Source organism: Caretta caretta, chromosome 8 (genome assembly GCF_965140235.1).
Source record: "Caretta caretta isolate rCarCar2 chromosome 8, rCarCar1.hap1, whole genome shotgun sequence".
NCBI classification, from domain to species: domain Eukaryota; kingdom Metazoa; phylum Chordata; order Testudines; family Cheloniidae; genus Caretta; species Caretta caretta.
The window spans coordinates 105,611,507-105,865,802 of NC_134213.1; the positions used below are offsets into that span (position 1 = coordinate 105,611,507).

General features: G+C 48.3%; 6 protein-coding genes, 1 long non-coding RNA gene and 1 other non-coding gene across 18 annotated transcripts; 4 read left to right on the top strand and 4 right to left on the bottom strand.

The window, feature by feature from the left end:
- Window positions 1-11,853: 11,853 nt before the first annotated feature.
- LOC125641807 (uncharacterized) lies at window positions 11,854-42,697 on the bottom strand. Its single transcript, XM_048862266.2, has 5 exons — window positions 42,469-42,697; window positions 22,599-23,042; window positions 20,653-20,982; window positions 20,266-20,432; window positions 11,854-14,432 (listed from the first exon to the last, which is right to left on the bottom strand). Exons 1-5 carry the CDS (start codon window positions 42,545-42,547, stop codon window positions 14,388-14,390), a joined length of 1,065 nt encoding a protein of 354 aa, XP_048718223.2. The 5' UTR covers window positions 42,548-42,697; the 3' UTR covers window positions 11,854-14,387.
- Window positions 42,698-61,935: 19,238 nt separating this feature from the next.
- On the top strand, window positions 61,936-186,556 carry TESK2 (testis associated actin remodelling kinase 2). Of its 2 annotated transcripts, XM_048862248.2 has the most exons (11): window positions 61,937-62,170; window positions 77,325-77,635; window positions 99,952-100,073; window positions 110,950-110,998; window positions 146,735-146,881; window positions 161,866-161,948; window positions 163,959-164,034; window positions 165,808-165,891; window positions 169,435-169,521; window positions 177,196-177,343; window positions 181,392-186,556. In XM_048862248.2, the coding sequence occupies exons 2-11, from the start codon at window positions 77,414-77,416 to the stop codon at window positions 182,393-182,395; spliced, it is 2,022 nt and encodes a 673-aa protein (XP_048718205.1). In that variant the 5' UTR covers window positions 61,937-62,170; window positions 77,325-77,413; the 3' UTR covers window positions 182,396-186,556. The 2 variants fall into 2 exon arrangements, with proteins under 2 accessions (XP_048718206.1, XP_048718205.1); XM_048862249.2 differs by lacking the exon at window positions 169,435-169,521 and having other exon boundaries at window positions 61,936-62,170.
- On the top strand, window positions 99,460-99,564 carry LOC125642024 (U6 spliceosomal RNA). Its single transcript, XR_007358233.1, has one exon. It is a non-coding gene; the product is annotated as a U6 spliceosomal RNA (small nuclear RNA).
- Window positions 137,389-177,278, bottom strand: LOC125641808 (uncharacterized). Of its 2 annotated transcripts, XR_012669748.1 has the most exons (5): window positions 177,188-177,278; window positions 172,811-172,896; window positions 172,377-172,525; window positions 168,495-169,361; window positions 137,389-138,081 (listed from the first exon to the last, which is right to left on the bottom strand). It is a non-coding gene; the product is annotated as an uncharacterized LOC125641808 (long non-coding RNA). The 2 variants fall into 2 exon arrangements; XR_012669749.1 differs by lacking the exons at window positions 137,389-138,081; window positions 172,377-172,525 and having other exon boundaries at window positions 168,209-169,361.
- Window positions 186,557-196,315: 9,759 nt separating the features above from the next.
- TOE1 (target of EGR1, exonuclease) lies at window positions 196,316-206,470 on the bottom strand. 2 transcript variants are annotated; one of them, XM_048862251.2, is made up of 8 exons: window positions 206,353-206,470; window positions 204,138-204,264; window positions 203,301-203,341; window positions 202,387-202,483; window positions 201,765-201,923; window positions 200,454-200,713; window positions 199,130-199,301; window positions 196,316-197,299 (listed from the first exon to the last, which is right to left on the bottom strand). In XM_048862251.2, exons 2-8 carry the CDS (start codon window positions 204,261-204,263, stop codon window positions 196,451-196,453), a joined length of 1,704 nt encoding a protein of 567 aa, XP_048718208.2. In that variant the 5' UTR covers window position 204,264; window positions 206,353-206,470; the 3' UTR covers window positions 196,316-196,450. The 2 variants fall into 2 exon arrangements, with proteins under 2 accessions (XP_048718208.2, XP_048718209.2); XM_048862252.2 differs by having other exon boundaries at window positions 204,138-204,267; window positions 206,353-206,457.
- Window positions 206,471-206,483: 13 nt separating this feature from the next.
- MUTYH (mutY DNA glycosylase) lies at window positions 206,484-220,999 on the top strand. 6 transcript variants are annotated; one of them, XM_048862256.2, is made up of 17 exons: window positions 206,484-206,958; window positions 207,954-208,069; window positions 209,521-209,654; window positions 211,027-211,120; window positions 211,627-211,700; window positions 211,874-211,915; window positions 212,019-212,090; window positions 212,319-212,432; window positions 212,903-213,000; window positions 213,994-214,138; window positions 215,531-215,618; window positions 216,238-216,432; window positions 218,418-218,563; window positions 219,005-219,178; window positions 219,486-219,536; window positions 219,775-219,946; window positions 220,451-220,999. In XM_048862256.2, the coding sequence occupies exons 2-16, from the start codon at window positions 207,961-207,963 to the stop codon at window positions 219,898-219,900; spliced, it is 1,662 nt and encodes a 553-aa protein (XP_048718213.1). In that variant the 5' UTR covers window positions 206,484-206,958; window positions 207,954-207,960; the 3' UTR covers window positions 219,901-219,946; window positions 220,451-220,999. The 6 variants fall into 6 exon arrangements, 5 of the variants coding, with proteins under 5 accessions (XP_048718213.1, XP_048718212.1, XP_048718214.1 ...); XM_048862255.2 differs by having other exon boundaries at window positions 220,792-220,999; XM_048862257.2 differs by having other exon boundaries at window positions 220,813-220,999.
- Window positions 221,000-221,962: 963 nt separating this feature from the next.
- On the bottom strand, window positions 221,963-225,808 carry HPDL (4-hydroxyphenylpyruvate dioxygenase like). The gene is made up of 2 exons (XM_048862265.2): window positions 225,669-225,808; window positions 221,963-224,401 (listed from the first exon to the last, which is right to left on the bottom strand). Exon 2 carries the CDS (start codon window positions 224,371-224,373, stop codon window positions 223,129-223,131), a length of 1,245 nt encoding a protein of 414 aa, XP_048718222.2. The 5' UTR covers window positions 224,374-224,401; window positions 225,669-225,808; the 3' UTR covers window positions 221,963-223,128.
- A 3,191-nt stretch (window positions 225,809-228,999) lies between these two features.
- LOC125641700 (selenoprotein Pb-like) lies at window positions 229,000-238,136 on the top strand. Of its 3 annotated transcripts, none has more exons than XM_048862019.2 (6): window positions 229,000-229,099; window positions 230,093-230,146; window positions 231,605-231,834; window positions 232,177-232,389; window positions 235,188-235,323; window positions 236,925-238,136. In XM_048862019.2, the coding sequence occupies exons 3-6, from the start codon at window positions 231,626-231,628 to the stop codon at window positions 237,159-237,161; spliced, it is 795 nt and encodes a 264-aa protein (XP_048717976.2). In that variant the 5' UTR covers window positions 229,000-229,099; window positions 230,093-230,146; window positions 231,605-231,625; the 3' UTR covers window positions 237,162-238,136. The 3 variants fall into 3 exon arrangements, with proteins under 3 accessions (XP_048717976.2, XP_048717977.2, XP_074987987.1); XM_075131886.1 differs by having other exon boundaries at window positions 229,065-229,091; XM_048862020.2 differs by lacking the exon at window positions 230,093-230,146 and having other exon boundaries at window positions 229,002-229,099.
- Window positions 238,137-254,296: the final 16,160 nt, after the last annotated feature.

Here is a 254,296-nt window from a genome sequence, read left to right on the forward strand (position 1 = left end):
AATGATTCCTTCTCTGTTTTACAGGGGATGTGGGGAAGAGCAACCCTCTTAGTCCGTGCTGCAACTGATCAGAGTTATGTCAATTACATGGGGAAACACTGACACAGGTTGGGCAATCTTTTTTTCCTGAACCCACATTTGTAGAGGGTTCAGGAAAAGGGAACAGTATAGTGCTGCTGTCCCCAGATTTCCCTTTGGGCTTATATGAAATAGTGCTGGGAATTCTCCATGCTCAAGGGAAAAACTCTATAGAGTAAGAGCCCAGAGCTAATGGCATGGTTAAAAAGTCCTGCATTTCACACACATTCATAGGTCCGAACAACAAAAGGAAAGTTCCCTACTTTGCCTCTCAATCTGGTTTGAGGTCCTGCTCCCTGAAACAGCAGTGCATGGTAAATAGGGCAGAAACGCTTTTAAAGTTTCGACCCTCAGCATTGATCTGTGGCTGCGGCTCACAGGAGGAAGACTCTGTATTTGTGACACTTGCTCTCAGGACAATACAAAGAAGAGGTTACTCACTTTGTGTAGTAACTGCAGTTCTTTGAGATGTGTGTCCCTGTGGGAGCTCCACTTAAGGTATGCATGCGCCTCAAGTCCTTGATCGGAGATTTTTCATTAGCAGTGTCCGTTTGCCCCCCGCCCCACACACACTCTATACAGCGTCACCCCAAGGGTACATAGCGCTGTACAGGCGAACTGCCCTCCGTTCCTTCTCTAGCCAAACGTCCAACAAAGGGCAGCCCAAAGCAGAGGGGACGGAGGGCAGGTAGTGGATCACCCATAGGGGAGACCCTCTTGAAGAACCACAGTTACTGCACAAGGTGAGTAACCTCGTCTTTGAGTCGTGTCCCTGTGCGTCCTCCACTTTCAGGTGACTCCTGAGCAGTGTCCCCCACAGGGAGGAGAGAACTTTGGAACGGAGTCCCAGACTGAAGACAGTACACCGGTACCAAGCGTCGCATCGGAGCTGACGGCATGGACTGAGGCATAATGTTTAGCAACAAGATGCGCTGTGGCTCACGTAGCCGGCCTGCATATCTCCAAGACTGGAATGCTCTTGAAGCTGTGGCAGCTGCGTGCGATCTGGAAGAGCGTGTTGTTATCTGGGGTGGGGGTAGAGCATCGTCTGCGTCGCAGCAAGCGATGATCCACCCGGAGATCCGCTTCCAAAGTCTCTCTGCAGAGATCATGGACCCATGGATCTCTCTGTGGTGCAGATGAACAGTGTAGATGATTTCTGAAATTGCTTGGTCCTATCTAGATAAAAGGCCAATGCCCATCTACCACCTAAAGTATGACAGGAGGTTTCACGCTGAGATTTATGTGATTTAGGTGTAAGCAGTGTCAGGATGAGCTCCACCCTGACATGTGGTGGTGAGGTGTGGCAAGTTGTGGAAAAGAACTTCAGGGGCTGATCTCATTTGCATAGGCACACCCACCCCGCCTAGAATGAGGCCATAGCTGCCCAAATGGTCACTTTGGCTGCTGTGGGATCCCCAGTGTCTCTGTTATTGGGACAGGAAGAATAAATTGTTATTACCCTGATTATGGGAACTGTGCTGGGAACTGTACTTGGCCTTTTGTTATGATGGAGGGACTCACCATCAACTGAGTAGCACTTGCTAGGCAAGGGCCATGGGTTCCAAAACTCTGTGAATTGAGAGAGGCTGGGGACAAGTATTAATACTTGATGGCAAGGGCCCCTTGGTGAGGGCCTTATGTGATAATTGCACTTTCTCTTCTCTCCACTATGGAATATCAGAGCTAATTTTGATTCCATTAGGAGTCTAGTTACAGGTTGCTGAGCTCACTTTGGGCTGATGGTGCACCAGCACTGAGGCTCCCCTACTACAAGCTGAATTCACCAAAGAGCTGAACTGACTAGGAGCTGAAATCACTGAGTGTTGTGTTAAGTAGTGGGGGAGCCTGAAGATATATGCAAAAAGAAAAGGAGTACTTGTGGCACCTTAGAGACTAACCAATTTATTTGAGCATGAGCTTTCGTGAGCTACAGCTCACTTCATCGGATGCATGCTGTGGAAACTGCAGAAGACATTATATACACAGAGACCATGAAACAATACCTCCTCCCACCCCACTCTCCTGCTGGTAATAGCTTATCTAAAGTGATCACTCTCCTTACAATGTGTATGATAATCAAGTTGGGCCATTTCCAGCACAAATCTAGGTTTTCTCACTCTCTGCCCACCCCCCAAACTCAGAGGTTTGTAAGGTGCCCCTTACCTCTCTTTTCCCCCCCCCCCCCATCTCCACCCAGGTTGGGAGGTAAAGCTCTGCAGATAAACTTTCGAACTCTGGGGCTCCCCTGACCAGGGAAAGAGACTTTTGGGTCATTGGACTTTTGGGACTTTGGGTGATTTGGGGTTGCTGGACTCAAGAACCAAAGGGAAAGAACATGCCCCAATTTGCTTGGGGTGGGTTTTTGCTCATGGGTTGTGTTACGAATCCTGTTGGTGGTGTTTCCCCAACATAATGCCACATTGTTTCTCTCTGTTATTAAAAGGCTTTTGCTACACTCAGACTATATGCTTGCGAGAGGGGAAGTATTGCCTCTTGGAGGCGCCCAGCGGGGGTGGTATATATTTGTCCCAGGTCACTGGGTGGGGGCTCAAGCCGGTTTGCATTGTGTTATTGGAATGGATCCCCTAGATATTGAACCCGGCCCTTGTTGCTGCCAACTCTGACGGGCAGAAGGGTTACATAGGGAAAAATACTGGTAGATGGATGGCCTGGTTAAGATGTAAATCTGACAGCACCTTATGTAAGAATTTAGGGTCTGGCCATAAAAAGACCTTGTCCTTGGAAAAATAACATAAAAGGGGGTTCTGCCATCAAGGGCCCCATCCCTGTAAGTTGACGTGATAGCTTGTACAAAAGCTGTCTTCATAGATAAGTAGGGCCCTACCAAATTCATGGCCGTGAAAAACGCATCACGGACGGTAAGATCTGGTCTCTTGTGTACTTTTACCCTGTCCTAGACAGATGTCACAGGGGAGACCAGCGTTACTCAAACTGGGGTCCTGATGCAAAAAGGGGTCACAGGGCGTTGCAAGGTTATTGTAGAGGGGTCGTGGTGTTGCCACCCTTACTTCTGCCCTGCCTTCAGAGCTGGGTGGCCGGAGAGCGGCGGCTGCTGGCCAGCTGAAGCGCAGAAGTGAGGGCGGCAATGGGTGGCCGGAGAGCGGCAGCTACGGGCTGAGGGCCCAGCTCCGCAGGCAGCAGCTCAGAAGGAAGGGTGGCAATCCCCTACCGGGCCATCCTTACTTCTGCGCTGGTGGGGGTGGTTCTGCTGCCTTCAGAGCTGGGCTCCCAGCCAGCAGCTGCCGCTCTCCAAAGGCAGCGCCGCCGTCAGCAGCAGAGCAGTAGTAAGGATGGCCATACCGTGACCCCCCGATAATAACCGTCTGGCCCCACCCCTACTCCTCCCTTTTGGGTCAGGACCCCTACAGTCACAACACCGTCACATTGCAGATTTGAGTAGCTGAAATCATGAAATTTATGATTTTTAAAATCCTACGACCGGGAAAGTGGTTGAGCCCTATAGATATGTAAAGCAAGTGCCATAGGCTCCAATGGAGATCCCATGAGGTATCTGAGAACCAGGCTGAGAGCCCAAGAAGGTGTAGGATCCTTAACCTGGATTCCCTAACCCTTCAATAACTCTTGAGGACACAGGGTGAGCAAACAGGGGAAACCCTTCGAGCAGGGGACAAAATGCTGATAGTGTGGCCGGAAGAACCATAATGCAGCGAATTGATAACCTGATTTTCCAAGTTTTTACGGCAAGATGGCTGAGAGCGAAGAGGGTTCAAGCACAAGATGGTGATGACGACACCCGTGGCTGAACTATTTCCGTTTCTGACGGGAAGAAATCCAGGTGGACTCTTCTGCTGTAATGTCTGTTGCATTTCTGTTGAGCAGGTGGATTCTAATCCTGGGAAACATCTAGGAGCCATGTCGGTAGGCAGAGGACCCCTAGGTTGGCATGAATCATGCGAGCTGCATCCTGGGAGAGGAGATGAGGGATGGACGGAAGCTTGAACACCGGCAGGACGTGCAGGTGAAGCAGGTAAGGATACCAAGCCTGTCTTGGCCAGGTCAGTACTATAAGGATAACCCTGGCTTTGTCCTGTCTGATCTTATTCATCACGCTTAGTAATAGCAGTGTTGGAGGGAATGTGTAGAGGCAACCTAGGCCTCTTTTTTGTTGCTGAAGCGGTGAATAGGTCCACTTCTGGAAGAACCCATCTTTGGAATATCCCATGAAGGATTTGAGAGTCCAACTCCCCATTCGTAACCTGGGAGAAGCACCTGCTGAGCATGTTGTCAGACATTCTGGGCTCCAGGAAGGTAAATGGCTGAGATCTGAATCTGATGGGCTATATACCAGTCCCATAACTTCGCAGCTCTGGTACACAAGGAGGGGGAATCTTGCTCCTCCCTATTTGTTGATCTAGAACATGCATGCCACATTGTCCATCATGATCCCAATTAAGCTGCACCTGATGAGGGGTAAGAACTGAAGGCAGGCATTCCTGACTGCCCTGAGTTCCAACTGGTTGATATGGAAAGCAGTTTCCTGAAGTGACCATCTGCCTGGAATTGCAAGGGTTTTGAGGTGTGCTCCGCAACCTAGCAGTGATGCGTCCATTGTCAGTTATTGTGGGAGCTGGGCAGATAGAAGGGATGCCTGCAAAAACACTAAGTTGATTTTTCCACCAGTCTAGGGAGTTCTTCACCTGGAGGGGAACCGCGATGTGTTTTGTCCAAGCTGTCTCTGATTGAGCAATAGGTCCTTCTGAACCAGCCCTGAAAGCAGCGGAGGTGTAATCTTCCATGTTCGGTTACAAAGGTGGAAGCTGCCAGATGAGCTAGTAGCTATAAATGGTTCCCTCCTGTAGTTTGGGACTGCCTTGAATTGTCATGACCAGATTTGCCAAGGTCATGAATCTCTCCATTGGAAAGAAGGCTCTGGCTGCTGCTGAATCCAAGAACACCCCTTGTATTCTCTGTACCAGAGCTAACACGGATTATTTACATTTAGTTGGAGACCCTAGTCCTAGGAGAAAGCAAGAGATTTCTGTGTGGAGGTCAGTACTGCTTCATAAGATCGGCCCTTGAGTCATGAGTTGTTGAGATACGGGAAGGCTAAAATTGCCTCTTGCTGAAGGTAAGCAGCCTCTACTGCTAGAACTTCTGAGACACCTTTGGAGCCGAAGAGAGGCTGAAGTGAAGTACTCAGTATTAAAAATGCTCCTGTCCCGTGGTAAAACATAGTTATTTCCTATGTGCTGGGTGAATCGCTACATGGAAATAGACGTCCTGTAGGTCGAGGGCCAAAAAACAATCTCCTGCCTCTAGAGAAGGAAATATAGCTGCCAGAATCACCATCCGGAACTTCTGAGACTTTGCAAATTTGTTGAGTCATCTTACATCTTCCTCAATGTCCTCCAGTGGGGAGGCCCCAGTAGAAAAAGGAGGAGAGTACTGCAGTACCGGGAAGCAACAGTAATCCAGAGACTGGGGTCTCGGTACCAATAGTCATTCAGTGACGATACCCATAAACAGTGACAACTCTGGCTCGTCTAAACCTGACAAGTCCCTGGTGCAACAGAATGCCTGTGGGTACCAACGAAGCAGTTGAGTTGGATGGTATCGTTACCTGGAGCACATAGATGCTGGGGCCGAAGGTGTCCAGCACTTCAATTTTTCCCAGTACTGACAGTGCCAAGTGAGAAAGCACCGATGGTGAGTCTGATATAGATGGTGCTGTTCTAGAGGAATGTCTGTCCTGGACCTCGTTGTCCTTCATATGTGGTACCATATGTGGTACCAGGGGCCTGCTGGAGCTGTGCTTCTCCAAAGCATTCTGGGATCTCCTGGTCCTGCCAGTACCAGAGGAAGAATCCTTTGCCTTCACGGTACCAAACCAAGAAATCGAGGCCTCCAACAGCACAGACTTAGTGGGAGATCAAGGCCTTCTGGGAGCCGCCATCTGCTGGTGGGAGACTGAGCTCCTCTTCTTCAGAGCTTTCCCTGAGTCCTCTGAAGTCTTCACCCTCTTAGGGGAGACTGGAGCCAAGGTTGAAGGGGCACTGGATCCTATCTGGAGACAGATATACAGGGGACGTGGGGGTGAGTCTCCTGACCTGACTCGGAAGCAGGTCAAAGGGAGCATGCCATCATCAGAACCTCAGTTTGGTCTCCCGATGCGTCCGTGCTCTAGATTTGAGATCTAGGCGAAAGTTACACTTTTGACAGACATCAGACTCTCCCAAGCAACGGATACACTTAGACTGCCCGTCACAGATGGGTAGCTTCTCGACAGGAGAGGTAGTGTTTGAAGCCTGATGAGCCAGGCATGCCCAGCCAGTCCAAATAAGCTTCCTGGAAAAAGGAGAGGGGGAAAAAAACCCAAAGCACTCATTGTATCTAATTCTATACTGGCAACTAACAGTAACTAGACACATGAAACTAAAAGAACAACTGTAGAACACACTCAGGGACACACAAGGCTTAATCTCAGGCCGAGGCTTTAGAGAAGGAACTGTGGGCTGTTCGCCCGTGCAGATCTGTATACCCTTGGTGTGCAGCATGAGGTTGTATAGACCGTGTGCGCGGGCAGAACCCAAACTGCTAACAGCAAATCTCCGATCCAGGGCTCGAGAGGCATAGGTGTGTCTGGAGTGGAGCACCCATCAGGACGCTACTCGAAGAGCCTGAATTTTATATCACTTTTAATTGGAAGGAGTTTTATAAGCTATACACTGTGATCGTATCCCTGTTACAGACACCCAGAAACGGGAGAGGAAAAACAACCATGTAACTGTGAATTGTATTAGACAAATCTACCAATTAAAATTATATTTTAATATATTTTAATTATAATTTAGTGGATAAACAGCACTAGGTCACTACTCCCATCCTTGAGCAGGGCAGGATTGTTCCCTACAGCCTATTCATAGAAAAGTAGGGCTGGAAGGGACCTCAAGATGTCACTTAGTCCAGCCCCCTGTGCTGAGACAGGACCAAGTAAACCTAGACCATCCCTGGCAGGGGTGTGTCCAACCTGTTCCTAAAACCTCCAGTGAGGAGGATTTCAACCTCCCTGGGAAGCCTGTTCCAGAGCTTAGCTCCCCTTAAGAGTTAGAAAGTTTTTCCTAACATCTAACCTGAATCTCCGTTGCTGCAGATTAAGCCCATTGCCTCTTGTCCTGTCTCCAGTTCCTCTTTGTAACAGTTCTTAACACATATGAAAATTGTTACCAGGGCTTTGTCCAGCCTTGTTTTAATGGTGAACTGTAAAGGAGGGGGAGAGTGGTTGTGCTCTGAAACCTGTGCTCCTTTTGTCTTTATGTTGCGGTAACAAGAGAAGGGTGTTCTTATTTCCCTTTGTGAAAGGGGTTAGTAGTTCGGGCTGTTTACCTGTGGTGTTGCGTGGGTGATGCAGGTCAGCGTGAATGATCACAGTGGTCCCTTCTGGCCTTATAATCTATGAATCTGCCCTAGAAGCTGGTATGGCTGGGTGGAGAACTGGTAGGATTACATCACGTATGCCCTGGCAGGGAAACCAGACTGAACGGGGGTGTGGGCGTGTGAATATTTCTGTTTAAAACTGAGTGTGCTTTGTTGCTTGAGAGAGAAATTCTCCCTGTTAAGGATTCAACACCCTGTTTCTTCAGTTAAGCGTTAGAAGATCTCCTGGTCTGCACGTCTGACTTGCCAAACACGTCTTCAGACCAAAAAAAGGGGGTGGGGGTGGGGATGGACATTCCTGTTTTTTTTTTTAAACTCTCAAGCCTTCATTCTAACTCCTAAATAAAAGTCACCCACCCTGCACCCGTATTTCCTGCTGTCCTGTAAAGCTTTCAAGCGGTGTTGCCCATTTCCCTTGGGAGACCCTCTCAGTATAGACAGTCTTGCCCTCTACAGGTACTTCCTAATGTGGAGCTAAATTGCTCTCTGCGCCATCAAGTCTCGGTAGAGCTCCTATGCTCACCTGGAACAACTTCTCTACAGTCTCATTCACAGGTTTCTCTTCTGCACGGTTGCAGGGCGAGACATGCTCACTTCAAACTTACCTGCAGCTGGTAAACTCTGATGGGCAGCCCATCATACGGGCCATTGGTGCAGGAATCTCAAGCCCTACAGCCGCACAGGGAGCTATCCTTTGACCAAGCACCTTTCAGGACTAGTTGGCCTTTTCCCCCCTCCCTTCAGAAAGTGAGCTCCCACCAACAAGCATGGGAGGCGGGTGGGTCACTGAGGCTCCAATCTCTTTTATCTGCACTCCATCCCCACTTCAAAACGTAACTGGCCTGATTGATTTCTGGCCCCTTGCTACAGAACTATATCGAAGCCTGGAAAGTGCACAAACCAAACCCAAAGATGCCATCGAAGGCCTGTGCTGTGTGCAAAAAGACACACACAAGCTGGCATCATCAAACAGCTTGCTCAGCTGGGTGGGGAAAATCAAGCCCAAGAGGCCCCCACATGACTCATCCTAAGGGGCTCACAGCACCAGAAACTATCTAGATGCTAAGTGGGAGGCCCTGAATCTGGTGGGTCACAGAGGCAGAGTCTCCATGCCTTGTGGAGATGGTTTCCTACAGGTCAGGACAGGGGGACACTAAGGTGGTAGTAAGAAGGAAGCTTGGTCCACTGCTGCCCTGTGGCACTTAGTCTGTGGTTAAAGGTTCAGTACCAAGGTCTTTCAGGAAGGCTGAGATTTTATCTGCATTGTGAATTTGCCCAGATTCTAGCCCCTGGTGTAGCTGCCCTCCTGCAAACCCCAAGCATAGCCAGAAGCAGCCATCCGGTGCTCTGGGGTACTTTAGCACAGTTTCAAGGGTGGCTATTTAATGGGGCAAACCCCAGCATAGACTGGGTCTGAGTTTGTTCATTCAAGTGCTGGCTTGGGACCTGCAAGAACTTCTGGCTCACTGTGGTGTCTGTCTGCACCGTACACTAACTCTCACATTCTCAATGTCTTTATTCTTGCTTGTGCCCTAGAAACCTACTAGCCCGATTCCCAGCATGACGTCTTATGTGCAGCGGCTTGCAGGGAGCTGTTTAAAGGGCACCTGGAAGCCCAGTGGAATTGTGGCAGCCATTTCTCTAACTTCATTCCAAAGTGTCAGAGAATTGGGTGTTTCTGACCCCTGAGTCCAGGAGACTCAGAATTTCTTCATCAGCCCAGGTGCTCCCGAGTGCTCTCCTGGGCCCAACCAGCAGCATTGGCATCACGGCCTCGTTTGGGGCCATTGTTAAATCAAGATGAGTTGCAATCACGGATGGGAGAACTGGTGAGAAATCATGCACGACAGGATCCCAGGGGCAAGGCTTCCAGTTAACGGGATGCCAGGACCGTGGAGTTCAGTAATGCAGACCACAGCAGCCCCCAAAGGTGTGACCAGGATATTGTGGGTCACGAGGGGATGGGGAGGAGGAAACCAATTGCAAGATGTGAGCTAGTGGGCTTGTGTGTCTTGTCTCCATTAGCGCTGTATGGCTGCAAGCTAGCACACAATGAGACTAGCGTAGTGAGATGATCACACCAGGGCTAACCAAGGTATAAAGATGCCGTTAGAATGTTGCAAAAAGAAAAGGCGGACTTGTGGCACTTTAAGAGACTAACAAATTTATTTGAGCATAAGCTTTTGTGAGCTACAGCTCACTTCATCGGATGCATGCAGTGGAAAACACAGTGAGGAGAATTATATACATAGAGAACATGAAACAATGGGTGTTACCATACACACGGTAACGAGAGTGATCACTTAAGGTGAGCTATTACCAGCAGGAGAGCGTGTGTGTGTGTGACCTTTTGTAGTGATAATCAAGGTGGGCCACTTCCAGCAGTTGACAAGAACGTCTGAGGAACAGTGGGGGGTGGAGGGGGGGAATAAACATGGGGAAATAGTTTTACTCTGTATAATGACCCATCCACTCCCAGTCTCTATTCAAGCCTAAGTTAATTGTATCCAGGCCTGTCCTATAGTAGATGACTTCTGGGTACTCTTCTAGCTCTGTCAATCTGTTTCTTCACTTCAGCAGGTGGGTATTGTAGTTGTAAGAATGCTTGTGTGGTGTGGTCTGGAGGAAAGCTGGAGGCATGTAGGTAGGAATAGCGGTCAGTAGGTTTCCGGTATAGGGTGGTGTTTATGTGACCATCGCTTATTAGCACCGTCGTGTCCAGGAAGTGGATCTCTTGTGTGGATTGGTCCAGGCTGAGGTTGATGGTTGATCCCACCATCCAGCTCTTACCCAGACCACACCACACGATCCATTGTCTACAGCCAAGCTCTACGATGCAACCGCATTTGTTTCAACCCCTCAGACAGAGACAAACACCTACAAGATCTCTATCAAGCATTCTTACAACTACAATACCCACCTGCTGAAGTGAAGAAACAGACTGACAGAGCCAGAAGAGTACCCAGAAGTCACCTACTACAGGACAGGCCCAACAAAGAAAACAACAGAACGCCACTAGCCATCACCTTCAGCCCCCAACTAAAACCTCTCCAGCGCATCATCAACGATCTACAACCTATCCTGAAGGATGACCCATCACACTCTCAGATCTTGGGAGATAGGCCAGTCTTTGCCTACAGAGAGCCCCCCAACCTGAAGCAAATACTCACCAGCAACCACACACCACACAACAGAACCAGTAACCCAGGAACCTATCCTTGCAACAAAGCCCGTTGCCAACTGTGTCCACATCTCTATTCAGGGGACACCATCAAAGGGCCTAATCACATCAGCCACACTATCAGAGGCTCGTTCACCTGCACATGTACCAATGTGATATATGCCATCATGTGCCAGCAATGCCCCTCTGCCATGTACATTGGCCAAACCGGACAGTCTCTACGTAAAAGAATAAATGGACACAAATCAGATGTCAAGAATTATAACATTCAAAAACCAGTCAGAGAACACTTCAATCTCTCTGGTCACTCGATTACAGACCTAAAAGTTGCAATTCTTCAACAAAAAAAACTTCAAAAACAGACTCCAACGAGAGACTGCTGAATTGGAATTAATTTGCAAACTGGATACAATTAACTTAGGCTTGAATAGAGACTGGGAGTAGATGGGTCATTACACAAAGTAAAACTATTTCCCCATGTTTATTGCCCCCCTCCACCCCACCCTGTTCCTCAGACGTTCTTGTCAACTGCTGGAAGTGGCCCGCCTTGATTATCACTACAAAAGGTTCCCCACCCCCGCTCCCCTGCTGATAATAGCTCACCTTAAGTGATCACTCTCATTACAGTGTGCATGGTAACACCCATTGTTTCATGTTCTCTATGTATATAAATCTCCCCACTGTATTTTCCACTGCATGCATCCGATGAAGTGAGCTGTAGCTCACGAAAGCTTATGCTCAAATAAATTGGTTAGTCTCTAAGGTGCCACAAGTCCTCCTTTTCTTGTTGCGAATACAGACTAACACGGCTGCTGCTCTGAAACCTGTTAGAATGTTGGATGCCTGTCTGTTCTTTATCCCTCCTTGCTTTAAAATACCGAAGGGATAAGTTTCAAAGGCACAAGGGGCTGTTAGGTGCCCACTTCCACTCACTTTTAGGTGCCTTTTGTGCTTATTACAAAGTGCCTGGTCCCTAACTGCCCTCTCCCTCCCCCGCCCCGGGACCAGAGCAGTCAGAGACTTTCCTTAGCTTTGCTTATCATTGGTTATGTTGCCGTCTGCAAATTCTTCTTGCCCTGACGAGATGTCATTTAACCATCCCAGGGTTTGCTGTGGAGCAGATGATCGACTCAGAGCAGTTGCTGGAGCTACGTGCAATCACCATACATGAGGCCTTCAGCATTTGTAACTTTATTGCAGAAAAACCCACTATTAACATATTTTACAAAGAAAGTTGCACTTTGGTGTTTGGCAAGTTCTGTTCCCCCGCCATTGGGGGGCAGAGATGCAGGCGTGCCTGGGGCAGCCAGTCCTCTCCCTTCAAGCTGTGTGCAGAGCGGCTTGTTCCGAGAGCAACAGCTCCATTGACACCCATGCGCCAGTTCCAGCCAGGAGGAAGTTCCGCTATTTCCATCAGCACTGTCCGTGCCTCTGTTGGTGCTAAACATTGGCCGCACCCTGCCCCCCCGCCAGGGAAACAAGGCTGCAGCGTCAGTGAAATTTCTGTGCGCAGAAGTGTTCCGACTTGGCAGTTTGACGCCTGTGGAAACTGCCCTCTAATTTTCACACAACGAGGGGGGGGGGGGGAAATCAAATACATTCCCTCCTGCATTTACTTTTGGGTGTCTCTCATCACAGGTAACAGACCCAAGTTTACAGCCAACAGGAAAACCCTAACTACTGCATGATCTCTTCATCAGCTACTCCCAAAGCCACAGAGCAATGCAGGGAGTGGGGAAGTCACCTTCTCCAGCTCGTCTGCCCTGGTTCCAGACTACCAGTTCTCCGGCTGCATGGCCCAAATAATCTCCATTAAAGCCAACGCTAGGACTTGTATATGTCCTGCTGGTGGGAGACTAGGCCCTCCCGAAAGCTAATGTGGGCACTAGCATGGCTGTGAAAATGGTACAACTTCATGGGGCAGGGGCCTCACCGGAAGAGACGCAGGCTGCCCACAACTCCCCCAGACTTTGCTGGCCTGAGGGAGCACAAGTGCTGGCTGCTTCGAACCAAGACAGCAGGCTGAGACCTGAGGAAAAACAAGGCTTTTGTTTTATACCATCTATCCCAGCATCACTCTCAACAGCGAGACCCCTCCAACCGCTGCCCCCAGGTCCAGCTGAGCGGGACCCCAGAGGAGCCTTCAGAAGGCGAAACAAGATAGGAAGTAGAAATAAGCAGGAGCCACCGTATGGGAAGAGAGAAGACCCAGAAACCCCAGTGAGTGAGTGAGTGCGTGCGTGTGTTGGAGAATGGGGACAGGTGGTAACACAGAACAGAAAAAAAACAACCACACAGCCTCTCTTCAGCTGCACCCACGGAAGAGACGCATCCTGCCCCACACACTAATGTCGGTCCCTAGGGTGCCCAAAGGCAGCTGGCTGTCTCCAGACCCGCTCCTGTTTGTTTGCTTATTATGCAGCCGCAAAGGCACCCAGGAGACGCAGGGGCAGAGCTAGCAGCCACTGAGATTGTTCAAGGGACTTGAGAAGCAGGGAAGCATCATTTCTTGACCTCCAAACCCAACACACCGGCCTTCGTTTATATGAATGAGAGTTCTGAGGAGGGGGGACAAGGCACAAAACAATGGCAAAGGCTGGTTCGGGGGCATGGAGCATAAAGTGTCCTTGAGAGCCACCAAGCAGCCTCGGCAAGGCCCTTGCCAAGGGGCAAGGCTATTTCGATGGTGAACTAAGGAGCTCCCAGCTCGCGCTAGCGGGGAGGGAAGTCACGGTGCAGGCTGGGCAGGGCAGCCTCCGGCCGCCAGAGCTCAGAGCAGGTATTAAGTGCAACAAGTGACTCTGATACGCAGGAGACGGGCCTGCATGTTCCCTTCCCACGCTGAGGCGACCGCGGGCCAGTCCGCCTGCGGGGAATGGGTTAGGCTTGTGCAGCTGCCTCGAGGGAGAGAACAAGGGATTTTGTTTTCTTTTGAGACAGACAGGAGAGTCCCACCCAAGACAAGGCTACACAAGCCCCAGTTACGTTTGTTCCTTCCCTCTGCAGCGTGATGAAAAGTCTCCAGCCTACCCCGCCCCTAGCAGCGCGTTCTCCTTTCGCAGCCACGGGGCTGTTTTTCTGGGCGGCAAGGAGGGGAGTGCAGTTTACCGCGGTCCTGCTAGATTCTCTGGGAATTCAGGAGTGGATCCCACTGCTGAAGCTGAAATAGGAACATGTGCAAAAAAACCACAAAGCAAGAGGGAGCCAGTCTGCTCCCCACCCTCGTCTCCCAGTAGGAAGTAACATTCTCCTTTGCTTGCCTTGTGAGGACCGACACCGCATCTCCTGACACAAGACGCACTTTGAGAGCAGTAGCTTCTGAGACTTCCAAGTGAGTCCTCTCCAGAGATTGTCGGCTAAACATCAGCTCAGCCGCCAGGGTAAAATGCAAAGTGAAAAGCCCCTCTCTTGTCTCCTCAGCATTTTGAGGAGGGTCAGGACACTCGGCGTACGGAGAGCAGAGGGAAGGGCCAGTGCTGGGCTCTAACTGGCTCCAGCTCTCGGATTAAACCCTAAAACCAAACTTTTACAAAAGTTTTTAAAACAAACCAACCCACCCATCTGCAATGAGTGTTTCAGTCAAGTGCAAAATCAGAGCCACCTTCCCTCCATCCTCAGGGGATCTTCCTGGACCAGATCCTCAGGGGCCTACTGCTCAGGGAACTCCAGCGCTCCCCCAAACCTGGATGGAGGGTCCTCTTCTTGCTGCCTAGTAGCTGTAGAGGGAGAGGGGCGTATCCTCCATCATGTCGTCCTACGAGCAAAGGAGAAACACACACATTAGTATCTGTCACGTCATGGCATGAAGGGGGGACTGGTTTAGATCTGGGGTTGTTCTGGGACCAGACTCCCTTTCCCTCATCCCACCCCCTCAAGGCCACCACCAGTCCAGCCAGGGAGGTCCCCCACCAGCAGGATTCATCAAACAGAGGGGTGGTCTCTGCGGAAGGACGCAAGGCAAACACCACATCGCTCCCAGGCCAAGCTGCGAGGTCCTAGGATGGTGAACATATCACTGTTCCTCTGTGGCATCACTAGGCTGGACAACTGGTATGAAACAGTTACTTACTGTAACTGTGGTTCTTCAAGATGTGATGCAGCCACGTGTTCCACTTAGGTGTGTGCAAGCCCAGCGCACCAGAGCTGGAGAAATTTGCCTAGCAGTACCCGAGGGGGCAACGCTCATGCCTTGTGGCCACAGCCCCTCCCCTGGCTACTCTCCCTCAGTTCTTTCGCACTGAATGCCAGGACCCAAGAGTCCAGTGCAGAGGGGATGGAGGGTGGGTTGTGGAATACACGCCTGCATCACATCTCAAAGAACCACAGTGACAGTAAGTAACCGTTTTGTCGTCTTCGAGTGGATACGGATGTGTATTCCACTTAGGAGACTCACAAGCAGTACCTCCCCCCTCATCCCCAGGAGGTAGGGCTCAGAGTCTACCAAAGCCTGCATCCACCCTGGAAGATGCAATTACGGCGTAATGGTTTGTGAACATACGTATCGACGACCACGTAGCAGCCCTGCCAACGTCCAATATGGAAATGTCACTGAGGAAGGCTATGGGAATTGCTTGCACCCGAGTAGTGAGCTCACACCTACTGATAGCCTCAGCTCTGCCCCCTCAACAGCTATTTCATAGGCTGTCTTGATGCAGAGTGTTATCCATTTGGAGATCATCTGTGAAGAGATCACTTGACCCTTCATGTGATCTGCATATAACACAAACAGGCAGACGAAGCACGAAACGGTTTAGTCCAGTCCAGACAGAAGACTAGACATCACCTGACATCTACAGTATGGAGACATTGCTGCTCTGGAGACGAATGCAGCTTAGGAAGGAACACAGGTACTGCCTGGTTCCAATGAAACTGAGAAGCCTCTTTAGACAGAAATTTTGGATGTGGTCGTAACGTCACGTTGTCTTTGGAGAATTGTGTATAAGGAGAATCTGCAACGCTCATGCTCTCCTTATGGAGGTCCTTGCTACCAGGAATGCAGTTTTCTGACCCAAAAGTGGGACAAGATGCTAGGGGCTCAGATGGAGGTCCCATTAAGGCCGCTAGGACTGAGTTAAAGTCCCACAGAGGAACCGGCTCTCGGACCGGGGGATGTAGACGAAGGAGCAATTTTAAAGAATCTTGCTACTATGGCACGGAAGAAGACAGATCTTCCCTGAATGGGGGGATGAAATGCTGATCCTGCTGCCAGATGTGCTTTCAATTAACTAAACACAAGCCGGAGTGACTGAAGATGCAGCAGGTGCTTCAAAATGTTCCCGATAGAGACCAGTGATGGTTGGATTCTGCGAGCTAATGACCACACCAAAAATTCCTTCCATTTAACTGAATAGGCCACCCTGGTGGAGGGTCTTCTACTGTTAAGGAGGACTTGGACAGCTGCCGAATGCTGCTCTTTCCTCCCACACTGGGAGATCCAGGGAGCTGAGCACTGGATGCAAGGCGTGGCCTTGGTTCTAAGTAAGTTGGGATGGGGAGGAAGCAGTATGGGAGGCTGAATAGACAATGCAGGAAGGTCGGAGAACCTGCAGTCTTGGCCAGGCCACGGCAATGAGAATAAGCTTGGCCTGATTGGCCTTGAGGATGACCTCAGGGATGATCAGGATCGTGGGAAAGGCATACAGGATAGGCAGCTGCCAACTAGATGGAAAGCGTCAGACAGGGAAACTGTCCCCCAAGGCCCCCCTCGAGAGCACAACAGATGACATTTCCTGTTGTCCCTTGTAGTGATCAGGTTGATTGTCGGGATGCCCCAAGCTGTGAAGATGACCCAGAGAACACTTGTCTTCGAGAACCACTTGTGATTCAGGGAAAAATACCCCCTGAGACAGTCCATGAGATGATTCTGAACCCTGGGCAAGTGAACGGCTATTGGATCGTTCTCCTTAGCACAGAACTGCCACAGCTGGTCACCTCTAGGCAAAACAACCTGGAGTTTGCTCCCCCTTGTTTGTTTGCATAATATATCGTTGTGGGAACTTTGGGAATCTCTTGATAGGCATAGCATGCACTGTAGATGGCCCGAAACTCCAGCACATTGATATGGAGCGAGGTCTCCCGCTCCAACCACAGTCCCTGTACTTTCAGCGCTCCCAGGTGCACCAACCCAACCCATCAGGGACATGTCAGTAACAATCGACCTAGTTGGCAAGAGCCAGACAAAGGAAACGCCTTGGCAAATGTTCTCTGGACACATCCACGACTGCAAGGAGTCCAGGACCAGTGGAGGAAGACGAATCAATCTATCTAGAAGGCGAAGAGCAGGACAGTAACCTTGCAAACTGGACCACCTGCGTGCAAGCAGACAGGTGACCCTACAGCCTCAGACATGTTTGAACTATTGCGGGAGGCTGAGTCTGCAGATGAAGGCAAAGATGGCAAATTGCCTGAAAATGGTCGGTTGGAAGAAACATTCTCGACATCGTGGAATTTAACAGGACCCCAATGACCTCGATTTTCTGAGTGGGAGCCAAGGTTGACTTTCCAGTGTTTAGAATGAGACCCAGCTGATAGAGGAAGCGCACTGTGATGCCAACGTGAACAAGAACTTCCCCTCCATAACCAGCCGTCCAGATACAGGAAGATGTGAATTCCCTTCTTCCTGAGAGATGCTGTAACAACCACCATGCATTTGGTGACAACCCGGGGGACAGAAGAGAGGCTGAATGGAAGCACTGTGCACTGAAAGTGGTGTTTCATCACAATAAACCAAAGGAACTTAATGTGGCTTGGCAAAATTGCCACATTTAAGTAGGTGTCTTGAAGGTCAAGAGCAGCAAACCAGTCATTCTGAGACCATACAGGGAGAATAGTCAATAGGGACCATTCAGAACCTCGTGTACCAGATATTTGTTGAGGCTGTGAAGGTCGAGGATGGGTCTTACTCCTCTCATGGATTTGGGTATCAGCAAATACTGGGAGTAGAAGCCATGACCCTGGTGTTCCAGCAGAACCTCCTCCACTGCTCCTAAAGCCAGCAGAAAATGGATCTTATGAGACGGTCCCTGAAGAGGGGTGGGAAGGAACTGGATAGCATAACCCGACATGACGGTGCTTAGGACCTAGCTACTGGTAGCAATCGAGCCCCAAGCATTGTGAAAGTGGGCCAGCCTGTCCCCAAAGGGGGTAGACGAGGAGGGAGGAGCAACCACTGGAAGAGTGCTCTGGACCAAAGGGTTCCAGAGACGGCATGTGGACTGGCTAAACCCTGAGCCTGACTGCTTCCTCCTGTGGGAACTATGGCCCTTTCTGGGGTAGCCCCAGTGCCTTGGAGGAGTGAAAGTCTGCTGCTGGTGTTGCATGTCTCTGCATGATTGGCCCCCAAAGACCGCAGGGAAGTCCTGGAGTCTCTGAGGGAGTGCAGCATCTTGTCAGTTTTGTCCAAGAATGGTGTTTGGCCGTCGAAGGCCAAATCCTCTATGGATTACGGGACATTGCGGCAATGCCCAAATTCTGCTTCGCCACAGGCATACCGAAGCCAGCATGCTTAGCCGGTTCAAGGAGCATATCGCTGATAGGGAGGATGAGTCTCCCAGGGGCAGGTGGCTGCAGGATGTCCACCAATTTGTGAGTATTCTCTTGCACGAACTCCACTTGGATACTGCAGGAAGCAGCTACATGCCACAAAAGGTCTTGGCACACCTTAAAATCCTCTGGTATCGAAGGCAAGGATGAGCCAGGCAACACAGCATTGTCTGGAGACGGAGACAAAGCCCTCAACTGAACCAAAGCTGGATCCTGTTTATAGGGCTGATGGACCTGGATGGGACGACTACAGAGGCTACACCGGTGCTTAGGCCTGCAGCAGATCGACAGTCACCACTGCAGGCCTGGCCAGTGATTTCGCCTTCAAGCAAGACAGAGTGGGACCTCCGCAAAGGAGGAGCGTCCCAAGGATTCCATGGAGGCCACTGGCACGGATAAGGCATTGGTAGCCAGTAGACACCGGGCCGGAGAAGAACGCCAATCTTGGTACCCATAGTGGTCTGTCAGCGGTCCCCAGTGCTGGTCCGGTGATGGAGCGCGGGAGGATGACAGCGCCAACTCGGAGCTTGGGGAGCCTCGGGATCCCGGTGATAAGGGTGGAGCGAGACCAGAAGACGCGAGTAACCGACTCGTCCATTGCCCAGAACGAGGCAGGAAGCGGCACTGCCCATGGAAGCGGTACTGTTGGCACTGAGCATGCTGGTGCTGGAAGCAGTGTCAATCCCAAAGGAGAGGTCGGGACCAAAAGGCAAAGGCGGTCTGTAGCTGCCTGGAATGCCGCTGACCTGGAAACAGCCGGTACTGGCATCTCCCTCTTTGGTGCCGGACTCAAAGGACACCCAGGGGCCAGAACCGGAGTCAACGGTCCAGGGTTTCCAAGTTCCCCACTCAGAAGGGTTAGAAGTACTCGCGCCATCCCACAGGCCGGTACCTACTCCGTGCCAGTCCATGCTTTTCTTGGGGGAGGCAGAAGAGTCACCCCGAGATCTGGAGCAGTCCGGATTGGTGGTATGCAACCTTTTCCTTGGCACAGGCGACAGGGAAGGGCTCCTCTGTTTCTTCGGAGAGGCAACTGCTCCGGAACGTGAAGCAGCAGCCCTTGGAGTCCGCGGGCACTCCCAGCCCGGCATGCGCCTCGGGACCGAAGCAGGTGCTGCGTCAGGCGAAGGTCCCAAGCCCCTTGAGCCTGTCCCTTGAACGATGTGCAGATCGCACAACACTCTTTAATGGGGGCCTCGCCAAGACAGAGCAAGCACCGTGTGTGAGGATCACTCCCCCCGCCCCCCTCGAAGGACAATGTTTAAACCCTGGTGAGGGCATCATCGAGGAAAACAAACAAATACAACTAACACAAAGGGTACTATCTATCTATCTATATATCTAAGAGAAAAGCTAAACTTATTGAGAGGTTAAGACGGTTAAGCTCTGACTCCAGCCGAGGGGGGATAAGAAGGAACTGAGGGAGGGTCAGGGCAGCGCTGCGTCATGTAGCCAGGGGAGGGGCTTTGGCCATGAAGTGTGCGCCTGACCCCTATGGGCACTCCTAGGAGTGGAATACAGGGCTGCATCTACTCGAAGAAGAACTCTGTATCTCAAAGGCTACATAGAGTGTTCGCTTCACCCACCATGGAAATGCAACCTCCTCTGGGGGGGGAAACATAGCAGCTGTTTAACAGCCGTCCGGGAACACTGCATAACACATCAGGGCAGGAGTGAGGAAGAATACTGAATCTACTTGGAACCCTGAGGGAACCATGGCACACGACGTCGGGCTGCCTTCACACGGTCTGTCTGTCTTCTGGAACAGGGCTGGCAAGGTGGATCCTGTCGCTAAATCTCATGTCACCTGACGTCATCCTGGCAATGAACCTTGGATGGAGGCTCTCCAGACCCCACCCCACACTCCCCTCCCAGCCACAGGTACCTCTTCCTTTGCAAGAGGAATGAGCCGAATTCCCTCTGTGCGGCTTGTCTAGCAACGGCTAGAAGGGGAGCTGCACTGTGGCCTGGTCACACAGCTGGGAGCCAGCCAGCAGCTCCAGGCACAAAGGCCCTGGGCACGGCCGGCAGGGGGCATTGCTCACCATGGGCAGGTCCTGCAGGCGCCGGAAATCCATCCGGCTGTTGCGCTGCCGGTATCTCAGGAAGCCCACCAGGGCCAGGATCCCCACCATGACGACGAACATGGAGATGACACCGATCACCAGGGGGTCGGCCCCCATCGCGCCGGCAACAGCGGAGCTGGGCAGGTCTGCAGGGAGGAGGAGACGGTACCGAGAGGGTAAGGTCCTGGGGCAGTCCCCAGGGCTGGAGCAGCCAATCCCAGTCTCTCCCTGGGCTCTGCCCTACCGCACCACAAGGGGCTCCCCCCAGCTCAAACGCCTCTCCCATGCCCCTGCACTTGCTGCGCTCTCGACAGCCAGTTAGGGAGAGCAGAGATCGGCGCACGTGGGAGCCTTGAGAGCATTTACCTTGACCATCGTCGTCTCCCACATCCAACACAGAAGCCTTCTCATGCACAGGATCGGCTGATGGCTGCATTACAGCTGTTGTGGCTGCCCTGGTGGTGGAGGAAGCTCTGGCGGTCACCGTGGTGGTGCTGGGGGTGGTAGCTGCAGGTGGGCTCCCTGTTGTCATGGCAGCAGGCATAGTAGCGGGCCCTGCGGTGCTCTCCTCTGTGGCGTTCTCCTGGGCTGTTTGTGGCGTGGGTTCAGGGCTCTCTGCGGTGGGTTCAGGGTTCCCTGTCGTGGGCCCCAAGGTGCTGAATGCAGAAGGCTCCAGTGGGGAGCTGCCCGCTGTTGCTGCACATAAGAAAAAGAGGCAGTTATCTACAAGGCAAAATCCTGCGTCTGCCCATCCCCACCCTGCATGGCCTGGAAAGGGCGGTAGGCATCCCTGCTGGCACCTAGGGGACATGCCCAGCTCCTGGCATGAGCACAGAGCGCTCTCTGCTCCAGGTTCTCCCTGGGATCCTCAGGGAGGCAGCGGAGAGGCCCTGAGCCCCCTGCTGTTCTGTGTCGAGCTGTTCAGAAGGCCACTAACTGGAGCCCTGGAACGTGGGCAGGGCTTGGGGGGGCATCTCAAACCTTTTCAGGCTCGCGGCCCAATTCCCCCATCAGAGAAGATTCTTTAGCACCCCTGAAAATTTACTTCTTCAGCAGGTTGAGAGATACCTGAAAAGGCCCTTAACCCTGTCTCGTCCTCCCTGTGGCTACATCCCGTCACCTCCACATGGCCACCCAATGGTGCTCATCTCCTAGCAGAGGAATCCCCATGACAACGCCCCAGAAGGAAGAGCAGGGATCCCCCCTAGCCTGCGGACATGCCTGACAGCTATGGCCCTGAAAAGGACAATAGGAATAAACTCTACGAGCCAGGACAGCCGGGGCACTGCCCTCTGGGGTGCCTGCCCGCTGCTCACAGTGACAAAGGCCGTACAGATTAATCGACAAATCAGTTTGTATTTCACAGCCTGTCAGAGCCAGAGAGCCCTGTCAGAGTCCAGGGCGTGTCGAGGGGAAGGTCTCTGAGCTGAGAGCCCCTCTCCAATCAGCAGCAAAGCCCAGAAAACCAGGTCAGTGAGAGTCCCCATGCCGGGCAATGGGATTTTAGGGCAGCGTGGCAGACCAGGGCGCTCTTGGCCACCCTCCCCTTTAATGCGAGGCCGAGAAGCAACAGCAGTAGCCTCCCTGGAAATGTCGTCAGGCCAGAGAAGAGAGATTATGCTGGCAGCTGTGCCCTGCCGCCATTAAGGATCCCAGCATTGCTCAGAGCCACCTAGCCACACTGCATGCTGGGATTTTTCTCACAGTTTCTGGTTGATGATGGAGGGTAGCTTCTATCTATCCCATGGTACGGAAGTTAGGGGTTGCTCGGGCAAGCTGCCAGCCTCAGCTACCAGCTGGGTAATACTGCTTTAAAGCCAGCCGGGCCAGGTCCTGCTCTCACTTATACCGGAGTGACATCACCGCGGTCAGGAGACCTGCTCTGGATTGACGCGGGGTTAAAGGAGAGCAGGGTTCGGCCCCTGGGTGAGTGTGCATGTACCTCGGAAGGAAAGGGTTAATTTGTACTTTTGAGGAAAGATGTAAGGGCCTTTAGCAGCAACGCTCCCCCTCCCAGGACAGCTGCCTGATGTGGTAAAAGTCAGGGAGCAGCTTCCCTGTCTGCATATGAGAGAGGAACCAGCAGCTGCTGCAAACCTTTCCCGCTTGCCCTAGCGCCAGGATCCTGCTTTCACTTACCACGGGCCCAATCCTGTGAGGTGCTGAGTGCCCCCGACTCCAGGCGAAGTCAGCGAGAGTAGAAAGGCACTCGGCACCGCAGGGGCCCAGGCCCTAAGTCCCAAGGCTGGGTGTGCTGTGGGAGAAGGTGCCCCCTACAGGCGGGTGAGCAGCGGGGTAGCGAGAAGCCTCACCCAACGCGTCCTTTGGTGGCAGAGACGTTGAAGCCATGGTCGTGGCGCCAGTCGGCCCCGGGGGGCTGGAGGGCTCGGTTCCGTTTTGGCCAGGCGGGTTTGTGGTGTTGGCAGCCAGAGCCGGAGGGGAGAGCACCGACAGGTTCTGATTCCGAAGCCCTGTCATAGCATCCGCTGAGACGGCTGGGGCAGAAGTCTGCAGCCTGGTGCCCTTGGTGGTGGTTGCGTTGGGATCGGGTGGGATGGACTCGTCCAGCTCGACAGCGCGGGGGCTGCTAAAACTGGGGTGCGGGGTGGCAGCCCCGTCCTTATCGGCGCTAGTCACAGGAGGGGCAGTCGCCTCTGGGCTGAAGCCATCAGCCTCATGGAGTGGAAATGAGCCTGGCTCGGTGCTGGGCTGAGCTGGGGACACCACCTGGTCAGTCGGGGTCTCCTGCCCGTCTCCTAGTGCAGGAAAGAATGAGAGAGAAATGCTGAACGGGGCGATGTCCATGCCACACGAGAGGGGACCAAGGGTGTAGGCGGGCTAGGGAGGGAGGGCAGGAACCAATCCCCAGCTGGCCTATGCTGCATACAGCATCGCACAAACACCAGGGACCAGAGAAGGGGTCCGGGCAGCAAGCCTGCCTCTGGAGCAGCAGGCACTGGTCTCTACTGAAGGCAGGATGCCTGAGCAGATGGAGCCGCATCAGCTCCACTGTCAAACCTCCCGCTCCCATTGCACTGTGCAGGATGGACGTGACTCTGAAACTTCTCCACACTCACCTCAAAACTGGGAGTTCAGTAAGAAGAGTGTGTCCAAAGGCCAAAAAGCCACACTTCCAGTGTCAACAAAGAGGATGACCACAAAAAAAAAAAAAGCCCACCCTGGTTCAATAGGGAAGTGAAGGTGAAGGTACAAATAAATTAAAAAAAAACCATAACAAAAGGACAAAAAGGGGAAGTAGATAGCAATCATTACAAATCAGAGGTTATGAAGGGTAAAATATTGATAAGGGAAGCTAAGGACACGAGGGCGAAAAATTAAAAAGGTGTCTAAATATATTACAAACAAAAGGAATCTTCACAATGATAGAGGTTCATTACTACTAGATGGAGATGGTAATATGAGGATCATATGAGGATGATTAACTACTTTCCAGGCCTTTGATAACTGGGGAGGATGTTAGCATCTACGAGTAATAGACATTTTAAAATCAGCAGTCCCAGATACCTTGCATCCAAGAATTCCAAAAGAGTTGACTGAGATTTCTGGCCCATTAATGTTAAATTTTAATAAATCTTGGAATAGCAGGGAAATTCCAATACTTGAAGAATGCTAATGTTGGGCCAATACTGTATTTAAAAAGGGCAAGTGGGATGAACCGGTTTACTATACGTTGGTTAGCCTGTCATCTATCCTGGGCAAAATAATGGAAAAGTTGATGCAGGATTCAATAAATAACTAATGGGAATATAATGGGAATATAATTATATATAATATAATGGGAATATAATTAATGCCATTCAACATGATTTTATGGAAAACAGGTCTTATCAAAATGAAATCAGATTTGTTTTGACAAGCTTATACAGTTGGTTGATAAAGACAACCGTGTAGATGTAATAAATATGTTTTGTACTGCATTTAATTCAGCATCATGTCACTCTTATTAAAATATTAGCACTATACAATATCAAAACACGTTAAATGGTCTGAGAACTGACTGACAGATCTTAAAATACTGGGGAACTATCATTGACTGGGGGTGTTTCAGGGATCTGCTAGGCCTGATGCTATTCAATATTTTCATAAATGATTTGGAAGTAAATATAAAATCACTGTTGATAAAATATGCAGATAGCACAAAGACTGGCAAATGATGAGAAGGACAGGGCAGTCATACAGAGCAATCTGGATGACTCAGGAAGCTATTCTGTGAAAACAAAATGTGTTTTAATACAGCCAAATGCAAAGTTGCACAGCTAGGAACAAGGAATGCACCCTATACCTATAGAACGGGGAACAATATCCTGGACAGCAGTGACTCTGAAAATACTGCAAATACTTATTCATGCTCTTAACTTTAAGCACATGTATAATACCTAGGGTGACCAGATGTCCCGATTTTATAGGGACAGTCCCAATATATGGGGCTTTTTCTTATATAGGCACTTATTACCCCCCAACCCCGTCCTGATTTTTCACACTTTCTATCTGGTCACCCTAATAATACCACTGATGCCAACTGCACATACATATTTGCAGTATTGCGGCCATAGAGGGAAGCCCAAGTGGTGCACCGTACATAGTGAGTGGCCAGACGATGTAAGTTATAAGATGTAAGTTATACTCACATAGGTCTTGCCCTCATTCCAGCCATCAGCGGCCTGGCACCAGTACAAACCCCTAGTGTGGGTAAAGCTCACTGCAGTTTGCATCAGTCCAGTTTTGGCTGGTTTCAAGGGCTTAGACCCCCCGCCCGCAGCATGTCTCCCTTACAAATCTGGCTCCCGAGAAACGCTGCCAGCATCGTGTTGGGATCTCTTGACAGATGCCAGTGACTCTGGTGACACAGCAAGGAGAGATTGCATGTTAAGAAGGCATGAGAGAGAGAGTGTATGTGTGTGTCCCCAACAAAAGGCTTAGAGGCCTTAGAAGGGAGGCCTTAGAAGGAGAGGCTGATGGAGCTAAATTTATACAGGCTAAAGGAAATGGTATTTATGGGATTGTGAAAGCCCTATAAATATCTGAAGGGAAATACAAGGCAGAGGATGAAGATCTAGTAATAACAGGGGTGAAAAATACACCGGAGTAAGTAGGGGCTTAGAGACTGGCAGATGGACCCACTAAGCTCACTCTGTGGGACGATCTAAGACAGCCCAGGGGCCCCCTGACAAGAATCAAGCTGGTGTGTGCCTACCACTACCCCGCCCTACTCATAAGCACTGAGTAAGAGGCCAGAAGCTCCTGAAGCCATGCTAGGCAGCTCTCAACCATCTAGCCTGGAAATAAATAGCTCTTCCCATCACCCACCCACTTCCACCCACACCGGCTCTGAGACAGCACTGTAAACAGGCCGTACTTGTATGGGAGCAGGAGGAAGGGGTGAGAGAGGAGAGGGGCGGGGGGGCCAGCTCTGCAGCGGGCTCACAAGGCCTGTTCCCCGTTTGGAAGCTGCTCAGGGATGCGTGCAGACGCTCACCCAGCCGGCTAGCAGGAGAAGGGGGAGCCGAGGGGGCAGGATCGGCTTTTCCTTTCCAAGGACAGGGCAGTCTCCCAGGTGGAGGCCAGAAGAGCAAAGTGCCCCTAGAGCCCAAGCTTCAGAGAACCAGCCCGGACCAAAGCAGGGTGCGGGGTTAACCCACGACCTCCTGCCTCTCAGGTGCTGGCTGCGCAACTGTCCAGCCCTCATTGCCACTGCTGGCTGGACGAGCCCTGCCTCCCACGGGAAGGAGCGAAGCTGCGTGCTGAGCTCCTGGGCCCTGGGGCTGAGTTCCCCAGTGCTAGATTTGGGTGCTGTGGTTTCAGGGAGGGGGGGAGGCCAGGAAACAGTTTTGCTCTCAGACCGGACGGGGGGAGGGAGTCAGGGCACAGCGTGGAGCAGCCCTGCTGCTGCTCTGAATCTTGGAGGAAGGCCTAAGCCACTTGAGGCTGGCTGAGCCCCTCTCGGAGTAGGGAAAGGGACAGCCTGACTCTCGTGCTTTCCATGGCAAAGCATGCTGGGAAAGGAGCGGAGCTGGGGGCCCTTGAAATACCAGCTCCTCTCCCTTCTTTTCAGCCAGCTGTAGGGAAGTTGGCACCAGGGGCTGAGGGTGTTGGCTTGGCTGACCGAGCTCTTGGGAGTCAGCAGGTGTTCGGGGTGCAGGTAGGGGCTTGTCTACGCTAACAGCCTTCGGGTTTTAGCTGCTGCTGGACTGTGGGAGCTCCTGGAGATTTATATTGCTTGGGGGAGCGGGTCTCTGCTGTCTCATGGTGCAACAGATTCCTTGGGTACAAGAAACCTCTTCATCTGTCCCTGTGTACCCCCTGCCCACTTCCACGGCGGGCGGGGCCCTCCTGTCACTGCTGGGGGTTGTGCTGTACCCAGGACACAGAACTTACAGAGTCTGTATCCCTGGAGAGAGCCACCTGGCTGTGCTGAAGGAGCAGACGGCTCTCAGCAATACCCCCCCCCCCACACACACACACACAACAGCTGGAGGGGTCCTCACCTCCTTTCAGGAGCTCTGCCTGCAGGCCTCCCTGGGGAATATGGAACTTGTGGGGTGGGTCTGGATGAGACGGGCTGGGCTTTGTCTCTTCTTGCTGCCCCAGCAAGATCACTGAGGTGTATGGCCCGCAGGGAGCTTAAAGGTGCAACCGTCTTTGAGGGGCTCCGTGGTGTTAGTGGGAACCTGCCCTCGGAGCTGTGGTTTAGAGGGCAAGGTACAGGGAAGCAGCACGTAAGGGGGCACTTGAAGGCATTAAAAAAAGCTGTGTGTAGCTGGAGCCGCTGATCCGTTCAGCTGTCCCGGGGGTGCACACCGAGGCTACTCGGAACGTCAATGCGCAGCCAGGGCAGAACTCTGAGCTGTCTGCTCCAAGAAGCAGACCCCTGGGCCCTGCAGGAGAGGCTTTGCACCACCGACAGTAAAAAACTCAATCCTGCTCCTAACCAGTACACAGGTACAGCCAGCTCCTAGCTGGCTGAGCAAAGCACGGCCTTTACCCTTTAATGGGATGCGGTGGCCATTAAGGCCAGAGGAGGTAGTTTAGGAAGAGAGGAAGATGGTCCTGGGGGCACTTGGCATCTGGGAGAAGGAAGGTACAGGGCAATCCCAGACAACTGTTCCCATAAGGGCCTGACACCAGGAGCTTTGGAGAGAGGGCAGGGCACGGCTCCCCTCTCTCCCAGCCAACACAAACAGGAGTGGGGTTATTAAACCCACCTGGAGAGCATCAAGAGACTGACTAGTTGACTGAGTGGGTGACTCAAAAAAGGAGTCTCCAAGCTAAGCCAAGGAAGAAGCTCCTGAGACCAAGAGGAAGAACTCAGCCAGGCCCTGAGGGGAGAGTCTACAGGACAAGAAGGGCCAGGACCGGAACTGCACAGACCCAAGGAGGAGGGCTGTGAAACCCTGTGAATCTATGGGTCTGTCTATACTGCAGCGTAAGCCCAGGGCTAGCAATAACTTCAGGCAGCAGATCCAGAGTTTCTTAACCCAGGGCTCTAGCATCTACACTGCATTATTGGGCCGAGTCCCACTTCCCATGTCCCAGACTTCCTCGCACCCTTCCAAGATGCGGCTGCTCTAGCCCTTTGTTCATGGTGCAGTAAGTGAAAACTTGACTGTCCAGAGGCCAAAGGAGAATCAGCCTGTGGGATACTCTTGGTGGACTCCAAGAACACGAGTCCAGTGGGGCCGCACCTACACTGCAAAGCAACAGGGCTTGAGCCCTGGGTCCCAGCTTGACTCTGACTCAGACCCTCCACCCTCATGGGGTCCTGGGACCCTGTGTCGGAGTCCTGGGTTACAGTGATTTGTGTGTAGACAGAAGGGGGGTTAGGCTTGAGCCTGAGTTCAAACTCTGGGCTTACACTGCAGTGTAGACATACCCTAAAAGGGAGCGAGAAGCTGGTTAATCTGAATCAAATAGTCCCAAGGCGGGGGGAACATTGTACTCTGGATGTAGGTATGTGTAAGTGGGTTATTCTCAGAATTGAAGGGGAAACTGAGGCAGGGTGCCTGCAGGGCCATTCCAGACCCTGAGGCAGTGCTCTGGGACTGCACCTACCTACGACACGCAACGCTACAGCATTTCTGTCTGTAATGTGATCACTTCTTAAAACTGCCTCTGATCAGTTTGGAACAACAGCTCAGCAGCATAACAGCTGCCCCACTCATCTCACTGGACATTAACTCTGAAACCTAATGATGACCAGTCAACTATTTTCTGTTGAATACTAAATGTATTGTAGAGCCCTTCTCCCACTACTGGGTTCAGCACCTCCCTTTGAGGAAAACGGCACTTCAGGAAAGGCAAAGAGCATATTAACACAAGCAAAGATGCAGCTCCTTGCAATGACCTCCGGCTGGGGAACCAGAGGGGATAGAGCTTCCAGACCAAGAGGAGCCCTAGAGGAGGAGGGTTGTAACCATCTGAGAAAAAAAATGCACCTTAGCAGCTCCATGGGACCCTTCAGCCCCCGAGCAAGGCCTGTGCCCTCCCAGCTCCCTAAGTGAGGGACAACGGACTTGGATCTTCCTCCAAACATCAGGGACCAGGAGTAAATCCCAACAGACCCTCATGCAGATATTTCCAGCTCCAGTCAATAAAGCACCAGCAGCCCGGTGAAACCCCAATGGATCAAACACACAGCAAGGGTCGGAGGGACTCCGATGTGTATCTGTTACACAGGGGGCAGGTGACTGACTCATCTGATGGGTTTATGGGACCTTCAGTATAGAGTGGTCTGAGAGCATCTTTCTCTTGTTCGGAGACTCTTTTGTTCTCTAAGTTCTTCCCATTGGAATCACTGCTGGGGACAGGTGCAGGCTTGTCCCCTCTTTATCCACCGTGCAGATACAGCACATGCAACAGCAGGGCAAGCGGCCTCTATGCTCCCCCTCCCAGTGTACCTCAACCCTGCCCTGGGAAGACCACACACAGGGATGCGCGAGGCGGTCAATCTCCTTGACCCATTCACTCTGTGGCACTTCTTCCGATTTTGCCAAGGGAGCCAACTGGTACCAACTGAGATGGGTTGTTAGAAGGGACGCCTGCCCACCAGGCATGGACCTGCCCCAACAGCTCCTGATTTGGGGGACCTTTGGGAAAGCTTTCAGGCACTGCTGGCCCGGGCTGGATTTGAATTGGCAGCCTTACGGCGAAGGCTGCATGTGCCCTCTCCTTTATCTGCAGCACCGAGGTGCTTAGATCTGGAGGGTTTCAGCAGGGGGAGGGCAGCACACGCACGGAGTTCCCTCCGAGACTTCTAGCAATTGCAACTCGCCCCCTCCACCCCACCCTCCACGCTTGATATGCTCCTGGTTACCCAGGCCAATGATCAGTGGTCATTAAAGGACTATCCAGTGCTTTCTCGGGGTCCTCGCTCCCCTGCCCAACCTAGGAATCTATCAGAACAGGCCACTGCTAGCCCCCTGCCCATGAGCCCAGGAAGCAGAACAGACCCAGCCCCTGCACTGTAGCACAGATGGGAATACAGCAGCTGGCTCTGAGGAAACCCCATCACTCAGCATCAAGATAAGTAAGTTAAACCTCGGGCAGCAGCTGTGCTGGAGGAGTTTGTGAGCATCAGCAGCTGTCATTAAGGAGCCTGGGCATGTGCAGGAAGTCTCTGTGCCTCTTCTTCCTCCCCCGCCCCAGAGCTCTGCTTCTCCTTCCACCTGGAGCTCTGCCCCAGTCTGGGGGAGGAGCTGTGGAAGTGGGGGCCGGTATAGACAATGGCAGGGGCTCCTGGCGAGGGTTTGCAGGTGGGAGTACTGGACTGGGGATGAGGGTGCAGAGATGTTGGCAGAGAATGCTTGACCAGTCCCTGGCAGGCAGATAGCAGATGTTGGCAGCTGGGGGCTGTGTCCAGCAGGTGCAGGGTTTCACAGCCTTCTCCCTCAGAAGGTGATCAAGGAGTCCATGCCGCAGCCCTAGGATTAAGGCTCTTCTGTCAGAGAATCCTGCTTTAGTTAAAGGTTGCGTCAGTAACCCTGCACTTCCTGCAGCCCATGGTAAACATACAGCTCAGTATAACTAGTGAATGCACAGCCATTCTCCCCAACCCGCCCTCCCCCACACCAGGGGAAGTCAGCGTTCAAACAACTCTAGCTGGCATCCTATACTCCAGCCCTGAAGACACTTTCTGAACCTGACCACACTTGCCCAGACAAGGTTTCCTGCGTGTGCAGCCTGCAGCCAGGAAGGCACTAGCTGGCACAGCGGGGAAATGCACCACCTCAGGCTGCGTGACCTGCTCAGTGAGGAGTTCAGTGGAACCGGTCTCGTTTCCACTGAATCCAGCCCCCAAACCAAAGGCACAGGGTAAAAGTGGCCGTGTCTGCTCAGAGCCCCGGCACTGGAATAGCAGGGTGGGCAGGGACGGAGGCACACGGGAGAGCTGCATATCAGGAAAAAACCTGCACACCCCTAGAGCCAGGCCACCAGCCCCTTCCGTTCATGGGCACTACAATTATCCAAGCAAACATTTAATGAGATGAAGACCAGGCTAATGAGTTACTCATAGTCCTAATGAACCAGACACAGCGCCTGGGCTTGACGACAAGCCCGGAAGGAGCAAGCATAACAGGCCTGGGAGGGAGACAGTTCACATATGTGACAGTCTCAACAGCTGCTGAGTGGAGATCCAGGAACTGTCTCCTGTGACAATGGCAGGGTAGCGCCTTGTAAAACCAACAGCACCGGTCCCCCGGGTGCTAACGCACCCTCCCAGGAAAGCTCACAGCACGCAGGGGCCCTGGAACAATTGGTATCGTGGGGGTGCTGAGAGCCATTGAACCAAACTGTAAACCCTGTCTATGATGGAAACCATTTCAAGCCTGGGGATGCTACCACACCCCCAGCACCCCTAGTTCCAGCACCTATGTCAGCACGCTTGCCAGCAGGAGAGTCTGACTTCCTAGCCGGCGCCTACAGGAAGCAGAGTGCCAGTGGACAGCCATTTCCCCTCTCACATGCATTTCAGCCCTGGCTGGAGGAGGTATCTTGCACTGAGCCCTTCCAGTGGGGTGCCAACAAAAAAAGACAAGCGCCAGGGACCAGCCTAGAGACACCAGCGGTCTGATCGGGTATGGAAACACTCAGAGGCGGTGTCATGGGAAGAGCAAAGCTCAGAAGCTTGTTTGCGATGCTGAGCACAGGTGTGAGGGTCAACAAGTATCGCTTCAGAGGAGGATGCAATGGCTTAGCAGGTGGAGGCCCCGCACCTAATGCTGAGATGAAGGATGGGAAGGCCTGGCTCAGCGCTGCTCTCGTTCAAGTGACGTCCTTGCTGCCAGTCAGCAAAAGATCCCGGGAGAGCATGACGCCCTGCTCCTCACAGGAGACGGATTCTGGGAATCTCCTCTTGCCAAGCCTTGCACGACTGTTTAGTTCACACCTGGGTACTGTCCATGGGCCAAGCCATAACGAGTGGGCTCTCTTCCCCACAAGGGACTGCTGAGATTGCACTCCAGGTGCCCACCCAGCTGGGATTTTCAAGTTGGTTCTTTGTTGCAACTTGCAAGCTTAATCAATCTAACAGTAGACAGAAGACTTGGCGTCAGCTGAGACCTGGCCTTGATTCTTAAAATACAAGAGTCAGAGCCACCAGCAAGAAAGCATTCGGAGTGTTACCAGAAAACTAACCGCCACAATGGGGCCCCTATGCATCAGCAGGGAGGCCAGCCAGCTATAACTCTGCGTCCAGCACCACAACAAGTACAAGTCTCACCCACCCCCCCACTACAAAACCAAACCCCAGCAGGGGAATGGGATGATCCAGAGGGCTAGGGGACAGACCACAGCATCAGTCACTTCTTGACTGCTGCTCCAAATCCAGTCCTGGGTGGTAAGGACCAGAGGTCACTACCGTCTGATGGCTGCTTGGGGACCAGTGTGAAATGAGCTGGTGGTTTCATAAGGGGCTAAGTGTCCACATCACAAAAACGATCCCCGCAATTGGCAACCTTGCTGGTGTTTCCCACAATGGTGGCCAAGGGTTTCCTGAGCCGGGGAGGCAGGGGAAACAGTCTGCTCCTCGGCACTAATGCACTTCTCATCAGCAGATCTTCACGTGCTTTACAGTATCCACAGCCCCCTTTTACAGATGGGCAAACGGAGGCACCGGAGGTAAAGGGGCTCACCCAACATCACACAGTAAGTCTGTTGCCACCTAGCACGGTGCCCCCCTTAAATTCTCCTGTTCCCTTGGAGCCCATCTCAGCTCACCCTGCAGTGTCACAGGGTGGGATCCCTGCTCCCCAATCTTACTCCGAGCTCCTTTTTCCTCCATCTTTGAGCACTGCTCGCTACCCAGACAATTCTGGTCACTTCCCTCACTAAGACATACGCCGTGGGAGGAGGGCTGACTAGCTTTAAAACAGCACTAGCCTTCACAGCACTAACAAATTTCACTGTTAAAGGAAACACTGGTCACCCTTCATAACACATCGTGATGGATTGATTCAGGGACGGCAGAGGGATTACAGCAGAGCCACTCGCATCTCCCACCATCACCATCACAGGCCCCCTCTACTATCCTCGTCTCTGGAGAGACTCTCTTGCAGAAACCTTCCTCCTGCCCGTGCATGTGCTAGGTTATTGCTCCCTGTGGAGAACGAGGGAGCTTTGTGCATTAGCTCTGAAGTGCCTCAGTTTGCCTGTTGGAGGTTATCCTGTTTGACGGCAGGGAGCTAAATTAAAGGAGGCAGTTAGGAGGAAGCGAATCAATGACAAAGATGTGACACAGGCCAGAGAATACCAAGGGTCACAGAGGAAACAATGGGGCAGGTATTAATTGGGAAATGTCCCCTGCCTGACTAGCAAGGTGTATTCTTCCCAGACCTGAAGCTAGGCTCAGAGGGGTCACGCAAACCTTGGAGATGCTGGCCCAGGGAAGAAGGGAGGGTTCAGCGGGCTGTCAGCAGCTGCTCCACAGGAGATGCTGGCAAAGGCACTAACTGCAGCCTAGGGAGGCAAGGAACGGCTGAATGGGACTTTCTACAGTGTGCAGTGAATGACTAAGGCTTACCTAAGGGGAAAGAGGTGGACCGGCCTTGCTTTGACTGCCATGCACCCTGGGTGAATGAATGAACAAGGCTTTGTTCTGAAGAGGCTGTTTGAGTCCCTTTAATCGGCTGCCGTCACAGGCTCCTGGAGGGAAAAAGGCTTGCAGGTGCAAACTCCCTTGGGCCTGTCAGTTTGACAGTTGGTGAACAGGGGGTTGGAGCCCACAGAGCTAGCCTACGACTGGTAGGACCATGTGGTTTCCACCCAGAGAGAGAGGAAGGCAGCAAAGGGGTGCCCTCAAGGGGGACTAACAGGATCTAAAGTGCAGCCTCACCCTGTAACGGTGAGCCTCCCCAAGTGGAGTTTTTAGAGCGGGACTCTCTCTCTTCCCTTCCTGGGGGGTAGGGGGGGCACATTCCTGCCCTCCAAGATAAGCTCTTCTGTCTAGGCTGGGCTGTAAACTCAGGTTGTTGTAGATCACAGGCCTTCCACCTCCCTTGCAGAGCTGGCAAGGTGAGCTAGCGCTGCCCGTTCCACCTTAACTACTGTGCACAGGACTCGTCTACGTATCTCTGGCCTCAGGGCAGCAATGAGACCGCATGGGAGGGAGCTGGAGCTGTGACAATCCAAGCTTTATGCATTGCTGCTGCCCCTACGGCCCAGACTGCTCCTGGAGACTTCTATCCTGGGAGCAAAACAAACAAAGCAACCCCAACACAGCCCAAGGTGGCGGGGGGAACAAGCTGGCTTCATGGACCAAAATACTCTACAGATTTATTTTTAAAATCAAGCCCAGTGCTGCTGAAGGAAGCGGATTTCCAAAGGCTGCAAAGAAAGACACTATTGAAAGAAGCTAACGCAGGCCAAATCCTCGCTCTTTCAGCAGAGAATGAACGGATGAGTTATAACAAATCGCCCGCAGCAGCCGGAACATTTCCAGAGGGATCCTCCCAAGTCCCTTGGTTTTTTAACAAAAGAAAGAGGTCTGTAAATGGGCGTGCATGCAGGTCTCCAGTACTTTAAATATCTATCAGCAGGCAAAAAGAAAAGGAGGACTTGTGGCACCTTAGAGACTTACCAATTTATTTGAGCATAAGCTTTCGTGAGCTACAGCTCATCTGTCCTATCTCGGGGCCTCTCCTTCTGCCCCTCCACCCCCACGAACATGATACAGTTCTGTAAAAAGAAAAAGGAGGACTTGTGGCACCTTAGAGACTAACCAATTTATTTGAGCTGTAGCTCACGAAAGCTTACGCTCAAATAAATTGGTTGGTCTCTAAGGTGCCACAAGTCCTCCTCTTCTTTTTGCGAATACAGACTAACACGGCTGTTACTCGGAAACCTGTCAGCAGGCAGACTTTGCCAGAGTTCTAGCTATACTGCAGGAATGGGACCGGATAGGTACAAGTGTTCCTACAAGTGTTAGCAATGTAGGAAGTCCTTGGTTAGGCACACGGGCTGCTGCCCCAGCCATATTTAGAAGTGCCATGTAGCCCTGCTCAGCTTGGTCTTGGGCAGAGGTCTCAAACACACAGCCCGCAGGGTTATTTTCTGCCCCCCCCCCCGAGCGTTTACCTAGAGCAGCTCCGGCCTGGCACGCACCAGGGGCAGGGCAGGTTCCCCACCTGCCTGTCCTGCCCCCGCGCCGCTCCGGGACCTGGGGGGAGGATGGGGAGGCACAGGGGTCTGTGTGTTGCCCTGGCCGCTCCTCCAGGTACCTCCCCGAAGCTCCCATTGGCTGTGGCCAGGGCAACACACAGACCCCTGTGTCCCCCTGCCCCCACCCAGGTCCCGGCCGCTTCCTGCACGCTGGGCCAGACCCGCCCCCCCCAACCCTTCCTGCAGCCAAACCCCCTGCCCTGAGCCCCCTGTCGCACCCCACACCCCTCCTGAACCCCGACCCCCTGCCCTGAGCCCCCTGCCGCACTCTGTGCCCCTCCTGCACCCCAACCCCCTGCCCTGAGCCCCCCACACACCCACGCCCCTCCTGCACCCCGACCCCCTGCCCTGAGCCCCCTGCTGCACCCCGCACCCCAGCCTCCTGCCCTGAGCTGCCTGCTGCACCCTGCACCCTGACCCCCTGCCCCACTCTGCACCCCAACCCCCTGACCTGAGCCCCCTGCCACATCCCGCACCGCTCCTGCACCCCAACCCCCTGCCGCACCCTGCACCCCTCGGGGGCAGGGAGGGGGCAGAGTTGGGGTGAGGATTTCGGGGAAGCAGTTGGAATGCGGGCAGGGAAGGGGTGGGAAGAGGAAGGGCCTCATGGAAGGGGTGGAGTGGGGTGGGGCCGGGGCAGCGGGGGGTGGTGGTCAGTGGTGCGGCCCTCAGGCCAATGTACTACTCCTCACGTGGTCCTCGTGGTCATTTGACTTTGAGACCCCTGGTCTAGGGGGAACATGACAGAAGCTCCCAGGGCCTGGTCTACATAAACTTTGTACTGGTACAACTATGTCAGTTGGGGGGACTTAACTGAAATACGTAAACCAGTAGAAGCCCTAATGTGGACACAGTTACATGGACATTAAGGTGCCTTGCACCAGTAGTTTATTCTCCTTTCCATACAGGAATAAGCTATAACAGTGTGAGGCACTTTTATACCAGTATAATTTTGCTCATGCTAAACCTTGTACCAACACAGTTAGAGCAGAAAAACTCTTGTGACTAGACAAGCCAGAGTCTCGCTGAAAAGTTCTGCAAATGGGCATTAAGGACTTTTCACCCCGAACAGCAGCACTTAGCACCTGCCGAAGCCTCACCTGCAGGAGGGATCCCAACATTGCCAGCAGGGTGACGACTGCTGGGAATTTTTAGAAAGTTTCCTTGGTGGAAACAGGGTCACAGAGGCCAAGAGGTTCAAAGGATGTTCCAAAAATCCTGACTTCTAGATGACACGCACTAAAACCTACATTAAAAGAACATGAACACTGCAAAGCCAAGAACTCCAATGTTAGGAAAAGTCAGAATTAAGGCTGCTCATGCAGCGTCCTTGTGCAGATGCGTTACGACACAGTCTTCACTCACATGATCAGACATAATTTTTTCCACAGGGCCTCTGCCTCATTCAGGGCACAGGACGGATGGCGCAAAATCAATGAACAGCTATTCAATATTGTTTTCTCCTTATTGTTCAATGTATGGCCCCTGGGCCTTATTTACTGCACACTATTCAAAGCCTGCTCTGAAGACAACATTATTCATTTCCTCGTGGGCTCTTCTGTGATGCCCATCAGTATGGCATCTGAGTGCTTCACACACTGCAATTACTTTTCCCAACCCCTGTGAGATGAGGAAATGCTATTATCCCCATTGTAGAGATTACTCAAAAAATATCAATTAATTGAGATGCCTAGCATGATATAGCACTTTGTGTGTTCAAAGCACAGCTCCCACTGACGGCAGCTGCAACTGCTTAGTCCTTCAAATCAGACCCCAGGGTCTCAAGTCAGTTACCCAGAAAATGAGGGACACACGATTAGTGACCTCCTGTGAAAAGTCTGGTTTAAGGTGATTTGACTAGCATCCCATAGGCACACAGAGGCAGGGATAGAATCCAATTCTCCAGGGCAGCATTCCACTGCCTTAACCATGACACCATCCTTTCTCTTCCTGCATCCCCTGCCGCATCACTACAGACCTTCCACAACAGATGAGGCAGGGATCCTATAGACAACAGCCTCCTTCACGCACAACTCTGCTCCACCCCAGAGCAGGTCCATTCTGCGCAATGAATGAGGCAGAGGTCCCATGGAAAAAATAGCACACAATTGTGTAGTTAAAGAATGGATCATAAAGCATACACACAAGAGGACTGAATTATGGTTGCATGAACAACTAAATAAGCAATACTGCCAAAAGGGGTTTTTGGTAATATAACCGAGTCTACACTAGGGGTTTTGCAAGGACAGCTGTGTCGGTTCCTCAGGTGGTGACATTTTTTCACATTCCCAACCAAAGCAGCTATACAAGCAAAACGTTTATGTGTAGACGGGGCCCGACTTTCAAGCTCACACGGGAAATCAGTGGCAGAGCAAGAACTAAATAGTTTCCCCCAAATCCGAGACTAGTACCTTCGCTGCTGGAACGTCCTTTATCTCATTCACAAGCTGTCTAAAAATCCTGCCTGACGTAACGATAAACCTTCCTGTCCAGGTCATAAGCTGACCAGTGGCTAACTGAGAAAGCAGCTAGTAGGAAAAAAGCCTCCCATACAGACAGGTTATGCCATAACTGTCCACCTCAGGATGTGTTGCAGGTCCTTTGAAGCAACAGGAACCGGCAACTGTCAGACAAGATACTGGTCTAGATGGCCACCGGCCCAAACCCATATGACAATTCCTAGGATTGTGAGAGGAGCTTGGTAGCTTACCATACCCCTCCCCCAGACACACTACTCTGATGTGGTTATAGCCGATACGGGTCAATGCATGCACACAGGACTTTTTCCCAGTGCAACTGGGCATTGGCCATACACCCACCACACTGTGTAATTGTGCTGGTGCATTCTGGGAAAACACAGGCAGTTCTCCTTTACTGCCTCAACTGCGGGGGCCAAGGGCAGAGGCTTGTGGGTGCCTCCCACAGTGGATTCTTTTCAGGTTGTCCCCCTGCACAGAGAGCTAGGACACTCTCACCTCACTACCCAGGCACTGTTAGAAGGCCGAATTCGTAAGGCAGCAGGGCTGTTAGGACCAGGATGCAGCCTGAGCGTTGTGCTACGATTATGCCATAGCTGCATGGTTAGGAGGCAGGTGTTAACATGGATCGTGTGTTAAGTCAACCAAGTTACACAGTCAGGCTATGTCTGCACTGCACAATTAATCCACTTGGATCAGCTGCCTGGTCCAAGCACTCAAGTTAGTTTAGGCCAGGAGTGAATATTCCCACTGAAAAGCCAAACCCATGTTACTACGTCCTCCCATCTCTGCGCCCACCCAGGTGTGTCTGAGGGCACTGCAGTGAGGACCAACAAGAAGAATTACACAGATCTAGGGTAAAGAAGGCTCAGCTGAACAGGGCAGTTTCTACATGCAAGTTTCTGATAGCCCTGCAATTCTACAGGAAGTGAAAAGTAAATGGGGGGAAGTTTTTCTCCCCCCGACAACTGCTTCCACATCATGCAAGGCACAACCCAGTGTCCTCCTCAGTAGATTTCTCCTCCCCAGGAGCCTCAATTCTGAGCGACCCCGCATCAGCCACCGCGCACAAGCACAGTTTGGCAGGGGCACGGGATGCACAAGTCACATTTGGGGCAGGGGTAAGTAACAAACAGCTTTTCACTCGGTCCAGCGTGAGGTAGGAGAAAGGTGTGACATCCCTTCTGGCAGCAAATCCAGTGAGACAAGCTCCTCCTCTGACAAACGGAGCATCCGAGACTTCTGGGGGGTGAGGGCCCCTTGCACCAGTCGGGGCTTGGCCCCTTGACGTAAAGATGGCCCAAACTGCAAAGAAGTTTGGAACCTAACCAGAACTTCCCCAAAGTTCAAGAGATTTGCATCTCAGATTCTGGTTAAGGATCCAGGAACATAGAACCTGCCACATTCAAACAGACACTGAGGCAAACTAATCGAGGCTCCAACAGTGGCCGAAAGCAAATAATCAAAAGAATGAAGAATGCCCCATACTGTACCTGGCTGTAGCCCAGAAGTGGAGATTTTTCTGATCTCCAGCTGATCACCCACTTACACCTTGAAACAGGTTACCAAGGAGCTAGGGAGGAAAGAAGCCTCATGTGATTGGGTATCTACCCCACACTGGCATTAAAAGTGTTAAACTGGAGCTAGAGAGCTTAATGAAGGCACCAGGTTACACCTGGAGGGTGGGCTGGGCAGGCCCACCTGAAGATGAGGCCCAGCTGCAGGAGAAGGTGGGTGATGAGCATAAAGGGAAGAAGCCCAGAGGAGAAAGGATCCTATAGTCTCTCTCTAGCGGCTGGAGATTGAAGGAAGGGCCTCAAGGGAAGCAGATGTACAGAAGCCCAGGAAGAGGCCGTGGGGAAGGCCACAGGAGGAAGAAGTCAAGGGAGGCAGCAGGAGCAGACCTCAGCTGTTCACTGCAGGGTCCCTACTTGGACTGGAACTCAGGGGAGAGGAAGGGGCTGGGTTCCCCTGCTGACCACAGGGAAAGATGGTACAGAAACACCCTGATGGGGGAGAAGCACTGTTGAATTAGGAGCTGGGCTTCAGGGAGAAAGCCCTGGGAGGTGTTGCTCAGCACCACGCCAGGAGACCAACCCTGCAGACTAGAGCCCTACAGAGTCTACCAAGGAGTGAGCCCTACTAAGGGTGAAGAGTTATGTTTGAGTCTAGGTTATTGGCCCAGAAGAGAGCGGTCAAAATCTGACCTGGCTGGATGGCTGGCATGAGAACACTACAGGGCCATAGCTGCTGTCAATGGGGAGCACTAGATGGGGGAGAGTCTGCTGTGCTATGCCATGCCCAGCTATGGGGGGGGGGGGGGTGAACGTTCCAGTGAGGTGTCAACCCATCTATACCCTCCTTTAGCGTTATGTGTTACACACGCCACCTGTCATTTCAGCACATTCGTTGCTTAGGACCAGCTCCAAAGCCCACCGAAGTCAATGGAAGCCTTTCCCCTGACTTCACTGCGCTGAGGATCGGGCCCTCGTGCTTCTCCATCTCTGCCACATCTTCTTTCAGAAGGCCCACAGAGACCAAACCCTTCCCCCAATCATTAGCTTCCCCGACAGTGTGAGCCCCTAGGGTGTGCTCTGCTGATTGCTAACACACGCCCAGGCAGGGCTCTGATGCTGTGGCAACGAAAGTTCTCTGAATGCTTCGATCCAACGGACAAGGACAAATCCCACAACTGAAATAGTGCTTTAAAAACTTATTCTCCCTTCTGGAATATGGAAACCTTCACCTAACACTTAAGTAGTCTCACTGATATGGGGTCAACTTATTCTGTAACATACAACTTTTAACAGTGATTATTCATTCACCATGAGTTTTGGGAGTACCTGGTAAAAACTGCAAGGATGAAAGAATGCTCTCTAATACGCATAGACATCGAGCACTTTTTTAAAATTAGCATTCCTCCTTTTTATCCCCTAGGCGTAAGAGCTACATACAACTCTGAGCGAAGAACGCTGGTCGCTTTTCCAAAGTGTTGGGTTTACTTCACCCCAACTCTGTGCTGGTAAATGGTGGGTATGGGATCCCCTGAAGGGTCCACGCTGGCATCGCAGCAAGCAGAGGCAGGTACTTCAATTATTGCTAATTGTTTGGCCCTTCTATAGAACCTTCAATCCACAGACTTAGTGAAGGTGAATGACTCAGCCCTGTAAAGATACTGCTTCCCACCCCCACAGATCGGTCCGGCTGGTCCTACAGAGAACTCATGTCTCCTAACCCCGCAACCCCAGCCTTGTACTCTAACTGCAAGAGCAACCCCCCTTCTAGTGCACTGAAGGGACACACATGCTGTGTTTTAGGAGGCATTCAGCATCACATGAAGGTTTTCTTAGCTTTGTTGATTCCCCCTTTAAACAATTTGTATTTGACATTTTACAAGCCTAATCCATGGACCAGGACATCACTGTGCCAGGCGCTGTACAAACACAGAGCAAAAAGCCACTTCCCCAAGGAGCGCACAATCTAAGAATAAGCAAACAGGGGTGTACAAAGAAACAAGCGGCAGGCATTGATCAGCCCCATGAGCAGCAGTGTCTTGTTCGGCACTCACTGATGTATGTTGTAAGAAGTCCAAAAGAGTTGCAAGAGGCAGGGGTGAGCACCCTGGGGCAGAAAGCAGAAGCAGCAAAATCTATAGACTCAGCCCCAGAAGGATCTAGATCAGTAGTTTTCGAACTGGGGCACGCGTATCCCTAGCGGTACAGAAGCTCTTGGAGAGTACACAAGCAAAATCCTGTAATGGCGGACAACGCATGGCATGTGGTAAGACGTTGCAATCTAATCACAGGGTCACAACAATACACCTATCTCCGATGTGGGTATGTGGTAGACTGCATTATTTGGAAAGGTGTACACAGCCCAAAGAGTTTGAAAACCACTCATGTACATGAATCCCACCTATCTACTCAAAGGATGGCAGGGCCACCTAAGAGGTGGAGAGACATTAGCAGCAGGTACTGACTGGGCCAACCTCCCAGCGGGAGCTTGGGGGGAACAGCACTGGCCAAGGGAGCTTATCCTGGCCTCCTGGTGGCGTTCGCCAGGGGACCCGCGTCCACGCCTGCGTTGCAGGATGGGATTGGACCCAGGGGATGGGAGAGCCACGCCAGGCACTCGGCTCTGGCACCCCGTGCACGCATGGCTGGAGGGGAAGCCCAGCCCGGTGCAGACCTCGGGTGCCAGCCACCCACCCACCCAGCTGCGCAGAAGGTGGCAGGCTGCAGTGCCCGGAGCTGAGGCAGTGGCTAGGGCTCTGACCCACAGGGGTGGTGAGGGCACCGGCCCCAGACCCACACCCCGGCAAGCCCCCTGGAGGCCATGTTACTGCCATGGCCGGGGGAGAAGGAGAGGGTGCCCCTCCAGCCAGAGTGGGGGGAGCCTGGCCGGCCAGCCAAGGAGTGGGAGGGAGCCGGCGGGTGCCCCCCCCCCGCAGGCGGAGAGGGGGGGAACCGGCTGGCTGGGTGCCCCCCCGGGCATGGGCGATGGGGGAAAGCTGGGCAGAATGGGGGGGGTGGCTGGGTGCCCCCCCCGGGCACGGGCGATGGAGGGGAGCTGGGCGGAGTGGGGGGGCCGGCTAGGTGCCCCCCCTCCGGGCACGGGTGATGGGGGGTAGCTGGGCGGAGTGGGGGGGCCGGCTGGGTGTCTCCCCCCCGGGCATGGGCGATGGGGGAAAGCTGGGCAGAATGGGGGGGTGGTGGCTGGGTGCCCTCCCCGGGCACGGGCGATGGAGGGGAGCCGGGCGGAGTGGGGGGGCCGGCTAGGTGCCCCCCCTCCGGGCACGGGCGATGGAGGGGAGCCGGGCGGAGTGGGGGGGCAGGCTGGGTGCCCCCCCCCGGGCACGGGCGATGGGGGCAGCCGGGCAGAGTGGGGGGGCCGGCTGGGTGTCTCCCCCCCGGGCACGGGCGATGGGGGCAGCCGGGCGGAGTGGGGGGGCCGGCTGGATGCCCCCCCCCGGGCACGGGCGATGGGGGGAGCCGGGCGGGGGGGCCGGCTGGGGGGCTGGCGGCGGCGGTACCTGGCAGCGGCAGCAGCAGCCCGGCGAGGAGGCAGCAGGCGGCGGCGAGGCGGAGCAGGGCGCGGCCGGGCCCCTCCATGGGGCCGGGCTGGGGGGCGGCGGGCGGCGCGGGGGCGACAGGGACCCGGGCGGGGGCGCGGAGCCGTCGCGTCTCGGAGCCCGGCGCTGAGTCAGGGGCAGGCGGCGGCTGCCACGTGGTTCGTTCCCCAACACGCGGGGCGTGTCCGCCCCCCCCCGCTCCCCGCCCCCCGGGCCGCGCCCCCTGCCCCCCCCCCCGTGCTCCCCGCCCCCATCCTCCCCCCGGGCAGCCCCTTGTACCCCCCGGGGTCCCCGCCCCCATCCTCCCCTCCGTGCTCCCCGCCCCCGGGGCCGCCCCCTGTCCCCCCACGTGTCCCCCCCCCGTGCTCCCCGCCCCCCGGGCCGCCCCCTGTTCCCCCACGTGTCCCCCCCCCGTGCTCCCCGACCCCCGGGTCGCCCCCCTGTTCCCCCACGTGTCCCCCCCGTGCTCCCCGCCCCCCGGGCCGCGCCCCCTGTCCCCCCACGTGTCGGCCACCCCCCTCTGCCCCCCCGTGCTCCCCGCCCCCATCCTCCCCCCCGGGCAGCCCCTTGTACCCACCGGGGTCCCCGCCCCCCGGGCCGCGGCCCCTGCCCCCCCCCCGTGCTCCCCGCCCCCATCCTCCCCCCGGGCAGCCCCTTGTACCCCCCGGGGTCCCCGCCCCCATCCTCCCCTCCGTGCTCCCCGCCCCCCGGGCCGCCCCCCTGTCCCCCCACGTGTCCCCCCCCGTGCTCCTCGCCCCCCGGGCCGCCCCCTGTCCCCCCCGTGTCCCCCCCGTGCTCCCCGCCCCCCGGGCCGCCCCCCTGTCCCCCCACGTGTCGGCCACCCCCCTCTGCCCCCCCGTGCTCCCCGCCCCCATCCTCCCCCCCGGGCAGCCCCTTGTACCCACCGGGGTCCCCGCCCCCCGGACCGCGGCCCCTGCCCCCCGCCCCCATCCTCCCCTCCGTGCTCCCCGCCCCCGGGGCCGCCCCCCCCGTGCTCCCCGCCCCCATCGTCCCCCGTGCTCCCCGTCCCCCGGGCCGCCCCCCTGTCGTCCCCTGTGCTCTCCGCCCCCTGGGCCGCCCCTCCTGCCCCCCCCGTGCTCCCCTCTGCCATGCGCCCCCCCATGCTCCCTGTCCCCCGGGCCGCCCCTCCTGCCCCCCCCCGTGCTCCTCGCCCCCTGGGCCGCCCCCCTCTTCCCCCCCCTGCTCCCCGTCCCCATCCTCCCCCCGTGCTCCCTGCCCCCCGGGCCGCCCCCCTCTGCCCCCCTGTGCTCCTCGCCCCATCCTCCCTCCGGGCCGCCCCTTGTCCCCCCCCGTGGTCCCCGCCCCCCGGGCCACAGCCCCTGTCCCTCCCCCGTGCTCCCCGCCCCCATCCTCCCCCTGGGCTGCCCCCTGTCCCCCCTGTGTTCCCCGCCCCCCTAGCCGCGCCCCCTGTCCCCCCCCGTGCTCCCCGCCCTGCAGGCCGCCCCCTGTCCCCTCACCCCAGGTTTACACTGGCCCTGGACTCCTCTCTCGAACCTGCCCCTCACCCCCCCACACTCCGGCTCCCCCTCCCTCCTCTGCTGGGGCCTTCCCTGCACTGATCTTCCTCCCCCCAGCGCCCCAGAGGGCACCCCCCGATCTGCCCTCCTCACCCCACAACCACCCCTTATGTCCTCCTGTTCCACCCATCACCTTTTCTGACCCCAGGCAGGCCGGGCACTTTGCCATTGACCCAAGCTGCCTTAAAGCCCGTGGTGTTACCCCCTGGCCCTGACTATATTATATAAGGCTTGGCTAAAGTGAGGGGGGGGTGGACACTTAGTGAAGGGGTGAGATAGGAGCCTTATTACGTGCCAATGTTTCGCCCATTGACGGCCCCCCTTCCTTTCTTGGGGTAGAGGAACAAGGATATTTGTTGCACAACATTGTGACAGAATGCTCAACGTCTTCAGAGAGATCTTCATCGGCTGAACGTATGCCCCTAGCCCTCTTCATTCCCAGATTATTCCCCAGGTCAACGGACACATTTAGCTGCCCTGGGGCCAGGATTTAGAAGGTGGTTGTGGTAGGGTTTTTCACCCCATCTCCCATCCTATAGGAGAGATCCTTTGGGAACAGATCTCTCCCACGCCCTAGTTATCTGCAGCCAGGATTTTCACAAGTGCTCAGCACCTGCCAGTGGGGATCCAAATTCCCACTGAGGCATCAAAATAAGTGAACATCTTTTCCAAAAAGAATGAGGAGTACGTATGGCACCTTAGAGACTTAACAAATTTTTTGGGGCATAAGCTTTCGTGGGCTAAAACCCACTTCATCGGATGCATGCAGTGGAAAATACAGTAGGAAGATATATATACACAGAGAACATGAAACAATGGGTGTTGCCATACCAACTGTAATGAGACCAATTAATTAAGGTGGGCTATTATCAGCAGGAGAAAAAAAACCTTTTGTAGTGATAATCAGGATGGCCCATTTCAAACAGTTGACAAAACGGTGTGAGTAACAGTAGTGGGAAAACTAGCATGAGGAAATAGTTTTTACTTTGTGTAATGACCCATCCACTCCCATCACTGTAGAGACCCACATCTCTCTCCCTCCTGACCAGGGGTTTTCCAGGCTGAAGGGTTCCCTGCCTACACTGGGATTTCCCCGCAAGCCAGACTGTCCTAACAGGCCAGTGTCTGCACTTTGCTTTCTCTTTGCAACCTTGTGAACAGCAGAGTTGCCAGCTGTTATAAGTTACCACACAGCCCTTTCTAACAAAGCACAAGTTATTCCTGAGGTAAAAGCGTTAGACAGAAAACATATTTAAAAAAACAATACAAGTTCCTACAAGCATGCTAAAAGCTTACCAGAGGTCACCCATTGGTCTTAGGGGGCCTCTGTAGGCCAAAGACCTTTCCAGGAAGAATTGGGGGACAACTTGGACAAAAGGTCCTTTCCATTGGCTGGATCAGAAAGCAGGCCCCCATGCAGTTTGAACTCAGGCTATTTGTCCAATGCTCATTTCTTTGTCTGTTGGTCTCTGGAGAATCCAGTGTGAGCCAGTCTAGGCAAGTCTTTCCAGGTGCCGGGACTTCGCTGGAGGCGTTACCGCCTGAGTGAATTTGCCTAATCACCTCCCAACTTTCTTAGTCCCTGGAGAAGCCCTGGTTCCCCTCCCACACGCAATCACGTACAATCCCTGACTCACAATGATACGTAACCTTCATAGGGTAAGATCTCCCACAGATATGGCAGGAAACTGCCCTGTTACACCATGTATGCGCACCGCTGCCCTCTACTGGATGTAATCAGAATTGCTCAACTTTGTGTTGTACGGAGACCCTCTACTGCCAGCAGCTAGTTTGTACTTTTGGAATGACAGCATCTGAATTTTTTCCACCCCAGTATTCTGAGTGGTCATGGTGTGCAACATAAGGACATCTAGGTAGATGATTTAAGATGGATTCAAGGGCAGATTTTTCCTAGGAAGTCACTGCCAAGGATGACTGTATAAGGCTCTTCTGCCTCTAATACCCGGTTCAAATACGTGCCAAGGTCTTGCAAGCTCCTGACTCCTCACTTCTCAAGAAGGTGGTCTCTCTGGAGACACTGAAACTATATATGTCACAGCTGTCGTATGGACAGAGAGGCCTTCGGTTGTCCAGGTTACTAGTCCATTTGCTTTAATTAAACAGTGACACTTGGTACAAGATATTTTCAAGAGCACAGAGATTATGGAGAGCCTTATGCTGCTGTCGTGCCCTAGAGGCAGGTAAAAAATATCCTGAAAAACATGTGCAAAGGAGACCCCCTACAGGTCACTGCTAGAGTTTACCAGTTCTGCTCATTATTAATTATTATTAATACACATAATTGAGCACTCTCAGTATGTAGAATACAGAAAGTACAAAGGAAGCTACTGTACCGAAGTAACACCACCTTTGTGATGACACTTACTGCTCTTCCATCACTGGAGAAACACTAGAAAGCTATTTTTCATTCTATTACCGGTGCAGAGGTAGTTATTGTGATTCAATAATATTATCATTAGATGTTACAAAACAGCACAGTAATCAGCAGAAGATACAAAGGAACGTGGAAGCTACAGTGAATCTAGTCTGTCCTTCCATTTAGCAGAAGACTGGGAGTTCACAGCTTGAGGCAGGTAGAATGACAATGTATACAGAGAAAAAAATATCGTGTGGTCTTCGAAGGAGCTTCTAAAACAGAGTTACACACGCAATGATCAATGCATTGACTCCTGCCAAAGTCATGCAACAAGGGAATTAGAAAGAGCAGGAGAGAGACAAACTTGCCAGGGTGTAACTATGAGAGACACATAAATACAGTGATGTGACACTGGCCGCTATTGGAATGGCTCAGCTGTGTGTCACAGGCCCCCTACAGTTAACAGTTATAAGATATTTTCCTTCATCACAAGCAGAGCTGAAGACACTGAGTGTTATTCTCACTGCTGTCGTGAAATTCCAGGCGGTCACTGAATGCAACTTAATGACAACTGTGAAGTCCTCAGTGGCCACAGATTGGTTGCACCACAACACACAGGACAGCTGTTCAGACATCAGACATGGAGATATTGTCAGGGACAAGATCAGGATAGGAGGCTGCATGGAAGAAGTGGGGAGAGAGAGCATTTGGTGCATTGGCAAGGAGCAGCAGTTCCAAGCACTAGACTGGGATTTAGAAGATCTAGATTTTATTCCTGGCTCCGCCGCTGACCTGCTGCATGACCTGGGGCAAGTCAATCTCACTGTGCTCTATAGCTATATAGATGAATGAGTGGGATTCTATTCTGCCTCATGTGCCCTCAGTAAAATTATTAGCTCCATTCTGATCGCAGAATGGTTGGTGGCAATCAGGATTCATCTTTGATCAGACAGACATAACGACGTGGCACCCAAACTGTGTGCACTACATATCCCTTCTGGAGGTGCTACTCAAAAACCTGGGGTGCTACTCAAAAGTGGGACTGTTTATGGCTGAGTTATAAACCCTCTGCAGATGGGGGATTCTGTTAGCAAAGGGAACATTGCTGGTAGCAGAATAACAAAAGCAGAAAAGATAGCCCAGGTGATTATTTTTTGCAGGGTCAGTGCATAAGACAAGAAAGTTTTGATAAATGGCAAATCACAACCCAGGGAGAGGAATTTGTCAGAGAAGGGAAGATGCTCCCAGGTCACTAACAGAAAAGCAAAAGGGAGCATTTCCTCTGCATTTTCCCAGACTATTACATCTCCTCTGTCATTGCCTCTGATGTGGAGAGAGATGCCATTAATCTATTTTTGATAACTGTGACGCGAGCAGTCAGCCTGGCTACAAGGCCTCTGTCTATCTCTCCTCATGCATCTTTGTCCCCACAAGGACTCTTCATGGCTGCGTAGTCTAGGGGGAAGGAAGAATGGATAAAAGCAGTTAAATAAAAGAGATCAGACAGAATAGCTCCAGAGTAATACTTGGAGGGCTATAACAAGCATGGTGGCTCTGATGACTCAGGGGATTGGACCTGGGCTAAGCAGCTGGCAGGCTGGGGGAACACAAGGTCTGGCAGCTCAGCCACAGGGTATCCTTTTCCTCCCTACCCTTTGGGAGGAAGAGCAGGGGAGTTCAGTTGAGGAACCGCTGTGTGGTGCTTTTCCTCCTCAACTGCACAGAGCTATGGAGGAATCCAACAGCAGCAGACCCTAGAGACAGACAACAACTGAACGTGTTTGGGGCAACTAACATCGGGTCAGGGTTTGGATTCGAGCGACTTGCGGCAGTGCAGCCTACCGGCCCCTCTTGCAAACTGCTCTCTTGTTCTAAAGAACCTCAGCTTTCAACTGGAAAAAAAAAGTCCCTAGCTGCAAACAAAATGTACTGAATGTGAACAGAGTGCAAGGAAAGCAGACATGAGTCTACAGACAGCCTTTCAGAGTAACAGCTGTGTTAGTCTGTATTCACAAAAAGAAAAGGAGGACTTGTGGCACCTTAGAGACTAACCAATTTATTTGAGCATGAGCTTTCGTGAGCTACAGCTCACTTCATCAGATGCATACTGTGGAAACTGCAGAAGATGTTTTTATACACACAAACCATGAAAAAATGGGTGTTTATCACTACAAAAGGTTTTCTCTCCCCCCACTCCACTCTCCTGCTGGCAATAGCTTATCTAAAGTGATCACTCTCCTTACAATGTGTATGATAATCAAGATGGGCCATTTCCAGCACAAATCCAGGTTTTCTCCCCACCCCTCCCCCAACCTCCCCACAAACCCACTCTCCTGTTGGTAATACCTTATCTAATTACAGTGTGTATGATAATCAAGGTGGGCCTGCAACCCTAACTCTGAGAGGTGGGAGCTGCCCCCTTCGTCTCAGAGAAGTGTTAATTCAGCTGATCCCTGGGGAGAGTTTAAATGTCAACACTGTTAACGATTCCAGTCCTCGTGTGGGAAAGGAGGAGCAGACCGCACCATGTGCTGTGACTCCCCTCTCAGCGTGGTGCCATGTGGTGCTGGGGAGTTACCAGCACTTACTGTCTTTCCTCCAATCGAAACGCTGCCAAGCCCAAGGAGCTCTGCCGAATCCATGGGCACATTCAGGCCTCCCAGGCTCGGGGAGCCCAGTGGAGCTCAAGAAGCTGCGTGACCATCCTTGGAACATCCACACAATCTATGGCGACTCATATGGCAGAGCATGGGTGGAGCTTGGAGAAGTCTGTTTCCGCTGCCGTTTTCCCTCCAGTTTGACCCCTGCATGGGAGAAAAATTCTGCTCCTAGCCTCGGGAGCTTTGAGTCAGCGAGAATTCCTCTTGGAACGTGCATGTGGTACGGCAGGTCCACCTTGGGAAGGGTGAAGAATGCTCCTCCTCTTGTGCCTGGCCTCTTCTGCAGGCTAATGGAGAGGGCTGGGGCCAGGCCCCCCTGCCACCATCCTTCCCTCACTGCTTACAGTGGAAGTGTTAGCAAACACATGAGACTCTGGGACTCTGGCTAGCCCCTGAACAGGAGCTCAAAATAGAGGGTGAGGTTTTTGTGCCCTCACGTACACCATGAGGTTGCACCAAAGCTGGCTCACAGATATCACTCCCCTGCTGTGACGTTTCACTGCCCCAAGCTGAGCAAAGCGCAGACCATAAACCGCATAAGTGGTGCAAGATGATATCTGCTTTTTCAAACTCCTTCAGTCGAGATCATCTTGGGTGTTATTGGTAACAACATTTCAGACTTCTAACCTGAACATGTCCCATAAAATGGGGTGAGGGAGAAATACAGTGATCCTAACCCCTATCAAGAATACATTGTCTCAACCCAGCTGATGTTATTGCATTTTAATGTATTATTTGTATTGTGGCAACTCCTAGGACCCCCACCCATAGACCAGAACCCCCTTGTGCTAGGCACTGCACAGACAGATAGTCCTTGCCTCAAAGACCTTACAAGTATAAGACAAGAGACACCAGATGGGTCTGACAAAACACCCAGGGGGAACACCAGGAAACAATGAGCAAAAAGCCATGCTCACAACACACCACTTGCCTAGCCATTAATGACTGGTTTCAGAGTAGCAGCCGTGTTAGTCTGTATCCGCAAAAAGACCAGGAATACTTGTGGCACCTTAGAGACTAATCAATTTACTAATAAATTTGTTACTCTAAGGTGCCACAAGTACTCCTGTTCTTCTAGCCATTAACATCTATCTGCCCAGTTAGTTCTTTGTTTGTTTCTAATCCAGGCTTTCCTCACACTGCAACAAACCTCTAGCTACCCAGGGCAGGTCTGTAAATAGAAAAAAAAAAAAAAGCCTGCAGCAGCAAATCTCAGAGCCTGGGTCAACTGACTCGGCTTGCAGGGCTAAAAATACCAGTGTAGATGTCTGGGCCTGGGCTGGAGTCTGGGCTCTGAGCCTCTCCCCCTCACCGGGTTTCAGAGCCCAGACGCCAGACCTGAGTCAGCTGACCTGGGCTCTGAGACTCACTAATGCAAGGTGGGTTTTTTTTTGCTGTGTAGACATATGCTTAGGGCTTGTCTACACTAAAAATGCTACAGTGGCACAGCTGCGTTGCTGTAGCCCTTGAGTGTAGACACGGCCTACGTTGACAGGAGGGGTTCTCCCGTCAGCGTGGGTAATCCACCTCCCCAGGAGGCGGTAATGAGGTTGACGGATGAATTCTTCCATTGACCTATTGCTGTCTACACCAGGGTTAGGCTGGTATAACTACGTTCCGCAGGCATGTGGGTTTTTCACATCCCTGACAGAAGTAGCTATGTAGATGTAAATTCTAATGTAGACCAGGTCTTAGGCTTTTCTAGACTAGGGGAAAAGGAGCGTTGTTAGAACATGTTCTAACTAGTAATATGTGTGAAAAGTCTAGTGTAGACAAGGTGCATTGCCTTTAACATGTGCTAAACCAGTTGAGTTAAAGTCTACTTTAGGCCTGGTCTATACCAATGTTCCCACTAATTTTTGACAGGCCGTGTGTGCAAAAAAAATCCTGTGCAAATTGTTGTGCTTCTGTGCAAATTTTTGTGCGCGCGGTGTTTTCCGTGTGCGCAGGGTTTAGGATCTGTGTGCATTCGCACACGCGCACAGCTTAGAGGGGACAGTGGTCTACACTAGGAAATTAGGCTAGTATAAATACATGGCTCAGGGATGTGAAAAATCCACACCCCTGAGTGAGGCAATAAAATGACCTAGCCCCTGGTGTCAACAGCGTTATGTTGACAGGAGAATTCTCCCATCAACCTAGCTACCACCTCTTGGGGAGGTGGATTACCTATGCCAACAGGAGAACTCCTCCCACCAGCATAGGTAGCATTTGCTGAAGGGTTACAGCAGAGCAGCTGCACTGGTTTTAAGTGTAGATACACCCTTAGCATGTGCTATGCTGCCTTCCCCACAATGGACTTTTCAAACATGTTAATTAACAAATGGTAGCTTACACCTTCTGTCATCAGAGCTGTAAATCCAAGTCTATAGAAGGCCCACAGAGGAAAGAACTCAAACTGCCAGACAAACTCAGAATTGTTCATGTGACTAGAAACATGCAAACATCAAGATAACTAGGCAGGGTAAGGAGGACCAAGTGTTGCATCAGCTCTGAGGTCTACCACTTGAAAGCAGAGTGGGAATTCTTCTTTGTCTGCAAATAAATCTCATCTCATCTGAAAAGCTCACCTGGAATCACATCAAGGGATGTAGAATACATAAAAATATCTTCCAGAGGAACTCATCAAGAAGGCTTTTCAAATCCTGAGAGTTTGATCTGTTGCCGAAACCCTGGAGGCTTAATTCCCCATGCTGTCCTATTTGATATTCAGCAAGGACAGCAGACAGTAAAAGAACAATGTCAAAACAAACGAACAAAACAAAACAATCAACACACCACATGGACCAAATTCTTCACAGATGTCCGGGTGTAAATCTATTGGCTTCAATTTAATTACTCCAGATTTACATTGGTGTAAATAAGAGTGGAATCTGACCCATTACATTTAAAAACAAAATATTCCTTAACAGTGTTTCTTACACAGAAGATTATCCCATAATAAAATCATGTTAAAATGTTGATTTTCATCACTGAAGGCCATGATGCCTCTGCACCTCTTATGTCCCACTACAGGTCTCTGCACAGGAACGAGGTGATTTTCACCTTTTGTTTGCTATTTACACTTCCCTCAGCTTGGTCATATGCAAACCAGATTAGTCTGTTTTTAGTCAGTTTCATTTTGTGATGCACACTCACTAATACAGTGCTGTGGTGTGCTGGTTGCAAACATCCTATGGGGATATTTAAAAACCTCTTTCTCCCCCAAAATATGTTTCCATTGCGGGGGAAGAAACAATTTTCATTAAAATGTGTCTGGTCTTATTAGAATTTATAAATACTACATTTTTCAGTTGCTTAGTACAATGATTCTGGTCCCTGTTTAGGATCCTTAGGGCCTACCCAAATAGAAATAATCAAGAGCAATATATGTTGGTTCTAAATTACTTTACAATGTCTGTTTAACATTTTTCCATTGAATTGGGCCTGTTTACCTGCGGAGAATTTTTGAGACGTCTGAGTGCCGTATTGTCCCCTTCTGTGGAGAAGTCCAGGAACTCTATGAGCTTTCATTCCTAGCTTGTCTATATGGGGAGGTTATCCCAGTATAAGGTAGGGTGTGAATTTAAAGTAAAAAGAAAAGGAGTACTTGTGGCACCTTAGAGACTAACCAATTTATTTGAGCATGAGCTTTCGTGAGCTACAGCTCACTTCATCGGATGCATACCGTGGAAACTGCAGCAGACTTTATATACACACAGAGATCATGAAACAATACCTCCTCCCACCCCACTGTCCTGCTGGTAATAGCTTATCTAAAGTGATCATCAAGTTGGGCCATTTCCAGCACAAATCCAGGTTTTCTCACCCTCCCCCCCCCTCCCCCACACAAACTCACTCTCCTGCTGGTAATAGCCTATCCAAAGTGACAACTCTCTACACAATGTGCATGATAATCAAGGTGGGCCATTTCCTGCACAAATTCAGGTTCTCTCACCCCCTCACCCCCCTCCAAAAACTCTGTGTGTGGTTTTTGGAGGGGGGTGAGGGGGTGAGAGAACCTGAATTTGTGCAGGAAATGGCCCACCTTGATTATCATGCACATTGTGTAGAGAGTTGTCACTTTGGATGGGCTATTACCAGCAGGAGAGTGAATTTGTGTGTGGGGGGATGGAGGGTGAGAAAACCTGGATTTGTGCTGGAAATGGCCCAACTTGATGATCACTTTAGATAAGCTATTACCAGCAGGACAGTGGGGTGGGAGGAGGTATTGTTTCATGATCTCTGTGTGTATATAAAGTCTGCTGCAGTTTCCACGGTATGCATCCGATGAAGTGAGCTGTAGCTCACGAAAGCTCATGCTCAAATAAATTGGTTAGTCTCTAAGGTGCCACAAGTACTCCTTTTCTTTTTGCGAATACAGACTAACACGGCTGTTACTCTGAAACCTGAATTTAAAGTGTAAGTCTCCATGTAGACATTCCTATTCCCATTTACAAGTGCTTTTTTTGGTGTCGCTTAGGTTGCTTTGGCTCAAGCTAAACTGAAAAAATAGAACTCTCTTAAACTGGACTAAAAATGTCTACACAGGGAGTTATGTTGGTATAACTATACTGATATAATTATACCAGTTAAACTGGTAAAACTTTCCTATGTAGATAAGCCCTAGCTAGTGGTGCAGTTATGTCAGACATAAACAGACACCTCATTTTTGGGGAGTGATGGCAGAATTTAATCTGAATTAGAAGCATTCAAGCAACCAATTCAAATTAAATATGACACCCTCACCCCGGCCTTCAGTACAAACGTTCCCCTTTTTCAGGATCTGAACACGTTCTCTTAACTTTTCACATCATTCATTGTCATTTTTGTGCATCTCCCCAGTTTCTGGTACCAGGGCAGGGACCGTGGGATTTCTCTATCTGCAGGGAAGTGGAAGGTCCAAAATGCCTGGACTCAGGTTTGTTCTCATGGTACTTCCAGCCCAGCTGGAACCAGGAACCACCATGGAAATCCTGTGTCCTTGGGAGAATCCTGTAAACCTGAGAGGCTGGCAAAGCACCTGAACTTACCCAAACAGAACCTCCAACCTTTTAGGTTCAGCTGCCACTATTCCATCATATAGGTAGCTACAGAGACACTGTTTTTGAAGTAAGGCTCGAGATCAAAGGGAGGTGAGGTGGTCTCATGTCCAGAGCAGGGGCTGGGATTCAACACTCCTGGATTCTATTTCCAGCTCTGCCACCCCTCGGCTGTGTGATAGCAAGTCATGGCCTCGCTTTGTGCCTCAGTTTCCCTACCAGACAAATGGGAATACATACCTACCTTTGGAATACGTTCCAGATATTTATATAAATGGTGTTATATGAATGCAAAATAATCATTATTTTAACAACTCCATGGCTACTGATGACTAGTTACTACTGTGGTCATTGGTGATTTTGTGGCAACAGCAGGAATAGAACTCAGAGTTTCCTGGTACAACAGCATAGGCCCCTGCCATTTGAACTAAAGGAAAAGTGCATTAGCTGTTAGTAGTATAGGATCTATGATACAAGCTGAGTAGGTCTATCCAGTACAGAGTAATTCTGACAGACACTTATTTTTAACTTGTTACTCCTCTGTCGGTCTGTCTGTATCCATCCATTGTCTCGTCTTATACTTATATTATCAGCTCTTTGGGGCAAAGACTGTCTTTGTGTTCTGTATTTGTACAGCACCTAGCACACTGGGGTCCTGGTCCATGACAAGCTATGTGACAGAGTACTGAGAACCAACAGCTGAAGCACACTGGTCACTGTAAATCCAATTAGTTTCTCCGAGAGCTTCTGATTGAAGGGTGGTTAATTACTAGGTCAGCCTGACCCGGGGAGAGCTAAGGAAAGAATTAGCCCATTAACTGAAGAGTAGAAAAGGAGCACAGGAAGGCCATGCAGGAGAGAGAGGCTAGCAGGGGTAGGCTAAAGGGAGAGCTCAGGCAAAAAGTAAGGATGCTTGTATGACTCTGTAAATAGAATTGCGTCACGGGACTGTGAGAGGGAAGTGGTTGGTAAAACACAAATAAAGTACCCAGCAGTGGTTACAAACCAGAGGTGTCAGAGCTGTTTGTGCAAGAAGACAGGAGTGGAGAGCCGTGGCTCCTGGGCATTACGATAAAACAAATATAATAATAATAATTAGTGAGTTTATTATAGACGTGATCCTACAATGTGCTGAGTGCTCTGGCCCCCATCCAGCAAGGCACTTATGCAGCTGTTTAACTTCAAGTACATCTTAAGAGCTTTGCTGGGTCAGGCATGGCAGCATCATTTAACGCAAGTGGGTTTGTGATCACATCTACAGTGATTAGGATGTTGTGGTATCACTCCAGGATACACAGAGTGTAGCTGTTATGATTACCAGAAGTGATCTCCTTCTATTAAGAGATTTTCAAGGCCTAGAAGGGACCACTACAAGAGATCCTAACCCAGTGGGTCTCGTATCATGCCCATCACTTTTGGTTGAGCTAGCGCTGATCTTTTTAGAAAGACATCCAATTTCCATGCAAAGATTTCAGCTGATGGGAAATCCATCACCACATCCCTAGGAAAGTTATTCCAAAGGTTAACTCCCTCACTGTTAAAAATGTGCACCTTATCTCTTGCTTTAATTTGTCTGGCTTCAGCTTCTGGCCATTGGAGCTTGTTCTGCCTTTGTCTGCTAGATGAAAAGTGCCCTTTACTATCAGAAATTTTCTTCTCATTTAGGTACTGGGATCAAGTCAGCTCTTAATCTTCGCTTTGTTAAGCTTCTTTCATTTCTCACGAATGAAAGCACAGTTTCCAGACCTCAAATCATTCTTGTTGCTCTTTTTGGAACCTTTTCCAATTTGTCAACATTCTTTACGAATTGTGGACACCAGAACTGAACACAATATCCCAGGAATGGTCTCACTTAGACAGCGGTAATAACACTTCCCTACTCCGGCTTAGTATACCCCCCAGCTTATGCATTCATGTTAACAGCCATCTGGAATTTATGGGTAGTCAGAGATTTGATTATTTTGTAATGAAGAAACGTCCTTCTTTCATCCCCCTCTCCCAGGTGCATTTCAGATGCTCTGAGGCAGGGAGTTCCTCTCCTGTCTCCTATTACCAGAGTTCTTTTTATGTCTGTTTTTAGTGCCACTGGGTGCGTTAACCGTTGCTTGCTCTTTGCAAGGCTGTGACACTCAGACAGATACAGGGATCTCTCTGGGGAAGGCAGTCATACTGAAAGAAGAAAGACCTAAACCACAAACCACAGAACTGTGTTCTGGAGTATTTGATCTTTAAGTAGGACAATCGGCACAAGGGCAGCAGGCGGGGGAGAAGGGGGAGCACCCATAGTGAACAGAGCTTCCTGTAGTGGTGTGTTCAGGATGTGTAACTCTTGCCTGTTCTTCCTGAATGCAAACAAAAGATCATTACAAGTAAAGCAGCACTGTGATCTCTGCAGACCTTTCTCTTTGATCTCTTTCCATCCAACCTTAGTTTTCCTCCTTCCAGGAAACAATGGAAAGCTCTATAAGCCATTCACCTTCTGCAGGCTTTAGTGCCAGAGTTTTAAAAGTGTCGCTCAGACCTGTTCACCAGGGGAGCTGCAAATAGTCAGCATGTAACTTTGGTTTCAGACAAGGCTGTCGCTGTTGATTTATGTACACATGTGGTCATCAGCTAAACCCACACTCTTCTGCTCCAGGCCTCTAGCACTTGAGGTAAAGAAGAGTTTCCTTTATGTGTCAGCAGTCTTGGGGCTCATAACAATATCCCCTTTTTAAGTCCTCTCACAAATGTGGATCATTTCCTCATGTAATGATGAGCATAATGCCACATGTGATGGGCACATTAAAAATAGTTAGATAGAGCAGGGGTGGCCAACCTGTGCCCTGGAGCCACATGCGGCTCTTCAGACGTTAACATGCGGCTCCTTATACAGGCACCGACTCCGGGGCTGGAGCTCCAGGCGCCAACTTTCCAATGGGCCAGGGGGTGCTCACTGCTCTACCCCTGGCTCTGCCACAGGCCCTGCCCCCACTGCACCCCTTCCCGCCCCCTCCCCTGACTGCTGGGAGTGGGGTGGGGGGGGCAGGAAAGAGCTGATGGGGGGCTGCTGACATATTACTGGGGCTCTTTGGCAATGTGCATTGGTAAATTCTGGCTCCTTCTCAGGCTCAGGTTGGCCACCCCTGAGATAGATGAACAGTGTTTCCACAGAGCAAATGAGGCTTGTGATGACTAGATTACACTGGCATAGGGTAGTAATGTTACTCCACAACCCCAGTTCATATAAGTTCCAGCACATTAAAGTTGCCAACAAAGACATCTGTAGGTATATTAGAGACACACATTGAAATCATGTTGAAATGCAGCAACTGGGTGACATTTTTGGAAGGACAGAGTGGGTGAAAGAGAATGTTTTTGCTTCAGTATAATAGGCATGGTATCCCAAATAGCTGGAATGGCTACCACAAGGTGTCACCTTGGAGCAAATTAATAACAGCTTTAAAATACCAACTGGTATAAGAGAGTTCTGGGGAATAGCTAGATTAAAAAAAAAAATTGTCGCAGTTAGTTTCACTGAGAATGAAGCAGCAACGAACACTTGATTCTAGAGGATTCCCACCAGGCTGAATATTCATGATCTGCTGCATGGACATGAAAACACTGAGATGTTTAAGAGTTTGGTGTTCATATTCTTTTAAATGTTGAATGAACTGTTCAAATAAACTGCACTTGAATTTAAAGCTCCAAAATGTAACTTAAGGGAATTTCGTTTGAGTAAAGGGGCCATTCTTGAGCTCATGCTGCCAAGAGGGCAAACGCTTGCAATTTTGCTACAAAGGCATCTATCTCCTAGACCTAGAGCATCAGAAAACAGAAATAGCTGACAGATCTGAGTAGTTCTGTCTGCTTTATTGGGACAGCTGAATTAGGTTCTGATGAAGAACTTAATAATTCTCTATGTTTAATTGTAGAAATTGGATAGTGCTCTATGGCTGAGAGGTTAGCAGAATAGACATTGGGGTATGTGGGGAATGTGTGAAGTTTTGAGTTTGTGGTGACTGATTTGGTTTTTTTTAGCTAGAGGAATTCAAAAGAAAAATGAGGAAAAATAAGATAAAATTTCAAAAAAAGAGAGTGCTTTAAAAATGTCTCCTCTGCAAAAGTTAGTAAAGATTTTTCCATTAAATGTACATAGAAAAGTCAATTGAAAAGTTGTTGTGCAAAATTTGGAGACTAAATTTAGTTAGTAAAGTGTAAAACAGACTTTAATCATGCTTTAAGTGTAAATCTCAAAGCAACTTGAACAATGGAGTTGCTACTGATGGTTCCATTATGAATGTGAATCGAACTATTTTTAGACTAAATTAGAAAGAGTAGACTGTACTAACAATACACAGAGAAAATATCATATATTGTAGACAGAATTGATAGCATTGCGATAGTTATGGTTGCCTAAACAACGAGGAGTCCTTGTGGTTCCTTAGAGACTAACAAATTAAGGTCGCCTGACACTTCCTGTTCTGAGATGCTTTTTTAACTTGCTTGTAACTTTGCCAAACTTGAACTGTTCAGGCTGAAATTTTATGTTGTTTATGCATCAAAAACGATTAACTGAAACCCAGGACAGGTAGGTCTCCATTAAACTGTAATGAAGAGACATTTGTTGAGAGACTAGCCCTGCAGAAGTCATTAAAAAAAGAATTAAGCAGTGAAGAGGTTTTTGCAGTCAGCTTTTCCTTTGGTTTAGATGAGTGTGTATGTTTATAATATTTTGCCTTTCCATTTGTGAATGTCAAATCACTTTATAGACATTAATTAAAACTTACAACCCATTGTGAGGTTGATAGGTGTCATAATTCCCATTTAACAGATTGGGAAACTGAGGTACAGAGGGCCAAATTTGTCCCTGCTATAAGTCCAGTGAAGGCAATGGAGGCAAGACTGGGGGAGAGCTACTCTTCACAGCATCATGTCCCCACAACCTGAACAGATTTTTACAGTGCAAGCTAGTACAGACTCTGTATTACTCTGTGCATGTTTCCCTCTGTGCACAAAATGTCCACTTCCAGGTTGGTATTTGCTATCAGGCAAAATTTCTTCCCTTGCTTCATGTGTCTGACTACTCCCAAAATGCTGAAATCATTACATTCCCCTCAGAGGATGGCTGATATGTGACCTAATACATCTCTCCCCTCTTATTTTCTATAAGAGAAAAGGGGTACTTGTGGCACCTTAGAGACTAACCAATTTATTTGAGCATAAGCTTTCGTGAGCTACAGCTCACTTTTCATCGGATGCATACTGTGGAAAGTGTAGAAGATCTTTTTATATACACACAAAGCATGAAAAAATACCTCCTCCCACCCCACTCTCCTGCTGCTAATAGCTTATCTAAAGTGATCACTCTCCTTACAATGTGTATGATAATCAAGTAGGGCCATTAGATAAGCTATTAGCAGCAGGAGAGTGGGGTGGGAGGAGGTATTTTTTCATGCTTTGTGTGTATATAAAAAGATCTTCTACACTTTCCACAGTATGCATCCGATGAAGTGAGCTGCAGCTCACAAAAGCTTATGCTCAAATAAATTGGTTAGTCTCTAAGGTGCCACAAGTCCTCCTTTTCTCTTTGCGAATACAGACTAACACGGCTGTTACTCTGAAACCTATCTTATTTTCTATGTAATTTCTGTCACCACATATGTTCATTTGTTTGAGCACTAGGTGTCACCATAACTTTATACTCGGGCCAGGATACATGTAGCTTGGCACACGTGGTAGGAGTAAATACCCTCAAACAGGGGCATCTAAATTTTGCTCACATAATGGAACCAGGCTGACAATTTTGCAGAAGCCCAACTAACTTATGTAAAATGGATAAGGCTGCAGGTATTCTGATATTTAAAGTAGAGGTACGGCCCTATGGAGACAACAGGTCCTGGCATGCAGAGCTCTGTCTCAATCTGAGCAGAGATGTGGCCCATAAAGATGGCAGGTACCAGCAAGCCATCACAATACTTCTGGCTTAAATGCATCTGCCTGTGCCTTTAGGAGCTGTCTGCAACAAGGATAACAGCCTGCTACCTGCTCATAGCTCAGAGAACTCTTGAACTGAACTAGTAGAGAGAGGTTTTGGGAGCTGAATGATCAGAGTTCAACCAGGGGTGATTTACCACAAGATGCACCAGCAGGGATGTGAACTAGTAGGAACCTTCACCACTTGGGACCGTGTTGTCTGGGGAGAAATATGTGATAACCATGCATAATGTAGTGTATGTCCCCTGGGATTATAACAACTCACGGATTGCTAACACTTATTTAGCACAAAAAGAAAAGGAGGACTTGTGGCACCTTAGAGACTAACAAATTTATTTGAGCATAAGCTTTCGTGAGCTACAGCTCACTTCATCGGATGTAGCTCACGAAAGCTTATGATCCAATAAATGGGTTAGTCTCTAAGGTGCCACAAGTCCTCCTTTTCTTTTTGTGGATACAGTCTAACACGGCTGCTACTCTGAAACCTGCCATTTAGCACAGGTGCTACTCAGCCTTGTGTGTTTCGCGCTGAAGGTCACAGGACTGAGCCCTGCAGAAACCCCTGGGTGCTTGGCCAAGGCCAGTTACACTGGTAATCCAAGCAGGCGGCTTCCCTGTTGTCTGAGGCAGAGTGCATCAGGGCCCCCCCTTGCACAGACCATGTCTCCCCCTGTGCCCCCCCACAGGTCAGGCCCTGTCTCCCTCTGTGCCCCCCCTTGCACAGACCATGTCTCCCCTGTGCCCCCTCCCCCTGCAGGTCAGGCCCCGTCTCCCTCTGCACCCTTCCCCCCCCGCACAGACCCTGTGTCCTGCTGTGCCCCCCCCCACAGGTCAGGCCCTGTCTCCCCCTGTGCCCCCTCCCCGCACAGACCCTGTGTCCCCCTCCCCCCCTGCAGGTCAGGCCCTGTCTCCCCTTGTGCCCCCCACCACAGCTCAGGCCCTGTCTCCCCTGTGCTCCCCCCCCGCACAGACCCTGTGTCCCGCTGTGCCCCCCCCACAGGTCAGGCCCTCTCTCCCCTGTCTCCCCCTGTGGCCCCCCCCCACAGACCCTGTGTCCTGCTGTGCCCCCCCCACAGGTCAGGCCCTCTCTCCCCTGTGTCCCCCCCACACAGACCCTGTGTCCCCCCCCGCACAGACCCTGTGTCCCACTGTGCCCCCCCTGCAGGTCAGGCCCTGTCTCCCCCTTTGCCCCCCCGCACAGACCCTGTGTCCCCCCCCCGCAGGTCAGGCCCTGTCTCCCCCTGTGCACCCCCCCCCCCCCGGACACAGCCTGGCTGCCTCCCCCCGCCCTTAGAACGGGGCGGCGCAGTGCATGCTGGGTCCTGTTCGCACCACGGCTCCGGACCAGGCTCTCGCCCATCACCCCTCCCACTCTCCCTCCCGCGCCATCGATGCACGGGCCCTGTTGACAGCTTCACGCCGCTCACCTCAGAAATAATTTCTAATTGGCTCTCATACTTGTCAATCACTGTCAGTCTCACTCTCATTGGACAGTCTTTTATTTACTCCCGCCTTCAACTGCTGGCCAATCGGTTTGAGGCGCCCCTAGCAACGCCCCCTCCATTCCCTCCCACTTTCTTCTCCTTCCCTTACTTCCTAGTGGGTCCGGCTGCTGCCGGAGCTTTGTTGCGTTTCATTGTGGACGGCCGAGAGGGCTGTCAATCAAATAATTTTGTCCAACCATCAGGGGGAACTCTTTGATTGGTCCAGCCGGGCCTGTCCATCAAGCGTCCGGCGGTGCCGATTGGACGCCGTGGCTGGGGCGTTCATCGATCGGGGCCGCCCCCTGAGTCGGGGTCTGGCTGGCTCGGGCTCGGGCGCGGGCGGGCCCGCAGTGGCGTTGAGGCGAGGGGGGCTGGGCCGACGCGAGGCGCTGGCGGGGTGGAGGCTGGGGGTCAAGGCGTGAGCGCAGCGGCCCCTCCCCTTGGGCCCTGCTGGTGGGGGGGCTCGCCCCACATGGCCCCCCCTCGCGTGCGGCGGGGGCCACGGACCCTCCCCGGGGCGCTGAGGGGCCGGGGGTGCCGGCGCGGGACGCGGCGATGAGAGACCTCCCGGCGCGCGGGCCCCGCTCCCGCCCGGGCCTCGCTGCAGGTGAGGGCGGGGAGCTGCCGCTCGTGTCCCTGCTGCTGCCGGGGGAGCCGCGGTGGGGGGGTGGGGGGTGATTTTGCAGCCGGAGGGAGCAGCTTGTCACGCGGCGTGGGAGCAGGAGGTTGGGGGCAGATTGGGGGGGGGGTGCAGGGGGAAGGGCAGCTTGTCATGGGGGCGGGGGGGTGCAGGGGGAAGGGCAGCTTGTCATGGGGGCGGGGGGGGAGCAGGGGGAAGGGCAGCTTGTCATGGGGGTGGATTGGGGGGGTGCAGGGGGAAGGGCAGCTTGTCATGGGGGCGGGGGGGGTGCAGGGGGAAGGGCAGCTTGTCATGGGGGCGGGGGGGGAGCAGGGGGAAGGGCAGCTTGTCATGGGGGCGGGGGGGGAGCAGGGGGAAGGGCAGCTTGTCATGGGGGCGGGGGGGGAGCAGGGGGAAGGGCAGCTTGTCATGGGGGCGGGGGGGAGCAGGGGGAAGGGCAGCTTGTCATGGGGGCGGGGGGGAGCAGGGGGAAGGGCAGCTCGTCATGGGGGCGGGGGGGAGCAGGGGGAAGGGCAGCTCGTCATGGGGGCGGATTGGGGGGAGCAGGGGGAAGGGCAGCTTGTCATGGGGGTGGATTGGGGGGAGCAGCTTGCTTGACATGGGGGCGGATTGGGGGGGAGCAGGGGGGAGCGCAGCTTGTCATGGGGGCGGATTGGGGGGAGCGCAGCTTGTCATGGGGGCGGATGGGGGGGAACAGGGGGGAGCGCAGCTCGTCATGGGGGCGGATTGGGGGGGAGCAGGGGGGAGCGCAGCTCGTCATGGGGGCGGATTGGGGGGGAGCAGGGGGAAGGGCAGCTTGTCATGGGGGCGGATTGGGGGGAGCAGCTTGCTTGTCATGGGGGCGGATTGGGGGGAGCAGGGGGGAGCGCGGCTCGTCATGGGGGCGGATTGGGGGGAGCAGGGGGGAGCGCAGCTTGTCATGGGGGCGGATTGGGCGGGAGCAGCTTGTCATGGGGGAGCGCAGCTTGTCTCGGGGGGCGGGTGAGAATCAGTGGGCTCCGGGGAGCAGCTTGTCCCCACGGGTTATTTTGCAGTCTGCTGCCGAAAGCCATAATACTGGGCTTGGTTAACCAGGTGCACGTGGATCTGTTTGCGCCAAGATATTTCGATGAAAGGTGCTATTAAAATCCATAGCATTATAGTGGAAGCTCCTTAAGGAGCTAACTAAGGTACGAACACAAATCCAGTCATTCTGGTAGGGGGAGGGTTCATCGGAGCCGTCCTTGGTGCAAGTTTCATTGTTAGTATTCTTTTCTGTTGTTCTTTCCCTACAGCTGTAGCTCACGAAAGCTTATGCTCAAATAAATTGGTTAGTCTCCAAATTTGTGTTAATGACAGACTCGGCCATGCAGGTGTATGTTTATATATTTGTTTTATGGTTTTCAGATAAAAGATGCTTTTTAAATTTAAATGATAATTCTTAGTATATGCCATTCCAGTTAGTGTGGAACTTTTAAGTGCTCAGCTGAATACTGAGTCTTGCAAGTTGAAACAATTGCAGTTGTTGTTTGATGGAATTGTTTTTGTATCTTATCCTGCGTTCTCTGAGACTTTTATTTGTATTTTATGTATGGTAATAGGTTGAAACTTATAACCATTATTTAGGATAATATATGAACTATTCTTTAAAAATGAACTTTACATATCCTCTGAAGTAGTAATCATTTTTCATAATCAGAGATCAGATTTCTAGCATCTCAATCTGCGGATCAGTAAATTTATAATCTGCACATGGATGCACTGGAATTTATAACTTTAGAAAAGTGTTTTATGGAAAGGTCTGACATACCAGTGAATGTTCCATAGACATTTCTACTAAGTCTTTTTGGCTTGAAAATGTGTGTATTGTTGTATAATCTGCTAAATCAATAGAAGGTATGTGACTGCTGTCTGGCCCTTACTGCCTGGCCACAGACATCTGCTGTATAATTCCACCTGCACTAGTTCTGGCTTCATGTAAACAGCTGCATATAAAACACGTTTAGTTTGTACTGCCGATCTTTGTGGCATTGTCCAACACTTGATGGAAAGTGTATGCTGTCTTTTTAAATTCATTGTGCTAAGCCATTCTTGTGCCAGTGGATCACCTGTTTCTACTCTGAAGGGTTGAGGGATGGGATGGGGGAGAAATGAGGATCCCTATTTCTTGCTTCATTGTATAATATAGGGAGGCACATGGAAAAAATGAAATTAACCAACGTTGAAAGTATGCAGTGCCTGTAACTTAAAACATTATCCTTTATAATAATGATGAAAAGGTTTTACTATTACAAGATCCACTGCATTGAAACATGTATGTTTATAATTGTGGCTTTTTATGCAACTGATTATTACAGGTCACTGTTTTGCAATGAATGCAAAAATGACACGCTTTTGGGTGGAAAACCAGTAATATTTGTGTAGAGCTCTGAAAATGTAAATTATGTAAGCTAACCTCTCTCTGGCCTTCATTCTCTCTCCAGATTTTAATATATTATAAAAAAGGAACTAACCAAACTGCATATGTAGCAATAAGTATATCTCATGATTGGTCACTTGTATCCCTCCCACTATCCCCATCTGTTGTCTAGCCTCCCTGTGTTATGTCTGATTTAGATTGTAAGCTTCTTGTCACAGGGACCTGTGACTTTTTTATTGCATACCTACCATGCTAAATAAACAATGTTCTTTATTGTTGTTATAGTTGTTGTAAATAGTTGATATGCAGAATTTCTGTGATCTCTGTAGCCACAAGCTAAATAACTAAACTGCCTGTGCTTTTCAAGGCGTGCTTTTCAAGGCATGCTTTATGTGTTTCAGCTATGTGAGTTTATAAATGACAGATAAAAGCCAAGTCTGCATTAGGAGTGAAATCAGGAAGGCCAAATCACACTTGGAGTTGCAGCTAGCAAGAGATGTTAAGAGTAACAAGAAGGGTTTCTTCAGGTATGTTAGCAACAAGAAGAAAGTCAAGGAAAGTGTGGGCCCCTTACTGAATGAGGGAGGCAACCTAGTGACAGAGGATGTGGAAAAAGCTAATGTACTTAATGCTTTTTTTTTGCCTCTGTCTTCACAAACAAGGTCAGCTCCCAGACTACTGCACTGGGCAGCACAGCATGGGGAGGAGGTGACCAGCTCTCTGTGGAGAAAGAAGTGGTTCGGGACTATTTAGAAAATCTGGAAGAGCACAAGTCAATGGGGCCGGATGCGCTGCATCCGAGAGTGCTAAAGGAGTTGGCGGATATGATTACAGAGCCATTGGCCATTATCTTTGAAAACTCATGGTGATTGGGGGAGATCCGGACAACTGGAAAAAGGCTAATGTAGTGCCCATCTTTAAAAAAGGGAAGGAGGAGGATCCGGGGAACTACAGGCCAGTCAGCCTCACCTCAGTCCCTGGAAAAATCATGGAACAGGTCCTCAAGGAATCAATTCTGAAGCACTTAGAGGAGAGGAAAGTGATCAGGAACAGTCAGCATGGATTCACCAAGGGCAAGTCATGCCTGACTAATCTAATTGCCTTCTATGATGAAATAACTGGCTCTGTGGATGAGGGGAAAGCAGTGGACTTGTTATTCCTTGACTTTAGCAAAGCTTTTGACACGGTCTTCCATAGTATTCTTGCCAGCAAGTTAAAGAAGTATGGGCTGGATGAATGGACTATAAGGTGGATAGAAAGCTGGCTAGATGGTCGGGCTCAACGGGTAGTGATCAATGGCTCCATGTCTAGTTCGCAGCCGGTATCAAGTGGAGTGCCCCAAGGGTTGGTCCTGGGGCCAGTTTTGTTCAGTATCTTCATTAATGATCTGGAGGATCAGCAAGTTTGCAGATGACTCTAAACTGGGAGGAGAGGTAGATACGCTGGAGGGTAGGGATAGGATACAGAGAGCCTTAGACAATTTAGAGGATTGGGCCAAAAGAAATCTGATGAGGTTCAACAAGGACAAGTGCAGAGTCCTGTACTTAGGACGGAAGAATCCAATGCACTGCTCAGACTAGGGACCGAATGGCTCGGCAGCAGTTCTGCAGAAAAGGACCTAGGGGTTACAGTGGACGAGAAGCTGGATATGAGTCAACAGTGTGCCCTTGTAACCAAAAAGGCCAATGGCATTTTGGTATGTGTAAGTAGGGGCATTGCCAGCAGATTGAGGGACGTGATCGTTCCCCTCTATTCGACATTGGTGAGGCCTCATCTGCAGTACTGTGTCCAGTTTTGGGCCCCACACTACAAGAAGGATGTGGAAAAATTGGAGAGAGTCCAGCGGAGGGCAACAAAGATGATTAGGGGACTGGAACACATGAGTTATGAGGAGAGGCTGAGGGAACTGGGATTGTTTAGTCTGCGGAAGAGAAGAATGAGGGGGGATTTGATAGCTGCTTTCAAGTACCTGGAAGGAGGTTCCAAAGAAGATGGATCTCGACTGTTCTCAGTGGTAGCATATGACAGAACGAGGAGTAATGGTCTCAAGTTGCAGTGGGGGAGGTTTAAGTTGGATATTAGGAAAAACTTTTTCACTAGGAGGGTGGTGAAACACTGGAATGCGTTACCTAGGGAGGTGGTGGAATCTCCTTCCTTAGAAGTTTTTAAGGTCAGGCTTGACAAAGCCCTGGCTGGGATGATTTAGTTGGGGAGTGGTCCTGCTTTGAGCAGGGGGTTGGACAAGATGACCTCCTGAGGTCCCTTCCAACCCTGATATTCTATGATTATTGTGACATTAAGTAAAATCATCTGTTTCAGCCAGCTTCTTATTTTCTCTGTGGCTGAAATGTTAGGAGAGATTTTAATCTTATGTTTCTGTTCTGTTTTATTTGAAAAATAAAAGTTAAAATGATTATCCCTCATGAATGGGAATAACCTAAAAGACCTTGTGTTTCTGCCCTTTTTACACTCAGGGATACATACCGGTACGTCTCTTCATTTTATCTTTCCCAGCATTTATTTATCTTTTCTTCCTGCCTTTGTTGTGCTGGATTCTTTAATGCCTTATGGCTCATTTGCATTGGCTGATGCGAAGGGGCTGCAAAGTATCTGAAAGCTGCTTCCTATTTCCTGAGAATACTCCAAATGCAGAGGGGGATAGCCCCTAGTGAAGGGGTGGGAAGGGATATGGCCAGTGCATTCCTAGGCCTTGACTATTAGGGGTCTTGGCCTCCAGGGCATTATTTAGAGCTACCCTAACCTGTTCTGTGCCTAAGGAAGCCCTAGCAACTCCAGAATCCAGGAGGCAAAAGCAACTTCCTCTCAGTACTGCTCTGAGCTCTGCACTATCTATGCTGCTTTGTGTAGGGAGGGACAAACGGGTCATTATGCCTTCTAGACAGCTCACCTTTCCTGCCTCTCAAAAGGGATATGTACCTTGCCTGAAATGGATTATTTAAATACAGCAACCATGTGTTGTAACCAAGCTAAAGCAAATCATATACCTGTCTTTAGTCTGTTTAGCATAAGGTCTTGTGTATGCTACAAAGTGGAACTGTTACAACCAGGTTAGGGGACTGCAGGTGGTTACCAGGTCCCTTAATGGGGTTACCTTTAAATTAAATGGACCTTAGAAGTTATTGGCAGGAACACTAAGGACAAAGCATTTAGTATTTCAGGGTTGTTGTTGTATTTACATTTCCTGAATGAGTGTTAGATGCTTAAAAATGTTTGTGACCATTGTACTTGGGCTTGAATGCCAGGTTCTGTGTAAGGGGTTAAGGACCAGTCAGTCCCGTTTACTGAATTCAGACTTGGCTGGATTCACAAATTAGGTGAGAGGTTTGTTTCAGTTCAGCCTCTTTTGGAGGTGTATTGGCATCACAAACTACCACGCAGTTTAGCCAGCTGACAGTCTCTGGAGCAGGGGTAATGCAGGTCACTTCTGAGGAACTTGTGGTCTTTTTGTGGAAAGCATACATTATAATAGCATTGGCTAGAGTCAGAAAGTGGCTCTTTCAGGAACAACGAAGATCAGAGAAATATAATATGAATGTAAAATTAAAAATCCAGGATTTAGCATTTTTTCAAAGCTCAATATCCTGAGTTCCTCAGGGCCGAATGTCTGATGTCCTATAGAGCTAATGGTGGCACCTGTGTATATTTGCACTTTAGTGGTTTTACAGTGTTTTGAAAATAGAACTAATTCTCACAGCCCCGTGTGAAGGAGTAAGGTAGATATTATCATCATTTTACTGAGTTGGGGGTGGGGGAAAAGAGACAGCAGTTAAGTTACTTCCTTGCATGGCCACTGACTGGATGTGCCATTTCAGCATTAGCACGCTTGAACTCCCAGCTTCTAGTTTCATGCTGAATCCACTACAGTACACAAGCTTCTGTAGCTGTACAATCAGGGGCAGCCTATGGAAATTCAGTGACACTGGAGCAACATTCTCAGTTCTTGATGTTAAGTCTACCATATTTCCAGGTTTGACATGCAATTAATTATGCTTTGCTAACAGATGTGGACCACTAATATTGTGGACCAATGTTTGGGCTGCGTGTGGTGATGCATAGGGAAGAAGTCACTGCTAAATCTTTGCAAAGGTAATTGTGTCTGTGTTCCCATAGCTAAGGACTCTGCTGCAAAACAAGAAGTGGATGGGAATGACGTGCATCCCCATGTCATCTATGGAGGCAGCTGAGGTGATGAGAGAGGAAATATCCTTGGGCTGTCTGATCTAGGAAATTTATATTGTATTAGAACGCATTAACTAACATGATGTATAACATTCAGTGTAGACAAGTGCTCTTGTCTACATTATGTATTTTAAGTCATGTCAGCCAGCCCAGTGTAACTTCCTAGTGTAGAAAAGTTCCACAGAGCCCAGTCTATTTCCCATTACAGATTCCCATTGACTTCAGTGGGAGTTGGGTAAGGCCTCAGTGCTGTACGAACTTTGCCTGATTTCCCCCTGCCCCTGGTGAGATGGCCAATATTATTTTCATTTTACATACTGGGAAAATCAGACATAGAGAATGACTGTCACACCGGGAGTCATTGGGAACAGAATTCTGGAGTTCCAGGTTCTGAGCTCTTTTGGTCTCTTATGCTTTACCTCCTTCCGCTTCTCATAGATTTAGGGAACCAAGATCCTCAAAATGCACTTCTTTTGACTTAGTTGATGTGTGAATTTTGACCCCCTGTACAGAGATTGCTTTTTTCCCTTATAGATAACATTGCTAAGTGACCCTTGGCTACCTGCTTCTTGTATGTTCTGATAGCACTGTGGATTGAAGTTGGATCAGGAACACGGTTTTAGAATTGGGAGCTTGAATGATTAACATTTGGCAGATGTCTTGTGTCAAAGCTTGGGCATCTCATTCTTTGGAAAACATTTAAAAATTAATAACAGGCACCTACCAGATCTTCTCCTTTCCAGGCTAGATGCCGAGCGACAAGTCCTGTATGTGTGTAATATATAGACATGTAGTTAATGGTTGCTGCTGTGTAGTTAGAGAGAGCAGTCAATTTTCTAGTAGAAATTGTGTCTTTTTAAGATTGACGTGTGTAAATGTGCACATGCTTAAACTTGCCTGAATCTTGTAGTAGAGACAGGCCTGAACCCGTTTATTTGGGAGAGACTTTGTTTTGTGTCTTGAGGCATTAAAGGGACACTGTCAAGGTGGGAGGCCTGAAACTTGACCTATTTTATCTCTTTGAAAAGAAATAAAATGCAAAGCACTGGGTTATTTAGTCTTTTGAGCTGCCTTGCAAGTGCCCTGGGAGATAACTCGATGTGACATAATGGGCTTTTCTGTCGATATTTTTGAAACAAAAGCTTATGTCTGTAAACTCAAACCTCAAGTGAAATAAATACAAACAAATTCTGCAATCTTTTGTAAGCAACCCTACAGTAATAAATTGGTGAATTCATGCAATGGAGACAAATGTTGTAGTTATTTAAAAAAAATTCAGTTCAGGCTTCCAAAAGACTTTGAACTGATACATAATTTAAAAAAAAATAATTTAAGATACCTAGACAGTGTCTTTTTTAGCAAAATGATAGATGGTTGGGCAAGGCAAGGAAGCATTCTGGAAGACAGATATTGTAGATATTTCCATACACTGACTTGGGGTTGGGTATTTCTACCCTCACCAAATGTATAAGAATACCAAAGACAGGAGTTTGAAAGCCAGCAGTTAAGCAGAAAACACTTATAGCATGTTCAGTGTTTTAATAGGCTATTGAGCACAGTTGAACAGTTTTCCAGGCTGAATGTTAATATTAAAAATGCTCTGGTTTTGCAACGGGATTGTTTTGGATTCTGTTCAGTGCACTTTAATTTACTACTTGCTATGGTTAATTAAAGTACGTCAGACTTACTAGACAGTTAGTTAAACCCTGGATGATTTAATTGAGAATGTGATCATTAGTATAATTGGCCAAAATGACACTAGGCCTGTTTGGAATGCTTCCTGCTTAAATTTTTCCTCTTTCTAATGCTGCATCTACAAACCTAGTGAGAAAATGAGACTAATACAATTCCTACCCTAGCAATTTCCATGGATATTTTTTGCACTGAGTAACTGTCTGGAAATTAGACTAGCTTACCTGGCCAAGATGAAGGAATGGGTTACTTGAGAATCCAGATGGTAAAACCTTTGAGGTTTTAATTTTTCAGTGTGGGACTTATATAGACCTTCTCTAACTAAGTTCATCATGTGATTTCAAGTAATAAAGGATGGTGCATGTGTAGTTCTTTTTTTAAAAGAACAAACTAATAGGGAAAGCATAGTGAGAGACTGATATTTTTTTTTCTTTTACCTCTGGTTGGATTTTGTTCACAGAATTTTCAGGTTTTTTTTTTGTACCCAGTTGCTTGTGGGTTTTTTCCTGTTTCTCTCCTGCTTGATCAAACATCACATCTGTTGTGCTTGATTGCTAGCATAGGGGACAACAGTACTCTCCTGTATCTTTTATTTTTACACACACACAGTTTCACCTATGAACTTAACAAACCATGTCCCTGAGCCTGCGAGGAACTCCAGTGGATGGACCCCTGTGCCCAAGTGGTGCCTGACTGAAGTCTGAAGAGCTCTGTGAGTATGTCTGTGCTGCAATTAGATGCCCATGCGAGTTGACTTGGGCTAAGGGCCTGTTTAATTGGTGTAGACATTTGGGCTTGGACTGCAGCTCAGGCTCTAGGACCCTGCAAGGGCCCCAGAGCTTGAGCTCAACATCTACACCACAATTGCATCTTAGTTCAAGCCCTGTGAGCCCCTGTCAGCTGGAATGGGCCAGACGCAGGTGTCTAATTGCAGTGTAGACATAACTTGTGCAAATTCAGGGGCTTACTTCATGTGAAATCCACTGAAGGAGCGGGGCTTTGGTTGTAAGCCCTTTGGGGTAGGAACTGTGACAATCCTCTGAGAAAGCACCTACCACGTTATGGGTGGGACTGCAGCATAAATAAGTCATACCCCAACTTTGTGCCTTCCTCTAGTGCTATTTTATCTAGTCCTTCTCTAAAGATGGACTCTGTCTGAATAGGAAATATAAATGAGTTGCTGTTGCATTTCCTCTGCACCTTGTTCGCTGTTCTTGAGCACCTTCCTCTTCATCTACTTTCCTAGTGCTTCTTTAAATCAACAAAATGTTTGTTCAGATCTCAGTTGGAGCACTAAGAGTTATTATTATTTATTTTTAACCTATCTCAGAAATTGTGTTGGGGCATCATCCTTATTATGGCTCGGGGGGGATGGTTTTCAGAGGTGTCGGTGCTGTTCTTTATCAGTTGCAGTGATGCCAGACGTCATGCCCGTGCTGCTGCTTCTGTAGCACTTCCAGACCCTAATAGCTCTCAGAGCAAGAATATGAGGTTAAAAATTGAGCCTTGATCTCCTGCATATCAGTGGGCCACCACAGCATGATAGTCAATGAGCACAGAACCCAAGTGTGGTCAGCTTGCATATGCTGTGGGAATTTGCATGGTAAATTCAGCTTAGGAAAGTGTTTATAGATTTCTATAGGAACACCACCATATCCTGCATTGTGGAGATAAAGCAATCCCTAGCCAATGTTGTTAATAATTTCTCCCTGATTTTCAAGGACTTAGTCAAATATGTGGTAGGTACCTGAGCAATGCAACATATTTTTTTTATTCTGTAACTGCTTCTTTCCTTTTTCTTGAGAGTGTAACCTGAATGTTGTTTGGCATTGCAAAATAAAGTTCACTATTGAACAGAAAAGGGGTTACCATCTGTTTTGTTGGCATTTTGGCACTGAAGTAACATCTATGAACTAAGACATGCATTGCATACAAAACATGCTTATAAACAATATTGCTGTGTGTCCAAGGGACAGCTGGTGAGCCTCTGTTTTTTTTTAAATGCTCTTTAAAACTCAATAGACTATTTTTAAATTGTCATTTGTAACTGTTTCAGGTTTAGGGCTCCTACATCTGTGTAAATAGAAGTACAACTGCCTCATCTGTTCCTTGTCTCATTAGTGACTTCACTTGTCCACTTTTCAATATAGATCACTGTTTTTTCTGCTTGAGGCTCCCCTCTTTTTTCCTTCTCTTTACCCTTAAAAATCTATTCACTCTGTGATGAACTCAGATTCTCCAAGGACACACTGAATTGCTGTAAATAAGCAGTTAAATATGAAAAGATGAACAACCTAGTGAGCCTAAAGGTTTAAACAAAAAAGTAGGCCACCTGTCAAGTTTGCCAGTGCAAGTTTGGTTTGATAGGCTACAGAGTCATCCTGATTACTTCATTGTCCTCTTAAAAAAAAAAAAAAAAAAAAAAAAATCCGTTACTGGTGTTTTTTCCTTTTCTACTTGGCAAACATACAGTAGTGTATTTTCTGTATTTTGAATTGAATGTAAATTAATGTAGCTTTAAATAAAGGAAAAAAGAACCCCAAAACCACTCTGGAACTTTACCTTGAGTGGGAACATCATTGATGTTATAATAGACTTGGGGGCTAAATCTTCAACTGTCATTGCTCTGTTGACTTCAGTGGAACTGTGGGCAGGTCTACACTATGGCAGGGATCGAAGCTCTGAGATCGATCCACCAGCAGTCGATTTAGCAGGTCTAGCAAAGACCCGCCAAATCAACTGCAGATCACTCTCCAGTCGACCCGTGTACTCTACCCCCAACGAGAAGAGTAAGGTAAGTTGATGGGAGATTTTCTCCTGTCGACCCCCTGCGGTGTAGTCCCCGTGGTAACTCGACCTAAGGCATGTCGACTCACATAGCTGGAGTTGTGTAGTGTAGGTCGACTTATCGCGGTAGTGTAGACATAACCTGTGTAAGTTATCACAGGCTGAGGGATTCAGAGTGGCAGCCGTGTTAGTCTGTATCAGCAAAAAGAACAAGGAGGACTTGTGGCACCTTAGAGACTAACAACTTTATTTGGGCATAAGCTTTCGTGGGCTAAAACTCACTCCATCAGATGCATGGAATGGAAAATAAAGTAGGAAGATACAGAGAGAGAGAGAGAACATGAAAAGATGGGGGTTGCCTTACCAACTTTAATGAGACAAATCAATTAAAGTGTGCTATCCTCAGCAGGAGGAAAAATCACTTTTTTAGTGGTAATCAGGGTGGCCCATTTCAAACAGTTGACAAGAAGGTGTGAGTAACAGTAGGAGGAAGAATTAGCATGGGGAAATAGATTTTAGTTTGTGTAATGACCCATCCATGTAAAGTACACAATTTACAAACTAAATTACACAAACTAAAAACTGTTTCCCCATGCTGATTTCCCCCCCTGCTGTTACTCACCTTCTTGTCAACTGTTTGAAATGGGCCACCCTGATTACCACTACAAAAGTGATTTTTCCTCCTGCTGAGGATAGCACACTTTAATTGATTTGTCTCATTAGAGTTGGTAAGGCAACCCCCATCTTTTCATGTTCTGTGTGTGTGTGTGTGTGATATATAGCTTCCTGCTGTATTTTCTACTCCATGAATCTGATGAAGTGGGTTTTAGCCCATGAAAGCTTATGCCCAAATAAATTTGTTAGTCTCTAAGATTCCACAAGTACTCCTCATTCTTTTTACAGGTTAAGGGTGTTGGCTCTGAAGTTGTAGTGTATGGAAACCTGAATAAAAGATGTAGGTGCTGCTACTGACAGCTAATGAAGATCGTCCTTTATCTGATTTTAACGTTGTGCTGTGTCATAAATATAAAGGGAAGGGTAACCACCTTTAAATCCCTCCTGGCCAGAGGAAAAACCCTTTCACCTGTAAAGGGTTAAGAAGCTAAGATAACCTCTCTGGCACTTGACCAAAATGACCAATGAGGAGACAAGATATTTTAAAAGCTGGAGGGGGGGAACAAAGTGTTCTCTCTGACTGTGTGATGCCTTTGCCTGGACCAGAGCAGGAATGCAGGTCAGAACTCCTGTAAAAAGTCAGTAAGCAATCTAGTTAGATTCTGTTTTGTTTAAAGAAAAGGAGGACTTGTGGCACCTTAGAGACTAACCAATTTATTTGAGTATAAGCTTTTGAAAGCTTCAGCTCCGATGAAGTGAGCTGTAGCTTACGAAAGCTTATGCTCAAATAAATTGGTTAGTCTCTAAGGTGCCACAAATCCTCCTTTTCTTTTTGCGAATACAGAGTAACACGGCTGCTACTCTGAAACCTGTTTTGTTTAAATGGCTGATAAAATAAGTTGTGCTGAATGGAATGTATATTCCTGTTTTTGTGTCTTTTTGTAACTTAAGGTTTTGCCTAGAAGGATTCTCTGTGTTTTGAATCTGATTACCCTGTAAGGTATTTACTATCCTGATTTTACAGAGGTGATTCTTTTACTTTTTCTTTAATTAAAATTCTTCTTTTAAGAACCTGATTGCTTTTCATTGTTGTTAAGATCCAAGAGTTTGGGTATGTGTTCACCTATGCAAATTGGTGAGGATTTTTATCAAGCCTTCCCCAGGAAAGGGGGTGTAGTGCTTGGGGGGATATGGGGGGGGGGGTGACGTTTCCAAGTGGGCACTTCCCCTGTTCTTTGTGTAACACTTTGGTGGTGGCAGCGTTTAACCTAAGCTGGTAAGAATAGGCTTAGGGGGTCTTTCATGCAGGTCCCCACATCTGTACCCTAGAGTTCAGAGTGGGGAAGGAACCTTGACATGCTGTTTTTGGTCCAGGGATCCTCAGTCAAGTCTTAGCGCAGAGTGGTTTTCTTGTGATGGCAGCAGAATTATGGGAAGTGTTCATTAACTGTTACTCTAGTATGGTGAAGCATAAAACATTATTTTTCTCGCCGGGTTCCTAAAACTAGTCTAGGAACTCTTCATTTAAAGTTGTCCTTGTTAACGCTGTTTCGTTGCTGATCAATTAGAGAACATGCTCATTTAAAGTTGTGCAATGCTGCCTTATAATGTTGTTTGGCAGCCATCTGCTTTGTCACTGCTTGCAGAAAGAGCAGCCTGTTGGCGCTAGCTGGTGGGGGCTTGGAACCTGGGTGGACCGTCGGCCCCCACATCAGCTTCCCGCTCCCCTAAGTTCCCTGTGCGGCAGCTGCCCAGCAGGCTATCAGTTGCTGGCAGTTCAGCTGCCCCTCCCCCATGGCCATGTGCTGCTCCTGCCCTCTGCTTTGGAGCTGCTGGTGGGAGCCTCCTGCTTGCTCTCCTGCTGGTAATAGCCCATCCAAAGTGATAACTCTCTTCACAGTGTGTATGATAATCAAGGTGGGCCATTTCCTGCACAAATCCCACCTTGATTATCACGAAAGCTCATGCTCAAATAAATTGGTTAGTCTCTGAGGTGCTACAAGTACTCCTTTTCTTTTTGCGAATACAGACTAACACGGCTGCTACTCTGACTGTGAAGAGAGTTGTCACTTTGGATGGGCTGTTACCAGCAGGAGAGTGAGTTTGTGTGTGGGGGGGTGGAGGGTGAGAAAACCTGGATTTGTGCTGGAAATGGCCCAACTTGATGATCACTTTAGATAAGCTATTACCATCAGGAGAGTGGGGTGGGAGGAGGTATTGTTTCATGGTCTCTGTGTGTATATAGAAAAGGAGTACTTGTGGCACCTTAGAGACTAACCAATTTATTTGAGCATGAGCTTTCGTGAGCTACAGCTCACTTCATCAGATGTATACCGTTTCCACGGTATACATCTGATGAAGTGAGCTGTAGCTCACGAAAGCTCATGCTCAAATAAATTGGTTAGTCTCTAAGGTGCCACAAGTACTCCTTTTCTTTTTGCGAATACAGACTAACACGGCTGTTCCTCTGAAACCTGTGTGTATATAATGTCTTCTGCAGTTTCCACGGTATGCATCCGATGAAGTGAGCTGTAGCTCACGAAAGCTCATGCTCAAATAAATTGGTTAGTCTCTAAGGTGCCACAAGTCCTCCTTTTCTATTAACAGTGTGTTAACCCTTGAGGGCTCAGTTGAGTGCTAGTTCATCATTTAGCACTAAGGCATTATCCGGGAAATATCCCACCCTCTGACTCCACCATCTTAACCAAGCTTCACAATCGTCATTGCTGTGTACTGTATTAAATTGTGAAAAAAGGTATACTGTACATATATTGTGTGTGTGTGTATATATATATATGTATACTGTGTGTGTATATGTGTGTGTGTGTGTGTATATATATATATATATATATATATATATATATATATATATATATATATATATATATATATATATATATATATATACTTTTTGTCTGGTGAAAAAAATTGTCCTTGGAACCTAAACCCCCTCCCCATTTACATTAATTCTTATGGGGAAATGGGATTCGCTTAACATCGTTCCGCTTAAAGTCAAATTTTTCAGGAACATAACTACAACATTAAGCGAGGAGTTACTGCAATATTAAAAAAATCTTAGTGAAATAGAGAATGTATTTTATTTGACTAATTAAAAAAAAAAACCTTGTGTAGGAATAGAAGGATTTTTCTAACTGTGTTTGGGGCCCAATACTTTGAGTATGTGTCTCTTCAATCTTATAGCCAGAAATATAAGGTATTTCTGGAATCTAAAGACAGAAAAGGCCATTTTAGGCGGTCCAGTCCATCTCTATGTTGTTCCCTTTTGTATGCTTACTAGGATTCTGATTATTTTTCCTAATGAGAGTTAAATTTGTCAGGCTAAAGAGGTGTGACTGAAGAGTTGGACTCTTTTTGGGGTATGTCCCTGATAGTAGTAGCTAATGAAGTGTTTTTCTTCTTGTTTTCTAGCATCCCACCAAAGCAGAAGAAAAACTACTTAAGCACCTAAGATGTGAGAAGATCCTTCCTTTTTCAAAAGGAACCATTTATTTTCCATAATGGATCGAAGTAAGCGGAATTCAATAGCAGGATTTCCACCACGCTTGGAGCGCATTGAAGACTTTGATGGGGGTGGCGGAGGTGATGGGACTGTGTCCCAGGTGGGGAGAGTTTGGACCTCTTCGTACAGAGCCCTGATAAGTGCCTTTTCCAGACTTACACGTCTTGATGACTTCACCTGTGAGAAAATAGGCTCCGGTTTCTTCTCTGAGGTGTTCAAGGTGGGTGGCTAACCTTAGTGATTCTCCTCTTTCAAGTCGATGATGCAGTATTTTGTACAGAGGCTGTTTTCTCGTTTCTGAATGGGGGCCTCTCCTGGTCTGTTAATCATCTGAAGTTTTTGTATGTGCTTTGCCTAGGGGTGGGTAAGTGGTGGGGATCTTGGCAAGTAGCATAACGTTTTCCCCAACCACTTACAATATGGTGTGTCATTTATTTTAGGAAAGTTGCAGAGGAGGATGTGGGAAATGGTGGAAAATTTTTGGATTGGCTTTTTGTTTCTTATCTATGTTTTAGTCAATGCATGCACACATTAAATATTTATCTCTTATACGCTGGGGAACCTGTGGTCTGGATGTTTTCCATTTGGCTTTCTAATTGGGCCTGCAGAACTGCATTTGTTTCTTTAGTACAGGTTGCTGATCTTCTTTGCTTCCTAACAGAAGAAGTAGACATGTTGTGATGTTGGCACATAATTGTGGAATTTGAAACAACATGCTGTAGTTTATTGCACAATGCCTTTGTACCCTCCTCCTCTTTTCTGTTTCCATCTCTTCATTCCCTGCTTTCTTTTTCTTATTCAGTTTTTCAATAAAAAGAATCTCTTATTCTTTGAGCAGATCTGCGGTTGTGGCAGTCACCTGCTTCTTCTCAGTGTTTACAGCATCTACTGACTTTCCAAACTGTAAAGCCAAGATGAGATTGTGCAATCTCAAGTTCTCAAGTTCAGTCTCAGTGTTCTGCCGTTCTGGCTCTTCTAGTAAGGTTTATAGCCATTTTGATTTTTGCTAGGTATTAGGCCAAGTAAAATATTTTTAAAGCTCTTAACTTTGCTATAGGGGAATTGATAAATGCATTGACTTTTAGACTTTAAGGTGTTGCAGAGATTATTGGCTTCCTTCCCTGATTTTATGGCTTTGAATAAAGTCACAGTCCAAATTGTATTTACATCTCTGTGACATGAGATACAGCTTTTCCAGATGTTACATTAGTGATGTAACATTTCTTTTGTACTGTATATTTTAAAATTGTAAAAGCTCCTAATTCTGTGGTTAAATGCTTAAATTACAAATTTAAAATAATTTAAAATAAAGGTTACATTACATAAATTATAATTTTTAAATTTTGTTTACACCTCTTTGCCCAGAAATGTTCAACACTCCATATGTAGCTATCTGCTTCTGGTGCGAAGGCATAGCACTGCAAGGAGTAGCCTCTCAGTAACTGGAGAAAGTGAATTCATATTATAACGGTACACAGAATGATGCTGTTTCTTGTTTGCATTTCTAGGAGCTAATGTAATCTCCGGCAGGCCCTGTATGTGCTGTGCAAACAGGCTTTTTAGATTAAATTGATTGTTCTTAATCTACCAGCCAATACTGATGGATTTAATGGGAAAAGTTTCACAAGGCGGAGAAGGCAGATGTTCCAGGTGGAAGAGGCAGTATGGAAGAATGTCAGGAAACAAAAGTGGGTGAGGGATTTAGTGGGAGCAGTTAGGAGCAAGGTGTGGGCAGAGGAAGGATACATTACCAGCATATGTGCTAGTTGATCTGCTGCTTTAGTTTTCTAGAAGAGATGATCTTATCATGACAGGCCACATGGAAGATCTTTGCTTCTATATACAGTTTAGTGAAGGCAAATAGTAGCTGCCACTGAGCTTCGTTTTTAACAATCAATGTGCTTGACATTCTCTAGTCCTTTGTCAAAGGTATTTAACTTGTAACTCCACTGCAGAGTCAGTCTCTTGAATGAGCATGTTACATTAGGCACGCATTTGACCTATGGTGGTGATGTGGATTTAAAATGTAATATCTCTGGGATCTGTTCCTCCAGAAGTGACGGCAGATCATCTGCAGGGAGTAAAGGATGCCAAAATGGTGGAGTCTGGTTCACGTTCTCTTCTCTTCTCACCCCCTCCCCCCCAAAATTACTGTGGAGCAAAAGGGATGAGAAATGTTTTAAGATGATATCCTGTGATGCAGTTTTAGTGCTTACTTGGGTGATAAGTTTGTGCTTTGCTATGATGTCAGTAGGGCCACCTATGTTATTAACCTAAGTTCACTGGTGCTCTGATTTCATATTAAGCTTCTTGATGTATGTCCAGTATGGAGACCATTTCATGGTTCAAAGGACTAGAAGTTCATCTTGGTATGCAGTCTCTAAGGTGGAAAATCAAAGTCAAGAAAAATCCAAGATAATTCTAGTCTTTTTTTCCGAGGCAGCTTTGTAAGTGGGTAGAAAATACAACTTTCTAGCTTAATGAAATTATATGAAATAAGAGCTTTGGTGACACCATTCTGAAGTATTCATCAAACATTGGATTAAGAACATAAGAACGGCCATACTGGGTCAGACCAAATGTCCATTTAGCCCAGTATGCTGTCTTCCGACAGTGGCCAATGCCAGGTGCCCCAGAGGGAATGAACAGAACAGGTAATTATCAAGTGATCCATTCATTCCCTGTCACCCATTCCCAGGTTCTGGCAAACAGAGGCTAGGGACACCATCCCTACCCATCCTGGCTAATAGCCATTGATGGACCTATCCTCCATGAATTTATCTAGTTCTTTTTTGAACCCTGTTATAGTCTTGGCCTTCACAACATCCTTTGGCAAGGAGTTCCACAGGTTGACTCTGCTTTGTGTGAAAAAATGCTTCCTTTCGTTTGTTTTTAAGTAGGCTTTGTATCTGTAACACAACCAGGGATACTTTGAAAGGCTAACTGGTTGCAATATGGTCAGTTCATTTTATTTGTCTAATTTCTGTGATTAGTTGAAAAAATTCTTTTCCAAGTACAATCCATGGATGCAATTGCTTGCTCTTAAATTGGGGGTTGTAATAAATACTAGTTTAAAAGAAAGTACCTTTATGTATAACACCTATTAATGCAAAATCATGAGAAAAACATAACTAGCAGCAAGTACAACACATATTGGTTTTGTTTTCTATTAATGGTTGTGTGCCCGGGCAAATCTTAATGCACTATTGAATTCTTGTTTTATACACTTCCTATAATAATTGCAGAAAAAATTTCTAGTGGAACTTTAAGGGCTCTTAAGTGACCAATGCATCTGAAGAAGTGGGTTTTTTTACCCACGAAAGCTTATGCCCAAATAAATCTGTTAGTCTTTAAAGTGCCACCGGACTCTTTGTTGTTTTTGTGGATATAAACTAACATGGCTACCCCTATGATACTCAATAGTGACAAGTTACTTAAATCCAGATGGATGTGTTTTGGGGTTTGCACAGCATGGAGTATTAATCTGGCATATTATTAGCCAGCAGTGTAGCAATTCTTGCATCCTTAACATCATATAATATGAAATTAGAGTTTAATATTTCTCTGAGCTGTCATACTGCAATAGCTGGTATAGTTAGAAGTAGTTGGCTAATAATTGGCTTCTGGCTTAGACTCCAAAGGCCTGTGCAGAACATGAAGGACTGTTCTCAAATTGGGCTAGGCATGAAAAATCTTTTATTAATAAAACAAGTTTTAAGTTTCCAGCTAGGAGGCAAGTGTACGGCAAGACCTTCAGGTACTGATAGAGCTATAATTCAACGTGGGGGAGATGTGCGTCAGACACTGAAACTAAATCCTACACTATGAAACACATGCTGTTCATTATACAATACAGTAAGACTGAAGTGAACAATTAATTTGTCTTCTGTTCAGAGCTCCTTCTGCGAAAAGTGTTTTGTGCTGTTAGCTTTATACAAGGCCGTATGGACTCTGCAGCAAGCTGTACCTAAATTCTGTGGTAAGGCTCCTGAATTCTGTGACAGACTGGAAATTCTTCAGCCGCCTTGGGTGAATTTTAAAATCAGGCTTTTTTCTGACCAAAATACAGTATGAGTAATACAACCAGCCCAGAATGCCCTGGGGCATTTATTTTAATATTGATTCTATTTAATTCACTCTGCCCATGAATTGTCAGTTTCCAATATGCGGAAGATTTTTGTATTGACAACATAACAAACTGTCTTGTGGAACCTGTTACTAGGATTCTGGAGTTTTGGGAGCTATGAAGGGACAATAGAGGGTTTTGGAAGCCAGGAAGGAATGAGAAGTAGATTGGGATTGTGGAATAAGCACACTAGCTGGGTTTCCTTGCTAAAATGATCTTCAGTGAAACAGTTAATGTTGACAGTTAAACACCTTACAAATGTCTATGTTACATCTATGCAGTTACTTTTATCAATCAAACTTGTAATCTCTTCAAAGAATGAGATCAGGTTTGTTTGAAAAGACCTATTTTCCATAAAACCAAATTGACTAGCATTAATTACATTCCTATCCTTTAAGTCTTTATCAGTTGAATCCCGTATATTTAGCTTAAAATGTTGCTCTTGAGCAATCTGCTGAGGTTTCAGTATATTCTATGTCATACTGGCATTTGATACCCTTCTAGATTAATTTAAAAGATATAATCTTCAGACGTATTAGTTTTTCCTGGTAATCGTTATTACAGCCCTCCTGGTAATCCACCCCCTTGAGGGGAATAGTTCTGAGCACTGGGAGCCTGTCCACACTCACACTTTAAAGCGCTCAGACTTGCTGCGCTCAGGGGGGTGATTTTTTTACCCCCCTGCCCTCCCCCGAGCCAGCAAGTTAGAGCGCTATAAAATGTAAGTGTAGACAAGCCCTAAATGTCACTTAAAGAAGAGCATTCACAAGGACTTCCTTTAGGTCTAAGCTAATACATACTAGATACACATACACCCAGTGCAGTCTGGCTATGTGACTTCCTTATAATTCATACAGAAAGTTTGTCAATCTTTGATAGTTCTCTTATACGTAGAACTAAAAAGAAAGTAAATTTTGTAATTTATTTTGTTCATGCTTTATTTTTGTATATATGTATAGGCACATTCTTGCACCTCTTGCTGAATCCATGAATAACAGTGTACGTTCTTTGAGTAAAAGCAAAGGACTAATCAGTTTCGCTTTCTAATTCCATGATCTTATGAGATCGTAATGTTCTTTTATTTTGAAAGTAAAGTGGCCATATGATCTGGTGGCTGAATCCTCTCAGATGCCATGGTTATTGGTGTGGCCAAACATGGGACTTGTAGCATCAAAAATGAGAGGCCTCTAATACCTGTTCCATTATTCGGTGTGTCACTCTCCCCAGCTTTCGTGAGCTACAGCTCACTTCATCGGAATGTAGTTCACGAAAGCTTATGCTCTAATAAATTTGTTAGTCTCTAAGGTGCCACAAGTACTCCTTTTCTTTTTACGGATACAGACTAACACGGCTGCTACTCTGAAAAATCTCCCCAGCAGGCTGACAACTCAAGCCAAGGCAGCAGGCTAATTCACTCACATGCGAATAGAAAGAAAAGAAATGTTAAAAGGTCATAGTGTGTTCAAGCTAATTCACTTATTAGAATAGAACAAATGAGGATGTTATCACATTACATATACATGGCATATGCCTGATAATTACATTTGCCCTAAATACTTGAAAACTAGTGAAATGCTAATGTTCTCTTCACTCATCTGAAACTTGTTGATTTACATTGCAGTTAGTTAGCTCTAAATCAAAAGGTGTGTTAGCATTAGGAAGAGAATTTATTTAATATGTAATACTGCATGAAAACTAATGAAGGATTGTTTCTGGCTATCTCTGTTCCTGTAAACTAAGAAAGTTTGTCTGGGGGGTGTATCTAAATGCATTATATATGTGTCTGCAATGGGATTGCCCATAACTGGAACAGAAGCCTTAGAACAGTAAATGATAAGCATGCTAACTTCAAAGCATGGGTCCTTACATTCAACAATGGGAAATCTACAAACCCATGCTGTGGTGGGATTATATGCCAGATTGCTTTCCAGGGAAGACAGCTATCAGAATAAACCCTGGGCATGATCCTGTATCTCTGGACTGATGATTCTGAGCGAATACACACAGGTCCCCAAAGCCATTTTCATAGAAACGTAGGACTGGAAGGGACCTTTGAGAGGTCATCTACTCCAATCCCCTGGATTCGTGGCAGGACTAAGGATTATCTAGACCATGCCTGACAGGTGTTTGTCTAACCTCCTCTTAAAAATCTCCAGTGCCAGAGATTCCACAACCTCTCCAGGCAATCTATTCCAGTGCTTAACCACCCTGACAGTTAGGAAGTTTTTCCTAGTGTCCAACCTAAACCGCCCTTGCTGCAATTTAAGCTCATTGCTTCTTGTACTATCCTGAGAGATTAATTAGAACAATTTACCTCCCTCCTCTTTGTAACAACCTTTTTTGTACTTTAAAACTGCTATATTGTCCCCTCTGTCATCTCTTTTGCAGAGTAAACAAATCCAGTTTTTTCGTCTTCCCTCATAAGTCATGTTTTCTTGACCTTTAATCATTTTTGTTATTCTTCTCTGGACTTTCTCCAGTTTGTCCCGATCTTTCCTGAAATGTGGCACCCAGAACTGGACACAATACTCCAGTTGAGGCCTAATCAACGCAGAATAGAGCAGAGGAATTACTTCTTGTGTCTTGCTTACAACACTCCTGCTAATATATCTCAGAATGATGTTTGCTTTTTAAATTTATTTAGCAACAGTGTTATACTGTTGACTCATATTTAGCTTGTGATCCAGTATGACCTCCCAGACTTCTTTCAGCAGTACTCCTTCTTAGGCAATCATTTCCCATTTTGTATGTATGCAACTGATTGTTCCTTCCTCAATGGAGTACTTATTGAATATCATCTTTATTTACTTCAGACCATTTCTCCAGTTTATCCAGATCATTTTGAAATTTAATCCTCTCCTCCAAAGTACTTGCAACTCCTCCCAGCTTGGTATTGTCTACAAACTGTATACGTGTACTCTCTATGCCATTATCTAAATTATTAATGAAGATATTAAACAGAACCAGAAGTACTGGAACAGGGGACCCGGGGGCCACAGCTCCCCCAGTTTTTAACAGCTGGAAGGGTGAGCAATGCGGGGAGGGGGCAGAGAGGAGTGAGTGGGAAATGGGGTCTTTGGGGGAAGAGGTGGCATGGGAGTGGTGCCTTGGGGAAAAGGGCCAGTGTGAGGGCAGGAGCTTGGGGAGAAGAGGGAATGGCGTCGGGGGGGGGGGGGGAATAACGTAGGGGGTGGGGCTCAGTTAGGGAGCCTGTGGCCTCCCCACTTTTAGGAGGCTTCCGCCACTCTGAACTGGACGCACAACCGATCCCTGCGGGACTGCACTGAATATGCCTTCCAGCTTGCCTATGAACCACTAATATCTACTCTCTGGGAACGGTTTTCCAACCAGTTATGCACCCACCTTATAGTAGCTCCATCGAGGTTGTATTTTCCTAGTTTGTTTATGAGAAGGTCATGCGAGACCGTATCAAAAGCCTGAATAAAGTCAAGATACAACACATCTACCACTCCCCTCCCCCGCCATCCACAAGTGTTACCATGTCAAAGAAAGCTATTAGGTTTTTGGGCAACCGTCAGACTTACAGGTACTGGCAGACATTATATCTCTGTTATCAATTGAACTTACAAACTCTAACCCACCTGTTATACATTTTACTTGCTTTAACCTCTCAATACATCTCCTTTCTTTTCTTAGCTAATAAATCTTTAGTTTATTTTACTAAAGAAATTGGCTGTCAGCATTGTTTTTGGTGTGAGATCTGGCGTATCCATTGACCTGGAATGAGTGACTGACCCTTTGGGGTTGGAAGAACCTAATGTGTGGTGAATTTTGGTTTTAGTAACCTTTCATCATAAAGTTCATTTTGTCTGAATGGTAAAGAGGGGCTGGAGAATTGAAGGGGACTGTCCGTGGCTCCAAGGTAAGACTAACATAGTAGTCCAGGAGTGCACATTTGTTATGGGCTTGGTGAAATCCCCTTCCTTAGAAGTTTTTAAGGTCAGGCTTGACAAAGCCCTGGCTGGGATGATTTAGTTGGGATTGGTCCTGCTCTGGGCAGGGGGTTGGCCTCCAGAGGTCCCTTCCAACTCTGTTATTCTATGATTCTATGAAATCTAATTATAGGATATACCACCAATTTGGGGTGTCTACCTTTTTTGAGAGTCTGACCTGAGATTGGCGCTCTTAACTGTAAGCCATACCGTGACCCAGAGTCTTAACAGAAGTGAGAATTTTCTTTAGATCAGGTAGTAGACTCCTGTATTTTTGGTGCTGGAGGTTCTGGGTTTAATAGATGTTCATGCTCCTGGTGTCTGTATTTACACCATCTTTCTTTGTTATAAATGCATAGCATAAGTACTAAATATTACTTATCTGTCAGGAGTCTTACATCTTGCTATAAAGTACATCTGTTTTAAAAACATGCTTTTTTAGAAAAACCTTTCAATGCTCATCTAGTATAAGCCTCAAACCATTAACTGAATTTAATGTTCATTTAAGGTGCTGGATTGACAGTTATGGAGTCCTCTATTCATAGAACTCATTGCAAACTTCCATCCATTCTAACCCTTCTTTCCCTCTCCTCTGATGGCCCTGCTAACTTATCTTAACCCTGATTTTGGGTTAAGATAAGGGCCATGCTATGTATAAGACTGCAGTGGGACCCAGTTAGAGCTGCTTCCGGGGCTAGCTACATGTGTTCGGCTCAAACAGCAGGCTGCCTCCAGCCCAAGCTTCTCTTTTCCTGAGATGTTCAGATCAACTGTGCAAGATGCCAGTGGATGTCCCCAGCAGATGTCCCCTTCCAAAAGCAATAATGTGACCTTCATGTTTGCCTGGTGGGAAATAAAGGAGGAGTCACCAAGTGAGCAGAACTGTGAACAAATATCGGGAGGGGGGGGGGGGAATAGAAGTGCAGAGTGAGTGTGTGTGTGTGTGAGAGAGAGAAACAAAACAAAAACAAACACAGAACAAAAAGTACAAAGGGGGAGAGAAAATGGACGGAAAGGAAAGGCAGCGACAGCAACATGTGAACTAGGGGTACAGTACAAGAAGACATGGGTGGGAGGAGTGAGAGGATATCTAGCCCCAATCTATTCAAAGGGGAAAGAGTTTGGAAACCACTGACATGGGACATTTCAGGGAGCATGCTTCAAACTTGGAATCTTTAATTAACCTTGCCTGTTGGCAGGTAAGTAAACAATAAATCGTTTGAACCTTCAGCGTGTTTTAAATACAAATATAAGTCTGCACATGGTTGACAGTCTCATCAGAAAGGCCAAAGATGGAATTGACGTGGAGACTGAACTGCACTGTCATCACTGGAGGTGGTCACGTTGGCTGGGTGATAAAGCTTTCATGGTTGCTCTCTGTGTGGCACCTGTTCTCTGCATAAATAGGACTTCAGTCTCCGGGGTGGTCAAGCCAGCATTTTTAAGCTGCACTGAATTAATTTAAAGGCTTTAAAAAAAAACCCCAAAAAACCCAACCTGCTAAAAAGGAGATTCTGGGAGTTGAGAGTAAATGTATCATTTTGTGATTTTTAGAATATATTTAAAGTTTAAATAAAATGTGAAAAATAAAATCTTAGATGTTAGGATTACTACAGCATTTGAAAACAAGTTAATGCAAAAGCTAAAGTGTAATGAGACAAATCCAGAACTAGTGCAATTGTAACGGATTTAAAGGAGATTATAGGATGAATTTGACCCAGTGTATAATACTGAGTTGTACGGTTGTATGTGTTTTAATAACCTCTACCACGCTTTTCTCCCCCCACCCCCTGTTTTGTCTCCACATTTGAAGCCATGGTTACATTCTTGAAGGTGGTGATAATTAATATTGACGCACAATCATTAAGTAAGAAGAGTACTTATTTATAATTTTCACTTTATAGATAAAGGCAGGAAAAATGCTGGTTTTGAGCATATTAGCTGTTGGGATATGAGGTTTACTGATGCTAACGACTTGTAACCACAACTTGTTTCATGCTGCTTATGCAAGTTCATATTTTTGGCTTTCTGGGCTTGCGGCATACTAAGCAGACAGTTTTTTTTTTCTTGTCCTTTTTTGTACATTAGACACTACTGCATTTAGTTTCTCCTAAGAACTAGTCTTTGTATTGGCCACTAGATATAACCGCTCTTTTCAGTTTTACCTTTACTATGTTTTTGTTTGTACAGACTTAAAAATAAAAAATATGCTTTCTTGTCCACCTAGCATGGTCCTTATAAATGCCACAGATGATGTATCTTTCTTGTACCTCCCTTGGTTCATATTGCCCTTCCAAAGTAAAATAAAACCTTGTAAGGGGAGCCATTGGGCAGAGAGTGGCTCCCTAACCAATTTCTATCCTTTATATCGTCTAAACTCTTATTTGTTGCTCTCTCCTTAAAGTTGGTTCTTAGCTGCTGCTGTAGCCGTCAAACACAGATGATGCAGTGGAAGTCGGATATTGAGGGAAGATTTTCTTGTAGAAAAGTATTGATTTCAACCACTCACCTAGGGAGCTGACTCTAATAATTAATCACGAGTGGAGCTAGTGATGCAAATGAGCAGTCTTCTATATCAGCAACAGTAAAGGTTTGTTAAAGTCCCCATCCCCAACAAAAACCTCAGAAATTATTTGATTATGCTTAGAAATAAGACTGCAAAATAGGAGGCAAGCAGTGAAAATCCCTTGCTTAGACTCATATCTCAGACATTTTTTCTTTCCCCATTTGCAGTTACTGAGCAGAGTCACATTTGTACATTATATTCTACCGCATCATATGCGTGCACCTAACTTTGCGAAACTCTAAATCGGCAGCAATTAACATAGTCACATACAGATGCTAAGGAGGCATTTCTGAGATGCTATATGAAGCATGCTGATATGTTGCTTTCTGGTATATCTATATGTAAAGGGACCCTGCATATTTTCTCTGTTTGGTGACCTGTCCATGCTTTGTCCTATTTGTGGAAGACTTGGCAATTCTGTCAAAATGTTTGAAGGACTGGTCATGCAGATCTACAACAGGACAGATTCTGTTTTGCTTTCATCCAGACATACAGGTGTAACTTCTCTAGGTTTCTTTTCAAGCAAACTAATAACCTACAAGGAAGCACTTCTAATAGTGGGTAAAAATAAAGGCAGAACTGCAGTAGAAGTCAGCTGATATCAGCTAAGTCAGCTAAATCACACAGGAAACCTCAAACCCACATCTGCATTTTCTGCTTGTCACTACTTAATCTAAAGGTGTTCTCTATCATTTTCTGACATGTCCTTCTGAGCAGCACTATCACTTGGCCTGTACTAGGAAGATGAATTTGTTAGTTGCATTGAGGAATGTTCTTTGAGTTAGCCTGAATTAGTGTAACTGATGGAGTAGGCAGTCTCCAAACACAGCTTAAAATGTAGCGGTGAGGATGTACAATACCCTTGGTATTTGTGGGTCCTGCATAAATCCGTTTAACTAGGGTAAAGGACTTTATTTTATATAGATTCTTATAAATGTTAAGAGGGCACCTGTTCACATACTGTTAATACCCTTGACATAGCATATTATTTGTGATGTATATAAGTACTGGAATACTATGTAGATTTTTAGTGTCCACATTTTAAAAATGATGTTGAAAAATGGGAGAGGGAGCAGAAAACAGCTACAAAAATGAATTGAGGGCTGAAGAAATGCCTTACAATGAGGGACGTAAAGCTCAATCTGTTTAGTTTATCAAAAATGAGTGAGAGGTGACGTGATTCACAGTGCATAGGTACCTTCACAGGGAGAAAATACTGAGTACTAAAGGGCTCCTCAGTCTAGCAGAGAAAAGGAGCACAGGAACCAATGACTGAAAGCTGAAGTCAAACAAATTCAAATTGGAAATGAGTCACAAATGTTTAAGAGGATGATAAGCCATTGGAACAAACTATGAAGAGAAGTGATGATGTCTTCAAATCAACACTGGATGCTTTTCTGGTAGACGTACTTCAGTCAAATACAAGTTTTACTGGGCTCAGTATAGGGGTTACTGGGTGAAATTGAATGGCCTGTGATATACAAGAGGTCAGTGGATGATCGAATGATCCTTTCAGGCCTTAAAGTCTATGAATAAGTTAATTGTAGCAGTAGAGTTCAGTATAATAGCCATCACCACCAGCACACCATGCAATTTAATCTCCTCTCCCTCCAACAATTCTCCTCCCTTACAATTTCCAATCCACTGCACTCCCATTTTCAGATGCTTGTGGAAAAAAGGGGAGCTTTGCAATGTGGCTGGAAGGTGACTGGACTATTTCAGATTAAGTGTTGGGGGCGTGGTGCAAGGTGATCTGGTTCTGGCTGAAAGCAGAATCTGCATTTGACCACTTTGCTGTTTTCTGTGTAATTTGAATTGTAGCCTTGCTCATCTGTCTCACTAGCTATACTGAATTATCCTCTTTGGCTTTGTTTTAAGGGGAAAAATAGGGTACGTTTGCCATCATATTAGCTCAGTTGAGTTAGCTTAACATAAGTGAAAAACCTTGTTAAAATTCAGGCTTTTCAGTTGCTTTATGCAAACCCGACGGAAATATCATGATGGAAAAAACACACCCTTTTTGCCCATCAGGACCTACACACACCCAGTAGCTTACAGAGTATCTTTTATTGTGCGTTGTCCCTCACTCACAGAAGTACTGGAAGGGTTAGGCTATAACTAATAACTAGAATTTTTAAAAATGTAAGCGTTAAGGAAGATGTGTAGAAAGAGTACTACAAAATAAGCAAAGGGCTTTTGCATGTTGACATGAAGTGATATTTGAGGAAAGGAACCAGTCTGTCTGCCTGATCTGGATGCCCCTTGAACTGATAATGGTTTTGCATTTCTTTAATGCCTTTCAACATTCAGATAGTTCCATAACCTCTTTGAGACAGGTGAAGGATATAGAGGGATCCCTTGACCTATTGCTGAAATGCAGCCACTGTTAACAGTACACAGCAACACTATGCAAACACTTAGGGCAGGCAGTGAAATACATTACTGTATCCAGATGGAACTGTAGTGGGAATTCAGGGGAATTTGGCCAGGACACTGAGAGGCAAAACAAATAGTAAATATAAAATATGCATATGGGCTCTTTAATGACCACAGGTAGTGATAACCTCAGTTTTACTCAGCTCATTGAATAAAATCGTGATCCCCTTAATATCATCCTGGGACAATGATTCATTATTGAGCTTGAGGGAAGAATTCTATCTACTACTGTAAACTGCCAGGGCTATTTTCTGTAGCATCCAGATGTTCAATGGAGACCTCCCATCCAAGGCATTTTTCTCCTTTACAGTGACATTCATGAGTCAACAGCTTCGGCAGCTGAAGAATTCCATTAGGATCCTTACCAGTCCTGTTGCTTACAGATTGTAAATGAATAGAAACATGGGTGGTTCTTCAAATTACTGTCCACATGGATTCCACATTTGAGGCTCATGTGTGTGAGATTGGAGTCTTTTGGCCTGCAGTGTCCATTAGAGCTGTGCCTATGGCCTAGATGTCCTTGCACGCCCCACCCAAGAGCATGAAGTGCTGAGTGAGTCTGACTTTCCCTCAGTTCCTCCTTGCTGCCGGTGGCAGTGAGACAGAATCCTTGCTGTGTCCTCCTGCTGCTTTGCATGCCATGCTGGTTTACTGGTCTTGTTGCTCGTTGGTAACACTGACACCCACTCACCAAATTTCTTATTTTAGTCAGGTTCTGGTTTTTAGGCTAGGAACCCCAACCCCTCTCTCCCCTGATACCGAGGCTCTATCAAAATGGCAGAGGCAAAATCTCTGGGATTAAGAACCTGCCCCTGATCTGACAGTTCAATGCCACTCAGTGATGGGCACTCTCAGTGCCTGTTTTGTTTGGGAGGGATGTTTTCTTGCACTTTGTACCATACGTACATACCTCTGACAGACAGGAAGGAGCAGTGCTCCAGAATTGAGCTGCTAAGGCATAGGAGAAACTGTAGGCCAAGTGGAATGGGGTGTGTGACCCTAAGAGCATTCCAGGGCCAGGGGCTCACTGACATCAGGTTTCAGCAGGCCTGACCAATTTAGTGAACCCCAACTCTCTAGGGTTACAATCTGTATCTAAAAGGTGTCAAGTAATATGTTGTTGGAAAGCTAATAACTCACAGATCATTAATATTCTTGCATAATCTATGTATGCAGTGTGTGTTAAAAGTTATGGGTATATGGTGCTGGGGTCAGAGTTGCTGCAGCGATAAGACACTCAGTGCATGGAAGCCAGGTTAGGGCTGTTGTACTGTAGGCGGGCTGCTGGCATCAGTAGCCAATCCAGGGATGCACAGCACACAGAGACTTAGGCTTGCTTGTTGCTGACTCTGAATGTCCCAGGCAGGCATAGTAGTAAAGCTTTTTAAGGCACATTAGGGTTATGGGGCAGGCAGTGACACAACTGCTCACTGGTCTGGATTGCACCCCCAGAATGTTACAGGTGGAGGGGAGAGAACAGTGGTGGCACAAACTTTTTGAGACTGGTATCCAAAATCAATTGTTTGATTATTATGTGGGCCATGAAAGCTTAGAGAGAGGTTACTGAGATGTGTATTTAGTGGTCTACTTGTACCATCATAAGAACATAAAAACGGTCATACTGGGTCAGACCAAAAGTCCATCTAGCCCAGTATGCTGTCTTCTGACAGTGACCAATGTCAGGTGCCCCAGAGGGAATGAACAGAACAGGGAATCATCAAGTGATCCATCCCCTGTTGCCCATTCCCAGCTTCTGGCAAACCGAGGCTAGGGACAGTTTGGGTATCGCTTGAATGTTTCTCTTAAGCAGCCACCACACAGCAGAAAGAGAGAATCCAACAACTTTATCTGATTAGTAAAATCTCTGAGATGTGGTAGTCTTGAAAAAACTTTAAAATATCAACTTGAACATCACATTTCTGTTTAGAAAACTTTGTACCTGCTGCTGTTGCAAGTAAGACTTAATATTACTGTGACTGAGAGAAATTAGCAAAAAACATTATTTTTTGAGTTTTTCCCCTGTTTAGTCAGTCAGCTTCTTTGTGGCTGAAAAGACCTTCCTCAACAACAAGAAGGGAGCAGAACAGCTATTTCAATCTTAAAAAATTTAGGGCCACGCTATTTAAAAAATGTTTAGTGAGAAACTTTTTTTTAAAAAAAGCTTCAATTAGTTACATAAATATTAACGTTATTAGCCACATGGAAACTTTTCTAATTGTTTGACCTTTTAAAACTTCCTATGCTAAATTGTTGGTGTATTGCAGTTAAATAGGGTACTTAATTACAAGATAATAAAGGTGTTCAGAGACTACGGGCTTGTCTACATTGGCACTTTACAGCACTGCAACTTTCTCGCTTGGGGTGTGAAAAAACACCCCTCTGAGCGCTGCAAGTTTCAGCGCTGTACAGTGCCAATGTAGACAGTGCATCAGTGCTGGGAGCTCTTCCCCTTGTGGAGGTGGGTTTTTTAAGCTGCAACTACACAAGCCACGTTAAAGTGAAGACGTGCCCGTAGGCTAACAGCCAAGACGGAATAAACTAGATAGTGACTGCACTTCTGGTTGATTGCAGTGATTTCTTCTTTTTTTTTTTGGTCATTTGTGAAGTGTCGGGCCTTGCTTTCCTTCTGGATGAAAGGGCTATGTCAACGTGAGTCGTCATTATAGAATCATAGAATCATAGAATATAAGGGTTGGAAGGGACCCCAGAAGGTCATCTAGTCCAACCCCCTGCTCGAAGCAGGACCAATTCCCAGTTAAATCATCCCAGCCAGGGCTTTGTCAAGCCTGACCTTAAAAACCTCAAAGGAAGGAGATTCTACCACCTCCCTAGGTAACGCATTCCAGTGTTTCACCACCCTCTTAGTGAAAAAGTTTTTCCTAATATCCAATCTAAACCTCCCCCACTGCAACTTGAGACCATTACTCCTCGTTCTGTCATCTGCTACCATTGAGAACAGTCTAGAGCCATCCTCTTTGGAACCCCCTTTCAGGTAGTTGAAAGCAGCTATCAAATCCCCCTTCATTCTTCTCTTCTGGAGGCTAAACAATCCCAGCTCCCTCAGCCTCTCCTCATAACTCATGTGTTCCAGACCCCTAATCATTTTTGTTGCCCTTCGCTGGACTCTCTCCAATTTATCCACATCCTTCTTGAAGTGTGGGGCCCAAAACTGGACACAGTACTCCAGATGAGGCCTCACCAATGTCGAATAGAGGGGAACGATCACGTCCCTCGATCTGCTCGCTATGCCCCTACTTATACATCCCAAAATGCCATTGGCCTTCTTGGCAACAAGGGCACACTGCTGACTCATATCCAGCTTCTCATCCACTGTCACCCCTAGGTCCTTTTCCGCAGAACTGCTGCCTAGCCATTCGGTCCCTAGTCTGTAGCGGTGCATTGGGTTCTTCCATCCTAAGTGCAGGACCCTGCACTTATCCTTATTGAACCTCATCAGATTTCTTTTGGCCCAATCCTCCAATTTGTCTAGGTCCCTCTGTATCCTATCCCTGCCCTCCAGCGTATCTACCATTCCTCCCAGTTTAGTATCATCCGCAAATTTGCTGAGAGTGCAATCCACACCATCCTCCAGATCATTTATGAAGATATTGAACAAAACCGGCCCCAGGACCGACCCTTGGGGCACTCCACTTGATACCGGCTGCCAACTAGACATGGAGCCATTGATCACTACCCGTTGAGCCCGACAATCTAGCCAGCTTTCTACCCACCTTATAGTGCATTCTTCCAGCCCATACTTCCTTAACTTGCTGACAAGAATACTGTGGGAGACCGTGTCAAAAGCTTTGCTAAAGTCAAGAAACAATACATCCACTGCTTTCCCTTCATCCACAGAACCAGTAATCTCATCATAAAAGGCGATTAGATTAGTCAGGCATGACCTTCCCTTGGTGAATCCATGCTGGCTGTTCCTGATCACTTTCCTCTCATGCAAGTGCTTCAGGATTGATTCTTTGAGGACCTGCTCCATGATTTTTCCAGGGACTGAGGTGAGGCTGATTGGCCTGTAGTTCCCAGGATCCTCCTTCTTCCCTTTTTTAAAGATTGGCACTACGTTAGCCTTTTTCCAGTCATCCGGGACTTCCCCCGTTCGCCACGAGTTTTCAAAGATAATGGTCAATGGCTCTGCAATCACAGCCGCCAATTCCTTCAGCACTCTCGGATGCAACTCGTCCGGCCCCATGGACTTGTGCACGTCCAGCTTTTCTAAATAGTCCCTAACCACCTCTATCTCCACAGAGGGCTGGCCATCTCTTCCCCATTTTGTGATGCCCAGCGCAGCAGTCTGGGAGCTGACCTTGTTAGTGAAAACAGAGGCAAAAAAAGCATTGAGTACATTAGCTTTTTCCACATCCTCTGTCACTAGGTTGCCTCCCTCATTCAGTAAGGGGCCCACACTTTCCTTGGCTTTCTTCTTGTTGCCAACATACCTGAAGAAACCCTTCTTGTTACTCTTGACATCTCTGGCTAGCTGCAGCTCTAGGTGCGATTTGGCCCTCCTGATTTCATTCCTACATGCCCGAGCAATATTTTTATACTCTTCCCTGGTCATATGTCCAACCTTCCACTTCTTGTAAGCCTCTTTTTTATGTTTAAGATCCGCTAGGATTTCACCATTAAGCCAAGCTGGTCGCCTGCCATATTTACTATTCTTTCGACTCATCGGGATGGTTTGTCCCTGTAACCTCAACAGGGATTCCTTGAAATACAGCCAGCTCTCCTGGACTCCTTTTCCCTTCAAGTTAGTCCCCCAGGGGATCCTGGCCATCCGTTCCCTGAGGGAGTCGAAGTCTGCTTTCCTGAAGTCCAGGGTCCGTATCGTGCTGCTTACCTTTCTTCCCTGCGTCAGGATCCTGAACTCAACCAACTCATGGTCACTGCCTCCCAGATTCCCATCCACTTTTGCTTCCCCCACTAATTCTACCCAGTTTGTGAGCAGCAGGTCAAGAAAAGCGCCCCCCCCTAGTTGGCTCCTCTAGCACTTGCGCCAGGAAATCATTATAATATCATTGTGTGGTTTTCCAGTAGAAAAGCAGGTGGCAAGACTACACTGGCATGAAAATATGTCTCTTTCGTCTTAGACCTCACAACATTTCAAGCACATTTAAAATGATCTGTGAGCTTTCTGTTCTGGATGAAGATATGCTGGGCTGGTTGCACTGGGATTTTCTGATTTTTGCCAGCTGGCAAAACATTCATGTTTATGTAAGCCCTTTCACAGCAGGGTACTGAGGGAAAGGTGCAGGGTTCCTGTTATTCATATAAGTGGGACACGCTGGCATACTTCCAATATTAATGTGAGTGACCTTATGGACGAGAGTACATAGCACAGGAGGATCGCTGTGATGGACCTATTATGTGGGAATTTTTAGTTTGTTTCTTGTAGTGACAATAGAACAGAGAAATAGGATGCCTCTCAAATGGTGGATTTTAATGGTTTGTGGCTAGTGCCTATCTGTGTGCAAAAGTGATAGAGCATGTTTGTGTGATTGACGAATATATCAAGTATAGAAAAGAAAAGTTCAAAAACTATTGTGGATGTAGTAAATTGAAACCCTCTCCTTTTCCATCCCAAATGCTTAGGATATACTTTGACCTGGACAGTGGATGTGAAGAAGCTGGGAGGCGAGGAGAGAATTCCAAATTGCTTCTATTTAAAACTCTAGCCATCTTCTGTCAGTCAGGTCCAGCTTTCTGTCATCAGCAGATGAGTAGTTCTTTTTCTCTTTTCTGAATTGCTTGATTAGGCCTTCTATTTGTTGGACTGTTGTGGGCAGGTGAGTGTTTGAAGAAATGGTAAAGGTTAGTGAGAGGACTGATAGAAACTGGTCTTGGTGTGTTTGATCATCTCGAGACAGCTGATTGTGTCGGTGGGCACGCATGTGTGTTGGAAAGATGAATGTTACAGGGACATTGATCTGAGCTCATGTAGACTGTCTGCATCAGTGTGGTGGTGGTAATACACTTTTTTCCATCTGTTCCCAGTGTGCAGTACAGTGCACTGGAAGATACTGTCCCAAGATGTTTCATGGGATGTACGGTAACTCCAGATGTTTATAACATTGGGAGTTGTGTGGCTAAATTGTGGCTCTCCATCAAGAACACTAACTAACTTGGAGGCTGTATCATAAAAATACTTAACATAAAATTGTGTTAAGAAATTTATTTATAACTTCTTAAAATTAAAATGTCATTGTGGCACTATAGAAAGGTCTTCAGGAAGATGCAAATTTAGATGCATCAGTTCTACTATCAGTTACATGATTTTTATAACAAAATTGGGTACAAAGGAATGGCAATCTTCTTCTCTCATCTGAGGCTCTGGCGAAATCCTAAATCTGTATTTGTGATATCAGTCACTTCTGTAGCAATGGACTGGTATCCTAAACACAGGATCGTGATTTCACTGCAGGCTCAAAGAGGAAGGAGAAGCTTCTTAAAAAAAACACACAAATGTTTTCAATGATTAAAAAGGAATGCAGGGGAAATGCTTTCAAAGCAAAACTTTTTTTGATAGAAATGTTTCCTCTTTACATTCCCCATGCAGATTCTGAAAAGGAGATCAACAAATAAACTATTTTGGGGGCACCTCATGACTAACAAGTTTTGTATGCAATGGAGAGAGATGATGGTGTGCATTTGAGGCCAAATCTTGTGCTGTGACCTATTAGAGAAGGGATAGCTTGTGTGTTCTCTTATCAAAGTACTGGTGCAGAAACTCAGCTGTTTTAACTTTTATTAATCTTAGAAAATTTCTGTAGCTTATGTAAATACCGTAATAATATTATAAACATTTTGGTTATACGTTATAAAACCAGAGCAATCAAGGGAATATTTAGCAGATGCTTTAACCTGGGTGGTGAGATGATACTGAGTAGTACATGCAAAAAGAAAAGGAGTACTTGTGGCACCTTAGAGACTAACCAATTTATTTGAGCATGAGCTTTCGTGAGCTACAGCTCACTTCATCAGATGAAGTGAGCTGTAGCTCACGAAAGCTCATGCTCAAATAAATTGGTTAGTCTCTAAGGTGCCACAAGTACTCCTTTTCTTTTTGCGAATACAGACTAACACGGCTGTTCCTCTGAAACCTGAGTAGTACATGGACATCTTCAGAGTGCTCCACAAATGTAAAGTTCTCAACACCCTGGGCAGGTAGGTAAGTTTAATCATCTTTGTTTTATAGATGGGGAGACTGAAGTGTAGAGGTGAAGTGACTTGCCCAGAACTACTCAGTGAGTTAGTGACAGAGCTGACATTAGAATTTGGGAATTGACTCTCAGCCCTATGCTGTCTCAGCACACCTTGTTGCTTTCCTTATCTTGGCTTTGTCATGACTTTTATACCACAATGAAAAACTAAACTAACTCTCTGGGTTTCTTTTCTACTCCCACACCCCTCCCAATTGCCACTACTGAGTCTGAATCTGAGTTTGCTCATAAGTCTTTCAGGGCAGTTTTATGTAGAACATTCTGCTGAATTAGGTATAAGATTAACTCCTACCCCCACTCCCAGTCTGGAACAATAGCCCTCTGATCGAACTGTGTGTTTTCTCTCAAAATAAGACACTAGTCCCTTTTTGCTTTCTTCATTTGACCAAGAACAAGCTATTGAAGGGGAAATATGCACAGTTCTGTATCAATAAATTAATTGTAAAAAAAACCAACCCCATACCTACTGTATTGTGGGCTCTTGGTTCTAAATTTACAGTGCCTACTGGAGACAAATGTAACACTAACAGAAAAATGAAGTATTTTTTTTTAAAGCATATAATGAATAGATTTACAAAGTAATAGAAATTTTATTTCTTTTTCATTAGTTGTAAAATTTAATTTGGTTTGCCAAAGAAATATTGGGTAAAACTTATTTGTCCTTAGGTGTAGAATATATCACAGTAATTGTAAACTCACTGCTTTGCAGAACCAGCTATATGAAGTAACATTCAAGTTGTCAGACATGGCTTTTGGCTTAGTTCCTAATAACCAGCCTGCGTGGTACTGGAGCAGTGGGCAGCCCGCGGGTTGCATCCTGCCCGTCAAGGTAATCTGCTGGCGGGCCACGAGACCGTTTGTTTACATTAACTATCCGCAGGCATGGCCGCCCGCAGCTCCCAGTGGCCGGGAACAGGGAATCGGGGCCACTCGAAGCTGCGGACAGTCAATGTAAACAAACTGTCGTGGCCTGCCATCAGATTACGCTGATGGGCAGCTTGCGACCTGTGGGCTGCGCACCACTGCTCCAGTACCACACAGACTGATTATCTGAAGGTGAAACTGATTTTCATTTCCCAACCTGAGACAGATGTGAAAAGTAGAAAGCATAAATGATGACAAATGAATTGGATTGCTAGCATTTGCTCTTAATATCTGTTGTGTAGTGACACAGGTAAACACTTGTTACAACTCAAGTTTTTTACCTTGACAGTGTGCTATTAGCAGCGTATGAGGAATGGTTGTGGAATTTGATAATGTAAAGGAGAATTTGTTTATTGCTTGGTAATAGCCGTTTTGGGGGGGCGTCAGGCAGGAATATATGGCTGATCTTGCTTTTCTGCTCCCATTCATCAGTTTGGCTAAGGTTTTTTTTTGTGTGTTTTCTCTTGCTCAAAAAAAGTAAAAGCTTAACCTTTTTCATAACTTCTAGTAATTAGAAGTGGGAATGGAGCCAAAATCTCGTGCAGGGGTGTGTGTGGAAAGAACTCGTGTAACAAAATGGAGCTGCTTTGCAATATAGATGAAGAGTTCCTCTCTCTGTCTCTGTCCTGATATCCAAAGACCTCTGTAGGGTTGGCTCTAGCTAGCTTCCAGATCACCTCTGGAAGATCATCAGTCACCATGATTACTCATGACAGCAGCCTTCCACAGGAATAATGAAATTGTCATCACTGGTGGAGGAGGAGAGGAGGGGCTATTGTGCATTGGAGACAGCTTTCACGGGATTTAGAGTGTGGAACTCCCCCTCTCAAGAGAATTGGAACGATACAGAGAAGATTAGCATGGCCCCTGCGCAAGGGTGACACGCAAATTCGGGAAGCGTTCCATATTTAAAAAGAGACTGAGTGACCATGGAAATAACTACGTTTGGAGCTAAATAAAAAAAATGCATTTCTTCAGTGTACTTTTTCTTCAGTTTCTTTACGCTTGCTCATACAAATATGAACAAGCAGGCAAACCCTCTAAACTTAATAAGCTTTTTCTCCTACAAATAGTGACAGAAGGGGGAGAAATGACGATTTTTAAATACTTGGGAGGTACTCAAGCACTCTGGTAATGGAAAGTCATGTTATAGGCTAGAGATGGCATAGTTATCAACTTGTTTCAGACATGAAGACCATATGTCCTGCTGCTTGTCATATGCTACTCTGTTAATGGCTCATTGACCTTACATTTCCTGCCATCAAAATGTCATCTGCTCATTTTGCTTTTATTCTGTAGGTGAGACACAAAACTTCAGACCAGGTGATGGCTTTGAAGATGAACATGCTGAGCAGTAACCGAGCAAATATGCTGAAAGAGATCCAGCTCATGAACAGGCTCTGTCATCCAAACATCTTAAGGTGCTGAGTTTTTTTCTGTTGGGTAGTAAGAGGGTGAGAGAGGGTTCTAAGAACCTTTTTTTAAAGGGTTTTGTGTATAACTGGAACTTTATGGATCCACAAGATAGAGTCTCCAATTTTAAAATAGGATTTTTCATACTAGAGCATATTACCTAGATTGGCATTTTGCATCCAGTAATAAGCAATAACTGTTTCCTCAGACAAACATTAAAGTCTTCATAATGTAATTGTCCCTACAATCAATCAACTGATATGAAGGAAGAGATTTGATGTCCACTTACTGTCTTAATGTGCATAGGTTAAAACTATTGTGAAGGGTCACATAATAATCAAGCTTCAGGACTGAAGAATAGAAAGTAGAATTAAATTAGTCTGCTCTGATTAATACTTCTCCTTTCAAGGGTAAATCATCCAAATTTTGCAATAGCTTGTCATATGTCATTTCCAAATACTTCTAAACAGCTATTATTGTTGCACCCTTTGTTCCTTTTCAGTCTCAGACATACTTTCCTGAAGGTTAGGTGACCAGCAAGAGGCACTGTATGCATCCGATGAAGTGAGCTGTAGCTCATGAAAGCTTATGCTCAAATTTTTAGTCTCTAAGGTGCCACAAGTACTCCTTTTCTTTTTGCGAATACAGACTAACACGGGTGCTACTCTGAAACCTGCTTCAGCTGAGGCTGTAACATTGTTAGAATCTAATATGATGATGATTATCATCTGCACAGTGTACCCAAGTAACATGGGTACACTGTACAGATGATAATCATCATAACATCCTAGCAGACATCCTGACTGAACTATGATGATGACTGAAGTTTTTCCTTGGAGTCCATCAAGCTCAGAGCCTGTCAGTGTTGTAAGCAGTGTAGGCTCATTTTGCCAATGTGCATTCCTTTACATTTACACATGGTTAATTTATTGAACCATTACTTTGCAAAATGCCCCCAGAATGTCTAAACCTGTAATACTTATTAAATTGAAATGACAGTTTCCTCTTCCATATTTTTAAATAACTCTGGTCCCAGTATCAAACCCTGGAATATACTCACTGTTAACTTTACTGTTCTTTGGAACAACTCTTAACCAATTATTAATGCAAGGCAATATACACCTTACTCCTTTACCTCATTTTCCCCCCTTAATAATCACTCATGAGGAACACTTATCAGAAGTGTTTGAAAATCCCCATGAAGTACCCCTCCAGTTCATGTCAATCTATTTTATTATTTTTTTCCAAATAACAGTTTAGAGAGGCACAGTTTTTTCTTACAGTAGCCATGCTGGTTTGACCTTATTAGATTATACTTATCCAAGTGCTGTACTAATCTACCCTTAATCAGACTCTCAGTCCTTCTTTTTCTTTACCAAGGTAGGGCTCACTGGCCTAATTCCCAGCATTTCTGTTGGTGTTCTCTTTTTTATTTATATTTTTTAGTGGCATCATGTGGGCAACTTTCAGTTCTTCGGGAACAATAACTTTTATAAAGAATATTCCTCACTTCATTTCATTCTGAATACTCAGTTGTGCGGTGTGTGGTCCTCCTGGCAGCTGATAGAGTTGCACTGGAATACAATTTGGAAGAGACTTTGTTTACAATCAGTGTATCTCAGTGCTTTCCATATCAAGTTTGCAAAACAGATGAATGTTCTAATTGCTAGTCTGTAATAGAGCTGGACTCAACCGGCGGCGCCTCCTGCTGGTTGTCCTTGGGAATTAGCTCATCCACCTCTGGCGTGTCCTCTGCTGTCTGGTGATCCGCCTTACTGCTGGCCCCAGTCCCTCCCAGGACCCGGTGCCGCCTCCCACTGGGGTGCTGCCCCCTGGCAGTAAACCCCAGCAATCCCTGAGGGTCTCCCTTCCCTGGGGAACCCCCACCCAGCCTCATCTCGGCTACTGCCAGTCATCTCTTAGCCCTGCTCCCTGGGACAGACTGCAGTGTATCAGCCACTCATCACAGGTGAGGGGATTCGGACCTGCTGCCTCTGTCTACCTGTGGGCTGCCCCCTTGCAACCCCAGTACCTAATAGGCCCTAATCTAGGCCTCGCAGCCTGGGGGTTTCCAGGCCGGAGCTCCCCTGCTCCCAAGGCCTTTCCCCCTCAGCCCTCCTCCAATCTAGGTACTCCCTCAGGTCCCTGCAGCCAGGCCCTTCCCTTTCTGAATGCAGAGAGAGACTGGCTAAGCTTCAGCCTAGCAGCCCCTTTATAGGCCCAGCTGCGGCCATTTCCCCAATCAGCCTAGCTTTTCTTGCTCTCAGCCCTGGCTCTCTCCCAGGGCTGGCTCTCAAGCCCCACAGGGCAGGAACGGGTAACCACCCCGCTACACAGTCCTACAAACTTGCTCTGAAAGTCAACCTGTTTCTTTTCTGGCTTGTGCTTTGTCATCACCAGTAATAGAGAATCTGTTGGCCAGATGCTGCGTTCAGTTACATCTAAGTAGCCCTGCTGCTTTTGGTGGGGTTGCACAGGTGTCAGTGAGAACACAAGTAACTTGGGTCTAATACGGGGTAACTGGGTGAAATGTCCTGTGACGCAGAAGATCTGACTAGATGATCTGATGTTGCCTTCTGGCCTATTCATTTATGAATAATTTGAGAACAATGGTGTTGCACAGATTGCTCTGAAATGGAACAATAATTCTGTTGATTATATGTGAACCAGAAGATATTCCAGTTTGCTCTGCAGAGCTGACAGTAATAAATCTTTATTCCCTCCCACTCACCTTAGGTAAGCACGTACAACTCTGATTATGTAAAAATGACCCCTTCTTATTCAGCTCACCTGTCCTGTTGTGTGTTCACTTTTTCAGAGTAGAATTCACTGAAGTTTTTCGAATTGCTTGATTTGAGGCTTCTTCCTTGGGGAAAAGTCACTGTCTATTAAAATTGCTGACTTTATCTTCCCTACTGGAAAGTGCCCTTGAAATAGGAATTTCTTCATTGTCTACAGTAAATTCCAATATAAAAATTGTATTTCACTTTGCCAGTTCTTCATCTGTCTCACACTTACTCCATGCCGATAGTTTGTTTTTTCTTTCTATTCTAGGTAATTGGTATTTTGTGTTTGTCCTCTTCAATTTTAGTTCAGAATTGAGCCCTACCTGGCACAGTGTATTTTCCAGTCTCCTAAGGATGATTGCAGCAGGATTTCCACCTTTTAAAAAGTTGTTCCTCTCTGTCCCCCAACTAATAATATGAAGTGCTACTCTGTTTAACCATGTGTATTTTACTTTACTCCTTTTCATTTATATATTTTTGTACAGATGTCTATACTCCATCTGTGCCTCTAATTCATTGTTGTAAGAAATGAGCCTACAGGCTGTTAATCCTGTTTGTTAAAACTTTTTTTGTTCATGTATGTATTCATATCCAACATGCATTTGCTTTTGCAATATTTAGTGCTGAGGGGAAAAACCACACATGTAAGTCTCATCTAACAGTAGCCTGGACCACTATCAGATGTAGATCCTGTCATTAGGAGAATGTTCTACAATAGTATGTTTATGTTGAAAGGTTTTCTGGGCTGACTTTCTGGGATTCTTATTTGGGTTGAAAGAGAACCGTTCTTTCCTAGTAAATTTTAAGTCTTTTGAATATGTAACTTTTCCATTCCAGGGATTTAAAGACTATTCTGTGCTTCAGCTTGCTTTTAACACTCTTTTCTTCATCACTTTTTAAATCTGTCCCCTAAAATTATCTTCCTTTGTTATTACTAGGGAAGGTGTTCTCTCTCACGATATCAAACCTAATTGTGCTGTGGTCAATGTTTAACTAATGCAGCTTCTTCACTTGACTCTCAGGTGAACTTTGGTCTTACGTAATAGGTAATAATAAGTCACCTCATCTCTAATAGGTAAATATAAGTCACCTCATCTCTTATAAGCTCTGATGTGCTGTGAAAAGTAATTGTTTTATGGCAGTGGTTTTCAAACTATGATCTGTACATCACCAGATGGCCCTCTTCCTTGTGTTCTGCAGAATGAAACCTTTTGAGAGCCGTGCTGTGGGGGTTTTTTGTGTGGTTGGGAGGATCTTTTTCTTAGGAAGTGGTTTGCAAAATTATATCTCTGTCCTCTCCACATTAACTTGTCTTCCTGGTGTAGTTAGTAGCCAGGAACCTCTTTATCTCATTGATGTTAATTGTTCTACCCTTTGTCTGACACTAAATTAGGTGGCTTCTTTTCACAAGCATTCCTGTTAACTCACACTTTAGCTTAAATATTCTAATATAAAGTTACTTGTTTTTTCTTTACTGATCAAATCACTGTCATCACTAATATTAATTAATTTCATTTGGTTGAAATTCTGCTTTTGCTTGTCTGCTGGCTGTATTGCCCCATCCTTATTGCTGGAAATTCCTGGCTATAGAATCATTTGTTGCCCCTGGCTCTGGGCATGGAATAAGTAGTCTAGCTGTGTTCTTTGTGTCTTGCATATCATCACCAATATTAAAAGATTCCGCTGCCCAAACTCTCCACTTCATCTGACCCAGCTGTGGTAGCTTGCTGGCTCAGGGCAAAGTTAAAACTGGGTCTCCACCTGTTGGAGACAAAGCAGCCCAAGCTGCCTTGCTGTCACCCCAGTGACCTCATGTATATGTTGAACATGAGAATCTATAAAAATAGAATCTTTGGGTCTCCAACACAAATGTACCCTTGAGGAAAATGAGAAATTGCCCGTGCTACCCTATGGATTATCTCTGCACACACACAAACATAAAACAAAAATGGAGCCACTTTTTTCATCTCTCCAGGGGATATTTTTGAATATATTTTGTCACCTTCTCTTGTAACTATATTGGCACGGTGGAGCTAACAGAAATAAAAAGCGGTATAAACTTAGTTCTGTCATTAAAGTCATTAGGCATGACTCTGAACACACACTGGGAATAGATCTCTTGAGTAAGAAGGTGCCATTTTTGCATAATCATTTTCTGGGCCCTAACTTACATCATTCAATAGATGGTTTCAAGTTAACCCTTAAAGAGAAATGTAGGAGAGAAGTCTTGGTTGCTGATATTGACATGCATCATATCCAGGAGTTCCTACCCAAGGCAATCTACAGGACTCTGATCCTTGTGAGATCAATGCTCTTTTGTCCTGCTCTGTGTTCTACAGTGCTCACTGATGGAGCAGTCTGTTAACCCAAGTCCTTCCTCTCCTGTGCTGTCTTTTAGATTAGTGCATTTTCAGTATGTGATTGAATTTCAGGCTTTAATATCACTACTGTTTGCATGAAAAATGCTTCTTTATTTAATAAGTACTTTAGGGACCTTTATATATAAAAATGTTCTAGACACAAAGTCTTAGCTCATGTCTTAAATGTCCTCATGGGAGCACTTTAAAGTATTGCTGTGTGTTTGGCAGCGAACATGCAGGCAGATTGACTCATTGATTAAACCCCACCGTCTGCAAATGTAATAAAACTAAAAGTCTGCGTATGTGTGTCGTTTGAGCTTTCTTGAAGGAGAATTTTTCATCTGCTCGCACATATAAATTCAGCATCCTTGAAATATAATGCCAATCTATTTCCTTTTGCTTCAGTTGGTCCCTGTCAAGCCCTCCCATCAGTGGAATAACTTGTGATTTGAGTATGTTATAATAGGCTGACTGCTGGCATTGTTTTTAGCACACTCAATATGTTTATGCTGAACAATGATTTGTAATTAACAGATGGGAGTCGGAAAATGACTTAACAGGTTTGTTTTCCCCTATTACCTGGATCCTCAAAAGAATTATTTTAGAAATGGTTTGCACATACTGGTGTAACATATATAAATATAAATAAAAATTTATGAAGCTGAAAAAGGGCTAGTTGAGATGACTTACCTTTGGACTAAAATGTGATATGGATTACAGTGTCAACGGTAAAAAGTTGTTAAAATGCATTTTTATTTAGTAGCATCTAGTACAACTATGGAAGGTTTTAGTGCAGATTTACTGAAGTCATTCCCTGTGTTCGTTGTCACATTTTTGGGGTGCAATCCAGGCCAGTTAAAGGTTGTCATCTCCTGCCCAGTTACCCTGGGTGCCTTAAAATGCCTTGCTGAGGTAGCTCCCTTGTCTGGACACTCCCAACCAGCCAGAGACGGCTCTAGGATTTTTGCCGCCCCAAGCAAAAAATTTTTTGGCTACCCCCGCTTTTTTTTCGTGCCCCCCGCCCCTGGCTCCGCCACAACTCCGCTCCTTCCCAACCCCTTCCCCAAATCCCCGGCCCTGCCTCCTCCCCTGGGTGTGCTGCATTCCCCCCCCCCCCATTGCTTCCTGCGGCTCCCCCCCACAACCCCCCACCCTAGCTCACCTCCTTTCCGCCTGCTCCCCTGAACACGCCGCCACTCCGCTTCTCCCCTCTCCCTCTCAGGTGAGGGAGAGGCAGTGCGTTCAGGGGAGCAGGCGGAGCGGAGGTGAGCAAGGGTGGGGGGAGTGCAGGAAGTAACGGGGAGGGGGTAGAGGAACCGCTCCCCACCCCAGCTCACCTCTGCTCCACCACTGCTGCCTCCCCCGAGCGCGCCACCACTTGGCTTCTCCCTCCCTCCCTCCCAGGCTTGCTGCCTGAAACAGCTGTTTCGCGCGTGGCAAGCCTGGGGGTGGGGGGAGAAGCGGAGCGGTGGCAATGCGCTCAGGGGAGCAGGCGGAGGCGAGCTGGGGCAGCAGGGGCACATTGCTAGGGGCAGCATGGCTGGCGCCGGAATGACGCCCCTAGAAATGTGCCGTCCCAAACACCTGCTTGTTTTGCTGGTGCCTGGAGCTGGCCCTGCAACCAGCAAACAAACATGCACTGAGTCTGTGTTCAGTAATTCTGACTCCAGCAGCTTGCTTGTTACACTGATCTCTGCCAGTCTTGGTTACTACTAGCCAAGTGACCCCAACATAGCCTCAGTCCTGAACTTCCCCCAAAACTGCCTGCCTGCCAGCCAGCCAGCCAGAGACTCAGAGGACAATAATAATTTCACATGTGGCATTGTTATATATAATATATATTCCACAATGATATAAATGACCAATGTGGTGTTTAGTTTTCAGACGATACCTCATGAGATTCGTACAAATATCTTTGAAGTAGTGTGAGTAGGGTTTGACTACAGAGTGCTTAGGGTCATAGCCATACCCTGCCCTCCACAGATATTCAGTGCCATGGTACAAGTATATTTATATAAACCCTCATTTTCTCAGCACTGAAGACAGTGCATCTCACCAAGAGGAATAATCCTTAAAGGATCAGCAAGCAGGTCTACTGCCTATCCAGATAAATGGAATCTCACTCGGGGCAAAGAATTTCTAAATCTAACTAAGTAGTTGTATCTTCTAAATAGCAGCTGCCTATATTACCTTCAGCACAATTATTTTTCAGCAGTATTTGGGTTAGCTCGGAGGCTCACTGTTGCCTGATACAGCACCCACAGGAGCATGTTATCCAGGAATTTGGATTGGTGGAGCTATGTCTGTTAAACCTGTTTTCCAGATTTTCAAAAAGAGTTGCATTCTTTGGTAATGATTAAATGATACAATTTATGTTGCTTATAAATATATTAACAATACTGTCTTGGTTTCTTTTTGCTTGCATGGCAGTTTCTAATAGTGTGGGGTTTTAGAAATCTAGCCTGTTTATGTGAGCTCATAGCTACTAAGCCTTGTTTCAGTTCTGTTTAAGGGGTAGAAACATCTTTATTTCCCAAACAGAAAGCCAGTGTTTCTCATTGTTTGTTTTTAATTTTGTTCTTGTTTCTAGGATTTTGAACAGCTGCCTTAGGGTTTTGAACTGCTGCCTATTCCTGCAGTATCTGAGTGCTCACAGTAGTAGGTTGCAGAACATGGCATCTTTTTCCGTTTGTTTCTCTCTGATAGAGACACTGTCAAATCTTATTGGCCTTACCTTACTTTAGCTTTTATACCTTCCAAATGAACAGATGAAATTAGCTATTTTTTTGTCTCAAACTTTTCTTATTTTTAATAAATCTGTCACATCAGTATCTTAGTGTTTCACATTTACTGCTTTCTATTCCTCTTCAGCCTAAATGTGGGTGTGTGAACACCCACTAAATGGCTGTTTCAATTTTACTAATGGTTTTAGTATTTAAAAAACAAAAAGACCTTTGTGAAAACCTGCGGTAGGTTACTTTTGATATAGACTATATTTTTTACTATAATGGATGTGGAAAGATATATTAAATAAGACAATTGGAATAATATAATTTGCTGGTTTGATACTGAGACCTCCTGTGACCCAAGCAGTTTAGCTGAAAAAATTTACAAATTCCATCAGAACTGGCTAACATCATTGAAACTTCTGAATTCTACCTGCTTTTTTGCCAGTTATTTTTCTTCTGTGGCCTTCACCATTCCCTTCCACAAAGAACAACCTTGTCTCACAAACATCTTGTTGGATTAACATCAGACTTTATTTACATACATTTAAAAAACCTGTTCTTTTCCAAAAGACCTTCGTCTGTCATGAATGTGTAGGGTTAGTTCATTCTTTTTTTGTGAAACGTTTGAAGATTCTTAGATGGAGGTTCCACATTTTAAAAAAAAAAATAGTTGTCAGGATTTTGTGTGTCTGAGTGAGTTAGTGTGTGAGCTTCTGTTGGAAGCTGTTTTACAAATTTAACTATAGAATTCCTACTGCCTAGATGTACTGTATTATCTTCTATCTAAAATGATAATCTGAGTCCAGCTTCTTTTGTCAGATATATTGCATAAGCCATGAGACTTGTGTTCCTAGTACACACCATTTGATTCTTGTCTTGAAAGAAAAGGGAGTATAAATTCTTCATAGCCTGTTTTAGATATCTGGGTTGATTGAAATGTTAGTGTATGTATTTGCCACAAAGGTCAACTTTTTTAACTGAGCAAAAATGTTGCAATAATAAATGTTATTACCAGCAATATATCATCAATCTTCTTTGTTTCACAAAGGACAAAATAAATTTTCAAGCTCTCAGAACTTGTGCAGGAGTAGCCGCTGGAGTCTAGGATCTAAATGTCCTGGAAGACCAGAATCGCATATCAGGCTTCATTGTTTTGTGAATGAAGCTGTAACTCTGTGTGGTGCAGCTCAATGGCCTTAGTTTAATCAAGTGTATTTCAGAGTTCGCCTGCATAATGTCAGTCACTTCTTGAACAGATGTATTTCTGACTTTTTAACGGTTTTTAAATATGAATGACCTATTTACAGATTTTCTTTTAAGTAGTTGCCCTTAGGAGAGAAGAGGCAGCAGTTTTATAGACTGGATATCCAAAAATCTCTTTCTGATCTCACCATAGTTTTGCATTATATGAACCAGAGAGTATTCACATTTTCACTTTTTTCCCCATGATAAAGATAGATATCATATGGGGCAAGAGCGGTGGAACAGCAGATTTTATGGAGCAAGTTCCATTTTTTTCCTCCCAGTTACAGAAAACAGATTTTCACAGCTCAGCTTATGCAAAGTCCCTTATCTATATTGTTTTTCTTGGGTTGCCTGTAATTTACCAGTCAGCTGTTAGACAAAAGAACAGTAAGGATCATTCATTTCTTCAAAAGCAGCTTAGCTTAACTAGTACTACGTGTCCCTTGCATCATTTTGCTTTTAAATACAGAAGTGTTTTAGGATATAAAAGGTCATTATTTCTACAAATCAACCTTCACGAGGTTCCTCTGTCACATCCAGAATGGTCACATTTACTGAAATCATGCATTTCTGCTCACACACTTTTTTTTTTGGGGGGGGGGGGAATAAGAGAGTGTGTGGAAGAATTCCTCTGTCAGCCATTAACACAACTTAATAGTCAACATGTTTTTTACCTCTAAGTGATCAAATTGTAAATGATACAACTGCAAATGGTTGTATTATGAAGCATACACCTCGTATGACAATGATATGGAATCAACTGTACACTTCTGGAGTCTATATAGTTGTAAAAAGTCAGGCTTTAATTTAACTTTCTAATGGGAGACAGTATTACATTCTGCTTTACTAGTCTTCATTCACATTTTGCCACACCCAGGGTGACTGCTGCTACACAAATTGCCCGTTTGTGGTGAACACAAGGAGTTTAACCTGGAGGGATGGGGGAGGTGAGGTGTGCAAATGAGATTCTGATTGCACTCCTGTAACCTAAGGTTGAATGTTTAGCATGCTATTCTCTTCATTGTGCTTAAAAACTAAGAATGATAGGTGCTTTTGTAGTACCAATACTAGGAGCTCCAGTCATGGACAAGGGCCCCAGTGTGGTAGGTGCTATACAAACACACCACAGAGAGATGGTCCCAGCCCCAAAGAGCTTACCATCTAAGTAGTTGATTACAGTCTGAGTGTTTTGAAATCAAATGATGAAATAGTCATTCAGGGTAAAATGTTCACTTGCCCTATGTGACGGTGCAAGAGAATGTGGGAGCATAAGATGCTTCTCTTCTCCCCACACCTTTCAATAGCAGCTAGCACAAAGTAGCCAGTCCAGAAGGGGAAGTAATTTGCTATTTGTATTGGCTTGTAGCTGATTACTCAGCTTGGCTGTCCGTCCCTGAGTAAGTATGAAGCAAGATAATTAATTGTGACTTTGACCCCTTTCCTTTCCCCTGGTGACATAGCTATATGTTGTCCTTTCCTCAAGGCTTGGAGAAAATGAGACAATTTACCCCTTAGTGAGTAATTTTCCACTTGAGTCTGAGTCTTGTCTCCTGAGCTCTATTGAACTGAGCATTCAAAATATTGTACCATAGCCCCTCACCCTTCTGTTAAGCTAGGATTTTAAATGTTCCGACCTGAGATGTACAGTTTTCACCACACTGATCCTTGCTTGTTTCTAATGCTTGAACATTGAACCACCTTCTCTTTTTACTTCTGTTGTTTTTATTTATATATTTTAAAAAACCTTTGTTCTGTGTTTTGTAGGTTTATGGGTGTCTGTGTACATCAAGGACAACTGCATGCACTGACTGAGGTAAGACTGTTTATGTTCAGTACTGAACTGTTTGTTTTGTGTACTCCCCTGGGGCCAGATTCTACATTTTGTTGAGTAGCAGTTACTTATGCAAGTAGTCCCACTGGCTTTGATAGGATCACTTACTGTAAATGTTACAGAATCAGGCTTCTTAATTATGTTTCAGTAATAGACTCCTAACACCCAGCTTTCAAACACTGACCCTTAATTGGATGAAAAATCAACATTTAGGTATGTAAAATGGCCATTAACAGAGTATCCAAAAGAGTATCTAGGCCAAGACTATAACAGGGTTCAAAAAATAACTAGATAAGTTCATGGAGGATAGGTCCATCAATGACTATTAGCCAGGATGGGCAGGGATGGTGTCCTTAGCCTCTGTTTGCCAGAAGCTGGGAATGGGGGACAGGGAATGAATAGATCACTTGATAATTACCTGTTCTGTTCACATAAATTGGAGCACAGAACAGTCGCCCTGGGAGAGTTGGGAGTTGACTAACTTGTATGATAAAGTATCTTCTACTAAACTAGGTACTGTAATAAAACTAGACATGAAGTCATATTTGGAGGATAAGTTTCTACATGAGATGTTGCAGTTTTTTCTTTACATGATACTGTGTTTTAAAAAAGAAACTGGTACCACATTTCATGTGGTGGGGGAGATGTAGCAATCCTCATAATTCAGGTTTGCTCCTTTCACACGCTGATTTTGTTGTGCTGTGCATATGATGTATACAAGAAAAGTACTTGACTTTTTTTCCCCAGTGACAGAATTTTCAGAGGATATTGTTTCATTATGACATTTTGCTGAGTGTCTTGATAAACTCCCACAAATAACTAGGTTTTTTTATATGAATAATAGAACAAAAGTTTTCTGCTTAGCAATCTTGCATGAACGTCAGTGCTTTTCGAATATTTTTTTACAGGACAAAAAGTATTTAAAACTGCCTAATATGCAAACGTGCAAAAAGCCACAATACTGTCAATGTAACTTTATTTGTAACTTTGTTTTGCTTAAAAATGTATGTTGCTTTTTAAAAAAGGTATGAGTGAGATCACCTTTAATTATTATTTACCAGAAGGAATCTGCCCACCATAACCATTTGTGAAATATTTTTTATAGAATGCAGCCAGTTATTAGAGAGAAAAAAAACATTTCAAGAGGTTAATACGCATGATTCCATTAATGATTAAAATGGGGAGGAATATCTAATAATACTTTGTCCTGTCATGAGTGCAGGGGACTAGACTAGACGACCTCTCAAGATCCCTTTCTGTCCTATGATTCTATGATTGCCCTTTATCCAAAGGGACTTGGTATGCCTGCCTTGGAGTCTCTGTAGAAAGGGAAGATTGGGTAATCGTGTGTAAAACAATAGTAACAAATAGAGAACATAACAGGGCCAGTCAAAGGCATGCCCACAGTTTGCTGCCTGCCCAGTTTGCATGTGTAGTCCAGACTTGAATGGATATACACATTGGCTTTGAAGGTCAGAATTCATTGGGGGTGAATGGGGTAAAGGAGGGACAGGATGAGTTCACACCTTTGTTGCTCTTTGGCTGAAGCACATTAGCAGACTTTAACAGCTGTATTTTCACAATGGAAAAGAGATGTTTTTAAAATGAAAACTTAGACTTTTCAGAAAATTGCAGGATGCAGCAGATTTATGAGAAGACCTTCAAAATGTGAGATGGACAGTTTTCTCAGGTTTCAGAGGAACAGCCGTGTTAGTCTGTATTCGCAAAAAGAAAAGGAGTACTTGTGGCACCTTAGAGACTAACCAATTTATTTGAGCATGAGCTTTCGTGAGCTACAGCTCACTTCATCAGATGTTGCAACATCTGATGAACAACATCTGATGAAGTGAGCTGTAGCTCACGAAAGCTCATGCTCAAATAAATTGGTTAGTCTCTAAGGTGCCACAAGTACTCCTTTTCTTTTTACAGTTTTCTCAATCTTTGTGATATTCTCCAGTACCCAGCAAAGTTGTTTTAAGAATTTTTTCTCTGTGCGCTTAAGTAAAACTCCTTCATGCCCATTACCTGATCATTAGTGCTTGTCTCTTTTGGGGTCTTTGATCAGGCTAAGCAGGGAGAATGCCCCCTCCCTGCCCCTAAACATGTCCAAAAAGTAATTGGACTTCATTATGCTCTACTAAAATCTTAGCAGATACTACTGAGCATGCTCAGAAATGACATTTTCCTCCCAGATGCTTATTATTTTAAACACCTCTTCAAAAAGCAAACAAGCAAACAAAAACCCAAGAGAAACTTCCTATGGAGTAGTAGCTAAGTTTGCAGATGCTTGCTTTCTTCAGCAATTTCTGAATTCTTGGCAAGCGAAATAGGCAACCTTTGTTTCCTCTGTTTTTGGTCACCAGTAATTCAAAATAATAGAAGAGAGAATCCTCAGTCTTTCACAAAACTTTACCTTTGGATTGAGGCAAAAAATGATGTTTCAGACCCAAGCAGAATGTTTTAGAGTTATGACCAGACAGAATAGGGGAGCTATGATGAAATGTTGTATCTAACTTTAATTATAGTGTTTGCTACAGCCCAAGTGAGAACTCAGGTAAATTTAATTTACAGCCGAAATAATAAAATTGCTACATATGGGCATTTGGTCATGGAAGCAGTGAGCATGTGCAGGCATTCATTTAATACAGTAGCTCTTTTGTGGTGTATTAGTTCATATTTGTACAGTGCTCTGAAAATGTAAAGTGCTATATAAGTTCTGAGTAATATCAGTATATAAATTCTGAGTCCAAGTTTTGCCAGTTATACTGTCATTCCCCCTTCTGGAATATTGTGAACAGTACTGGTCATATAGCTTAAAGGAGTTTCTGGGGCTTGGGGAACAGGGGCAGAAGTGAACGGCTAAGGGAATTGGTGGTAGGATACATATTCTTTACCTCTAGTGCCACCAGTTTCAATACAGCCCATGGTGACAGTAGTAACCAAAATTAAACTACCATCTGGTGGCTCTTCACTAGGTTATATGAAATAAATTGGTGTCATTCCATTTTCTGGTTAATGGATTCCATCAACCAGAAAATGGAATCAACCAGCTTGGTTGATTCTAACCTCTGTCCTTATTGGCATTCCCAGGAGAGCTGTCCAGGACTGAATTGGACGCAGAGGTTGAACTATGTTATCTCAATAGGCCACTGCTTTCTAGGGCATGGTTGAGGCAGTGAAAGCAGAATCTTCCATTACTGCAGCCTAGGGTTTCCACTTTTCTAATAGCTGGTGACCAGACTCCCAAGGCCCCACTGCTGCTCCGCCTCTTCCCCCGCAGATTAAAAAAAACTGGACATCAGGACTTGTCAAATGGCACTTGGACACAGAAACTGAAACTCAGACTGTGTGGGTGAAAACTGGATGGGTGGCAACCCTACTGCAACCTGTGCTGGACCTGTTCTTTGGATAGATGGAGGCCTTTGGACTCTGACAGCACTGAAGATTTTTCTAAATTAATTAAATCTATTTCCAGACTATGAAAGCTGCTTAAAAATAAATTAAAATTTGTTGACATGAAATCTGTTTAGTACAGAGGACCTACGCTTTTACTGTGGTTGGGAACAATGATGTTTTCAGAAGGATAACAGTCTGGAAAAGAGAGAGTCTGGAGAAGAGAAGACTGAGAGGGGACATAACAATTTTCAAGTATGTACAAGTTGTTACAAGGAGGAGGAAGAAAATTGTTTTTCTTAACCTCTGGGGATAGGACAAGAAGCAGTGGGCTTAAATTGCAGCAGGGGAGGTTTAGGTTGGACATCAGAAAAAACTTCCTAACTGTCAGGGTGGTTAAACACTGGAATAAATTGTGTAGGGATGTTGTGGAGTTTCTATCATTGGAGATTTTTAAGAGCAGGTCTCAGTGGTTTGAGCATTGGCCTGCTAAACCCAGGGTTGTCAGTTCAATCCTTGAGGGGGCCATTTGGGATCGGGGGGGCAAAAATTGGGGATCGGTCCTGCTTTGAGCAGGGGGTTGGAATAGATGACCTCCTGAGATCCCTTCCAACCCTGATATTCTATGATTCTATGAAACACCTGTCAGGGATTGTCTAGATAATACTTGGTCCTGCCACAAGTGCAGGGGACTGGACTAGATGGCCTCTCGAGGTCCCTTCCAGTTCTGTGATTCTGGAGATTTAAAATTAACATCTGAACAAAGAATTTAATCATGTCTAATTTATTTTTGTATGTATTTGTTCCTGTGACAAATAGTAATCTGAAGAAAGCTGAGGCCTTCTAGCAAATGTAGTGTATTGTACATGAATTTTCTTGAGGCATGCAAATACCATCAAGAGGGAGGAAAGTAGCCATAAAATCCATTCGACTAGCTCTGAGAATTTTAGAGGTCGTCATCTGGCTGTTCAGGATTTGTGTTACCGGTATCTAGCACTTTACTCCTGGCAGGTGGCAAGTACATGTCTGAGCATACAAGAATCTGAGCATGCTGAGATCTGCAGAACATAAGTTGTCTGCTTCTGGAAAGTGTTGATATTCTGGTGCTTGGTTTTGTTTTGTTTCTTTTCCTTTTGGCAGCATTTGTACTCGTTTTTAATTGTCCCCCTCAGAAATGGGTTTTGTTTGAAAACTGTCTGGCCATGAAACAGCTTAATGCATGGGGTTTCCAAAATATGAAAGTGGAATTAATTGGACTGGACTGGGACTCTGGATATGTTATAATTCCACAGCATAATCAATATTGAATGTGTTCAGTGTGCTATTCAGACTGGAAGCTGCGGCATCTCTCTCTTTTGAGCAGTAATACGGTATGTACCCTTGCAAACACACCATTAAAAACATTTGGAAAGTGGAACTGATGCTTTAATACAACAGGGCTGTAGTGTGCAAAGGGGGACATCTGGATTTGCTTCATTCAGTAGATAGCAGCCACTCATTAAGTGTTCACTGTCCTTGTACAACTTTTTCCTCCAAGTCCCTCTGAGGAGGCTCTGAGTAAGGGACCAGTAAGATTTTTGTAAAATGCTTTTCATGCTGAAGATATATGAAACCATTTTACACACAGTCTGAGTTTTATATATTCGTGGTGCAGAATTGTTGAAGGGAAACCAAAGCCCCAGCAGCCTTGTGTACATCAGCTGAAAAAATATTGCTATTAACTTGGTTGGGACGTCCTGAGCTTGCAGTGTCTGCACAGTGCCATGCAAACAACACGCAAATGCCATCCCCAGATATTTTATAAGTGTTGATCGTGCTGGATGGTAGCAACACTGGGCTTGTTACCACCAGCCCAGTGTACCGAAATTTCTCTCCATTGTGGTGTTGCTACACTCATTCAGCCAGTCATTGTAATTCCATCCTCCAATGTCTGGGGAAATTCCCTGGAAGCCCGTACTGTTAGCATCCGTACTAGGCCCTATGCGTTAGGTGTTTCAGGAGTCCCAGATCCATTGAGGCAACCGTGGCTGTAAGATGCTGTGTATGTATCTGCTTACAGTCCTGAGGGAAAAACTGTGGGAGATGCTGAACAGGAAAAGTAGGGAAATAACCCTTCTAGTGCAGTTGATGTCCCTTCAGTGGTTCCCTGGCTGAGTGTAGATTCTACCTCTGCTCAGCAGTTCTTCACACCAATCACTTTGTGTAGTATGCTTTACAGATGTTGCACACTCAGGTTCCTGGAAGAGTGTTGAAGTGTGAAATGCTTCCTGAGTCCTCCACATGCTGCCGCACTGCTCTCTGCTGCAGTATGTGCTGGCAGCCTGCAGTATGGGAAGATGGGGTGTTAATGCGTGTAGGTGTGCCAAAAAGCATTACATGGAAAATATATTAAGTGCTGCTATGGACATTTCTTTTGTTTAAAAAAAAAAAAAAAAAACCTAAAGGGATTGACTGAACCTGTGCAGAGTTTCAACTTAAGGAGGTGTTTTTTACAACTGGGTACTAAACTTCAGGAAAAACAGTTTACAATGCAAATACTTCCAGACACGTTAATTTTCAGCTCAGACAAGGGGATTCCTATTGGATTGTTCTGACACATTATATTTGAATAGCTTATTGAACAAGACACTGCTACTTTTACTCCCATCAATCATCTTCTGTCATTGTCTTGAGAAGGATGCTGTTATGTAGCAGTTCAGAATCTCCCCCCTCCTCCCCTTGCTCTGTGGCTCCTTATTTTATATTTTGTGCTCATAATTCCAGCTAGTGCTAATGGAAGTTTCTATTGCTTTGGTAGGGAATTTTTTGTCTCCAGTGTGTCTGTTTGCATTGACTGGAAATTACTTTCCCTCCCCCATGCCCACTGTAGGCAAATTTTAAGTGCAATCAGTGGGATTTGAGGTCTCGGGGGGGTAGTTTTATTTATAGTACTTATAATATACTGCTGGAGCCAGGCCCTGATTGCGAGGAGAGAATGTAAAAAGCTCCTAGTTCCCAGAATTGTTGTTAACTTAAAAACTAAACATCTAATAGCCAAGGCGTCCATGCTGTTTTCTGCTTCCACGAGCAAAGATGAACCTGCAATTGATTATCCTCCTCAGGCATACTTCCACTTCCCCTTGAAAAAACGTTGAATGGGGTTTTGGCTCTGGTTTGGGGAGACAGCTAGGCAACAATTCCTTCTCCTTCACTCCAAATCCACAGGATACAGCGGAGTCATGACAGGTAATGCAATTCTTAGCAATCATTATGCATCTCGGGTGGCTTTGAAAGCCTGAGACTCTCAAAATTTTTTAGTTTCCTAATACACAAGGATTCCAAGAAAGATCTACAAGTATGAAAACCCCTGTGGGTCTGCACTAGTTCTGGGGCCATTCTGTGTGAGGGGTTCTAGAGCACATCAACATCCTTAATTTGCCCAGTGACCAGGGAGATTGGCATACATATTTGGATGTCCAGATTGACTGGATCTGTGACACTCTCAGGCTTTCTCTGCTGGCCACCCACATCACTACTGTGAAAGGACTTATCCACTGTGTTCCACTTTCAGACTCCCTCATCACTTAAACATACCCTCTCCCAGAACTCCACCCCAAGGTGAGTGCTTTCTGGTTTGCTGTTTAACTCTCTTCAGGAGGCACGTGGCAATTGTGAAGCATATAACTCACACAGAGACACTTTGCACAGATTCTAATACCATTGCTGTATTATACTTAGTCATATAAAGCACAAGACAGTAGTGATAATTTAGAAAACAATATGCATCCTAACTGTAATATCCCTCTCAGGCACACCCTTCCCTTGGGAGTCCTTGGGGACCATCTGGGCTCAGGCAGGCAAGAAGAGTTTCCCCTGCCTGCCTCAAGGCTGCATCAGCGCCTATCAGCTTGAACTGATGAAAGTGGCCAAAGATCCCTTATAGATCTGTTCTTCCCTTCAAGTCTCCTCTATCAGGTGACTCTCTTTCCAGCTTCCCCAGGTGACCAGAGACCCCTGCCAGGCGATTTTGTTGCCAAGGCAACCTCTTCTCAGACAAACCCAGCTCCTACCCAGGAGAACTATCTTATTCTCTAGAGCAATTTCATTTCTGTGGAAGAGTATTTCAAATCAATTACTCTCTCTTCTGTTCTGCTTTTACTATTTCAGCCCAATGTGGAGGCAAACAGACAGTAGAGAAGGTAAAAGATTGCACATACAAAATGGAGTTTGCTGCTTGGCAGAGATACATACAGAGTTCATAATCTCACACAGAATTCATAGATCATACAAACAGATTCCCCTGTTGGTTACAGTCAGTTCGTAGAAAAGAAGTAGAATCCACAAGGGCCATCATTCTTGCTTAGTTCTGGAGGCACTTAGCATCACTGGATCTCTCCAGCACCCTTCCCTCCATGCCTGATAGCCAACTATTTACCAAACAGTCGAGGTTTGTGTTGTGGAGTATTTCCTCTGCAGTACCGAAGGAGCCTCTCCTTCAGGTTAGTATTAGTTCTCCAAAAGGGTGGCAGTAGTGTTTCTCCAATAGAAGAGAGTAGCAGTAGTTCCCTACTTCAGTGAGGTTAGCCCACAGTATTGCAATAATAATATAAAAAGAAAGCTAGGAGGTGGCAAAGGGTGGAGAGAAAAAAAGGGAGATTAAAATGGAAGTAGAGACACCCACATTTACCCTGTTAGAAATATAGTACTTGTCCGTAATGCACTGAAAGCTCCATTTCCAGCAAAACCAAAATGACAGAAGGGGAGGGTCCTTCACTTGACCCTTCAGTAAGATTAAACATCTAAATGTTACCCTTTTAAAACTGTCTTTTTTTCCCCTTCCCTGGTGAAGTAATATGCTGCTATGACACATTTTTGAACAGAACCCTGACTCATAAAATAATCACATCAAAAAGCTACCATGTTACTGCAGTAAACACACATTCCTCGTTTGGCGTGAATTTTCTCTTTGGCTTGTGCAAATCGTCTTTTTCCAGTGATCCAAGTGCTTAGTAGTGAAATCTCTTGAGATATTTTAGCACATATTTCATGCAGCTAGTTTTAGTAACTGCCAAAGCCTTTTGAGAAACAGGAATCTAGTGTTTGGCAGTCATTATCCACAAGTAAAGGATGAGTTTTTGTAACTTTTATACATGGCATTGATTCTTTTCCTCCTGGCTGTGCTTGCCTACCGTCAGTCTGTACTGATATAAAGCTTGCAAACTAGAATTAATACTCAGTTTGTGTATCATACTGTCTTGTACTTTTAATTAGCCAAATGACTTGGAATCTTTAGTTTGAATATACTGGTTTGGGGGAGTTGATACCTTGTTTTCTATCTAGGTATTTATACCATGTATTCCTCAGTACAGTGTCTGAGCACTGGTTCACAGGGAAATGTTCTTCCATTTTCTTGTACATTTTCCCCACCAGTTTTGGTGCCCTGTCTTATTTGTTCTTATGAGCTGAGTTTTTAAATGAACATTTTTATTGTGTGTGCATATATATAGTTTTATAAACTGTGGTAGTTTTAGAGATTTGACCAGTGTGGCAGGATGTCTACCTTGGGGTGTCATGGATTTTTGCAGTTGTTGTGGATTTAACTAATCCAAGCTCTCCCCTCCAGGAGGAAAGGGAAGATTGGCTATGGAAACTTTCTCTTGGAACTTTTTGCTGACTAAACTATGAGAATTTACCTGTTAAACTAAATCGAAAATGTTTAGGATTAAGGGAGTGAATTTTGGATTACAGTGTTCTAAAAGACAAATTCCCTTAAAAAGGCTAGGAATAGCATACAATGTTGCTGCCAGAGGGCAGTTTGTCTCCTTTTTTTTTTTTTTTTAAATGCCACCCAGTTCTGTGATGCCTCAGAGGAACTGCTGTACAAGTTCTGTAAAGAGTTCTTAAGTATGTGTAAAATTCTGTTGATTAAATTTGGGATTAAAATGATCCCTATGATCTACAAGCCAATGAACAGTGTGAGTTTTGGATTAATAGTGTCAATCTTTATTTGCATACCCTGTTTTTTCTTTGATTCAGTTCTTTCTAGGTTTCCTGTTACAGTTGCAGTTACTGTTTGTGTTTTTATTTCTGTTTTTCACACAAAGGGAAACAGATAATCCCTGAACCTGGTACAGTAGCAATGGCACTGGTGGTTGGGTGTGTGTGGCATAGACCAGTATCTGTAAGAAAACTAGGTCTCTTCAGATATGAACCTGAAAAGCCTGTGAATTCTGACACCAGGGTGATAGGTGTGATCTGAGAGAGGCAGGTATTTGTTAAAATAGTCTCTAGTGCAGTATGGCCATCTTGTATTGCGCCTCAGGTGGATTCCGGCCATAGGGCAAGTGTATCTAGTTCCAGGAGGATCATGCCTGTGCACTGGGAATCTTGTGGTGGCACAAAGTGGGAGTAGCTGCTCCTTTTCTGCCACCTCTTCCTTCTGCTTCCAGCATAGGGCTGGAGGAAAGAGGGTTGTAGCAAGATTACTCTTATGTTGTGTCAATCCTCCACTGCTGTTTGGTTCCTCTGGGGTCATTAGGAGCTTGTGTAAGAGAGAGCAGCTCTCAGGCTGCTCTACCTCAGTACAGAGGGTTCACACTTGCACATAATGGCTCCAAGATCAGATGAGCGGTTTGGCTAGACCCCAGGGATTGGCCCTATGGCGAGATTAATGATAACTTTGCATGAAGCAGAATAGTTAATGTATCTCATGACAGCATTAGGATGGAATCCGGAGACTGCAGTTGAGAGACTCTTCTGCAAGCCGCACTAGGCCTTCCTCTACATCCACATACGGGCCTGTCGCAATCTGGTCTTAAGTGAAGAAACGAGCAAATGAGATGACAACACAAAAAACGTGTGGGAGAGAAGGGCAAGAAATATGCTCACTTACAAGTTCTGAGGGAAATACACATTTCTAATGTTCAAAAGAGTAGCTGAGTCATTTAATCTCTCTGACTGTCTTCCCTGCTGTAAAATAGGATTAATGCCTCTTCCAGTGGTACTGGAAGAGTTATTTCATTGTTTTGCAAAGGGCTTTGCACTTCTAATAGCACTTTCCATCAGAGAATTTCAGTATTATGATTATTGCAGTAATTTTTTTTAAAGGAGCAGTAAACGGATGTACATGTTAGGACTTCTTTAGTCTAGTCTAGTCTTGTTTTATTTACAAACCTGAAGTTATTTAATTTTACTGCAGGAGTAGTAGTAAAGGGAAAATGAGCCTACAAGTCATAATGCCTCTTTCACTAGGTACTTGCTAAGTCTGTCCTGTGTGAACGGTTGTACAATGTTGCTATAAAAATATACAGAATGTATTTCCATCTGCCATCTGTGTTCTCCACTTCCTGACTAAGAGCCAGTATTGGTGCACAATATTTAAGATTAATCTGATTAAGTTTTGGCTAACAAAGAAAAGAGTCTTTAATAATTGATAGCTTTTTTTGACACCTTTAAAAAGGTAGGTGTGACTCTTGAGATTTTTCTTGAGCCAATCAATCTGAAAAACGAAAAGGAGTACTTGTGGCACCTTAGAGACTAACAAATTTATTTGAGCATAAGCTTTCGTGAGCTACAGCTCATTTCACTCATGAAAGCTTATGCTCAAATCAATTTGTTAGTCTCTAAGGTGCCACAAGTACTCCTTTTCTTTTTGCAGATACAGACTAACAGGGCTGCTACTGTGAAACCAATCAATCTGAAGTTTCTTTTAATTTCATTTTTGCATAAAAAATGCTGTTAACTTGATTTTCAAACCAAAGCTTATCTGAAAATTTCTTTTTGAGTATGTGGCAGTGTGGGTCCCACTATAAGTGTTCCTGCGTGTGAGAGGAGTGACTTTTCAATTGCAGTACATCACTTTTTGACCTGGGGTAGAGTGATGCACTTTCTATAGCCTGGAGTCCTCCCTCATACGCTTGCAGGAATGGATATATACTGCACTTCAGAAAGAGGAAAAGATTGCACTCCCCAGTGGCATCCCTGGTCAGGCCCCTGCCATTGACAGGGTAGAATACCAAGAACAGCCAGACCTAATGCCAGAGCAGCAACATCATCCTGTTTCACCACCTAAATATCTTTCATCCTCGTTGCCTGATGAAGACATCCTCTTGGCATAGGTACCAGTGCCAGATAACTCCACGCTACTTATGAGAGAGAGAGAGAGAGATCTATATCTGTATCTCTGTCGTGCAAGAAACTCTCCTAGGTTGTTATACATATTGACAACATTTGGCCTGGGCAGGATCGGACTCCCAGTAAATGACGGACTGCTGGGGCCTGTGTTAAAAGCCGACCACAATACCACCAACCTTAAAGAAAGTAGAGAAGAGGTACTGAGTTCCTCAGAAAGGGTTCGAGTACTCCTGCTCCCACCCTGACGCACACTCCCTGGTTGTCGGCGTCCTTGACCCACTTGAGACAAAGAAAACTGTTGCCATCACACGAGACAGCCTGATTTTCATACCAAGAGAAAAACCCTCAGTACAGTAGGACTCCCCAGCTGTCTTTCTCCTTACTAACACACCCTGTTCTTGCAGCAAGTCAACACTGAGGGGACTGTCGGGAGCCACGTTAGACCCAGTTGACACAGCATGACTTTTGGAAGCCTCTCTGCCCTGTCCACCAGGCGTAGTCTGCCATGGGTCCTACAGAGATCATCGCCAATGGCAACCGATCCAGTTTGCCTCTTGACCCCCGTACCAATCCTCCTTCCCTCTCTTACAAAAAGAAGTGGCTTTGGTGCTTCGTCTAGGTACCATAGGGGAAGTACCACCAGAATTCTGGGGAAGAGCCTTCTATTCTAATATTTACTTATAGAATTATAGAAATGTAGAGCTAGAAGGGATCTCAAGAGGTCATATTGATCAATTCCTCCCCCCCCAACACACACACACAGTCAGGCAGGGCTAAGTATGCCTAGACCATCCCTAACAGGTATTTGTCTAATGTATTCTTAAAAACCCCCAGAGACTGGAATTCCACAACCTCCCTTGATGTAACCTAATCCAGTACGTAACTATCCTTATAGTTAAAGTTTTTCCTAATATCAAACCTAAATCTCCCTTTCAACCGATGAATCCCATTACCTCTTGTCCTACTTTCAGTGGACAGAATCTGGAGAACAACTGACAACCTTCTTCTTTATCAGAGCACTTAGCATAGTTGAAGTCTGTCAGCAGGTCCCCCCTCAGTCATCTTTACTCAAGACTAACTATGCCCAGTTTTTTTAACCTTTCCTCATAGGTCAGGTTTTTGTTGCTCTCCTCTGGACTCTAATTTGTACACATCTTTCTGAAATTTGTGACTTTTGGAACTGGACACAGTACTTCAGCTGAGGCCCTACCAGTACCAAATAGAGGAGGACAAATAACTCCTGTTTCACATATGACACTCCTGTTAATACATCCCAGAATATTAGCCTTTTTCACAGCTGCATCACCCTGTTTACTCATATTCAGGTTGTGATTCACTATAACCCCCAGATCCTTTTCAGCAGTATTATGGCCTAGACACGTACTCACCATTTTGTAGTCGTTTGATTTTTTTCCTTCCTAAGTGAAGTGTTCTGCATTTGTCTTTATTGAATTTCATCTTGTTGAAATCAGACCAATTCTCCTGTTTATCTAGGTCGTTTTGAATTCTAATCCTGTCCTCCAAAAGCTTGCAACCCCTCCCTGCTTGGTACCATCTGCATATTTTATAAGCATGCTCTCCACTACATTATTCAAGTCATTAATGAAAATGTTGAATATACCAACCCAGGACAGACCCCTGTGAACACCACTAGATACTCACTCCCAATTTGACAGCACACCACTGATAACTACTCCTTGAGTACAATCTTTCAACCAGTTGTGCACCCACCTTATATTTTCATCTAAACCACGTTTCCCTAATTTGCTTATGAGACTGTCACGGGAGACTGTGTCAAATCCTTTCTCAAATCAAGAGTTATCACATTTAATGCTTCCCTCCTAACCACTGAGCTAGTAATCCTGTCAAAGAAGGACATTAGGATGGTTTGGCATGATTTTTTCTTGAAAAATCCATGCTGGCTTTTCCTTATGACCCTACTATCCGCCAGGCGCTTATAAATGGATTGTTTAATAATTTGTTCTAGTATTTTTCGAGGTATCGAGGTTAGGCTGCCTGGTCTATAATTCCCCAGGTCCTCTTTGTTCCCCTGTGTAAAGAGAGGCACTATGTTTGCCCTTCTGCAGTCCTGTGGACCTCTCCCCCTTCTCCATGAATTCTCAGAAATAATTGCATGTGGTTACGAAATTGCTTCACCTAGGCTTTTAAGTACCTAGGATGAATTTCATCAGGCCTTGTTGACTTGTATATGTCTAATTCAACTAAATATTTTAACCTGTTCTTTCCCTGTTTTGCCTTGCTTTCCTTCACCTTGTTCTTAATATTAATTGTGTTGCATGTCTGCTCACCATTAATGTTTTTAGTAGAGACTGAAGCAAAATGGGTATTTTAAACACCTCAACCTTCTTGATAACATCCATTATTAGCTCCCTTGGTTTCCTCTCCAAGTAGTGGACTACACCCCAAGTTCATACCTTAGATAGTCTCATAATAAATTAATTAACTTGCCAGTCATCTTCCTGAAACTGCACTCGACAGTGGGAGAAAAGGAGCTATGTACCTTGAATGTTTCAAGAGCTCTGCTTTATTACCTTAGCAGAGGTAAGCCTTTAAGGCTGTTTTCCCCACCTCTTTTGGCCGTATCCAGACAGTCAAATAGTGATTTGGTGAATACAGCTGAAATTCCTCATTCCCGTCATTCAGAGGGGATGCTGCTTGCCAGCCACCTGCACTGGGATACTCATTATGTACTCAAAAAAAGGTACTAGACCTATGGACTCTGAAGTTATTTTCAGATACCAAAAGCTTCTTTTAAAACAAGAACACCCTATTAAATTTTTGTTTTGAGGAAGCATGTGTAATCTGCATGTTTTTGTCCATTTGGAAAATCAGTGCAGGGTGTGAATTATATAATTACTCTTGTTCCCCTTAACAGCACTTGTAAATATCAAGGAGGTGAGTTACCATTGCTTCATTATTTATCTCACAAGAGGTACTGGCATGAGACAGTGTTTGGGGAAGTTTGTTACAAAAAAGCCTGAAAAAGAACACTTTGGCTGACTTAACTACTTGCCACGTTTTTTCTTCAGAGGGATGGACAGTATCCTTGTCCCTCATTTCCTCTCACCATTAACTGAGCAGTGTTTGAATGGCCCCAAGTGAAGTTAGTGTAGCTATTCGGGGATCTAAGCCATGCTGTATTTTTTTAGGGAGGGCAAGGGGGAAGTGGAGGTTCTTACTAAAAATATGATAATTAACAATATGTATTCCCCTGTTTTTTTAGATAAGTATTGAAGCAATGTACTAGTACATGAGAACTTGAGTGAAATTGACAAAAGAAAAAAGTGAAGGTGACTAATCTGTGTTCACTGAGAAATGCAAACATTAAATCTAAACGTGATATATGTAAATTAGATTTGAAAACATCTACTCCATTAAATTATTGATTATTAATTTGTATTCTACCACCTAGGAGCCCTAGTCATGGATCCAGGACCCCATTGTACTGGGCACTGTACAAATTGGACAAAAAGCTCTGCCTGAAGGAGCTGTCACTCTAAGCATAAAACAAGAGGAAAACTGATATAGATAGACCTACAAGAAAGTACAAAGAAACAGTGAGGAAAATATTGGTCAGCATGGTAGGCAGTGGCCTCAGGGCACCCATGGCCTAACTGGTGTCAAGTTTTTGTGTATGTGAAGGCATCATGGCAAAGGAGAGATTTGAAGGAGAACAATGAAGTAGTGTCGCTGATGGTTTTTGGGGAGAGACTCCCAAACTTGTGCGACAACATGGGGGAAAAACACACAGGTGATTGTTTGAAAATCTGGCCCCATGAGCTGATCGCATGTGGGAGCTGACATCTTGATACTGAGTGAGGATGATGGGTAGGGTGAGGGTAGGCTGTGAAGGACCTTGAAAGTGCACACAAGTAGCGTATGTTTGATGTGATGGAGAAGGGGGAGCCAGTGGAGATATGCAAAGAGGGGTGACACAGTCAAAGTGATGGGTTAGATAGAAAAATGATCTTTGCAGTGGCCTTCTGAGTGGATATAAACAAGGCAAGATTGCTTTTGTCACGGTGAGAGTTGTGTGGATGGATGGGAAGGGCTGTATCTTAGAGATGTTATGCAGAGAGTATCTGTTATGCAAAATTTAGGCACATCCTGGATGTGAAGACCTAAAGAGAGGTCAGAGTTGAAGATGGTGCCCAGGTTACAGGCCTGAGTGACCGGCAGGATGATGGTGTTCATCACAGTGGTTGAGAAAGGAAGTAGTGAGGGGAGGATTTAAGGAACGTTAGGAGCTCTGTTTTAGCAATGTTGACGGCTAGACATTCACAAGAGGATGTCATGGCTAGGATTGTAGTTTGGACAGAAGGAGACAGTTCTGGAGTAGATCGGTAGATCTGTGAGTTGTCAGGATAAGCTGATAGTTAAATTTGGGTTTACAGATGAGATTACCCAGAGAGAAGGTGTAGAGGGAGAAGAGACTTGGACCAAGGACAGAGCCCAGGGCAATTCCCACAGAAAACTGCAATAAGGACAAAGCGGGTTGTCTAAAGGATACGCCGAAGCTAGAGAGATAGGAGAACCAGGAGAGGACAATCACGGGAGCCACAGGCGGACAAGATTTCAAGAAGAATATGTTCAACTGTCGAAGCCAGCTGACAGGTTGATGAGGATGGAGTACTGGTTCTGACATTTGGCTAGGAAGAGCTCCTTAGATAACTTTGGAAAGAGCAGTTTCAGTGGAATACAAGGGGGTGGGAGCCAGAATGGAGAGGGTCCAGGATGGAGTTGGAGGAGAGGAATGCCAGACAGCGATTGTAATCAGTGTGTTCAATGAGCTTAGACATGAAAGGGAGATGGGGTGGTTGGCAAAGCAAGTGAGGTTGAGCGAGCTTTTTTAAGATAGGAGAGATTATAGCATGTCTGTATAGTGAAGGGAAAGAGCCAGAAGAGAATGAGAAGTTAAGGAGAAGAAGGTTAAGGGGGGGGATGAGAGTTGGCACGAGGGACATCAGGAGATGAGATGGGGTCACGAGGGCAAGTGGAGAGGTTAGAAGAGAGCAGGCAAGAAACTTCCTTTCCTGTTAGACACAGGAGGAGAGAGAAGGAGGAATGGGATGGCCGTGTTGTATTTTGTCAGTTTTCTCTTGGAAGAAATCTGTAAAAAAATTTCTGTGTGGAGAGAGGTGGTAGTAGTAGAAGGGGGGAAGGGTTTTAAGAGTGACTCAAAGATGGCAAAAAGGGGCTGAAGTGAGAGGGGCAGAAGTGGTGGTCGGGACTGGTGAGAGAGATATGAAGAGAATGGGGACGGAAGGAGGACTGCATTTTGGGCAAATGTCACCAGACCTGAGGAGGCAGAGGATGGTGTCGATGAGAGACCTGGATTTGTGTTGGGAGGAAGGGGGAAATTGGGATGGAGAGAGAAAAGATGCAGGTAGAGCTGGTGGGAAATTGAGCAGGATGAGGAGGACTAGGGTGGGGAAGTGGAGCAAATAGCAGGAGGAAGGAGGTGGACAGATACTGCCGTGCAAAAGAGGAATGTGGTGAGCTGTGGGTCAGAGGCAGATGGACAAGGTTATAAAATAAATAAATAAACTTAAGGTCATGCTTATGGGAGCTGCCCCTCACATAACTGGAATGTGTTGTCCCACCCTGCCAGGGATGGGGGAAGAACGTGCCTGGACTCCACCACTGAGAGGATCTGGGGTGGGGGACACACCGGGTTAAGAGCAGTTCCCTGGTGTTTGTAGAATTCCCCCACAGGTAGCTAGAGTGCATTGTCCCACCCGCCAAGAAGGGGTATTGGTAGTCCACAAGTAAGAATGCTTATTTGTAAAACATGACTTTTTAAAACTGAACAGTATACCTTTAAATCTTTCAGAGTAGCAGCCGTGTTAGTCTGTATTCGCAAAAAAAAATGGAGTACTTGTGGCACCTTAGAAACTAACAAATTTATTTGAGCATAAGCTTTCGTGAGCTACAGCTCACTTCATCGGATGCATTCAGTGGAAAATCTTTAAATCTTTGACTCGTTTTGCAACACAGAACAACCACAGCGTGTCTAATACAGTGAAGTGTTTTTTCACAGTAGTTAAGACAAAGTATATTTTCTCTACTTCGTTTATATTATTTTCCTTGGAAACCAAATATTTTGTGAACTATTTAAAAGAAGGGGGGAAAAAAGACTTCAGTCCCCAAACACAGCTTGATACGCTTCATGTGGTTTTAAATTGATGTTTTTGGTATGTGAAGTGTCCAGGCTTTAACTAACAAAAGGCAGGAAATTCAGAGTTCTGGCTGAAACTCTGTCTTCAGTTCATCCCCTTGCACCCTGATGTTGCAGCATGCACGTAATCCCTGACCCTGCAGTTCTCACGCAAGCAAAATTGACAAAGGTGTCTGGGAGTTTTGACTAAGTAAAGACTCTGCAGCATTACTATCACCAAGTGTTTAAGCATGACAAGTCAGACCCTCCTCCCCACAAAAAAGCATGTGGTTGGTTTTTTTTAAAAAAAATCATGATTTAAAAACAAAAACAGGTTGTTTTATTTGACTTCTGGGTTTGAGCCCTTTACATTTGAATCACGTTTTTCCAGTTTTTTCCACAACTATGAGGCTTAAACATAATTTTTCCTAAAAATGAAAGTTAAGAATCTCAATTCCAGGCCTTGAGGAGCTGGGACTTGAAGAAAAACACCAAATATTGCATGAGTTGGTCACATTGGATTGGACCCCTGGTATGCAGAATCACTCGTTACTCAAAGCTCCCCTGATGTAGTTATAGGAGAGCTGCTGTGCCTGGTCTCAATACCGTGATTTTGAGGCTAGAAAGGCGCTTTAGGGCTTGTCTATACTTAATGCTGCAGTGCGGAGCTGCGTCGCTGTAGTGTTAGTGAAGATGGTACTGGCACTGGTGGGAGAAGTTCTCCTGTTGGCATAGGCACTCCACCTCCCCGAGAGGCAGTAGCTATGTTGACATAGCGTTGCCTACAGTGGGAGTTTGGTCAACATAAATGTGTCGCTCAGGGTGCCACACCCCTGAGTGAGGTAGTTATAACGACATAGGTTTGTCGTATAGACCAGGGCTTAGTCAGAATTCTGAGTTTCCTTCTATTTGTTAACATCAGTCAGATTCTCAGTGGTGTTTTTCACATCCCACATATGTTAGAGTGTTTCCTTGTAGTGATGCTGATTTAAAAAAAATTATTCAGAAGTGCACAAGATTGATTACAATGCACATTGCAAAATTAATTGAGACTATTCTTATGAAGCCATTGGTTCGTTGTGTGTATATCTGTTTTGACAGTTTAAGGCCTGGTCCTATTTAAGCTTGCATGTAGTCACATTAACTTCTATGGATGCGGATGCTTAAAATTAAACACGTGTATAAGTGTTTTGCAGGATTGGGCCCAAATCATGGTTCTCTTAAATACAAATGGTTTGAGGTTTCTTTCGAGTAAAGCACCAAAGCTGTGTTTTGGGGAAGAAAGTTGTAAATTCCATCTGTATTTTCTATCCCTTCAGTTTTTCCTTCTCTCACTTGACATGACTTCATTACTAATTCATTCTTCCTCAGAAAGCAGGACACTATGAACTAATAGCCTGCAAATTTAACAAACCCCAAAACACAAACTTTGCATTGTCCCATTCTCCTAAAGGTGGAATGCTCTGTGTTGGCCTACAAGGGACTCCAATTTGATGTCTAGTTGCCATCTGCTCCCTGAGCCCCATAGGGAATGGGAGCACTGTCAATTCAGAAAGCTAGTGGGGAAAGAGGAATTCATACTGTCCGTCAGTAGTGACCAGCTGTTTGGGCGGCATAAATGGACTGAGAAGAGTTGTATCCAATCTCCTTGCACCAAAAGGATGCAAACCATCAAGCAGGCTGAGTATAATGCTGGAGTGGAAGAAACAAGGAATCAGCAAGGCTCAGACAAACTTGCAAGACCTGGCTGGGAGTGGGGAGAAGGAAGTAGATTATAGTAAAGAAGAAAAACTGCTTTAAATTGAAAACAGCATGGAATGAAAGCATTATAATTGGACACACTAAAATAACACTGACTTGAAGACAGAAGCCAAGGTTTTCAAAAATAGGAGCCTAACTTTAGGCTCCCAAGTCCATGTTTAGGACAATTAAACTGATTATTTCAGGTCAGCCTTAGAAAATGGTCAAATATGCCTAAGTGAAGGTGACTGGATTTTAAGTTCCTACTTGCTGAAGTGTCTTGAAAATGAGACTGTCTCCTTGGTTACTTTTAAGTAACAAAAGTTTTAAAAAGTCCAATTTTTAGCCACCCTGGTAGAAATGACCAATAAGATTCTGGGGCAGAAATTAAATCTTCCTCTATTTGTACAGTGCAGGGCACAATCACTGCTCAAGAATTGATACTGCCTAGTGGGAGTTAATACGCTCTGGGTGTAGACGTTGGACTCTGCTTCTGCTGAATTGATTGAAGTCTCACTTTAGAGTTGCTCTTGCTATTGGCTGTGACAGCAATAAGGTCCTTTGTTTCCTCCATGCATATGCAATCACTCCATCCCAGTATTAGTTTGCAGTATCTAAAGTTCTTATTTTCATTGTGCCTAAATCTGGGTTGTTGGTGCAGATGGATGGTGCATGCAGTTTATAAAGTTTGTTTCTGTTGGTTAGACTGTTTTTTCTTTCTGTTTTTCTATTACTATAATGACAGGAAAAATGGTTATCAAGGTCAGTTGCATAAATACACTGGGAGTGTTTTCCGGCTCCAGCAAAATAATCTCATTTCCTGGAATATTTTAAGCATGGATCTGAATATGTAGTGAGCTTCCTCAAGCCTTTCTTCAAAAATGTACATTGCAGTAGCACATTGTTATTACCATACACCAGCAGCTGAAACCTAGTCTACAGTATATTGTTTCTGGCTATCAGGCCAGTAAATGAATAAACACATTTTAGTTAGCTGGAACATCATGGAAAAAGGGGAAAGGATGGAATTGGACAAATCTTGACCAGAGAAGATATTGGAGCTATTGAACAAGGTGTAGGAAGACACTTTTCTTTTTCCTTTCGATTCCTCACCTTCCCACACACTTTTTTTAAATCTGGGTGCTGACTAATGTTGCCATTATGTAACCCTTCACAGAGCAGTGCAAACTGATTTGTGTGACCCCCTTGTAAAGTAGATACCCTCCACACGTGTGCACACACAACTACCTCTTTTAGAGATGGGCAAAAGACAGAATTTGTGACCTGACCAAGGCCACAGGTGAATTGCTGGCAGAGCTACAGATATACCTCTGGATGTTCTGTATTTTGGTCCTATGCTCAACCACTAGGTTACATTGCTTGTCTGATCACACCAGAAAGTTTGGCCAACTACTATAAATAGCTGCAACTTCCTACAGCATACTAGGACTGTGGGCTCGATAATTAACTTTTTTTTTTAAATCCCCTGATTGGGCCCCTCTGTGATCCCTTGTGCAGGGTCTCTTGAGCTTCATATTTGAGAGACACTTGCCTGCTCCACCCCATTGCTATAATGTGCTCTGTTACAGTTCTTTTCATGACTTCCACATAGGTAACTTCATCACATCTTTCAGAGTAACAGCCGTGTTAGTCTGTATTTGCAAAAAGAAAAGGAGTACTTGTGGCACCTTAGAGACTAACCAATTTATTTGAGCATAAGCTTTCGTGAGCTACAGCTCACTTCATCGGATGCATACTGTGGAAACTGCAGAAGACATTATATACACACAGACCGTGAAACAGTACCTCCTCCCACCCCACTGTCCTGCTGGTAATAGCTTATCTAAAGTGATCACTCTCCTTACAATGTGTATGATAATCAAGTTGGGCCATTTCCAGCACAAATCCAGGTTTTCTCACCCTCCGCCCCCCTCCCCCCCCACAAACTCACTCTCCTGCTGGTAATAGCCCATCATTGTAAAGAGAGTGATCACTTTAGATAAGCTATTACCAGCAGGAGAGTGGGGTGGGAGGAGGTATTGTTTCACGATCTGTGTGTATATAATGTCTTCTGCAGTTTCCACAGTATGCATCCGATGAAGTGAGCTGTAGCTCACGAAAGCTTATGCTCAAATAAATTGGTTAGTCTCTAAGGTGCCACAAGTCCGCCTTTTCTTCCATCACATCTGATGCCCTGCAACGTACTTGTGTAACACACACGCTCAGCAGGGGGTTATGCAGGTCCCTCCTCATCCCTGAGTGACCTGGCACATCCCAAGTTCAAACATCCAATGTGTGCTTTTCAACCTTGATTATTTACTATTTGTGTGGTGCCAGCAGTGTGGTAGGCATTTCTGAGATGTAAGAGATAAGACCATTGCCTTGAGCAGCTTGGACTAGATGGCTTACATACACATTTTAGTTTTAAATCGTACATTTCTTAAATAATAATGCAGAGCTTTTTAAATTAACTTTAAAAACAGTAAAACCAACCCTGTAACCTGAGCTACAGCATGGCAATTTGCATTAGCTGATATCTGAGCTTATGCTAAAATTGTGTTTTGGTATTCCAAGCCTGCGTATTTGGAGCTGATAAAGCAGTTATAAAAACTGGTAGGTGCCCAGTCCATAGAGCTAATTATGCCTGCTGGGACAGAAGGGTAGGTTGGCTGGCTAGAATAGCCTAGTTTTCTTGCAGACAAGAGTCTTGAGCAGGGGTCTCAAACTCAATTTACCTTAGGCCCAGTGCCAGTCCTGTGATCCTCCCAGTGGGCCGGTCACGTCACTGAAGATGGTGTTCAGAAAAGAAAACATTTATATTGTATTTTTTATTTTGAATTTCTTAGAAAATAATAACTGTCGCACAACTTTATACAATTCTTCACCTGCCAGAGAGTTTTTAGTATTTGCCAGACACCTGGCAATGCTTCAGTTCTGTCCGTTTGTTGATGTTTGGCCTCAGTGACTGAGCAGTTGAAACCTTCAGGATTGCAGCAAGGTGGGCATCAGATAGTTGGGTTGGGTATTTTGACTTGCTTATATTCATTGTGGGGAAAAAGTGACACTGCCTCCATGGCTGATTCTGCCCGGCAACTAATGATGCTGCCTCCATGGCTGCCTCTGCCCAGTGACTAGTGATGGTATCTTTGTCCCTCTCCCCCAGCCAATGCGGGGGGGAGGTTCTCGGGCCGCAGACGGCCTGTGCGCTGGGACTTTGAGAACCCTGGTCTTGAGTCTAGTCAATCACAGAGGCTGATGAATTTGATGGATGTCTGGTTAAAATATGGAAAGTGAACACTGTGCTTGGTTTTCCTTTAAAATGGGCTATTTTAAAACTTTTTTTTTATATTCATAAAGTCCAGTGTGTAAAAAGCTGATCTTACCTTTATTATTAAACACAAGGATTAATTTGTACTTACCTCTAGCATTAGGAATGATGTGGGTCTGCAAGCTTCTTACCCTTGATGCTGCCAGAATCCTGGGCCAATGCCTGTAGTTCTTTGGTTTTATTATGCTTGCTTGCCCAAATCCATGCTTCAGCCTCTCCATGCTGTTCCATATCATGCAGTCAGGCATTATCTTTAACATCCCTTTCTTAGTTTACCGTCTCTGTTACACTGTAAGATCAACTCTATCACTCAGTTTGGTACCTCTCTCTTCCCCGCCTCCCTTCCCAGTCCCTCGATTCAGTTTCTTGCTGCTATTCATTCTGCATCTGCTATTGCTAAATGTTTTTTTCTTCAGTTCTCATTCTTCACTTCTCACCCAGTTCATCATTTTAAATGTCCTTTCAAAACGTATTGTCCTTTTCCCCACCTCCTTAATGCTAGTGCTGTACTGCATTGACATTTTTGCTACCAAATGGGAAATACTGTGTTTGTACCATTGCTTGACTTGCTGCTCTGTTTCCACGGTAATCCTCACCCAATACTTTCGTTTTTAAGGTGTTATATAAATAAAGTTTGTTGGCAGTGTTGTGTAGCCATGCTGTTCCCAGGATCTGAGCGAGACAACGGTAGGTGAGGTAATACCTTTTATTGGACCAACTTCTGTACATCAGATGCCTCAGTAACAACTATATGGGTGAAACCAGACAATCGCTATGCTCTTGAATGAACTTGCACAGAAAAATAAGACAGAAACACCATATCACCCGTGGGCAATCACTCCACATCTGATCTCTCAGTTCTCATGTTCAAATGAAACCTGCATAATACCTTCAAAACATGAGCCTGAGAATTTAAATTCATAACTCTGCTGGAAACTAAAAATGTGGACTTCTCAGACACACTGGTTTTATGGCTCATTACAACAATTTGTAACTCACCCTACTGCCTGCTATCCCTTAACTGCCCAGTGAATGTGAACCCCTTATGTTAACAATCAGTCTCACTGTGTATTTAGTTCAGACACTTTGGTTAACTTCCCCATACCTGAGGAAGAGCTCTGTGTAGCTCGAATGCTTGTCCCTTCCACCAGTTGGTCCAGTAAAAGATATTACTTCACTTACCCTAAGTTACATTAGACACAAGGTATATCTACACTATGAAATCAGGTCGAATTTATAGAAGTCGGTTTTGTAGAAAGCGGTTTTGTACAGTTGACTGATTGTGTGTGTCCCCACACAAATGCTCTAAGTGCATGTAGTCAGCAGAGTGAGTACACAGTACCGAGGCAACCGTCGACTTCCGGAGCGTTGTACTGTGGGTGGCTATCCCATAGTTCCCGCAGTCTCCGCCACCCATTTAAATTCTGGGTAGAAATCCCAGTGCCTGATGGGGCTAAAACATTGTCGCGGGTGGTTCTGGGTACATATTGTCAGGCCCCCGTTCCCTTCCTCCCTCCCTCCGTGAAAGCAGGGGCAGACAGTCATTTTGCACCTTTTTTCTTGAGTTATTTGTGCAGACGCCATACCACGGCAAGCATGGAGCCCGCTCAGCTAACCGTCACCGTATGTCTCCTGGGTGCTGACAGACGTGGTACTGCATTGCTACACAGCAGCAGTTAATTGCCTTTTGGCAGCAGACAGTGCAGTATGACTGGTAGCCGTCATCGACGTAGTCCTGGGTGCTCTTTTAATCGGGTGCCTGGGCAAACATGGCAGTGATTCAGCCAGGTCATTTCCCTTGTTTTGTCTCGTGGCGATTCAGTCCTACTGGCAGTGTGCTGTCTTTTAACCTCCAGCCAGCTAGAAGATGATGGCTAGTTGTCATACTGCACTGTCTTCTGCTGAGCACCCAGGAGGAGATAATGGCTAGCGGTCATACTGCACAGTCTGCTGCCAGCAAGATTATAAAGATAGATGAAGTGGCTCAAAACAAGAAATAGACCAGATTTGTTTTGTATTCATTTTCTCCTCCCTCCCTCCTTCCCTCTGTGAAATCAATGTCCTGCTAAACCCACTTTGAGTTCTATCCTTGAGGGGGCCATTCAGTTTCTCACAAAGCCACCACCTTTATTGATTTTAATTCCCTGTAAGCCAACCCTGTAAGTCATGTCGTCAGTCGCCCCTTCCTCCGTCAGGGCAATGGCAGACAATCGTTCCGCACCTTTTTTCTGTGTAGACGCCATACCACGGCAAGCATGGAGCCCGCTCAGATCACTTTGGCAATTAGGAGCACATTAAACACCACACGCATTATCCAGCAGCATATGCAGCACCAGAACCTGGCAAAGCGAAACTGGGCGAGTAAGCGACGTCAGCGCAGTGACGTGAGTGATGAGGACATAGACACAGACTTCTCGCAAAGCACGGCCCCTGGCAATGTGGGCATCATGGTGTTAATGGGGCAGTTTCATGCGGTTGAACGCCGATTCTGGGCTTGGGAAACAAGCACAGACTGGTGGAACTGCATAGTGTTGCAGGTCTGGGACGATTCCCAGTGGCTGCGAAACTTTCGCATGCGTAAGGGCACTTTCATGGAACTTTGTGACTTGCTTTCCCCTGCCCTGAGGCGCAAGAATACCAAGATGAGAGCAGCCCTCACAGTTGAGAAGCGAATGGCGATAGTCCTGTGGAAGCTTGCAACGCCAGACAGCTACTGGTCAGTCAGGAATCAATTTGGAGTGGGCAAATCTACTGTGGGGGCTGCTGTGATGCAGAAGCCAACGCAATCAAAGATCTGCTGATATCAAGGGTAGTGACCCTGGGAAATGTGCAGGTCATAGTGGATGACTTTGCTGCAATGGGATTCCCTAACTATGGTGGGGCCACAGACAGAACCCATATCCCTATCTTGGCACCGGAGCACCAAGCTGCCGAGTACATAAACTGCAAGGGGTACTTTTCAATAGTGCTGCAAGCACTGGTGGATCACAAGGGGCGTTTCACCAACATCAACATGGGATGGCTGGGAAAGGTACATGATGCTCGCATCTTCAGGAACTCTGGTCTGTTTCAAAAAGCTGCAAGAAGGGACTTTATTCCCAGACCAGAAAATAACTGTTGGGGATGTTGAAATGCCTATATGTATCCTTGGGGACCCAGCCTACCCCTTAATGCCATGGCTCATGAAGCCATACACAGGCAACCTGGACAGTAGTCAGGAGCTGTTCAACTACAGGCTGAGCAAGTGCAGAATGGTGGTAAAATGTGCATTTGGATGTTTAAAAGCACGCTGGCGCAGTTTACTGACTCGGTTAGACCTCAGCGAAACCAGTATTCCCATTGTTGTTACTGCTTGCTGTGCACTCCACAATATCTGTGAGAGTAAGGGGGAGACGTTTATGGTGGGATGGGAGGTTGAGGCAAATCGCCTGGCTGCTGGTTTCGCACAGCCAGACACCAGGGCGGTTTGAGCACAGGAGGGCATGGTGTGCATCAGAGAAGCTTTGAAAACCAGTTTCATGACTGGACAGGCTACGGTGTGAAAGTTCTGTTTGTTTCTCCTTGATGAAACCCCCCGCCCCTTGGTTCACTCTACTTCCCTGTAAGCTAACCACCCTCCCCTCTTCCCTTCGATCACCACTTGCAGAGGCAATAAAGTCATTGTTGCTTCACATTCATGCATTCTTTATTCATTCGTCACACAAATTGGGGGATGACTACCAAGGTAGCCCAGGAGGGGTGGTGGAGGAGAGAAGCACCAGGAAGGGTGGTGGAGGAGGGAAGGATAAGGCCACACAGCACTTTAAAAGTTTAAAACGTTAAAACTTATGGCAGCCTTCTGTTGCTTGGGCAATCCTCTGGGGTGGAGTGGCCGGGTGGCCGGAGGCCCCCCCACCGTGTTTTTGAGCGTCTGGGTGAGGAGGCTATGGAACTTGGCGAGGAGAGCGGTTGGTTACACAGGGGCTGTAGTGGCGGTCTGTGCTTCTGCTGCCTTTCCTGCAGCTCAACCATATGCTGGAGCATATTGGTTTGATCCTCCAGCAGCCTCAGCATTGAATCCTGCCTCCTCTCATCACGCTGCCGCCACCTTTCAGCTTCAGCCCTCTCTTCAGCCCGCCACCTCTCCTCACAGTCATTTTGTGCTTTCCTGCACTCTGACATTGTCTGCCTCCACGCATTCGTCTGTGCTATGTCAGTGTGGGAGGACAGCATGAGCTCAGAGAACATTTCATCACAAGTGTGTTTTTTTTCACCTTCTAATCTTCACTAGCCTCTGGGAAGAAGAAGATCCTGTGATCATTGAAACACATGCAGCTGGTGAAGAAAAAAAAGAGGCAGTGGTATTTAAAAAGACACATTTTCTAGAACAATGGCTACACTTTCAGTAAACCTTGCTGTTAACATTACATACACAGCACATATGCTTTCGTTCCAAGGTCGCATTTTGCCTCCCCCCCCCACCCCATGGCTAAGAGCGGGGAACATTTCTGCTCAGCCACAGGCAAATAGCCCAGCAGGAACGGGCACCTGTGAATGTCTCCTTAAGAAAAGCACCCTATTTCAACCAGGTGACCATGAATGATATCGCTCTCCTGAGGATAACACAGAGAGATAAAGAACAGATGTTGTTTGAATGCCAGCAAACATACACTGCAATGCTTTGTTCTACAATGATTCCCGAGTATGTGCTACTGGCCTGGTGTGGTAAAGTGTCCTACTATGGTGGGTGGAATAAGGCTGCCCTCCCCAGAAACCTTTTGCAAAGGCTTTGGGAGTACATCCAGGAGAGCCGCAAATGCCAGGGCAAATTAATCATTAAACATGCTTGCTTTTAAACCTTGTATAGTATTTTAAAAGGCACACTCACCAGAGGTCCCTTCTCCACCTGGCGGGACCGGGAGGCAGCCTTGGGTGGGTTCGGGGGGCACTGCCTCCAGGTCCAGGGTGAGAAACAGTTCCTGGCTGTCGGGAAAACCGGTTTCTCCGCTTGCTTGCTGTGAGCTATCTACAACTTCATCATCATCATCTTCCTCATCCACAAAACCTGCTTCTGTGTTGCCTCCATCTTCGTTGAAGGAGTCAGATAACACGGCTGGGGTCGTGGTGGCTGAACCCCCTAAAATGGCATGCAGCTCATCATAGAAGCGGCATGTTTGGGGCTCTGACCCAGAGCGGCCGTTTGCCTCTCTGGTTTTCTGGTAGGCTTGCCTCAGCTCCTTACGTTTCACGCGGCATTGCTTTGGGTCCCTGTTATGGCCTCTGTCCTTCATGCCCTGGGAGATTTTGACAAATGTTTTGGCATTTCGAAAACTGGAACGGAGTTCTGATAGCACGGATTCCTCTCCCCGTACAGTGATCAGATCCCGTACCTACCATTTGGTCCATGCTGGAGCTCTTTTGCGATTCTGGGACTCCATCATGGTCACCTCTGCTGATGAGCTCTGGCCAGCATGGCAAGCTGCAGGTGACCATGCAAACAGGAAATTGAAATTCAAAAGTTCGCGGGCCTTTTCCTGTCTACCTGGCCAGTGCATCTGAGTTGAGAGTGCTGTCCAGAGCGGTCACAATAGAGCTCTCTGGGATAGCTCCCGGAGGCCAATACTGTCTAATTGCATCCACAGTACCCCAAATTCGACCCGGCAAGGCCGATTTAAGCACTAATCCACTTGTCAGAGGTGGATTAAGGAAATCAATTTTAAGAGCTCTTTAAGTCGTAAAAAGGGCTTCGTGTGGACGGGTGCAGGTTTCCATCGATTTAATGCTGCTAAATTCGACCTAAACTCCTAGTGTAGACCAGAGCTATGTGAATAACGTAGCTGGAGTCACCCGGAAGAGAACTCACGTTGAGTCACTTTAGTCTTCTTGTCTGGGGTAGAGTACAGGGGTCGACTGGACAGCGATCTGCAGTTGATTTGGTGGGTCTTTACTAGGCCCGCTAAATCAACCGCCGGCGGATCGATCTCAGTGCATCCCTGTGGTAGTGTAGACCCGCCCTGAGGCGTAACATAAGATCATACCATAGGTGAGTAGTGTAACAGATAAGAGTGTCTGGGATGGCCTTGCTGAAGGTGACTTAACTGAATTGTTCTGTGAACAGAGACCCTGAATTCAGTCTTGGACCACATTTGTGTGACTGCGGAGGGAATCAACAGTGCAGCAGAGAACAGTGTTGAAACTGACTGTGCTGCTGTTATAGCTGCTAGACCTGCACTTTAAGTGTATTTTAGTGGGATGATCTGGTGCTTTCATTTTTGCTTTCCTGTGTGCACCCTGATTGTGTCTGAATCAGACACTCATGCTGTTCTGTCAAGTGTTGCCAACTCTTTATGATTTTATCCAAATCTATCAATATTGGTGTCTTTATTAAAGTCCCAGCAGGAGTCATGTGATTGCCAGGTGCTCTGTTCTCAGTTACATTTTTTTTTAATTTGTTGTTCACAGGGGAAAACCTTGAAAACATGAATCCTAAAGGCTAACAACCAGAAAGGTTCTGTTTATTTGCCAGCACTTAATATTTTTCAAAATCTCATGGTATTTTAGGGTCCGACTCATGACTTTTGAATGCTTAGGGTTGACAGTACAGCTATAATAACCTGTAGGGAAGCAGAACGACTTAAATTGTGCTCACGTTATCCCTTGCTGCAGTGCAGTAAAGGATTATTTTGCTTGCTCTGTCGTGTAACATGAACCTTTGCTATCGCAAGTCTGACCAGGAATCTGAGTTTGAGCCACAGCGGGTACAGGCTTGATCATGCTCCTGCGCAATTGATATTTTGAGGAGCCTACCCTCTTGGGACTGGGATGAGGGAAGAACACTAAAAAGAGGTGTAATATAAACTTGGTTCTGTTGAACCACCATGCTTAGCTGTCACTTTGGCGGCAAGACCATGGCTAGATTTCACTGTGAATAAATGTGTGGGAACAGGATATTTTTACCTTAACTGCAATACTAGGATCTGTTTCATGCCAGTGCTAATCTTGTTGCATTGAGTCATAATGAAGGGAAAACATATGAAACTAAATAACTTCTTTGGATATCTAACAAATGAGTTTAACAGAACCCTGCTCTCTTGTTACTGTTAGTTTTGTAATCTAATTATGATCAGTATCTCTTGCGCTGCAGGTTAATGATACAGAATTTGAATATCTGTCATGATATTTCTCAGTTTTGCTGTGAGGTCTCTTTATAAAACTTCTCCCAGCAACATCCTTTCCTTTCATGCTCTCTCACAGCCTGACGTGATCTATCCCCCACTTGCATGTACACACATAGGATATATGTACACTACAATTAGACTCCTGCGACTGGCCCAGGCCAGCTGACTTGGGCTTAGGCTGCAAGGCTATTTAATTGTAGTGTAGACATCTGGGCTCTGGTTGGAGCCCTGGCTCTAGGACCCTGTGAGGTGGGAGGGTCCCAGGGCTTGGGCTGCATCCTGAGCTGGAAGCCTATGCAATTAAACAACCCTGCAGCCCGAGTCAGCTTAATTGCAGCGTAGACATACTCATACGTACTGCGGTTGTTCCCCTGCAGTGTTGCTTTGAGACAACCACTGTGCTGCAGCCACACTCATTTTGTGTCGGAAAGTACTGGCACCAAAATGTTTCGGGGACATAATGAAGTCCAATGTTCCTCAAGTAAGAAGGACTTTTCCTTCTTCAGCATATTCTTATCACACAGAGCTTGTTTGTGGTTGCAGCAGGTGTGATAGACCCAGGCCAGTTGGGTACAGCAGAGTAGCCTTATTGGGATCCAGGAAGTGGGCGGGCAAAGCCCGCCCACTGCTAAAGGATCCCCTCCCAGCCTAAGCGGGGGGTCCACAGGACCTGGAAAACCAATTAATTACGGGGGACAAATAATGAACAACAGGGACAGGAGTGCGGTCAAAGGGTTAAACGAAGGGAACCTGACGGGGACACCGAGCAGAGAACCCTGGACAGCGCCCACTGCTCCTCAAAGGCGTCAAGGGAGTCAGTGGACGCCTCCCAGAGGAACTCTGCCCGGAGGCGTGAACGGACAGAGGATCGGAAATAGGCCCCACAGTCGCAGGAGACTCCATCGGCCAACCTCCTCACCCTGGTTTTATAGATGGCCACTTTAGCCAGGGCCAGGAGGAGGTTGACCAGGAGGTCCCGCGACTTAGTGGGGCCACGGACAGGGAGTGCATAGATAAGGAGGTGAGGGGAGAAGTGCAACCAAAATCTTAACAAAATATTCGTGAGGAGCCAGAATAGGGGCTGCAACCTGGCGCACTCCAAGTAGACGTGCGCCAGGGTTTCCCTCACGCCGCAAAAGGGGCACGTGTCCGGGATTGGGGTGAACCGCGCCAAGAACACGCCCGTGCTCACGGACCCGTGAAGGAGCCGCCAACTGATATCCCCGGCGGGCCTCGGGACTAAGGTGGAGTATAGGCTGGCCCACCGGGGGTACAGCAGAGTAGCAGAAGGCAGATATACTGGCCACTGGCTTAACAGTTTTCTGTTCCCTGACTGACCAGAGCAGGGGCTGCTCCAGGCTAATGAGAACACCTGACTCCAATTAACCTGCAAAGAGTCAGGTGAGGCCATTAAGCTAATGTGACCACCTGACTCTAATTAAGGTCCTCTGATACTATAAAAGGGCTCACTCCAGTCAGGCAGAGGACAGCCAGAGGAGAGGAAGTGCGGCTGAAGGGCTGGTTAATGGAGACACCCTCAAGTCATCGGTAAGGGAGCCCTAAGGTAAGGGTGAAGAAGAGAGGAGTGGGAGAGCTGTGGGGAAGTGGCCCAGGGAAATGTAGCAACTCTGGCAGTGAAAGGTCTGCTGCCAACAGCTGCTACCATTAGGGCCCCTGGGCTGGAACCTGGGGTAGAGGGTGGGCCCGGGTTCCCCCAACCTGCCACTGCAGAAACACCTTCTGGGAGGGGAAGACAGGCCCCTGTCAGGACAGGAGGCTAAACTGTTTGGGAATAAGCCCATAGGGACAACAGAGACTGTGGGAGTTCTCTCATCAACCTCCATTGCTGGCTTATGATGAAAAAGGCTCAGTAGACTGTAATCCTGGCCCTAGAGAGAGAAGGGCTACGTGGAGGGTCACAGTGAGCCTCTGAGGCTAGCATAAACTGCCTAGAAGTGTGGGACCCACAGGGACAAGGACGGAGCTCTGCCACACAGGGTAAACAGCAAGTCTCTGGAACAAAGCTTCCTTTTCTTTGGTCGCACTGGCAAATCGGATGTAATGTTTGTAATTCTTTGTGTATACAACAGACCAGGAGATAAACACTAAAGGCTAAACAGCATTGTTCGGAAATGACCGGTAACTCTTGATTGGGGGCGGGGGGAGGAAGGGGAGCATGTGACCCCCACACATCGCCTCTGGGCTGAGGAGCAACAGCAGAGCCAAGAACGCCAAGGCAGTGGCGAACAAGCGCCTCAGGGAGCATCTTATGGCAACTGTGCTCCACATGCAGGGGGAGTCGCTGGCTGGCACCGGGCTACTTTGCGGAAGAGACAAGAGTGTGTTGGGGTGCAGCTTGGAGCTGTGCTGCCTGCCCGCCCTGCCTGCGGAGCACCAGCCATGCAGAGGCGGCCCAGCTCAGGGAGCAGGGCAGGGAAGGCTGCTGGGCAGCCAGCCATTGCTATGGCTCCCACAGCGTGGAGAGCCAAGGGCCAGAGCGGGCTGGGTGGCTCCCACCAGCTTCTGATTTGCCTGCTCCTGGCAGAAGGCAATGGGTGCACCCCACAGTTTGAAAACCTTTGTGCTAATTGGAAGGCAGAAATCTTGGGGGGGCACGGTCATGTGCCCCCCTCACACTCCTTCATGTTGCCTCTAGCATTGTTGGAGGGCTTTGGAAACTAGGCCGTCAAGCTGGCCCTGCTGCATTCCCAGCCTGGTCAACCCTAACCAAGAGGACGGCAGCTCTGTCTTCCTCCCTCTAATTAATTTTGGCCCCTCCTAGTCCCCACCTCACCACTTTACCCAGATATGTTTGGGGTATGATGGAGATACTTTTGTCCAGTCAGGAGGGTGTGATAGGCTGTGCTCTATTTGATCAGTGCCGATTTACACATTAGACCAGTGGTTCTCAACCAGGGTACATGTACCCCTGGGGATACACAGAGGTCTTCTGGAGGTACATGAACTCATCTAGAGATTTGCATAGTTTTACAACAGGCTACATAAAAAGCACTAGTGAAGTCAGTACAAACTAAAATACAGACACTGACTTGTTTATACTGCTCTATAGACTATACACTGAAGTGTAAGTACAATGTTTATATTTATAATTATATGGTAAAATGAGGATGGCAGCAATTTTTCAGTAACCGTGTGCTGTGACGCTTTTGTGTCTGATTTTGTAAATGAGTAGTTTTTAATTGAGGTGAAACTTGGGGGAGGCAGGGAACACAGGACAAATCAGACTCCTGAAAGGGGTTCAGTAGTCTGGAAAGGTTGAGAGTCACTGCATTAGACAATCAAGATAATTAAACTTTGCTCTCCTTTAGCACCTTCCACCCCAGGATCTCAGACACTGGTGAACTCTGCCTCACATCCCCCTTGTGAGGTAGGTAAGGAGCATTACTCCAGTTTCCATGTAGGGAAACTGAGGCATAGAGGCTGAAGTGGCTAGGACACACAGCAGAGTAGGATTAAATGATCAGTTTTCATCTTTGCCACAAGGCACCATGAACTCTTAAGTCCAGTGTTTAATGTATTTTAGTGATCTAAAAAGGGGGGTGATTAGTGAGATAGCGAAATTTGCAGATAGTTATTTAGGTTTGTCAGAACCAGAGGGAACTGTGAGGAACTTGAGAGAATGAGTAACAGGATGGCAAACAATTCACTACCAATAAATGCAAAATAATGCACATTGGAAGGGAAAATTTAAACTACTCATACACCTCACTGGGTTCTAAATCAACTATATCAATTCCAGAAAGGAACCTGGGTGACACTGTAGACAACTAAGTGAAGACCTCTGCTCAATGTGCTGCTGTGATATTTAAAAAAAAAAAAAAAAAGGCTAATAAGATATTAGGCTGCATAGGGAATGGGATGGTGAATAATAAAGAGAATATTTTAATGTCTTCCCATAAATCAGTGATTTAGCCTTATCTGGAATATCTCAAAATAAAATTGCAGAACTAGATGGGATTCAAAGAAGAGTGAGAATGATCAAGGGCCTGGAAAAACTGTCCTATGAAGAGAGTGGAAAAATTTGTATTCCTGACCTTAGAAAGGAGACTAATAAGAAAGAACATGATAAAACTATATAAAATGTGTGGTCTAGAGAAGGTAGATTGGGAACTTCTTTTCTCCCTGTCTCATAACAATAGAACAAAAGGATATTCAGTGTTGTTAACGGGGGGGAAACTCAACACCAATAAAAGGAAATACTTTTTCTCACATATAATTGAACTGTGGAACTCCCTGCCACAGGGAAAAGTTGAAGCCAGGAACTTAACAAGATTCAAAAAGGGACTAGATATTTATATGGATGTAAAGAATGTTCAGAGTTGCTATAATTAATGATTTTGTGGAAGGGATATAAAATCTCATGCTTCAGGTCTTGAGTCAATCTCTAACTCGGAGATCACGATGATGTGGGGGGCAAATTACCTCATGTCTGCTTCCTGAAGGGTTCTTAAACCTTCCGTTGAAGCATCTGATGCTGGCCAGTGTTGGAGATACGAAACTGAAGTAGTTGGACTGTGGGTCTGATCCAGCCTGGCAATTCCAATGTTCTAAGGTTACACAGAAAACTAATCTCTGGGCTGTGAATAGAACCCAGCAGCCCTGACTCAGTTTGCTCCTCTAGCCATTGGACCAAGTATTTTCCCCTTCTGATTTATTTTTTTATCAGAATGTTAAGACCTGTCTGACTTGAGCTTGAAATGGGATAGACATTTTGTTCTGCAAACTGGTAAACGTGCCAGTAAACTATGTGGACGGGTTTTTAAGTCCTGATTAACACAAGGGCAAAGTTGCTGAGAATTTCAGTTGTTACACTTCCAGCAATGTAGGATGCATTCTTCCACCAAACGGGTATATACAAATGAGCAACCAGATAGTGAATTTTTAAATACAATTTTAGTGACACTTCTCCCTTCTCAACACTCTTTGCTTTTTGATGATGTCCGGATATTAAAGCACAGGTACTCTTTGCCTGTTTGGTCTGGAAAAGGCCAACGTTCTTGCAAAGCATTCTCCCTTGCCTTTATATTTCTGTCCCTACCCACAACTTTAAGTCCCTTTTTGTTCCTTTCCTGTGTACATTAGCAGTCATTCTCTGTTGGCAGCATTGGATATTATAATACGAGGTAAATAATATCACCTTTCTCAGGTGATGAGATGACCTAAACTGGCAAAAATCTGTGTCCTAGACCAATCCCTTAAATGGCGAACTGGTCCACTTTCGTGAGACGGCCCGTCCTGACATGAGAAGATGGGAAATCAGTGTGGGGGCCCAAGTTGTTAAGCACGAAGCCAAAGAACTTTTTTTTTTCTTTAATTCTTTTCAGATCTTTTAACTAGATTGGAAAGCTAGAAAATAACCTCTGTGTTCACGCTTCATCCTGATTGTTGCATAAGAGTAAAACCGAATTAATTGCAAGGTCAATACATGATGATGCATTGGCATGAAAATATGAACCTTTGGCCAGAGCATATTACAAGAGAAAGCAAATGCTAGGGAGAGACTATTGCGTGTGTGTACTCATGCCAGGTGCAGGTGGACTTCTGACTCTCAGGGCTCAGCAAGTGCAGTGAAATTAATTGACACTGTTTCTGTGGGGGTTCGCATCCCAGCCTAGCAGTAGAATTTCAACTGCCATATGCTGTTCTGAGTCCATCTTTTGTCTCCAAGGACAGGTAGATGTGTTGTCTCTTAAAAAAACACGCACCATAAAACTCTAATCTGAACTGTTAACATTTAGGTTATCTGTTTAAAAAAAATATTAATGGCAACTCTTGTTTTGTTTCTTCAGTATATCAACTGTGGTAATCTGGAACAGCTGTTAGACAGTAACCAGCATCTGCCCTGGATGGTGAGGGTGAAATTGGCATATGACATTGCTCTGGGACTCGGTTATCTTCACTATAAAGGCATTTTCCACCGGGATCTTACATCAAAGGTACCAAGTATATAACTAATGGAACTAATTTAAGGGATATATTGTGCTCTAAAAGCACCACTTTGCTGGCTAATATACTCAGCTCTTCATCCCCTTCCAACAATGAAGCTCTGTTACATAAAATGTCATTTAAGGGATTGTGAGAGAAAGTTGAAACAGTTTATAGGATTAAAATTATTGTACAGAACAAATGATGTTGAGAACAGTTTGTCCAGAAGCCTTAGAAGTGAGGTCACTTGTAAATGAGTTTGGATTAGGGTTTCTGAGAACGTGGCTGCAGAGCTCAGTTTTTAATTCCTAATTATGTTCAGTAATTTATTTAAAACCCTGGGCATTTAAGCATAAAAATCTAACAATTGGAATTGGATTAAAATCCTATAAGGAGTTGAGGTAGGGTGACCATATTTCCCAAAGAGAAAATGGCACACCCCCAGCTGCTTGCCCGAAGGCTCCCCTCTCCGCACGAGACTGTTTCCTGGTTGCTGGAACCCTGCAGGGGTCCTGCATGCTGGAACGCTGCTTTCCCCTCCCCCCAGCCCTACCTCCCGCCTGCAGGGGGCTGGCATCTCCACTTGCCCCCTCTGTACCACACCCCACTTTTTGACAAAAGTGGCATTTGTCATGTTTGCTCTTGCCAACTGATCAATTCAGCAAGAGCAAATGGGACAAATGCCTCCTTTTGGGGGGGGAGGGGGAGTTGGTCTGGCTGGGACAGGGCTTAAAAAAGGGATTGTCCTTAAAAAAGGGAAGTGTAGAACAGTATTGGTCTCTCCACAGCTTTAACCTTAGTTATCTTCTTTACATCTCATTTTCAAACTTCCCCTTCTCTCCACCTAACTTCAGCAAGAGCAGACCAGTCTACCTAAAACGTCACATGCTCTGGAATGAGCTAAATAGCCCTATGGGGAAGAAGGGCTTAACTATGGGGAAATAGTGGGAGGAAGTCACATGTAGAGTCAGCAGGCCCTGGGAAGGAATAGTGTCTATATGGTATGGCTTGCAGGTCTGTTGGGACTCCTGTCACTGAACAACTCGCTGATTTAAAAAATAAATAAAATAAATTCCCAGGTGAAAATAAAACAAAACAAAACTTGGAGCTAGATCTTTTTTAGACATATCACTTCAACAAAAAACTCAGAGTACTGCCAACTTCAAAAGATCAAAAAATGAATGAGTCAGACCCCAACAAATCAGGAGATTGGCCCTCCCAAACATGTGGTTATTCACAAAGAGATTATATTATTTTTTCTGTCTAATGATTGGTGAACTGCCCCTGTCCCTCCCCAGAGCAAGAGAATATGTTAATGCTGCATGCTCCCAAATGTATTGGCTATGAGGATTTTGGCCCTTGCTGCAGGAGTTCTCACCCCCACATCTGCCTGTCTGCTGCCCAGCAATAAACTGTGTTCCCCCCCAACCTCCAAACCAGTCTCGTGCCCCTAGTTTCCAAATCAGTTCTGCTCCCAGCCCCCATCAGTTCTGTCCTCACCCTCAACCAATCCGGTCCCAGTCAGTTCTGCCCCACCTCACACCCAGTCCCGAGCCCTCAGTTCAGTCCCCCCGCCTCACGTCTGCTTCTTCTGGGTTCTTCCCTCCTCCTAACACTGGGGGGCTTCAGCAAGGTCCCCGCTCTCCTTTGAGGCTGGGGAGGGGCTCCAGGGCCTCTTGTAGAATCGTAGAATATCAGGGTTGGAAGGGACCGCAGGAGGTCATCTAGTCCAACCCCCTGCTCAAAGCAGGATCAATCCCCAATTAAATCATCCCAGCCAGGGCTTTGTCAAGCCTGACCTTAAAAACTTCTAAGGAAGGAATTACTCCCTAGGTAATGCATTCCAGTGTTTCACCACCCTCTTAGTGAAAAAGTTTTTCCTAATATCCAACCTAAACCTCCCCCCCTGCAACTTGAGACCATTACTCCTTGTCCTGTCCTCTTCTACCACTGAGAATAGTCTAGAACCATCCTCTCTGGAACCACCTCTGAGGTAGTTGAAAGCAGCTATCAAATCCCCCCTCATTCTTCTCTTCTGCAGACTAAACAATCCCAGTTCCCTCAGCCTCTCCTCATAAGTCATGTGTTCCAGACCCCTAATCATTTTTGTTGCCCTTCGCTGGACTCTCTCCAATTTATCCACATCCTTCTTGTAGTGTGGGGCCCAAAACTGGACACAGTACTCCAGATGAGGCCTCACCAATGTCGAATAGAGGGGAACGATCACGTCCCTCGATCTGCTCACTATGCCCCTAGTTATACATCCCAAAATGCCATTGGCCTTCTTGGCAACAAGGGCACACTGCTGACTCATATCCAGCTTCTCGTCCACTGTCACCCCTAGGTCCTTTTCCGCAGAACTGCTGCCTAGCCATTCGGTCCCTAGTCTGTAGCTGTGCATTGGGTTCTTCCGTCCTAAGTGCAGGACCCTGCACTTATCCTTATTGAACCTCAATTGGCCCAATCCTCCAATTTGTCTAGGTCCCTCTGTATCCTATCCCTGCCCTCCAGCGTATCTACCACTCCTCCTAGTTTAGTATCATCCGCAAATTTGCTGAGAGTGCAATCCACACCATCCTCCAGATCATTTTATGAAGATATTGAACAAAACCAGCCCCAGGACCGACCCCTGGGGCACTCCACTTGACACCGGCTGCCAACTAGACATGGAGCCATTGATCACTACCCGTTGAGCCCGACAATCTAGCCAACTTTCTACCCACCTTATAGTGCATTCATCCAGCCCGTACTTCTTTAACTTGCTGACAAGAATACTGTGGGAGACCGTGTCAAAAGCTTTGCTAAAGTCAAGAAACAATACATCCACTGCTTTCCCTTCATCCACAGAACCAGTAATCTCATCATAGAAGGCGATTAGATTAGTCAGGCATGACCTTCCCTTGGTGAATCCATGCTGACTGTTCCTGATCACTTTCCTCTCATGTAAGTGCTTCAGGATTGATTCTTTGAGGACCTGCTCCATGATTTTTCCGGGGATTGAGGTGAGGCTGACTGGCCTGTAGTTCCCAGGATCCTCCTCCTTCCCTTTTTTAAAGATTGGCACTACATTAGCCTTTTTCCAGTCATCTGGGACTTCCCCCGTTCGCCACGAGTTTTCAAAGATAATGGCCAATGGCTCTGCAATCACAGCCGCCAGTTCCTTTAGCACTCTCGGATGCAACTCGTCCGGCCCCATGGACTTGTGCACGTCCTGCTTTTCTAAATAGTCCCTAACCACCTCTTTCTCCACAGAGGGTTGGCCATCTACTCCCCATGTTGTGATGCCCAGCACAGCAGTCTGGGAGCTGGCCTTGTTAGTGAAGACAGAGGCAAAAAAAGCATTGAGCACATTAGCTTTTCCCACATCCTCTGTCACTAGGTTGCCTCCCTCATTCAGTAAGGGGCCCACACTTTCCTTGGCTTTTTTCTTGTTGCCAACATACCTGAAGAAACCCTTCTTGTTACTCTTGACGTCTCTTGCTAGCTGCAGCTCCAGGTGCGATTTGGCCTTCCTGATTTCATTCCTACATGCCCGAGCAATATTTTTATACTCTTCCCTGGTCATATGTCCAACCTTCCACTTCTTGTAAGCTTCTTTTTTATGTTTAAGATCCGCTAGGATTTCACCGTTAAGCCAAGCTGGTCGCCTGCCATATTTACTATTCTTTTGACACATCGGGATGGTTTGTCCCTGTAACCTCAACAGGGATTCCTTGAAATACAGCCAGCTCTCCTGGACTCCTTTCCCCTTCATGTTAGTCCCCCAGGGGATCCTACCCATCCGTTCCCTGAGGGAGTCAAAGTCTGCTTTCCTGAAGTCCAGGGTCCGTATCCTGCTGCTTACCTTTCTTCCCTGTGTCAGGATTGTGAACTCCACCAACTCATGGTCACTGCCTCCCAGATTCCCATCCACTTTTGCTTCCCCCACTAATTCTTCCCAGTTTGTGAGCAGCAGGTCAAGAAGAGCTCCCCCCCTAGTTGGCTCCTCTAGCACTTGCACCAGGAAATTGTCCCCTACGCTTTCCAAAAACTTCCTGGATTGTCTATGCACCGCTGTATTGTTCTCCCAGCAGATATCAGGAAAATTAAAGTCACCCATGAGAACCAGGGTGTGTGATCTAGTAGCTTCTGTGAGTTGCCAGAAGAAAGCCTCATCCACCTCATCCCCCTGGTCCGGTGGTCTATGGCAGACTCCCACCACTACATCACTCTTGTTGCTCACACTTCTAAACTTAATCCAGAGACATTGGATTTTCCCTGGCTCTGGCCTATAAAAGTGGGGAGGGGCAGAGGAGCTGACCTGTTGCTCACAGGATGGGTGGGGGAAGGAGAGGGAGATTGAGCTCTGATTGGTTTCTCTGCAGATGGCCAATCAGAAGGCGGCTTCCCCCCTTCCTTTCCCCTCCCACTCGTCTGCGTTGCAGACTAAAATTTGCTATCTTAATGTCGCTTTGGGGAATGGAATGTGATACATGCATAATATTTGAAAGGGGCCTCATCCCTGAAAGCAAAAGTACAGAATGTGATCCAGCTCCAACACTAATTAAAATTCAAGAGAAGGGGTTTTTTTGTTCTCGTATGTAGATTTTTCAAAAAATCCTGCAGCACACCTGTTCAGGCCTGATGGCACACCCTAATCTTTGTTTGGAAAATACACCACTCTAAGGAGTGCCTGGTGGTAGTGCAGCGGTAAAACAGTCTGTGATGATGGGATATGGAAAGGGCTACTGTAAAGCATCGGAACTGATCCACAAAACCAGTAGGTTTTATTTTTAAAGCACAAAAGGTAAAGTTCATTAATAGGTCACAGTGGAGGTTGGCAGGCTAAAAGCTTGAGCCAACAGCTGTATTGTGAGCAGGCGAGCAGTATTGTCTCTCATTTTCTTCCAATTATGTGGTGAAGGGGGTAGGGGGTCACACAAATACCTAGATAGGGTCCTTGCCTTCTCTGTTCTTTGGAGGAGCAATGTACAAAATTCCTGCTCTCAAATGGACAGATATTTGTGAATTTCAAGACAGTGACTTTTGTTTTTCATGTTGTATTACTGTGTGAAACATACTTCAAATTGAAACTAAATGCTGTGAAAATTATTGGTTTTGACTATACACCCTGCTGGAAGAGTGAATTTTGCTTTGGAGGAGGAAGGTGTTCCCATTGTCAGATTTAAAAACATAAATAAATCAAAAAGAAAAGGAGTACTTGTGGCACCTTAGAGACTAACCAATTTATTTGAGCATGAGCTTTCGTGAGCTACAGCTCACTTCATCGGATGCATACCGTGGAAACTGCAGCAGACTTTATATATACACAGAGAATATGAAACAATACCTCCTCCCACCCCACTGTCCTGCTGGTAATAGCTTATCTAAAGTGATCATCAGGTTGGGCCATTTCCAGCACAAATCCAGGTTTTCTCACCCTCCACTCCCCCCCCCCCCCCCCCACCCACCCACCCACCCACCCACACACAAAAGTGAATTTGTGTGAGGGGGTGGAGGGTGAGAAAACCTGGATTTGTGCTGGAAATGGCCCAACCTGATGATCACTTTAGATAAGCTATTACCAGCAGGACAGTGGGGTGGGAGGAGGTATTGTTTCATATTCTGTGTATATATAAAGTCTGCTGAAGTTTCCACGGTATGCATCCGATGAAGTGAGCTGTAGCTCACGAAAGCTCATGCTCAAATAAATTGGTTAGTCTCTAAGGTGCCACAAGTACTCCTTTTCTTTTTGCGAATACAGACTAACACGGCTGTTACTCTGAAACCTATAAATAAATCAGTAACTGCAGGAGACACACTATGACACACAGGAGTCAACTATGTAGGCCAAGTAGCTTTTGGCTACTGCTTTGAAGACATGGCTAACATCCTGTGGTATTCAAGTGGCTTTGGATTGCTGCCAGGACACTTACTGCAAATTCAGGGAAGATTTGACATGTTTTAGCCTTAGAATGGAAAGACTGTGGCATGGCTTGTATTGTGCAGGTATGGGGTGAGCAGAACCACCATTGAATGCTGTTTTTTTAACTGCTCCTCTTTCTTCAGTGCACGATGATCCCTATAAATCAAATGAGGACAAAAACAAGGGATTCAGAATATTTGAAAACACCCAAGCAAGCAGTGAGGATAAGGGAATGTAGTTTCCAGAAATCTGCTGGAGTCTGCTATTAATGAGATTAAAAGTCAGTTACTGTACAATGAAGCAGTTTCTTCTTTCTTTACCTATTATGCTCAACTGGGGCAAGAATATCCCACTACAAGAATTACTTTTAATAAGGGGGTTGTTTTACTGTAGGAATTTGGCATGAATGGAATCCCCCTACAGATTTTTTGCTTTTTTTTCCTTTTGGCAAACCTTATTTGATTCCTTATTCCTTTCATAGTGCAGAAATCACCGTAGCTACGTATAGTTTACTCCATTGAGTATGGTTGCAGGAATGTGCACTATTCTGGCAATAGTGTGGTGCGTGGCAGTATATTAATGGTGTTAAGACCCACAAAAATGGAGACTTTTTACAAGAAAAAAATCCTGAAGTGAAACTGGAATGTTTTTAAAATTAAATTTTAAAATGTAGGATTATATGCTCCCTTTCATTTACACAGTGTGAAGAGCCACAGAACGCACAAATCCCATGGAGGGAGGGTCAGAGTGGGAAGCTCAGCTCTGCATGGTTGAGGAGATACAATTAGGGGGCAGATTTAGGGCAAAAGCCTAACTTGAACTCCATCAGAAATGGAGGTCCCTTCCTCCCTCCCAAGTTATTTTTAGACCATGGCTGGTGTGTGTGAACAAGAGTCAATGCTAGGGTGACCATATTTCCCAAAGGGAAAACTGGATGCCGTGTGGTGCTGGCCCAAGCCACTTGGCTGAGAGCCCACCCCCAGTGTGGAGCTGGCCTGAGCCACTTGCCTGAGCCGCTCCCCAAGCCCCATGTGCGGAGCCGGCCCAAGTTGCTCACCCAAGATCTGCCTACCCCCCATGCGAGGCTGGGGCTGGTGTTGCTGCTTGCTCAAGCCCTCCCTGCCCGCCTCCTGAACCCTCCCTCTCTCCCACATGGGACTGGCATCACTGCTCCCCCACCGCATGTTCCTCCTCACTCCACTTCTTTGACAAAAGTGGGCATTTGTCCCGTTTCCTCTTGTCAGCTGATCAAGTTGACAAGAACAAACGGGACAAATGCCTACTTTTGCCAGAAAAGTCTCAACGGCCAGGTCTTAAAAAAAAAAAAAAAAAAAAAAAAAAAAAAGACTGTCCTGGCCAAAATGGGATGTATGGTCACCCTAGTCAATGCTGTAAGTCAGAGGAGGGGACATGAGAGAGGCTAAGGCAGGGTATAGATGCCTGGAAAGACTACAGGGCTAATCCCCATGCATGGCTAGTGCAAACCACTCCCTCGCCCAAATCTACACCACCGCAGGCTGTACCTCTCAGCACCCGTGAATTTGTTCTCCCTTTGGACACATTTTAAGATGAGGCCCCCTAATTAATGAGGCTTTTCTCCAATAGATTCTAACATTTCTGAAGTAGGTCAGATTATGCGTCTGAACTGTGGCCACTCTCACTCCTCAGGCTTCTAGCCCAGCCGGTCCTAGTCCCTGCCCCTCCCCTGTTTCTCAGTCTCCATCTCGCCACCCCAGACTCATTGACCTAGAGTGCTACTCACTTCTGGTCTCATTGCCTAGCCAGTCCCAATGTCTGCGCTCCTGGGTCCCACTTTCCCTCAACCAGCCTCCAGTCCCAGGCTCCTTGTTCCAGTTTCCCCTCTCCTCCACAAGCTCCTTGTCTCAGACTACTTCCCCCAACCCCCTCCAGTCTGGCTCTTGTCTCCTTAGCAATCAAATCAAGCAGCTTCCTCCTCCATAAGAACAGCCATGCTCGGTCAGACCAGTGATCCATTTTGCTCAGTGTCCAGTCTCTGACAGTGGCCAGTGCCAGGTGCTTCAGAAGGAATGAAGAGAACAGGGGAATTTTGAGTGATTCATCCAGTCCCAGCTTCCGGCAGTTGAAGGGTTAGGGAAAGCTGGAGGATGAGGTTGCATCCCTGACCACTGAGGCGAATAGCCGTTGATGGACCAATCCTCCATGAACTTCTCATTCTTTTTTTTAACCCTGTTATACTTTTGGCCTTCACAACATCTGGCAACGAGTTCTACAGGTGGACTGTGTGTTGGGTGAAGAAGTCTTTCCTTCTGTTTGTTTTAAACCTGCTGCCTATTAATTTCATTGGGTGACCCCTGGTTCTTGTGTTATGTGAAGGGGTAAATAGCATTTCCTTATTCACTTTCTCCACACCAGTCATTATTTTATATTCCTCTGTCATGTCCCTCCTTAGTTGTCTCTTTTCCAAGCCGAACAGTCCCCGTCTTTTTAATCTCTCCTCATATGAAAGCTGTTCCATAATTCTAATAACTTTTGTTGCCCTTTTCTGTACCTTTTCCAGTTCGAATGTATTTTTTGAGATGGGATGACCAGAACTGCACACAGTATTCAAGGTGTGGGCATATCATGGATTTATATCATGGCATTATGATATTTTGTTTTATTTCCTGTCCCTTTCCTAATGGTCCCTAACATTCTTTTAGCTTTTTTGACAGCTGCAGCACATTGAGCAGATGTTTTCAGAGGATTATCAAATGACTCCAAGATCTTCCTTGAGTGGTAACAGCTAATTTAGACCCCATCATTTTATATGTGTAGTTGGGATTATTTTTTCCAATGTGCATTATTTTGCACTTATGAACATTGAATTTCATCTGCCATTTTGTCACCCAGACACCCAGTTTTGTGAGATTCCCTTTGTAACTCTTCACAGGCAGCTTTGGACTTAACTGTCTTGAGTAATATTTTTATCGTCTGCAAAATTTGCGACCCTGCAGTTCACTTCCTTTTCCAGATCATTTATGAATATGTTGAACAGCATCGGTCCCAGTACAGATCCTTGGGGGACCCCGCTATTTACCCCTCTCCACTGTGAAAACTGTCTATTTCTACCCTTGGTTTCCTGTCTTTTAACCAGTTACTGTTCTTTGCACACTGGCAGGGGTCATTGATAGCACAAGGGAAAGAGAGGCACTCTGCCCTCAATTTCAGTACCTGGGCTTGACTTCAGTCACAGGGAAAGTCCTGTTCGGACTGAGGCTGGAGCATGCTCAGAGCAGACAGTTTTCAGGGAATTTAGCTGCAAAGCTGCAAAGTCTCAAGTGAGCATGTGCAAACTGCAATTTTTCAAAGGCTTACAACTTTGTCAGATTTGGTTGGATTATCATGGGGAAAGCAAAAGAGACATCCCTGACATGCAGGTCACTGCCTGCCAAGCTTCAACTCCCTGCTCCAAAGCATGGGGATGCCAGAGTTTCTCGACCAAAAAGTTACCAGTATTTAACACAGGCAAACATATTTTCCCTATGTCTCTTTCTTGGAAACAGCTGAACAGTTTTATCTGAAATTTTTCAAAAAAATTCAGCCTGAAGCAGATACCTGGTGTGGAAAATTTCAGCCCAAACAGTTATTTTGACAGAGTTACAAACAACTGAAAACAGGGTCTTAGAATGGGAAGTGTCAGGCAGTCTTAACAGGTAGCACTACCAGCCTCACCTATAATAAGCTGTGGGAGGAGGAATCATACTTTTCACCCTGTATTGCTTGTTTCTTTTTGAAAAAATTTTTCAAAAAAAGTTTCAAATTTTGTTTTATAGTCATTTTTTGTCCTCGCTACTGTCTGGCTCTCTTGTACTAGCAAAATGATGGTATTTGGATCCCAACACTGCAGGGGAATGTTCACATGCACAAAGTTGTCTTTCAGTGTGAATAATTCTAATGCAGCTTTGGTGTACAGTCTTATTTAAATGCAAAACATAATTTTTGTCTTAAATGAAATTGTCCTTTGGAATCATAGAATATCAGGGTTGGAAGGGACCTCAGGAGGTCATCTAGTCCAACCCCCTGCTCAAAAGCAGGACCCATACCCAATTAAATCATCCCAGCCAGGACTTTGTCAAGCCTGACCTTAAAAACTTCTAAGGAAGGAGATTCCACCACCTCCCTAGGCAACGCATTCCAGTGTTTCACCACCCTCCTAGTGAAAAAGTTTTTCCTAATATCCAACCTGAACCTCCCCCACTGCAACTTGAAAACATGATGTAATTTTAAACTTTGCCTACTGGGACTATGAAGTTGCTGTTTACATTTCATTGTCAGCATTGCTTTTGATACTGATAGGGTGGCTCTTTAAAACCAGCTGACACATCCCAGTTGACTTTTAAGTATTTTAACTAAGTAGCAGTTGTCATAGGATTGTAAATGAGTAACATTCCTGAATTTTTCTGTATGTCATAGTCTCGCTCTGTAGCATAGTGAAAAATAAAATGGTGGAGATGCTTGGTCTGAACAACTTATTTTTAACACTAAAGTTTGTGAATCTGTTTATTTTCATCCGTGTTTATGCAAAATAGAAGGTTGCATTTTCCCTAGTAGGATTATGCTGTGCAAAGCAGATATTAAGCTCCCATAACATACAAAAGGGCCTTTGTGTTCTCTCACATCTGTCTCTGCATAAACAGCTATGTTAACCCTTTAGGGCTGTACAGAGTTGCTTTCTTTTATTGAAGTGACTGTCTCAGCAAGGACTGAAGTCTCTCCATTTAAAAAAAAACAACAAAAAATCAAAATCCAATATGGTGGTGTTGGGTTGTGTAAACCTCCAAAAGAAACAATGAGTCTCTTTATGGAGGAGTCCCACAAGAAAGCATAGAGAATTCATGTTTTATTGCATTGCGTCTTACACAAATAGTCTAGTGGTAGGTTGGAAGAGCTTTCTTAAAGGCCATATTGTAAAGCAGCCTGGCATTTTATTTCTTCGGCCATTCCTGCTGTCAGCCTTTCCATCAGACAGGGGTTTGAACTCTGTTATTAGTGGAACTTGGCATAAAAGTTCTTCTCACTGATGTAATTGCTTTTCTTTGCCTTCTCCAGAACCTGAACAATATCAGCTTGGTCAGGTGTTAGAGTAACCGTTCTCTGTGTGTTGCACTCTCTTTACTAAATAGTTTCTCTCTCAATTTAAAGTCGCTTTTCCACGTGTTAGCCCATAATACAGACTTTTCCCTTTCGATACCTATATTTTATGTTTATCTTAAATTAATTTGGAAGTTTAGAGTGCATGCATAGCGATGTGCACTCTGAATGCAGCTCCTATCATCCTTATTTCTTATTGTGGGACCGGCAGGAGACTTTTCAATAATTGCATCAAAGGTCCATTAACTATCTTGTGTATGTTGTGGACTGCAGTGAAGCTTGGAGGATGAAAATTAATTCAGTGGTGCTGTGAATATTCCTAAAACCTTATTTGAGGTCTGGACCCAAGTATCACATCATAGAGTGAAGCACATCAGTGTGGAATGCTGTTTTTTTTCCCAGAAAATTGTTCTATTGTTTGACATGAATCCAGGAAACTCTAAGGGTGAAATCCTGGTCCCATTGAAATCAATTACAAAATTCCCATTGGGTCTAGGATTTCACCATAGGTGGGGTTTGAAGACTCTCAGGGCTTGCTTGCATACATACAAACTTGCACAGATTTAATTAATCACTTTAATTAAACTAATGTAAACCTCTGAATGGACACCCTTATTTTGGGCTGAGTGTCGTATTTCACCTGTTCCCAATTGACTTAAGCAAAACTAAAAAAGCCACTTTTGTACAGAAATACGTGTGTCCCTATGGGTTTAACTATAGTATGTCTACACTGCAAAAAAAGGTGTGGACTAACCAGAGTTGAGAAAACTTGGGTTAAAATAACAGTTGAAGATACAGCAACTCAGCTTTTAACTTGGGTAAGCAGTTTGAGTACAACCCTGGCAGTCCTATATGCTTGAACTTGGGCTGCTAACCCAAGTTAAAAGTTGAGTTCTCTCCCCTTCACTGGTATTTTAACCCAAGGTAAGAACACACCTTTGTGCAGTGTAGTTATACCCTCTCTCTGTTTAAATTCACACCTCATGTTCTACCGGGGCAGCTTTCCCAGATAGACAAGGTCTCAGACGTCTACCAACAAAAGCAAGGAAATTTAGGAGTCCAGATGTCTTCCTGGATTTAACTCTGAGCAGCACAGTGTGGCTGCACAGTTGGTAAATTCTTTGTAGGTAAAATCTGAGGCCTCAGGCTGCTCCCACTGCCTCCTGGGATTATGGAGGAGCTCACTGGCAAAACTGTCAAACCTAGAGCTGAGAGGCGCTGCTAGCATGGTGCAGTGCTTGCTTGGCTTCCCTTCTTAAAATGCCACCTCTCAAGCCAGCCTTTGCCTCAGAGAACCCAGTTTGCAAGTTTCGCAGATTCTCCTACATATCAGTGAGTTTCCAGCGGTAAGAAAACATCAGCTGGGAGCTATGCTGTGTTACGTGTATCACACGGGTGGGTTATTAACTGCTAATATAGACTAACAGACTAGTGAATACCCACTTCGTCCGATGCATGTAGTGGAAATTTCCAGAGGCAGGCATTAATATCCCTGCCTCTGGAAATTTCCACTACATGCATCCAATGAAGTGGGTATTCACCCATGAAAGCTTATGCTCCAGTACGTCTGTTAGTCTAAAAGGTGCCACAGGACTCTTTGCCGCTTTTACAGATCCAGACTAATACGGCCACCCCTCTGATAATTGGTAATAGTTTAATGTTGCACTTGGGAGTTGAGGTTGATAAAAATGCCATACATCTTCATTAAGAAAAGGAGGACTTGTGGCACCTTAGAGACTAACCAATTTATTTGAGCATAAGCTTTCATGAGCTACAGCTCACTTCATCGGATGCTGTAGCTCACAAAAGCTTATGCTCAAATAAATTGGTTAGTCTCTAAGGTGCCACAAGTCCTCCTTTTCTTTTTGCGAATACAGACTAACACGGCTGTTACTCTGAAACCTATCTTCATTAAGGAATTTCTTTAGACTGAGAGTTGGTACATATTGCTGGTACAGGGACAAGTTGTGACCAGGGCACTCTGTCATGTTGGCAGAGGTTTTGCAAAACCTAAACCCAGTAGAAATGTTTCCATAGATCTCTAATTCCAATGAAAACATTTTTTATTTGGATTATTTGTTCCCCTGCAATGTTTCTAAACCAAACTTTGGAGCTTTGTGCTAGTGCATGAAAACCAGGTGAAACAAATTAATCCATTCTCGCTGACCAAGTTGAGTGAAATACAAAAAGGAAAAAAAAAAAAAGTATTAATGGCAAGAAGTAAAAACTAGATTTTAAAAATTCTTTTAATATGAATAATTGAACAGGTTAGAAGACTTGTTGGAATTTATAGAATGATTTTTTTAAACCTGACATTCTTTTTAAAATTTGATCTTTGAATATTTATTAAAATTCAAACATGACATTTCACTGCATCTACCATGGGAAAGAATTGTACTGGTGAATTTTCTAGTGTCGGCACATGCTTATTTCTGTACAGAATACAATGAAATTCCACCTCAGTTTGAACCTTTACAGTAAGAGTTGAGAAATGTTTTATCCCTCTAGGATTTAAATGAATTTTACAATGAACAAATGCTTAAACATTTGGCAGAGTGAATGAATGTGTGCTTTGATAAGAGATAACAAAGGCCATAACTGAGACATTAAAGTGCACTTTGGGTCAGTGTGGTTCACTTACCCTTGTAAAAATTTATGAATCCCAAAGTGAACTTTATTTATTATAGTTCAATCACATTAAACAAATAGGACTTTGGAACTAGGAATCTAAAGCACCATTCAGCGTTTTCGCTGCATGTTCACGAGAGCAGCATACTTAACCTTTTAATGAGAAGAAGGAGAAATGTATTTACTTTATGGACTGGAGTAGTGTCAGCTCTGGATAGGTAATCAATGGTGACCTGGACTTGATCTTTCAGACAAGAGAATCACTATCTTCAGCAGTTGCTTCACTCAGACAAGCTAACATGGTGGGGATTGGTGAGGAGTTTTTGTGCATCCAAGCACTATAAAGCTAGCCAACCGAGTTTCCTGACGCTGGCTGATACTGCAGAGTGTCACCCTAGAGAAGTCTGCAGAGGCATTGCTAGCTATCACTGCCCAGTGTATCTTTCTGTGGGCGCACAGAGCAAGGAATGCAGAAGTGGAATGAATTCTTCTGCAGGGAGCAGGGCAAAATGAGGAGTTCAAAGAAACTCAGGAAAAACAGAAATCAGCTGCCAGTTCTTTCAGTGAGGAGGAAGATATCTTGCACTGATCCTTTCATTCATTTTCTCCCCCAAAACAGTGCCTGCGCTCTGATGCTACGGGTCCTGAGTCAGCAAAGCACGTGCTTAAATGTTTTGCTGAATGGAGGCCTTTGAAAGGAAAAGATGCTAATTCTCTGATTAGCTATTTCCTGCCAACTACATCCTTTCAATATGCAGTGGGACTACGTATTTGACTTGATTTGAGACTTAGCAGCACATTCAATTTCCTGTAGCTTATTTTCTACCAGAAACTGTTGGTGTAAATCAACAAGTACCTTTAAAATACAATTTTGTAAATGGTTAATTTAGCAAAATTACAATATGAAAATATTTAAAGGTCATGCTTTTCCTCATGTACTGTAAACCATACTAATTGGTGTATTGTGTTCTAGTCCTGCCTGGCATATCCTATAGAGAATCCCAAAGAGTCTTGTTAAGCAGACTTTGTTTCAGATTTTACCAGTACAGGGACTAAACCATTTTAGCTCTTGCTGAAGCCCAGACACTTGCTGCCTCTGGTTGTCCGTTGCCTCAGCAAATTTGAGTGGATTATAAACAAAATATAAAACTGGTTGCATCATCTGAATCTTTGATGGGCACATGCCTGACTTTGGTGCAGAATTTGTGTGTAGTTGGGTACAAACAAAAGTCTCCCATAAATGAGTATCTTTAAAACAAGCTTTAAAAATCTTGCTCCAAATTTGAAAACAGTATGGAATTTCAAACCCAGACAATATTTTAAACTTTCCTCCTTTCTCTTTAAATTCAGAACTGTTTAATAAAGCATGATGAGAATGGTTACTCGGCAGTGGTGGGAGACTTTGGTTTAGCTGAGAAAATCCCTGATTGCAGGTAGGTGGATTCTTCAATACTAATCCAAATGAAGAGTCAGTGTGCTGCAGTTCTGTGACCTATGGAACTGAATGCCTGAGGGTTGTTACGTTTTGCTAGAACTCACAGAAAACAACCACTGATTTCAGTCTGAAGCTACAAGCTAGATGGAGACTTGGATAGTGGCACTTTTTCTTTCGATGTTCCAATGATCAGAGAGCTAGCCCAGGCATTTCAATAGGTCTCCAAAGCAGGATAGATTTACTTTTATATTTTTGTAAAGAACTCTGGGTGACTTATACTGAATGCTCACTTCACTGCTTCTTGGTTTCACAGCCAGTGTCCAAAAACATTAAAGTAGAGGCCTCTTTCACCTCTGGTCTAGTAGTTGAAATTCAGGGTTGTAACTATCTGATGGCTGTTTGGCCCATTGTGGAATGAGATGATGATCTCCGTCCATTTGAGGAATGAACAGGTGACTGAATCTCACAAAACACGATCACAATTGGCAGCTGGCCTTTTTTTTTTTTTTTTAACCCATCCAGTGTAGAGGCCAAGGATTTGATTAAGCTATCGCCCCATCTGTATATAGTCCTGTGTGTTCAGGATTCTGGGACCATGGAATTTGTCCAAAAATTATGCCTCAGAATTTAAGCTCTAATTAAAATAGCTTCTAGCCTGTATGGCTGTAAGGAAAACATCAGGAACATAAACGATATAGTATTGTCTTACTGAGACTGCAAACAGTCTAAAACAATAGTTCAGGGAGTTGTGAAACTCCCCATTCATCTCAATGGGATGCTGACTCAAACAGTTTTAAATGTCAACACTGTTAACTTTTTCTACTATTGATAAATTCAGCAATAAATCCTGAATTTATTTCTCAATCCCTCACTACCTCCAATTCCTTCAGATGCCAGAAGCCTGAGCAGTCTATTACCAAGTCACCAAAACTTCCAGCTTCCCTTTCTCTTACAAAGTTGGTGGTGCAGTGATGCATTTTCAGCACACATTTTTGAGATACATTGGAAATCAAGAATGTAGGAATAGCCTAAAATAAATGTAACTTAGTATCAAAACAAATAACACAAGAGCTACTGTACTGATTGCATTATTCATTTTTAATTAAAACTTTAGTTTTCAAATTTGAACAGTGCAGCCATGTAATGTCCCATTTGCTGACCGCTGTGCCCTAGGGCTTAAGGGAGTGTACCACAGAATGTAGATACCACTAACCCCAGAGACTCAGTTTTTAGAGGTGGTCCTTCAAAATCAGTGTTGCAGCAAGCTTGCACTGCTGCTGTATGTGTTCATGAACAAGACTGCAGTTTCTGAATGTGTGGAGATATTGTAGATCAGATTAATACAAATTAAAATCACCTCTGATTGACTGCTTCTCTTAGGTTTTGCTCAGTGGGATTCACCAGATAACCCTACTTAGTGAATTTTTGAAAATTTTAAATAAAATTTGCAAGTCACTTTTCAAGGTTTTTGTTTCTATTTATTGTGTGGGCCTCAGACCAGACTGACTTCTTTCAAAATGGTGAGCAGAATCTTTCTAAATCTTTACATCCTGTCATCACATTGTCAGGGATAAGACTTCCTGGGTGGAATAACTTTCAGAACTGCTCACAGAGAGCCCTCCAGTCACATAACACAAGAAAAGTCTTTCCCTCTTTGAAAATGTACTTGAAAATAAAGATCTCTGTCAGCCCCTGCACAGATCAGGGGACCTACTCTGCTAAAAGCTTGGATGCTGAGGGTCCAAAGACTGATGGCTATAGAGTCTAGAGCTATTGAGGGGGCTTACAGAAAATGAAATTAAATAAATGTTGTTTCAGCAAATTGTAACAGCCTGCTCCTTCATATACTGTCCTGGGACTCTCAGGACCTTTCCATGTACAAAAGAGTAGAATCCAACATGAATTGTATGGAAACCACTCATACTGTCTTTTCTATGCTGAAAAGCTGCTCGTGAAATGTTTTAACCTTTTTCTCTCTCTCTCCCCCATCCTCCTTGAATGTGGAAAGTGAGAAGCTTCCAGTGGTAGGCTCGCCCTTCTGGATGGCACCTGAAGTTCTCAGAGATGAGCCTTATAATGAAAAGGTGGGTATGTTTTTAAATGGAGCGTGGTTATTGGTTATTTCTTTTCAGTGCAGCCTTGGAGGTTTGGGAATATCAAGAGCTTTAAAGTTGTCTTGCCACTGTGACTTAGTGTTTCCTTAGAAGAGTTTGTCGTAAAGGATTCTGAAAAAAGAATGTTTTCTACACTTGAAGCGAGGGTACCAATTCCGACTACAGCTCAGTAGAAACCTAGATAGAATTAAGTGGTCCTTGTGGACTTATACAATTATTTTTGAATTGAAAAATAAAAGATCCACATTTTAGGGTAGAAATTCTACATTTGACATGCCCAGATAAAAGCTGCTAGGGAAAATGCTCGTAAGTTCCTTTCTTTTCAGGCATTGGGAAATGGCTCTGTCAAAGGAGAGCAGTGGAGAAGAGGGAGGTGACTGGGACCTAGAAAACAATATTTTCAGCCAAGCTCTGCTTAACACAGCTTTGTCCACTTGGCATCCCAGAGAAGCTTGCTAGCTGTTAGCTGATTTCCCTCCTGTGAGCACCATTCTCTGGGGTAAAGTCCACACTCTGCTAGCATTCAACACCAGTGTGCCTTATGTGTCCTCCACCTTTAGTTTGCAGAACTGAAGCAGCTGCACAGACATTAGCACATCAAAGCATTATCAAAGTTCCATCTATTTAACTTGTGTTTGGGTGTTTTATTTCTAATTCAGGTCATGTCTATACATACAGCGGTGCAGCTGTACGGATAGAGCTGCAGCACGTCTGGTGAAGATGCTCTATGCCAACAGGAAAGAGCTCTCCCGTCGTCCTAAAAAACCACCTCAGTGAGCAGCTGAAGCTATGTGTGGGTGGGAGAAGTTCTCCCGCTGACACAGAACTTGTGCACATGAGCACGTTTGTCACTGTAACTTGCGACACTCGGGGGTGGAATATTCACACCACTGAGTGACATGAGTTTTGCTGACAGAAACGGTAGTCTCAACATAGCCCAAGAATGCCACTTTACCCAATCTCCTTGGGGCATAAAGGTCTAAAGGAGAAGCAATTGTAAGTTAGCTTTCCCACCAGTGCAGCTGCGCTGCTGAAGCCCTTGGAGAAGACGCTACCTACACAAACAGGAGACCTGCTCCATCGGCAGAGGTACTCCACCTCCCTGAGAGGTGGTAGCTGTGTCGAGAGCAGAAGCCCTCCTGTTGGCATAGTACAGTCTACACCGGGGGTTAGGTTGGCATAGTTACGTCACTCAGGGATGTGGATTGCCACACCCCTGAGCGATGTAGTTATACCGACATACATGTGTAGTGTAGACCAGGGCAGGGCTAAGTGTCATGTAAGTATGCCTTGATCCCTGAGGGGGACACCCTGCTACTGCTCTGTAGACCTGGCTTCCATGTTTGCTCAGGTTTAATAACTTGGGCAAATGCCAGATGGCAAGAATCTGTGAAACTCTGACTCCCTGAGAGCAAGTGATAAATGAGTCTGTCTTGTGAATGAACACTGCGTCGGGAAAGGGGAGCAGGATTTCATTTGTCTTTACACTGCCAGCGCAGCAGTGTCTGAAGTAAAATTTAACACTCCATTGCAGGAATTTTATTCTAACCGCACTGTGAGCATGTTTCCACTCAGTGAAAATGTGGGAAATGTTACTGTCAGGTGTTCGTCATGGGGCTCTGGGGGTGGATGGCTGCTCTGGACAGCCTTTGAAAATCACCCTGTGGTCAGGAGAAACCCAGTGGCAGATAAGAAGGCTGAGTGTTCATAAATAAGCTATGTGGTTATTTTTTCCTCTCTCAGGCGGATGTGTTCTCCTACGGTATAATTCTCTGTGAGATTATAGCCAGGATACAGGCAGATCCTGACTATCTCCCTCGCACAGAGGTAAGTGGTGAGCATGTATAAGGGCTGTGGGAGGTGGGGAGTGCTCATGAGTGATGCTTGGTCATTAATAATTGCAGCACGGCTGCCAAAGACATGACGAATGGCTGTTACAGTTAAGGGGGCCTCTAACCAAGCATCTGTCCTTTGGCAGAGCTTCTTGCAGAGAATGACACTGAGACCACATTTTTAGCACAGGGTTACTCAACCTTCCTCCAACTGAAGATTGCATTGGAAACTTGCCAGGAGGCCAAGAGCTGCACCTAATTGGCATAACATGGAATAGATTGCAGCCACCTTCCTGTTTCATAAAGAGGGGCAGCTTGAAGAGGCTGCCAGTTTCAGCAAGCAGCGCTCCATTATGGATCAAGATGGAATGCTGCATGCTGGGACCAGCATTCTCTGTGGGCCACTCCTCTTTATTAAACAAGTGGCCATGGGACACATTTTGACCCAGCCCTGTTTTAGTTTATACTGTATTAAGCACCATGAACCTGATCCAGAATCTTTTGAAGTCAGTGCAAATGCTCCCATTGACTTCAGTTCCTCCAGGGCAGATTGGAAGAGGCCCTGGAGGTTTTTCGCCTTCCTCTGTAGCATGGGGCACGGGTCACTTGCTGGAGGATTCTCTGCTCCTTGAAGTCTTTAAACCACGATTTGAGGACTTCAGTAGCTCAGACATAGGTGAGAGGTTTTTCGCAGGAGTGGGTGGGTGAGATTCTGTGGCCTGCCTTGTGCAGGAGGTCAGACTAAATGATCATAATGGTCCCTTCTGACCTTAGTATCTATGATTCTAGGTCAGGCTCCATCTGTTGAGTAGTTTTTGGTCTTCTTTGGGCTGATGTGAAATCCCCTCCCCCTTCTCCAGTTCAAAAAATTTACAACTGCTCAGGATTTAAGCTGTTGTGAAGCAGGTGTTTTCCTTTCTTCCATCTCCCTTCAGAAGGGGACACCTTGAGGGACCTGATGATTTTGCAACTAGTCCCAATGCAAAATATTGCAAAGTTGACCATTTCATCAGTTGGCTGTGATGAAATCTTAAAGTTTCCGGTTTCGTCACAGACTAACTATGCAGTTCATTTACACAGTTTGAACTAATGATGGGCAAACGTAATAATACAGGATAGAGCTCCCAGAACCACATGAACAACGTTGTATGTGAAAATCTCCTTTGTATTAATTAGTCTACAAACTGTGTAATGTTCTCTCCACTGATGTGATCAGTGGCATAGCAGCATGTGCCATAAAATCACCTTGAATAATAAAATGTACTACAAAGCTCTCAAAGGTAGGACCAAATCTGAAAAGTAGTGCTTTTAATTTTATTTATTGCCTCACTGGAGCTGGACCAAGCCAATAACCTTAATTTTTTAAACCCATAGACATGATTCAAAACATTTTAAACATGGTGAATTCCCTTCCCTGATCAGCTTTCAGGTTTTGGCAGTTGTTTCTGTCTCTCATTCACTCTACCTGCATGGTGTCCCCCCTCCAGACTTTCCCTGTCTCTAGAGGCTTCCTGTTCTTCCTTTTCTGCACTTTGATTCATGGCCCGTTAAGTTTTGCTGTTCATTTTCGTCCCTTTTCGGTCTCATATCTGGTTTCCATGTCCTATTGTCTTTATTGCTCTTGCAGCTGCTGTTTTTTTTCTCCTTCTATATCCCTTCTTACCTTTCAGTTTATTTCCTCTTATCTCTCCATCCTCTGCCCACAACTTTCATTCTCCCGCTCCCCCTTTCTTCCTGTCTTATTTTTCTTGCCAGTAACAGATGCTGATTAGTCAGTAGCATGTGTTCAGATCACTGTCAAAGGCCAGTCTTCTGGATCCCTAGAGTTTTCACTGGATGTTGAAGGATCCGTTAAGTCTCATTTTAATATTGATTGAAACCATTCAACCAGTCTCAAATGAAACAAACGAAATATGGTGTGACATTCACGAGGGTACAATCTGGACAGCTGTGTCCCCTCTAATCTCCACTCTGGGGTGTCTTTTACATGGCTTTACTGTGAGAACAACCACTTCTGGTCCTGCTCTCACAGAGCATCTAGCATGCAAAATCACTCCCAGCTGAATTGTATGAGTGTTCAAGCTAACCACTCATGAATTACATTACAGGGTGACACCAGTAAATTCCCAGTCCCAGACTTGTCCCCAGAAATGTGCGTGTTGTACTGTCTAGCTCTTTTCTTCTGTGCAGTACAAGCTCACAGAAAGTCCATTTCAGTAATAGAAGATGATATGCAAAATCTTGTTATCCCAAATGGAGGTTCCCAAACACTTCAATCCAAACATTGGTTTAGATAAAAGAAGCTTACTAACTACAGAAAGAGAGATTTTAAGTCATTACAAGTAATGAGGCATAAAAGTTAGTATTGGTTACAAAGAAAATAAAAGATAATATGCAAACTAATAACTAATTTAGCAATAAGAAAAGGAGGACTTGTGGCACCTTAGAGACTAACCAATTTATCTGAGCATCAGCTTTCGTGAGCTACAGGTGCCCCAAGTACTCCTTTTCTTTTTGCAAATACAGACTAACACAGCTGTTACTCTGAAACCTGTAATTTAGCTATCTAAATGTATTCAAAGCAAAGGCTTTTCTCACCTCATGCTTTTTACAGTCTTCACTGACAGAAAGCTTCCCAGCCAGGACCCCTCCCCCAGTTCCGTTTCTTCGGTCGTTGTTGCTTCCATGAGCAGAGAGAGAGGAATGGAGAAGAGAGGTGTTGTGTGTCCTCTATTCTTATATCTTTCTCTCCTCTTCGAGGAGTACCTCCAGCTGGGGTACAGGCGACAGCCAGTCTGTCACACAGGAGCCCCCAGCTGTTTCATTGCCAAAATGTAAATTTCTCATTCATACCCTTCTTCCTGCCAAAGAATGGCCATTTTCCCAGGTAATAGACTATTTGATTATTCTGACACCTGGCTGAGGTGCTGACTAGCCTTTTGTCTCCAAGGAACTGCTTTGAGCTGCTTTTCAAACCTTGGAACATGTCACAAAAGTGATATACAGTAAAATCTTATAACTTTACATACAATGCTGCTACACTAATTTTACAATAACAGTAATGTTCAGTAGGTTATGAGTTTTCAAATGATACCTCACAAAGCATACTTTGTACAAAAATTATCGTAGTCTTGTAAAAGTGTTGATCATACATGCACAGTCTGTCACAAATGGGTCCCTTCATAATTGCCTCCTGCTTTGAATAGCTGTAAACTAAAATAATAGATACACATTGGAATTGTGCAGACATCTGGAACTAGAAGGTAATGAATTATGACCTGGTTCAGGACGAGTGATGGCTTTGAAGTCAAATCATTCTCCTGAAAGCCTCTTCTAGCAGATAATCCCCATGGGAAATTCAGTCTGCCCATTGCAGTGCACGAAGTTTTCTCACACATACTCGTTTCCCTGTGCTGCTCGCAGAGGTGGTGTTAATGGTTATTCCTGATAACTGTATGTAGCAACCTTTGAAATGAAGATGGTTGGGGAAATAGAGGGGAAATGTACATCAGGACCACTCTTTGTTCTGTTTGTGCAGAATTTTGGATTAGATTATGATGCCTTTCAGCACATGGTGGGAGATTGTCCACCTGACTTCCTCCAGATGACCTTCAACTGCTGTAATGTGAGTACTCTGCTCAAAGGGGAAGAGCAAAACCAGTGCCCTCCAAAATGCATAACTACAGTTTGTTTTAAACAAACAAATTAGTGCTTACCCAGCTTCCTGAGCCAGTGGGACTGGTATGCAGAGCAACCTCTAGCAGACTGCCCCTGTGTGCTCTAGTCAAAACTAGTTGTGTTTTACTAGCATTACTAGGGTAGTGGACCCCTTAGAATCCAGCCACCATAGTGCATAGACACACTGATTTATTAGAAATTAATTCTCTGTTGTCTTTCTATAAAGAAGGCAGGAAAGAAGCTTGAAGAATCACTGAAATCTCCTAATATTTCTTTGTAGCCTCTTGTGGGAAGAGAGAAGATGACAAAATCCTGATTAGAGCAATTCTCTGAATGAATGAATTTAGGAGGACTGTGTGAAGTGGAGCAATGTGCAATAAGCTTTCAGCAGCCATTGGCATAAAACTGTAACGATACTTAGCTGTGAGGTAGCACTTTACATTTTCAAAGCACCGAAGAGACACTGACTGATGCTTAGGTTCCACTCTCATTTTTACAGCTAGCAAAACTAAAGCACAGAGAGATGAAGGGCCAAATTTTCAAAAGTGACCGTTTAATACTTCTTTAATGTCCCTATGAGTGTTCTGTGTCAGGATATGCACGCCCATGTGCTCTTAATTGGAGATTTTGTCAGCAATGTCTGCAGGTCCATGCCTGCACCCCAGAGACCTTTGTGATCTGATCTGAGGGTGTATAAGAAGGGAGTGGATCTGCCACCTCTCCAGTTCCTTTTCAATCACCTGCATCTTGAGACAGAGCCTTGTGGTGTCCTTAGCTAGCTATGCAGCGTGCTACCGCTCTCAGTGAACCTTGTCTTTCCTTTGGTATTTTCTTTGTTTATAGTTATTTAACAGTTTGTGCTTTTATGACAGGGGTGTGTTCCCCTTCCCCTCTTCACTTGCCTGATCTGTGCCTGGTTCCCCTCCCCCCCCTCCCCCCCCGGCCTTGATCTGTGGGCTTGAGTACAGGTGATGCTAAGACCTGAAGCTTCAAACCCTGCCAGACCTGCTGCAGGTCTCTTCCACTCAAGGGCCTCAGGTGGTTTAGTGACATCACAGACTGGCCCTTTGTTCTCTTTTGGGCACCTGAACACCTGTGACAAGTAGAAAATACCATGGATTGCAGACAACTCAATGGTCTCACCAAATCCAATACCGGCCCATAGGACCAGCTGAACCCCCCTGGAAGAAACCCAGGTTCACTAAGAAAGGGCTGCCTTTTGGAGTGACCTCACAGTCAGCAACACCCTGAAAACAACTGCTTTGACCATTGGTCAAGGGTCACAAACTCTCCCACTGCAGATCCTGTGCTGCACCTATCCCGCCTCCACCTTTACGGGGATAGTCTTTCCCATTTTCTCTTTCTGGAAGCGCATCACCTTAGACAGATGGATCCTGGAGGTGAGTTCTACTGGTTACTTCATCCAGTTCAGCTTCTTTCTGACTTCCCTCTTCACCCCCCAGTACCTCTTTAGGGACCCTTTTCACAAGGGTTTCTTGAGGCAGGAGGTACAATCCCTCCCCATGCTAAGGGCAATCAAAACTTTTCCACTAGGCTTCATCAGAAAAGAGTTCTAATCTCTGTACTTCCTGGTCCCAAGGTAAAATGGAGGGTGGAAACCAATTCTGGACCCCAGGACTTGGAACCCCCTTTTCTGCTCTCAGTGATTCAGATTGGTAACCCCAGCAGTGATGATTCCCTCTCTGGACCTAGGAGATTGGTTTGTCTCCCTTGATCTTCAGAATACTTATTGTCATATTGTCACACACTTCTCGCCCAGACGTGTGTGACTTTTCATGGTTGGCAGGGACCACTACCAGTATAGTATCCTACTCTTCGGCCTTTCCACTGCCCCAAGGATCTTTGTTCTTGGCTGCTGCAGCCCATCTTCTCCACATGAGAATAATAATCTTTCCCTACCTGGATGACTGGCTCCGGAAAGGTTGCTCATTTCTCAAGGTACAGCCAACAGCAGTATGACCCTGTTTCTGTTCCACTTACTGGGCTTCCTTCTCGACACAGAAAAGTCTACCCTTCCACCCACTCATCAAATAGACTTCATCAGGGCCACTCTGATCTTCCATCACTACCAGAGCATACTTGCCCAAAGACAAGATTTGTCACAATGTCCAACCTTGTTTCAACAATACCACAGAGCCTGCAAACTACAGCAAGGACTAGCCTGCACGTCCTGGGCCACATAGCAGCCTGTATGTTTGGGATACCCTTAGCAAGACTACGCTCTTGGTGTCTTCAAGCCTGGCTGAGAAGCATCACTGCCCCAACAAGCACAGTCTAGCCAAGTGGGTGCCTGTACTTCAGAGGGGCCTTGATTCTCTAAACTGGTGGAAAGACCCCAAAAAAGTGTTTGAGGGAGTTCCATTTTTTCAGCTTCTGCCCACAAGGATGATCACTACAGACTCCTCCTTGATAGACTGGGGTGCACACTCCCAAAACTTCACAGCTCAGAGCAAATGGATCCCTCAGGTGGCGATACTTCATATTGACATATTAGAGCTCAGAGCTGTTTGTTACACTTGCCAGCACTTCCTAACCCACATCTGGGGCCACCTGATCAGAATATTGCTGGACAATAGAGCAGCAATGTATTATATCAATTGACAAGGAGAATCATGGTTCCAGTCTTTATGCACTAAATCAATAAAACTATGGAACTGGTGACTAGCACACCACATATGGATCTCAACAGTTTATATACCAGGAGCACAGAACACAATGGTGGGTTTCCTTATTGACCATGAGTGGGAGCTGAACAACAAGGTATTCTCAGAGATGTCTTACCCAGGGTCATCCAGAGAGAATCTCTTTTCGTGTCGCCATCCAGTGCAAAGTGCAAACAAGGGGAGCGTTTCCACAACTTGACTCTAGTCATCCCTTGGCCTGGCATATTGCTATATGCTTATCCTATGATGCCTTTCCTGCTCAAGGCCCTAAACAAATTAAACCAGAAAAATGCGTAACCTGTCTCCACTATGACAGTGCTAAGAGGATGGTGTGGTTCCCAGAGCTGATTCGTATATGTCTGTCTGTAATCCCTTCTCCACCTTCCCCGACGGCAAATCTCCTCGTCCAGGAGTCGGGACCCATCCCCACCTCTCAGCACTTCACCTCAAGCCATGGCTACTAGATGACTCTGTGCTACAGAACAAGTCTTCTCCCCAGAGCCACAGACAGTGTTGCTTAATGATAGAAAACCTTTGACAAGACAGACTTACCTCCAAAAGTGGAAACGCTTCCAGACTTGGTGCAGCCAGCAGTCTATATCTCTGCTCGAGTCCTGACACTCATTCTGGATTACCTGCTGAATTTAAAAACCAAGGCTTATTGCTGAGCTCCATTAAGGTTCACCTAGCTGCCCTCACAGCTTTTCACCACTTCCCCCATCAAGGGGTTTTCAGTCTTCACGCAGCTGATCACTGCAAGGTTTATAAAAGGCCTGTTCAACCTCTTCTGTTGTGTCAACTTAGTCCTCCATGCACTGATGAAACCCCCATTTGAACCTGGGCGGGAACTGTTCCTCCTTCATTTGTCCCTTAAAACCTCGTTCTTCACAGGGGAGGGATAGCTCAGTAATATGAGTTTTGGCCTGCTAAACCCAGGGTTGTGAGTTCAATCCTTGAGGGGGCCATTTAGGGATCTGGAGCAAAAATTGGGGATTGGTCCTGCTTTGAGCAGAGGGTTGGACTAGATGACCACCTGAGGTCCCTTCCAACCTGATATTCTATGATTCTATCCCCTTAGCCAGGAGAGAGGGGAGCTTGGAGCCTTAATGGGTGACCCACTAGTGGCCTCTTGTGGTAAGGTGACCCTTCACCCACACCTTCACTTCCCACCTAAAAGTTCTTCCAAATTCCACGTTAATCAGGAGATTCACATACTGGCATTTTTAAGAAATGTGTCTCCATACGCTGGACGAAAACAGAGCTCTTGGCTTTTATCTAGACAGAACTAGGCCCTTTAGAGATTCACCTAGGCTTCCATCTCAGTCCTAGAAGGAATGAAAGGACAGGCGATTTTCACCCAAAGACTGTCCAAATGGGTTCCAGGATGCATCTTAGTTATGAAGCCAGGGGGCGGGGTGGGTTTGTGTCCCCAGCCCCATACTTGTTCCACCAGGACTCAATCTACACCTGTAGCCCTACTGAAAAACATATCTGTCTCACACATCTGCAGGGCAGCTACCTGGTATTTGGTGCACGTGTTTTCCCACCTCTATGCTCTTGTGCCTTCTTCCAGAGCTGACACAGCTTTTGGGGACACTGCTATACAGTCCCTACTGAATCCATCTCCTTGGCACCCTCCTTTGTCACTGGGGTACTGCTCAGGAATCTCCTGATGCGGAGCATCCATAGGGACACTACTTGAAGAAGTTACTTATCTTGTACAGTAACTGGAGTGCTTTGAGATGTGCATCCTTATGGGTGCTGCACTACCCACCCTCTGCCTTGGAGTCTTTCATTGGATTTTCATGGTTGAGAAGGAACTAGAGTGGCAGCAGGTCTGGCCCTTCCCTACATACATAAGGCTACACAAGGGTGTCTAGGAAGCAGGTGCAGACCCACAGACTGCTGATGAATATCTCTGATCGAGAGTGCCTAGCCGTGCCTACATTCTGACATGGAGCACACCTAGGGGGACACATCTTGAACTCCAGTTACTGTACAAGGTAAGTAACCTGCCCTTGTGGCTGTCTCTCTTACTAGGTGGCCAGCTTACAGTATCTTTTAGGCATGATTTTGAGGTACCTGAGCACCTAAATAAATTCAGTTGGAAATGTGGGTGCTCCCAATGAGTTCCGTTGGATGTGGGCCCTCTGCTGCTTTGATAATCAGATCCAACAGCGTCAAGCTGCACACCCAAACTTAGAGGCCACTTCCGGAAATGTTGGCCTTCAGCAAGCTATTTTAGGACAAAGAGCAAGTTAGTGCCAGAGCCAAAAGCAGCCTGGTCTAGAGGAATTGGCATGGGGGAAGGGAGTCAGGAACACCCAGGTTCTGTTCTTGATGCTGCTAGTGACTTTGCCCTATGACCACGGGCAAGTCACTACACCTCTCTGCCTTGGTTTCTCCATTAATTCAGTGAAGAGAACACTTCATGGGTTGTTGTGAGGATCGATTAATGTTTATTAAGTGCTTTGAACATTTGAAGTATTCTATATAGTGAGTGCTAAATAGCTTTATTAGAGCTAGGGTTAAAATGTGAGAGTTCCCAGGGCCAGGCTTAGTCAGTTAGACCATGGGGCATGATTAAAATCAGCTTCCCAGCACTAGATGGAATTCTTAGTGGGTGAAGCTTTTCTCTGAGAGGGGAAATGACTTTTATATTTTCATATAAGAATTAGCTTTATTTACGGAGGGAGAACTGTTACTTATCAGCTAGCACCAAATGTGCTCCCCAATTAAACATTCCTTCCCTGCGTGTGACTGTGGGCCCAAAAGCAGCACCAGGAAATACACTGAAACAATTGGCCCATGGATTTAACCATTAGCAAAATTCCTTTCACTGTAGGGCATGTTGTAATACATTCAACAAATACACTTGGTGAAAAGGAACCCCGATAAGGTTTCCTTGTATCTTTACACACTCTTTGTGCTTTGCTAGTAAGCGATCTTGCTAGTATGTGAGCTATATCTCAAGGTCTGCACTGAGGGTGGAAGCAATCATATCTCATGTTCTTATTATTTCAAAAGTCAGCAAACAGTAATGGAAACTGTATGGCTCAGCGTAATTAGCTGCACCATAAATATGCAGAGACATGGTGTTTCCTGCAGCAAGTGACAACGTTTAAGGCTCTAGGGAGAGCAGTGTAAACAGAAATACAAGTTTAGTGCATAAAAAAACTTCTGTAATTCACTGTTATGGTTGAATTTAAACATGGCCAAGCCAGGAAATCCAAAATCAAAGTCCCTACTGCAGCTATAAGTCACACTGCATGCAGACTTACAAATGAAACCATGTGTGTTCATTCAAAAAGTTCCATGGGTATAAGGTGGGCTGTGGGATCTACAGTCTTGAGGGCTGAATCCTCAGCTGCACCAGAGCAGATTTAGAGCAGCTGAGGAGGGAGGAGGCAAAGGTGGCTCTAAGTTACCTTTCTGCTGCCTCTACCCCTCACAGATCCTGGCCTAAGAGTTGTTCTGATTTCTTACAGCTTGCGGTGGGCCCCAGGGTCCATTACATAGATAAGGGTTCCCAAAGCAGTGTGCTCTGGCGCCAGCCCTTCCCACTCTCTGTGGCATGGGGAGAGCACAGAGCTGGCTATGCTGGCTTCACACCACCCAGATATTCTCCTATGTCAGAAATACCCATCTGCCCTTTTGTGCCATTTAAAGCAACCAGAATGGGGCTGAGGATTTGGTCATATATTCTTTATTGTTGTATGTCTGAATTCTCAGCCATAATGTTGCATCCCTGGTCAGTGATTTTAGTTTTCCTCAGTCAGTTCCATCTCCTAGGAACTGCAGGGCAGCTTCAGGGAAGCCTCTGAAAGCCTTTTACAAAGCATTGCTGCCTCCTGAGCATTGCGTTGTGGGTGGGATCTGTCTGAGGCTATCTGTACTGCAAGGACTCTGATTTCGGAGTCAGGAATTTCTTCTCTGTTTGCTTCTAGCTGATGGTCTTCCTTGTGTTTCTAGCTTTGTATTTAAGTTAATTTTTATCTGCGGAATTAAACCTTTTTACATAGAGCAGCTTAACATACAACCTGTGCTAAGGCCCTGTATCTAGTAGGCAACCCCTGTCTTGAGTAGCCACTTGAAAGGGTCACCATGGTTTCCCATACAGTTCGTTTTAACCTTTACCTAGAGACTTATTTCTACTTGGCAACAGATTTTCGCTGGCTCAGTGGTGGTCCTGTAAGATGCTGTTCACAGCGTATTGGCTTTATCTACCTATATACAGTCTCGCTTCTTGTCTGCTGCAGGAATTCTGTAGTAGAGATCCAGGACCAATCACACTGGGCACTATGTGGAAATGAACAAGGGCAAAGTGGAAAGCAATAATATTTAAAGGTGTCAGATTCTTGTCTAATGAGCTAGGCTGTTTTCATAACAGCCACTAGTAGTTCAAAGAAAAATTTAAAAACTTTTTAAATAGTGACATGCCTATGTAGGAACAAACAGCTCTGAGTATAATTTGCACTGATCCAGGCATCCTTTGAAACTGGATGGCTATGTAATCCTTCAGAAGTTACTGCGACCCAGAAATGAGATCCTTGCACTATGAACTCCCCAATACAAATAGGAACGTTGCACTCCCCCTTAGGGAGTTTAATTAGGCTCCAGATCGTGTCCACTACATCGGAAGCCTGAGGCTTGATAGTTAATTGTGAAGTCTTCTTTGTAATTGTAAATCAGCTCGGCTAAGATTTACTAATGGACATAGGCTGTGATACGGACTTGCTGTTCCCCCCAACTTTCGGTCACAAAGTTTGCACTGGGCATGGAATTATGTTCCATTTTCTAACCCCCCCCGGCCCTTCCCCCCCAATAATCTGAATTTACTAAATTCCTGAAAACTGTCCCTTCATCTACACAGCTCTGTAGATAGGATGGCTTGGAGGAGACTACTTGATTTATTTGGCTTTTGCATACCTTCACAGATGGACCCAAAATTACGTCCTTCATTTGCCGACATCGTCAAAACACTGGGGGAGATTTTAAACCGCCTGAGAAATGAGGAGTCTGAAAGAGAGAGGAAGTTGCTGAATCTGGACGGCCCAGAGAGAAAACCTATCTCGATTTCCAAAGGTGTGAGTGAGGGGGATACATTTCTGCAAAGGCTGTTAGAGATGACTGTAGTGAAGATAAAGTGCTTCATGTCACAAGGGACAGTTCCTTCTGCCCACTTCCTGCAAAAAATGTAAAAACAGAGAAGTAAGATTTAAGACTTTTTTTTATTTTCTCCCAGTTCCTTCAGTGAGCTCCATCTTGAGCAGTGTGCTGGAAAACACTTGCTGCAGTATCTGATCATAAAGGGAATATAGAAGCTCCTGCTCTGAGACGGACTGATAGTCTATCCAACAATGTCTGTCTGTCGCTCAGGTATTTCAAGCACCTGACAAGAAAGTGCTGATATGGCCCATATAGAGGAAGATGCTACCCCTGACAGGCACTCTTAATCACAGTGACCTCTATATCTTCTGCCACAGTACCACACATTCCTTACAGACCATGTTCCATAGAGAACGACTTCAGACAAAAGTTACTGGCCCTTTTTGTACGTTTCCTTTCTTCTGTAAAGCCAGATGCCTTAGTACCACGGGTCAAACTGTGCACAGGCCTCTGAGGGAAAGGGCATTTTTTAGATACCTCTATAACCAATCAAAAAGCTGTACCTCCTGCTATTGCAGTTTTAAGCTCTCAAATTTTGCAAGTAGCCAGAGCTACAAATAATTGTTGCCTCCCCTTGTAAAGCAGTGATGGGGTTCCAGGGACTCTCAAGTTGCTGAAGGGTGTCGGATGGCAGAATTAATCCTGGCAGAATTGAATTTGGAGGTAGACAGTGGTGCGTGATAAATGCAATTTTTCATGTCTTGTCAGTGTGACACATGGCTTATCCCCACCACACCCTGGTATAAACAGAGCACTCTGGTGTATGTACACGTAGCATTTGTGCAGTGCTTTGGGATCCTTCAGGATAAAGGGCACAGTAGATACAAGATTTGTATCCCTTGCCCAGAAATGCTGTGAGCTCTGGAGAAAAGGCTGTAACTGAAACCCAGTGGGGAATGTTTGGTGGCCTGGAGCGTCTTCCTGTGCGGCATCATAGTGCCACCTAGTTTGTGGAGGGATAGGACCGCTTGCTGCAGGGTAGTGAGACGTCTGACTAGTTTGCTGCTTTTATAAAGAGTTGGCTTTTGGGGTCGAAACCCAGCAGTCCACTTCTAAAAAGCAAGAAGTTCTACACTGCAAACAGTGGAAAACAAGAGGGTGTGCACCAGTGAGGTGCTGGCGAGGGGGAAAGCCTGTGCCATGGGAAGCTCCCCTTCTTACGCTGACTCTTTCTTCCTCCCTCTTTCCCCAGCAGCTCTCAGGTTCCCACAGTGATGGGGAGATGTTACACAGTATTCTTTAAAAAAAGAAAAGGAGGACTTGTGGCACGTTAGAGACTAACCAATTCATTTGAGCATAAGCTTTCGTGAGCTACAGCTCACTTCATCAGATGCATTCAGTGGAAAATACAGTGGGGAGATTTATATACATAGAGAACGTGAAACAATGGGTGTTACAAGTGAGCTGTAGCTCACAAAAGCTTATGCTCAAATAAATTGGTTAGTCTCTAAGGTGCCACAAGTCCTCCTTTTCTTTCTGCGAATACAGACTAACACGGCTGTTACTCTGAAACCTGTCACTTAAGGTGAGCTATTACCAGCAGGAGAGTGTGGGGGGGGGCCTTTTGTAGTGATGATCAAGGTGGGCCATTTCCAGCAGTTGACAAGAACATCTGGGGGTGGGGCGGGAGGGAATAAACAAGGGGAAATAGTTTTACTTTGTGTAATGACCCATCCACTCCCAGTCTGTATTCAAGCCTAAGTAAATTGTATCCAGTTTGCAAATTAATTCCAATTCAGCAGGCTCTCGTTGGAGTCTGTTTTTGAAGATTTTTTTTGTTGAAGAATTGCCACTTTTAGGTCTGTAATCGAGTAACGAAAGAGATTGAAGTGTTCTCCGACTGGTTTTTGAATGTTATAATTCTTGACATCTGATTTGTGTCCATTTGTTCTTTTATGTAGAGACTGTCCAGTTTGACCAATGTACATGGCAGAGGGGCATTGCTGGCACATGATGGCATGTACATTGGTCAAACTGGACAGTCTCTGGGTAAAAGAATAAATGGACACAAATCAGATGTCAAGAATTATAACATTCAAAAACCAGTTGGAGAACATTTCAATCTCTTTGGTCACTTGATTACAGACCTAAAAGTTGCAATTCTTCAACAAAAAAACTTCAAAAACAGACTCCAAAGAGAGACTGCTGAATTGGAATTAATTTGCAAACTGGATACAATTAATTTAGGCTTGAATAGAGACTGGGAGTGGATGGGTCATTACACAAAGTAAAACTATTTCCCCATGTTTATTCCCCCCCCCTCTACTCCCCACTGTTTCTCAGGCGTTCTTGTCAACTGCTGGAAACGGCCCACCTTGATTATCACTACAAAAGGCGTCCCCCCCCGCTCTCCTGCTGGTAATAGCTCACCTTAAATGATCACTCTCATTACAGTGTGCATGGTAACACCCATTGTTTCATGTTCTCTATGTATATAAATCTCCCCACTGTATTTTCCACTGCATGCATCCGATGAAGTGAGCTGTAACTCACGAAAGCTTATGCTCAAATGAATTGGTTAGTCTCTAAGGTGCCACAAGTACGCCTTTTCTTTTTGCGAATACAGACTAACACGGCTGCTACTCTGAAACCTGTCAGTATTCTTTAACTGACCTCTTTCACTCTGGACCAGTGATGTCCTTAAGAGCACAATCTAAACTGTAGCAGGGTCTGAAGGGAAAGGAGGTATCTATATGTGTCTATCCCGCAAACAAAAATCCCAAGAAGAAAATATTCCACTTCCCACCTAATTAGTCAGCATTGCCCTGTGGTAGCTGAGGGGGACTTTCAGAGGCCCCAAGCAGAGAGAGGCTCCCAACTCCAATTGAAAGTCAATAGCAGTTAGGTGCTAACTCTCAGGAGAGCCTTTTTTAAAAATTTCCTCCTGAATAATTGTGAATATCTCTTTCCACCCTGTTTTAATGATGCAGCTTTTATTACACATATTTAAACAGTGTTTATAATCTCTTGTTACGAAGTCAAACTATTGTCTCCCTAGTGTCTGAAATGTACTGTGTGAAGGCTCATATGGAATTTAATCTCTCCACTTCCAGAGGGATGTATTGAATTTTTTTTTTTGCCTTCACCTTTCACAGCACGGGGGTATCTTAAGCTTTTGTGAAAACCTCACTCATCGCGTTTTTGTGTTAGTATTTTGTGCTCTAACTTTTTTTAATGGTAAGTTTCCTCAACAGATCCTGCACTTAAGTTAGTTCTGCTAGTATATGGAACACAAAAGAGGCTAGAAAAAGAGAACACCTACTAACCCCCCCCTTCAAAAGACCTGTTCATTGGCCTGTCAGTTTACTGACATAGGACTTGAAGGGCCACTCAAAATGGAGGGTTTGTATAAAAATTTTAAAACAGATGAACAAATTTTCATTCATATCAAAGTTTGTAGAACCACCATCTCCTTTGGGTTTTCACTTCCCTGCTGTATTGCCGCTAGAATTACCTCTAGCGTGGACAGATCTGACGATAAATAATAGTTCAACCGACCAAGCTGAGTTAAGTGCAGAAAGTAAAACCGCACCAATGGTGAAAAGCAAATTCAAACTTCAGAATTATTTCAGTTTAAATAATTTAAGAGGTTAGTAGCACAAGGAAGCAATACTTTTAAATGATTATTTCCGTTGTCCTTTTTAAATTAAAAAAAAAAGTCGCAAAAGGACATGGCTCCATTTTAGGATGCTAGATGTGTATCACTCCGTGTTCAGAGCATACGCCTGCACTTGGGAATGAGGGGAACAAAACTTCCCAACCTTCCTTGTTCGCAGGGATCCCATACAGGAACGTGCAGGTAACCCAAGAGCGTGTGTTTGTGGAGGATGCTCCCTGTAAGAGAGCATCACTTATAAGTCAGGAGTCTTCCCCCTTCCTTGTAAGGTTGTGATTCAGACGGAGTGAGCCAGGCCAGCAGCATGTCTGGCCACAAAGCTAAAGGTGTTTCTCTTCTCCTATTCAGGGCTGAGTGAAAAAGGACAAGGAATAAAGCGATTGAGTTCACTGGATGACAAGATCCCGCCCAAGTCACCCCGCCCACGCCGCAACATCTTGCTGTCACGCAGTCAGTCAGATATCTTCTCCCGCAAGCCCTCCCGGAAGATCAATGTACAGGACCCCTACTACACACCAAGCAAGGGGGCGGCGCGGAAAGTCAATCCCTTCAATGCCAGGGAAGACCTGAAGGGGGGGAAGATCAAATTTTTTGACATGCCAAGCAAGTCTGTGATCTCCCTTGTGTTTGACTTGCACTCCCCAGAGGCAGAGGACTGCCTGAAGACTAGCCAGTCCCTGTCCAGGCAGGTTTATAGCACGGACTGGCAGGAATTCTCTTTCCCCCCTGGGAGGCGGTGCAGATCTCTCCCAGTCTCTCCCGAACTTCTGCATAAAGATTATGTCCCTTTTGGGGGTCTGTGTTCAACTGTCAGTAGGTGTGACTCGACCCAGCTAGGGGCTGAGATGCGGCAAAAACTCCTGAGCAGCAGTAAGTATGGAGTATCAGAAATCCCTCCCTTTCAGGCCAGATCTCACAGGCAGGATTCTCCTTCGGTGCCAGAGCAAGAGGAGGACATGGACTACTCCGATTGGCCAGAGTCCCAGGAGGAAAATGGATTCTGTCCTGTTAAAAACACAAGTGAGGATCCAGGATATAACCAACCGCTAGTGCAGGCTCAGTCCGAGTCCCTAAGATACAAGGGGCGCTCAGCCCAGAATTCAGTCAACTCTGAGGAAGGCAGCTCCTTGAGAGTGTTTGCGAGCTCTGAAGACATGGAGGTGGAAGATGAGATCCGGAAGAACTTACTGCCAGAGGCTTCCAAATCTCCATTCAGTGTTAACCCCTCTGTGGAGCTGGGCAGAGAGACGTTGTCATTTGAAGTGCTGGATATGGACAGCTCTGCCCCACTTTCACTGGCACCTCCTAATATGTCAGCATCTGGTGGCACACAGTCAAAATGTGACATTTAAGGAGAGGGCTTAAAACCCAGATACATTCTTGTGGGGACAGACTGTCCCCATTCACTTACTTTTTAACTTTTTCCTGTAGTGCTAAGTCTTGGATATTTCAGTGGATCATAGAAACCGGCCATCAAACAGGAGGCTGCAAAGCGCATCTGAAGAGACCGTTGTTGTTTTTTTTATTTTTATTTTTAAATGTGTCCATCATCCCTTAGTTCACTACAAGAGGCAACTACTGCAACCAGCATCGGGCAGGATGTCCACAGGGTCCTATAATCATTGCAGGGCTGTATGCAGCAGGAGCTTGGTAGTGTGTAAGTGATTTGAACCACAGCCCTGCATCTTTCACTTTAGCACTCTGTCTAGCTGGTGCGTGTGAATTCAGTTGGGAGCCTTGTCTAATATTGGAAGAAAGGCTCTCTCTTGGACAGTGCTAGGCAGATATAAATGCCTTCAGAGCTCTAACAGGATCTGCAGGCTCACAGCACATTCTTGAACAAACTGATCTCAAAAGCAAGGAAAACACAAATCTTCTGCTGGTAGCAGTCTGAAAACTTAGCAGCACGCCAAGTACCTGCTGATTAACAGGAGGAAACTATTCTCTTGTATGCTTCTTGTGCCCTGGGGTTCAGTTTCTGATACAAGGATCTGTTAGTCCCAGTGAAACACGCTGGCTCAACAGCCTTGGAGACTGCAGACCCGTGTGCATCCCTAGAACAGATACAGCACAGGCCACACCACTTTAGGTTCTCCCCATACACGCAGCTGTCTGTGTATCTTAACCTGCCACAGAGGGAGATTACTGTAGGGTTGAAAGGGGAGCTCAGACACCAGGCACATTCATTCACTGGCCTCTCATGAAACTGCAAATAAAAGCTTTGTGTTGTGGACACTTGTCCACGAGGAACTGAATTGACACCATCAACTCTTTCCACATACACTCACCAAACAGCACTCTGGGAACAACTCGGCACTCACTGCTGACTTGGCCAGGCTCGAATCAGTCACCCAGAGACAAAAGGGTCCTGTTACCCTTTTCCCGTCCTGTCAGACATCCCATTCCTCCTAATGTGATGCTGGTGTAACTGCAATAACAATCTGTCCCTATTTACACCAAGCAGCTTGATTGATACATTTGTCAAAGAATAAAAACCCTATAGTGCAATGGATGTTGGCAGCAAAGCTTTCAGCAATGTTCATGCAAATCTAAAGAAGCTTTTCACTGAGAAGGGGATTAGGACAGACTCATGATAAAGGCTTTCGGCTTGTTAGAGACACTGAAGAAAATCAGTTTCTCCCCATAAATTCAATGTTCTGTATTGCTTTGGCAAAGAGAAAGTAACAGGCAGGTGTATCTCCATTTGCTTCTGAGTGCAGTTTTATTTTTCCACCAGAATGTAAATTTGAAAGAAAGAATAGTGTGTTTAAAGCCAGCCACTGTGGGCACATTTGTGTGTGTCTGAGAGGCAGGTGCTAGCCCTGTGGTAGATAGACATAGAAAGCTTGTCCTGTGGTTCTATTTACACAGCTTCCTGTATGGTCCTTTCACCTGCACTTCCTGAGATTAGAATGTGTGGGGTTTTGCCTGCATTATCATTCCGGGCTCTCACAGGGCCACATATCAGCTTATCTGTAAGACTGACATTTACAACAGGCCCTCTGTATCACTTGATGGCCCCTGGTACTTGGGAATTTCACCCCAAGTACTAACGTAGAAACTCTTGTTTCCATGCAGCAGCCTTGGGAGAACTCAGCACTGATGGTGGGAGAGGAAATATAAAGCAACAGTGTCCCTTGATGGAAATTAGGTTATTCCTCTGATTGTCTCACCCCAAAGAAATAGAGGATGAGGAAGAAGGGGTTTTAGAGACCAGCTAGGAAAGTTGTTTGAGAATGAGGGATGAATCCTGGGTTTGTGGGGTGGTAAATTGTCTCCTGGCCCATGAATTACTTAAGATTTCCTCTCTCTCAGTGCTTGTGTGAAAGTGGCCAGCAGCATTGCCCCTTCCCATTGGCTGTGAAGAATTAAATAGGAATCCCTGGGCCTCCTTGAATTCCTTAGCACAGCCCTTGCCAGTGGGACAGGTCTTGGTAGCATGAAAGAAAAAATGTGTATCCCTAATAAGGTCTTTTAACCCTTCTTTGCTCCTGTACTCCCCCTCCATCAAAAAGGTGCTGATTTCTAGAGCAGTCCTTTTCCCTTCTTCTTCGGCAGGTTTTCTGTCCTTGTGCATCCTCTCGGGGGGGTGGGGGGGTTTGGGAGGCGACTATGGAGCTTCTTGGCTGGCAGGTGCTACCCACATACATGCAGTTTCTGTTCAAGGCTGAGAAACTATCTAGCTAATCAAAGTAACAATCATCCAGCTGATGCTTGTTTTACAATTGTAGCCATTCGCAAAGAAAACCATCCTCACCAGCTGCTATTGTCACAAGGCAGGGTTAGGTTTGTGACTTCAGGCAAATGAGCAATAACAAGTGTTTATATTTGGAAGCTTCACTGGATTGCAGGGAATCTAACCAGCATCCTACTTCTCCCTTCAGTCCCAGTGGAGAGACTGAGTAAAGAAATCACGCCTCGTTTGCTTTTGTGTTTGTTAGATCTTAAAACAATGATGCTGTTGCAACAGCATCTCGCTGGGGATGCCTGTTGCACCGGAAGCTCTGCTTTCAGCTCTTCTGTTAAACTTGACTGTGAAGCTCTTGTGTTGACAGGCATGGGATGCATCCATGGCTCCAGTCAGACTGACTTTTCCTGCCCTGGGTGAATTGCTTCCTTGCTTCAGTATCTTTTAAAATCTGTATTCCCCAGCTGTTGTATAAACACCATGGCTAAAATAATTTTAGTTGGGGGGAAAAGTATTCCACTTTTTAAACAGAAAGCCAGCTGTGTTGTGTAGGGCACGGCCCTGTCGCTTCCAGCCCGCGGTGCCAAGTTGGAGATAGGTCACAGAGATGGAAATGCCAAGGAATGGTGCTGGACTGTTAACGTGCCGTCTTTCCCAAGTACCAGGTTATGTGTGGGAGTGGCACGTGAATGTAAGTCTGGTTTTTCAATTGGTAAGTCTCTCAGAAAACCAAGTCTTTCTGCGGTCTGATTTGGTTAACACTAATCGTTAACTGTCCATCTGGCCACGCAGAGCCAGACTAGATTGGTTAGATGGAGCTTGGTCGCTCGTCCCTCCACAGATGCTGTTGTCCTATGTGGAATAACTAGTAGCCCATACTGTGAGGCAGCTTCTCCCAGCTACTGATGACCATTAATACAAACTGCTAAAAATGAGTTCAGGCAAACCCCTCTTTTTACAGTAATGCGATTAAAAGTTGTTTTGTTCCGATTGAATTTTATCATGTTTTTGACTTTTCTAATAGATGCAATTCTGGCTTTTTAAACTATTTCTAGACACTGCTACGTCTCCTTAAGAAATCTAACTTAAATTCACTTTAGCTGTTTCTATGTTGGATTCATTTAAATGTCTGTTATAAGCTATTTTGTTGTTGTTGATTGGTGACATACAAGAAAGAGAGCACATATGGTAAATTGCTGCCCCTGACAAGAAGCAGATGCAGGGCAAAGGGCTACAATAGGTTTATTCTGCTTTGTTGAAAGGTGTTGCTGTACAGAACGTTTCTTGCCAGTACAACTAAAGACACTTGAATAATTCCTGTTTGCACTTAATGCTATTGTTATACCGCATGTCACTACATTTCTATGCAAAAACAAATAACCTTTTTGGGCAGGTGGATATTTGATTAAATAAGTTTAAAGATCTTTGCAAGATGATCTATTTTCATATTTATGAAGGAGTTTTATGTCTTAATATTTTGCAGTCTGTAAATAGCTAAACTTGTAATTAAAGGCTTAGGAAGAAGTTTGTAGCCTGTGTACAATAGTAAGTTAACACTGCCAGAAAAAAATCTTTGCAAAACAAGTTTTTTCTAATATTGGGGATATTTATGAATATGTAAAGAAAGCAAATCTTGTTTTTATGTTGATTGATCTTCTGACTTTTGATGTTTTTTGAACTATGGAAATGGTGTATGTTTTATTGGAACTGCAATAAGAAGTAACCAAAGATGAATCTAGTTAAATATTTTCATAATTTTTTTTCTTGGTCAGTTTTTGTAAACTGTTTCCCAACTTGCTTTCAAAATAAAAATAAAAGAAAACCATGATTCTTGTGGTCAAGAGGACAAAAGTGGAAAAACTGACTATCCTATAAGCTCATTAAAGTGTTCACAGTTCCTAGGTATGAAATACAAATTTGGTTTCATATAGCGCCTTTATTTGTAAAGTGCTGAGTTACATGCAGTGGTACCAGAAAAAAAAAACAGCCTCCCACGTGCATCCTACGCAGGGCAATGTTGGCGTCCGGGTTACTTATCCATTGTCTCTTCCCGAAGTGTCTTATGCTGCTCAGCACCTGGAAATGGACTGCCCCACAGCATTAGCAGCCTACTTTGTTCTTTGGCAGACAGCAGTGGTGTTGCCAAAGGACAGAAAACCAGGAGCATGTATGGCACTGTAGAGAGATGAAATGAGACAAGGGCCTAGATCCTCAAAGGTATTTAAAAGCATCTAACTCCCATTGATTTCAGTGAGAGCTGGTTCATCTCCTCAAAGGCACTTAACTCCCATTGATTTCAGAGAGAGTTAGATGCTTAAATACCCCTGAAGAACTTATCTACAATAGAAATAAGACACCTAGACTGCAGTAAAGCCAGGTGAGGGATGCTCTCTGTGGTAGGTGTTTTGTGTATGTACACGTGGGGTTGTGATCACTTAGTTGCTGTTTTAGCCTTTATAAATACATACGCCCCAAGGGAAGTGGTGGAAGCAGCAGGGCTTTGAGCCATTTCAGAACTAAAGTGGACAAGGCATGGCTCTGTCCTAAAGCTTTGTATAGGCACAGGCATAATCTGGAGATGGGCTAGACCAGCGGTTCTTGCATGTGGCCACCAGGGGCTTTTCTAGTGGCCACAGCTGCCTTGGTGGGGGGCAAAGCAGCCACCCCTCCCTCCCCCAGGGTCACCAGCAGGGCAAATCCCGGGCCCCTTCTGGAACCACAAACACTGTAGCAGCAGGCAACCAGTGTGAGTTTCCCACCTTCCCGGGGCAGTGAGGCTTGGGCTTCAGTGGTAGGCGGCAGGCTCTGGCCATGTGATGGAGGGCTCCATTCCCAGCCACAGGGCTTCGAACAGAGGGCTCCATTTCCAGCCACACACCCCCGCCCCCCATTGCCGCTGGCCCTCTGCCTCCTTATCCACCTCCCCATCTAGGGCTTAATTTGTCCCCCAGCTTGCCAGGGCTGAGTAAATCGGCTGTGAAATGTGATATTAACAAATATCACTTTTCACAATAGCGGATTTACTAGCTAGCAAGTCTCCAAAATAAAAAATCATCAACCCAAAACAGCAAACCATGTCAAGCACCTGTTTCTGTTTAGGTCCAGTAAAGAATAGGGACAACTGCACGTTATTTTTGAGTCTGCAAAAACACCATGCTTAAATAGATTACAATGGATTGGACACGTCTATGGGCATATGTTAGTTTTTCCTAAAGTTTTAAGTATTTTAGGAAAAATTGTCAGAGCGGCCACCAGCAAGAGTTGGTGGCCACACTCAGGCCACCAGAACATTTGTTGAGAGAACCCCTGGGCTAGATGCCTTGGCAGCTAATAGTGTTTTAATACACTCACAGTATTGTAAGGTATTTGATTTGGTACCACATAACGTGATACGGCATGCATTCAGTAGGCTAAAAGCTGGCTGATAGGTGTGTTTCTCTTGAGTTCCTGCAGTGATCAGTTTTTGACCTCATGCTAGGTCATATTTTTATTAAAGAAAAAATTATCACAAAGTTTGCAGACGATGCAAAAACGGGGGCAGGAAGCGGTAAATAACAGGACAGGTCACTGTGATCTGGATTGTTTGGTAAGCTGAGTGCAAGCAAACAATATGCATTTTAATATGGCTAAATGTTACAGGCTGGGGGATTCTCTCTTGGGAAGCAGTGATTCTGATTTGGGGATGGATAATCAGCTGAACACGAGCTCCCTGTGAGATGCTGTGAACAAAGAGCTGATGTGATCCTCAGATGCATAAACGGGAACTTTGAGTAGGAGTAGAGAGGTTATTTAACCTCTGTATTTGGCACCAGTGTAACCACAGCTGGAATTGTGTACACAAGTCTAGTGTCTACAATTCAAGAAGAATGATAAACTGGAGAGGGGTCACAGAAGACCCACAAGAATGATTAAAGGATTAGAAAACCTGCCTTACGGTGATAAGCTAAATAGAGTAAGCTCTTTGAGACTAACCAAGGAAAGGTTGATGGTTGCTTTGATTAGAGTCATAGAATATCAGGGTTGGAAGGGACCTCAGGAGGTCATCTAGTCCAACCCCCTGCTCAAAGCAGGGCCAATCCCCAACTAAATCATCCCAGCCAGGGCTTTGTCAAGCCTGACCTTAAAAATATCTATGGAAGGAGATTCCACCACCTCCCTAGGTAACGCATTCCAGTGTTTCACCACCCTCCTAGTGAAAAAGTTTTTCCTAATATCCAACTTAAACCTCCCCCACTGCAACCTTACTAGTTATGCCTCAATTTCCTGTGTAGCAGAGTCACGGCTCTGCTTTACTTCAGGTTGAGTGTCACTTTCTGTTTAAAGCGCAACTATTCAGGTGCTCTAAAAGCCACACATTACTCATAGACTTTAAGGTCAAAGGGGCCACAGAACTTCACCTGCCCATTCCTGAAATAGACCCCTAACCTCTGGCTGAGCTACTGGAGTCCTCAAATCTTGATTTAAAGACTTCAAGTTAGAGAATCCACCATTGACACTGGTTTAAACCTGCAAGTGCTCCGTGCCCCATGCTGCAGAGGAGGCAACCCCCCCCCCCAGGGTTTCTGCCAATCTGACCCAGGGGGCAATTCCTTCCAGACCCCAAACATTGCAGTCAGTTAGACCCTGAGGAGGTGTGCAAGACCCACCAGGCAGACACTTGAGAGAATTCTCTGGAGGAACTCAGAGCCCCCTCCATCGCGTGTCCTGTCTCTGGCCATTGATGGATTTTTGCTACTGGCAGTCACCAGTGAGCCACATGCCATTGTAGGCAGTCCCATCACACCATGCCCTCCATCAACTTATCCAGCTCAGTCTTGAAGCCAGTTAGATTTTTTGCCCCCCACTGCTCCCCTTGGAAGGCAGTTTCACTCCTTAAAACCTTCACCTAATTTCAAGCCAGAACTTGTAGATACCTGTTTATATCCATTTGTTCTGGGGACCACATTGGTGCTAACTTAAATAACTCCTCTCCCTCCCCTGGTATTTATCCCTCTGGTGTATTCATAGAGGGCAATCATCTCTCCCCTCAGCCTGCAAGCTCTCAAGGTAGGTTTTTTCCTCAGATCATCCAGCCCTTCTCTGCACCTGTTCCAGTTTGAATTCATCTTTCTTACACATGGAGTCCAGATCTGCACCCAGTATGCCAGGTGAGGTCTCAACACTGCCCTGTCTCTACTGGAAATACCTCACCTAAGACTATTTTACAGCCATATCACATTGGCAGCTCATAGTCATTCTGTGATCAACTAATACACCCAGCTCTTTCTCCTCCTCTGTCACTTCCAACTGATACATCCCCAGCTTATAGCCAAAATCCTTTTGTTAGTCCCTAAATGCCTGACCTTGCATTATTAAATATCATCCCATTTCTTATTACTCCAGTTTACAAGAAAAAAAGGAGTACTTGTGGCACCTTAGAGACTAACCAATTTATTTGAGCATGAGCTTTCGTGAGCTACAGCTCACTTTATCAGATGTAGCTCACAAAAGCTCATGCTCAAATAAATTGGTTAGTCTCTAAGGTGCCACAAGTACTCCTTTTCTTTTTGTGAATACAGACTAACACGGCTGTTACTCTGAATCCAGTTTACAAGGTCATCCAGATCCTCCTGCATGACCTCCCAGCTTCGTCCCATCACAAATTTTATTAGCACATTCTCACTTTGTGCCAAGGGCAGTAATAAAAATGTGAAAGGTTGGTCCCAAAACCAGTCCCTGAGAAATTCCACTAGAAACCTCCCTCCAGCCTGACAGTTCATCTTTCAGTATGGCCCATTGTAGTCTCCCCTTTAACCAGTTCCTTATCCATCTTTCAGTTCTCACATTAATCCCCATCTTCTCCAATTTAACTCCAAGTGAAAACTGTATCAGACGTCTTACTGAAATCCAGGTAGATTAGATCTGTGTTTCCCTCGTCTACAAAATCAGTTCTCTTCTCATGATCTATCTTTTGTAAAACCACGTATTTTATCCCACTCACTGTTCACCTCTATGTCCTTAACTACTTTCTCTTTCACAATTTGTTCCAAGACCTTCCATACAATTAAGGTCAAATTAACAGGCCTGTAGTTTCCCAGCTGATTTTCCCCCTTTCTTAAAAATAGGAACTATTTTAGTGATTCTCCAGTCATAGGGTACAACCCCTGAAATAAGATTCATTAAAAATCCTTGCTCTTAGACTTGTAATTTCATGGGCCAGTTCCTTTAATATTCTTCACGATTATCCACCCTCCACAGTACCGTTAAGCTGTTTGAGTTTGACTGCCACCTCGGCTGTGGTAATTTCTGCCTCTGTATCCTCGTTGCCATTAGGCACTATACTGCTACCCCTGAACTCTCCACTAGCCTCATAAAAACCTGAGGCAAAGTATTTGTTTAGGTGTTGGGCCACGCCTAGGTAATCTTTAATCTCTATCTCATCCTCAGGGCCGAGCAGTCCCCGCACTTCTTTCCTTCTTCGAGAGGGCTCCAGAATCTTATTGGCTTTAATGCCCTTTGCAAGGTCCAGCTCTGCTTGGCTTTTGGCTGTGCCCTTTATCCCTACACTTTCCAACCTCCAAGAAGTAGCTTTCCTTGCTGATCCATCCCAGCTTCTATTCCTTGTAGGCTTTCGGCTTTCTCTCAATCACCTGTCCATGATTTTTACTATATACCCCTGATTAAAACTTGGGCCAGGAGCACAGAAGGGGGTGGGGGTGGCAGGCTCCCTACCTGGCTCCAACTGGCATGTCCCTGCAGCTCCTAGGGGGAGGGGTGGCCAGGGGACTCCATGCACTGCTCCTGCCACAAGTGCCTGTTCCACAGCTCCCATCACAGCCAATGGGAGCTGCAGGGGTGGCGCCTGCAGTCACAGACAGTGCACGGAGCCTCCTGGCTCCTCCGCCTAGGAGCTGCAGGGGCATGCCTGTGGGAGCCAGGGACACCCCAGGTAAGCGCCACCCTGCCCATCAACTCCTTGCCCCAGCCCTGAGCCCCCTCCCACAAACCCAAACTGCTGCTGCTGAGCCAACCACACTAGCCCCTGTAGAAGTCATGGACTCTGTGACTGACATGCAGTCTTATCTACGATTTTTTCCCCCTTGCTTCGGAGAGCTTCTGCAACTCTGACAAAGTAATTCCAAGCCCCGTACACATTCAGATCCCTGAGTTTTTCAGTTCAGTCCACTTCCCTGACTCAGTCCCTTAATTTTTTTAAGTTACCTCTTTTGAAATCCAGGACCTTTGTTGCAGACTTGTTTTTGTTTATCCTTCCATTTAGTCTAAACTGAATTAGCTCATGGTCACCCAAACCAAGGTTGTCCCCTACGACCAGTTCTTCGATGAGGTCCTTGCTCCTCACCCATACCAAATCTAAAATGGCATCACATCTTGTTGGTTCAGCAACTATTTGGTGAAGAAATCTGTCAGCCATCACATCCCAGAAAACCTGGGCCCTACTATTATCAGTAGCACTTGTCCTGCAAGCTACAGCTGGGAAGTTAGTCTCCCATAACCACAATTCCCAGGAGTATTTATTTCATTAAAAACAGAGGTTTTGATCCATATATAAATCAGATCCTGGTGGTCAGGAACACCCCAACACTGTATTAGGGGACCCTCCAGTAATTTTCTTCCCTAATGTGATTTTGGCCCAAACAAACTCTCTCCTCTATTCCATCACTTCTAATTTCTTTACAGTCTACCTCAGCATTAAGGCTCTGTGTTTGTCACCGAGGTCACAAAAGTCACGGATTCAGTGATCTCTGTGACTTCTGCAGTGGTCGGTGCACCTGGCCCGGGGGCTACCTGAGTGGCTCAGGCGGCCCCCCGGCCAGGCACACCCACCACTGCTGGGGCAGTCTTGGCCCCCTCCGCCCCCCCAGCAGCAGGAGTTTGGGTGTGGGGGGCTCAGGCCTGGGGTGCGGTGCTTACCTGAGGAGGGGGCTCCCCGAAAGGGTGACAGCAACTCCCTTCCTTCAGCTCCTAGCTGCTCATGCTGCCTGTGCCCGCAGCACCGCCCCCACAGCTCCCATTGGCCGTGGTTCCCAGGCAATGGGAGCTGCAGAACCAGGGCGTGGGGTGGAGCAACACCTGTTGCTGGGCTTGCTGCTTCCCAGGAGCCAGGTAGGGAGCCTGCCCCAATTGCCCCCAAGCACCTGCAGCACCATGCCCCCCCTGGCCATGCCCCCCCCATAGCAACCCCCCCCCCATTTTAGTCAGGGGTATATAGTAAAACTCATGGACAGGTCACAGGCCGTGAATTTGTGTTTACTGCCCATGACCTGTCCATGACTTCTACTAAAAATAGCCGTGACTAAAACATAACCTTGCTCATCATTGAGATACAGTACTAAGCCACCACCTAACCTGTGTCTTTCCTGAAGAGCACATACCCCTCGATCCCTGTACTCCAGGCAGGACAATTCCACCAGCTTGCTGTTATCCTTAGAACACCTGGTTTCACTTCCTGCACCAATAGCTCCGGTTCCTCCATTTTATTACCCAGGCTCCTTGCATGGGCGAACAAACATCTTAACTGTTGCTGCTTGGCTCCACCGACATTCCTCGCCCGGTTGGGTACGGTCATGCTACTGCCAGCGTCACCTGACTGGTATCAGCACGGTCCTTCCTCTTACCGTCCATTCTCCTACCCACTGCTGTTCCTTTCTCCAGTGCTGTGTCCGTTCTTACTTGATTTTCCTCCCTCCCAATGTTAAAATCGGGTGTGGAGATCATATGAGCATCGCCCAACTCTCCTGAGTTCCTAGTTTAAAGCTCTTTTAATGAGTTGTCTCAACCTCCATCGCAGAAGTCTATTTCCCCCCCTACTCCGGTGGAGTCCGTCCCATGAGAACTGTCCTCTGACCAGCGGTCAAACAACCCAAGCCCTCCTTATAGCACCACTGCCTGAGCCATCTCTTGAGAATCATAATCTTGTCTCGCTTTTCTCCTCCTCCTCTAAGGACAGGTAGAATCCGACTCAAAGTCACCTGAGCCTCCATTTCTTTAAGCATCGTCCCTAGCCTTGCACAGTCCCCCTTGATACGTTCCAGCGAGAATCTAGCTGCCCTTCATATGGGAACAAATGACACAATCAGTGGATTCTTTCCTGCTCCCATTAGATTCTTCTTCAGCTTCAGGACCACATCCTGTATCTTAGCTCCCAGCAGACAGCTCAGCCTTCTGGTCTCTGGATCAGCTCTGGTGACAGGCCTCTGTATGCTTCTTAGTAGAGAGTCCTCAAATCACATGGACCTGCCTTTTCCTGGTGATGGCATGATTCTCCAGCCTTCCTCCTGTCCTTTCTGGCTGTGACTCCTTGTCTTTTATTCTCCCTTGCCATTTTCTGCGAGTCATTCTGAATCCCCCTGGAGCTCTGAACTCTGGGTATCTCCAATGGCTCTTCCCCTCTTCTTACAGAACTAACCGCTCTGCTCTTCTCTTCCTTGCCCTCCTTCCTTCCGTTACTGGCTGCTGTGCCCCTTCCTCATTTTCCAGCTCGGCAGACCTGTTCCTGATCTCTAATTTTCCTTCCCTAGCTGGTCTTTTCCTCTGCCTGGTTCTTGTAGTTGTCGCACGCTTCCACCACTCACTTTCCTCACCCAGCAGTCTCCCCATTGAGTTCTTCAGTCCAGCTGGCACTACAAGTCTTGACTCATCCCTTCAGCCTTCTTGTGCCTTTGCTCCATCATCTGCTCAAACCTCCTTCGAAACTCAACCATCTTTTCCACCTGATCTCCAAGCCTTGGATCTTCTCTTCCATCAGCTCTATCAGGCAACACTTCACACAAAGCTCTTTGCAGGTACCTGTGCTGGGATCATGTACATCCTGCAGCTTCCACATCCGGTCATCTTCATCGTCTCTTCCATTGCTCGGGTCACTGCCTCTGCTGCCGCAGTAGCTGTAACAGCTTTCCCACCTGAAGTCCTGCCAAGGAAAAAGAGAAAACCACCCAAAACACCCCTTCCCCAAACTCCCATTTACAGCTCTGTGTGCTGGCTGCCTTTATAGGGCTCTGCTCTCACCTGCCCCCTCCCCAATGCTACACACTGAACGAGGAAAAAACACAGTGACAAAGTGGGAATGCTCTTAATGTTTTGTCTGAATACCGTGCTTGTGCCTCAGTTTCCCCACTGTATGGAACAAGTACCTTGGTGGTGGAACAAGGGGGTGTGATTGTTGCAGATTCCAGGAGGGCAGGTGTGACTGATGTCTGGCTGCCTGGCACAGACAATGGCCAACATTCTGTAGCCTGGCAACTGATGTCTGGGGCCCCGCCGCTCCAAGAATCAGCCGGAGGTGTTGGAGAAGGAAGTGAGGTGCAGGCCAGGTGACCTGGGGGAGAGAGACAAAGGAAGGAGGCAGGGCAGCAGATGATGGCTGAGGCTGGACTGTTGAGGGAGCTGGTCAGTCTCCTGGTTTGGGACTCAAGAGGGAAGCCCGGGGTCCTGGAACCCCAAGGATGGCTTTCCTGTGTTAACGTGCAGCAAGCTAAAGGGTCCTACTAGCTGTAGGATTTTCAGGAAGCCCCTGGGCACAGCAACTGGGCGGCTCAAGGAGACGTGCTGTGGTGATTATGCCAATGCTATGCCCCTACTCAGCGATCAAGCCCTACCCTCGGCAGGGTTGGGAGAGTGTGTATTGTGTCCCTTACTCTCTGCCTCCAGGCTGCAGGGGCCTGTTTGGAAGCTTTGCCCTGAAATGAACATTTCTGTTGAAGAGCTGTATTTTAAAGTGCTGAACTCCCCCTGAAGGCTCTGATTTTACTTTCGAAGAATGGTTGTAGGAATGTTAGCGTTAAACATCTTCCTTCTGAAACAAAGGAATTAAGATAAGATAAAGAGAGGAAAGCAGGTCATTTGGTCAAGGGGTTCCTAATGCCCAGTTCCTTTCCCATGAGCTGTTCCAAACACTTCCACATTAGAATTTCTTTGCAGAACTAGGGAATACTCAGGGTGGAGGAAGGTCAGAGCAGTGTGGGGAAGTGGTTGGGGAGTTCAGGCCAGAGGGGCCCTGTAAGCCCCACCTTGTCCCTGCCTGTTTGAACAGCTTCCCTATTCCCTTTGTCCTGGCTGGGACAGGAGACATGCCACCCACTCACAGCCCCATCTCTCAGGGACATGAGTGAAATATCACCTCAAACAAGGGAGGAGAAATGGGGCAGCAGGAAACCGCCAGCCCCAGGGAAGGCTGGAAACCCACCAGGTGAGATGGGAAGATATTTGCCCCCAACCCATGAGCAATATGGGAGCTGGGGTGTCTTTCCTTCTCTACCTTTATGAGGGAACCCAAACCTCTAGAAACTAGAGTCACAATTGTGGCTTCTTACTGCCCCCTCACCTGCAAGAATGGGTTTAGCTAAAGCAGCCTCCCTCTTCCTCCGTTCCCCTCCCCTTGCAGAGGAAGAGGCAGGCCACCTATTAAAGCTACCCCAGGGAGTGCTGAGCTAGGCTGTGTTTCTTGAAAGATGCATCCCCAGGCCATCTAACTGAAAGTCATGGCAACATTAGAACAGAGCTCCCACCCATTTAAAGCAAGAGCTAGGCCATGCAGTCTCAGACCCACAATGCTGCTGCCCCTGGGCAAGGAAGACCACACGGGAACTCAGGTAGGGAGCAATTTAATTGTACAGAAATAAAACGTGACTAAGAACTTGCTCCCCTCCTGCTAAATTCTTCACGTACAGAACGAAGAACCTTCACCTGCTGGAGGAAAACACAAAACAAGAGTCTCCCAGTTCTAGCCACTAGCCCAGGCCAGCTTCATTTTCTGGCTGTGGGCTTTGGAGGATTTAGAAAACAAACTCTTCACTATCTGAAGCGGCACCGATTTCCCACTGAGATACAACTTATTGTGACAGTCTGGCAGCCATGGCTCAGAGCCAGAGTCTCTGCCCTCTCCTTTCTTAAGCATCCAGACGTAGGCCATGATATAGCCAGTCATGAAGGCATCAAAGCCGGCTCGGTGAATGCCCCCTTCCGAGCGGCTCTCCTGAGACGCCGCACGCTTCCCGGCAGAGGATGCAGCTTTAGACTCAGAACAGCTCTGTGGGTGGACAGTTGAGCTGTGCTCATCGGTGCCCAACTGCTGCCCTTTCACTTGGTCACTGTCCATGGTGTTTCCTCTGGCAGCGAGACCGACGTCTGTTTCTACTGGGGGGGCAGCGGGGTGAGTGGTGCTCTGCTGGTCTGTGGCACCCTCCAGATCCTCCTCCAGCTTGACATCTGTTGCACTGTCAAAGCCAGGCTCATGGTCCATGTCAATTGGACTCTCCACCTCCAGGAGGGGGCCCTCCTCACTGGACACGTTCGCTGCTGCCTCTGCCCGAGCAGGTACCCTCCCAGGAGGCAGACTGCCATGACAGCTTTGTTTCCGTGGGGGGCCTTCCTCCCCATTCTGAGCCACCTCCACGCCCTTCCCCATTCCCTGCTCAGACTCTTTCATGGACTCCTCCGCATTCTTCCGTCGTCTCCACCTCTGCTTCCGCTTCTTCCGCTTCTCCTCTTTACACTTCTCATCTTCGTCGATGATGAGGTCGATGTCGTGAGACCGGGAACACTTCACCCCGTTCGGACACCAGCCATAGGCCTAGTGGGGAAGGCACACGTCATAAACCATGACAGGAACCAGCTTCATGTTTACAGCTGCTTTACCCAGCACATGAGGAGCAGTGGGTACTGCTACCAGCCGGACGCTGATGGCTCCCGCTTCGGCAGCGGTTTGGGCTGTGGTCTGAACCATCAGCGATCCTTCCCGATGGGCTACTGAATGGCTGACAACCAGGGAGCGGAATGGAGGCCAGGAAGGGATTCTCTTTAGGAAGTGGTCTGCACAAAGAAAGCTAGGCACGCAAATGTGCATGGTGGGATTATGTCTTCCTGAAATACACCAAAAACTGGCCATGGTTAAGGTTGCGAGTCTGTCACGGAGGTCATGGATTTCGTGACTTCTGCAGCAGCTGGTGCTGACTCAGGGCTGCCCAAGCTGGGCTGCCCCTGGGCGAGCAGCAGCAGTTTGGTGTGTGGGAGGGGGCTCAGGGCTAGGGGGGGCGCTTACCTCGGAGTGGGGGGCTCCCTGGTTCCCACTGGCATGGCCCTGCAGCTCCTAGGCAGCAAGGGGCTGGGGGGGGGGGGGGGGTCCTCCGTGCCACATGCCGCCTGTAGGTCCCGCCTGCACAGCTCCCATTGGCTGTGGCTCCCGGCCAACAGGCGCTGTGACAGAAGTAGTGGAGCCCCCTGGCCCCTCCACTGCCTAGGAGTTGCAGGAACATGGAGCCGGGTAGGAAACCCCTGCCAGACCAGCCAACCCTCCCCTCAGCACCAGCAGGCTCCAGCCCTGCCCCTCCCTCCTCCCCCTGAAGCACCCACAGCCCCCCACCTAAGTTTTAGTCACGGTGGGTATTTGTAGTAAAGTCACGGACAGGTCACAGTTCTATGACCTGTCCATGACCTTTACTAAAAATACCCACCGTGACTAAAACGTAGCCTTAGCCATGGTCAGGCTGGAGCTTGTGTGTCAGTGGAGTTACACCAAGGATGAATTTGATTTAAAGTATAGGAGTCTGTAGACTAGCTCAGGCCAGTGGGCAATCTAGGTCAGTAGCCAGCAGACAGTTCCTTCTGCCTGCAGGAAGGCATCCGAAACCCTTCTGGAGGCAGCGGTGGGGTACACTGCCCACAGAAAGTTCTTTTAACCCCCATTAGTTAGAGGCTGGCTTGTTCCCTGAAGCAAAAAAGTGTTTATATCCCTTTCGGAACAGTTAATCAGTGACACTCCTATTAGCCACGTAAGTGTCTAATCCCTTCCTGAATCAACAGAATTTATGGCCTCACCCTCTGGCAGAGAGTTCCAAAGGTTAATTGTGGGTTGTGAGAATGTTTCCTTTTCAGTTTTGAATTTGCTACATTTCAGGATACAATTAACTTAGGCTTGAATAGAGACAGAGTGGCTGGGTCATTACACAAAGTAAAACTATTTCCCCTTGTTTATTCCTCCACCCCCCATTGTTCCTCAGACATTCTTGTCAACTGCTGGAAATGGCCCACCTTGATTATCACTACAAAAGGTTTCCCCCACTCCTGCTGGTAATAGCTCACCTTAAGTGATCATTCTCCTTACAGTGTGTATGGTAACACCCATTGTTTCATGTTCTCTATGTATACAAATCTCCCTACTGTATTTTCCACTGAATGCATCCGATGAAGTGAGCTATCGCTCACAAAAGCTTATGCTCAGATAAATTGGTTAGTCTCTAAGGTGCCACAAGTCCTCCTTTTCTTTTTGCGAATACAGACTAACACGACTGCTGCTCTGAAACCTACATTTCAGTGTCATTGTATTATGAGACTGGGTGACCAGAAGGTCCCAGTCTATCTCCCCAACTTGTGGCTGCAGGACCTAGGTGCTAATGCTACTCACCGAGAATGTTTCGCAGACGTGGACCTTATTTGTATCTGCCACATTGTGATCAGTGTCTGCCAGGGAGCAGTAGCGATAGTCTATGTAAGGAGACATGCTTTCGGGGTAGTTACAAAATTCAATAGATAGGTGCTGGCTGCTGGAATCCTTCCGCTTGCAATTCTCTCGTTTGCTGGAACACACAAAGATTCAGTTAGGGTCTTTGCAGAAAGCCCAGGGCAGAGTGGGGGGAGTCCAAAGGGAACTGTTCTCAGAGGCAGCTTTTCACTATTTTTCTTGTCATGAGGCATGTTTAATGGTTCCTTCTCTTCACACCTAGAGAAGGGTTCTTTCCATGTACAGTGATCTCAGGGCACTTGGCTAAAGCTGCTCAGAAGGAGCATGCAGAATTCTGACACAGCACAGGAATAACTTAAGGGATCAATTCTCGGTGTGGATGACTTCCATTAGCATCTGGATGAGTTCTGATCAGAGGGAAGAAGAGACGGCCTCAGAACAGAAAACAGGGAAGTCAAAGAGCTGACCTAGAGACTATCCAGCAGATTCCTGCAGTTCTTGCCTCCTAGTTCCCAAAACAGGTGCTAAAAACAGATTTAAAACCACTGGGTGAAGTTTAGGGGAGAGATTCAGGTGGGCTGCACCACTGCCAGTCATCTGGTTCAGGGCCAGATTCCTACTGCAGCTAACGCAGAGGTCAGAGTGTGTAGCAGCTGCAGAACTAGGGCCTTTAGCTATGGTAGAGATAGACGAGACCAATGCACGTGGCTGCTTCCAACTCAAGTCTGCCAGGAAATACCCCCAGCAGGAGAGAATTCTGGGTGGGATGAAGAAGGGAATGCTTACACCCTGGAACAAGGAGCACGCGCCCCTCAGTGGGAAAGTGAGACACGATAGTCACAATTAAAGGGAAGGCCACAGTAGAGAAAGTGCCTGAGCACTGCGGAGCTGACGCCTGTTTGCCATGGCAGCGGAAGGGCCATCAGCAACCAGTCTGATTTTAACACCAATATTTCAATTCCATTTATAGCTGCACTGACTCCTCTGCTGGATTATTTAACAAGGGGAATCTGCAGAGACAGCATCTTCCTTGCTTAGATGTTAGTCTTCGTGGTACTTGTTCTCCACCTGAGCTCTAAGGAAATCAGAGCTTGTCCTCATGCCACCATCCTCAGGATGGAACAACAGGGGAGAGGCACAGAGCAGAAAAATGTGATCATCTCTATGGGATGTGTGAGCAGGGCAGTGTAGAAAGACCCCGATCTGTTGGTGTCTGGAAGACAGTGAACCTCCCCCAAGCCCTTGAAGTGCATGAAGTGTGACATACCACTTCTTGTAGGCGTACTCAAGATAGGAGGCTACAAAGCGGGTCTCGAACTCAGAGGCGTATTTGGTATCATATATCCCAGCTGGGAACATCTCCGAAAGGTCAGCAGTGAAGGTGCCAAGACTGTCAGGGAGGTGGGCGTAGAAGCACTGGTACAGGAATACCAGATCGATCAGGCCGTTGTGCAGAATGAGGGGTTTCTTTGCTCGGATCAGCTCCAAGAAGAAAGCACGAACGTTCTGGCTCTGGTTCTCGTTGCCCTGGTAAGGCAAGGGTTAAAGTTAGCGAGCCTCAATCTGCTCTCTTCCATATAGCCACCGTGTGCCCTGTGCCAGGAGGCCCTTGTCCCCAGCCTCTGCTACGGAAGCGAGACCCACCCACTGCTCATTCTGGATAAGAGTGGCCCAGTAGCATGGGGACAGTGGCTCCTAGCCAGATGCAGGCTGGACGTGAGGGGAGAACAGACAGTGCAGTCAGGATCCCTGGCCTGGCCCTCCAGCACCCTCTCCTGGCCCTGGGGATTAGCTTGCCCCTAGCAGCACTACTCAACCCACAAGGCATTTCTGCACACCAGTCCAGGAACTCCAGAGGATCGTGGAAAATGAACGTCTTCCCATCCACCAGGCCCTTAACAACGTCCCTCACCACCGTCTGAAGTCATGTAAGCCCTTTTGGACCCACGCATTTAACCTTCAAGAATGCAACTACAACCCTGATGAAGCTTGGAAAGCTGAATGAAGTTCACAAGAAGTCACAAACACACACCACATGAAAGACTCGACACAGTAGATCCCTGTGATATCCCACAAAGCTCACGAGCAACCGTAAACCACATCCGCCCAAGCCATGGCAGATGCGGATACTTGCTGCACAAATGGAAAATTAAAGACCCTCCGGTGTGCGACTGTGGTCGCTCAGAACAGACGATGGAACACAGAACAACTCAATGCCCGATTCACAAATACTCCAGACGCAATTACCTGGCTTAACCATCTAAATCGTAAAATTATAGTCCTTGCTCTACAGTTACATCAGCCACGCGAAGAAGAGTGAGAAGCAGTTTGGAACTCCTTACTGGATCAGCACAATCCACTTCCCGCTCAAACGTCATGCAGCCCCAGCTCTGTAACCCAAAGATCTCCCTTTGTGAAAGCCTGGAGCAGACAGGGCTGGGGATCAGATTTCCTCCTCCAGCTGGGAGGGTTGTACCCGACCAGCCACTAGAGCAGAGCTTCCCCTTTAATTACCGTGAAGTGGAGGATAAACAGAGGGGACCTTGGGGCTGGGAATCTCCCCGATGCACAGAGGTACCTTGTCATTGCCCTTGTGGTAGGGGATCCCCTGCGAGTACTGTTTGTTGAAGTCAAAGCCATGTTGCACCAGAAACTGAACGGATTGAGGTTCGATGATATAGTCCTCCATACACAGCAGGGTCAGGTTGTAGATTTGGGAGAGGTACGTATTCTCAGACTGAAGAGGCAAATCAACAGGGGAAAGTTAGAGAGGCCAGTAAGACAAGTCATACAGCCATGGCCTGGGACTCGCAAGCAGGTGTTTCACTAGTGGCTGGGACCGGAAAGAAAGATATGGGAACTCAAAGCAACATCTCCCACCACTCACCTTCTACAGCCCAGCCCAGCCAGGGACTCGGACCTCCTGCAGCGTTGCAAGTGCCTTTGACTTCAGTGAGAGCTGGAGCTGGGCTCCTCACTGTGAGCCCCTGCAGCAGAAACTCTGCCGCCTACAGAAGGGTGCCCTATCGCGACAGACCTACTGGTACATGAATCTCTAGCACAGCCATCCCCTGAGAACCAGCAGCATCATATGAAAGGCCCCTTTAGCCAAGTCACTACCTTGTAACTAAGACACTGGCTCCTGCTACGCTTTCTCCAGCTATGACAACAGACAGGAGTGGGTTGAGCAGGCAACATACCTTGTCTGGGAGCTGTTTGAAACAAGCAATTCCTAAAGACAGGACAGAGCGTGTTCGGGCAGCATTGCAGACCGCTTTGTATCTCTCTTCAATACATCTGCATTGAGAGAGGAGAGGTCAGCTGGGGCAGCAAGAAGCAGTCTCAATTCAATGACCACACACAGTTTACTGTTCTCTTTGAGGCACAAACCGCTACCGATGGCAGCTATGGGGGCTTCAGGTTCTGTGGCAGACTCGTCTCCCCCCCCACCTTAGTGAAGAGCCCTTATTCGGGGCTCCAGGGTTGCTGTTGCTGCTCCTGTCTCCCTTTCACTTTGTACAGTCTCTGCACCAGGGAGATCAGACTGTTCCCACCCCCATTTTCACAACTACCAGCAGCTCGAGGTCCAGGACAGGTGAGAGCACAGGACCCACCTAACTGGAAGGAGGTGGGTCCCAGTTGGTACCTCTGCATTCTCAGTGTGGTAAGCCTAACCGTTGCCTGAAAAGGCTGGAGATCTCAGGTCCTATATAAATTCAACTACAGAACAATCAGAACTTTCAGTTCTGTGAACGACATAGTAGCACCACCTACACCACCAGAAAGCGTCAGACAGCAACCTCCGCAATCCCAAGTCTGAGGCCTGCTCTCTCCCAGCCCCACCAGCTGGAATGTTGCTTTCAGCTGAGTCCCCCAGTGACAATTTCCAGAAGGAACTGTGCTTGCCAGCCTCGCTCTCTTCTACCAGCGGGACAGAGCAGCAGGAACAACAGCAAGAGGAGGTTCCATCCTTAACAGCAGGAGTAAAACCCCTTTGGCAGGAAGGCACCCAAAGAGATGCTATTTTAAGACAAGTATGAAAATGAATGTAAATTTGAATACAGCACTCCATCTAGGAGCAGGGTTTGGCATTCAAGAACAGCACGTTACTTACTGGTTTAGCAGACTCTTCCTCGCCCCGAGACCACTTAGCTCCTGCAGAGAGAGGGGAGATTTGGTTAGTAATCTTCATGTTTCCTCCCCTTAAAGTCCAATGCGGAGATTAACATCTCCTCAGAGTGAACTAATTACTCTCTCACAATCAGTTAGGAAGCAGCTAAACCGAAGAGCTAGGTGCCAATTTAAATCCTGCTGCACGTTTGACAGAAGAATGCTCTCCTCCACCTACCAGCAGGTACTGCCTCCTGCAGCACACAAGATCGAAGGTGCTTCACATCAACCATCAAGTCCTTTGGGATGCAGGAACTGAAAGGAGCTAAACAAGGACAGCTCATCTGGGATATCGTACACAAGTCTGGGCAGTGTATTGCAGAATGGACGATGAAGCAGCTGGCAAAAGGGGGATAAAAGGTCTCCTGGGTCCTATGACAAGAGGCTCGTAAACTAAGGTTTATATTCCCTGGTAAGAAGATTCAGATGGGCCCCTACTGAGGGATACCCTGGACATTCAAAGAAGGGGGAAACCACAAAAACACAAGACTAACAAGTTTACATCAAGGAGAGGATCAAAATGAAGCAGGAGGAAGATTGGGTGGAATTCTGGAGAAGCCTCCCTACTCCAAGGATAATGAAGTGTATGGAACAGATTCCCAGAGACAGCCACAACCATATCAAATAGGCACAACCATAGTGGGGACAAATGGATATGACAGTGCAGAGACAAGAGCTAAAGGGCCAGAGACAGCCCTCATCTTCCATCCCCAAGGGTAGCATTCAGATAAAGAGTTACACATCTTTGATGTAGAAAAGTAGTGCACCTCATCCCACTCACCGTGTCCACAGCTATGAAGCTAGATGTTTTTATGGCCAGGAGCATGGATGGCCACAGCTCCTTGAAGTTATCATTCTGGACATCAATGACAGGTACTTTCAAGCAGGTCATCTTCATGCAGGTCATGCTGCTTCCAGAAATGAAAGACACAGAAACTCAAGTTATTTAAAACTTCAAGGAGTCATTGATTAAGGAGAGTCTCCAACATGCTGGCACCTAGCTGCCAACACGATGGACACATTAGAAATGCCGACCATTATTGGGGGGAGGGATAGCTCAGTGGTTTGAGCACTGGCCTGCTAAACTGCGGGTTGTGAGTTCAATCCTTGAGGGGACCATTTAGGGATCGGGGCAAAAACTGGGGCTTGGTCCTGCTTTGAGCAGGGGGTTGGACTAGATGACCGGCTGAGGTCCCTTCCAACCCTGATAGTCTATTTTGCAGAGACAGTAGAAGAGCCAGCTATGCTCTCCACCAGGAGCTCCCACCAATTTCAACAGACAATTCAGCAAGGCAGAACCAAACCCCAGGAGTCAGTGGCAGAGTGTACCCTCGGGAAAAAGCACAGTGCCCAGAGCTTCTGCAAGGGTAGGCCTTTTGTTCACAGATTCTTTTATCAGCAACTGTGCACCGTTCAGAGCGGAAGTGGCGTGGCGAGTACAGCTATGCAGCGCAGATCATTATGTGCCATTCCTAGCCCGCCTCTGCCTAGAGCCACAGCATACTGCGCTCGGCACCTGGGCAGAGAGCTGCAGCTCTGGGCACGACTGTCTCCGCGTGGTGCTGGCCTGGGCAGGGAAAGCATTGAAACCCAGTACCTGGGCCCAGAAAGTCCCACAAGTCACATCTGCCCCCCCCCCATGGAATAAACGCCCCCGCCGCAGCCCCTCTCTCCCCCCACCCGGGGGTAAACGCCCCCGCGCCCCCCCCGCCGCAGCCCCTCTCTCCCCCCTCCCGGGGATAAACGCCCCCGCCCCCCCCCGCCGCAGCCCCTCTCTCCCCCCTCCCGGGGATAAACGCCCCCGCCCCCCTCCCGGGGATAAACGCCCCCGCCCCCCCTCTCTCCCCCCTCCCGGGGAAAAACGCCCCCGCGCCCCCCTCCCGCAGCCCCTCTCTCCCCCCTCCCGGGGATAAACGCCCCCGCGCCCCCCCCCGCCGCAGCCCCTCTCTCCCCCCTCCCGGGGATAAACGCCCCCGCCCCCCCTCTCTCCCCCCTCCCGGGGATAAACGCCCCCGCCCCCCCCGCCGCAGCCCCTCTCTCTCCCCCTTCCCGGGGATAAACGCCCCCGCCCCCCCTCTCTCCCCCCTCCCGGGGATAAACGCCCCCGCGCCCCCCTCCCGCAGCCCCTCTCTCCCCCCTCCCGGGGATAAACGCCCCCGCCCCCCCTCTCTCCCCCCTCCCGGGGATAAACGCCCCCGCGCCCCCTCTCTCCCCCCTCCCGGGGATAAACGCCCCCGCGCCCCCTCTCTCCCCCCTCCCGGGGATAAACGCCCCCGCCCCCCCCTCTCCCCCCTCCCAGGGATAAACGCCCCCGCGCCCCCCCCGCCGCAGCCCCTCTCTCCCCCCTCCCGGGGATAAACGCCCCCGCCCCCCCTCTCTCCCCCCTCCCGGGGATAAACGCCCCCGCGCCCCCCTCCCGCAGCCCCTCTCTCCCCCCTCCCGGGGATAAACGCCCCCGCCCCACCTCTCTCCCCCCTCCCGGGGATAAACGCCCCCGCGCCCCCCCCGCCGCAGCCCCTCTCTCCCCCCTCCCGGGGATAAACGCCCCCGCCCCCCTCTCTCCCCCCTCCCGGGGATAAATGCCCCCGCGCCCCCCTCCCGCAGCCCCTCTCTCCCCCCTCCCGGGGATAAACGCCCCCGCCCCCCCTCTCTCCCCCCTCCCGGGGATAAACGCCCCCGCCCCCCTCTCTCCCCCCTCCCGGGGATAAACGCCCCCGCCCCCCCTCTCTCCCCCCTCCCGGGGAAAAACGCCCCCGCGCCCCCCTCCCGCAGCCCCTCTCTCCCCCCTCCCGGGGATAAACGCCCCCGCCCCCCTCTCTCCCCCCTCCCGGGGATAAACGCCCCCGCCCCCCTCTCGCCCCCCTACCGGGGATAAACGCCCCCGCGCCCCCCCCGCCGCAGCCCCTCTCTCCCCCCTCCCGGGGAGAAACGCCCCCGCCCCGGATCCAGCCGCAGCACAGGGGGCGCCCCAGGCCGCGGTGCACGCCGGGACTCACCGCGGGGCCCGCACGGGCGGAGGGGCCGCAGCGCTCACGGCGCCGCCATCGTCCCGCTTCCGGGACTGGGGGCCGGGCGGAGCTGGGGCCGGGCGGGTCCTTCCCTTCAGGCGGCGCGTCGGGCTGCCCGGGCAAGCGCCTGTCCCCGGCTCACTCCACCCGCCGCTCTGCGCCCTCAAGGCCGCTCCCGAGCGGCGGCTCCGCGCGCGCGGCCACGCGCCGCACGCTCCTAGGCCGACGAGCGTTTTTGTTTATCAGGCGTTTGGAAAGGGCAGCCCCGAGTCCGAGCGGGGTCCTTGTGAGAGACTGGACGGGGGAGGAGCCCGGTCTTCTCGGACACGCTGATTGGCTAGTAACCGCTGATCCCGCCTCGTCGGCTGATAGGCCAGACCTGTCGTGGATCGTCCACACGAGACGAGAGGTACTGGGCGCGAGGCGGCTCCCGGGGCCGCGCTCTGATTGGCTCCTGCGCGCCCGGGAGCGGGCTCTGATTGGGCCGCGCGAGAGCGAAGCGGGTCCCCGGGGAAGCAGGGCGCGCGGGGTGAGTGCGGTAAGGGAAGGCTCCGCGCGCGCGGCACTGTCCGGAGGCTCCCGCCAGCGTGCGAGGTGCGCGAGGTGTCCGGTTCAAACCCCCCCCCCCACGGGGTGTCCGGTTCACCCCCCCCACGGCATGTCCGGTTCAACCGCCCCCCATGGGGTGCACGAGGTGTCCGGTTCAAACCCCCCCCCCCGCCCCACGAGGTGTCCGGTTCACCCCCCCCCCACGGCATGTCCGGTTCAACCGCCCCCCACGGGGTGCACGAGGTGTCCGGTTCAAACCCCCCCCCCGCCCCACGGGGTGTCCGGTTCACCCCCCCCCCCCCCCACGGCATGTCCGGTTCAACCGCCCCCCACGGGGTGCACGAGGTGTCCGGTTCAAACCCCCCCCCACGAGGTGTCCGGTTCAACCCCCCCCCACGGGGTGCACGAGGTGTCCGGTTCAACGCCCCCCCCCCCCACGAGGTGTCCGGTTCAACCCCCCTACACAGACATCAGGTACACGGAGTGTCCGGTTCACATGCACACGAGGTGCATGGGGTGTCCAGTTAAACCCCCCCCTCCCCCCACACACACAACCGGGGTGTCCAGTTCACTGCTCCTCCCGCACGGGTTGCCCTGTCCCCGCCTCCCCCCCCCCCCCCCCGCCATGATACGCTTGCCTACCTTCCAGGATTGGCCTGGAGTCTCCAAGAATTAAAGAATAACCTTTAATTAAAGAGCATACCATGTGATTCAATCTCCAGGAGTATGTCTAACCAAAATTGGCAACTCTCCCCCCCATGAGGTGCGCGGGGTGCCCGGTTCTCACACACACGCACCACGAGGTTCATAGGGTGTCCGGGTCCCACCACCCTCCCATGAGGTGCACATGGTGCCCGGGTGTCCCGTCCCGTCCCCGTCCCCGCAGCTTGCAGGGTGGCAGTGGGAGGGCGTGTGGTGTCCGTGGTCCTGTGGGGAGGTTGGAGTTCTGGGAGTGGAGAGTTATTGCAGCAGATGCTGAGGATGTGAGGGCCTTTGAGGGGGTCACCATAACAGTACCCCATTCGCTCTTTTTTCCTCAGCCTGGCGATGAGTAAACTCCGGGCAGCAGGTCGCAGCGGGCGGGGACTCCAGCAGGGCGCAGGGGATGTGAGGAAATCCCCAAGGAGGTGCAGAGAGAATGTATCATCCCATAAAGGTGAAACGCTTCAGCTACAAGGATCTTAGGGACACTGCAGTAAGGGTGACACCATGACGATAGGCACAGTGTGAACAGCTAGACACATACCAAACAAGATCAGGAATGAGCCTGGGTGCAAAGGGACACAGGCAAATAAACACATATTTTATAAATAAAACGTTTTCCATCATTGGGACTGCACGTTATTCAGTCTGACCATTGAATATATTAATTCACTGCTGATCCTAATATTCTACACTTGTACAGCACCTTCCATTGCCATTCTCAATGGAGTCCAACTCTCTGGACTCAAACCTGCACCTTTCAATGCTAAAATGGCATTGTGAAGCTCCTTGTTTCTTGTCTCTCAGTAACTGCAGCTTAGCTGTGCTCAGTTTACAAGTACATATACATTTCCTCTAACTGCCAGGCCTGCAAAATCACCTTTGTGACGTGAGAATCAATCTGAGCTTTTTCTTCTTCATGCGTTAGCAATGACCAAGATTTCACAAGGTGAGCTTGGTTAACTACTCTGCTGATGTTGTGTGAGAAGGCTAGATTGCAGTTTCCTCATACAGAGGTGGGTGAGTTCTGCAGGGCTAAGAGCAGTAACAGGTAATTGAAAGTTTACTTTAGTCACTGAAATCAGACGACTTGGCCCTGATACACGCAGGGAGTTGACAGTCACGTTTTCAGAGGCATACAACATTTTAACCATAAGTTCATGCTGCTTCTTTTTTTCAACACTGTTTGTTGTTGCACTTCCAAAAATAGACTGGCTGGTTTCTGGTCAGTTTCTCTGCCTCCTTCTCTGCTGGCCCCATGTTGTTTGTGTGGGCTTCCTCACCCCTGACGTAAACTCTACACTCTGTAGTAGACATGATAGTTGAAATCTCTTTGCCAGAAGCTTATTTTGGTTAACGCATTCAGTGGAGGACAGAGAATACAGGCATCGAAGTGTGTACTAGTTAAGTGTTGGCCTGCTCCAAGTTGTATGAGACATATGGAAAAACAGTTCCTGCCCTGATGAACATACAGTCTATGAGACGACAAGATGCAATGGGAGACTCAGCTAAGGGTGGTAAATTAGAGGAACTTTTTTTTTTTCTAATCTGACACATCTCTCCACTTCCGTAATGTTTAGGAGGGGAAAGCATTTGATGAGGGCCAGTATTTGTGAAGTAGGCTGGTAGAAGTGAGGCTTTAGGGGCGAATTTGAGATTGTAGAGGTCTTGCGCACTGGGACCGGGTGAATCTTAGAAACAGCTGGTGAAATCGTTTTGGGGCCACACACCCTTCAGGGTCTAGTGCAGGCTTCTCCAGGCTATTTTCCTTGTTTCTAGTGGTTTGTGTAATCTGATGGAAAGACCTCCTTTGCCTCAGTAATGAAAGGGCAGCCAAGCCCTCCCCCACCAGCTCCTTTAACCACTGGTCCTGTCTTCTGACTGGCATTTAATGTCTCCTTGCAGACGTGCTACCTCCAGTGTCTGCCCAACAGTCTGCGTACCATCTCTTCAGCCACCCGGCAGAAATCAAGGCCTTTCGGAAGAATTTGCTTGCCTGGTACGACAAATGCAAGCGCGACCTTCCCTGGAGGAAATTGGTACGGCAGGAGTGGGTCACCACAATACGTGGTTGGGTTCCCCCAGTTTAAAAGATGCTGCCCTGATGACCAAAGCACTGTCTTCCCCTATGAACCTGTCAGATTGCATTGAAACTGAAGGGGCATCTAAAATCAGATTGTATCTTCCTCCACTAATGTGGTTTGTTTCCTTCAACTTGGTCCTACCTGAAACTAGACAGGTCAGTTTCACTGTGTGTTTCTAGTCAGTGTCAGCTTTTCATCCTTGGTCTCATCTATTGGGTTTGAGCTTCTAGTGCTGCAGGAAGGTTTTTATTTGTCCTTAGCCGCTGACTGTTTGCTTGCCTGTTAGTTTGTATTCCCTTGTTGCTGCAGAATGTTCTGTTGTTCCCACTCTGTGCCAGCCCAGGCTCTCACCTCTGTCCTTGCTAAGCCCACAGCGGTGAATGGTGACAGTGGATTTGCCTGTTCCATGGTGGAATGGCTGGTGTGGTCAGAGGTGAACTTTAGCTGCTATGCTGAGAATTGTATGGGGCCACCATTGTCCCATTTAAAAATCTCCGGTGCTGGTACCTGTGTGCAGGGTGGGGTGGGGATGTCCTCAGGGAAGGTTTCTCTGTTGGGATTCTAAACTTTCAGGATAAACTTTAGCTGGAGAAGTGTCGAAGAAAATGTATGAAATCCCTCATGCCAAGATCAAGAGAGATTGCAGCCAATTTTGTGTTGGCTTTCAATTGGTCAGACCAAATTCAGCATTAACGGAAACTTTTGGGGGCCAATCTTTTCTTTAATTAGTATCTAAACAGCGTATAGAAGACAGGTAGTTGCTCACCTTTTCTTATTTGCATATGCAAATATGTGTTTTGCGTGTGTTTATGCAAATATTTCCTGTGCATCTTAGGCCCCATTGGATGAAAAAATAACCCTAGTCCTGACTCTCTAACATGGTTGGGCATCTGACCTTCCTAAGAAACTCTGCAAGAACAAAGTGCTTTCCAAGGAAGGTTTTGGTTAGAGCTGTTTTCAGGTGGCCAGTAGCAGCTTGAAGCTGCAGATCCCAGGTCTCCTGGGAGTCATATAACTCCTCCCATTTAAGGAGCTCTTATATCTAAATTGAGTTACACTTACAAATTTTGTCCTCTGCCAGTATTTGAACCAGGGCTCAGATATCAAACACTGCCCAAGAGGAGCTGCTCTCTGCAAGCTAACTGGTGTCATTCCAAATGCTGGTGGCATCTCACCAGTGCTAAATTTGACTCTCTCTCTTGAGTGCAAATTACCCTATCCGAACAAGGTGTGCATCTCCTTTCCTTTTCCCCATTGCTCCCTGAGCAGGGTCCAGAGCTGAGAGCTCTGTCCTCTCCCCTGAAATTCTCTCTGCCGTCTCTTTCAGGCTGCAAGCGAATCAGATACTAACAGAAGAGCATATGCAGGTGAGACAGAGAGAACACAGGCTGTCTGCTTGGGCTTCTTTTCTCAGAGAGAAGGTTTGTCACGGCGTGTCATCTGTGTCTAGCACTGCAGTGTTAGCAGGGTGCATTGTGGGGGATTGCAGCTTCACTGTGGAGAAAAATACTCGGAACAAATCACGCTGCTCTCCCAAAACCAGACGCAGCCCAAAACTCCTCTAGACTCTTTCTGAAAGAGGCCAGCAGCGTGGCACTTGCAAGGACCTAGCATCACAGGGATGAAGCTGGACAATGATGGTGCTGCCTCCTTAGGCTCAAACGGCCTGGTCTGAGAGATGCATGGGAGCAGCATGACACAAATGGGGAGAAAACTGGTGGCCAATGGATCTTCTGGGCAGTAACTTTGGATACGTCAGTGGCCCCAATTCTAAGCCTGCTTCAGGTGTAAGGGACTAGTGCAAGCCATGGGAGGCTCCGCCTTCCCCCCCAGAGAGACCTTGTGCAAAGGGACAGGGCAAAGTGTTGAATTGGGAGGGGGCCTTCCAGTCCACCATGATGCTCTTGCTTTTCCTTTGTGCCTGCAGTGTGGGTGTCGGAGATCATGCTCCAGCAGACGCAGGTGGCAACGGTGATTGACTTTTACAACAGGTGGATGCAGGTGATTGTCCTTTGTCTCCTCCTCCCACGCCCAGAGCCCTGAATTTCTGAGGGTGTCTGAAACCTCGGCCATTGCATGTCTTGTCCCCAGCCTGCGGGTCAGCCATGCGTTCGTCGCATTCTGCAGACCCGTCCTGTGCCAGCGAACAAACCTCTGTTTCCTTTGCAATGTAGAAATGGCCGACGCTGCAGGCACTCGCCAAAGCTTCCCTGGAGGTGAGAATCCCCCATGGCAGGGGCCTGAAAACACCCCCATTGATCTTTAATCCCGGGCCCTTTGCGACTAGTCGTAACCCCTGGCTGTGTGTCTTGGGAACAGGACGTGAATGAGCTGTGGGCAGGACTTGGCTACTACTCGCGAGGGAAGCGGCTGCAGGAAGCAGCACAGAAGGTATCCTGGTAGGGGGTAGTTGTGGAGGGATGGGGTATTTCCTACATTCCCTCCTCTCCATGCTAGTGCCCGCTGGCTGGTGAGCGGGAAAGCCCGGTGCCACGGCTCCGTCCCCAGATTTTAGCCAAAAGCTCCAGAGTGGAGTGTGGCTGATTTGCCCCACTCACGTTGGGAGACACCAGGTCCCTGCTGTTTCATGTGGATTCCCGTTTATCCCTCTCCCCTCAGGTGGTTTCCGAGCGGGCAGGTCAGATGCCCGGGACGGCCGAGGAGCTGCAGAAGCTTCTGCCGGGAGTGGGGAGATACACAGCAGGAGCCATTGCCTCCATCTCCTACGGGCAGGTGAGGAGAGACCCGGCGCTGTCCGTGTGCCCGCATTGCCGCAGGTGTGTCAGGCTGTGCTGGCCTTGGGGTCTGTTGGGTTTCACGGGCGCCTCAGCCGACGGGAGGTTTGGGGAATGTGCCTCTCCCTGTGGCTGCTGTTAGCCGCCCATGGCCCCTCTTGCCCCAGGGCAGTTCAAGTTCTAGAACTTGCAAAGTTCCTCCTGCCTCGCTGAAAGCTGGGATCTCCCGGGGGGATCTGGGCACTGAGAGGAGCCTTGTGCTGCTGCTTGGGCACTGGGAGGCCAGACCAGCTCCAGCCATCCGTGGTGCACTCTTGGCCTGGGGATTGCTGGTCCTCCATGGGGGAGGCTGGTCCCTCCAGTTACCCCTCCCTGGGACCGGCCTGGCCGACTGCCCTCCCTTCCTAGGGGCACGAGCACGCACGTTTCCTGAGATGGTGACCGCGGCTCTTCCGTCTCATGGGCCAGGTGACGGGAGTGGTGGATGGGAACGTGATTCGAGTCCTGTGCCGGGTCCGATGCATCGGCGCTGACTCCAGCAGCCCGGCTGTCGCCAACAGACTCTGGTAGGGGATTTTTCTTGTCCCAGGAGGTGAGGGCGGGTTGTAATACAAACAGGAGTAAAGTACACCAGGGTGGCCTGGGGGGATCGGTCATGGGAGACAGCTTTTCACCTCTGCTTACCAGGTCGTTGGGACAGTCAGTTGCCTTGCAGCCCAGACAAGCACTAGCCCAGTGAGCAGGAAGTCGCTCCCTTGCAGGTCCATACAGGGCATAGGCAGGGATTGGATCAGCCCTGGAGATGAAATCCCCACCTCCCCCCGGCTGCAGTACAGGATCGTGCCGATGGGTGTGTGCAGCAGCCTAGTCCCCTAGGCAGCACAGGAGACCAGAACTTGCCGAGTACTGTCCAAGCGCCAGCGAGAACTGTCACAGGAGCGGCTGCGTCGCTAAGCAGGGGCTGGGATTCTCAGCCAGTCTAAGCGGAGGAAGAGCCTGCGTGGGGTGGCTGCACCTGGCTTTCGGGGGTCACTGACCAGTCGCATGCTCTCAGGTGCTCGGTGCGGTGAGAGGCGTCTTGGAGAGTGTGGGCTTGCGGCCGTGTCTGCTCGTTGCACCAGGGGTTCCCTGGCTCTACAAGCCAATGCCAGCTGCCTCTAACTGCCATGAAGGGACTTGGGGTGCGGAGCCCCCGATCTCCATTGTCAGAGAGAGCCATCACTGGGATGAGGCTGCGGGGGGGTCCTGGCCCTGTGACTCCAAGTGGCTCTAGTAAGGTAGGAAGAGGGATCCTGAGCACTAGTCATGCTAGCCCAACATACTAGAACAGGAGCAAGCCCCAGTGGCCAAGAATGGCCTGAGCCCCCTCCGCCCTGGGTCTAGCTGGTATCAAGGTTCTGAGCCTCTCCCCAGCTGCGGCGAGGGCGAGTGAGTGCCTGTTTGGGGAGGGCTGTTCCTCTTCCCAGCTCATGGGACCTGCCCCCTGTGTGTTGTAAGGAACGCTCCTCTGGCTAACCATGCCTGCCCAGCCTGCCACTTCTCGCTGCTCTTTGTCGTAGGGATTTGGCCAATGCTCTGGTAGATCCAGCCCGGCCAGGGGATTTTAACCAAGCCATGATGGAGCTGGGAGCTACTGTGTGTACCCCCAGGGCCCCACTGTGCATGGAGTGTCCTGTGAAACACCACTGCAGGGCGAGTTGCCGGGTAAGTATTGTGCTTTCCTGCATTCAGCTCAATCCCAGTAGGTCAGTGGTCTGTATGTAAACCCCACACTTCATAAAAATGTGTGCTGTTAGGAAGGGTGGGGACCCACCACCTCCCTCTGGACCCCGAGCAAGTCACTTCCCTGCATTGGGATTCCTCCGAGACGGCTTTCCCCTCAGCTTCCCAAGAGCTCACTTTGACTCCAGATTCCGTCACAGATTTCTCACCTGGATTTGTGCTGGAAATGGCCCAACTTGATTATCATACACATTGTAAGGAGAGTGATCAATTTAGATAAGCTATTACCAGCAGGACAGTGGGGTGGGAGGAGGTATTGTTTCATATTCTCTGTGTGTATATAAAGTCTGCTGCAGTTTCCACGGTATACATCTGATGAAGTGAGCTGTAGCTCACGAAAGCTCATGCTCAAATAAATTGGTTAGTCTCTAAGGTGCCACAAGTACTCCTTTTCTTTGTACTAGGATATAGAACAAACATTGCTTGTCTTTGGCAAGTTCTCTATTAGCTAATGCCAAAGCTGACTTTGGCTTTGCAAAGGGTCATGAGATACTCAGCGTGAGTGAACAGAATTGTAGTAAGACCATAATACATTCAGTTAACATAACTTCCCAACACACATATAAAATGAGTATTATATTAATACTGTGTACATAATACCCAGACTATGCCTAACTATATGTATTGGCCAATAGCATCTTCTGGAAAGGCATCCAATCTTGATTTAGAGACATCAAGAGATAGAGACCCCACCGCATCCCTTGGTAGTTTGCTCCAGTGGTAAATCACCCTCACTGTTAAAAACTTGTGCCCTGTTTCTCATTTGAAACTTCTCGCTCCCTTTTACCTGGCCTTCCCCGGTTCCCCTCTCCCCATGGGGTTTACCCCCCTTGGATGTATTGCGTACAAATTCCCAGACCTGTTCACACGTGGGCCAAGCTCTCTTCTGACTCGTGGCCGCAGTGTCTTCGGGTATCCACGTCTTGTGACATCTCATCAGGGGGCAGTTTGTGGCTGGTGCCAAATGCAATATGTGCTGCCAGGTTTGAAATGGCATAAGAACGGCCATAGTGGGTCAGACTAACGGTTCATCTAGCCCTGTATCCTGTCTGCCAGCAGTGGCTGGGGCCTGATGCTTCCGAGGGAATGAACAGAACAGGGAGATTTCGAGTGATCCATCCCCTGTCATCCAGTCCCAGCCTCTGGCAGTCAGAGGTTTAGGGACACCCAGAGTGTGGAGCTGCATCGCTGGCCCTCTTGGCTAATAGCCATTGCTGGACCTGTCCTCCATGAACTCGTTATCTAATGGTGATAGGGTTCCGGGGCGGGGGAGTTCCAGCTGAGACCTGTAGCTGACCCTGTCCTCTTTTGCAGGTGGAGAAGGAGCTGGAATTTGCCTCCAGGAGACTGCTGGGACAAGCTGCCTCCAGTTTCCCCCAGGCGCCTGACCTAGAGGAGTGTGGTAGGTGCTGGCCGGGGATCCCCACCTCTCACTGTGCTCTCGAGGCTCAGCCTCATATGGAGAGCACCTCTTGACCCCTTAGCCCCAGGTGAGCTCTGAGCCGGCGGGGAAGCCTCGCCCTGAGGCACAGAGCTCTGGGGGCAGCGCGGCGATAGGCTGTTAGAGCGGCAGGGGCCAGGCGGTGCTGCCGTGAACAGTAGGACTCCTGATGGACTCCCCTGCTGGCCCGTGCAGCTGGGGAGCCCCAGCTCTGCTGGGTTACACTATGGGGATTAGTGTCGCATGGAGGCTGGTTTGGGATGTGGGGGTGGGAACATGCAGTGACTTACACGCAGGAAGGAGACGTTAAGGGAGAGCTTCTGTTGCCCAACTTCTAGGGGGTCCCCCCCAACACCTCCTTGGGGCACCTCATCTGGCTGATCCTGGGCTGAGATGGTGCCTTCTCCTTGGGAGCCCCATGACCAGCTGCTGGAGGAGCTGCTCTCGGTGCTGGGGTAAATGCATCAGCAGCAGGCCCTCTCATGCCGTGAGCAGGGCAGGGGTGCAGCCCTTGAGCGCCAGGTCTGATGGGGGCCGGTGCAGTGACAGGGACTGACCCGCTGCCGTGTCTGATTCACAGCCGCTGCCGCCACAGGCATCTGCTCCTTGTGCCCCCCTGCCTCGGAGCCCTGGGACAGCAGCCTTGGCGTGGCCAACTTCCCCAGGAGAGCTGCCAAGAAGCAGCCCCGGGCGGAGCGGACGGCCACGTGTGTGCTGGAGAGGAGAGGCCACCGCAGGGAGCCGGAGTACCTGATCGTGCAGAGACCCAGCTCCGGTAACTCGGGTGTGCGCCAGGGTGGAGATGGAAAGGGAGACTGGGGTGGGGGGAGTTGGTGTCTGTGGGAACGGAAGACTCGCTGCCCCGTGGGAGTGGGAATGCTGGGGGGCAGGGCTTACTCATCCCAGGGGGCCAGTGCGAGAAAAAGCACCTCACTGCTGACTGACCTCGACAGGCATCAAACTCCCACAGCCAGCCCTCCTTGGCTAGGGGGAGGCGGGAGGGAGCGTGGGAAGGATCCCTATGGGGGGACCCCTGCTTGGAGCTCTGGCCGGATTAGAGAGGTGAGCATCTGAAAAAAACAACCCAGAAACGTCCAGGAAAAAAATGGTTCTTTCCTAAGGCCCGATACGGGAAAATTGGAAAGAAACTGGTGAGATGAAGTGTGTGCTCTGAGTCAACAGGGACAGGATTACGAGGGGGATGCTGTTACTGACGTGATCAGGACAGATCTATTTCCATACTTCTTCTGTGCCCAGAAGACAGAACCTTCCTTTAGGTTTACAACAAGACTGGTGCGTTCTGTGCTCTGTATTTTATACAGTAAAAGCTGTTTTATCCAGCACTTCACCAGCCGGAAAGCTCTATAAACCAGCATTTCTGATCTTCCTTAAAATCCTGGTTTTTAGTCCGGTTGGTGCAGGGCCAGCAGGGGGTTGGAGCACAGGCTCTGGGAGGGAGTTTGGGTGCGGGGCGGGGGGTGCAGGGTGCTGGATCCAGGGGCCGCTCACCTTGGGCGGCTCTCCACAAGCGGTGACCTGTCCGGCCGCTCCTACGCGGAGGCACAGCAGGTAGCTCTGCACGTTACCCCTGCCCCTGTCCCGAGCTCTGCAGCTCCCATTGGCTGGGAACCGTGGCCAATGGGAGCTGCGGGGGTGGAGGCAGCGCGCGGAGCCAACCGAGGTGAGCAGCCCCTGAATCCGGCCCCACCTACCCCCTCCCGCTGCCCCACATCCCCACCCCAACCCCCTCCCTCTTAGTTAACCTGCATTTTTCACTTATCGGCACCCCCCTTCCCCCAACATGCTGGATAAAACCGCTTTTACTGTATATTTTTTTCCTATTTGGCAACAGGCAAAAAACAATACCTGTAAGTACCTTCGTGTGCAGCTACAGTCCCTCCCCAATGCTAGGTATATTTGTCATTGTTATTTGAATCAAAGCTAAAGAATTTATACTTCTTTATTTCATAAACATACCAAACAGGACTTTCTCATGTGCTAACTAAATTGTACTTAATACATTTTGCGTTCTTAAAAAAGTAAATAAAGTTTAGTTTTGATTAACAAATAACTACTTCAGATCTTTTTCCCCTCAAAGTTCCACTTTTTTCCCACCCCTCTCCCCAATGGGTTTTTTCCCCATGGCTTCAAAATTTCCATAAATTGTCCATCCCCAGTCTGGATACAGCAGCGTAGGTGGAGGAGCTGTGCCGTGCCTGACAGTGCAGCCGTTATGTCAGTAACGATCCTGGCTGCTGAGCAGGAGGGGTGATCAGTGGTCACGGTGCCCCAGATCCAGCCACTGGCAGCACGACAGCTCCCCAGTGCCTTGGGCTATCTTCGGGGGCTCCTTGCACCCAGCTTCCTGGGCCTGAACCTGCTGCCTCTTCCCCTCTCGCTTCTTGTCTGTTTGGCAGAGACTTTACAACAGCAGTTTAGCCCCCAGGATCGACGGCTTGAGCCCTGTGCCTGGTCTGAGCAATACCCTCAGGCACCTCGTGTTGCAATTGGCAACTGGGGTGGAGGTAATCAGAGGGACGTGATCTTGAAGGGACAATATCCCGCGGCCAGCCAGGGCAGGAAACGCTTGGACGGGCCAGTCGAGACGCTCTGCCCCAAAAGGCTTTTCCAAGTCCTGACCCTGGCCTGTGAGCAGAGGAACGTTGGGCCCTGGGTGTGGTGGGAACACAGCGCCCTTTGGAGATGGAAATCTGGCTGTGCCGAATGTGGCCTGGCTGCCCATTCCTTGCTCTCTCCCAGGCTTGCTGGCGGGGCTGTGGGAGTTTCCCAGCCTGCCCTGGGGGCCGGAGCAGAAGGAGAAGCAGCAGACGGAAGCGCTGTTGGGTCACGTTCAGGCCTGGGCCGGAGAAGCCGTGGCCAGAGGATGCCTGCGGTATGTTGGAGAGGTAAACAGGGCCACGCGTCCGTCCTGGGGTGGGTAAAGGGTTCGTGGCGAATGGGGCAGCTGACGGGAGTGCAGACCGGGCCTGCCATAGGTCCAGGGCATCGGGGGACAGATGGGGAGGAGCTGCGGTGCTGGGCTCTGAAGCAAGTCCTCCGCCTGCAGCCAGGAAGATTATGCCCAAGATGCGTCGGCTGAGGGCCAGGAGGCCAGGAAGCGGTGCTAGGGAGTGGCAGAGCAGAGGGTCCCTGGTGCCCTCGCCTGGTTGGTTGTTCTGCTCTGCTCCCCCATTATAACCCCCTTACAGCCCCTCCCCAGCTACTGTCACCCTGTTGCTGAGTGTGGACGGCGCTCGGCTTGCTTGTGGTGCAGCCAGAGGGGTGCGCCGTCGAGCAGCAAGCGTTTCCCCCACCTGGGACTGCAGATCTTTTCCTCTGCATTCCAGGTCGGCCATGTCTTCTCCCACATTCACCAGACGTACGTGGTCTATTCGCTGCTCCTGGGCGGGGACCCCGAGATGGCCTCAGGCGGGCGGGACAAGGAGCTGGAGCGGCCAGCGTTCCGGTGGGTGACGCAGGCCGAGTTCCAGAAATCGGCTGTTTCCACTGCTATGAAGAAGGTACTCGACCCCACCCCCTGGGATCCCTGGGAGTGCGGGGAGGGGCTGAGCCCTGTGCATCCCCCACAGGACTCCTGGGAGTAGCAGGGAGAGAGCTAAGCTTTTGCATCCCCCCGCTTGGGATTGCTGGGAGGGAGAGGGGCTCAGCCCTGCACAGGCCCTGCCCCCACTAGGGTCACATGAAAAGGGGCTGGGGGCCAGCCTGGCATGTCCCCCTCGAGCTGTGGGAAGGGGCTTGTGGCGTGTCTCCACCCTCCAGTGCTGTCTCTCCAGGGGTTAGCCCAGCTCTGTCTTGTGCTTCCCCTAGGTCTGGAAGGTGTTCGAGCAGCAGAGCTGTGAGGGGAGGGGGCCTGGCAAGGTGAGTGCGTCCGCATCTGCGAGGAGGCAGCTGAAGCCGCCTGGGCCGGCCCTGGAGCCCGCAGCCCCCCCATCGTGCAGGGCAGGTTTCCCCATGATGCTGTGCTTCCCCATGATGTCAGTCTCCAGCTCCCCCCGGGCATTGTCCTCCTCTGGGGCTGTCAGCTGGGGGGCCCCCCCCATCCTTACCAGGCTCCCCAGGCCAACAGCAGTAACCCCACTTGTGTCCATCCCTGTAGGGCTGCAAGCGGAAACGGGGCGCTGATCCCTTGCACGCCGGCCAGCTGAAGGTGGAAGCAGACTGCAGCCGCCCCCTAAGGCAGCTCTCCCTTGAGGCCTTTCTCAAGGCCCCCACTGGGGAATGACTGCAGCCTCCTGCTCCGGCTGGACCCGCTCAGACTGCACCCAACGGTGAGGCCCGTCTGGAGGGGAGGGAGGCTCCATACTCTGCATTGCTTGGGCTGTTCTGTCCCCCCCAACCAGCTGGCAGCTCCACCAGGCCTGCAGTGACTGGCACCCGGCTGTCGGGGGCAACACCGAGTCATGTAGACTCAGCCCACGTAGGAGGCCCCCCACAGTCCGTTGTTCCCTGCACGTCTTTCATCCAGCCAGCCCCCTGCAGAGGGACCCCCTCTAGTGCAGGCTCACTTGTGTTACCACCATCCCCACAGACCACTTCCCTTCCCCCTGGAGGCTCCCGCCCTGCAGAGCCCTTAGCAGCGAGAGAGGGATGCCACACGACAGTGGGGACGTGGGGTGGAGTGAGGAACCTGCACCTGCCTGGAGCGGTCTGCCTGCATTACATGGGGAATTACAGGGGACGTCCTGCTGGCGTGATAGCCTGGGGCCTGGACTTCTCTGCTCATCCCCAGGGCAGATACAGCATGGGGGTCTGACTGTTTCTGAACCCTGCAGATGCATGTCCACTGAGAACTGGGCCGGGCTCTTGGCTCGCTTCCAGGGCCACCGAGCGGCTGTTAGGTGGGGCTGGTCTGGCTCAAGCCAGCATCAGGTGAATGTCTCTCCGCCCGAAGGCGCGATACGTTATTCCCTGTGGGGACAAGATCTGGGGCCCCCGCTGCAGCCAGGGACAGTTCTGTCCAGTCAGGGCATCCCAGCGTTCTGGCAGGTGCTGTTCGTGGCCGGGGTTGCCCCTTCACGGGTGAGGGAAGCCGATACTCCCACTGTCTCCTGAGTAATGGGGGAATCCACGGCTCTAGATGCAGGACAAAGTGGAACTACTGTATTTCCAACAGCTGCCCGTCTCCTCCCACCAGCCCCGTCCTGCTGCTCCTGGGACATGGAGGGTCATGAGACCCAGCAGAGCCAGAGGGCGATGTCGGATGCCGTGGGGCAGTTTGCTGCTGGCCCTGCCTCGTACGTTGGCTCCTTTTCCACCTGCTTTTACTCACTCTCACAGCTGAGGTTTTAATAAATCTGAACTTTTTCTACAAGCTTTTAAAAGCAGATTTTGGCTCCATTTCTTTGTAGCCACCTCCGGAAACATGCTCCGGCAGCGCCGCAAAAGGGGATGCGAAGGGCCTGGCCCCAGCTACCAGGCAGAGGTTGCTGGGTGACCACTGGAGCCATGGTGATGGACAGGAGGGGGTGGGAGATAAGTGCAGGAAATGGGGCACCGGTGGTATGAGCAGCAGGGAAGGAGCTTCGTGTGCCCTGAGTGCCACCTTTTTTTATAGAGCACGATCACCCAGTGGCTCCATCCCACCTGTGGGCAGCCTGGCAGTGCCCCTCGAGCAGCCTGCCTAGGGTAGAGCGGATCTGCAAAAACCGATCGGCGGTGGCACCCGCTGGCAAAGGGCAGGAATTTTCTGCTGAATGCATTTAGCTCAAACCGGGCAACATTTTGGGGCCAAATCGTTTCCTCGCCAAAAAATGCCATGTGGGTTGACCTGATCTGCTTTGGAAGTGGGTCAAGCTGAATCAGAGTATCCAGACAGAGAGCTAGGCCAGAGTCCTTAGTCCAGTCAATTTCCCATCTAGACAAGCCCTTAGGGTCCCTCAGTGAAAAACCCCAGTCCCCATCCTTGGGGGCTGTTAACGTGAGCACCTCTGCTGGTCAGCTGTGGTGGTGTAGCAGAGGTGGACTGGGTGGGAGCTGGGCCTGACATCAAAGAGATCTGCATAGGGCCCCAGCAGCACCCCTCAGGACACCCAGACACTAGCTCGGTGCTCAGATGCAGTTTGAACTCCGTGGCAATCCCCGCTAAGCAGGCAGGCCGCCCTCTCCCGCGCTAGCCAGGGTGTCCTTCAGCCACAGCCCCTCGGAGGCGCATTGCAGGGCTCTGCGCTGGGGTTGAGCTACTTGGTAGCACAGACCTGACTCTGCAGAAGCGATCATGTGAGTAAATGACACGCCAGGGTGCGGCCCACCTCCTACCGCCAGCAACAGGTCACGGAACCGGGAAAATCAGTTTTCAGTTTAATGACTAAATTCAAGTGAACAATAAGGCACTCACCCGTAAGCGAGTATCCACTCGCAGCGAGAGCGGCAGGAGTGTGAGGGAAACCCTGGCTGGGGGAGAGTCTTGTAAATCAGGCTGAAAACCATGAACCGAACAAGACCGAGGGAACAGCTCATTCACGAGGGGCGGGTGCCTGGCTGCAGGGAGAGCCAATGTACTGGCCCCGGTGGGGACACCACACGCACGCTCCAGCCAGGGGATTGGCACGTGGCGTGTGGGGAAAGGGAGAGGATTCCCCGGCAGCTGCCTTTGGAGAGCTAAATCCCTGCAGAGCCACTTGGGAAGCCTCAGTGCAAAGTGAGTGAGCAGGGAGGGGGAACTGTCCTGCCCTGGAGGGGAAGAGGGTGGAGCAGACAGGACGTGGGATCTCCAGTGGCCAGCTCCTCAGAGAGACGCCCCTCAGCCCCATGGCCCATCCAAAGGCTTACAAACATGACTAGTGCTGAGATTAATGCAGAGCCAGTTCTCAGGCCAGCTGGGATATCTGCTCCCAGGGATGCGCCCTCCCTGCCATTCACCCCGTCATTCCCATTTGACTCTGCCTCCCACCCACCCCAGCCCTGTTGCTGCCACCTTCCACCCCAGGGGTGGCGCAGCGGTTGCTGGGCTCACGGTCCCTAAATCCACCCATAAAGCTTGTGGGGTCCAAAGCTGCAGGATGAACGTTGGCAGTAAATCCAGCTGCTGGCCAGGGAGCAGGAAATCAGAATGAGCCAATCCAGCCGTGCCGTGGGAGGGTTGGCAGAGTGGGGCTGGGGGAGGGGCCAGGGTTTGTCTCTGGGGTGGGAACAGTTGAACTGCCCCATGAATCCCACCCATCAAGGCACACAGCGTGTCCCAGGGAGCTTTTAAGTAGCTTCCACCCTCCCGTTCTCTGACCGAACAGCTGGTCTGGGTCTGTCCCCTCCCTCCCTCCCACCAGGGCAGGGCCATCACCTGGGGATGGAGCACTGGGTCCACCACTAGCCTGTCAGTGCAGCTCCCTGGGCAGCCAGCTCCCGTCACTCAGGGGAGCGTTGGCCTCCCATCGTTCCCCAGCAGGAGCGGATGGCCCCGCTGTGCGACCCAGCCCACCAGGGGAGAAGGCGAGGCAGGCGGGGGGGGGGTTCCCTACTCCTTGTCCAGATAGGCCTGCACGGATTTCCACAGGGCCCGGATGTTGCCCTCTCCAAATCCTGCGGCTCCCCGACGCTCAATCAGCTCCAGGAAGAAGGTCTCCTCGGGGAAGATGGGCTTGGTGAAGATTTGCATCAGGTACCTCCTCTGGCGCGGGCTGGAGCCCCTGCCACCTCCCTCCCTGTCCCCAGCCAGCTCACCGTCCAGCAGGATGCCATGCTGGGACAGGAGCCGGGGGTCCTGCCCAGCCTCCCAGATCTCCTCTGCTTTGCCCGCCTCGCTGTAGTAGGCCCGGGGGGGCTCGACGAACTGCACACCGGCCTCCGCCAGGGCCCGGGCCGTGGAGACGATGTCCGCGGTGTAGAGCCCAACGTGCTGGATTCCAGCTCCCCCGTGCTGCTCCAGGAAGGTGTCCACCTGGTTCTTCCCTGGCTCCGGCAGGGACTCGGCCAGGACGAACTTGCAGTCGTCAGCCAGCCCGGGCTCGCTGCCCTTCCCGTACCGCATGGCGGTGAGCCGCAGCCCCACGCCACGCCCGCGGATCCGGTAGCCCTCGGCCGCGTCCTCCTGCCTGTTGATGACGAAGCGCTGGAAGCCGAAGCAGTGCTGGTACCAGTCCAGCACGGCCTGGGTACTGCCCCGCGAGCAGGCGTAGGTGATGTGATCGAAGTGCGTGGCCTCAGCCGGGTCCCGCGGCCCCTTGGGGACGTCCCCAGCGGTGCGGAAGCCAGGCAGGAACGCCCCCCGGTAGCGGGAGCGATCCAGCAGGGTGTGGCTGATGTTCCCCACGACGGATCTCACCACGCAGTAGGTGACGGAGCCATCGTCGTCCGTCACGTCGGTGGGCGGGATCGCCAGGGGGCAGCCCCGCTCCTGGAGGCGTCGGGAGACGCTGGGTACATCCTGCACCTCGAAGCACACGTTGGAGGCCGTGCTCACGGGGCGCGAGGGGCTGACGTCGTAGAGGAATTCCCCGTCGCCGTGGCCCAGCGGGGGCTGCTGAGCCGGAGCGGGCCGGGTGGGGTCGGACGGGAACGTGTGGGCCGGGGGGGCCTCCCCCAGCCTCTCATTGACGAGGAAGACAGCAGCTCCTTTGCGGAGAGCCAGCTGCCGGGCACACGCCGTCACCCGCGATGCGAACAGGTGAAAGCGGAACTTGTCCACCAGGTCGCTGACCAGGCCCGTCCCGGCGGGGACGTGGAAGGCGATGTGGGACAGCCGGCTCAGAGGGGCAGCCATGGCGCAGTGGGGTCAGACCCGCTGAACTCTGCGAGAGAGAGAGAGAGACTAGAGCATATAGCCCAGCACCCAGGAGGGAGCGAATCAGTCCCCATTGTGCTGTATGGGCCTGGGGCTCTCTGCTGCCCCTGCTGGGGACAGAATCAGCCCCCAATGTTTTTCAGGCCCCCCCGCAATGCCAATTAATATAGGGGACGCTGACATCTTGCCTGCTGCACAGAAGCAGCCAGTATTAATGTCAAAGGAAGGAAACCCCCCCCCTCGCCCCACTTCAGCTGATGCAAGCACTCCTGATGAGGACGCGCACTCCTGCCGTGTGGACATGGGGGCTGTCACCACTGCACTCCAGGACCGTGTCCAACTTCCCAGCAGCAGCTTGAAACCCACCAGCACAGCCGCTTTCAACCCTTTCCTTTGCGGACCCTGACAACATTTCGACTGGAGGCGCAGACCCTTTGGGAAATCTTGGACACCATCTGCGGACCCCCATGCAGAACCACCGACAGAAACACACCGCACTAAATGTTACCAGTGCGGTTCTGATTCTGCCCAGCAGAGAGCAGCGCTATTCATACACATGGGACCGTAATCTGAAATTTAAAACTAATAATAAACAGCAGGGACTGTCTCTTACTCTGCATTCATTCTACGGCGTCCAGCCCAGTTATTACTTTGCATTATGGTAGGGCCTAGCAGCCTCAGCCACGGACCACAACGGGGCCCAGATTTCAGATGTAGTCTCTAGAAGCAACCACACTACAAATCATGATAAAATCCCAACTTTCCCCCCTCCGCTTCCCTCCCAGGGCGTCTTGTCTTTCCAGAGTCTCCTGCTCTGACTGGAAGCTCTTTGGTGAGGGACTGTCTGTCTAGGGCAGCGGTTTGCAACCTTTTTTCATGTGCGGGCCCCTAAAAATTTTCGACTGGAGGTGCGGCCCCCATTGGACATCTTAGACACTGTCTGTAGACCCCCACGGGTCCACGGACCACCAGTTGAAAAGCACCGTCCTGGTGTGTCTCGCACAGCTCAAATGACAGTATCAATCCGTAACAGACACTGATTCATCCAGCTTCACCATGGCCTCCTGCTTCCTTGGGTCAATGAAATCAACGCTGATTCCCACCCCCGCCCAAACCGGGGGTCTTTCCATCACCAGTGCCTTTGATCAGACTGGCTCCGCCACCCCCCTCCTGACTTGCACAGGCTGGTCCTGCTGGGAGCTCATTCACTGCAAAGCCAGGATCTGTGCATGTCTCCGCTCGCCTGACCCGCTCAGCATCCCTTACCACCTCACCTGTGATGAAGTACCAAAGCCCGGCAATCGCTGGTGTCATGCCTGGCTGCCTAGGCGAGGGCCAGCACTCACAGGGCAGCCCCAGCCACGTGCTGCAGGCAGAGAGCAAAGAGGAAATGCCAGGGAAAGAGCCATTCTGCGGCACAGGGCAGGGGAGGACAGGCAGGAAATGGAACAGGCTGAGTGTGTTCCCCCCCCCTCCCCCCAGCCTTGCAAGGAGATGGCTCAGGCCCAAGTTTAAAGGGCCCCAGGGTGAGGGCGCTGGCTGGCTTGGGCGGGGGAGAATTGAGAAAGAAACAACCCAGGTAGAAAATGGAGCTTGAAAAGAAATCTGTGCCCAGGATTATACAATGGGGCGGCCTGGGCTCGCAGGGGGCTGGACTCAGGGCCCAAGGATGATCCTTCCTGCTCGGATTGGATGTTGTTCCCAATAAGCTGAGTTTCCTGGTTATAATACACCTGTTATGCCGGGAGGTACCAGTGAAATCCTGCCCGGCTGCCCCAGTATAAGAACAAGGTTCACATTCAGAGCGGCAGATTGGAAGAACAAGAGAACAGGTGTTAGCAGGGACGTGGACTCATAGCCCCAACAGGGGATCGGGTTTAAATGGAAATGTAGGAAAATGAGCTGGGGGGGGGGTGTCGCTGCCCTCTTGTGGTTGGAATTGCGACTGCTCAACTGTGTGCTATAGACCCTGCACTGCTACCAGCTAGGGGAGATTCTCCTTTAGCCCACGTGGTGGGGGGCTTGGAGGGCCGATGCTTCCAGAGTAGGAGGCGCTGAGTCCCAATGGAGGTCTGAGTGGCCCTGCAGCCTGGCAAAGGGGTTGGCAGGTTGGGGAAGCGATGGATTTATTGTCCCAGTGACTGTCAGACTCCCCCATGGCGTTGGTGTTGGGTGCTCTGGCTGCTCGGGGCGGATGGAGCTGGAAGGAGAAAGCCGAGGGGTTGCACCCGCCATTAGCAGGAGCCGCGAGGGCTTGTTCTTAAGGCAGCGGTAGAGGGTGTTACGGAGGAGTAAGCAGCTTTATTGAGAGGCTAAAGCCCTGTCTGGATCTGGCTAGTTACCCCTTCTGCGCTGCGGCGCTGCTGGTGGGGTGGAGCAGGGGTGGGGCAGGGGACCGCTGTGGTAGGGGGCCTGCTCCTATTAGTGGTGGGGCTCGCTCAGTGGATTGTATGGTGGGGTCAAGCCATTCGAATGCTCTGGGAGTCAGGGTGGCCCTGGCAGGGGAGCTGGGCCTGTCCTGAGACAGACCTTTGACATTCCCCCCAGCTCTTGCTCCTGCTCTGAGATCTGGGGGGACTGGGGTTCATTGGAGATGCTGACTGCACTAGGGCAAGCCAGAGTAGATACAGCTCACCTCAGTTCTGACCTGAAGCTCCCAACCCCTGCTCTGCAAGGCCAGTGCTGGGTTCCCCTCCCCCAGCTCTGAAAATGCCCCTCCTGCGACCCATAGCCCCCCTTCTGTTTGCACCCTGGCCTCCACCACCCAGCTCGAGGCAGCTCCGGTTTGACCTACAGCCTCTGTGCTGCTTAGGCCAAGCAATGGGCACCAGCCATGCTGACCTGCGAGGCGGTTTCCACTTGGCCCTGGTTCTGCTGGGGCCGGGGCCCTGGGAGCACATGGCAGCACGTACTGGCCCGTGCTCAATGATTAATCCGAGCCTGGACTGAGCCGCGGCACCTCTGGGCCTGGCAGCCCCGAGCCCCCCGGCCTTGCCACAGCAGTTATGAAAGTAACAGAACTCGCTCACGCCCTGCCCCGGTTTCAGGACGAATTAAGCACTGTCTACGCTCAATATGTCTCTGCGTGCTCGAAGTCGGAGTGACGCGAATCCTCCACCTGGGAACCCTGTCCCTTGCCCGGGCTCTGTTTGTCCTTGCAGTCAGGGGGCCTCGGGTTCAGAGCAGAGCCCTTCCCCCGCTTATCATGGTTTTGCACAGAGCCCCCTGCGATAGCTGCTCAAATATTTGCTGAGAGCTCACGGTGTGTGTCCCTTTCCCAGTGTCCAGGCAGCGAGTTTCCCCGCTCTCTTCCCAAGCGCGGCCATTATTCAGTGGCCTGCCTGTAAGCTTCCTTGCTGAATTCCCCCCAGGTAACGAGAGAAACACTGATGGGGGGGTTCAGTTAGGTGCTCAAAAGAAGGCGCCTGGTCATGGGTTAATGCACTGGCAAAGTGGCAGCAGATCCGTGTTCTTATCCTGTCTGACACGTGTGTCTCGGAACGTGGGGTAACAAACAGCCCCTTTGCCTCAGTTTCTCCACCTGAGTCTGGGAGTAGCGTGGCTCCTGGAACGGGGGGTGGGTGGGTGTGTGCTTTGAGATCCTTCTGGTACAGATGGGGAAACAGACACTCAAAGGTTAAGCAATGTCCCCAAGAGCATGCAGTGAGCCTGACTCCCAGGCCTGAGCCCCCCCAGCATTTTGTCAATAGCCTTCACCCTAATTGGTCCCTGGGCCGAGTCCTCTCCCCAGCCAGCCGGCTCCCTCCCTGCTAGTAGCTTTCTTCCCAAGCAGGCAGGGTTGCTCTCTGAGCAGTGATGGGCCAACCCAGCGCCCACCCCCTAGCAGCCCCCCCAGTTTCTCTCTAGCAGGCCTGAGGGCGGAGAGCGCGCGGTCTCGCTACCTGGCGAGGCAAACCATGCCAGCCACACACAGCAAACCGCCACCACACGTCCCTCTCTCCAGCCCCGTTGAGAGCAAAGCCCTGTACAAGGGATTACGTCACCCACCACTGCTGTGCAGCCACCTCTGGGGCAAACCAGAGCAGCTGCTTGGGAGGGGAGGCAACAGAGAAAGCTCCTGCCTGGAGCTGAAACTGTGGGTGGGGGCCGGCTGGAATTGCCTATGCTGGGGCACCAGGGTTAATGCTCTTCCTCTGATTGCCAGCAGAAAATTGAGGTATCTTCTTGGTGCTGGCTCCTAAGACCGCCTGCTACTGACTCAGCGATCAGGGCCCCTGCTGCGGGATTGCCTCCCAGCCGAGCAGTGATACCCCCCACTGATCTGGGAGGAGCGTCCCCCTCCCAGCCTGGTGTGTGTGTGCCGGGGGTGGGGGGGGGAGTATTGACTTGTCTGCTTTTACAGCAACATTGCGCCTTTTCCCAATGGCGCTGCCGGGAGGGGCTCTGTGCCCCGGGGGAGCTGGCTGTGACCCCGAGGCCCAGCCGCTGCAGGGGGGCCTGGCAGGGGCCTTCGAGTGAACAAGGAGCGGGGCTGGCGGTTGGCACCGGTAGGCCCTGGCTGGCTTGTTGTTCCCCACTGTGTGTGTTGGGGGGAGCTCTGCGGCCGCCCCCAGCCTCCTCCCTCTCTCCTGGGCGGAGCAAGCCGGGTGAGGAGATAAAAGGAGAGCTGGGGGCTGGAGGGGGTGCCTCGCCCGCCCGGGAGAGCACAGAGCACGGGACAGCGGCACTGGACACAGGCGAGAAGGCAGAGTATCTCCGGACGGTTTCTTTTGGGGCGGGAGGGACTGGGCAACTCTGAGGATGCTAGGGGTGAAGGGCCTGATCCTGAGAAGTGCAGGGAGTTGTGGGTCCTGTCAGGGTGAGGCCAGGGGTGTGCTCTGTACACATGGCTTGAAACAAATTCCTGGCTTGGGGTGGGGAAGGGGGTTGGGGGCATTGCAGGGCCAAGAGAGAATTAGTAAAAAAGGGATGATACTACAAACCGTCTCTCTGTTCTCAGGCCAGTGTCCGGGGGGGCCTCTCATCAGTCGAGACATGGGGGGGGGACTATGGGGCTCTGCATTCGATGTGTTGGCTCAGCATGGCAGAGGTGTGATGCAGGGTTAAGCATCGGGCAGGGCTGGGTTTATTCCCCACAAGGGAACTCAAAGGCAGAAAAGAGCTGGGTGAGATTTTTCCCAGTGGAAACGGCAAGAAATTCCCAATGCTGCTCCACCCCCCCAAGCATCATTAAACGCCCCCCTCATCCCCCATTGCATGCAGTGGGTTCTGTTTGCCTGTCTGCTGGAGAGCAGTAACAGTCAGGCCATAACATGCTGTAGATGCGATTGCCTCTGGGGACTGGTGCTCCGGATTCCTGGCTGGCTGGGTGTTTAAAATCTTGGCTGAATCATTCCATGAGCTGCAGCTGTTGACATTCACCAGGAGTAAACAGGGCCGTGTGGGGAGGAAGACTGGGGACAGCTGTAAACACCAGTAACCAGGAGACCTTTCAGGACAGGCCGAGTGAGGGGAAATGGCAATTATTGGGCTAAAAACCTAGGGACAAGCCCTCCCACTCCGGGCTGGTGTCCTGGGGGTGGGAATGGGCGGTTTGCTTTGAATGGCTTTTTATACTTTGCACTCACTGTATTGCGTGGCTGTCCATGGAGTGTCTGTGCTTCACCAGCACTAATTCATTAGCCCTAACGACCCCGCTGCAAGGTGGGTCAGACTAGTTATAGCCTCCGTTTTACAGGTGGGGAAACTGAGGCACAACGGTATTGTTACTGGCACCCTAAAGTTGCAACAGGTAAGTGAAGGGATTTACCCAAGATCCCATAGCAAGTCACTGGCAGGATTTGGAACAGACTCCAGGAATGCTGGTGCCAAGTCCCCGGATCTAGCCACTAGGCCCCATTCCCCTTCCAGAGATGGGAACAGAACCCAAAAATCCTGACTTCCAGTCCCCAAGCTATCCACCAGCCCCAACTCCCCTCCAAGAGATTGGACTAGAACCCAAGAGTTCTGACTTCCAGGCCCCTAATCTATCCACTAGACGCCCCCCCCCCCCTTCCAGAGATTGGACTAGAACCCGAGCCTTGGCTCCCCTTGGCCCAGGCAAGCCATTTGAACACTGCCTTTCAGTCAAGCACGTGCACTGAACGGCTGCACGTTTGTATCGCTCCCAGGAAAATCAATGCAGCTTTGTGCTCCCGGGCAAATGTTGCAAAACCCACCACTTGCTCGCTAGCCAGTACAAACAGGGACTTATCACGCCACTATAACAGGCAGCTGTTCTACACAATGGGCGCAGCTGAGCCTTTATGTCAGTGTGGGGGCCTGGGACCGGGTTGGGTGGGTTTTGTTTTGAAGTGGCAGCTGTTCCTCCCCCCTACCCCATAAAGAATATGTACGGGCTGAGGGATGAAGGGGTTTGATAGCGGGTCCAGGGAGGGCCCCTATTTCTAGGTCGCTGGCAGGATCCCTGGAGAAACAGATTGTTTATGATGCACAGTAGCATGTGGAACTCACTGCTGCAGGATTTTATATAGGCAAGAAGCTTGGTATGTCTGTTATAAAGATCAGGCTCCTCTAAAGATGGATCACACCTGCACTTACATTAGCTGGGATACAAGTGACAAGGGCTTTCGGTCCACACGGGCTGGTGCAGCGAGGGGCTTCCTCCCTGTTGAGTTGGTGCTGACTCCAACACCCCAGCACAGCACAAGGTGCTGTATTTCAGCTGAGACTTAATTTAGAGCTCCCCCAGCACTGTCCCCAAGAGAAGGGCTGTTAGCCGGAGTGGCCCAGCCGGCAGGTAATTAGACTCCGCTCTTTCCACTGAATGTGGAATTCTCCCCTCTGTTGGGTGGCTTTGCTGTGGGTCACAGATGCTGCTTTCCACCCCAGAGATGGCTGCATTTCAGTGCTGGGCGAACAATGCCTGTATTTACAGCGTTGTTGGTCAAGTGCTTTGGGATGCTTCTGGGCAAACAGCGCGGTGGAGATGGAAGGCGGTCTGCTCAGGCTCCTTGGGGATTGTGGGGGAAAGGGTGTGGAGGTGCATGCCCCTGCATGGGTCTGTATCAGGAGCTTGTGTCTGAGCTAACCTGGAGTGTCGTCCCCGCCACCCCAGCTCAGAGGAGCTCCGCTGGGGGAAAAGTGGGTGTCTAGCCAACCCCGTCTCGTGTCTCAGCTACTCCCCTTCTGATCATGCAAGAGCGATGGTCAATGCCAGCATGTCTCTACCACTCCTCTCGCTCCCCAGGCCGAGGAGGGGGTGGCTAGGATGGGGCTCCCGACCCTAGCCCTGGCTACCCTGCTGGGGCTGGTGGCAGCCACGCTGGCAGAAGTGGCCGAGAACAAGACCCGGCTCTGCCAGCCGGCTCCACTGTGGGAGATCAACGGGACGGCCCCGATGGCAGGGGCGCTGGGGCAGGTGACGGTGGTGGCCCTGCTGAAGGCCAGCTGACAGTTCTGCCTGAAGCAAGCCAACAGGTGAGCAAAGGCGGGGGGGTGCACCACAGGGTGGGGAGCAGAAGATGGAGCTAGGCAAGGGGGAGTGGGGAGCTGGGGGGTCTCAGTCCATTTTCCAGTGGGCAATTGCCACTAATTAGCTCTGCTCCCTTTGCTGGCAGCCTCAGCAGAGGGATTATGGAGGCCCATGGACCCCCCCCCCCTTTCATCCCCAGAGGGCAGGGGCAGCAATCCGGGGCAATGTCACGTCTTTCCTCTTTGGTGTTTGCGCCGAGGGGTGGCGGGGTGACCGTGACACAGAGCATTAGCGAGAGGTAGATCCCGTGGCCCTGTGCCTCACCCCCACTCTCCCCACCTCCCCAGTCTCGGGGGCTTGCGTGAGAAGCTGTCCCAGGACGGGCTGGCCAACATCAGCTACATGATCGTGAACGAGAAGGCGCCGCTCTCCAGGGCCATGTTCTGGGAGCTGAAGCGCCTGGCCCCAGAGGGGGTCCCCGTTTACCAGCAGGAGATCTTGGAGCCGGATGTCTGGCAGATCCTGGACGGGGACAAGGACGACTTCTTCATCTACGACCGGTGAGTGCCTAGGACCCGGCAGACCCTCCTCAAGGCTATCTGCCCCTCTGGGGCGCACACCAGCCAGTCTGCCTTCGTTTCTAAGGAGCAGGCTCCGAGTGTTTATCCTGTGCCCGGCATGTCTGAGCAGCCTTGATCCGATGGCTCCTGGTCAAGGAAAAGAACTCGAAGCTTTATGGAGCACATCCAGCCAGGCTGCAGGGCTCCGGGGACCTGGCTAACCCCCCAACTGGCCTGGGTGAAACCTGGTCGGGGAGGGCGGGGGAATGTAACACAGTGACACACATAGGGAAGGAGCAGTCAGGACTCCTGGGTTCTATTCCTGGCCCTGAGAGGTAAGCGTGGCCTAGTGGTTATTGGACTGGGAGCCAGGACTCCTGGGTTCTATTCCTGACCCTGAGAAGGGAGCATGGTCTAATGGTTATCGGTAGGGTTAACAGCTAGCAACTGTGAAAAAACGGGACGGGAGGGAGTAATAAGCGTCTATATAAGAAAAAGTCCCCAAAATGGGACTGTCCCTTTAAAAATGGACGGCTGGTCACCCTAGTTATTGGATTGGAGGCCAGGACTCCTGGGTTCTATTCCTGACCCTGAGAGGGGAGCGTGGCGTAGTGGTTATTGGGTTGGAGGCCAGGGCTCCTGGGTTCTATTTTCAGCTTCACCCCTCATTTGCTGTATGACTTCTAGGTAGGCCACTTAACTGCTCTGCACCTCACTGCAGGGGACATGAGGTTAACTCGTGCCAGTGATGCACGTGGGGATCCGGGGAGAACAGAACTATGGAAAGGCCAAGTGATGGTGGTGGCGTGTTCTCCTACTGCTCGCGCTACCGCTGCTGAGCCTAAATGGCCACATAGCTGCTGGCCGAGGGGGCTCTATCCTGGCCTGCTGGTACCACCACCCACCGCCCCAGCTGTCTGCTCTGCTTCCGAAGAGCTGGGACCGAGCCAGCCAAGGCCTACCCCATGAATGCCCAAGGGAAGGAGGATATTGTTCATTACTGATTGCAATGCCCACAGCTTTCCAGGCATTTTCCAGACATGCCAGCGGGGGCCATCCTGCCCTCAGGCGCTCACAGTTGGAGGGTAGATGGACAGACAGACAAGCGGAGGCCAGGCAAGGGCCATAGCAAGGGAGTCTCTGTACAAATCCCTGAGAGTCACTTCACTCAGATCCTGATCCACAGATTTGGGGGCTGGCCCCAGGATCTATCACCAACCAGACTAAACCCCCTAGTCCCAGGCAGCCCGCACTATGGGGATCCAACTTCTCTGTTTCTGTGCCCATCCCTCTGCCCCCAAGGCCCTCCATTTCCCTGCCCCTCCTCTGCACCAAGGGCCCCCGCCTGGCTCGGTCGTGCAACCTGCTCCCTGCCTTGTTGTCTTAACCCTCCGATATCGCCTGCTCCAGGGACCCTTGAACTTTGGCCGGTGGAGGGGCCAGCCGGAAAGCCTGGGGACAGGGTGCTAATCACACAGCACAGTCAGCAACCTGCCCTGGGATGTGCTGGGGCAGCGCAGTGGGCCGGAGGGGCTGGGAACTGCCAAGAAAAAAGGAAGGGATTTAGACTGTGAAGGTCACAAGCCCTTCCTGGAGCTGTGGTTTTTCCCACCTGCCTTCAGTGTCTTTCTCTGGGGCTGGCCTGTGCGTCTCCTCCCCTCAGTCCAGAGGCGCTGGCCTTTCCCTGGCTCTGCCACTGACAGTAGCTGAGGGTGGAAGAAGCTCTGCAGCCCCCAGAGCCCCCTCCCTTTACCCACAGCTATTGTAAAGCAAGGCAAAGACGCCCCTCCTCTGCCCCGGATCCTTGGTGGGGTGCTGGCTCTGGAGTGCCGGCCCCTCTGGGTCCACACCCACAACCTTGTACCCCTAGGGTTGGGCATTCCACTAGCCAGGGTGGCGGAGAAGCATTTCCCGAGGCCCATGTGTGCCTGGGAACAGGGAAGGGGTGTTAGCACTGATCCTCCTCCCCTCGCCAGTCCTTCTGCCCAGCCTCACTTGGCATAACCCAGCTGTGACCCCATATTACACAGTCACGCGGGCCTTGGTGCTCTCCCCAGCCTCTATCCCCCGAGCCGCAGGAGAATCGCCAGGGTCTGTTTGTAGCATTACGGCTTTTATTCTTGTCTCATGCCCGTGGCCACTCGCGGGTGACAGTCACTAACATGTGAGCGGAGCCGATTCCTTCCAGCAGAGGGCAGCAGCGCACAAACACACGTGTCTCGTGCATTCTAATGGCAACACCAGCCCTCGCTCTTAAGTCAAGGCACCGTGCGAGTGTCTTGGGAACGTGCAAGGGTGGGGCAGGAGACGATGGGGATTTCTCACTGCGGGAGCACTGGCCTTTCAGGGCGGGGAGGGAAGGCAGAGCTGGTGTTAAGGTAAATTGGGGGAGAAGCTCAGCATCTCAGCCTAACCTGAGAGGGAGCCCCAGGAGGTAGTGTGGCCTAGTGCACTGGACCGGGAGTCAGCAGCCCTGGGCTCTATTCCCAGCCCTGCTGGGTGACCTTGGGTGAGTCACTTTCCCCATCTGTAAACCAGGGATGATGACCCTGCTCTCCTTTGTGAAGTGCTTTGAGATCTGCTGATGGAACGCACTAGATGAGAGCAGGGTGGCATTCACTTTCCCCGTGTGGCTTGGGGCCGGAGGGGTAGATGCTGGGGAAGGAAATAGGGGAAGGCCTTTAGGGTTAAGGGTGCCAAGATGGGTTGCTGCCCACTGCACCTTTCTGAGCCAAGAGGTTTGTCCTGCTCTCTGGGGCACCAGCTTCCGTAACTCATCCCCAGGCTTTGCTCTGCAGGTGTGGCCGGCTGGCTTTCCACATCCCGTTACCCTACAGCTTCCTGCACTTCCGCTACGTGGAGTCGGCCGTGCGCTTCACCTACGCCAAGGATGTCTGTGGCAACTGCTCCCTCTACTCCAACAGCACCCAGGAGGTAAGGAGCAGCTCATGGGGCAGGCCCCAGGGTCGCATGGGGGTTGGAGGCCTCATCTGCCCCCATGGCGTTTGAACTGACCCATCCCCCTGACCGAGCCACCTACGGCTTCATGGTGGTCGCGATACTGCACCCCAGGGACTCTCAGGGCAGCAGCAGGGAGAGCTGCCGTCCTCCTGTTCCCCTAGCACAGCCCCCTGCTAACAGCAGGAGATGAGACTCCCCACCCTCTGTTGGCAATATAGGGGTTATGGTAAGAACATGAGTGGTCGTACTGGGTCAGACCAAAGGTCCATCTAGCCCAGTGTCCTGTCTGCCGACAGTGGCTGGGGCCTGATGCTTCCGAGGGAATGAACAGAACAGGGTGATTTTGAGTGATCCATCCCCTGTCGCCCAGTCCCAGCCTCTGGCAGTCAGAGGTTTAGGGACACCCAGAGCATGGGGGTGGGGCCCTGACCACCTTGGCTAATAGCCATTGATGGACCTGTCCTCCATGAACTTATCACTGATGTTGTGAAGGCCAAGACTAGAACAGGGTTCAGAAAAGAGCTCGATAAGTTTATGGAGGATAGGTCCATCAATGGCTATTAGCCAGGATGGGCAGGGACGCTCACAGGTGCCGACATTTCAAACAGCCGGGAGGTGCTCGACCCCCGACTCCAGTCAGCACCTATGGGGTTGGGGGCCCTAGCCTCTGTTTGCCAGGAGCTGGGAATAAGCAACAGGGGATGGATCACTTGATGATTCCCTGTTCTGTTCATTCCCTCTGGGGCACCTGGCGCTGGCCACTGTCGGTAGGATACTGGGCTAGATGGACCTTTGGTCTGACCTAGTATGGCTGTTCTTATATTCCTGTGTAATTCTTTTTTGAACCCAGTTATACTTCTGGCCTTCACAACATCTCCTGGCAAGGAGTTCCACAGGTTGACTGTGCATTGTGTGAAGAAATACTTCCTTTTGTTTGTTTTAAACCTGCTGCCTGTTAATTTCATCAGGTGACTCATAGCTCTTGTGTTATGAGAAGGAGTAAATAACACTTCCCTATTCACTTTCTCCACACCAGTCATGATTTTATAGACTTCCATCGTATCCCCCTTTAGTCATCTCTGAAACATGCCACTTTTTAATCTCTCCTCATATGGAAGCTGTTCCATCCCCCTCATCATTTTTCTTCCCTTTCTCTAGACCTTTTCCAATTCTTTTTTAAGACAGAGCAACCACATCAGCACACAGTATCCAGGTGTGGGCATACCATGGATTTCTAGAGAGGCAATATGATCATTTCTGTCTTATTATCTATCCCTTTCCTCATGGTTCCTAACACCGTTCACTTTTTTGGCTGCCGCTGCACATCGAGTGGATGTTTTCAGAGAATTATCCGCAATGACTCCAAGATCTTTCTTGGGTGGTAACAGCTAATTTAGACCCCATCAGAGACTCTCCACCCCCTTTTGGCAATATAGGGTTTATGATCCCACTCTGATTCTATCCAGTAGGGGGAAGTGGTGACACAGACCCCCCCTAGCCAAGTCATTCCAAAGCAGTGTACATGCATGTCTGTCTGTCTGTCTAACACACCAGCCCTGATGTTACCTTCCCAGGCAAACGGCACAGCAGAGGGACCCAAGAGTCTCAGCCAGCCTCCTGAGCTGGAAGAGAAGGAACAGGAGCTGGCCCCCCACGAGAGCAAAGCCCACCGCCCTCACCACCACAGAGCCAGCAGCAACAGCGATCCCCAGGCCTCCTCCCCCACCCACAGCCACCACCAAGAGCCCCCCCGGGGGCAGCAGCCGGAGGTGCCAGCACCCAAGGAGGAGGAGGAAGGGGATGTGGCATAAAGGGGGTGCCGCGTGCTGTGGAAATGCCACAAGCTCACCGCATGGCAGGATGGCCAGGTTCATTCACCAGTGTGGGACTCTGTCTCCCACGCACAGATACCCCCGCCTGCACAGCGCTCCCCAGTGGTGGTGAATGGCATAGCGCTGCCCAAACAAAACCTCGAGTGTAGCACAAGCCCCTTTGGCACCAGGTACGGCCCTGCTAGGCCCCCCACCCCCGAGGCCCATCCGCGCCTTTCCGCGTCCTTCCCTCTGCATCGCAGCTGCCCGCGGGGAATATCCCCCGCCCCCAACACATGGAGGCACTGCAGTCTCCCACCTTGGGGCCGATTCTGATCCCTTCCTCCACAGATCCCGCTTGTCCGCGCTCAATGAAGCCCGTGGCGCAAACCGGGCTCCCCCGGTCACCACGGGCCGACGCTGCGCAGAAAAGCATGTCAGGGGAGTGGGAGTCAGAACCGTCCTCTGCCAGCGGGCAAGGGGCTGTGGGCGGTAGGGCTCTGGTCCTATAACCCCGAGCCCCAGTCCCGTCCCCGCACCTGGATGCTGCTACCCACACTGCTCCTGAGAAGGCAGCCGCTGGGGGACGGCATGGGGCCGGGGGAAGGTTTGCTGTGACGTGATGAATGGGGCAGGAGGGTGGGATGGGACAGTGGGCCCTACCTGTCAGCCCTCCCTGCCCCTCCCCCTACTCTGCCCCTTCCCAAAGCTCTCCTAGCCCCATACATCTGCTGTCCCTATTTTTCTCCCCACAAGTCCCAGCCCTCTAGCTTTGGCCCTTGCCTCTCACAAACCCATCAGCCAGGGTGGCATCCAGGGGCTGCTACATGGGGGCAATTCGGGGTCCCAGACAGCTCAGCTCCTCGAGCCAGGGGAGCCGACCCCCAGGGGCGAGGGGGTGTGATGGGTCGGCTGGGGACAGGGGAAAGAGCTGTTGCGCAGAACAGCCGTGCAAATAAACCTCTCTGGCGTGAACCGGGCCCAGTCCTGCTTTCCACGGCGCCTGCACTGGGAATTCCCATTTCACAGGCTCCTTCGCCAGCAAGCGGGGCGAGGCCAGGGCTCCCCCAGCCCTGTGGGGTCGTGGGGAGGGCAGCAGTTAAGGACCCCCAGCAAGGAACCAGTTGAGCTCAGGATTTCTCCCCTCTCCATGCTGTGTGTCTGGGGCCCAGCGTCACAGCACCCAAGCCAGGCGCTCCTGGGGGTGGGCAGGGGGTCGGGACAGGAGAGAGGCCAGCTGCAATTGGCCGTCTCCCTCCAGGGCCAAGCACTCTCCACCCTGCTTCTGTAGCAAGCGGTGTCAGGACCACATCCTCTTCCCCTCTCTCCCCCAGGGTCGGGGGGATGAGACGGCCTCTGTGCAGCCTGATGCACCAGGAATGCAGCTCCCTGGCTTTGCAAGCTGGGCGGCTGCAAGAGGGGACGTTCTCCTGGGCTTCTGGTCATACCCGGGCCCCTGCGGCAGCACCAGCTGGGGCTGGAGGGCAGCTCCCTGTGGAGTGTCCTGTGTACGTGCCGAGAGGGGTCTGTACCATATATGCTTGTGGTAGCTCCCCAGACCTGGGAGCAGCCGCTGGACCCCTGGGCACGTCTGCTGCTTTGGGACCAAACAGGACTTGTCGGTCCAAAGCAGCCGCTGCCTGGCAGAGGGCTACTGAGGGAAGGAGGCCAAGGGAGTATGGCTCAGAGACCAAGACAGGGATAACTCACTAGGGAAGCAGGGGGAAGAAACACGAGGGCCAGAGAGCTGGGATGGCTGGAAGACGAGGCAGGCTGGAGGCTGACAGCTGCTTGGCTCACCCAAGGTGGCTCGCCTTTGTTTTGGCCTTAGCCCTCCTGAAATTCACTCCAAAGCACGACCTGCCCTTGCAAGCCGAGAACAGTCCCGCTCCCCCACCCCGCTGCTTGTCTTCTAGCAAGCAAATGCCAAAGCAGCAGCTTTATACTGCGCATTCAGGGACCGAGTCTGCGCTGTCTCTCCCAGGAGGCCCAGCACAGAAGGTGCAGCCCAGGAGAGGCGCAGGCTGGGGGCAAAGGGCTATGGCCGCAGTTGTGGCCCTTTGTGAGGGGAGCAGCACCAGGGAGTTGCAGGGGTGGGACTGGAATCTCCCTGAGTCTGTCAGTGAAACCCCGACTCGCCGAGGGAGGGTTCAGCTGCAGGGAGGAAAGGGCTGTCCTGCCTCCCTTGTGTGGCTTTAGGCTTTACGGCGCTCCTGGAAAAATCAAACCACCTCCCTGCCGCAAGCTGCGTGGCCACTAGTTGCCCCTTGGGCGCTGCCTCGCAGACAGAGGTTGCCCTGCCGCACCCTGGCTCGCTGGCCACCGCGTCTCTTCAGAGGCCCTTGGAGAACTCCCAGTTCACACCAGAATTTGAAGAGTCCCCAGAAGGGATCCCCTTTATTTAGTCCTCCCAGCACGCAGCCCCTCCGGCCCCCAACGCTAGTTCAGTGTCTCTCTCCCAGCAGCCAGCACAACGGCGTTGAGAGTGAACAGACTCGTGTAGGCTTCACCCCAGCTGGCCACAGCCCTCTCCTGCCTCAGGGCCCCGCAGTCGGGCTCTCCCAGCACACATTTCTCCAGCTTCCTGCACCTTCCCCTCTGCAGGGGCTTTCTTGCTCTCTGCACCCAAACGGCTGTTTCCTGGGCCTCCCCTGTCAAGGTTCCTTCCCCGCTCTGACCTCTAGGGTACAGATGTGGGGACCTGCATGAAAGACCTCCTAAGCTTATTTTTACCAGCTTAGATTAAAACTTCCCCAAGGTACAAACTATTTTACCTTTTGCCCCTAGACTTTATTGCTGTCACCACCAAGTGTCTAACAAATATATAACCGGGAAAGAGCCCGCTTGGAAACATCTTTCCCCCCAAAATCCCCCCCAAACCCTATACCCCCTTTCCTGGGGAAGGCTTGATAAAAATCCTCACCAATTTACACAGGTGAACACAGACCCTCTTGGATCTTAAGAACAATGAAAAGCAATCAGGTTCTTAAAAGAAGAATTTTAATAGAAGTAAAAGTAAAAGCATCACCTCTGTAAAATCAGGATAGTAAATACCTTACGGGGTAAATACCAGGCGTGATTCAAAACACAGAGAATCCCTCTAGGCAAAACCTTAAGTTACAAAAACAGGAATATCCATTCGATTCAGTACAGCTTATTTTCTCAGCCATTTAAAGAAAACAGAATCTAACGCATATCTAGCTAGATTACTTACTAAGTTCTAAGACTCCATTCCTGTTCTGTTCCCAGCAAAAGCATCACACAGACAGACGCAGACCCTTTGTTTCTCCCTCACCTCCACCTTTGAAAGTATCTTGTCTCCTCATTGGCCATTTTGATCAGGTGCCAGCGAGGTTATTTTAGCTTCTTAACCCTTTACAGGTGAAAGGGTTTTGCCTCTGGCCAGGATGGATTTTAAAGGTGTTTACCCTTCCCTTGATATTTATGACATCCCCTTTTTCTGCCACTTCCCGCTCTTTTTACCCTGGGAGCACCTAATTCGACCCACATGTAGCTCGTCCTCTAATCAGGACTGGTTTAGCCCCAGGATCTCCCTGCCAATCCCTTCAATCCCGACCCGCTGCCCCTCTGCTGTTCCAGTCCCGGGATCTCCCCACAGCTCTGCCAATGTCTTTCAATCCCAACCTGCCGCTCTCCTGCAACTCCAGTCTGGCTTCCCTTCCTGTTCAGTCCCAGGAATGAGCTCACCAAACCCTTCCAGCCATACTAACGCATCGCTAGTTTGTGATGAGGAGGCAGCTCCATTGTTTGTATTTTTTAAATTGCTTAAGATGCTTTCAGCTGCTTCTTAAATCCGGGGCTGGGGAGGTGGGGAAAGAGGGGGAGTCAGGGTGACGAATGGTTAGAGCAGGGGACTCCAAGCCAGGACTGTGAGCTTCTCTGCCCTATTGTCCGACTGAGTGGCTCGTTGACCTTGGGCAAGTCCCTTCACAGATTGACTAGCAAGTCACCCCATCGTTTCTTGCGGGGCTAATTGCCGAGTCAAATCAACACAAATAAAGGTGGCAGAATCTAGCCCTTCATCTCTGAGGGCCTCAATTCCCCCCTCTGTAAAACTGGGATGATAAGACAAACACACATCTGCACGCCTCCCCTTCGCAAAGCCCTTTGAGAGCCTCAGCTGAAAGCGGTGCAGCCTGGGGGTAGCCCTGCGGGCCCCAGGATATTAGCGAGACAAGGTGGGTGAGGTAAGATCTACTATTGGACCTACTTCTGCTGATGAGCGAGACCAAATGTTACCTCACCCCCCCTTGTGTGTACTGAGTGCCAAGTATTCACGAGGGGTTAATTGGCTGGGAGACGTGAGGTCTGGCCCAGACCCTCCCAGGTTTGGGAGTTAGGCACCGAAAGACCTTTGCGGCTCTGGGCCTTGGTGCATATGCATCTGTAGTGCAATAACTTCTGAACGCCGGGTCCGATCGATTCCAAAACACCAGGAAACATTCTAGGCCTCAGTGGGTACCAGACTCCCGCAGCTTCACCCAGGTCTGTGCTTGGCTATAGATCAAAGACCCAGCTGACGGCTGGCAATACCGCCTTCCAGCACAATACCAACCTCCCTGTGCTGTGCCCAGCCTCCCACCCGAGTTCACCATGTTACACCACGAGAGACATCTCTCCCAGACTGAAAGAAATGAGATTGGGGAGGGCAGAGGGGAATGGGGGTGCATAGACAGCCCGTGGTCCAGGCAGAATGGGAGGGCATACAGAACCCCCGGTGTGGGGAGAGGGGAAAAGGGGAGGAACTTTGTATGGGGGGAAAAGGGGCATAGGGAGGATGGGGGGATTGGGGAGAAAAGGGGACATGCAGCCTGGGGTATGACGAGACACAGAGCCCTTGGCATTAGGGGTAGGGGCTGTGGTGGGGTATACACCCCCCACTGGCACTGACAGTGTTAAGGAGCGTTTGGGAGCTCAATTAGGGCAGGGTCTGCACTGGTAGCAGGAGAGACCCTGGCCCTGACAGAAGGGTGGCCCTAGAGAGGCCATGGAGCCTGAGGTGAATGCAGGTCTCCAGCGGGCCCCAGCTCCCTCTTACAGATGCGCTCCTGGTCTGGATGTGATCCAGTCACGATCCCTTGTCCCTAAGCTGCCGTTCATTGTGAGTTCTGGGATCCGTTCCCCCTTAGCTGTCAAGACGAGGCGTGATACAGAATTCCCCGGTGTCGTCATCTGGAATGGTTAGAAAATCAAGGATTTTTAGGACTGGCGGCCTGAGACCTCCAGCACGTCTCATTCAGACTCAAGTCCCCCATGATCACACGCCTTTTTTTTCTGGCATGATAGAGAAGAGCCAGTCGCCCTGCTCCCTGGTGTGACTGGGGATCTGTAGCAGACACCAACTGGCAGCCCATCGTGAGCTTTATCTGTTAGGATATCGGTTCATAAGCTTTCAAGATCGCTTTCTTGCAAGTCAGGGGAGGCCAGGCGCACCCCACTTTTCAAAGTGGGAAGGCTAGCCCCTCCCACTTTTAATCAGCTGTAAGGGTGAGCGGCAGGGGGTGGAGAGGATTGAGTGGGGGAAAGAGGCAGGGCAAGAGTGGGGCTTCGGGGGAAGGGGCAGCGTGAGGGTGGGGTTTCAGGGGGAAGGGGAGGGGCAGCACAGAGGGGCCACAGTTCAGGCATTGGTGGCCCCCCCGACTTTTAGGGACCTTCCACCACTCCTGTTCCGAGTTAGCAGTGACTCGGAAACAAGTGATGCCCCTGCCCCTTGTGTCAGCTCAATCCTTCCTGCCTAGGTTATAACCAGCGGTGCTGCCAATCATGGGTCAGCAATACTCAATCAGCCCCCCACTGCAGCCGCCACAGGTGTGGGGCTGGAGGCGGGAGCTGAATGGGAAGATCCTGCCCAGCCCAGCTGGGTGCTGACTGGGAATGGGGAGTGGGGCTGCAGCTCTCTCTTGGGAGAAGCCAGGACGCTGAGCCAGACGGCGGCCCGTCAGAGCCTCCTTGAGGGACGGCAGGCCTGAAGCAGGGAGCCCTGGCGAGTGTTAACTAGAGAAGACAGGTCCTGAGTGGAAAGGCTGAGTCCAGCCAGGGACTGGGATGGCTGCCCCTCCTTGGTTTCTGTTATATTTGCTTGGGAGCTTGGATCCTCTGGAAGGGGTGGATCCTTGGTGTGACTAGCTGGTGGGGTAAGTCAATGCTGGGCTACATGGGAGGTGGCTATTTGATCACTGATGGCCCAGAGGGAAACCGAGGCAGGGTGTCTAGTACCTTACGAAGAGAGGGAAGAGCATCTTTGCGAGCAGGCTGGCTAACCTAGTGAGGAGGGCTTTAAACTAGGTTCACCGGGGGAAGGAGACCAAAGCCCTGAGGTAAGTGGGAAAGCGGGATACCGGGAGGAAGCACAGGCAGGAATGTCTGTGAGGGGAGGGCTCCTGCCTCATACTGAGAATGAGGGGTGATCAGCAGGTTATCGCAAGTGCTTATATACGAATGCACAAAGCCTTGGAAACAAGCAGGGAGAACTGGAGGTCCTGGTGATGTCAAGGAATTATGACGTGATTGGAATAACAGAGACTTGGTGGGATAACTCACATGACTGGAGCACTGTCATGGATGGTTATAAACTGTTCAGGAAGGACAGGCAGGGCAGGAAAGGTGGGGGAGTTGCACTGTATGTAAGGGAGCAGTATGACTGCTCAGAGCTCCAGTACGAAACTGCAGAAAAACCTGAGTGTCTCTGGATTAAGTTTAGAAATGTGAGCAACAAAAGTGATGTAGTGGTGGGAGTCTGCTATAGACCACCGGACCAGGGGGATGAGGTGGATGAGGCTTTCTTCTGGCAACTTGCAGAAGCTACTAGATCGCATGCCCTGGTTCTCATGGGTGACTTTAATTTTCCTGATATCTGCTGGGAGAACAATACAGCGGTGCATAGACAATCCAGGAAGTTTTTGGAAAGCGTAGGGGACAATTTCCTGGCGCAAGTGCTAGAGGAGCCAACTAGGGGGGGAGCTTTTCTTGACCTGCTGCTCACAAACTGGGAAGAATTAGTGGGGGAAGCAAAAGTGGATGGGAACCTGGGAGGCAGTGACCATGAGTTGGTGGAGTTCAGGATCCTAACACAGGGAAGAAAGGAAAGCAGCAGGATACGGACCCTGGACTTCAGGAAAGCAGACTTCGACTCCCTCAGGGAACGGATGGGTAGGATCCCCTGGGGGACTAACATGAAGGGGAAAGGAGTCCAGGAGAGCTGGCTGTATTTCAAGGAATCCCTGTTGAGGTTACAGGGACAAACCATCCCGATGTGTCAAAAGAATAGTAAATATGGCAGGCGACCAGCTTGGCTTAACGGTGAAATCCTAGCGGATCTTAAATATAAAAAAGAGGCTTACAAGAAGTGGAAGGTTGGACATATGACCAGGGAAGAATATAAAAATATTGCTCGGGCATGTAGGAATGAAATCAGGAGGGCCAAATCGCACCTGGAGCTGCAGCTAGCGAGAGATGTCAAGAGTAACAAGAAGGGTTTCTTCAGGTATGTTGGCAACAAGAAGAAAGCCAAGGAAAGTGTGGGCCCCTTACTGAATGAGGGAGGCAACCTAGTGACAGAGGATGTGGGAAAAGCTAATGTACTCAATGCTTTTTTTGCCTCTGTCTTCACGAACAAGGACAGTTCCCAGACTGCTGCGCTGGGCATCACAATCTGGGGAATAGATGGCCAACCCTCTGTGGAGATAGAGGTGGTTAGGGACTATTTAGAAAAGCTGGACGTGCACAAGTCCATGGGGCCGGACGAGTTGCATCCGAGAGTGCTAAAGGAATTGGCGGCTGTGATTGCAGAGCCATTGGCCATTATCTTTGAAAACTCGTGGCGAACGGGGGAAGTCCCAGATGACTGGAAAAAGGCTAATGTAGTGCCAATCTTTAAAAAAGGGAAGAAGGAGGATCCTGGGAACTACAGGCCAGTCAACCTCACCTCAGTCCCCAGAAAAATCATGGAGCAGGTCCTCAAAGAATCAATCCTGAAGCACTTGCATGAGAGGAAAGTGATCAGGAACAGCCAGCATGGATTCACCAAGGGAAGGTCATGCCTGACTAATCTAATCGCCTTCTATGATGAGATTACTGGTTCTGTGGATGAAGGGAAAGCAGTGGATGTATTGTATCTTGACTTTAGCAAAGCTTTTGACACGGTCTCCCACAGTATTCTTGTCAGCAAGTTAAAGAAGTATGGGCTGGATGAATGCACTATAAGGTGGGTAGAAAGTTGGCTAGATTGTCGGGCTCAACGGGTAGTGATCAATGGCTCCATGTCTAGTTGGCAGCCGGTGTCAAGTGGAGTGCCCCAGGGGTCGGTCCTGGGGCCGGTTTTGTTCAATATCTTCATAAATGATCTGGAGGATGGTGTGGATTGCACTCTCAGCAAATTTGCGGATGATACTAAACTGGGAGGAGTGGTAGATACACTGGAGGGCAGGGATAGGATACAGAGGGCCCTAGACAAATTGGAGGATTGGGCCAAAAGAAATCTGATGAGGTTCAATAAGGATAAGTGCAGGGTCCTGCACTTAGGACGGAAGAACCCAATGCACAGCTACAGACTAGGGACCGAATGGCTAGGCAGCAGTTCTGCGGAAAAGGACGTAGGGGTGACAGTGGACGAGAAGCTGGATATGAGTCAGCAGTGTGCCCTTGTTGCCAAGAAGGCCAATGGCATTTTGGGATGTATAAGTAGGGGCATAGTGAGCAGATCGAGGGACATGATCGTCCCCCTCTATTCGACATTGGTGAGGCCTCATCTGGAGTACTGTGTCCAGTTTTGGGCCCCACACTACAAGAAGGATGTGGATAAATTGGAGAGAGTCCAGCGAAGGGCAACAAAAATGATTAGGGGTCTGGAACACATGACTTATGAGGAGAGGCTGAGGGAACTGGGATTGTTTAGTCTGCAGAAGAGAAGAATGAGGGGGGATTTGATAGCTGCTTTCAACTACCTGAAAGGGGGTTCCAGAGAGGATGGTTCTAGACTATTCTCAGTGGTAGAAGAGGACAGGACAAGGAGTAATGGTCTCAAGTTGCAGTGGGGGAGGCTTAGGTTGGATATTAGGAACAACTTTTTCACTAGGAGGGTGGTGAAACACTGGAATGCGTTACCTAGGGAGGTGGTAGAATCTCCTTCCTTAGAAGTTTTTAAGGTCAGGCTTGACAAAACCCTGGCTGGGATGATTTAATTGGGGATTGGTCCTGCTTCGAGCAGGGGGTTGGCCTAGATACCTCCTGAGGTCCCTTCCAACCCTGATATTCAATGATTCTATGTGAACCACAAGGGGGTGCTGCAGAGACTGAACCTGGCCCCAGAAGCTGTTCTGGGCTTGTGATTGGCTGTCTAGGCCTGACTGTCATGATCTAGTGGTCATAAATAGCCCAAGCAGGGTGGCTGGCTGACACTCCAGGGCTAGTGCCTGTCTACTGGACCCCGGGCTACCCTGTGGCATGTCACAGGGCCAGTGCTGCTTGCACTGGCTCTCCTTTAGCAGAGACAGCAGGGTCTGCATTGCTGCAGGGAGAGGAGCTGAGTTTGATCCCAGCTGCTTCAAGGAAGTTCTGGGCGGCCACAGATTTGTCAGTGGTGTGGGGCTGGGAGCTGATGCTGTCAAGGCTGTGTGTTGGGGGGGTGCTTTGTAGGATGGGAGACTTTGTGTCTCTGGATTCTGCAGTGGCTGGGAGGAAGTGGCAGCCGTGAGGGGAAGGACAGCCCACTGGTTAGGACACGACCTGCGTTTGATTCCCTGTTGCGCTACAAACTCCCTGTGCGACCTTGGGCCGTCCCTTAGTCTCTCATGCCTCAGTTCCCTTACCTGTACAGTGGGGATCCAGCCCTTCCCTCCCGCCCAGGGGTGCGAGAGGATAAATACAGTACAGCCTGCGAGGTGCTCAGGGACTCTACCCATCACCACTGGTCAGGTCCTGTCGTTCCTGGTGCAGTTCTTTGAAACACCAGCAGGTGTCCCTCCAGGTGCAGCTGGTAAATAACTTGCCTCCTGGCAGACTGGAGATGCCGCAGGCAGGCACCGGTTTGAATCCCACAGAGGACCCTAAACGGCCCCACCTTGTTCCTCTTCAGAGCGAGGCAGAGAAGCTGCAGTCCCTGAGGAGAGGGCTCCAGGGAGCAGCTGGAAACTTGCCAGAGAACAGGAGACTTCAGACGTGCAGCCGCTGGCTGTGAGTGGCGGGGGACCCTCTGCAGTGCCGGGGGAATCTCTCTTCCCCCCATGCTGTTAGGAGAGACCCTCAAGGCAGCCTATGCTGGAGGCAACCTTGCTCCCTCCTGTGTGGTTCCTGCTCTGCCCTGGGCTGGGAGTAGGGGGGACATTTCCGCCCTGCAGATATGACCTGATCCATTAGGCTTCAGGGATCTCTTTGTGGTGGGGGATGTCCCCAGAACCTTCTACTGGATGGGGTCAAGACTGCTCCGCTGTGTGTCATAGGCCCTGTACTGCCCTAGGAGAGTTCACACTAGCTCCAGCGGCTAGGGGTTTGGAGCAGGAGAGCCCTAGCACTCTCCCCGCTGGTGCTATGTATTCTGCCTGGCCGTGGTGCACAGCGCAAGAGCAGTTCTGGTTCACCGCAGGTTTCCTGCAATGTCCCTGAGACTTAGTGGGGGCGGGGGAGTAGCAGGGCACATCCTGCTGTGCTTGTTTCCTGCACCAGCTGCTGCTGCTCCCTAAGCTAGATCCTTGCCCTGCTGCCTAGGAAGCAGCTTCCCCGGCAGTCAGCCGGAGAGGCAGGGCAGCCAGGAGGATGGATTCTGCACTGGGGTTCGGACAGCCGGCTGCAGGCAGCAGCCTGGCACGAAGGAAACAGGGACCCCTGTCAATCTCCCAGGGAGAGGAGCTGTTTCCAAGGGGGATAGATGCAGATGGCAAGAGCCCAGCGGACGCAGTGTCCCTTAGCAGCAGCTTCATCTAGATCCCTGCGGAGGGACTGGTGTGGCCGCTGGCAAATCAGCCGCCGGCAGCATCCTCTCTCTACCAGCTACAATCCTCTCTACACTAGCCCGATCCGCAGCCCTAGGGAACCTCCCAGTTCTCGCTGTGCCCACATTACTGCGGCAGCCGCTCTGATCCTCCGACTCACGAAGCACCAGCTTCTCCTGCTTGCGCTAAAGGGGAATCTCCCCTAGCCGTCGGGGGTCTAGGACCCACAGCAGAGCAGTTCTGAGCCCAGCCAAGAGAGGGCAGTGGTACATCGATACTCAGCAGTTCCCTGCCACCGATCTCGTCGCCCCGGGCCAGGCCAACCAAGCTGTTGGCTTGTCTTGTAGAACATGCCCAAACTCCTGGGTGTGCCTCGATTGCCCAGCCATTGCCCTGTGGGCCAATGTGTGCCAGCTGCTCCTGCTCTCCCAAGGCTTTAGTTTGTTCCCCTTCCTTCTCCTCCCTCTGATCCCCTATGCTGAGCAATCTGGCTTCCTTCCCTGTTCCCAGCAGCCGGCAAGGGCACCTCTATCCCCTGCTCCTGCCGTCAAGAGCGGGGTTGTCGTCTCGCTCCAGCAGCCACTGTAATTGAAACAAAGCAGGCCGGGCCTTGCGGGCCCTGCTCTCGTTACGTATCTCGCCCACGCTGCTGAGACAATGAATCCATCTTATAGGGACATGGCTGGGCTCCTTGTCAGCAGAGCCAGAGAGTGGGTCCTGCTGCAGGGAGAAGAGTGGGGGTGTCTCCTTCCCCCGCCCACCCAAACTGAGAATGAGCATCCCTTTGGGGAGGGGAGAGAGGGTTCCTTGGCATCCCAGTGAGCAATCCTATGTCTCCAGTAATGGAATAGGTCTCCCCCTGGATGAGTGTCTGAGGCAGCACCCCTGCAGGAGGGGGCAGCGCCCCGGGTCTTGGTGCTTGTCACCATCACAGCTTGTCACCATCACAGCCTTCCAACTGCGACTGCTGCTCCCGAATCCAGTGATCCCAGCAGGCTCCAGCAGAGCAGCTGCCCCCAGGGAGCCCCAGCTGTCTGTAGAGGACTGGGAGGGATAGCTCAGTAGTTTGAGCATTAGCCTGCTAACCCCAGGGTTGTGAGTTCAATCCTTGAGGGGGCCATTTAGGGATCTGGGCCAAAAATTGGGGATTGGTCCTGCTTTGAGCAGGGGGTTGGATGAGATGACCTCCTGAGGTCTCTTCTGACCCTAATATGCTAGGATTCCTGCCCAGAGTTTGGAGACCCCCCCGAGCTCTCCCCACCAATGGGCCTTGGGCTCCCACCACCAGAGCTGTCAAGGTTCCTTCCCCACTCTGAACTCTAGGGTACAGATGTGGGGACCTGCATGAAAAACCCCCTAAGCTTATTTTTACCAGCTTAGGTTAAAACTTCCCCAAGGTACAAACTATTTTACCTTTTTGTCCCTGGACTGTATTGCTGCCACCACCAACCGTCTAACAAATATAACAGGGAAAGAGTCCACTTGGAAACATCTTTCCCCCCAAAATCCCCCCAAGCCCTACACCCCCTTTCCTGGGGAAGGCTTGATAAAAATCCTCACCAATTTGCATTGGTGAACACAGACCCAAACCCTTGGATCTTAAGAACAATGAAAAAGCAATCAGGTTCTTAAAAGAAGAATTTTAATTAAAGAAAAAGTAAAAGAATCACCTCTGTAAAATCAGAATGGTAAATACCTTACAGGGTAATCAGATTCAAAACATAGAGAATCCCTCTAGGCTAAAGCTTAAGTTACAAAAAGATACAAAAACAGGAATATACATCCCATTCAGCACAACTTATTTTATCAGCCATTTAAACAAAACAGAATCTAACACATATCTAACTAGATTGCTTATTGACTCTTTACAGGAGTTCTGACCTGCATTCCTGCTCTGGTCCTGGCAAAAGCCGACACAGACAGAGAGAGAGAACCTTTGTTTCCCGCCCTCCAGCTTTGAAAGTATCTTGTCTCCTCATGGTCACTTTGGTCAGGTGCCAGCGAGGTTATCTTAGCTTCTTAACCCTTTACAGGTGGAAGGGTTTTTCCTCTGGCCAGGAGAGATTTAAAGGTGCTTACCCCTCCCTTTATATTTATAACAGGAGCATTGCCTGGCAAGCCAAGAACCGAACTGCAGATGGAGAAGGGGGTAGGCGGGAGCCAGGTTCATTGCACCTGCAGCATCTCCCAAGCTCAGCAGCCATGAGCCACCCCTCAGATGGGGGAGGGGTAGGGGAACATCTGCTGAACTGCATTAAAAATTACATCCATTTCCTCTTCAGATCCTTTCTCCATAATAGATTGGGAGGCAACACACCCTGCTGTGCACAAGCAACATACAAAGCCTAGGCGGCTATCAGGGCACACCCATGCGTGAACACCCAGGTAAGAATGCCCATAGACAACACGCGTGAGTCCGTCCATGCCTGCTTGAACACACATGGCAGCATATGCAGGTGCAGAGCCAACCCTGCACACACACCACCATGCACCCCAAGAAGAAAAATTGCTGAGTTATCTCACGTTATTAATTTACGTGTATTTGAAGTCTTTGTCCCCTAGCCAAGTGAATTGTTAGTAGTTCTGGGTAACTAAACCCAATGAATACCTGTACCAAGGCAATGTAGGTAAGGGTACTCTCTGGGTTTGTAACTATGGTTATTACCCTTGTTAAATAACTAAGATTTACTAAGTAATTTCCCAATATTTCTTGTGGCCTCCAGCCACCCCAGCCTGTGCTGCGATCTTCACGGCACTCCTGCAGCCTGAGCCCGGGCAGAGGGATCCCTAAGGAAGCTGCTCTATGCTACAGGATGTGGTCATGGTGTTTCAACAGGGGGCGCCCTTTCCCCACACGCAGATCTGAACACGAGACTCCACAGGTGCCAGAGACCCCATGCTGCTGGAGTGAGGCACAAAACCACGGCCCATGAACACCAGTCCAAATGCGTGAGTCATTGCTTTGACCCACTTCGCTGCAAAGTGACCTGTAAGCCGTCGATGCCTTAATATTAATTACTCCACCTACAGTTGTGCCAACCAAGACTGGGGCTTCACTGTTTCAGGTGCTGGACAACTCTAGAAGGAGTTCAGACATCATGGTGATGGGCATGAGATAGGAACCTCTGTGATTATTAAAAAGAAAAGGAGGACTTGTGGCACCTTAGAGACTAACCAATTTATTTGAGCATGAGCTTTCGTGAGCTACAGCTCACTTCATCGGATGCATACCGTGGAAACTGCAGCAGACTTTATATATACACAGAGAATATGAAACAATACCTCCTCCCACCCCACTGTCCTGCTGGTAATAGCTTATCTAAAGTGATCATCAGGTTGGGCCATTTCCAGCACAAATCCAGGTTTTCTCACCCTCCACCCCCCCCACAAATTCACTCTCCTGCTGGTGATAGCCCATCCAAAGTGACAACTCTTTACACAATGTGCATGATAATCAAGTTGGGCTATTTCCTGCACAAATCCAGGTTTTCTCACATCCCCCCCACCCCCATACACACACAAAATGGCCCAACCTGATGATCACTTTAGATAAGCTATTACCAGCAGGACAGTGGGGTGGGAGGAGGTATTGTTTCATATTCTCTGTGTATATATAAAGTCTGCTGCAGTTTCCACGGTATGCATCCGATGAAGTGAGCTGTAGCTCATGAAAGCTCATGCTCAAATAAATTGGTTAGTCTCTAAGGTGCCACAAGTACTCCTTTTCTTTTTGCGAATACAGACTAACACGGCTGTTACTCTGAAACCTGTGATTATTAAAGATCCCATGGCATCTTTTGCAAAAGTGGGGGGTTAACTCCAGAGCACCGGCAATTCCTGGCACAGATCAGTTTGATCTTGCTACCCACCACTGTTTTCATTCACTGCAACACTCTTCGCTTCATATTGTTATATGCTGATACACAGCTGCTGTGGCTCACCTCCAGAGGTGGCTGCACTTCTGTGGGAGGTGGCATGATGGTTGTTTTTAAAGCAGTTTGCGGTGAGAGGTGCCATTTAAATGTGAGATCCTTATCAATGTGCTTCTCAGTAAATGCAAGTAAATCACCTCCGTCATCGTTTTGTTTTTTTTATGAATTAATAAACCACTACGTATTTTTCCCTTTGGGGGTGTGTGGGGGGGTGTGCTTCTAAAGGGCACTGCACTGAGCACGGACTGGCACCCAGGGGTGTGTGTGTGTGTGAATACTCAGGCATATAGGCAGGGTTGGGAGAAAGTCTTTCCCTTGAGGAGCCAACCAGATGCTCTTCTAGTAGCTTTTTGCAGGCTTCAATCTTTGCTAAACCAAAGTGCACACAGATCATCAACGAGAGGCAGCTCAACCTAGCGCAAAAGTGGGTGCATAACTGGTTGGAAAACCCTTTCCAGAGACTAGTTATCAGTGGTTCACAGTCGAGTTGGAAGGGCATAAGGAGTGGGGTCCCGCAGGGATCAGTTCTGGGTTTGGTTCTGTTCAGTATCTTCATTAATGATTTAGATAATGGTGTAGACAGTACACTTATAAAGTTTGTGGACGATACCAAGCTGGGGGGGTTGCAAGTGCTTTGGAGGATAGGATTAAAATTCAAAATGATCTGGACAAACTGGAGAAATGGTCTGAAGTAAATAGGATGAAATTCAATAAGGACAAATGCAAAGTACCCCACTTGGGAAGGAACAATCAGTTGCACACATACAAACTGGGAACTTTTTTCAGAGTAACAGCCGTGTTAGTCTGTATTCGCAAAAAGAAAAGGAGGACTTGTGGCACCTTAGAGACTAACCAATTTATTTGAGCATGAGCTTTCGTGAGAACTGACTGCCTAGGAAGGGGTACTGCAGAAAGGGATCTGGGGTCATAGTGGACCACAAGCTAAATATGAGTCAACAATGTAATGCTGTTGCAAAAAAAAAAAAAAAAAAAGCAAACATCATTCTGGGATGTATTAGCAGGAGTGTTATAAGCAGGACATGGGAAGTCATTCTTCCACTCTACTCCACACTGATTAGGCCTCAACTGGAGTATTGTGTCCAGTTCTGGGCGCCACATTTCAGGAAAGATGTGGACAAATTGGAGAAAGTCCAGAGAAGAGCAACAAAAATGATTAAAGGTCTAGAAAACATGACCTCTGAGGGAAGATTGAAAAAATTGGGTTTGTTTAGTCTGGAGAAGAGACGACAGAGAGGGGACATGATACCAGTTTTCAAGTACATAAAAGGTTCTTACAAGGAGGAGAGAGAAAAATGGTTCTTCTTAACCTCTGAGGACAGGACAAGAAGCAATGGGCTTAAATTGCAGCGAGGGCGGTTCAGGTTGGACATTAGGAAAAACTTCCTAGCTGTCAGGGTGGTTAAGCACTGGAATAAATTGCCTAGGGAGGTTGTGGAATCTCCATCATTGGGGGTTTTTAAGAGCTGGTTTGACAAACACCTGTCAGGGATGGTCTAGATAATACTTAGTCCTGCCTTGAGTGCAGGGGACTGGACTAGGTGACCTCTCAAGGTCCCTTCCAGTTCTATGATTCTAAAGAGCTGGGAGAGACAAAATGCCAAGCCAGGCTCTGACACTGACACACGGGGACCTTGGCTCATTTTTGCCTCAGTTTCCCCATCTGGGAAAGGGGGATAATGATGCAGTAGGGTGGCTGGTGTGGCTGTATCACTAATGGATGGAATCGAGAATGGCTCATTTGAGTCATAGTCCCTGTACTACTAACAGTCATTCCAGAGCTTTAGTGGTGGAAGAGCTTCTGGAGAGAGAGGATCTGAGTTCTCCAGCCACTGTGGCCGTGACGTTTCAACGTGCAGCACAGATGTGACATTGCTGAATTTGCTGCAGTTTTCCTCTCAAGCAGCTGGAGGGTTTTGGATGGGTTCTGTGTCTCTTGTCTGTAAAGGGAAATGGGACGGTCTGCCTACGCGTTTGATATTGAACTGGAGTTCTTAGTGGCTGGGATCTGTTGCTCTTGGTTAATATGTGCTCCCCAACGGCAGCCTGGAAGGGATGGAAATCTTCCTGGCAGGTGGCAGCCAGGGGCCGGAACGGTTTGTCTAAGATGCCAAAGGAACCCTGAGATAAAAGGCCTGGACTGGTCGATCTTTTTGTCATCAGCAAGGACCAAGGCAAGAGGAGGTGGTTTCTGGAACACACAGGCCCAGGGCCCGTCAGACATGGTCTTGGCAGGGCC

Bases quoted from the DNA above. Each gene is read 5' to 3' on its own strand.
- TESK2 (XM_048862248.2), top strand. From the start codon at position 77,414: ATGGATCGAAGTAAGCGGAATTCAATAGCAGGATTTCCACCACGCTTG. The intron at 77,636-99,951 runs GTGGGTGGCTAA...TTTATTCTGTAG, and splicing joins TCTTCTCTGAGGTGTTCAAG to GTGAGACACAAAACTTCAGA. The intron at 100,074-110,949 runs GTGCTGAGTTTT...TGTGTTTTGTAG, and splicing joins TGTCATCCAAACATCTTAAG to GTTTATGGGTGTCTGTGTAC.
- MUTYH (XM_048862254.2), top strand. From the start codon at position 207,961: ATGAGTAAACTCCGGGCAGCAGGTCGCAGCGGGCGGGGACTCCAGCAG. The intron at 211,121-211,626 runs GTTTGTCACGGC...TTGTGCCTGCAG, and splicing joins CTTCTTTTCTCAGAGAGAAG to TGTGGGTGTCGGAGATCATG. The intron at 214,139-215,530 runs GTAAGTATTGTG...CCTCTTTTGCAG, and splicing joins ACTGCAGGGCGAGTTGCCGG to GTGGAGAAGGAGCTGGAATT.
- HPDL (XM_048862265.2), bottom strand. From the start codon at position 224,373: ATGGCTGCCCCTCTGAGCCGGCTGTCCCACATCGCCTTCCACGTCCCC.
- TOE1 (XM_048862251.2), bottom strand. From the start codon at position 204,263: ATGACCTGCATGAAGATGACCTGCTTGAAAGTACCTGTCATTGATGTC. The intron at 202,484-203,300 runs GTAAGTAACGTG...CTCTCAATGCAG, and splicing joins AGGAAGAGTCTGCTAAACCA to ATGTATTGAAGAGAGATACA. The intron at 200,714-201,764 runs GTACCTCTGTGC...TTGCCTTACCAG, and splicing joins ACCACAAGGGCAATGACAAG to GGCAACGAGAACCAGAGCCA.
- LOC125641807 (XM_048862266.2), bottom strand. From the start codon at position 42,547: ATGGAGGGGCCCGGCCGCGCCCTGCTCCGCCTCGCCGCCGCCTGCTGC. The intron at 23,043-42,468 runs GTACCGCCGCCG...TTCCTGCACTAG, and splicing joins GCTGCTGCTGCCGCTGCCAG to GAGACGGGCAGGAGACCCCG. The intron at 20,433-20,652 runs GTAAATGCTCTC...TCCTCCCTGCAG, and splicing joins GGGAGACGACGATGGTCAAG to ACCTGCCCAGCTCCGCTGTT.